The sequence below is a fragment of the Gavia stellata genome, chromosome 14 (assembly GCF_030936135.1).
Source record: "Gavia stellata isolate bGavSte3 chromosome 14, bGavSte3.hap2, whole genome shotgun sequence".
In the NCBI taxonomy this organism is placed as follows: domain Eukaryota; kingdom Metazoa; phylum Chordata; class Aves; order Gaviiformes; family Gaviidae; genus Gavia; species Gavia stellata.
Genome location: NC_082607.1, coordinates 20768676 through 21040656, shown reverse-complemented (window position 1 = coordinate 21040656; position 271981 = coordinate 20768676). Strand labels below are relative to the sequence as shown.

The window sequence follows — 271981 nt, the reverse complement described above, 5'->3', positions numbered from 1 at the left end:
AGCAGGGACTTAGTTGTGATCATCACTTAATGGTTTTAGAATACAGGTGTTCTGAGAAACTTAAATAAATCTGAGCTGTGATCAAGGGAGATTTCTATTTACGCTTTCTCTTTACACTCAGTGTAAGAACTCAGAATAGGTATTTCACATTCATAGGCTGGAAAGATTTCCATTTTCAGTATGGTAACATTCTTTTTTTTTTTTTTTTTAACTTCCCAAACTGTGTTATTTCTTTATTAAAAAAAATGACTCCGGTGATTAATGTCGCATTTCACATTTTTAGTTTCATTGAAAGATTTGCCACACTTTTATACTTACGTACTTTTTCAATAATTTATACAGTGGATAGTAAATAATATATTGCGTTCATGTTTTACGTAAATTAAAAACAGAGAGTTTACAGGCTCAGTCCTGATCTGTTAGATCAGATTTCTGCCATTGTAATTCCATTGGCTTTAGTGGAACTACTCAAAATTTACCATAGTGCAAGTGGCAAGCCCTGTTGCTTTTCAGTGTTAGCAACTTAATCTACTGCATCTGTGGAGATCTTTCTCCATGGCAGATTTTTCTATGTTTCAAATGCCTTTCTACTGTGTATGTCCCTCCTTCTTGGAGATACTAGATTCTTTTTCATATAGCAAAGCCTCAGAGGCAGAGCTTTAAAGAGAAGCTCTGTGTAAAGTTTCAGATGGCAAATTCTCTCCTTCCAAAATATTTTCTTTCTTCCATCTAACTGGAGAGAGCAGCTTAAAGAAAGTCCCAGAGGCATTACAGAAGAAAGTTACACATTTAAGTCATCAGGTTCACTTTCAGATTTTTGGGAACCAGCACAGATGCAGCAGTGCTTTGGTTGCAGATGCTATAAGGAGTTATTAAGACGAATAGAAGTAAATGAGTATTTTTTGTTACGGTCTTTGCATTTTATTAAAACACTTCAATATTAATTTCTGTTAAAACCTACTTTTTTTACTTGAATGTTAAAATATTTAATTAGCCAGTGGTCACACATTGGGAACCTAGCTAGTCTCAGCTTTCTGTGCAGCATTAGAGTAGCCAGATTTTCATTTCAGATCATTTCACCCCAGAAGTAAGGAAAATCAGCAATTAATCATCAAACAGTCAGTGAACGTCCTCAATTCCTACTTAGTTGACACTACTGATATGGTGTCCAATTGAAATGGCCTTACCAGATCAACAGATAGAACATGAATTTCACAGTGGAGGGTTGGGAGGTGAAAGGAGGTGCCTTCTGTCTGCTGCACGGGTGACTTAGCAGTGCCTAAAGATCAGCTGTGGGTTGAATTCTGTTCGTCTTCTGGTGATAATCACGTAAAAACCAAGGAAAACATTTCCCATCATTTCTAGCAGATTTGCTGCTTGTTAGTGTTCTTCAGGCTATATTCCTAGACTCACAGAAGTTAGAGCTGGCAAAATGCATATGATAAGATATGAACTAAGTCTAAATAGCCTGGCTTTACCCGTGACTGCTCTAACAGGCAGCACGAACTCCCTTCTAACACGTCTGCTTAAGACACTTCAGAGCTGCACTTCAAGGCTTTGACTGTCTCTGCCATATGGGACAACGTCTTTCTGGACAGTGCGGTGGTCCTTCCCTAAGTGTATTCTAATAATCTGAATTAGTTCTCCACCCTTTTCTAGACAAACTGTTCACAGCCTCTTCGTTCTCATCCCTGAGAACGTCTTACATCTATTTCTCTTGGCTTAATTCCATCCCATTATATGAAGTAATGCCCAGTCTGGATGATTTGAAGGGATTTCTCTTCCTCCTCCACAGTTATTGGAAATGCAGGAGAAGCTTTTCTCAGTAGCTCAAGGTGTCCATCTTTCTGCCATTTCAGCATGATTTTCTATAGTATATTTTGTGGTTTGGGCTTAGAACGAACAATAACGGAGATCAAATGCCATTGAGTGTCTGTGTGAGAGAGGGGGAGAGATGTTTGAGTGGTTTTCTGTTCTTCTAAAGTCAGGAAAAATTATATTCCTTCTTTACAAGTACTTCTCAGCAGTAGGAAAGAAGTTTTGCAGCTGTAGGGTTGTAGATAAACAGTTCCAACTTGCTTGGTTCCCATTAATTCTAAAACGTCTAGGAAAACTTGGATCTTTTACAGATAAAATCTGTTTTAGAAAACTGGTTTTCCCCAATTGATACTGGCTGTTTAGCTGGACTAGGTAAAAGTAATTTGTTTATCTGCCGTGCAGCTCATTGTTTTCAAACTGAATGCCTCTGTAATCTATTTTTACTAAGAAAAAAGGACATAATAGCTTTCTGTGAATAAAATACAGATTATGGACAGCAACTATCTCCTCCAAAAATGGAAGCCAGGCAGTCTGTGACAGTCCAAGCCATCAGGATTGCAGGAGCCTTAGCAGTTCTAGGCCCATGGAAGTAAATTTGGAAGAAGATGGTGCAGCTTTACATTGCTTAGGTCAGGTTCTTTGCCCTATTTTGTAGTTTTGATTTCTTCCAAAAGCAAAACCCCTAAAACTTTTGACATGGAAATTTGAGGTCATCTTCCTGTGCTGACAAACTAGGAGCCATCAGGAATGTATTCTTTCCCTCGAGCTTCCTCAGAGCCATCCTGATGTGAATGTAAAAGAGCTGCTTGCTTTGAGGAAGATGTGTACTATAGTCTTCAGTCTCTGTACAGATTTTTATTTTGTTTTTAAACAGAAACTGCTTTAAAGAGACAAACTGCACACCTAGTTCCTTTTCCTTCTGTAGAGCTTATTTCTAGTAGAAAGTGATTTTTAACACAATGATTGCAATGGCCTTCTTTGCAAACCAAAATTTTAGACTAAGAGTTTGTCTTAAACTCGGGTATTAGAAGCAGAATTGTAGCTTTTATAAAGAAAGCCACATATTCTTCTTTGTAGAGCAAAACAAGAAAATCAAGTTTAGTTATTTTTCCTCTTTCCTTTCACTGCTTACAGAATGGCCAAACTCACAAGTCCTTCCCTTGGGCAGTTCCTTTGGGATTTGAAGGCTCAGGGAACTGCCTGAGATCCAGAGGCTTTTGTTCCCATCTGGCCCGATGTCATTATAAACTTCAAATAGCTCCTACCTGGCAGCTCTTGCGGTATCTAGAGCAGCAGTTTTCGGTCTGTGGTCTGAGGACTCATGGGGATCTGCGAGTTGCTCCTCAGGACTGCAAAGGGTGGCTGAGGTCAGCAAGTACTGTCAGGGGGCTGAAACTCTTCATGTGTGGTCCCTGCCTCTGTTGGCAAGTTTGTCGAGCGAGAGGCTGAAAACTGGCATTAGCTTTGCTTCGTTTTTGAGGCTGCCTGAGTGAGGGGACTTGCAGAGGTTTAGGCCAGAACCGTTTCCAAGGACACCTCCTGCTCCAGGAGCCCACACCAATGACCAGCGGTGCGCGAGCATCGTTAACGACCGCAACCCGTGAGCCATGACACCCATACAGTGAATCCCGACAACCGTGGCCAGACGATACCCTTTTTCCATTGCTTATAAAATGGTGGCGATACAAACTCGGTGCAGTCAGGATAAGCAAAGCCCCGGGGGTGATTTGGCTTTCTCTGCCTCCCCGTGAGGGCCGGCACCGGTTAGCCCGGGATTCACTGTGCTGCTTCACGCCGCGGCTGATGGTTTTGCTCCGTGGCAGGGGTGGGGGGCTGTGGGGATGGGGGGTCTCTTTTCATGTATTTGTATAGGAACTCTTTTTTAAAAGCTAGCATTTTTATGTCTAGAAAGTAAAAAGACATTGTAAAATGTAATTGTACTGTATTTATGAAGAAAATACATTTCTTTTCAAAAAGATCTTACTCTAAGTTGGTTTTAGAGTCTGACTTCCAACAACATCATCTCTTCAGATTTCAGAAGCATTGAAACCCATCTGGTTTGCACTGTGCTGTCCAACTATACCGTCAGGGCTGTGCTAAACTATTGAGATTTAAGAAAAAGGTGACCACCTGCCCTCCTAACTCGAGTAGAACCTGCCTTGCTCCGAGTTCGGAAGTATTTGAACACTTGATTTCGTTCAGCTTGGGCTCTGCTCAGGATCAGAAGTGGAGATGCTGGAATAACTAGAGAGCAGTCCGGAGCAATGTAGGTTCCAAGCCTTGCCTCCGGGGAGAGTTGGGAAATACCTGCCCTTTTGCTTTGGCTGTGGAGTGGGGTTCATCCCCAAGAGAGGTGTCACTCAGGACTCCCGTCCTGTCATTTAGGTTGCTTCCATTTGGGGAGGAGGAGCTTTGGGGGAGGCAAATGGCTTCACCCCACTTTCCCATGCAGCAGGGTTGTGGTCTAAAAGGCGAGAAATGAGTGATCGGTTAACTGCTTCTCTTTAGGATCCAAAATGTCAAAGCATAAATTAAAATACTAAAAGTTTGCCATTTTACAGCCTTAGAAAATGTGTCGAGAATGATCTATCCTATATAAATCTCTATTGAAGTGAATCATGTGGATTATTTTCTCCTCTTTATTTAAACCATCAAGTTTATTTTGTAATTTGTGACTGAGCTGTTTGGTAATTCAGCTGTTGAAACAGCCCTAAAGTCTTTGAAGATTATGACAGCTTTAATTCTAGGAAAGAAAACACAAAAAGTAAGTGTAAATATGCACTAAGAGATCTTGTAAATGTCTATCGTTATGTTTGTAGTTAGCTATAAAAATATTTTGTGTGTTTTTAAAGAATGGATCCTGTGTTGCCAGTTTTTTTCCACTGATTTGCTTATTTTGCAGTAAATTTTCTTAGTATGAAAACCTTATTGATTATAAAACAAAACCGATGGGCCCAAGTGTTCATTCCAGTCTCTTCCCTTAAGCATCACTTTTTTATTTTTCCCTCTGACGGGTCCTGCAGCTGCACACAACTCTGCACGCTTTCACACCTTTTTAATAATCGGATTAACAACACGCTGACCGTAACTTGGAGCTGCGGTGACAGTGCCAGCCATCTCTCCTTTGACGGCTGGACTGTTTTTCAGATGCCTAACGGTAACAGCATGTGAGTAACCGGCAGTCACGTGAGTATTTTCTATATCACGGTCTTCAATAGACCAATGTGCTTTTGGTTCATATATTTTTGGTGCGTTTTGTTGCCTCCAATTTATCTTTCCTTTCTCATCGTGCTGTTGGAGGGAAGGATCAGGGATTATGGGGACGCTGGTTGAAAGTGGTCAGCCTTGATGCGTTTTCACTGTTGACTTTTCAAACTATTCTTAACATAGTTGTCGCCTCCCCTGGTTGCCAGTGCTCTAATAAATACCAGCTTGACAAATCCGGGGGCCAGTGGTCAGTTTAACACATACATCCCCTACGCTTTCAGGCCTTTTGATGTTGTTTCTATAAATCTCTCTGGCACGCTAGAGTAGAAACAAGAAGACCAAAAAAAACCCCAGCCAGACAAAAAAAAAACAGCTACAGAAGCTTGCTAATAGCTGGCTTATTTAACAAAACAACTGTGGCCCATCTGCAAACTGGTGTGAGCGGAGTGTTTGGACATTTCACAACACCCCTGGTAGCACGACGGGCCGATCAGTGCGGCTTCAGCCCAGGCTGGAGTGAAATACCCGCTGAAGACAGCTGCGAAGGTCCGACCGCGGCTCCGTGGGGAGCAGCGAGAAGCCGCGCAGGGATAATTTGGGTTTTCATGTCCCCTTGTCTTTCTTGGAAGCATGCTGACCAGCTCACTTGGCCATAACCATCTACCAGAGGCTGTCCTGGGCCTCCCGGGTGGCTGGACACCGCGCCAGCCCCCGCTGTGCTGGGTGCATCTGTTGGACACGTGCATGGTAAAGACATCTCCGTCACACCCGTCTCCTGCTACTCAGTGTGCCAAGATCTGGGGCTTGAGACAGGAGAAAAAGATTAAAAGGTGGGTTGGTTGGGGGGTTTTTTCCCCCCCTCTGAATTGGCTCAGCCTTTACATGAAAAAACCCTTTGCTCCAAAGCCTGACTAAGTGCAACTTAGGTAGCGGTTAGCTCTTTCCCCGACAGTCCTGCTGCTCCCAGGGGCGCGGGAAGGCAGTTAGAAGCTAACGCAGTACGTTGTGAATAATACAGTGCAGGCCCAAGTGTTGCGCTACCAGATGCATGGTTTTATTTATTGTAAAGCGTTGCCTATCGTTGCTTTTAAATACTTATAAAGAAAAGCAAAATTCCATAATAACACAGGACCTTTCTAGAGACAGCTCTCTGCCTCCCCTTCCGGCTCCCCGAGACAAACAAAATTTCAGCGTTTTATATATTCTGGAACATTTTTCTGAATTTTGTAAGGAAGAGTGAAGTAAGATGGCAGCAAAAGACTGGCCTCGTAAAGGTGCCTTTAAAGTGATATTTAGATACAGTGACATGTTTGAATGAGATAATCTTTACTTTGTATTTTGGAGGTAAACTTTAGAGGAAAATTTTCGTTGATCCCTTGCCAAGAGGAGTACTAACCTTTTAAATATAAGGCCTTAAAATATATATATATTTATACACATCCATATAAATACATACAATATATGAAAGCTGGAAATTTTGAGAACCTCATTGTCCAAGATGAAATTTTCTTTTCCTCCCTAGTCATTTTTTAAACATAAATGCTCAGGTTTGGAACTTCATTATTTCTCTACCTTTCTGTTGCTGCATTTTAGAACTAAAAATAATAAGAAAACCCCTCCCATCTGCAGCATTTCAGTTCTGTATTTCAGTATTTTGGGTGTGTTTTAGTTGCTTTTCCCTTGCTGATGGGCTGAAGCACAAGAGGACAGGACAGGGATTTGCCTCTTGCGGAAGGGGCATGTGAGGACAGGGCTATTGTGGCTGTTCATGTGCTGAGCGTGACCCAGGCTTCGTCCTTGCTGGGCTGCAGTGCCCAGAGCAAGGCGCTGAGCGGCACACAGCCTTTTTCCTCATTAGGTTTCAGTGTTAACAGGGCTCGCCCAGGCCACGTTTTTGCTCTGCTTCGGGCCTCATGCAACATCGCTGCAAGCACCCAGCGCAGGCTGGGGCTGGACTACTTCCATTTGTTTCTCATTTTGAAAGGCATCGCATTCAGATCACGACAGCTAGCATCAATTTTTATTAAATTACCATTTTCGGAGCTTGGCAGGAAGAAGCCACGCGCTGGGGCTGCCCGGGGCTGAGTCAGAGCCCTGCCAGCCGGCAAAGCTGCTACACGGCAGCCACCCCAAAGGGACCCAGCCCTCTCTTCACCTCCAAACACTGCGGGCTGTTTTGTTTCCTTTGTTTGAAAGGGTTTGGATTTTCTGTGACCACCCCACAGGGAGAGGCTGTTCCCAGTTTGGGCAGAGGAACACTCCTGCCTAATTCCATGCTTGCGAAAGCTCCCAGCGTGACTCCCAGCAGTTCCTGAGCTGTGTTTCTGCTCACTGCCCAGCCGCCCCAGCCCGGACCCCAGCCCCAGCGCTGTCCGCAGCAGAAGGAAGAAGAAACCACAAGCATTTTCTTCCTGGAGGCAACCGGCATCAAAGGGGCAACCTCCGGCGAGGGCTGTGCGACTGCTGGCGTCCAGCATCCTGCGTGCTCCGGGAATGCATCCCTTCAGCCCGTCCCGCTCCGGGAAAGCCCCTGGAAATGTGGTGGGTCAGTTGGTGGGTTTTTCCCAGGTAAACTTTCATCTTCATTCAACCCATTCCCATCCCTTCGCCTTCCCCGCACAAAGCTGAGAGCAGTCTGGACGCTTTTATCACCCTGAGGAGCTTTCCTAGAGGGAAATATTCACCCTTTCAATTCAGCTCCATGATTAAATCCCGAGTCGATGGAAAGACCCCAGTGCCGACCAAGCGTGAGGGAGCTGCTGTTCAAGCATCTCTGCTGCTGTCCAACCTGCAGCGACGCATTCGGGGGCCGGTGGAGCTGCCGGGTCTCCTTCCAAGGGGTTAATCAGGCAGTGAAACAAAGACTTCCCATCAGAAGTCATTTACAGAGTGCAGGATTATGGTTTGCACAGGCTTTGGTTTTTTAAATGCTGAAGAGTTCCAGCAATGTCACTTCTTGGGGTGGGGGAAAAGCAGTTTCCGCCCCGCCGCACGTCCCGTCTCCCCAGCCAGGCAGGCCCCGCACCGGGACAGCCAGGAGGGCACCAGAGGCTTAGAAAATGAGAAAACAGAAGGATTGGAAATTGCTTAATTAGAAACAGTTTTCTCCTTTAATGTTCTGCAATTACTTTGAGGTCAGTAGAATTATTAGTATTATTAATCACTGAATTTCCAGAGAACTAAAGTTAATAGTACCATAATTGGGGCATAGCGTACAGCAGTAATTGCGAAGTGCCAGCAGGCAGCTAATTAAGTCTTCCAGCCCTTCTCTCCCGGCAGATCTTATTTCTTCTAAGTCTGCATCACGGATAACTCGGCTGCAGAGGGTTAAAAGGTGGGGTAAGTGCACTGGCAGCCACGGATCGGCGAGGCTGAGGCTTTCAAGGACTCTGCCCGCATTTCCAACCGTGCCGGTCACGTCTCGGGCCGCTTGCCTTCGGGTGGCTTCGGCGTGCGTCCCAAGGCGGGCAAGGAAAGGTGCTTTCTGCGTGAGGTCCTCCGGCTGGAGCCGGGCCAAGGTGCTGGCGTTACGGTCCTGAACAGGTTGGGAGAAAGCCTTTTGGTCCAGGTTTGTTGCTTTACGAGGTTGTTATCACTCTACCTGCAGGGAGTAAAAGGGGATTTAGATAGTCAAGTATTGCCACGCTCTAGCGAGGGAGGTAAAAGGCACCTTTCAGTGATAAGGAGGGAAGCATGAGGGGTTGCAGGATGCTGAAGTAAGGGATTTCCCAGTCCTTCATTTGAAGAGGGAGTTCCTTCCGGATTTGATAACCCCCAGCAGTAGAGGAGAGCCTCAACTTCAGCCTCTTGCTAACACACCGTACCATCACCCACCGCAGCCGCTGCAGCCCAGCCCACCACGGCGCTGGGATGGATGATCTCTTGGGGCGTTTCAGACCCAAAAAGCAAAAGAAAAGGCAAAGAAGAATGGAAGAAAACAGGTATATTTGCTAGTCCTGCTCTCTGACTCTGGCAATGCAGCAAGCTCAGGGTTAAGATCCTGGCCTGTATCAGAAACTGGCCAGCGGGAGCAGGGGGGTGATGGTGCCCCTGTACTCAGTGCTGGTGAGGCCGCACCTCGAATGCTGTGTTCAGTTTTGGGCCCCTCACTCCAAGAAGGACACTGAGGTGCTGGAGCGTGTCCAGAGAAGGGCGACGGAGCTGGTGAGGGGTCTGGAGCACAGTCTGATGAGGAGCGGCTGAGGGAGCTGGGGTTGTTCAGTCTGGAGAAGAGGAGGCTGAGGGGAGACCTCATCGCTCTCTACAACTACCTGAAAGGGGGTTGTGGGGAGGTGGGTGTTGGTCTCTTCTCCCATGTAACTAGCAACAGGACAAGAGGAAATGGCCTCAAGTTGCGCCAGGGGAGGTTCAGGCTGGATATTAGGAAAAATGTCTTTGCTGAGAGAGTGGTGAAGCACTGGAAGAGGCTGCCCAGGGAGGTGGTGGAGTCACCATCACTGGAGGCGTTCAAAAAACACATAGACGTGGCACTGCGGGACATGGTTTAGTGGGCATGGTGGGGTTGGGTTGATGGTTGGACTTGATGATCCTTTCCAACCTTAATGGTTCTGTGATTCTGCGTGATTCTGTGAAGTGTGAGCACTCAGAGCCCGGGGTGTATGGGACAGACACAAAAGGCTGGACAACACCGTTGCAACAGCCGCCAGAGCAGCTTGTCTAACTCTAGTCTACTCAATCACACATGAGACACCCTCTTCCTCCTACAGCCTGCTTTCCAGACCCCCAAACACTTCAACCCCTTGCACCGTGCTTCCCCCCGAGCACCCACCTCTCCCACTGAGTCCCCCCAGTTTATAAACCCACAGTACCGCCCTCTCGCCAACTGCAGGGAATCGGCCCTTCCCGGCTGGTCCTTCCCCTCGCCGCCCTTGCAGGTGGGATCCCGTCCCCGTTGAGCCCCCAGCCCCGAGCCCTTGCTGCCCCAGCAGCTTTCGCCCTGCCCTGGGCTCTCCCCGGGTGCCGCGGGCTCTTGCTGGCCGTGGCAGATGGCATCTGCCTTCACTCCATGGTAGAAACTTCTACACGTTGATGCCAGAGTGTTTCCAGAAATTTGAGAACACATGAAAATGTTTGCATCCTAACTCTAGAAGGAAATAATAATTGCAACATAATTGCGTTAGTGCCAACTGCAAATTACCCGCGAGTGGAAAATGAGGAGGTTAAAGCTGACTAAGTAAACAATACAAATTAAAGATGCAACAGCCAGCGTGGCCATGTGTTACAAATAAAACTCAGGTTTAACCTGGAGAGTGAAAACAGTTTTAAGTCACTTGTGCAGACGCAGGGGGTAGCGCCTGCTCTCCCCCACGTACAGCCCCAGCTGAATGCTGCTGAGTGACACCCCACGGTTACAAACCTGAAAACCAGATTTAGCCCATCCAACAGCCTATTTAGAAAACAAAACCTAAATTTCTGTTTTATTTCAAATGCTTGCTGTAGCGGGGATAAGCAGCCGTGCCATGCCACCTCCGCTCGTGCGCAGCGGTTTGGTGGTTTAACCCTCAAATGCTGCCGCTGAGTCTTCAAAAAAGGTACCCCAGGCCTGGATGGAGAAAAAAGCGCTTTACAGAGGGACTGAGCAAACCAGGCTTGCACTGACCACGCTTCGCCTGCGTAGGGAAAGGCTTCAACGCCGACGTGTGTATTTATTCTTTATAATTATAAACCAGGGGTTCAGGGCACTGGGGACACGAGGCAGCGCCGACCAGGTGATGCTCTGCCGTACTCCTCGTCGCAATGGCACAAAGCGGCGCTCGGCCCGTTGCCCTCCTTGGCAGGGCGGGTGTGTCGGTGGGCATTAGCCAGCTTTCAGGCATGGGACCAGCGAAAAGGCGCATTTTCCAGTGTCCAGCCCCGCAGGGAGACTGGACCGAGCCGGGACAGGTCACGCCGAGAGCCCCCCGCGGCCGCGCTGCTGCGGCGGCTGTGCCGGAGGCACCGTTGGAGACGCCCGTCTGTGCCTGCTGTGCCTTTTTCTCCTTTTTTTTATTTAACGTGAAGGAAGGGAGAAATGAAACCATATGTTTGGGGAGGTCGGGGATGAATTCCAGGAAAGTTTCGTTCTGGGTTAACGTTAAACATTTCACTGGCGCTCTGTCTCCCTGTGTGCGCGTGTGCATTGTTGGTCTTTGTTTCACGGGGGCCGTCATAGTTATCTCACAGTGCTGAAAGTAAATAAACCCCCAACAAAGCATTTGAGCAGCTTTCATGGCTAAATTCATCCTCCCATCTTTTTTTTTCCTTTTGCGCAGGGGCCATTGGGGAAAGCAAGCAATGTTTACCTCTGAGGCGCAGAGCTGTGCTGAAGTTATCTTTATTTTTTTAATTGTGGTGGGTTTTAAGCCCAACCCCAAACTTCGCTGGAGAGCTTAAGTTCTTCTTGTAAAATTTCCTGAAGCGTCTAAGGTGAGACCCCTCCACAGCGGAGATTTCCCTGGAAAGGTGCCTTGTTTCGGCTGGGCAGCGGCTCCCGGGGTTGGTGTGTTTGAACCAGCCGGGGTGGGAGGGATGGCGGCGCAGCCGGGGGGGGATCTGCCCAGTGCATTTTGCCAAAAAAAGCCCTTCTTGGTTCCCCTTCTGGTTTTCACAGAAAAGCATCATTTAGAAGGAAATCTCCAGCCTGGTGAGAGATGGTACAAGAAGCGGCTGCGTTTCCCAAACGAGGGGTTTGTGGCTAATTCAGAGCATTGTTACCGGGGGCCGTCTGATGTCCTGTTGTTATTTGTCTCATACTTAGGTATTCCTCTGGCTTCACATCATTTCTGCACCTCTGAACCTCCCCCCCAGCCTTTCCTCCAGCTTTGCTGTACTTCTAAAAAATGCTAAGAGTTCCAATTTTTCAGGTTTCCGTTTTGGCTTTCCCCTGCAAGCCACGGGCTCCTCTCTCGCCTCCCGCTTTCTCCCGGCACCTCTGCTTCGCCCCCCCAGGACGGGTCCCCGCGTCCCTCCGGACAGAGGCAGCAGCGACATGAACCTCATCTTGACTTAGCGCCGGGGACGCGCACCTTCCCTGTCTCAAGCGTTACACCCATCAGGTGCATTAACGGCAATCCCAGCCCGGGCTGGCACCCAGCTCCGGGGGACAGGGTGGCACTGCCATGGCCCTGTTGCAGACAGGCCACTTGGCTCCTGGGCTTCGGTATAGCGTAAAACGGGCGTTTACAGCGGTGCGGGACCTCGAGCAGTTATAATGCCAGAGCACGGCGAGAAAGATTTGGGAAGAGCTGAGTTTCCCAGAGTCGGAGCCATGAACATGCTGCAGTGATGCCAGATCCACGGGAGCTGTGACGGGAGGCTTTGGTGAGCCATAGACTCATAGAATGGTTTGGGTTGGAAGGGATCTTCAGAGGTCATCTAGTCCATCCTCCCTGCAATGAGCAGGGACATCTTCAACTAGATCAGGTTGCTTAGAGCCCCGTCCAACCTGACCTGGAATGTTTCCAGCTATGGAGCATCTCCCACCTCTCTGGGCAACTGGTGCCAGTGTCTCACCACCCTCAGCGTAAAAAAAAAAAGTCTTCCTTAGATCTAGTCTGAATCTCCCCTCTTTTCGTTTAAAACCATTACCCCTTGACCTATCGCAACAGGCCCTGTTAAAAAGTCTGTCCCCATCTTTCTTATAGGCCCCCTTGAATTACTGAAAGGCCGCAATAAGGTCTGCCTGGAGCCTTCTCTTCTTCAGGCTGAACAACCCCAACTCTCGCAGCCTGTCCTCATAGGAGAGGGGTTCCAGCCCTCGGATCATTTTTGTGGCCCTCCTCTGGACCTGCTCCAGCAGGTCCATGTCCTTATGTTGGGGGCCCCAGAGCTGGACACAGTACTGCAGGTGGGGTCTCACCAGAGCGGAGTAGAGGGGCACAATCCCCTCCCTCGACCTGCTGGCCGGACTTCTTTTGATGCAGCCCAGGATAGGGTTGGCCTTCTGGGCTGCAAGTGCACATTGCCAGCTCACACCCAGCTTTTCATCCACCGGTACCCCCACGTCCTTCTCTGCAGGGCTGCTCTCCATCCCTTCATCGCCCAGCCTGAACTGATACCGGGGTTGCCCTGACCCGGGTGCAGGACCTTGCGCTTGGCCTTGTTGAACCTCAGGAGTCCCACATCTCTTTTTCTTCCACTTTTCACCATTTCCCCTGCATTTCAGTTGTGACTATTTCTGATGCAAACTCGAGGCAGTTTTCATTTGTCACCAGTTTACGGCACCAGAAGAGCCCCCCCCAGCACAGCCCTGCCCTTGGCATGGGTCAGCACCCATGGGTGCTTGTTCTGCTCTTGCCTGCGACAACAGCCATAAAACAACTGACTTGCAGCTATTCGTGCTTCACTGGGTAAGCACCTTCGAAGCAAGCGCTTCGCTGCTCCGAGGCAGAGTGCCCGATGGTGCTGGCGTTTGGGATTTTGGAAAGCAGATTTATTCCAAAGAGTATCAACCAAAACACCAAAGTTTAGCAGCAGCGTTTGGGTTTGCACGGGCATTTCCACCTGCAGCTCAGCACAACTGCTCGCTACCTGCAGCAAGAAACGTAAAGGAAGCAACCGCTGGCTTTCCTAGACATCGATTCTTTAAAGAAATAAGTATTTCATGCTTCATAAACATGCTTCATAATCATTTATCACTTAAATAGCACTACCAGTGTCTGCTCCATGCTGTGGGCTGGATTCTGGCACCGGTGATGGACAGTGCTCTCAGCACAGGCGATAAACAGATCGATAAGAAATGCAGCCCGGGGAGCTGGAGGTGCGATAAGGCAGCCGTGGTTTCAAAACCTTGCTGGGACCCTTGCTAAATTCATTTCTGCTTCTGAAAACACTTGGTGCCTTGTTGGGTTACACGTAGCTGCAAAATATGGGTCTGAAGAAGGCATGAAACGTGTCGCTGCCCCGGGAGAGCAGCCCAGAGCTCCATCGGAAGACCAAGCAGCAGGGAAATCTAAAATGCAATTAACTTCCAAAACAAAAAAATCAAAACAACCCCTCGCCCTACTTTCACTGAGCACGTCAAAACCTGCAAGACAGTCTGCAGGAGGATGGCTGCAGGTTTGCGCCAGTGTCGCAAAAGAAACTTTACCAGTGATGCAATACTGAAATGATGCATTTGGGCGGGGGGGGTGTTGCATCTTTGCAACCCAATCATTTTTTGACCATCGTTGCACTTTGCCGTCTCATGAAGCAGAGCCCACGAGCCATCCCCGTTAAGCCACGCTGGCTGTCCATGGCTCGGGAGCAAGCGTAAAATCATCCCTGCTGCAGGGCACACGGGCTGCGGCCGCATCGCCCGGGGCTGATACCAGTTTGTCTCTTCTCCCTGCAGCCCTTTGGGGCCCATCCCAGGGGCTGCCAAATCCAGCCGGAATCGGTCCTTTCTTTCCCCGTCTGACCCGGCACAGGCCTGAATTCAGCGCCTTCGCTGCCGCCGCAGCCTCCTCGCCCCGTCCCAGCCGCCGCGGTGCTCGGGGCTGGAGAGCACCGGCTGGGGTGGGTTTCATGGGGCACCACGGCCACCTCCAGCCTTGGAGGGAGCCACCCCGGGTCACCCTGGCTGGGTGCTGCCCGATTAGGGCTCTGTTTGTGGGGTTGAGGCCATTCATTTCTCAAAAGCCTCTAGATGGCAATCGCTTGCAGCTCTGTCGAGGCGCCTCTTCCCAGGCTGCCAACACGGAGCTTGCTGGGAAAACTGGCTTGTAGAGCCGCCGGCGTTATTGCTGGCGACCTTTGCCGTTGCGTCCTGCCTGGGAAGCACTAATGCTTTGAGCCTGATGTTATTTCTCAGCATCCTTTTTGTGTTGCTACCTGCTAGTTCGCCGTACAGGGGGGGTCTGGCATCTCCCCGCTGCTGCAGCACCTCTCCTGGGGACCCGGCTCCGGGCGCTGTGCTTGGGGCGCAAGAAGCAGGAGGGCAACCCGGAGAGCGCGTCTCAGGGCTGCCATCAGCCCCGACACCAGCGTCCGGGTCCTGCAGGGGCCCAACATACCTGGAGAAAAATAATAATTAAATCACCCATTTTATTCCCAGCTGGTGAGAAAAGGCTTTTCCCATCGCATCTGAACCTAAAAGTGTCTTTTTAAGTGCAGAGTGACCGGCCACGCGAGGAAAGCCTTGCAGGCTGTCTCGCTGCAGTGGGTGCTGGGGTGGGCCGAGCTCGGGGCACCCCAGATTTGGCCACCCCCAGCCAGGAGCCACTCGCCGGGTGCCCCGTGCGGGGCCAGGGTGGGCAGGGGCCAGCTGGGTCCTGCTGCGGATGGGCGAGACTGGAGCAGCTTCAAGCCGGGAAACAGCAAATACCGGCCTCCCTTGGGGCTGGGCAGAGCATTCGTCACGGCACAACGTTGTCGCGAGCGGCGACGTGACCAGAGCGCTGCCACGCGCGGCACCGCAGCCGTCCCCGGCAGTCCCCGGCGATGGGCGCAGTAAATTGTGTTTGTTGTGTTAAGAAAGGAGAGTGCTTCCAGCCCAGGGGACCGCTCGCAGCAGCTGCCAGGCAGATAATATGGCAAATATTGCCAGTTTGCTCTGATAAAATATAATCACAGCTTATTTCAGCCTCAGTGATGGGAGATGGGGAAAAGCAAAAGTCACCTTCCAGCTTTGTTTCTGCATGCTCACACTTACACACAGGCACTTTTGCTCTCTGATTTCCATCTCTGCTTTCTGCAGGTCACTGAGCTGCTGCAGGAGCCAACAGCAAGTTTTCACACAAAGACCTTCGATTTGCTGGAGCTGCTGCATCCCACCTCCAGCTAAGGACAAGGCTCGGCTCATCCCGCAGCCCCGGCTGGTCCGGCTGCCCACCCTCCGCCTTCGGTTTCCCAGGTAACCACTTTTCTGCAAATACAGGTTCAGATTTTTCAAGGAAGGTGCCTGAGCAATTTCTGCCCCCCCGGTGCATCCGCTCTTTTCACCCCCAGGAGAAGCATTTGCAGGTGGAGGTGTAGCACGTGCGAGCCCGGGTGGGAAGCAGCAAGAGCCCCAGCAGAGCAGCCCGCTGCACGCTGCCCAGCACGGCTGGGCACAGTCACCAATTACCCCCCCCAAAAAAATGGGCTGCTCATTCACCCCGGGTCAGAAACAGGATGGTGTGCCGCCGTGCTGGGCACCAAAGAGCTTTCCCAGGGCCGGAAGTCCACGCGGCACCAAGGACGAAGGGCCGCAGAAGGGAGCAAATAGAAAATTATGAACCATTGTAGAAAATGACAAATCATTAGAACAATAAATAATGCAGCAAGAGATAATTAATTATCTCTATTTATGCTGTGCTGCCTGGTTATTGATTTAGATGTGTTTTCAGCCTAGGCGGCCCTGACTCCTTCAGGATTTCATCTGTGGTTTTCCATCTTCCCTTTGTTAAAGCCCACCGTACTGCAGGTCCGTGCGGGATTCGCAGCCTCCCAGACTGGGAACTAGTCCCGTAATTCCCTGGCACAGGCCGTCCTACGCCAGCGCTGGGCACTTCTGTGTCTTTTGGCGCAGACGTGGCCACGTGTGTTAAGATCAGAGGGAATCACAGAATCTTTAAGGTTGGAAAAGACCTGTAAGATCATCAAGTCCAACCATCACCCCAACCCCACCATTCCCACTAAACCATTTCCCGCAGTGCCACGTCCACACGTTCCTGGAACACCTCCAGTGATGGTGACTCCACCACCTCCCTGGGCAGCCTCTGCCAGTGCTTCACCACTCTCTCCGTAAGGAAATTTTTCCTAATTTTTCCTAATATCCAGCCTAAACCTCCCCTGGCGCAACTTGAGGCCATTTCCTCTCCTCCTGTTGCTCGTCACTTGGGAGAAGAGCCCAACACCCACAGGGTGTTTCTGTAGGGACAGAAAACTAACCCACGGCTGAACCCTGGGAATAACAGCACGGATGTGGTCGCATCCCATCCCTTGCTGGTGCAGTGATGGCAGTGACCAGATGTCTCTGTTACTGCCCAATTTAATGGTGCCTAATGATGTCACTACCATAAAAGAGGCAATTATTTCCTGGGAGCCATTTGCTAACGTAATTAAATCTGCTTTTATGCCTGGTTTTAGCGACCGGCTGAGAGCAGGGCTCTTGCGAAAAGCAAAGCAACGAGGGACTGATTCAGCAATCGCCACCACGATGTCTCAGTCCATCCAAAAAAGGAGCTTTTTGGTTTCTCTTTCCTAGAAATGGGTGGGCTCAGCTCCGGCTGGATCCGACTGGCAGCCTCTGCATCAGGAGCTGAGTTTCCCCAGTAGCTGCTGGTGCGGGCTGGAGCAGCGAGGTCGGGGGTCCCCCCCAGCTCGGGCTCAGTCGTACCCAGGAGCGCGGGATGCGGAGCAGCCTCACCTGCGGTACCCGCTCAGCTCGTCTGGCGCGGTGCTGCCAGGAGCAGGGCTTAGGGCAGCCAAAGGATTCACTGCTCAGATTTGCTAACACGTGTTCACCTGCGACTGCAGCCGCTGCTGCACCCTGGGCTGGTTTTTCATCCTATTTCCCCACAGAAGCGGTGGAACGGCCGTTCCAGGGATACACCAGGTGCAACGTCATTTGTAAGTGTGAAAGATGGGGTTTAATGACTTGTCGTATCTGGTATCTTGGAGGCAATGGAGCCTGGAGGAGCTTCTTCCCTTCTTTTTTCTTAGAAAATCCACTTAGAAAATCGATGTCACTCTGAACCTTTTTATTAAAATAAATAGGAAAGGGCTGTGCCCCCAGAGGCCACCCCTCTCCTTGCCCCAAACCCGATGGGTGTAACACAACCACGAGCATCTGCCAAGACAGAGCAGCCGTAGAAACAACGGCTCCAGCCCTTCCTGCTCGAGCGCAGCTTTAATTAAAAAATAAACCGTCAGACACCATAAAAAATTAAAACTTAAATGCCTTTAACATCCATCTGCAAGTCTTCTGTGCAAGCCTGATGAGTCAGAGCGGCTGCCGCTCCCCGACTGTCCTCGAAGGGCTCCGTGTCCCCAGGCAGCAGCCCGGGTCCCACTGCCGGCACCTGATGTTGTCCCCCCGCGGGGTGGCACGCGGGGAGCGTGCCCACCTCCCGATGCGGCTGTCAGCAAGAAACAGGGGGCCTGAGCCCCTCCTGCAAGCTCCCAGGAATGCTCTAAGTGCTTTCATTTAGTTTTATAAGGATTTTTCAGCTCCCTCGCGGACGAGGCGGGTGTCACCCAGGTGGGGAGGAGTTTTGTGACACACAGCAGGGCCAGTGCAGGGGGAGCTGCCACCGTGCCGGGGAGCAAATGGGACAACAGGTAATGGGTGCCAGGACTGGCCCCACTCTGTTTCGGGGGTCACAGTGACGGGGACAGCCAGCAACCCCACTTTCCACCTACCTTACCTTCCTCTTAGTGCTTTGATCCTTTCCCCACACCAGTAACTGGGGCAGTTTATCACTGCTCTGCAAGGGGACAGATTTAGAGAATTACAGTGCTGCTTCCCTGCCAGGCCACCGCTAAATTATTTAATCTCTTCTGAAAAATCAGCCCGCTGTCTGTTGTGGAGGGAAACTCCCCAAGCTCTGCCTGGAGCCGCAGTCTCTCCTTTTACAGAGCTTTTTTGCATTCGTCTGCTTTTTGCTATTACTGCTCCCGGTGAACGCGGTCGTCCCCCTGTCCAGCACGCTATGGTTGATAAAACCTGCTGAACTCCCAAGCATGCTGCTGCTGCTCTCGTGTGATTATTCCTGCTAATTACTTCCTTCGTAGCAGAAGCCAGATGCAAAGCCGCCAGCTCTGAGCGCTGCTTGGCTTTTGCCCTTGCATCTGCAGCCACCGCCGTTGGAGGCTCCCCTTGGAGCAGCGGCTCTTGGTGCCATCAGCTGGGAGGACAAACGGCAGCGCTGCGAGGCTCTTTGCCACGGGTGCCCTGAGCCGTGGCCGTATTCCTGCTGCATTCACCCAGCGATGCCCCAAAGCCTCCCTCGCAGCCGCTTCCACGATGTTATTCCAAAATATTTCCCTTCCCAGCGGTTTTCCGGATATTTGGGTGTTGGACGTGCAGGGATGTGTCGGTCAGAGCAGAGGATGCAGGAGCGGCGGCCGTGGCTGGGTACCAAACCCCACCGCATCTGCCCCGAGCTGCGGCGCTCTGCCCCTGGGTGCCTGGGACGGGTGTCCAACCCCTGCGGTTCCCGGTGCCGATCCGCCCGCGCCCGGGCACGCAATGGGTTTTGCAGCAGGCGCGGGTGGTTCTGGGCAGCCAGTGCGTTGGCTGAGGCGGAGGGGCTGCGGGGGAGCAATTACTCTGGGGTCAGAGCACTTTCGGCATGGCCGAGAAAATAGGGCCATTAAACCCCAGACCTAATAGAGTTTCCTCTCCCTCCAGATTGATTTGCCGAGTGTTTATCGACCAGCGGGAGCGACAGTCTGTCCCAGGCGCATCGGATCTTTCTCCTTCTCCTTCCTTCATCCCAGGTTTGCTTGGCTCTTGCTGATCGCTTTCCCGTTTCCACGTGGGAAAAACCCAGCTTGTGATGAAGGATGGGGAAGACGATGCTCAGCAGGAGCATCACCAAGTCATTTACTCCCTACTCACTCGCAGGAGCACGCGTGCCGCAGCCCACAGGCTTCACCACGAAGCTATTCCAGGAGAAATCAGACTAATAAGCTTCCCGGCAGGGCTGTGAATAGAAAAAGAGGGTTTTACGCCGCAGGTTGCAGCTTGCCTTGTGCAGAGCTCCCACTGTAAAGCAGCAGAACCCACTGCGGGTTTGCTCCCGGGAGGCAGAACGGTCCTTAGAGGGGCCAGAGCCAGCGGTGCCCTCCCCGGTTCGCGGGCAGGGACGCCCGCCGCAAACGCCGCAGGGAGAACGCGCGCGGCAGCTGGCGCCTGCAAAGCCCTCGCGTGAGCCGGGGATTATTCGCGGGCAGTTTTGAGCAATGACGCAATTTGGGGAAATTTGCAGTCCTTTGCGAGCCGAGGAGCCCCGCCGGGCGGTGGGACACCTCTGCCACCTGCACAGCATTCCCCACGCTCCGTGGCCGGTGGACAGGAGACGTCACTTGTCTCAGCGGAGCGGAGGCATTTAAAGCAGCGTTGCAGCGTTAGCTACCCAAGACCGACAACAGACCCAGCACGAGAGTTGCCACCCGCTCAACGTCTTGGATGGGTTGGAAAACCGTGGGTTTGTCCTTGTCCCCAGCTCGTTGCGTTGCTATTCCCTGTTCAAACCAGGGCGCCTGCGGCAGTCAGCAGCCGCAGCGGAAGGCAGAGCGAGAGCGCAGGACTCGCAGAAAGCCTCCCCCCGTACAGCTCCCAGCACCGGTATGGTATGAGAGCAAACGGACCCCCAACCTGAACCCACAAACGAAACAGAAGGCCGGGATCTGGGGACCTAAACCAGAGGCAATAGGCATCTGAGCAGATTTTCTTCCTTGCTGACACCTTGTCACGGGGGAGCTGATGCTTGCAGGCTTCTCCCGCGCTGGGTGCGGGTCCTGACGTCTGCCCAGAGCCTGCCACGTGCTGCCGGTGTCTGGGGGATATGGGTTTTTTTGAACTTTCAACCGAACCTCTTCTAAGGCATTTGGTGCCTGCTGTGATTTTCTCGGACACCGAACACACCCTATTTTAAGACAGAGATCATCCTTTAAAACATCAGCTTTTCTTCCGAGCTTCGCTTCTTCCTGCCATGGGCCTCTCTTATTTTGTCAATAATTTCCTCCTTGGAAAGGAGAAATCTAGGTGCTTGCTGGGAAATTTAGGGGGCTGCACGGATTCCCTGCGATTAAGCATCTTGTCGGAGAGCAGAATGAAGGGTGCTCCCGCCGCCCTGCCACCCACCAGCCCTCTGCTTTCAGTGCCGCAGCTCAGCCCTGGGAGTCCCCCAACGCCGTCACGCCCGGCTTCGGGTGCGAGGTGGCACCCGCGGGCTCGGGGCCGCCAGCCGGTCCGTGCGGAGCTCTGCACCACCGCCGCTCTCCCGGACGCTTCCTCTGAAACGAGGCTGAAGACAGAAAACCCGTCTTGGTAGGATGAAAACAGGGGCAGAGAAAGGGCCACCCACTGCTGTCACCGCTGCAGCCCGGCCGGGAGCCCTGGCCCTGCCTGGGTGGGAGCGTGGCACGCTTCGTTAGCGTGAGGTTAATTATACACCGAGCAATGGTCTCATCAGCGGTGACGTGGTGGGCTGGCAGGAGCGAGCGGCTGCTGCAAAACCCCTTTTCCCCAGTTGCTGGTGAGCTTTAGGTTTTTGGTGGAAAAAACCCCACCCAGTGTAAATTACCCCCCAAAACTACAAATTTCAGCCCTGGCAGGAGGAGGTGGAGATCCTGCCCTGGGACCAGGGACCTGCCGGAGGGATGTCCCCAGGGGAGGCTGGCGCTGGCTGATGCTCAGGCCAGGGGTGCTACAGCAATAGCCCTCAGCTGATGATTTTTTTGGCTATTTTAACAGATTTTTTTTTGTTTCATTTATTTTCTGGAGAAAAAACCCAAGGTTTCTTGGAAAAAAAGCCACAGTCTGCCATGGCAAGGGCAGGCACGGGGTGCTGCGGGCCACCAGCCTCTGGGTGCCTGGGGCTTTTTCTGGTGCTCCAAGACCTGCTCCTGAAAACCATGGCCTTTGAAAAAGCCATCCAGTTTTTTGGTTTCGCCTTTTCCAAGGGAAAAAGGAAAATGTGGCCCTTCCTCAGCGGGGCTGGCAGGAGGAGGGGAGACCCTGCGGGGTGTCCGGGTGGGATCCATCCGAACCTCGACACAGCTGGGAGGCATTGCTGGGGCTGGATGCTGGGGCGCATCCCAGGAGGAGTCCTGGGGGAGCCTCCAGTGCCGGGGAAGAAACCCATTCTGGGACCTGAGCTCTCGCTGCTCCAGCCCGGCTGAGCCTGGGAATTGGGGATTTAGGGAAAAAATAGTGATGGTGAGTAAATAGGTGAAGGCAGAGGAAAACAGGGGGGCAGCAGCACAGCTTCCCTGGCACAAGTTGGGATAAAAGCCATCCCTGATGGAAACATCAGACCCGGTGCTGAGCAATGATTTAATAACTTTTACGGCCGAACCCGTCACAGCCAGTCTCGCCGCGCAGGCAGTGACTCACCGACAGCGTGCCGGCTGTGATCCGCCGCCAGAGACGAGAGGGATGTTTCAGCCCTTCCCGACAGCTCGGGAAAGGTGAGTCCTTGGGGGAACCTTCATTTTTTTCCCCTGCAAGGGACGCAAGACCCAAGCACGGCAGCAAGGCTCCCCGGGTGGGTGGCTGGGGCTGGTGTTTGGGGGCGGAAAGGGAAATCCCAGGTCCAAGGGTCCCCTTCCCAGGGCAGGGGGAGGAGATGCTTTTCCCTTTTTCCCCCTCATCGTTTGAGGATGCACCTGAACGGCCACGATGAGGCTCTCTTGCTTTCCGTCCATAGTCAGCTTCATGTAACCCTCTTCCAACGGTTTCTAGGGGGAATATTTGTGATTACGGAGTGAAAAACGTGAATACTCTGCAGTATTTTCTGAAAAGTTGCCATCTCCGTGCACAGCCCTGCCAAAACGCTCGCTCGCAGAAGCGCTCGTGGGAAGTGAGGACATGGTGGGAGCGGATCCACCTCCCAGCGTGGGGAGAAGGCGCTTTGTGACCGACGGGGAGGGTGGCACCGAGGCTGCTCACCACAGCGGGCAGAGGAGCGAGGGACACCCCGGTTTGGGCAGGGGGCCGGGATGCCCTCGGTCCCCTCATGGCTCAGCCGGGGCAGGGTGCCCAGCGCTGCACTGGCACCAGGGATGCTCCACCGGCCGGATCAGCACGTCAAAGCCCCCCCCACCATCCAGCTCCAGTGACAGCAAAACACACCAAGTGTTTCTGGGCTGGCTTCTGCCGACAACGGGGTCGAGCATCACACAGCAACAGCTCCTCAGGGCTCCCCGACCTCCAGCAGAGACACCGGCACTGAGCTCCAGCAGCACAAATCACCCCCGCGCCCCAGGGAGGTGGCCCTCGGAGCCGGTGTTTGCTGGCAGAGCAGTGTTTGGAGGGCTCTCTTTACCTTTTTCTCCTTACAGTGCTTTGCACTGTGTTTTATAATGCAATTTCTGGAAGCAGTAGTGAAGAGCATCTGCCGACAAATACCTCCCATGGCCACCAGCACTGTCGAGCAGCACTCGAGCCCAGGGCAGCAGCTGAGCAGAGACACTAGACGGAGCTGGACGGCGTGCAACGAACGTCTCATCCTTCCTGACTAAGCTGAGCAGGAGAAGGGAAGAGGGAGAGGGGGCGGCTGCGGCTCTGCAAATCCCGCTCCATCACGGAGCAACATCAATCACCACCAGCCAGGGTCCCTGAGAGCCTGCTGCCAAATTCCCCGTCTTTACAGTGCCGGAAAGAATTTAAAATATGAATTTCACTGCTAGTGTTTGGCACATCCTTCTTGTGCTGCTTAATGCTCATATCTCCCTGCAGAATAAGCTTTATGCATTTCATGAGGCCTCCCCAAGTTTTCATGTTGCCTGAAGGGAGAAGTATCCCCCTAATTCATTACAGTGTCCTTCAGGAGAGGTACCCCAGATGAGATGTACGTACACATGAGGTCTTGCTGCCATGGGGTAAGGCAAAAACTGAGTGCTACCGTGGTACCGATGAGCAACGAGAGCCACGATGGACCAGGCTGAGAAGCAAGCGCTGCTCAGATGGGTGAAGATGCTCACGCTTCTGCTCATCACTCCAACGCCGCATCCCAGGGCCCGTTACGCCAAGGCAGACTCACGGCCAGATGGGCACGACTGTTTAATCTGCACCAACAGCAGCAGCAACACCTGAGCGTTTACAGCACAGTCAAAGGGCAATAATCCTTCACATCCATAAAAAAGTCCAATTTTTCTTGGAGGATGAATGACTTTCCAAGAGTTCTTGGCAATTGCTCTGGATAGAGGCTGTGCCAGAAAATACCCCAAAGCCCGGCTATTCCCCAGTTGCCTGCCCCGAGCTCCGGAGACCGGCAGCAGGGCCTGAGCTCCCTCTGCAGAAGGGCTGTCCCACGGGCTCCTTCCGCACAAATTCAGTCCTGCCGCATGGCTGCGGGCTGTCTTAGTGCCCCATGCAGACCTCCGGCAGGATCCAGAGCAGCTCCCGTACTATAGTAAAGTGATGCGTATAAGTACGGAAAGGTTTTTATCAAAGGGATCCAGCACCAGGGTGCCTCCGGGAAATGACTTATTTTTTGCTTTCTCATACCTGTTTTTGCTCCAGGGATGAAACGCTCAGCTCTGGTCTGGCAGCAGAAACCAGGGCTCGGGCTCCTCAGTGCACCCGACCACGTTCATCCTGCCCTGGGGTAACTCCGGCGGCAGCAGCCGGTGGCTGGGGAGGTAGGGGAGGCTCTCGCACAGCTGGGGCAGGGGGGGACCTGCCTGCATGGGGGCCATGAACCCCCCCAGGGTCACCCCGCCAGCCGGCACAGTGCCAGCTGTCCCAGGACAGACACCTTTTTGTCCCTTTTTTCTCTGCCCTGCAGGATCCTGCTGCCAGGGCTGGCAAAGCCCCTCTGCCGGGGAGGCTCAAGACGGTTGGAAGCAGCCGGCGCTGCTGGAGGGCAGGCACGGGCACACGCTGAGCGACTCGCAAACCTCCACGCCTTTCCAAATTGGACTAAACCCCACCGCCTCTTGGAATGACTGTTTGCGTAAGTGCATTTGAGGTGGAGGCTCAAGCTCTGTTCTCCTCACGACTGGGTACCGTGGGGTAAAATACAGCTTTGGGTATTGAGGTTTGTTTTCCTGGCGCGGCTTTATTTTGCATGATAAACCCTGGGATACCTCTCTAGCTTCCCATTTTCAAGGGGGCTGTTGCAAACCCCTTGGCCTTTCACACTTGCCCCAACACGGCTCAGCTGAAGGGCTCTTGCGCCAGCTCTGGCCACCAGACCTCCTGCAGAGGCTTTTCTTCTTACCTCAAGTAGACTTGAGCCTGTTTGCAGGACCGGCAGACGTCCTGCTTGCAGGTCTCTTGCCGGCGCTCCTCTGAGGGGTTCTGCACGAGGCCACAGCCCCAAGGAGACTTCGTGTTCATCCTCAGCTGCGTTACGGCTGCTCCAGACAGACCTGGCTCTCTGAGCATCCAGGTTTTGCCTTGGGTAGACGTGGATAGTGACAGCAGGGAACCCCCTCAGCTGTTTTGGCACCTGAACTCCCACCCTCACGCTCCCACTCAGCTGGTCTGTCCGTGCCGGAGGTTGGCAGCAGCGGTTGGTCCTTTAGTTTGGGTCCTGCCGGTTAAAACAGCTTCTCGATGCCCAGGCGAGACGCGTAGAGGAGAAACCAGCCCGGCGGGAGCTGGGGGTGAACACGGAGCTGTAAATCCTCCAGCGCAAGAGCAAAGCAGCGGTTTGGAAGTTGAATTACAAAGTCAAAGCCTGTGCTATTTCCCCATAATTTAAGGGGCAGACCCACCAGCAGCCCGCCCGAGTGCCAGCCCATGAGGGCAGCCGGGGTCGGATGCAGCCGCACCGTCTCGCCCCACGTTTGTCCCTGCTGCCCATCCTCTTCCCAGGTACATCCCGTGTGGATGGTCCCTCTGCAGTGGTCCTCCCAAGTGAATTGCCACGGAAACAGAGAGTCAAGGACAAAATCTGCCTTCGAGCAGCCCCTGAGAGGGTCTCGGCAGGGGACGGGCTGCATTCATCCCTGCTGCCTTCAGCTTCAGTCCCGGGGGCTTACAGCTCCAGAAAAAGCAGGGACAGGGCAAGGAAACCTCATCCCACAGCTCCCTGGACACGTTGCAACCTTCCCTGGGGCACTCAGGGTTAGTAATTCCCTATTTCTGTGACCTGGTGGGAGTTTGCAGTGATTTCGGTGTGCACGTTGGACTGATGTGGCGTCTCGCTGGTGGGGGCCAGCTGCAGGACAGAGCCGAGGAGCCAAAACTCATTAAACCGCGGGGTCTCAACCGCTTGCGCATCCTCAGAAAAAGAAAAATTAGTCGCTGTTAATTTGCTCAGACTGTTGCGTGGGCATAGCTGTGACCGTATTTAGAGCTGAGGTCTGCTCTCGTGTTCCTTTCCAAGGGGCAGGGGTGGCTGGCTGAAGTCCCCTGTCCCAACCGCCCCACGCTCTGCTCTACCCCACCTTGCTGGTGGCTGCTGGAAGTCCGCCCATGGACCAGCCTTTGCCTTGCTTCCTCCAGGCTCGCGGCCAGGAGACAAGGAAAAGCAGCTACCAGATGGGAAACAAAGTCTCTAAATTATTCTGTAATAAATCTCAATGTCCCACTGCCCAAAACCTCAGCAGGGTCAAGGGAGCCATCCCACAGGGCACGGGCAGCCCCTGCCCCGAAGAGGAGATGCAGTGGGAGCAGAGGAAAGCCCCACACGGGCAGAGCGGGGACCTGCCAGGCGCCTCCCCCCGCTCGCCAGCAGCACTTCTCCTCCGCTTTAAGGTGCCCAGAAGAGGAGGCTTTCCAAAACATCCGTTTCTGTTCAATCAGGAATTCCTCTGACATCTGCCTCTCCTTGTCCGCGCTGGGTTTCCGGGCTCCGGCCGCTTTAGGGCGCAGGCGTTTAGCTGGGTTTCATCGCTGCTGCGGAGCTAACTTTGCCTTCTAGGCACTTAGGTATAAATAATCTTTTACTATATTAATTACTTTGCACAGAAGGATAAGACATAAATTATAACCCAATGGGTTATAATTGCATGTTCTTAACACGTGTGCCTCGTTCCTAATTATCCCCATTCTCCCAAGCAGCTTAAAAAGCAGAAGCATTGAATCGCGGCTTTCAGGGAATAAAGCTGCTGAAGCAGGAGAGCGAGCCCCTTCTTGCCACCAAAGAGGGGTGAAATATTGCCACAAATATGAAAATAGCCCTTCCTCCCCCCAGATTAGATTTTTGGAGGCTGGTGCCTGCAGCTTTTCTGTGGCACAGCGATGCCCGCGGCAGCCCCAAGACCTTCCTCCCATCCCATGGGGCTTCGCTCCTGCCTCCTTCCACTGGTAAAGCAGCTTCTCTTGGGTTTACACCAAAAAAACCTATGCTGAAAGCTTTTTGACTTACACCTGCTAGGAGGACTGCGGCTTTCCAGCAAGTACCCTTTGGGGCAGGGTGGGTGGTCACTGGCTCTGCAGAGCCTGCAGTAAAGAAAGAGGCAAAATACGTCATTGTTGTGCCTATGAAGTGACCCATAAGACAACTTGCTGTCTACACTTGGTTCACTCCAAGGATTAGCTAATAAAATACTGTGCTTCACAACCTCAGCCTGGGCAATCGCACCAGACGTCGCCGTAGGCTTCGTGCTCGCATAGCCCGGGTAACACCAGCAAACTTCTGGTACCAGCAGAGATGGCCTCGGGATGCCAAAGGTACATTCAACTCCAGAATTAAAAGCTCAAGAGCTTTCAAGTCCAGTCTGTGGCTTCTGCTTATAGCAAGTGTCTTATACCTCAGAGCATGCAGAGACGGACTTGTCGCAAGAGGACGAATTTGTATCTGCAGTGGGCAGCATGTCCTGGGCTACAGGGAGCCAGAGTAATGCTGTAGAGCTCAATGAAGCCACATTGCATTTACTCAGCTACAAAATAAAGCAGGATTTTGTCCTTAGGACAGCTTTTCATAGCCTTCCTCAGCTATCTTCCACCCAGCCGCCTTCTGCTCCCGAAAGCATTTATTCTCTACTGGGAGAGCCCATAACCAGCACACCCCAAAGCCTTTCCCCGCTCCGCTTGCTGCAGAGCCCTTTGGCTCCAGCCCCCCGTTTCTCGGCCGGCCCCCCTGCAGCACAAATAAACCCCAGAACCTTTTTTGGGGACATTTCCAACCTCGAGACACTACAAGTCACAGACTGCTCTATTCTGGTGATGACAGTCAGAGGGCAGAAGCAGACTTGGCCGTGCTGGCAGCAGGGCGCGAGAACCGTGTTGAGCCCCGGTTTTACGGTGCTGAGGCGGGCAGTGCCTAAAGGTTAGGCTGAGACCAAAGATTTGCGGAGAAAGGGATTAGCTGAGCCCTGGTTCCCTTTTACCCATGTACCCATCCGCATTGCCCTGCAGCTCTCCAGGGTTCAGTGGGAATCGGGGGGTGAAAGGCAGGGAGAAGCCTGCGGATCAGGGCGACATGCTTCCTGAAGCCGTGCACGCCTGAGACTCTATCCGGGGACTTTCAAACACCCAGCCCAGATCCCGCTGTAAAAATAGTTGCAAGTGTTAATTGCAGGCAGCGACAGTTCAGCAAGCTCCTACCGAAACCTCAGCTGAACCTGGGAACGAGCAGATAAAATATGATCCTCGCACAGCTTGCGGGAAACCTTGGATTTTGTTGAAGGGGACAGATAGGCAGGAGAATAGGGAGCGCATTGTTTCTGTTCTTTTCACGGCAGGAATACAGCGTCTTTGCAAGGTTATCTTTCCCCGAACGGCAAATTTCCCCTCCTCTCATAACACCTTTATCACTAAGAGCTTTGCCATACAGCCTTCCAGGACAGCGTTTATTTTTAAGGGCGTATTCCATCATTTATCCGACCTATCACAGAGATACTCGGACCTTCCCGATGCGGTGCGACAGGCATTGCCAGCCTCGCCGGGAACCTGCCCCTGTGCAGGACGGGCACTCGTCCCCTCCGCGCTGCACTCCCTGCTCGGGAGAGCCGCACAGCTCTAAGGAGAAATGCGCTTTTATGATTAGTCAATTGAAGAAAACATTTCAGCAGCTTGTAAGATCACCTCCCCGTGCTAACGGTACATCCCTGGTTTCCCGAGCGTGGTTGTAGGAAGCTGGGGGATTTTTTTCCCCCCTTTTAGCTGAATTTGAGCAGGGGGAGCAGCCCCAGCCCCGGCTCTTTGCCCTAAACGTGGAGAAATGTTGCTACAAGCTGGCTTAAAAACAACGGTATTTTACATGGCAGATTTCAAGACATGAGTAAATCACGCCTAAGTTCATAAGTATTTTTTTTATGGTGTCACGGTGATTTCACAGGCAAAACGCTGCAGATGGAGCGGAAGCGGGTTCCTCCATCCCTGCTGCAGCTTCCCAGGGGAAGACGCTGCCCCGGAGGGGGCTGTGTCTCTCAGGCGAAGGCGAGCAGAGCCCAGGTCAAACCCGACGGGGACGTTCGTCCTCCTCCTCCTCCGGCCACAAAGGCTGCAAACCTCCCACGGACATCGGGGCGGTCGCGGGGTGCCACGGACAATGACCCGCGGTGCTCGGCAGCCTCCCCTTCAGACGGGATTTTGGAGACATCCGTGTCTGAGTCTCACCCAGCACATAATTGCTGTTTCAAATAATTACGCCTTGAATTAAAATAGCTCCCGAGCAGCCTGCAAAGCTTTTCATCTTCAATGCCTCAGTACCTCAGCAGGGATAAGCCGTGCAGGTGGGAGCCGACACGGGGCCGGGAGATGACTCTCCCATCTGAGAGAGGGCAGGGGGCTGCGCCCACCTCTCCCAGCCCCGTCAGCTTTGGGTGCCCTGGCTATCGCAGGTAGAAACCAAGGGGCTGCGGCCAGTTTGGGGGATTTCTGACTTTTCTGGGGCTTTCTGAGTTCTTCATTGTATTTTGGTTCTGGTGACCCCGTCCATGCTCAGTGTGTGCCCGGCGGAGTGGCCACGACCCTCCCTCCCTCCCGTGCTGCCGCTCGGCCCCTGCTCGCTGCCGGAGGCCGTATCCAGCGTCCCGTCCCCTTCGCATGGTAAATGGAAAAGCATCAGTCGATGCCTAATTTGCTGCTTTGAAGGTGCATCAAACAATGGCATCGTTTGCCATGGCTGATAAAACTTCTGCTCCTTTCTGAGATTATTTATATATTTATTTACATGTTAATATTTGAGGAGAAAACAAGGTAAGCAGCGAGTGATGTCCTGTACCGATGGCAATCGGTTTCCAGGCAGTAAAGCCTCTGTGCTGCTTTGGCCCTATACAAAAAAAAGACATCAGCATAGCTGGATTCATTACAAGTTTAGTAAAAACCCTCAGGGAGAGGGGAAGCTTTGTCATTTAACTTGCAGAATTGCCCGAGAAGAGAGGTTAACTAACCTGTGAGTGATTTACACTCGCTGAAGGCATCTTGTCAAAATGAGCCCAAATTTTATGTGGCTCTCTCATCTCGAGAGGAACATGATATACATTTTTTACAGACTGGTAATTTAATAAAGCAACTTTTTCTTTCGGAAAGTGCAGACAAGGTAATTTTCTCTGGCCTCCAGGCTGGCAGAATTGCTGCTGTTATCAGCCGCAGCTCGTGGCTGTGATCTATCGTCCCGACGGACACCCCGAGCAGGCGCGGGGGCCCGTTAAACGCCTCTCAGCTGGCCTTGGGCTACCAGAGCTCAGCATGGGCAGGGACGGGCGCTGGGGATCGCTCCTTGCCTGGGACGGCTCAGGAGCTCTGTGTGCACCGGTCCTGAATATTTTGGCTCCTTTCCCCTCCTCTGCCCCCTCTGTGACTCCAGCCACGTCCTTCCCTCCCTTCTGCAGGTAGCACCGGCTCTCGTGGTTGCACCAAGTCACCTGGTTCCAGCGGCTGCTTCTCCTTCACGGCTGCTGATCCTCAGTCCCGCGCCAGCGCCGTAGGTGGGGCACGTGTCCTGCGATGGGGCAGGATCAGTCCCTGCCTGGGGCTGGCAGGGAGCGGGGCCGGCATCCCCTGCTCCCGCCCGCAGCGAGCTTCCCCTCCACTTCTGTTGACTTTTGGGCTTTGAAGGATAGCAAATAATTACTCCCCACTGCTCCGGCTTAATGCATGTCTTCATTCGCCGTAACGACAAGACCATTCTGATTTATTTATTTTTTTAAATTGCAACATCAGCAAGCGAGGGGTGACGGGCCAGCCCCCCCCGCTCCCATCGGAGCCATAGGCACGCGAGGTGGCATTGCGCATCATTTTCCACGTCGTGCCTTCCAAATGCATTGCTACAACCACAAGCATTGGGTGCCAGGCGGCTCCCACAGCAGCACTGCTGCCAGGACCCTCAGCCTCCTCCCGGGACCGCAGCCCCTCACGGCAATTATTGCCACTTGCGAGGTCAAACGCTGTCAGCACGGACGTCCTGGCTGGGACGGCGCGGGGTGGCCGCCCAAGCAGCGGCAGGAAGGTCTGGGCATTTCATAGTCCCTTTGGTAATAAGGATCTGATAAATAAGTGACAATAAGCGCCCTTTAAGCCCCGCAGCGTGTGGCTGCTGTGGCAGGTCACCCCGAGAATGGCTTGATGGGGGCACAGCACCCTGGGTTGGGCTCGGCCCCCGGCACCCACCGAGCCCCGGGGACGCGCCAGCCCTTCCTCTGGATCTGAGCCCTTCTCCTGCCGTCCCGGGGCCTGCCCCATCCATGGAAAAGCCATTTAACGGGGAGCCCCTCCTAGTCAGAGATGATGATGAAGAGTTAATTCATTCTTTTAATTAAAAAGCAGCTTTCCGGCTTGCAGCGCATCCCTTTAAGACCGGGAAAGCACCTGAGAGCAGCGGGTGTCTCCACACCCCTGCGGTGGACTATGAGGACCCTCAGCTTGAGGGTGCGCAGCTCTGCGCGTCCTCAGGAGTTTTCTGGCCTGAGACACAACTGATTTTCCTCGACCGCTTTTCACAGACCTGGGAAGCAGCAAAAAGCTCCGTAGAGCGCCATCAGAAAGGTCACTTGCGAAGGGTGAGTATTTTAAAAGCACTATTTAGGCACAGGCACATGGAAATAGCTCAGAAACCATTTGAGGAGGCGGTGTGTGCACAGCTGGCTCCCAAGCAGGGAAAAAAGGGGCTAAAACCCACCAAAGAAAGTATTCCCTGAGGGTCTTTCACTTGTTAAAGCTTTGCAAGGGCCCGGGGAACAGCTCCAGTCTCTCCCCCTGCTCCTCTGCAGAAAACGATCCACATCTCCTTTTTTTATATCCATACCTGCGACACGCCGTGCAATTATCCTCAACTTAACCCCCTGCCCTTTCAATGCCCCCATTTCCAGAAAACCCATCCGAGCAGCCGAGGCGGGATTAAAGGCACATTTTGCTGCAGGGAAAAAGGTTTCTGTTTAGTGACCGCAATCATTTGATCGTTTCCCCGGGGGCGTCTCACTGCTCATCCCCAAATTCACCACCTCCCGCCCGTCCCACTCATGTCAACCGGCAGCTCCATCCCTTCACCCGCCCAAGTGGGGATTTATCTTTTATTCATCCCCGCACATCAAGTGCCTGCCAGGCTGCCAAGGCTGTCCCTGGTTTCTGCACAACTTCGCTTTTTTTCAGGGTCGGGCTGTTTGAAGGACACGGCGCGAGCATCGCCTGAACTGACGCTGCATTTGGGGACGTTGTCCAGGCAAAACCCAGGCTCCAAAAATCATCGCTATGAAAGAAATGTCTAGAGAGCGGACCTGGGGTGAGAACAGCGCAAGAGCTTGGTTTGGTGCCTGTGCAAATTAAAGCAGTATTTTGTTGTGGTTTCTTCATTCCAAATCATGACTCTTTTAGGGGAAGTGTTTGCAGTTGCGGAAGCGGAGAAGTGAAACTGGGGTTTTGGTCGCTTGCAGCAAAGCAGAAGCTCCTGCAAAGCCCCGGGCGTGCAGCGAGCCCCTGGGAAGGCTGAGCAGGGTCCGTCCCTCCGGCTGCTGCCCACGGAGGTGCTGGCACACGGTGCGGGGTCCCCGTCACCTCCTCTCCTGGCTGCCGCCCAGCCCTGGGTGCTGCCCCAGCAGGTCCCGGGCTGCTCCCCCACTGCTCCCAGGGCGCGGGGGCAGGAGGGGACCCATGGGGTGCTGGTGGCACCCGGTGGAGCCGGAGCCCCCACTGCCTGGGGTGCTCAGGCTGGTCCTTGCAGCAAGAAAACTTCCCTTCTTTGTCTCGCCCAAGGAAAAAAATGATTTATTAGGCTTTGCTAAGGTGTGCTCTGGTTAGATGATAGCTAGTGATTCCTATAAATACCCGTGTAGGACAAAGCAACTAATCACATCCGCGCTCAGCCGACACAGGGCCACGTTCACGCGGAGACTGGTAATTTCAGCACAGCTATTGATTTCCCCACCAGCCTCACTTCATCCCCCGGCACCGCACGCGGGGCGATGGTACCTGCAGGCTGGCACGGAGCTGGCAGCACCGTTCGCCCGGGATTTCCCACCGCTCCGCCTGGCTTCCAAAATCCCCAACGGGCTCACGTTTCCTCCCGTACCGGGTGAAATCTTGCCGTGCCTGGAAGCGGGCAGATTTGCTATGATAGGAGGGAATCAGAGGACTCGGTTTAGGAGCAAATGACCCCGGGTGGGGTGCGTGCAATGGGGAGGGTGCAGCTGTGCGGTGGGGCTCGGCAGCGCCCGCTGATAAGGCTCTGCCGCTTCACCCATTTATTTATTTTGCTGGTGAGATGTAAACTATATGCATTTGGGTTTAATAACTGAAGGGCTGATTACGGCATCCTTGGGCGAGAGGTGATGGGAGCTCTTGCTTGTCTGTCTCTCCATCAAAGGGAACTTTGGAGAATGGACCTGGAGATGTGAGGTGGTCGCTCCCGTGGAGGCGCAGGGAGAACGGCTGCAACGACATAGAAGTTACACTCCAAATTGCAAACTATCATTAAGACTTCCAGCAGGCAGAAAGGTTTCACTTGAAAGAAGGCAGAACAAAAGCCCAATACCCCCCAAACAGTGATGCTTGGACTCGGCGGAGGCACGGGGAGGACAAACCCGGCCACCGCCCTCGCCGGCAGCCGAGGCAGGAAACCAGCACCTCCACTCCCCCCGCTGCCGCTTCTCATTTACCCCAGGGAATTGCCTCCTGTTCAAACAAAATCTGAGGGCTAACAATTTTCTACCCCTTTTTAAAAAATTATTATCCATTTCTCCCTTTTTCTGAGCAACGAAGAGCTGGGGCAGAGCCCAGCGAAGGGAGGAGCTCAGCCACCCCGCCACCCTCCAGCAAATTTTATGGAGAGGAGGAATTTTTGCCCCCTGAGGCTGCTGGTGGGAAATGCCAGGGACAGGCAGCTGCCTGAGCTGACGGGGCTTTCTTCACCACCATCACTTCCCAACAAGAGGAGACCACCGAGAACCACGGCTTTCCCCCCGCCGGGCTTCCACCCTCCCAAGTTCTGGATGGGTTGGCTTCGCTTCAGCCCTCACGTGCCCTTCTGGCACGACCAGCCTGTTAGCCGGAGATATGGGGAGCGTTGGGCCGTGCTTTCAGGTGCGATGGGGCGAGGGTGCAGCCCCCCCTTGCCCACAGCCTCCCCAGCCTCTGGCTCCTGCTCCTCCTCCTTCCTCGGCACCGGCAGGCTTTTGCCCCGACCTCTGCTCGGGATAACTCCCGGAAGCACCGTCAGGACGCCAGCATCTTTCGAAGCCCCTTTTAGCAGCTTTTTGGTTAGATCTGGTGCACCGAGAGGCACCGTCATTATTCCAGCGGTCATTGCAGCAGCAGCTTGGGGTATAGAGCCGGCGGCTTTCCAAGGGCGCTGTTACTCACCGCTCTCACAGAGACCCTTGTAATTCATCCATTGTGCAGGCAGGATTTCTCGGGAGTGAGTTCCATTAAGCTGCGTGTGAGGGTTAATTAATTTTTAATGTTAACAACCTTTTCTTTGTATCACATGGCGGTTCATCAAGTTCTGGAGGGAAGAAAAAGCCCACCTTCTCGCAGCAGCGGCTCGGCTCTTTGCTGAGAACGTCTTTCAGCAATTATATATGTGAACGTAATTTTCTCTGCTTTATAGCTCTACCCTGTAATCTAGGGAAAGTGACATTTTCCACTGCACAATATGGGTTAGGCTTTTGGTCTGATGATGTTGCCTTTGCCAAAAGATTTTTTTTTCCCAGTGGCATATGGCCTGCAATGTTACATCTGCTCCCATTTCCAAGAGATCCGCTACCCTTTGTTGAATTTTTACAAATGCTATCAGTCTAAATAATCCAGAAGGCTGCTATGGCAACAAAATGAGAACTCAGTTTCTCTCTCTTCCCCTTTTTTCCTTTTTTTTTTAACCCTGGAGTACAAGGGAGAAGGACGCTGGCTGTGTCTTCCAGCAGCTGGCGATGATACTGTTGATGCCTGGGGATGGGGTTTGGGTCCTGATCAAATCCCACCACCCTCCCACGTCTGTCGGTGTTGGTCTACATGCAGGAAAGAGCAGAGCAAACCACTCAGATGATCTCTTTGTACGGGCCACATCACTCTGCTTTTGGAGCTGGATGCGACCTTTTTAGCACTGAACAAGCCTGAGTGGGTAAACGAAGAGCTGCTCATCGCTGGCCGCAGGAAAATGCCTTTATCCCGCCCGAGCACCCCACACCGTCCCACTGCAGCGGGGCACGGGGAGCACCTGGGCCGGTGGAGGAGCAGCTTCCACCTATTTGGGGAAAATCTGAATTTCTGCAGACATAATAACTTCTCTAAAAGAGTGCACCAGGAGCCTCTGAGACTGAAACCCCTTTGGACAGCGTTCCCTCTCCCGCTCCCCTGGATGCTCTAACCGCCTTGTTAACCCAACCGTGCTCTGTTCATAGCATTGCCCTCGCGGCCTTGCTCTCTGTTTTGATCATTTTTATCCCCATTTCTGTGCTGCTTCCGTGGGAAGCCGACTAGGTGGGGTTTTCTGTCGTCAACGGCGAGGGGAGCGTGGTCCTTCATCTAGTCCTTCAGGACTGAAGGCACATATGTCGTGCAAAAGCTTGTTCCAGCAGTTTGAATGCGGAGCTGTTCTGTGTCATTCGGAGATAAAAATTACAGAATTAATGAAAGTCACAATTCCAGCTTGAATTTACCAGCGGCTCATGTAGGAATTAAAAATCAGTGAGGTGCAGAGCAGATAAGGTCTGCAAGGGACTTTTCAAGACTCTCCATTCATTAAAAGCTACTTCCAGGTCATGGCCTCCTACGATCTCCTCAGACACACAAATTCTCTTAATTTCTGCTAGGAAAAGCAGCCAGAGCTACAGTCTCCCATTAGCCAGGGCCCGTTTTTGAGCCGTCGGCACCTATTCACGGGAGGGGTTTGTTAAGGAGATGCCTAACGCTGGGTCCCAAACAGCTTTCGAGCGTTTGACCTTACCCCCGGGGTGCTAAACCTTTTGAAAACCTCGCTGTAAAAGAAAAAAATCCCGCCCACGTCACTGGGCAAGGGCCAGCTCAGGCAGCGAAAGAGCTGAAGCAGGGCGTAAATAAAGCAGATGTAAAACCGCTTTAATAAAGTGACTAAAATGATCCATCAAGACCTGCAGGAATCTGCGCTTCCTCCTGCCGGCTCACCTTCACTGCGCACGCACCCAGGGAAACAGAGGGAGGAAAAAGTACGAGGTTTCTGGGTTAAATATTTACCACCGATGCTGTTAATGACTATTTTTAAATCCGTATTTCCCTTTCTCGTCAACGCAGGAAAATGAGCCTGGAATGATGAGCTGGGGATAAGACTTGCCTTTGCTGGGAGCTGTCTGTAGCAGTGGCACTGCTCACCTGAAGCAGCCCTGCTTCATCCCGCACTCCGGATTTTTTGTTAGCAGAGCTCCAGAAGATGCTACAATCCCTTAGCTAAACCGCCGGATTTAGCTGTGGGACCTCGTACCAACCCCGCACCTGTACGTGACCGCCCCATCCTCCCCAGCCGGAATTGTGCGTCGGGATGAAGGCTCTCCAAGAAAAACAACATAAGCCCCACGGCCCTTCCCGGCGGGAGAGCTCCCCGAGGCCGTTTCCCCCGTGTCGTGGGGCCACGGCCACAGCAGAGGGTGTGGGGTCTTCTACAGGAGGGTCCTGCAGATTCTGAATCAGCACCGCAGAAATTCAGCCGCTGAAGCAATTAATTTAACGAGCGAGGCAAAACCAGGCAGTGGTTCGCTCAGAAAGGGGAGTTGCGCTGAGTCCTAGAGAAGATGCGACTCGCTTGGATAAGTAGCGCCAGTTAAACGCCTCTGTGCACAAAGCGTGGATAGGAAGGCCGCCGCATTGCGAGCCGTTGCTCTCACCTGGGCTTTGTTTCCTTGGAGAGAGACCGGGATGGGCATGGGGGGTCCCCGAGGGGTTCCCACCCGCAGCATGGCCGGGGGGCTGCCATGGTCTCGTCCTATTCCTGCGCGTCCCCACACGCACTCCAGCAAGGCAATCCCCCTCTGTCCCAGCTACAAAGCATAGCCCAGCATGTATTCCCTTATTTTTTGGTAATATTCTTTGATGTGAGGCAGTCAGCCCGGGGCAGAGGGATGCTCGGGATGGCTACTTAGGTACTACTGATTATGTGTTGGAATGAAATTTGTCAGCAAACCGTTTCTAATTACGGGCACGCTCAGGCGGCAGTTGTCCTGCACGCACAATGCCAGGCTTCGCCGGCAGCATCCCCAGCATGCGCTTCCCCGGCATGGCCCGTCTCCATCCCAGCCCTGACCCGTGGGAAGAGGACGGGTTTGCAAGGGGGTTGTGATCTCCCGCTATCGGGCACTGAATGCTTCTGATCTTCTTGGAAATGCGCACGCTTGCTCAGGAGAGCGCTCAGCCATAAGAAACCTGTCAGACCTTTCTGATACGAAGGTACAAAGATAATAAAAATTATCTATAAAATCAGACACAAGGCAACGCAGTTTTATTAAGATCTAAACCGTGCAGTCTGTTTTATTACCGTCCTTTATCAATTACCCACCCAAACCTCTTGGCTACGTCTATAACTAAAGACAGCCCGTATCCAAATTTATTGCATTTCAAAAACAGTGAATTACCTGGTCTGCTGAAGGGGATGGCTCGAAGTCAAAACCTTGATCAAACTGAGCATCTCCCAGGGGAGCAATGACATTGCCCAGCGGCTGGGTTGGGGGACGTGGTGCAAAATAGGTCCTGGGGGTGTCCGGCACAGCGCGGCACCTGCACGGCTCCGAACGCTGCTCGTCTGCAAAGAGAACAGAAAACCCCAGCAGACAGACCAGCACCTTTCAGGGCTTTGCACAGTGAGAGACGTTTTTGGGTACGACAGCAAAGACCATGTAGGCGCCTGCTGTCGCGCTTCACCACCGCATGGCGTAACCCGTGGTGTCTCCTGCCCCACGGCGCCGGGCACAGCGGGGGCCCGGGGGAGCTCCGCGTGCAGGGCAGGACCGATGTGAAGGCGGGACGCGGGGCCAAGCTGTCACCGCAGGCGCTAAAAAAATCACCGCGAAAATCTTGCATGTGAGAACTGTTGCATTGTGCATTTCTGAATATGTTGGTGAATGAATTATTCAGAGCAAAATCAGTGAGAAATGATTTTGAACTAGTGTTTATTAGTCTCATATAAACAATAATTGCATTAGCTAGGAGAAAATTTTAACAGTTTTGTGGCTGTGGCTGGCATTTGCATATCGCATGCCAGCGGGGCTTGTATATTCTGGAAAACCAGAGCCTGTGTTGACGCTGAAAGCGGCACCTTCACCTTGCAGGGCTCAGCTTTGCCACTCTCCATCACCGTACGCAGCGTTTACCCATTCGAGTGGGCCCTGCGGCTTCCCAGAGGACTCGGGGGGTTTTGATGGGCTTATTCAGGTAACGGCGTACCTCTGCGAGTGCGGGCTGCAGCGTGCCCTCAGCCCACTGCCGCGGGCTGCGGTGCCTCTGGGAGATGCTCCTGGCCACTTCTGTCCGAGGGATCAATGACATGGCTTAAAAACAAACCACCACCTTCGGACAATGTGTAAGGCCATTAGAAAGATGCGGAGAAGACCTGAAGCTTGGCAGCACTTGCCTGGTAGCACCTCGCCCCGACAGCAGACCTTTGCAGGCTCTGCAGTTTTTAAACGCTGATTTTTTCCTCTATTTGGGAAAGAGAAATGCCTGTGTCATGACAGATCCCAGTCTTGTATGGCTTGCTGGTGCTATAAATATTTTACAACCTCTTGTAGTGCTGCTGGAGGAGATTTTACATATCCTGACCCCTTCCCACATGGCGACCTGCCCGGGCAGCGAACCGACTACTCAGCCAGAGCTGCTCTTGTAGCAGCCGGCCAAATGTCACCATAATCGAGGAGCAGCACTAAAACGTGCTGAGGCTTTAGCAGATATTACCTCAGCACCTTCTCGTCCCAGGCCAAACCTTCCGCGGGGGAGCAGTTACACGGGGCCGAGGCAGAGGAGGAACGAGCTCCTCCTGCATCCCACCCCGCCTGCCTCAAAACGGTTTTCAGCTCGTGGCTTGAGAAAAAAAAGAGTCACCTTAGAAATTGCAACGCGAGCTGGGTTTATCTTTAAAAGCACAACGCACTTGCTTCGCCCCGTGAAGCTCCCGACTGCAGCGCTGGCCAGGGAATGGGCTGTGTGTTTTAAATCTGCTTTCATCCAGCTGCAGTCCAGGGAAAATCTGACAAAATTAACAGTTTGTTAATGAAACCTCATTATTTGGGGCACCGTTAACTTCCCGCATCACCCACGCAGCGTCCCGTCCTGCACACACCAAATGCAAACGAGGGCACGAGCAGGAGCGTGCAAGATCTCAGGGTATTTTGCGAAGGGTCGTTGAATGGAAAACAGATGCTCTTTGGGCAGCAGAAAACGGTTTTTAAGCTCAAGATACTTATGTATGTATGTATACATATATACGAGAGAGATTTTTCCTCCCTCGGATGACTACCAGGCTCCACTCTATCGACTCACGCCCCTCAGCCACAGGGTACCAAATGGCTCTGACTGCCGGCTGCTGCTGCAGACAGATGCAATCTGCTCAGAAGGGACAGCAATTAATCATTTTTGTCATCAAAAAGCAGTTTTTCTTGACAGTTACAGTGCAATCTAATGGCAGACCTTTTCCCCCTCAACAAGGTGCATCTGATGGGTATAGAGGTGGCAGCAGAGCTCCTGGCTGGACCCGGGTTTTGCAATCATCACCCCGCAGGGGTATTTTTTTGGTGGGATTTGGGATGATTTGGTGTGCGCTGGGAGGGACAGGGTGGGGGTCCTCCCTCCCCAGCGACCCCAGAGGGGTGTTAGAGGGGTTTCGGGAAGAAACGTGTCTCTCCCAAAGGCCTCCTAAGCGTTGTTTTTGTCGATGTCTTCTTTAGGACTTCAGTCACAAAGCTCCACTGTGTGCAAAGAAAAAAGGCGTCAAAGCTCGAATCCAGAAGTCCCACAGACTGGAGAGGCGCAGGGTGGAGCCCCGTCTGGTTGCCTCCATCCAAACTCTGCCTCCCTCTGCCAAATTTTCACTCATTGCGAGATCCAAAAATATAACTGTCCTACTATGAACTTTTGCATTAAACGTTCAAAAAACTGCTTGTCCTGTGCAAAAGCCAGGCTGATAACACCGATTCCCTACAAGGACAAAACCAATTGAGTTCTCACAGCCCGGTGCAAACACTGAGTCATCCTCCAGGCTCTGGAGCTGCTCGGCATCCCAGTTAACCGCTTGCTTGTTCCCACAGCAGCAGCAAGAGGGGACATTCCCGGGTAGCACCTCCGGCACTCACTCAAATAGGGATTTGAGATGCCACATCATCTCAGCGACATGGGATGTCATCGCCAATAACCAGTGTGGGAGCAGGAGATGGAGGATGAGAAAGGTCCGTGCTGAGATGGTGGGAACCCTCTTTGTGTTAAGCACCAGCCTCATCTCGCACCGCAACGCCCAAATCATCGTATTGCAACGAACTGATTTCCCTCCAGCCGGTCTCTGCCCAGCTCTCCAATGCTGCTCCTCCGCCCCTGGAGAAATCCATGGCTTTTCCTTGCAAGGACCGGTTGCATCTACCGGCATGCAGAGCTCATCTTGACCCTCCGGTATGGAGCAAAAGCTGGATTTGCCGCAGCCTCGGGGTGTGCTGTCTTTGGGGCTCTGGCTGATGCATGCGTTAAGAGCAGTCTCTTATCTTGACGGACTCCCCATTTTTAAGGATTAATACTTCCGAAGAAAAACCCCGGAAAACAAAAGGAAAGAAGAGCCATTGTGAGCTCGGGGGCGAATGCCAGGGCAAAGGGAGTTTATTCGCTGCCTGCAACGCTGAAGCACGGAGGGGAAAGCAGTGACTGCTGCCTTGGCTCAGCGACGCACCAGCTGTGTGCGGGCACCAGGACCGCAAATGGGGCTCTGCAGCTGCGGAGACAGCCGGTTAGATGCTCTTTGCAAGAGAAATGGTCAAAAGCAAGCGTTTAAAATTGCAAAGTGATCATACACACAGTGCCTATCTGGTATCTGAGTGCAAGAGCAAGCCTCCCGCTTGCTCTTGGCCTGATCGAGTTGGTGTGGTCGGGGGTGCTGGGTCCGTCCCAGCACCGGGACCTGCGCCGCGGTCCCAGCTGGAAGACCCAGCATCTCCCACCCAGCATCGTTATACTTTGCGTTGTATAAAAACAGCCCATCGTGCCACGTTTGGAGGATTTATTGAAAATGAGGATGCGTCGGGTCTCCATCCGCTGAGCGTGCCCACCTCATGCCAGGTTATAATTTACAGTTTATAACTTCACTTTGCTGGAATCGCGGTTGAATATCCAGTGCTTCGTGTGCAGTCCTGCTTTTTAACATTGCTTCTGAAATGCCAGAGACACTTTCCGCCCTGCACTCCCTGAAAAGGCAGGGTTTCTGCCTGACTCTGATCTTTAAAGCTCCCTCGTGATAAAAATAGATAGCAAGGAAAAATAAGGAAAGCCCACGCTGTCCCTAGCAGCTCCTGTCCGGAGGGCTCCCGGCTGTGCCCTGCAGGAGCGGCAGGCAGAGGTGGTTCACAACTGTCACCTGAGAAGAGGCAATTTCTAGAATCTTAGACCATTATCAATGATTTTGAGGAAAAAAAAACCCAAATCCTTAATTGTGCAATGTTTGCGCAGAACGACTTCTTTGACGTTTGGTTGCCGCTTCCCGACGTGCCCTTTGGTCCACGCCTGAGCAGGGGGTCTCTCTCGGAGGAGCCCTGCCTGCCCTCCCTGCCCGCGCCCGCGGCAGCCTGGCTCCGTCCGCCTTGTGCGTCTGAGCCATTGCGCTGCCTTTCACTCGTGAATCACGTCGACGTCGAGTCCTAGTTCTCCCTTTGATTTTCCTGGAATGAACTTTAAGTGCCCTCCTCCGTGCCTCCTTGGTCTTGGTCTGGAAGGCAGTTGCCATGTGATAACTCAACTGATCGCATTTCTTTTGCTCATTTCAGCTCTTTTTTTCTTACATACTATTTTTTTTCTCCTTTTTGCATCTGTTTTCCGATGCCGTGGCCACGCAGGTGTCATGACGGATAACACCCGCGGGGCTGAGCCTGCCTGACTCCGTGTCAAGCTGGGGGAACCATCCGCTCCATCGGGTTTGTTCTGCTAAAATCAGAAGCAACTTCAAATACAAAAGCACTGGCAAAGGATCTAGGGAGCATCCAGCCTCCCCCAGCACCACCACGGTCAGAAACCGCCCTTCACATACGTACTCCAACAGCTCCAAGCTGTAAGTCCCACCGCCACCTTCCCCTCCATATACAGGGCTGGAAAGTACAGGTGTCGTTCCCAGGTGTAGCAGTGCCTTTACGCGCAGAAGCCATAAATACCATCCCAAGGATGTATCACAGGCTCAGGAAACACGACTAAAAGATGGAAACATATTAGGAAAATAGTGATAACTCTAACTAATATTTTTTTCCTGAACTTGCTGGGCCTGCACGCGCAGGCTTCTTGGCCAAGTAAAGATCTGCTTGTAGATAAGATGGAGAGTTTATAAAGCAGCATAATTAATAATCCACTACATTATTGCCTACCCATCCTTCCTGCCAACCTGCAACAGGCCCAAATAAATGACAATTGCTAGAGAAAACGACACAGCAATGTGGCTCCAGCATTGCTCCAGAAAGCGCCAACGTCTTTTTAGAAGTCATTTGGCCATTAGGAGTGACGGGGAAGGGTACTGCTCCCGACGGAAGCGCGCTGCTTCTCCGCCGAGCCTGCCTTACCGCCACGTCCGGTTGCCGGCTTGATCCCGATGTTAAAGCAGGACCGGGGCTGATGGATGTCTGCTGTGCTTCATGTGTCGGGAAGTGACAAGGTAGATGGATTATCCCTAATTTTGAGTCCAGTTTAGCAGATTAATTCAGTCAATTCCCCTCCAGTTTCTAGCAGGCAACCAAAATGTTTTTGCCTTGGGTTTTCCTTAAGTAATGCTTTAATTTTGGGCTGCTGTTAATCAATAGAAATGAGGCCAGATTTCGAGGTAATTAAGCCCCTAATTAAGCACTTGAGCACCTCTGCAGTCCATCCCAGGACGTGCAGAGGGGCTGGTTACAAAGCCCACTGCTTGGGGGGGAAAAACCGCAACACCGCACAACGGCAGTCTCCCGGGTAGGAAAACAAACACCTACAACTTTTATTTTCCAGCTGTATTAATTATTCAAGAACCAAGAGAGAAGCTGGGAAATATTAACCTGGTTCGGCGAGAAGGATTGCTGGTTTAAGAAGAAGGCGGAAAGGAGCTGCGTTGCGCCCCAGGGTCCCCGAGCTGTGTCCCCCGGGGGAGACGGGCACCCGGACGAGCCAGCGGCAAGCACGGCGGAGTCAGCATATCCCATCTGTTAGGAGAGATGAAATCAATCTTTAAAATCAATGATGGGGGATGGATTTTGTTTCGCCACATCAATCACTGCTCCCTCCCTGGGGTCACCTTCCCCCCTAGGCTGGATCCCCCGGGGGAGACCCCACGCGACCCCCAGTGCCTAACCTGGGCTGAATCTGCCCCCGACGATCGGTGCTTGGGGCTGTCATTAGCTTTTCTTTTTAGAGAGGGCTGCAAAGAACCATTCACCTAAATAAACCCAAGGGGACACGGGGCTGCTGACACGGCAGTGAGGTTTGCGCTGGGGGGGGAATGCTTTCTCCTAAGGGATCGTGGCTTCCTCTGCTCGATAATCAGACGTGGTCGTTTCATGCATCTGTTGAGAATATTTAGGCTTTGAGACACTAGAAAACTTGTTTGCAGAGAAAAGAGCCCATGGAGCCCAGAAACGTGCTCGCTCCCCGAGAGGTTTCCCAATCCCCCCAATTCAAGGTGCACAACTCGCCCAACGCGAGTGTCAGGTTTAACCTCAGCGTCGGCACTTTCCCCATTGCGTATTTACCGTTGCCTGGGGCTGGGCTCACAATCTCCTCCTCATTTTCCCCCACTCCTGCTGGGGATGGCAAAATCTTTTCCAGGGCTGTAATTTGGGAATAATGTTTGTCAAGAGACTAAAGAACAGCGGGATCAAATTGGTGCCGTTCTCCCGGCAGGCTGCAAGAGAGCAGAGAGCGGCGGCCGGCGGGGGCTGCTTGAAAGGATGGATGAGGAGCGAGGCGTGCCAGCCGCTCCTGGGAGAGCTGAAACTAAAATCTTGCAAACTGCGCTTGTTTTCTATGGGGTGGTTTGTAATACCTCCATCACAGTGCGCCCCGCAGCCCACCAAGCAGGAGGGAGAGGCTGGAGGCTCCGGCTGCAGCGCTTGCGTGCTCCATCACCCCTTTTCCTGACCCAAAATCTTGCCTGGGAATATTTTCATAACCCGAAGGAGAGCTGAGCCTCCTCCGTCATGTTGATATCTCGGCAGCTTAGCCCGGCTCATCTTAAGCAGCCTGATAGCTCAACTAGAAAATTCCCGCAGGAATAAGTTTGTGCTGCATTTCTGTTGCAACTGCCAGAAAAACAAATCAAAGCGCTTTTCTCCCCACCAGATCGAGCCCTGACAGCGAGAAAGGTGTTTTCCAGCAGCGCTAGCGGAGGCCATGGTCCCCAGCCAAAAACGTCCAACGTTCAGCAAGGGCCGAGAGCACCGCGAGAGCTGCCGCTGTCCGCGGGCGCTATCGGGGAGTACGTCCGTATCGACAGTTTCTATCGGCGGTGCAATTGCCAGCTCTATCCAAAGCATTTTCTTTGCAAAGAAGCTTTTTATTTTAGCTGCAGGTGCGAGTAAGAGCATTGATGTGATTGTCTGCAACGCAGGGCATCAAAGAAGGAGGAGGCAGCGGGTGTAATGAGACCTTGGGCGAGGAACAAAATCTGATTTTGAAGGACGAGGCTCCAGGGGATGCTGGGTTTTCTGACACAAAACACTTGCCGACGCCTGGGAGTAAAGCCTGAATGTATGCAGCCCTGCCTGCTGGGGAAGAGAGGAGGAAATGAAGGTAAAAGCTTGCTCTGGTTTCATTAGGGAGGGAAAACGGAGAGGGGAGCAAGGCTCCGCACCCCGACCCAGCCACCCCAGGCAGGGGGCACGGGGGGTTCCGCTCAAGGAGCAGAAAACAAACATTCTGCTGATACCCACAGATATGAAACATGCTCCCGGGGCGCAGGCGAGACTGTTGACAAGCCAAAGGGTTTTTTTTCCCTTAACACCCCATTTTCATGATTCAAATTTTCCTAGACGCCCCGAACTTCGTGCATCTCACAGCCCAGGCACTGCAAAAGGCCGGACCCCGCAGCCTCCCACCGCCCCGAGTGTGTCGCAGGCACCGGAGGACACCAACTCCGCAGCTCAATGCTGATTTCGGTGCGGTGCAGGAGGAGCGGAGCGCCCGGGAAGGAGAGCACCGCGCCGCAGCCCGCCGTCCCCGCGGGTGGCTGGGGACTCTGCCACCGCAGAGCCAGGGCCACCGGCATTTCACGGGGATCGACTACCTCCAGGTGAAAAAGAAGCCTCCCGGGCTGGCAAACCACGCGAGCGTGCAAAACAAAAGGCTACGCTGACCGCCGCAGCGATAGCAGATTTGGGCTAATAAATTCTGCCCGAGCTGGGATGATTTTTCTGTCATTCTTGCGAGCGGAACCAAGTCGAATCCCATGTACTAAATGGCATTTTGGCACTGAGCAGCGAGTGATGGGTTTCTCTCAGCCACCTCCTCCCTCCCCTCCCTAAGGAGCTTGAAGCAGTCGGTGAACAACACCGGATCTTTTATTCAGTAAGACGTGTGCGAGAGGAGCAGATATTTGTTCTTGGCAGGCTGCTTCAATCACTTCAGCGTTTAAAGTGATCGGCTTCAGCGCAGTTACCGGTTTACCAGCGCGCTCTGCGCAGCCCCCGTGACGTTGCACCAAGCCCATCCCAATGCCCTGCTTGGGTTTCTGGGGGTTTCCCCCTATTACCGTCTCCTCCCGGCCCCCCGCAGCGGCCAGGTTTTCACCAGCCCTGTGTTCACACCTCTTGGTTTTGGCTGGGACCTGAGCCCTTGCTCAGGGCTTCTTCTGTACACCATATATATCTATACCACCGGCTGGAGGGCGGCCATATGCAAGGGCTGGGGGCAGCAGGAGTAGCCTCTTCCCTCGCTCAGCTCATTCATCTTGGAAAGGGCATTCCCCAACATCCCAGGGGAGCAGAGCCACTGCAGAGGCACCGGCGGAGCAGGGGGTACTCCCCCAGAGCTCACCCCCTTTTCCGCACTAGCACCACGTAGGAAAACCCAGACACTGCGTCCGGCGCGCAGGCGGCAGCGTGGCCGCTTTGGCTCGTGATTCCCTAAGCCCCATGAGGCTGTTAAGCAGTTCTCCTCCTCGGGCTGGCTGGGGCTTTCGCTTCCGTGTAACTCTGTTTTCTGCAATGGTCTGCGGCTGTGAGCGGAAAAAAAACCTAAAGGTTTCGAAGTGCCTTAAAATCCGAGTGGGAAATGCTGCCCATGCCTTTGTGCAAGCTTTAATGCATGCTTTAGTGTACATTTTTTGTGCGCACTTTTGTGCACACTTTAGTGCATGCTTTTGTGCAGTTTAGTGCACAGTTTAGCGCACACTTTAGTGCACGCTTTAGTGCATGCTTTTGTGCACACTTTAGTGCATGCTTTAGTGCATGCTTTTGTGGACATTTCAGCACACACTTTAGTGCACAGTTTAATGCACACTTTAGTGCATGCTTTTGTGCATGCTTTTGTGCAGTTTAGTGCACACTTTAGTGCACGCTTTAGCGCACAGTTTAGCGCACAGTTTAGTGCATGCTTTAGTGCATGCTTTTGTGCACACTTTAGTGCCTGCTTTAGTGCACAGTTTAGTGGATGCTTTAGTGCATGCTTTTGTGCACACTCTTGTGAACCGGGTGCTGGGACTCTGGGCAGTGCAGGGAAGGATGAGCTTGGCAGAGGCCTCTGGGAGCTGCTGGGAGAGGGTCCCCGTGGGCCCTGCCGTGGCGAGGGGGCTGGCGGCCGGGTGGCAGCAGGTAGAGAGGAGCAGGAGCATCGCACCCTGCCGCTACCTGGCCTTCGGCCGCAGCAATGTCAGCGCCGCGTCCTTGCTAACAAAGAGCAAAGGGGCTGTTCGCCCAACGCGGGGCTTCCTCCTCCCAGCCCTGCAGAAGAAAAACAGGCTGGGAAGACTAAGAGCGACCCGCAGGCTCGGGGCGCAGGGTGGGAGAGGGGCGTCCCGGGCGGCTGAGCCCTCCCGCGGCTGTTTCCATCGGGTTTCACTTTAAAATGATTTTGGCGGCCAGACAAAGGTGAAGCCTGCGGGAGGGAGCACAGAGCGAGATGGTCACTGGTGCCACCAAATTCACACAGGGGGGAAAAAAAGGCGGTTGAACTCCGGGGGCTGGGACACCCTGTGAGACATAAATGCCCTGTTCTGGGCTGAGCATCCGCAGGGCTGGTGGGGTGGCACCGGGGCTCATCTCAGAGCAACCAAAACCCAGCGTTGAGCCACGGCATCCTTTAACCTGGCAGAAACCCGGCCGGGAAGAAGGGGTGGGGTGTCCATCTCCTTTGACAGGGCTGGACAAGAGTCACGGCTCTGCTCCTCAGCGCAGAGAAACAGCACGTGAGAAGTGCGAGTCTGTACTTAAATACAGGGGAGGGGGAGAAGGAAACATCCAGGAGGAAATGACACTTAACGCACTTGTCACTCAGCAGTTATTGACAAGATTAATTTGTTCCTAAATGCTGCCATGAAACGATTCCAGGAATAGTGCAGCTGGTATGATGACAGGGAAAGTAATTATTAAATCTTATTTATTGGTTTTTGTATATATGCACGTGGATGCATGTGTAATGTTAAATATTGTTGAAGTAGGAAGGTGAAGCACCTTGAAATCTTGAAAACCATCGTCAGGCCCCAGCTTTGCTGCTGTCCTCACCGGGAACAGGACCCGGCTCTAAATATTCCATCCTGCAAAGCTGCTCCTTGCCAGATCTCCAAGCACTTTACAAACGCTGACACATCTGTCCTTAGAAATTGTCTCACAAAGCAAGGTGGGTATTTTCTATTACCATGGCCTGGGCATGGGAGATATTACCTGTAAGAAGCCGCTGGTCTAATTTTCTACAACTTGTCAAGTAGCCGTGGGATTCAGGTCTCCATAGAAACATCTGTCATTTTACAAATGTTTACCCATAAAAAAATAAATTGGTGATAGATGCCTTGTAGACCTCATTTCTCCTGCCAAACTGATTAAAACAGTACTGGGGGGAGAAAAAAAAGACAAGAAAAGCTTTTGCTGTTCTTCTCCGAACAATTTAATCTTACCAGCTGTCATGCAATGCGAGCCATGCCCCAGGCTGCTTTTGGGTACCTGTGCTCTTCTGCTTCCCTTCTGACCTCTTGTTTTTGATAGCATCTCCGTAGGGATCTCTCTTGTTTGTGTAGCGCTGCTTTAGAGGGAAGTGATGTGCCAGCTATTAATACCAAATCACTGTTCGTTCCAGGAAAAATACATCTCCATCATGACAACGGCTCCACGGGCTGTTGCAGAATTGGGTGGCTGGGAGACGCGGGGCTGGGCGGGTTGGAAACCTGAATCAAAGCCTGATCTGGTTTAAGGACAGCTCCGTTTCAGCTTTGGCCCCTTCAAAGCAGAGGGCAGGCTGGGCTGTCAAACACCAAAGCCAGATAAGCAACTTTGCCATGGAAGGCAGTAACACCATCAAAGGCTCTGGGGATCCCGGTCCCTGGTTAGACCTCAGGGTTCATTTGATTGTTACGCCTCATAAACGATTTTAATTCAACAAGATTTTCATTTTATCCTGTCGTCTTCTGTCTCCCAAGTAATTCCCATTATTAACTAGCCACAGAGCCCTGGTCTTGGGAGAGCACGGCTCTCCTTTTCGACTCTGCTTAGCTGGAGGGATGCTGCACTTGGGCAGCTCGTCTGCTCCTACCTCTGTCCTAAAACCAGCACGCGGGAGGGCACTGTGATGGGCTGATCAGCAACGGGTACCTCCACGAAGAGTCTTGAGTGGTTTTTTTTCCCCCTCGACCCAGAATAAATGATACGTCAAAATAAATGACATATAACACTTCATGACTTATTGTTCTTTAAAAAATCATTAAGTCAACAACTGTTAGTGCTGCCTCCTGGGAGCAAACTTGGGAATGCCATTAATATTAAAGTCCAGGACATCTCTCAGTGTAAATGCTGTCTCTTTTCAACTCTTTATTTGCAGGTTGAAAATAGTTTCTGCAGTAAATACATATTTGAGTCACACTTGTAGAAGAGTGAAAAATATCTCCTGGTTTACGGGTGTCAGATTCTCCGCTGGAGATCTGTGCCGAAATAAAGAATCTTTAACTTTGAAGAAAAACTAAATTCTATTCACTGTGCCCCATAGGCAGTTACTTTTAAAGAAATTATGGTACCAATAGTTGTAATTTAGAGTCTCTTACATGCATAACACAGCACAATGAAAAATACGACGTGCTCAAGTCTGCTCAATGCCTTGAGAAAATGTACTTTAAATTATTCGGAGGCAGTTTGTCTCGCATGCAGTATGCACGAAGCCCCTACATTAATCCCCCGCTCCCAGGAGCTGAAGGCAGCTGTAGGATGGAGGAGGGCCCTGCGCACACCTTGGCCGCTGCCGGCGAGGTGTTTTGGCTCTGCCCTCCGTGGGATGCTGTGCCACGATGCTGCACTGGCATTCCCCCTCCCCGTCTCGCAGAGCCCGTTTTTTGGAAGAGCGGCTCCTTCGGTAGCAGCCAAGCGTGAAGGACTTAGAGCTTAGAGCACACACAGTGTTAAAAATACTTTTCTTTTTCCCTGGAAAATCACAGACTGTAGTCTGGAGGGCAGTACTGCACGTTGGCCTGTGGGGCTCCGACATGAGACCATCGTCCTCCCTGCCGGCATCTCCCAGCGCTCAGCTGGAGCTGTGCTTGCCTTCCTTTCCTGACAGGGAAGCATTCCCTTCGCAGATAGCGCTGGGCATGGAGAAGGCTCTGGAAGTGTTGGCAAAGGGCCCTGGGCTGCGAAGCCTGGGAGCTTCGACGGAGGAGTGCAAGCAAAGGAGAGAAAAAACCCATTTAAAGAGGAAGCTGTAGGCACAGCGTGGCTCAGGGCTCCGCTCAGCACCTACAAACACCAACAAGAATTCCACCTTTATTTTTAATATGTTCAAACCCGGGGTCATTGCAAAGCCTTTTCCTTACAAGATTTAGTTCTGACTTTGCCCTGGCAGCTCTTCAAGGGGATGCTTCCAGCACAGAGAAACAAGATGCCTTGCAATGATTGATGGAAATACAGAAATTTTTGGAAACATTAACAGCAGGGTCAGACCGGAGTGGGAACTCGACGAAGCAGAGGTCCAGCTCAGTCATTGAAGTGGAACCGGCTTATCGGATGTCCTAAAATAGAGTTGGGTTGCTAACATTGCCCTAAGCCTCCGCTTTTTACCATCACAGTAGGGTTTTTCACTAGGATTTCTGGCAGAGCTTTTGTTGGCAAGCCAAGCAAACCCTTACAGAAATCTCGCCGGGACTGGCAGCGCCTGGGCTCCTTCTGCAGCGCGAGACCAGAACCAAGGCTTTGCTTGGAGCCGCACGACTCGAGCGTGGCCCTGGCCGCCTTCTCAGTGTGACCCTAAAGAGGTCCTTGAGGAATGAAAGCAATGCGGTGGCCTTTCTGCTTCTCTCCCCCTGCCACTTGAGTGAGGAAACTCATCCTTCAGTTTAGCAATAGGAGCTTATTATATAGCATAGTATATATAGGCAGGTAATCCTGCCTTTTCCATGGAGCGGGGGATAATGTCGGAGCACTGTAGCCCATGACAGATTACAGACAGGGCAAAATCTCTCATGTGGCCAAGGAGGACAGTCCCTCTCTAATTCCCTCCAGGAGCTAGTTTATCGTACACCAATTGGTATGAAATAAAATCCAGTCTAGAAAAATGGAGAGGTTATGAAGACTGAATGGAGCACAAGAGCTGAGCTCTGCTCTGCTGCCCTGCTGTTGTGGTCCAGCCCCGTTTGCATCCGGGAAGGCCAAAAATTAGACCTAGTATTAATATTAGGCTTAATATTTTCAAAGGTGAAGGGAAAAAAAGGTTCAGCTTAAACCTGGGGCTGTGGGTGGGATCCGTTCTCGTTTAGCACGTTGTCTCTCCCAGGCAGCGCCAGCGGGAGCCGCAGAGCCGCCCTTCGCAGTGGGGACAGACTATCCGTCACCTCTCAGATCAGAGCCGGATGCCTGGAGGAAGGCACAAGTGATGGCCGCGAGCAGCATCCTGTCACTGCTTTCCAAGGACACGGCCTCCGGCAGTCCCTGAGGCTGTCCCTGTGCAGGGACACGGTCCACGCTGTCCTAGAAGGAGGGCACGTGTGTGGCATCCCAAGCAAAGTGGTTGCCTGGAGAATACAGCACCCGAATGCTGACAATTAGTATGTGGCTTTGAGTTGCAGAAATGTCCAAAATATTCAGAACAATTTATTTAAATAAGAAAGAAAATCAGATGTCTGATTTTATTTTAAGAAGGCTGAGGTTCCTCCCTTACCTTTTCCAGGTAGTTCAATAGCAGCTGGATTTGGAGCTGGTTTGGGCTGGCTTTCAATTTTTATTTTTCCCATTTCTACTTTATGAAAATGCCTTTGAGATGAGAGCTGGGGCCGTCCGGGTTACTCACTCACCCAGCCAGTTTGAAGACGCAGATGGGACGAAAGTTCATTTTAGAAACAAGGTGGCCTCTAAAAGTGGCTGAGTGTAAAGATGGGGCAGGGAATATTTTGACATTTTATGCAAAATGTGCTACAAATGAAAATTTCACCCATGCAGAGGAATACAGAGACTCCTCGGCATCACCAAGCCTTGCCCGGGGAGGGCAGGATGCTCGTGAGGACGTGTGTCTCTCTGCTGCTGCGACCCCCTGTATCGCAGGCGGGGGCCCTAAATAGCCCTGGTTATTTAGAGGCTGAGAAGACGTTAATAAATATTCTCCTCCCAATGAAATAAATTTAATTGGCTTGACGTGGATAGAAATACCAGGAAATACTCCATCTCCTCTCCGGGCATTTTTCAGACTATGTACAGTAGTTGTAAAACCAGTTTTTATGATCTTCCTTCGATGAAATAATGAAATGAAATCCCCGACGTCCGATGTACCAGGCACTATAATTCATGGGTGAAACAAGAACGTGTGTTTGGGGGACAGCTCAGGACAGAAGGCAGGTTTTATTTATTGGGTTTGGGGTTGGTTTTGCCACTGCACTTTATTTCATTATATAACCTCTCATATTATATTCAGCATTAATTCATGAGGCATTATTTGAAGCTTATAATGTAAACCCGGTGAAGTGTGTGCTGGATGAGGTTTTATGTGAGTGCACAATTACTTTGCTGAATCTGTTTTATCTGCTTTCTAGTGCCTCTTTTTCATATATCCCAATGTTTTAAACAGCGTTTTCATTAGAGTTTTTAGGATTTAAGGAGGTAAACTCATCTGAATGATGCTTTCTGGGGATCTCTGGCATTTCAGAAATTAAAGCGGTATAACTAAGGCTGGCTTAACTCTCCGAGCTCTTTAGCGTGTGTTATGTGACTTGGATGCCAAATTTGGGGCTCTCTGTGTCCTCTTCGGTCCCACGACCAAAGTAGCCAGAATAATTTGGATCGCAGGAGTGACAGATCAGAGATGTTGGGATCTCTCAAACCGGCCGAGGCCAGCGTCGCCCCACGGCAGAGCAGCGCGGCAGCGGGGAGACAGGGCGTAGGGATGGCTGCTTTCTCTTCCCAGGGCGCAACGGAGGTGGTACAAAAGCAATCAGCACCAAGCTAACATTTCAAGCAATAAAAATGAAGTTGTTTCAGTTCTAAAGGCAACAAATTACCTGGCTAGGTCACTGCATGTGACAGCCAGCATCCGTAACACTATCATAGAGGGGGATTTTTGGCTACTGCCTCTACTTTTCCAAACCACTCAGTTTTTGTTCAACCTTTTGTACATTCTTCTCCTCTTTTAGGGAGTGGTTTTCACGATGTGTTCGTGTTTATACGTACTCTTACAAACCTGCCCTGATCGGGATGGAGATGGCACTTGCAAGAGGCATAAACCCCCTGATCCCTCCTGTTGGGGCAGAGATGGAGACCTGCAGCACGTGAGCTCTGCGCTTGCTAGTGTCTTCGGGGTAGCAAAGCGGGGCCGAAGACGCGTGAGACAGAGCAGTGAGAGGGGAAGGATGGTTTTGGGAGCCTGGTCTGGGCGTTGACTCGCCAGCCTCACCCTCGGCACTGTTCAGACCCCTTTCCTAGCTGGTACTTGTCCCTGCTCCCCTTGCCTCCCCGGGGAACCAGGCGCATCCCCAAATCTCTGGGATGCACCGACATGAAGACTTACTCCAACACACACGTGCATACGTGCACTCACACACACACGTCGGCTTTCTCTGCCGTGACCCGCCTGGCCCACGGCACAGGCACAGAGCCTCCTCCCTCACTTACGTTCATTTTCGCACGCCCAAAGCAAACGGTGTCTCTGCAGAGAGCACGCTGCAACATGCAGCAAAGCCATCCTCGGTGCAATTCACGGCAGTGCTCTGAAGGAGAGGTTTGTTCCCATCAGCCGTGGATGCCGTGTCTGGGTCCTGTTCCCTTTTTTTGCCGTATTTTGCCTCCTCCGTGCCGCGAGGCCTTGCAGCGGCCTCTCATCGCTCCCAGGCTCTGCGCGTCCCACCCGGGGGGCAGAGCAAAATGGCCTCATGATGACGAATGAAGAAAAATGGTGCTGTCACGCTGATGGGCTCATTAAATTAACCCTTAAAAACACTTCAGCCCATATTGATCAGCGGGCGCGGGCAGCCTCTCCCCGCTCCCACCCAGCCAGCCGCAGCCAGGGGACAAGAGCAACCGGAAAGCGCTGCTCGCTCCATTAAACACTAAACTGCTGTAATGAAGTGTGATGGCAGTGATAAATCCTGCCATTAGCTGCTGCCTCTGGGACACCAGCGTTGGCCGGGCCGCAGAGAAGGGCTGGACCCCCTCGCAGCCCCGCTGCCGGAGAGCGGGACAGGCAGAGCAAAGCTCCCTGGGGTCCCCATCCCAAGCAATTAATTTGCAATCGAGCTGTGCGAGGGACCCACTCAGCATTTCCGTACGGTGTTTCAGCGTGCCTGTTTGCTTGTGCTCCCCTCACCGCCAGATGCTTCTGCCCATTGTATTTTACGTCATCCTTCAGCTTGTGAAAGCTTTCTGGAATACGGTTTGCTCTTGCTTTACATGTTACTAGGTTTTTCTGCTGCTTTACAGCATTTACCATAGTATGTGTCTGCTCTTAATGCTTTGGAAATTACTGTATATTAGTAACGTGTTCTGGATTTCCTGCATCTTCATCCGTACGGATTAGAGATGCTGCAGTTCAGTGGTGATAAAATAATTTTAAAGACCAAAAAAAAAAAAAAAGGGAAATATTATGAAAAAAAAAAAAGGGAAATATTATGAATGCAGGAGCTTAACACTGAAATTATTTTTATGGTTTATATGGTTTTATCTCCATGAAATAGATAAAGACAGAAACCCATGGCCTTCTAATTGGGAGTAATCAAACAAATGGTGTACTTGGACAAAGACACAACTGAAGCCTGGGAAAGACGGACGTGTTTTAGGCATCTGCCTAATGATCACAGCGGTGGGATTCGAGTGGCAACCGTGGTACAAGGCAGGTATCGGCCAGTGCGGTCAGATGGGGACAGTCACAAATGTGACTCTTGGAGACAGTGAAATGATGGTGGGATCGGGTACTCAGCCTCCCCTACACCTCGCAGGGCTTTGTCCCTGTTGTGAGGGGTACACAAACACAGACATCTTAAAAGCCACCAAGTCTGTTAGAGACCCAGTTTGGCAAAGGCTGTAAGCTTATGAGATGCTTCATCCCTGTTCATTGAGTACTGAAGCCACGTTGGAGATGTATTTATCTATAAGCACCGCCACAAATCCCACAGAGTGTAGGAGATGGGATTCATGTTCATACAGCTAAGCACGTGCTCAAGTGCTTTGCTGAACAAGATGCTCAGAAGCTTGAATAGATGGTGCATCTCTGATGATAAAAGCAGGATCAGGCCCTCCATCTGTATTGACTAATCTGACTTTAAATTGTGGCAAAACCACTGCTTGTATTAGACCTAAAAACTCTCTTGTTTCCATCCGATTTTTCAGCTGTGGCAACAAATCCAAAAGGATGTCTGGTGTTTGTAGGCTGAATGTTTGCCTATTAAAAATACATGTCTACAAGAAAAACACATTTGTGGGTTGTGTGGCTCAGGACAGGAGGAATGAGCACACGTTCCCAGGATTTTGAGTGACGGAGCCCAGCGCTGTGTCCCGGGCACAACCGGGAGCCCCTGCCTTGGGGACACGGGTCGTGGCACCGACCCCACCTGCGGGGACTCGAGCTCAGACCCCACCAGAGACGTACCCCAAGGGGTGCTACTCTGGGTGCATGAAAATGCAGGGCAGAACCTGGTCTGCTGTGTAAACAGGGGATATTCTTTCTTTCCATATAAATCATCTGAATTTCTGGGCTTTCTGCCCATCCGTGATACGATGCTTTGAAGACAGAGTAAAAAAAGGTGATGGATGCATGTGGTTGCAGAAGACAAATGTCAGACCGGGAAGTTTTGATAGATACTGAAAGCCCATCTAGGTTTTCAGCCAACTATAAATTCATTTTGCGGCAGACAAATCATTAGAGGATGAGAAAGGAACAAAGAAGCCCAACCCCCTTTTTTGGTGCAGGTGGGGAAATTTTTCACTTCACTTGGAAACTCCTGAGTACGGTACAGGATGTTTCACATGGTCACTGAAATTTCCAATGTACGCGATGTGGGGAATATGTGTTTCCCACAGCAAACACATAGAGCGTGGCAGCTAAGCCCCATTAATCCTTATTTAACCTGCTAACCATACTGTCAAATCTTATTCCAATACTAATAACTGTTAATGTTTTACTTTACATTGGGCTCTTCCTGCACCCTGGGGTTGGTGGAGCCACATTTATCACCGTGCCAGCCAAGCTAAAGGGAAAGCCGTGTTCTGGCCGTGCTGAGGAGCTGCTGAAGGATGCTCCTTGTTTGGGGGCTCACCACTTCGCACGCCCTAAACACTGGCAGGATCAGCCGGATGCCAGAGGAAGGCAGGGGGGACAGTCAAGGCCATGAACATTGGGTTCAGCTCCTTATTTTCTCGCAGACTTTGTGGCCATTGGCAGGTCCCACACACCTCTGAAGCAGGAATAACTCTTCCATTAGGGACTGTAGGTCCAGGCAATAGGCCTGGAGTCATGTATAGCACCCCACACTGCACAGCTCCACTCTCAGCAAGGCCCTGACACTAAGGAGCAGAAGAAAGCAGTTAAGGAACAAGGTTTGGTAATTTTGCTAATTCTCAGACTCTATGTTGTTATTTACATAGTCCTATGGAGAAGGAGATTCACAGATCCTGTTGCCCTCTTCCCCAGGCCACGAGCTGCCGCTACACCCCAGCGCACCGACCGAAGAGCTCAGCCATATTCTTCCCACAGCATGCCTTGATCTTCCCACGTTTGGAGACCAGCGATGCCTTTAAATAACGCACTGTCAGTTGATCAACAATTATACTACCCCAGGCCAGACATAGTGCTAAGTCTACTCCTCTGAATCCATAGTGTCTCAATCAAAATGCAATGATACAGCATTTATCCTCCCCTTGTTTATTATTTCTGAGTTGTCTTTAACCATATGTCTCATTTAGGGCAAACCAAGTCACAGCTAGATTAGATTACAGCAAGGAAACAGGATTATTTTAAGTAGATAATATAAAACATGTCTATGGAAACTCCATGCTAATTGCATTATCTTTGGTACATTGTGAGAGAATTATCTGTATTGTATTAGGTGGTAGAAACATGCCAAAATGCTATTTAAAATGTGAGTGGGTTATAACGACGAGTCAGTCATTGGTCGCAAATAAATTAAAAGGCAGAGGAGACGTTTGTGTTCATCATTTCTGAATTTCATTTTGTCCCCCCGCTCCCAAGGCCGTGGCTGTGGAGAGCAACCGCACGCCGATGTCTTAAACACAGAGGAGAAGCTCTTGTGCTCATATCTGCCATCAGTCAGCCGTTTCAACTCCAATCCTGGCTGCTCGGAAAATATCAGAGATGGCTCTAAAGAGCACAGAGAGCAAGCGCCAGCAAACACCACTTGTAGTCAATGATTCTGTTTTCATGAAACATTAAAGTTTCCATCATAATTTGTCCAATCTGGACCAAATGACAGTGACAAAATTTGTAATGATTTTTTTCTCCTGCTGACAACTGGCTGGGAATAACACAGGCGGCTGTCAGCAACGTCATGGTGTGCTTGGAGCTGGAGCCCAACCAAGTGTCATCAGCAGGATCGGAGATAATTTATTTGACAGGCTACTAATGAACCTAAATATGACAACAAAAATTACTTTCTAATCTACCCGAGAATTTAGAAACTGAAAAACCCGATTAGACTCTCGGTCCGGGGATCACACTGCCCTCAGCCCCACAGCTCACAATTGCTGAAGATTCAGAAGAAAATGGAAAAAATTACTGAATCACCACCAATTTGGCGGAGACAGCTGAGAGTCAGGCTGTGGACCTGGCAGCCCAGGTCCCTCATCTGTTGCTGTCTCTGCCAAGTCTCACAGTGCAGCCCTGGACAACTGACCTCCATTTTTTCCTGAAGGTGGATAGCAGCGTTTTCCTCCTTTAAAAAGCTCTGTTTGAACACAAAAATCATCTTATTGTTGCAGCGGGAGACTGTGCATTGCAGTAGTGGTGGGGGAGTGAAGGTCCCACCTAGTTCTTGCAAGTAATGACGTCTTGCTCAAAAAAGTACATTTTTTTCTCTCTCTCCCGTCGTTTCCTACGCTATCAAAATTGCCCAGTTCTTCAGAAAGGAAGCCTCAAATAGTCAGCCGTGCTTTGGGCTTTGATGACCATTTGAAGCAGCAGATGCACGAAGTGGCTACAGGATGTTGGGAAAAACTGGTGCCATCTAGGAATATTTGTAACAGTTATTTATTGAGTTCAGGCAGCACAGAGGCTCCTGGGGCACTTGGGATGGTGTCCCCAGACTAACCACTTCACCACTGAACATTATCTCCTCTCTGGAAGCATCTGCCTTCAGGTTGCCACCACGCCTGGTGCCCCCATGTCCTGGGCTTTCCCCTCCAGGTTGAGTTTTTCTCCAGCCCTGCTCGGCTTGGAGCCCACAGCCAAGCATCAGCACGATGCCAACACAGCTGATGGGAATGCCTTGCCTAGCAAGTCCACCGTGCCAATTCTTCTAATGTTTCAGAAATAGGCAGCAAGCGGTGACGGGACTCGTGCAGCTGGGAAGACCCAACACTGGGAGCCGAATGTTCACTCTGCCCTGTGCTACTGGAGGGTTTCCACAATGAAACTTCTCATTACCCAGGCATTAATTAAAGACTTGGGAGGAGCTCCCCGCTGATGCCAGCCCTGGTGTGATGCAATGGGATTGCACCAACCAAGAAACCTGGGGGAGCAGAGGAAAACTCTGCTCCCGCAGTGCCTCCCGCCAGCAGCTTGCGCAGTTGTGGTCCCACCACAGCACGTGCCAGAGCTGCCGCCGCACTTCTTCTTATACTCTGCTCATCCCAACCACAGCATCAGCTCCAAGTAAAAGCTAAAACCCAGCAGCACTAACTTAAAAGCTATTCTGTTATTGGTAAACTCTGCTGCCTTGCAGCAATGTATTTGGGACTACTTACTCTTAAAATGTCTTTTGGGAGCTGATTTCTGTTTCAGTGTAGCTTCAGAGAGTTTATGAAACACAAGGACTGAAGGCTGAGCAAAGAGCCTTCCCCTGCATCCGAAGAAACACACGCAAATAAACACAATATTCTCTGTACAGCAGAACAGAGTCACAGCCTCCTCCTTCCCTTTCATGACTTAAATGCTCCAGAGACTTACAGCATTCACAGGGCAAACAGAGCACAGACAGGGCAATGGGAGATCCCGTCCCAAGGGCTCCGACAACGTGGCCCGGGAGGGACTGCCCCGTGGGTGAAGGGCAATCTTGCTTCCATGTCTTTGAGTTTTTGAGTTTCACAAGTAGCTATTCTAATATAATACCATGTCAACGATGGTGTAACTATCAGAAGGCATTGATTTCTGCTCATTTCATTTCTTCCTATGGTCTCACCTAGAGCCAGGAGAGTTTTGGAGGTGAATGTATTCATCATAAAACACAGATTAGAGGACTAATGTTGATGAATCTCATTTGAGCGCATCTAATAACTTTGTCTTGGAGGAAGGGGGATGGGGAATTTTATTTTTTTTAAGGAGTTCAAAACCTTCAAGATTTCCATTAACAAAATCACATTGTTCTACAGAACACCGACCCTGTTTTGTTTTCAAAAAAACTGAAGAAAGCAACATCAGCTTTTTTTTTTAAGCCTGTGGAAATACCTTGGGTTGTTATTTTCTTCACTGGGTCCACAGCACATAGATGCTTCTGCCATCTGCCCCCCAGTTTTCGGCTCAGCCGCTGAGACAGAGAAGATGGAGCTGTCTGGGGCTCCCCAGGAGACAGAAACCCACCAAATGCTCTCCAGGGCAGCCTGAAAAAGCTCAGAACACGAAAGCGGTTCAGCAAACCATCCCCTTTTTCCTCCAAAGCACTCGGTGCGGCAGCGATTTCCTGGCAGAGAGCTAGCAGGCACAATTAAACCTGGCTTTTAATGAAATTTTTGCAATTGCTACCTATGCTGCTCTCAGGGCTCATATATTAATTATTCCTCTTTCCAGGCTTTTCAGCAGGCCTGCTACAAAAAGAAAAAAGGCAAAATTAAAAGCACATTCCCCTGATTAAATCTCCACTCTGGTCCTTCTGGTTTCAACCACTGCCCTGTGGCTGAAAGACCTCATTTTACTGAATTTTACTGCCCAGCTGCTAATGCCTACCTCAGGCGGGGAAGGAAAGGGTGGGTGTTGGGTGCTTGGGCTCACCTGGACCCACATCAGCCCTGTGGAGAAGCCGCTGAAGCAGCGGCCCCAGCACCCAGCAAGCCAGGATGGTCCAGCAAGAAAGAATCTGAGAGAGAGATGCTTTAACAGACCAGTATTACCTGATGGGGTTTAGCCTGGGGATGTATTTTAAGCAAGGAAATAGGATTTCTTTGCAATTTTCTACTACTTTCCCATTTTGCTCACATGGCAGTTCACCTGTCCTTATTTAACCGAGCCGAACACAAGCTGTTGTGGCTTACTTGAGAGCTTATACGGTTTTTCTTGCCTCGGTTTCCAGGCACATTTCTCCAGGGCACAGAAGCCAGCGGGGACGTGAGGGAGTCGCGTGTAGGTTGCTCCAGTGTGTGCCAATAAAATGTTCGCAGCACATGAGGCGCTTGTCGGGAGGATACGGGAAATCTGTTGCGGAGAAAGGATTTGAGAAATGTTTGTGCGAGTTTACAAACTTTTTTGGCAAGCGAGGGTTTTGTACTCTGCCACCCGTAAAACAGGCGTCTCGGGGAACAGTGAATTGCCCGTGATGGGCTCTGTGGGGGATACAAATCACAGCTAAGCTGCTTTTTTTCTCAGATCCTATATCGTTATTTATGTAGTCAATTATAGAGCCATGTGCTAAATTGTACGTCTGATGCACCTCTGACAACCAGACCGGCACGTAGCTCACTAGCCCAGTGCTCCCAGCTCCCTCTCCAGCTTCCTCACCTCTGGCGATTTTGAAAGACACTTTTCGCAGAAATGTGCCCTTCTTCCCACCTAAAAGTAAAATTTTGTATCAAAATTACATGTTGTTGAAATCCAGCTTGGGCGATGTTCTGCCTGTAGCCATTGGCAGGTTTCAGGTCTCATTTTGTAGCTCGTTGGATCTGGGAGTAGGAACCTCCACCATTTGATACAGAAATGTTGTCACTGAGGTCCATAAAGATCTCATCTAGTTTTGGATGACAATGAAATATGAGATTTGATAATAATGACATTCCATGACAGCTGCTTGTAGAAGTTTTCTGGTTTTTAATGTCAATTCGCATTTCTTGTCAGTGCATTATTCAGCAGAATTTGCTGCGATGCCCTTGCCTTCTAGGAGAAATGATGAAAGAAATAGTCCTTAACTCAGCAAAATATTTCTGAGTAAGAAATTTTTGGTAGGATAACTGGCTGCAAATTGACTAAATTTTTTTTTGTATGAAAAGCTTGTTGTTTTGAAGATAAACTTTCAAAGAAAATTTTCCATCAGAAAACCTGCATGAAAGAATGTCTCCATTTTCTATGTCATTATTAATAACACTGGTCTATGAGCAATGGAATGAAGATATTCATCAAATACCTTAATATTGGATGGATATCAAATATCCAGTTTCAAATCTGATGTAGAAATTATTCTTTTAAAACTTTGGTTTTCAATAGGAAGATGTCATTCTTGGTAAATGAGGATAAAGTCCGTTATTTTCCTTTAACTGTACATGTGGCGTAAAACATTAAAAGCATTTTCAAAATGCTATTGATTTTCCCATAAAAGTGACAATTCCGACAAATGGTACCTTTGGAATATACGATATATCATTACAGTTGTTCCGGGTAGTGACCCTATTAAAAATATCTGTTGCCAGCATGCATAGAAAGCATTATCAAGTCCATATTCTCCCAAATATTTTATGGGTCAGTGATATGCCTTCGCTGAGCCAGAAAGCCTCTGGCCTTCTTCCACTGACTTCCGTGGAGTTGGATGATGAAGGTTCTGGCTTGACAAACTGCCGTATCAGCCACCTGGATAAATGGCATGTTTTGCAGGCGCGCGAGTGGTGCCCTGGACTCTGCCCACAGCTCTTCCCCTGCCAAAGCATCCACCCCCTAACCTTGCCAGGCTTTCCCTCTCCCTCCTCCAGCTCCCAAATCATTTCTGTTTCCAGTCCCCTGTCGCCGGCTGTCGGTATCATCGCGGGAGATTGTGCCCATGTGCAGGGAGCCGTCCCCGTGGCCCTGGCTGCTCTGCATGCAGAGTCGGTTTCTTTCTATCTGAGCATATCCACGGGGTCTGCGAGGGCTCATGGGGCGTTCTGCAAATTTCCAAAAATATCAGTATTGAGGGCAAAGCGGAGCCAAGTTTGACTACCAAGAATGAAAGAAAGAAATCTCTCTATTTAGCAAGATCTCCCGGCTTTTCAGCGAGGAGGTGTGCTCCTGACCTGCGCTACCCCAGTCCCTTCTGGAGTCCGTCATCTGCTGCTCCAAAAATGGGCTCTGAAATACAAACTCGGGGGTGAAGTGGTTGTACGAGATGAAGGGAGGAGGGCAGGGATGGCAGGACAGGCAGGCCTGGGGGAGGTTTCCCATAGGGAGGTTGCTCCCCATCACCTCTGCTTCACCCAAACCCAGGCTCACGCATCCACCAGCAGCTTGGCAGGGACGGACAAACCAACAGAGACCATCACTAGAGCATCACCCACTTTTGGCGCAGATGCCCTCAAACTAAATCCTTCCTGTGATGCCAGGCATGGTATTTAGATGCGACCTTGCCTCTTTAACACATGACTTATGATAATTGTAGGAATACCCAAGACATTATCTGCTGCTTCAGATGCTGGTCTGCAGCACCCAGAAGCGCTGGGCACCTACTAACACCCTCACCCCAGCACCGCCCACTGCTCCCTGAGACAAACTGGTGCATCTTAGACCACAAGCAAATTAAAAATTGCAGCACGACTGCAGCAAGCCATGCTGCAGAAATCTTCCAGTTGTCCACACCAGCTCTTTGCCTTTGCCTGCCTCAAAAGCAGACAGCTCTTCCAGTCATCCTCAGGATTTCTGTTGATGATTAATGCACAGCAGGAGAGTCTGGAAAGCCTCAGATGAAACAGTGTGGTAAATGGATCGCTTTTGTGATAGTGAAAATGCCATTTTGTCCATCGTGAACACCCCAGCTGGCTCTGGACCCACCCTGGCATGGGAAAAAGTGGGGTCACTTTTATTTGAGGCTACTTTCCTTAGAGATATTTGGGGCTTTCAGAGGACACAGGTGCATTGAACACCAAGGGCATCCCATGACTGACTCCTGATATTGTGCTGGGAGATCCTTGGACATGGGACAGAGGAGTCATCCTCTTTTCTCCACCTTATTCCACCTGCAGTGCTTTATTGCAATTCCTTGGACTGCAGCTGGACTCATCTACAGAGAGCAGGTGGGCTGGGACAGTAAAGATAAAGAATGATTTACACTCAGCTTTTAAGCAAGAGCGATAACTCTGTGCACTTCAAAGGATGTCTGACAAGAAGTTGGGCTGTTATATGTGTTTAATTAATTTGAAAAATGGTGTTTTGCTTTTCTGTGTTATTATTCTTTTAATATCATTCTGCCTTTTCCCAGTTAAATATATTTTGCTTGGAGCAAAAAACCCTCTTTCCTTCCCTGTTTCTGTTACTGTTCTCTACATAATATTGAGAACATAAGACACCACAAAGATACTGTACTGTGACAGCATTTATTGTCTACATGCTAACAGGCCCAAGTGTATATAAATGTGCATATACACATACTAGTGTGTGTGTGTGTGTATATATATACACATATACTGCTATGACACTGGAGTTGGGTGGGTTTTGCCACAGACACCCCAGAGACCCTCTGGGGTCCCAAGTTCTTTAGAGGGATGCTTCCCAATTCCTCTATGAGGAAAATAGTAGTCTCCAGGCAGAGGGAGGTAGTAAGTCAGAAACAACTAATACTATCATTTATCTCCTCCAGAGCCTACTTCTTATTACTTCAAACCGTGCACAGGAGATAGGATTCACACTAGGCAGAAAAGTGTACAACCACCAGCCGTGAGCCAGGTTTCTAGCTGTTATAAGCTTCCCTCCCCTTCCTCTGACAACCCTTTGGCTCAAGAGCGCACATCCTCTCCTGATCTCTCAAAATACCGCATGCCTCAGTTACGCTGACATCCCTTCCTATCATTTGCACTTTCTTGTTCTTATAACAAAATCATGACAATTTCTGGCTGCAGTTAGGGAGCTGCTGCTCTCACCGAAAGGGTGAGAAACTCTGATTTAGGGGAAGTTTCTGGTGCCATTTAAATTTTGCCTTACATTATCCACAATTTAATACGAATGAAATTGGAAATAAATCATCCTTTCTTTTCACCAGTAAACCAACTTTGTCCTTCCTTCACTTTACACCTCCACAGCCTTGATGCTTTTAATTCCATCGAGTATTCTCAGTTGTAGCTTGCATTACATGTGCCATACAAATGAGAGCCCAGCTGTAGCAGAAGATTTCTAAAGGCACGAATGCTACTTTGGTGGATACACCAGGGATGACAAAGACTGCCGGGATGCAAACCAGGGTGTTTTGCTCTTTATCTAAATTTGGGCTAGAGACACCTTGTTCTCTAGTCTCATAGCAGGGGTGAGCAACAATTACTGGATGAATGAATATACTTTTTTATATATATATACTCATACACGTGTACAGAACTACTGAGAATTTTTTTATCATGGAGCATGTCTGAAACGCAATTGCAGATAAGAGATCCTACACTCGGGAAATGCGTGTAGTATCAGCACCCTCTGCTCTGCCAAGCCCGAAGCTTTGGGGATATATCAGATCCGGTGAAATTCAGAGGGCACCATTCAGATTTGGGATCAAAATTTGGAATTTTTCCTGCTTCTTTCTGTTAGAAATTTACTACATGGGAAATACTTTTCCAGATCGCAGCAAAAATCACTGGTCTGACTTTGTCAAAATGTCTATCACCATCTTATCGCTGGAGCCTGGGAACGGCACTAATATGATAATGATTCCTTTACGTCCCCGGCTGATTAGGTGTGAACAATGACTGATGATTCCTGTATCATTAGGGAATTCCTTTCCCTCCCACCTCCTCTCCCCATTTGGGAACATCAGAAGAAATGTTTGCTAAACAAGAAGTAGTGCCCTGCCTTTTCCTTGATAAAAAATCCCCCCCAAAAAAGGAGGATCTAAATTTGGAATTTGTCTATAAAGAGCTGGTGCCACATGAGTCGTACCGTAACTCTCCACCCCGCAAGGCAAGGAGCCTGCCAGCGGGGAACGTGCCAGCGCCGAACACCCACCACTTGTCACTCTCCCGCTGCACACAAAGCTCTGCCACCAAGACGCTTCTCTCCCATCACCTCCGGGGGTTACGTTGACATATTTTATATCCTTTAATAGCACCTGCCGTTAAATACAAAATGACAGCAATATACTGTGGAGTTTATAAAAAATCATTGAGGGCTTTCATATTGGGAGGCAGCTCTAAAGCTGGCTGTGGGTTTTACATACACATGGGAAATGCATATGAGGACAAACTTTTTTTTTTAACTGAACTTTGCTATTAAGAGACACTCAAAAAAGAAAAACAGGCAATGTCTTGAATTCCAACAGCTAATGCAGAATCAAAGATGCAATGAACAATCACATCATTATATGTCAAAAGTGAAGTTAATTTCAAAGGGGTGGAACTTATTAAAAGCTAAAAAATATACAGATGGCATTCTTTTAAAGTGCGCTCTTACGGAAAAAAATAAGCTCTCTGTATCTGCTTGTCTTCTGACTTGACACTGCTGCATCCAGAGCTGAAATGTTTGCTCAGAATGATTTCTGAGACTTTTTTTAATAATGTATGTTCACTATGCATTATTTTCCAATGTGTTGTAAAGTCAATGGGCATAGTACTCTCTTGAGGGCTCGAGGACTTTTATGTGCCACTTTGGAAGAAGAGGTGCACCTCGGAAATTCAAAGAGAACTTGATTTGTGGGTAAGAGACAACACTTCTTTGCAGGGAGCACTCAAGTTACAGATGTCTTTTCTCCTTCTTCTCCACTGCACCTCCTGAGGGGTGCAGAAACCTCCGGACTGGTCCAAGACAGCCTACGCTGAATGAAGGAGCTGATAAGTTAAGAGCACGCATATCAGAAATGCTTCCAAAATTAAGAGTAGGCAGGTTTAATGAGGAATAATACTGATACATGTGTTTTGGGACTATTCTTATTTTCATATGTGATTTTACAAAGTGCTCCCCAGCACACCCGATGACAAGGGACACTGCAGGCTCACCCTGCATCACAGACTTTCCCAGTGGCTTCTTGGCTACAAACCAGGTCCAGAAAATACTGTGCATGAAGCCAAATGACACTCCAAGAGGAGAAGCAGTCTGCCACAGCTGCCCAGTGCATGAGCTCAATGCTTCAAATTAAGGTGTCTAACAAGGACTTTTGACCAGTGAGGGGCTGACAAGGCAAATAAATTAATCGTTTGCGCAGCTCAGAAGCAGAGGTGACTGAGCAGCACAGCGATTTCTTATTCAGAGTAATTTCCCCAGTTAGGTGGCAAACAACTTGCACTTGTGAAGGGTGTCATTTACTGGGGGAGTGGAGCTGTCACAATGCTATTCGAGTCTTAAATGAAAGCCACCAACTTTCACTGCCGTGGTGTGCTGGGGCGGAAGGGACACACACCGGACACTGAAGCTCCCCTCCCTCCCCGGGGTTACCACCAGCCTGGAAAGGGACTTGGAGAGCTGCTGGATCAGTATTACTTACACGACTGAAAGCAGACATAACGATGCTGAAAAACTAGATTTTATGTAGTGCTCCTTCACCAGCGGGTTCCTGGCTAAATTTGAAGTGGCTCTACAGCAGGGGAGATATTGGGAGAGCAAATGCTCCTGGCAAAGCTCAGCAGGACACTGTAGTTTGCCCAGGCTTATCCCAGGACAGGGACCACTTTGGCATCAGCAAACGTTTCACGTTTTCACTGAGATGCCAGGGACTGAAAGAAGCATTAAAATCAAATGTTCAACTCTTCCCTGGCTGCAGGGAGCAGAACCTCGCCACGGCAGAGCAGCAGCTGCTCTTCACACTGTTCCCAAGGACCAGGTAACATGAGCATTACAATTAGTGAACAGAATTAATTCATTCTTGATTCATTCTTTAATTTCAATGTTCTCCAAGGGGAAGCTTTCTGACACTTAAGACTTGAAAGCAGAGCACAATGCAAGAAAACAAGAACATGTTCAATGTAACTAATGATGCAGACAACTTCCTCCCACAGAAATTATATTATATATGGGAGCTTATTTCATCTTTCGCTCTGGGGGAACATATTATAAATTCTGTTTACTAGAGCAGCCTGAAACAAAATGCTTGCATTTCCTAACATGGAGGAGCCTGGCAGATTCCCTCGTGTTGTTCACAGCTCACTTTTCTGCTTTACTGTGTGTTTCTAGTAGTACCACAGTGATGGCAGAGCCTTCAAAAGAGTAAGAAATGCTGGACTCTGAGAAGAAGTCCCAATATAAACTTGCCTCAGTGGGAAGAAAATTATCATCTTCCCTCATTTTGTACAGAACTAAATGAATCAGATAATAGAAATCACAGGCTGAAGAAGGCAGTGATTTGCAGGAAGATTTGTTTCCACTGCTTTTGAGCAGCATAGGCGTGGAAAAAACAGATCAGATCAGAGGCACTAGCCCAGAAAGGATCAAGATCTATTTGACTTTTTAGGATTAATTTTCTTTTAAGCTGCCTATTGTAAGAAATGTGGTTGCGTAGAGGGCAACACAGTTACATATGAGGAACAATGGGCTGAAGAAAAAGCAAAGCTGATAGCTCAAATGGATCAGTTAATTATCTTTAAAAACTAATTTTTTTGAGGAAATCGTGTCTTTCCAAAATGATGCTAACCTTTGGTCACAGCTCCCTGGTTGTACTAGAAAGTATCATCTAATGCATGCTAAGGAAATTAGGCTGAGTAGAAGTGGCAAAAAAAAGACATAGTGCAGGGATGGGAGTGTCTGTGTGTGTGTCTCTGCTCCCCTCCCCAAATTCTGCTCCCATCGGTGCACCAGCTTAGCTGCTTTTGTGTAGAGAGGGTGAGTGAGAAAAATTGTCCCTCTGCGTTAACCTTGATTTGAGCTGAGGGAAATCTTGAAAAGATAGAAGGTTTTTGCTTTCACTTGCTGTTCAAGGCATGGCGGATTGACAGCACTGGAGCAAGTTTTGTGTTAAAAGTCTGAGCTACAAGTTTAGTGTTGCTCGAGGATTAAGGCGAGAGCACCTCCCTTGAAGCTCTCCCCTACAACTCTCGCCATTACTGAAAACACTTCTCAAGCAGCAGTTATGGTCCTGGATAGCTGCAGGAGGTCTAGAGGCCATCAAGCCCTTTTGATATTCTGGGAGAGAAAAGGTTTGATCTGCCCAAGATACAGATGGTTAAAAACTGTCTTTTCCTTCTTCACCAATAATTGGTTCCAGAAAAGAAGAAAACCATCAAAAACTTCCCAATCAGACTAACTGCTTTGTCTGCTGCAGGCAAACTGGCTGAAGCTGCGGGTGTCTGGGATGTGGTGGGAGCCCCATGCTTATTCCCCGCCTTGGGCAGGAATAACTATGCAAAATTTCCCAGAGCAGGTCCTGGAGGGCCTATTCCCACTCACCCTTTGGGGACCATCCACTTGGATGACACATTGAGTATCTCCCTGGGTACGGAGGTGTCTGGAAGCTATTTAAAGCACTGGCATTACACCCTTATTGCTTCTAATTGTATTTTCAACTTAAATTGGTTTTATAGCACAGGAGGTATGAGAGTCTGCTGGTAGGGAAAGCTTGTGCTAGTCTGCAGGAAGAGTCTCATCTCTATATATTCCTCATGCTCATCTTTCAGTCAAGTGACTACAGAGTAAGACCCCACAGAGAATACATCTGCGGAGAAAATGGCTACAGCAGCATCTTTATGAAAGCTGTCTGCATGGATTGAGGCAAATGGAGGGAAATAAGTCATGGGGAGAAGGGAGATGGGGAGGTACGCTCTCCCCAAGGCTCACAAGCAGCAGGATTTCGACCAGTCCCTGTGTAACTTGTTTTTATAACATTATTTTCACTTGGGCTGACGGAACTGGTTGTGCTGTACATGAGATGTGTTTGCTGTGGAGACTGTCACTGCTGGTCCTACAGCAGGGTGTGTTTTGTGCTTACCAGTACTGTGGGATACTCTCTGTCCTGAGCCCAGGATCACAGCCCACCTGGGGCTGCAGAAAACAGACTTCAGCTACTGTGTGCATATAAACGTAATGTAATTTCTAAATGCACACCATCGGAGAAACACACATCTGATCCCTTAGAAAGGCTGGGACAGGCAAAACACGGTGCCTTCACTCTGCAAAGGTCCGGCTTCCTCGAGTCTCATCCTTTCTCTGCTATCCCAAAGTCCTTTAGATATGGGAAGGCACTGTGAAAATAGGAAAAAGTTGATAATGTTTGTTAGGCCCAATATATATATATTTTAGAGGCTTTAAGGGTTTAGATTTCATGGCACAGATACCCATGGCTTTTGAAAGAAGCACTGTGCTGTTTGGTTTTGCCAACCTCATTGCTGTGTGGTCTGCTCAGCCGGGTTTGCTCCTCGGGGAGCAATCCTGCAGACGCGCAGGGTCGCACCATCTCCTGGGTTATTGCAGTGGCTGTGTCAATACTGGCCAAACTATGCTAAACTGTCTCCTTGTTTCCATAGTGACATTTCTGCCTATATGAGTAATTTTGGGCTCTTCCTTGTCACACTCAAAAACACAAAGGAAAAAGGAGATGTAACAGGCAATGTAACTACTGTGCATCATGCGGATGGCCCAGCTGGGATCAATGGAGCTGCATCCATTGGGGACAGCACCATACAGACATACCTTCCAGGGGCAGTGCAACCGCACAGTATTTCTGTCCCCCATTTTCTGATGTAGAAATACCCCGAGGAGTAAATTGTCTTCAGCTTTGTTTCCCAGCTTGCTGACGGTATCTGCCTATAGGACAGGCAGTGTCCTATTTTGAGAGCCTCAAATATCCAAAATAACATCAGAGTACAGTGCCTGGTAGCTTGGATGCGGACAAGCATGAGAGCAGTGGTAGTGCTCTGGAGTCCATCCAGATGTGACTCCGAACCCCAGTGATTCCCAGTCCTTCAAATGGGAAAAATCTTCTTTTCAGAGAAAACCACTGCCACTCTTCCGACCTCTGATATCTCTGGTCCTAGGTTTAGGTCCTTGCTACTAAGACTAGGTTTGGATTTAGCAATAGAGGTGGTTCAGTCTCCAGCACTGGTCTGCGTGGTGTCTTGTATCTACAGTGTGGTCAATGCTGTGTTCCTCTGTTCTTCCCCGTTTGATGAGAGCCGTAGCTACATCATTGCTCTAACCTTGTGCAAGTTAGTGAAAAAACAGCAACTTGTGGTTACATGTGTTTTACCAAATTCACATTCTCTAATTGCAAAAGAGACTCCACAGTCTGAAGAACAAAAGACCAGGGTCTGGTGATCAACGTGATAAATTTGGCCATGTGTGCTCTGTTTGTTCAGTGGAGTACAGTTGTCAAATAATATGCTTCCAGGCTCTGTGAAGCAAATTAATTTTGTATCCTTTAATCAAAAAACCCTTACATTTTTCAAAACAATACTATCTTTTCCTTCCCTGAGGGCCCTGCAGAGCATAAAGCAATGCACAGAAAGGAGAGAAATAGATGGAGAAAATAAACATAGTGACAACATGACAAATCTTTATAATCTGGTAGAAATTTCTTTCTTTTTTTATTGCCACATGAATCTGAGCCTGGAGTTCTGTTATCTGCCGTGGTAAATAAGGATGAATTAATGTGAAAAAAGTGTATTTATAGCATGAATATACTGCTGAGTAATATAGTGGGTTTTGCTGCTTGGGAACACAGAGACCAAGTCTTATCCCAACGAAAGACTTTTATAACCCTGCCAAGTGTGTCCTGCTGATACATCCTAAATCCATGAACAACCAGGGCCATAGGATTGCCTATGTGGGAGTCACTAAGACTACAGGAATGGTAGATAACAAGTAGATAATCAGTTTAAAAAAACCCCTGTTTTTTTAGAGAATATGTGAATTAGCAATGGAACTCCCCGCCACAGGATGCTGTGGGTGCCAGAAGATTACAAAGTTCAAAAGAAAGCAGAGAAAATTAAAGAAAGAAAACATCATTGAGGTATCTCAAATACAAAGACATCATCTCCAGACTGGGAAGCTCCGGGGCTGCAAGCTGTGGGAGTCTGGGAGCGTTTCCTAGAAAAGTGTTGCTACCTGCTTGCCTCTTTTGTAATCTCTCTTGTCTGCTAGACAGATCTTCAGCATGATCCAGCATGGTCATTGCTCTCTTCTGACCGAAGCGTTTATCAACAGGCTCTGTCACTTGTGCTGCACATGACTGATGTGTACCTAAAACGGCAAGAAATAATGGGATTTCTGGACCCTAGGTGCTTAGGCCTTTCTGATTCAGGGACAAAGAGAACAAGAAGGAGTTTGGGTTAAACTGATAAGAGCTCTTATGTAGACAAGGCACTAACATCTTTAGTATCATGCCACAGACACCAGATGTGAGCAGGATTAGACTATGTGGTGCCTAAAGCACTGATGTCTTGGAGGTGCCCTCTCTTAAGTAGTGACTTAAGAGTGACCTTAGAGAAAGCGTGGACCTAGCATTTCGGTGTTTCTTAACACAGGATGAACCCAGTTTTTAACAAGGTCATCTTCCCCCAGAACAGTTTTTCATACAAGCTGTACTGTGTTTTTATATTTATTCTCTGTGATGAAGCTTTCCTAGGGCTCAGTCAGGTACAATCTTGGTTTTTAGTAGCCTTTCTGTCTGGATGAATAAGAATACCGAACACATCTCTCCTTTTCTCTTATTCTGGAGCGTCAGAAGAGAATGAAAATGAGTTGAATGGCCTCCCTACCTATTCCAAGCAAGTTTCTGTTTTCTCATGTAAGTGTGGTTGAAAGGAGCTCTTGTTCAGGCTAGTGTCTACCCCGAAGAACTAGCTAACAAGCTATCATTTTCAAATGACTAGTTTTGTGTATCGCAGATTCATAGATAAGGCTGGGAAATCTTCTTACCCCAGTGGGAGCAGACTCATCACTGGGTTACATTGCTTTCTGTGTCATTAGTCTTCCCCAACCACTCTTACCTCATGGCTAAATAGAGCTCACCTCTTCAAAGGAGAATCACAGCAACATTTTAACTTCCCTGTTCCCTCAGACCTTAATTCTGATCCAGATTAGGGGATGCACTTCAGTAAATACCTGATTTTCAGCAAGTGTGATAACTACAGTGGGACTTTTCATGTGCTGAAAATCAGGCACGTGCCTAAGTATCTCAGTGAATCAAGATCTGCAATTTTCTCTTTCTGAAGTGAACATGTGCACAGAGAGGAAACACGTGCAGTTAACAATGGTACAGCATTTCACATACACTTGAACTGGTGATCAGCATTTTATCAGGAATGACGGCTATCTGTGCATACTACCTGAAAGGAATATATTTAGCCCCGGAACTCATAAGCCTAGATTTCAAGCACGGTGTGAGTATGCACGGTACTTCAAGGCTGTTGAACACCACCTCTGTTGCCACCAAGGAACACTTAATAAAAAGCAGTTATAATAATCCTTGCAGAAACACCAGCGTTGATTGTGAATCTTTGAAGAGACATCTTTGGACCTTTGCCAAAGGCCTCCCAACCAACCGCCTGCAAGGTCAGATGGCTGCTGGCTGCGATCCCTCTGCCCCCGTAGGCATCGGATCAGGTCTGCCATCAACCAACGGTATGGGGAGAAGGACTGGGAGCACCAGCTGGTGCCAGCCTATTTCCTGCTGGCAAAATCATCTTAGCGTAGAGAGAGTTTCGTTTTGAGAGCAGTGAGGGAGGCCTCGCTACTAGGGAGCAGGGAAGATGTCAGAGCACCAAGTTATTACTCATTGTGATTACATTTATGCTTAAAATTATGGATTAAAACCTATCCAAGAGGTCTACAAAGAATAACAGATAAATTCAGTCTATGCTCTGCTTTAATTTTTCCAGATAAATGTTTCTTTTTATACCAAGCATATGGCGCACTAGATTTCAAGTCCCATTGATAAAGACTCTAATCTCTGTAGTCTCTTTATTATATTTTTTCATTTTCTGCTGAGTTGGAAAAAGGCATTGCATACCATCTGTCAGCGTGATCATAGTGCAGTTTGCAGAAGTTTCAGACCGGTACAGCGTTAGCAGCTTGCTGTTCTCCTCCAGACTTGGGTTCTTATGGAAGCAATATAGCCCCATTAAACAGTTACTTCACAAACAAAAACTCATTTGTGCAGCATGTTAATGACAATAATGGAAATGAATCTGTCATGTTTGTAGCTACTATCCCTAACCACCCTATTCATGAATATATGGTAATTAAGCTATTACTGCAAATGTAACTGTGTCAGCACTACTAAATTAAGGGCTGTACTGTAAATAAAAATGAGGTCATAAAAGGAAAGAAGGCATTAAAAGATAATGGATAGAAATACTAAGGGCAAGCTAGCAGAGGCTTTGCACAAGCAAAGGAATTTATTTTAAAGGCTCCTACTAAAGGATCTATTTTGATGCCATGGCTTGAAATGGCAGATAGATGCCGAAACATAAAAAATTAGTTCTTTTTGTCCTCAAATGCAATACTAAATCCCATGACACTGGCAAGTTCACAATAAAACTGGTAAGTGATCATCAACATATTACGCCTCCACTGTGGCTCCATCTCTGAGCTCATTAATATCTGTGTAAGGTACAGAAAGATGACTTAACAGCCCTCTTTTGTAAAAGTTTGCAACAGAAAAGTGAGAGGTTCCTATTCCTGAAGAATAAACTGTAGTCTGAACTATGCAAAGTCAGGGGCTTTCTTATTTGGTAAACTCAATCCCACTGTATACTTTCTGCTCTCTTGTATTGTCCCCAGTCCAGTCAGTCTTAAAAGCCAAACAAAATTATTCCCACATGAAGACCCCTATTTCCATTAAATGGAAGAGAAATTGGATATTTGTAGCAGAAACAATTTTGTTATACAAACGTAAATCATGAGAAACACCACTGAAATCAATATTTTGCTTAGGCTCAACCTGCATGTAAATGAAATCAGAGTCTGGCTGTAGGTGACCAACACGAGGGGTACGCCATCAGTCTTGCTGGTGGGACCTGGACAACCACTCTGCTGCTTCAGTTTGAAAGACGAGGCTTGAAGTGATGAAAAGAAAAAGTCCTGAATTAAAAGATATGTCTTTACTGAGGGGGAGAGAGAAAATATGGGAATGATTCAGTTAGGGGAGGTGATACACAGATGCACAGAAAGAAGGATAGACAATCATGAGCCATATATTGCATATGCTGCATTTGCAGATTTTCCTGAGTCCGTGATTTTCATAGAATGTAAAACCAAAGAGTGCAATGATCAAAACTGCAAGATGCTGCATGCAAAGAAAGTCTGTAACTAGTCTGAGAGATGCATAGTGGATAAATAGCACTGAAGATGGCACATAGTGAGATGTATCTCTAAAGTGAGAGTTTTCTCCACTGCATAGATAGAGGAAGTTTATATTTTTCTAAGGGATATAATCCCTCCTGCTTCAGCACAGAAGCTGATTGCAAGCAGAGATTGGAAGATGCCTTTTCTCCAGGCTGTTTATTCCACTTGCATCCACAGTGCGGTTTCCTGCCTTTTTTCTCTAACTCAGCTAGAACAGAGCCCTGACAAGGATAGGGCACTGGATTTGATGTCCTCAATATGCAAATCCTAATTAAACACAGACAGGGATATGCTGCATCAGTTTGCTGGTAAGCTCCCTAGAGATTGATTTATATAGGGACAGGCACAGTATATAGCTAAGTGGTTCAAGAGCGTTTTGAGATACTGTCTGGGAAGAAGAGGGCTGGCTGAACTCTCAGATCTGCATTAGCTGGCAGCCACCACCCATAGCAGATCCCCTTCAAAATACCTTTGCTTTGACAGTGCTGAAGGTCTGAACTGGAGCCAACTGTGGATTTTGCAAATGGCCCCTCTATTTCTAAAGCGCTGGGCACAAACCATCCAGTACAGAAGCCATCACCTTCCAATTCGTCATTTCAAGCAGTTTGCGCCCCAAATCCTCACTCCTTTCTTGCCTCTGGGGTCCCTCCTGGGGCTCACCCTGAGGCTGTGGATGATGGACGCGATGCCAGGGGGAACACGCTGCAGCTGCTGCAGGTAGAGCCGACAGCAAACCCTTCACACTGCCCTCGCAAGCAAGCATTTGACAGCACTTGCTTTTGCCCAGCTGGCGTGGGATGAAAGAAATGACTTTGCCAATAAGTTTCCAGTTCTATCTAGAGATTCAGCGGTTTTCTTGAAATGCAGGGTGGCTCAGGGTCGCTGGGGAAAGGAAGCTTGTGAACAAAGGAAAAAACATAACAATAATAATGTGAGGCAGTGATGGAACATAAAATAGTTTCAGTCACTTAATACAAAGTAAACCGTGACTAGCTCAGGGTAATTATTTAAAAAAAAAAAATCTCTTTTTTAAAGAACTAAGAATTGCATACTAAGGAAAAGACCGGGTTTGAAGACAGATATCCAAACCAGATCAAGAGAGCATAAAGGCAAAGTTTCAAAGGTATTCATCCTAAAGGCTAAAATTAGAGGTGAATTGTGGAAGATGGAAATTAAACTCCTTTGGTCTCATACAAGCACCTGCAAATAGTAGCACATGCTTGAGTGCGCCTGGGTGCCGAGTCCTCTGCTGTTCCCCAGGGCTGTGCGCGGTTACACCACGCTCTTCCCATGATATTTATGGCCAGGTCAAGGCCTTTGCTTCCTTTCTGACAATTCAAGTATGTACTAAAACCCACATCTGTGTCTGCGGGGGGAATTGCCAGGGCATTTCTGAGAACAGACTATCAGGTGCACGAGCACGAGCTCTGCCAGCGGGTGCAGGGAAGCCGTGCTGGGGCCAGCGCGCCCTGCAGAACTGCATGCACGGGCCACATGCATGGGGAGCGTGAGGAGGGCTCAGCAAATACATTACAACCTGTGTTTGCAGTGAGCAAGAGGCACATGCACAGAAGGAGCAAATGGCATTAAGTTAATGAGCAGCGATCTATTAAACAGCAGCGTGACTGCTGCTCGCGGTCATCTATCTCCTCCCGGCTCCTGCAGGTAGCAGCACTCATGAAATGATGCGCTCATGTAACAGAGTCAAAGCTGACTTGCCTCATGCTGAAGGACTGGAGTAAAGTTGAAGAAGGGAGTAACTTCTTTTAAGGTTGTCTTTCTAAGGGGTATTTTTGGTCATTTCCCCTGCCGTACAGCTCAGTGTCAGCCTTCCCAGAAAATAACCGTCCTGATGCAAGCAGCCAAACAGACTGGTGCAAGCGGGAAACAAAAATGTAGATTCTGTATTAGCAAAAGGGGAAAAAGGACCGTAAGCTTAACAAGTACATTGAGACAAGCTGCCCTTGGGCTAACACATCCATTGCAGGATGGAAAGGATATTGCAACAAGAGGAATTGAACTAATTTTTCTGTACAGTTTAGTGGGAGCAGCAGGTTTAAGTCCTGGGGCCTGATCTTCCGCTGACATGAATCGGTGCTCTGCCACTAACATGAACCAAACTGTCCTGACCGTGCACCAGCGAAGCAGCTGGCCTGCACTGTTTGCTCAGTATGCATTCACTGGAGCAAAAAAGATGGAATCCAAAATGTTGATAATAAAGGTAATGCAGAGAAAAAATAAAACTACTGGGGAGGAGGCATAGAAATCTCCTGCTCATGTCTGCATCACCAGCTGTAACCCCGAACATCTTGTCAAGCTATATTTCATCAAGCTGCACCACTTCTTGCAAGTAAAATGGCAGCCCCGCAGGGATTACCCGCTGCCCAGTTAACAGCAAAAAGATTTTGAAGTGCGGAAAGTTAAAAAGAAAAAGATTTCCAGTTTAATTTCCATGTTCTGATGACCCGAAGTCATCTAAGGCAGCGATTTAAAAAAAAAAAAAAAAAAACCATGGCATTTTCTTAAGGGATGAATTATTTTTAGCCGTGGAGATTTAAAGCTCTCTCCAAGTTCCTGAACTTTCAGAACTTTTCACTAAGGAGCTTGACAGCAAAGCAGGTTCTCTTTTTCCCAACTTTTCAACTGATCTAATTAAAATATGCAAAATCTCCCTTTCTGCACGATGAAGGAATACAGATTTTTTCCAGAGAGATAAAAGGCATTTTCCAGAGGCTTTATTTCTAAGAATAATTGCTCCCCTCTCTGTTTTTAGGGCTCAGCTACCGTCCATACCACTTTACTGTAGAGAAATGGGAAATAAATGATCTTGCCCATTTTACTTGTTTTTGTTCTCGAGATCACTGGCCCCAGACAGTTTTTGTGAGACGAAATTGGTTGTCAGTGCACCACTGGACCTGATTTTGATTGACACTGGTACCACTGCACACTGCCAGAGCTTGGTGTAAATGGAAATCTGGTCCTTCATGCTTTAATTTAGTTTAGGTGGCTCCACAGGAATTACTTCCCAAATGGGATGTACATATATATACTTTTTAAATGGACTTTGGGTTAGTATCGCTTTTCAGAAATGACACTGCTTTTTAGTCACCTGCATTTATGGGATTTTTTGGGGGTGTTTTGCATTGCTTTTTGAGTGGAGCTCCCCTCTGCCCCGCACCCCGTCACAGCCGGGGGGACAGAGGCAGCGCTAGCTGCAGTCTTGCCCTGTCTCCCTGCTCGCAGGGCAGCCGTGCCACCGGCATCGGCCACCGGCATCTCCAACACACACAGCTTCAACAGCTTTCCCTATCGTCCCCTGGGGTGGCATTGCACGCTTTTTATATGTGCAAAACCCAACCCTTTGCTCTTGCAGACTGTGGTCACCTTGTAAGAGGCTCTGGCTGTGCAGAACCCAGGGCCAGGATCTGCGGTAAAATGAAGGAGAATAAAAACCCTATAGAGAATATACAAAAGGAAATTAATGAAACCAGTCAGAAGGGATTGCTAGAGAAGCCCTGACCTATGTTGTCACTATGCAGTGACCTGAGGCTTTTGCTTCATGGTTGCAAATTTTTTTTTCTTTCTCACTAAAACTATTTTCTGTCTAAAATCTGAACCTAATCTTGGCCGCTAAAGGGACTCTCTCCTTGGGCTCAAGGCCATTCCCTGGCAGTAAATTCAGTTCATCCCACTGGAACAGGGACAAATGGATGTCATTTACAAAGCCAGCTGCACCCACTCAGCACATACACGTATATACGGTACAGCGAAACCCCTGCAGGAACACGTCACGTGTCCCGGTCCTTGGATTTAAAACCCAGACAAACTCTTAAGCATGGGTTGACTGAATCTGAGCAGGAAGAAAATAATTTTGTGTTCTTGGACTGACACAAAATGCAGGCAGAAGTTTTGAATAAATTATTTGCTCTGAATCATTTACTCGGTGCTACTCGGTACCTTGGAGGACAAGGAGGGCTTCTAAACATTTGCAGTGATAAAATATTGAGTTGACTGTAGTACTGTTTTGCAGGGGAAGAAGTGTTCGTCCTGATGCTCTGACCGATTTAGCTGGTGCATTCCTAGTGTGGCTGCCAGCAAGCTCCGGCACTTCAAGCTGCGGAGCCCGTTGTTGTCTGCGTAACGTTGTTGTGCCCCATTAAAGCCGTTGTTGCATTTCACCTTATGGGTGGGTGCATCTCTGTGACAGATAAAGTGGTCCCTGCGCAGAGACTGTAGCTAGTAAAGTGCCTTCTTACGAAAAGTGCTAGCGAAGTGCAGCGAGTTCAGAGTACTAGTGTGTATTATTCATCTTTTAATAGTATCGCAGCAAAATTTAAGGGAGTATTGCAACAATTTTGATCATTAAAGAGGGCAGGACACGGGTTTGACGTGTCTATGAGGCCAATTACAAACTCCTCTTGAGCGTCAAGTCTTGGTTTCAAGCGTAAAGTGGTAAGAAAGGCTTATTGTAGCAATTATGGTGCTTACAAAAGAAAAACAATTTAATGCCAGGATTTTGTGCCCATGACAGAACCGCAGGGGATTAGCACGGGGGAGCAGAGCAGGAAACTCAACCTGCTCCCACATGGGTGCTGTCAGGAGGATGCGATCCTCCCCGTAACAGGTCTCGCTGTGGGCAACGTCACAGCGTGACGGTGTAGGCAGGATTGGTGCGAATGCCTCTGTTGGAGTTCCTCTCTCCTGGCGTAAACAAAATGCTATGCTTGGCTTAAAAGTGTGGAAAGGGGGGAAGCAAATCCCAGTATAACCAGTGATGCCTGGGGGAGTCAGTGGGAAAAGGAAAGAGGGAAAGACAGAAAAAGGCCCTCCTGCTGACCAGAAGGAAGCTTTCCTGGCCAGGGAAAAGGTAAAAACTGGGTTTCACTGGATTCGGTCTGTCAGGAAATGAGATTTTCTCAGTTATCTAATAGATTTAGACACCCATGTGTCAAAGCGTCTGCAAAACGGAGATACGAACTCAGAGCCCTGAGATGGCTGGAAAGTTCAAGTCGAGAGCTGGTCACTGAGCTGAGTATCACTTGATGATGCGCAGACAAGTATTGACGGCCTGGCAGGGAATTTGGCTGGCTGCGGCTGAGGCAGGCCGTTAGGTTTGTCCCGTGTCAGCTGGGCTCAGGCCAGGGTGCCCATGGCGCCAGGCCATGCCTGCGTGCCCCTCCAACGGCTCTCACCACCCCAGGAGCGGCCGGGGTGGAGGGACGCCCCTCAGCCTGCCTGCCACGGGCCCAGCCCAGCGGGGCCCAGCGTCGCGCCCAGGCCAGGCCCTGAGGGGTGTGAGGGAACGTGGGGGGGTGGGGGGGGGGGGGTGGGGGCATGGATGTGTGTGGGGGTGGGTGGATATGTGTGGGTGTGAGTGTGTGTGTGGGGGGAGTGTGTGTGTGGGTGCGTGAGGGGGTGTTTGTGGTGGGGGGAGTGGGGGTGTGTGTGGGGGTGTGAGTGCGTGTGAAGGTGTGGGTGTGGATGTGTGTGGGGGGGGTGTAGGTGGGTGGACGTGTGTGTGCATGGGGGGGGTGTGAGGGTGTGAGTGTGTGAGGGGAGTCTGTATCTGTGTGTGTTTGTGGGTATGTGAGGGGAGTCTGTGTTCGTGTGTGTTTGTGAGTGTGTGTGTGTTTGTGGGTATGTGAGGGGAGTCTGTGTTCATGTGTGTTTGTGAGTGGGGGTGTGTGTTTGTGGGTATGTGAGGGGAGGCTGTGTTCGTGTGTGTTTGTGAGCGCGCATGTGTGGTGTGAGGGGTGTGTGTGGGTGTGTGAGGGGAGTCTGTATCCGTGTGTGTTTGTGTGTGAAGGGGGGGTGAATGTGTGTGTGTGAGAGAGAAGGCGGTACGTGGATGTGCGTGTGTGTGTGAGGGGAGGCTGTATGTGTACGTGTGTGTGTGAGGGGAGGCTGTATGTGTACGTGTGTGTGTGAGGGGAGGCTGTATGTGTACGTGTGTGTGTGTGTGAGGGGCGGCTGTATCCTGGGAGTGTGTGAGGGGAGGGCGTAGCCGTGCGTGTGAGGGGCGGCGTGTGCTTGTGAGGGAGTGCGAGGGGCTCTGCGTGTGCCTGGGCGCGACGCTCCGCTTCGGCTCGGGCCCGGCTGCCGCCGAGGGGCGGCCGGAGCGGCAGGGAGGGCCGCGCAGACCCGGCTTTTTTGGACGCGGGTCGCAGCCCTGCCCGGCGCCTGCCCGCTGCCGGGGCGCGGAGCGCGATGCCGCGCCCGCCCTGCCCTGCCTGCCGGCGGCCCCGCGGCTCCGCGCCGCCGGCAGCGGCGTAGCGCGCCCGCCTCGGGCGCACCGGCTGGGCAGCGCGGGCGGGGCGGCATGGGGGCTCCCGCCCCCCGCGGCGCTCGGCGCGGAGCGGATTACAAATGAGCGGCGCGGCCCGGCGGCCCGGGCCCGCGGGCACCCCGGCATGTAGAGCCTGACGGAGCGGCGCGGAGGTGAGCGGCGCCCGGGGCGGGAGGGGGACGGGCCGGCAGGCGGGCGCGCACCTTGCGCGGCGAGCGGCCCCTCGGCGGCGGGGCCAGGCGGGAGGACGGGGCTGAGGGCCCCCTCGGTCCCCTCTTGGCGCTGCCCGAACTTGGAGCCGCGGCTGTTAAATACTGCCCTCGCCCCGTCTCCTCGGGCGCAGCACACCGGCCGCGTGTGACGGGGGCCGCTCCTTTCCATCACCCCCCCGCAGCCACCAGCACCCGCTTGCCCCGGCTCGGAGGGTTTCTCCCGCCGAAGTTGTCAGCGCCGGAGCGGCCGCGGTGCAGCGGGGCCGGGGCGGGCGGCGGGGCCGCGCTTCCCCGCGGGAGTTGCCGGCACCGCCGGGACTCGCAGCCTGAGGAGGGTGCTGAATTTTAGCTGTCCTTGCGCTAAATGGCAGCACGTACGGCGGGTACCGTATCAGCCACCTGCATCCTCACATGTACGGGTTAAATACAACTGCGAATTGTTATTAATTAGGGCATCCTTTGACCTGGTTTGTGAGTCGTCTCGCTGACCCACGAGCCCTCAAAATGGGAAAGGTAACAGGGATATCGGAGGGGGTGTTCTCTGCTGTGATGCTCGCAGAAGAAATGCCTCATTTATCGTCTCCTCGGTCCACAGAGTATTGGGCATCTTGCAGTTTACAGTTTATCAAATTCCACAGCCTCAAAAAAAAGTGAGGGCTGATTTTCAAGACTCTTCATAAATTCATTTGTTTACTATGGCGCTGTGACTTCAGTGGTCTCTTTGGTATAAAAACATTCTGCTTGTGTGATATTTTTGGTGGCGTTGACAACAGATTTGTTAGTCATGGTTATGAATATGGTAATGTGCAAGTCTTCCGTTAAATTCTACATGCTCTAGGTAACATGCTTGAACAGTCGTGTATGAAGTCTTGCATTCTCACTGCTGCTGCAAGGGAGCAATGCCGCTTTGAACTTCCAGGCCATTTGATCACTTCCTCTTAACTTTTCCACTGTATTATAAAAAATATTTCATCTTCCTGCTGGTCAAATGTAAACCTAAGTTTTGTGTCAGGTGCACCTCCTTGCAAGCAAGCTTATATAATGTGGCGCCCTGTGCAGAATGCAAGAGGAGATGGAAGGAAAGATTTTTGGAAAGAGGATGGTCATGTGGTTACAGTGCCTCTGTGTGTGTGTGCATGTCCCCGTGGGAGAAGAGCTGAGGAGGGTTATTTACTTCTGTTCTGTGGACATCCTGCCTGATCCTGGGCAAGTCTTTGTCTTCTTCGGTGTTGCTTGCTTTCTCCGTAAAATATGGCTTATCCTGTGTTACTGCTTCTCGGGGCTGTGTGCAGCTACTCAGAAGCCCTTGAAAACACTTTTCAGCCAGGGAGATACTGTGTAAATGCAAATTACTATATTGCTGTTTCAAAAATGCTTTTCAGAAGTTGAAGGGTATCTTTAGGCAGTTTATTGAAACTGTAGCCAAATGTCTTTTCAGACAGCTCCAAAGCAGACTGAAGGAACTATTTTCTCGAGTAATACTCCCCTGTAAAGAAATCTAGTGTAATTTCTCAAGAAAAGAAAAAAAAAAAAATCACATTTGGGTGTTACCAGACGTGTCACTCTTTGTTCTGTCCATGAATATTTACCCCCAGTTTCTCCGCATGTAACTTGGCAGTAATTATCAGCTGAAGAAACACTTCAGTCCTAGACCGTTTAAGCTGTAAGCGGTGGATGAAGACATGAAAGGGCTTACCCTGACCATGACATCAAAGTGGCCCACTGTGAGTCTGCTGGTCTTTGTGGTGTGGCTTTGCTCTTCCATCTGGTTGTACTTCTATTCTGAGACATAACAATGATCAATACACGATCAATACACAATCAACGATCAATGCTAGGAGCAAGTCTTCCTAGGCAAGAACTATGTCTCAGATACTGCTACAGGGCACATTTCTAGCATTAAAAGTAAAGAAAAAGGTCCAGGTGCTGGTGGTTTTTTTTTTTTTTTTTTTTAAGCTGTGAGAAGAAACTAGATGGAAAAGGACTTGAGTTTGAGACTAACCTCTGCTCAGCTTTAATTTATCTTGCAAGTACATAGGACATGAACAGAATTCCTTATTTTTATTAGTGGGATTCTGAGAGAATTCTTTATATTTTGATGTGCATTGCTTTCATTCTAGCTTATTGAAATTCCATTGGTTTTGTAACACATTTTTTAAACGGCATTGCTATTTTTCTTAACCACCTCCTGCTTTGCTAGAATCTCTGAATAGCTTCTACTCAGAATTGCATTTGAGGTAATGCAAGACACAAAATTCTTTGATTAGCTTGCTTTTTGCAAAGATTTATTTTCAGACAACCTTAAAAAATTCTCCGAATGTCAATTCTGAGGTCTTTTCATGTTGTGGATTTAATAGACAAGGTACTGTCAGCTGAGTTATGAGTCTTGCTAATAATATGATTACGTTGTTTTTTGAGAGATGGAGTTCTTGAAAACAAGTCTCAGAGGAGAAAATTCACAAAACCTGTGTGCAAATAATTTTTTTTTCTACAACAGATGGAAGAGCTCGATAATCACCACTCAAGGCTGACTAAAATTGGTTTGAAACAGAAAAGATTATTCCTACAAGTACAGTAGTATAATTTGTACAAAACGAGCCAAATCCTACTAATTGTTACACTGGTGTAAATATAGAGTAATTCCTTTGCCTGGAGTTTCTCCTCCTTTATGAAGTAATGTAGAACACAGGGGATTATGATGCTGTTGAATTTTGACATGTTCGTAGAAAAGGTCAGTTCTTCTTGAACCCCGGTGGCAGAATACGGCCCAGGATTTAGCCCCCCGTTCTCATGTTCACAACAGCATAATATTCACTTACTGTGACTCCAATTCAAAATTCGCTGTAATATGATTGTGGGTAGAGGGTTGCTGAATGACTCAGATGAATGTAGCTCAGAGTAAACAAACATGTAAATCATTTCTGGCTAGAGAGAGAGAAAGAAAAACATGAGAGAGCAGAGAAAAGCCAACCTCAAGGATGAGACATTTATAATGACGTGATCAGCAAGGATCACCAAGTACAGCAGGATTCCACCATCAAAAACTCAGGACTGGATTTGCCACAGTCTTTTTACCTTTGGTAATGAGAGGAACCTGTATGAAGTGAGTGCCTAAATGCAAGTATTAACAAGCAAGCAGAGTTTTCCAGTTGCTTGGGCTGATAGTCTGGTACAAAGGTGAGCAGGCTCCTGTCAAAAGCTGCATTTGGGCACATTTAAATGGCCTCCCATTTCTGAGAGCTGGGAACTAGGTGTACTGCCTGTCTCAGAGAGGCAGGATGCTGCCAGTGACTGATTGGTAGTCTCTACAATGTCCAATTTGGGAAAAATACAAGCTAGCAAGTGATTCCTGGAAGTTTCTGAACCCCAAATCCTGGATAGCAATGTGGTGTTGGTATGAGTAACTGCAGAAGGATCCAGACCCAGCTTGTGGTTCAGATTAAGAAGTACCAGAGCAAGTCAGTGGCTTTGAAACAACTGTAGGTTTCTTCTTAGCTAGGTGAGCCTCTAGCATAAAATCAGAGCAAGGCAAAGGCTATTCTCATTTGTTTTTCCTGCCAAGGGAGACGACCAGTAAGCACAAATCACTGCAACAGAGCATCTTGCCAGTCAGGTCCTCTTTTGAATGCCCAGGCCCAGGGTGGTTAAAAGGCATAGGAAGATGGAGCTGTCTCTGTGTGGGGGAGACTGCAGCCACTGGAAAGCTGGGGCAGGATTTTTATCCCTTTCAGCTGTCTGAGCTATTACGCTTCAGTGTGTTTTCAGGGTAAGTTAGGTTAAGTTCCCTCTTGGGGAAGCAAGAAATGTGCTGGCATCCAGGGTTGAAATGAGGAGAGCTGAGGCTGGTCCCCTTCTGCTGCACAAGGATCAGTTCCCCAGAGCTCTGCCTCCCTGCTGGCTAACCTGCCTCCTGTTTTGGCCACTTTTACCATCGTGGTAAAGAGAGGATGCTGTGTTGTTGTGTGGAGTTGTTCAACGTAAAACCTGTGCTCTTCCTGAGATTTCCTGCCTTGGATAGCAGTGAGGAGTCCTTAGAGTCCTGCGGCTGTAGGTATGGCATCTTTGCGGTGTTTTCTATGAGATGATGGCTGTGAAGGGGAGGAACTGGAGAGACAAGGTGTATTTCTCTATGTGTATGTGGAGCAGGTAGACCTCAGTCCTAATTTCTCCATTTTTTATTTTCTTTAGAGTACATCAGGTTTTACATAGTGTTGGTCACAGTGGCCATGACAGGAGACTTGACTTAGGCAGCAGGATAATTTTTGCTAATAGGAATTATGGATGTTTCTGTTAGATAGTTAGACACGTGTTATTATTTATTCTTAGCTCAATCTCTGGATTCAAGCCTTTTTCTTGGCTTTCTCTAAGGACAAGCTACTTTGTCCTTATTCCGTTCTCCCTTCTCTCAGTTTCTCTCCCTCTTCATGTACAGTGAACATGTTCCAGTGAGAACTGAAACAATTTCCTGGCCCCTTTTCACGTGTCCTGCATCCCTTTTGCATCCTTAGAAAGGAATCTGATTCACTGTTTGGGAAAGACTGACTTAAGCACCTGAATAGAGTCAGCTATGTTTCCTATCATGTCTGCTAATTAAATTGTAATGCTCATTACCACAGGATGCTATGGAGAGCAAAAGCATAAGCAGGTTGAAGAAGATGAGATGTGTTCACAATGAACAGAGAGTGGATAGGAAACACGACGGTCTGGATGTAACCTCTGGCTCTCTACACTATGAATTGCTGAATGCAGGGAGAGTGCAGTAGGGAACAGTTCACTGTACATGCAGTGAACACAGACTGCTGCCCATCACCAGAGATAGCATCCTGGGGTAGAAGGACCACGGGTCTAATCTATTCCTGTGTTCTCCCAGCACCAACACACATAGCTTGCTGAAACAGCGATTCACTTTCTTCTCAGTAAAATAAAGAGGGAAGAACAGACCTTATGCAATAGTGTTTACTGGGCATTTTGGTTCCAGAATGATAACCAGAGTGGAGATTTCAGCCTGTTCTCACAGGTATTAATGGATTAACATAGGAAGCTGCAAGAATTTCATTGTGTGAAGCCTTACTGGCAAAGCGGTGTGAGAGGATGAAGCCCTCTGGGGCTCAGGGCTCTGGCTGGGACAAGAAGATGAAATAATTCCACTCTCTCATTCAGTCTTTGTGTCCTGTTCGTTCTGGTTTGTGCTGTGTTACGAAATGGAGGTGCTGATCTCTTACTTAGCCCGGAGCTGTAGTTAATGGAAATATCTGTACTATGTGTATTGGGGTATTTGAAAGTTTCCAGGTGGAAAGACCTCCAGGTTTATAAAATTGCCCTAATGCCCCAAAATTGTTCCTAATGGGAACAAGAGGAATAAAGATTCCTAGGATGTCAGCGCCTCATCACTGACTCTTCACCCATTCCTCTTGGGAGGTCGAGTTAGATGCAGGGACGTGGTCACTGAATAAATGGACAAGGGGCTGTGAGATGGGTCCCCAAGGTACAGCTAGGAAGGCTATTTCAAAGAGAAGCATCTGTTGCAAGAGACAGGTTTTTTTAACAGTAGAGGAGAGGTTACATTGGCGAAGGAAGTAACGCCTGATCTAGGGAAGAGGAAGAGGGCAGGAGAGCACAGAGAATGTTCAAACAAAAGATGTGAAGTCTCTGCAGTATATTTAAGGCTGTAGTGAAAATCCTTTACCCGGATCTTTCTTTCCTGTGTAACACCATCAGGGGATCCTCATTTGGGAAAAGCAGACTGAGTATCTGAAAAATCCTAAAAGTCTTCCTAAGTTTGCTTCTCCTGCAATACCCTGTTTGTTCAGCAAGAAAACAAAGACTAACCTCCCTCTTGGGAAAGTCCGTGAGGGCTGTAACTGGAGCTGACTGTGGCCAGTGGCTCCACAGGGGTTGCTGGAGAGAACAGGGCTGCCCTGTTCTCTCCAGCCCTGTTCTTTCGGCAGGGAGAGCAGCTCCCATGAGGTCCTGGCTGACACCCCATTGCCAGCTCCCGCTGTCAGGGGGATGCACAACAGGAGATAAATAGAACATGGGCACGTCATTGTTCCTGACAGACGCTGAGTCCCTGCTCTGTGCCGTAAATACAAGGGGCACAAGCTGAACCCAGACCAGAGGTGTGCTCTATAGCTGGGAAAAGGACTTCAGGCTTCTCAGACTCAAGGTCTAAAATAAGTGTATGCCTTAAAATGCACATCTTTGTTTAAGCCTGGAGCTCTGTGTTTATGGAGTGTTAGGGCAAATGTTCTGACATTTGTCTGTGGGTTTCTATTGATCCTGAAATCATGCCAAGTTTGAAATGATACCTTTCCAGCTCTCCTTACTTCTTCACCATATACAGGGATTGATGCTGGTGTGCACACATGCACACCACTAAGATTACATGAAGAGTTGGTGACAAGGAGCGATATGTTTTGGTCCTGCAAGCACATGCGCCTGCGCACACACATAAAATGGCTTCACTTCCACATTATCTCCTGCAGTTTTCCCTGCACCCTGTCTGTAACCTAATCAAACAGGCTGAGCAGCTGGTGAGTGGGTGCCTTGCTTGTCAAAGACATGGGTATGAATATCAGCAGTCAACAAGCCATCACATTAGCTATTGGCACAAAATGTAATCAGTGAGGGTAGACACCCCTCCCAAAAATAAACCCATTGCTGTCCACAGAAGCCACATGAACCCCTGGTTGACTGAAATAGTTTGGGAAAAGAAAGAAGTTGAAGAGTGGCTTGGCTGAAAGTAGTATATGCTGGATGCTGCAATGGATGAAAGGAAGAGGTGTTTTAGAAGTCGTCTAGCTCTTCATGCGAGGGTTTCCGACTGATCTCCAGCCAAAAATAGTTCATCTGCACTGGCCATACATCTATGGAGTGCATCAGGTAGCACAAATACTAGCAGATCTTTCTGGGTTGTCTTTTGATTTTGCCAAAGATTTGAATTTATTCATGAATAGAACAAGACAGAAAATGGGGGGTTTCTTCTTACAAAAATCTTATGGATTCCCAAAATGTCGCTCCAGCTTACAAATGTTAACAGTCACCAAGCCCTGAAAGTTTGTAATTATTTATGCAAAATGGAGCATCTAGAGAAGCCAAGAGCCAGGTACTTAAATCACTCAGCAAAGGGCTGGGCAAAGAAAAGGAAAGGCTGGGATTCAGGCCACCAACACAAGGGTGGGCCTCGCCCAAAGCCTGTTTAGTCTTTCTTGTACCGAAGAAGTATCAGATTTGTCAGAGCTATGTTAGGTCCCTGCTCAGACATATTTCCAGTCTAAGGCTAAGCTCAATTCTCAGAATTCCCAATTCTTGCCTTGCTGAAGGGAAATGTGGCTCTAATCGGCATGTCCTCTTTTACCAGTCGTGGGACTGGCCACGGGTTAAATTGTTGGTGAAATCTGAAGGGACTCTCTGGATTGACAAGGTGAGCACAGAAGCAACAGTGGGAAATGGAAAAATTCCCACTGACTTTACTAAGCTTTGGATCTGGCCTTGAAGAACAATGTTTTTTTACCAGATGTTCTCACTGTCCTCTGAGTGGCTTATTTTCATTCTTTTTTAAGGCCCAATAGCTGATGGCACCAAAATTCAGGGTGTAATGAAGGAGCAGGGTTGCTGCCATGACCTTCCCATGCATGTTTGTATTAATCCTTCTTTCCTACAAGAATAAACTGGAAACAAAGCTCCCTCCCCTGTGGCACTGACCTATGCAGAGCAGGCCAGTTCAGGGCTGTTTTGTGTGTTCGCTTTTTTGGGATCAGAGCCTTTCTTTTCTTCCTGCTTCTGCATTTAGAGCTTCCTCTCAGTGACTGGAGGTGCGTATGTGGAGCAGGGACACCTGCCTTCACTGGCATGGGAGGCGACCTGTGAAGGTGACCTCTTCAGAAGCATCTTTCTGTCCCTCCCAGAATAGGGGCTGACTCAGCGCAGGAGTTTGGGCTTGTGTTCAGGCTCAGCCCTTGGTAAGCATGGAGTTACAAATGGCTGGATAAAAGCTGAGTACGTTGTTTTGCACTGTGACAGGCTGAGATGAAGGGATCTAAGGAGTTGCTCCAGACAGTGTCACAGAGATGTGATTCCTGCAGTCCTGCTACATAGCCCCTTTCATGGCAGTGCTTTTTTAGAGTCATCTAATCTGGTTATTCTGCTTGGCTGAAGTCCTTTAGCCGCCAAACTTGCAGCGCTGGGGCTGTGGTGTTGTCAGAGGATCCTGTGCCTGATTGTTCCTACATTTGAACTGGGATAAGACCACAAACACCTGTCAAATCTCCGCTGCTGTCAGATTATTCACAACAACTACATTGTCAGATGGATTTTATTGTTTATGGACATTTCAGAACCTGATCCAGGTTCTACAAACAGCCCTGGTATTCCTGGATATTTGGCCAAAAACATTTTTGCCGGCAATGCCTTGTAGACTGGTCTATCACTTTCTGTGGTGCCTGTAGGAAAATTTAGGCAGCCACAGAATGCAGCTTGTCTTGATCCAGACAATGATGCTTGAGCCCGAGAGCCTGCTCTGTTCAAATGCCCTCTGGTAGTACTGGCAAACGGAGTGCTGTTGCAGACATTACAGCATGGGGTTTTCTCCCTTTTCAAGTGGTGACCATGCATGAGTGGGTACACTCTAGGGCTTACAGCAGTGTGCAGTCACAGGGCAGTGAGGCCTGGTCCATAGCATGTTCCTATGCTTAAATGTTGAAGCGTTATGAAGAGAATGCAGAGTTCAAAAGAAATCGAATTAGGCTTTTAGTTCTTGTTCATTTCTGGAAAATCTGAAGTATGTTAAATAGTATTAATACTGTGCTCATATTGCAGTTGCTGTTTAAATCAGCTTTATGGACTGAGCCTCTTAACATGGAGTTAGGATAGATTAGCGGCATCGTCACCCATTTTACAGACAAGGGAAGAGAATCACAGCAGCATACCCATGATCATGCAAGATCAAGAAGTCGAAGCCAGGTCTTTTGCCTCCTTGATGCCATGCCACACAAAGCTGTCACTGAGTTCAGTTTATTAATTCAGAAGCAAAAGAACAGTTTGCTACTAATAACGTGGTTACTTGAGGGATACCGACATGCTGTGTAGATTTTGTGATGGATGGATTCCCATTTTAATCATCTTTTATAGCCCCAACATATACAATAAGACTTTGGGAGTACTAAATGGGGAATCAAGTCATAAAGAATTGAGACTTCAGACAGGGAGGCACAAAGCCCAGCCCACTTCCCACAAAGAGACCGTTAGCAGTGGTGCAGTTGCACATGCACACATCGTGTTGTTATGACCAACTTAAACTCAATATTGAAATGTCCAGTGCTAAAATGGGACTGGCAGTTGGGAAGAAAGGAACATAAAGTAGGATATTTGTGAAATAATTATGAAGCACTCTTAGATGGAGTATCCAACCAAGAGAGTTTGTAGAAGAAGCTCCTGTAGAAGTTTGTAGAAGAAGCATGCAGGTGGATTCTTTGCCTCTGTCCTGCTGGATGATGAGGAATGGGTCAAGCTGTGGGGCAGTCTTTTTTCCTCATTACATAGGTGTCAGTCTTACTGCTGCTAAGGTCAGTCCAAAGCAGGGATAAACATCTGAATTCTAATCTGCAAATATGAAAAGTGAAGAATATAGGCAGGTCTTCTCTTCAGTGGAAGTAAAGCCTTTTATAGGAAAGATCATTTATAAATATCATGGATAACTGATGCTATTCAAAAGTACTGGTTTGTTTCCAAATTAACCAACACATAAGTAGACCTACTCTTTTCTCATTTAAATTCATTCTTTTTTTATCTTGGTTTGGATCCAGAGGCCTGATCTACTGTTTTTATCCAACACTTCTGTTGAATCCATATGGATCAATTATCAAGAGCATCAAGTTGGTCCTAAAGAGAACCTCTCGCACCTGAAAAATGAACCCTGGAAACAGCCTCCTGAGACTGCAGAATTTTTCTAGCCTAGATGGACCACCTCCGGCAGTGGGGATGCTGGAGACACAGAAGGGTGTTTGAATATCAAAACGTTTTTTAGTTTGACCATCTCTGTTTTCGCAGATGTTTGGAGAATGACTGCTCTTTGCACAAGTGCCTGAGTCCATGGGAACTGATGAATGCTAGAAAGTAATGGACTGTTCCTGGTGGAAACCCAGTCATGTCTTCTCCTTAGGCCAGCCTAGAATGTGTTTGTAGCACTGCTGACAGTGCCTTTCATGTCTGGGCAACTGGGGAGACCTTACGGGGCAGAAATACATAGATTTAGCGCATAGGAAATGTGATTGTTTCACATTCACATTTTGTTTTCCCAAAATAATCCTATTTGTATTTGTTACAGCCCAGGAACATACCGTGACCTGAACATCTTCTTTACCCTCCTGGGTAATGCCAATACAGTCTTTGCAGAGAACCCTCCAATGTTTCCTGTTACCACGACATACTTTTTTTGCATGCAGATATATAAGGTGCCAGGAGATGGTCCTGCAAATTTGTGCTTTATTTGGTCCTGAAGCTCCCCTGCTGCACACACCCAAGCCCAGCAAAGCACTGGTGACATATGGATCGAGGCATACTCCTAAATTGGCACTTGTTCTCTTCTCTTGCTTTTTTTGGGGGTGCTGAGTAGGGAAGATAGAGCCCAAGAGTGAGAATGACAATAGACTAACTCAAAATGTAGCAGGCTTTGGGGCTGAGAACTGAAGAAGTTCAGTAACAGCATGGGATAGACTACATCAGTGGTACATGAAATGAGAAGCAAAGCATGGAGATACTTTGATGTGCTACCAAAGCTTTGCAATACCTTCCCTGCCGAGTTAAGACGAGAGTTTTAATTTGGTGAGTCTAGTCAATGGCATCAGCCCAGTGTAACAAAGCAGGAAGGAGTCCAGAATAGTGGCTTCTCTTTTCAGTTTTACCCATGCAATTAGGAATTATGTCACTGAAGTCAGCAAGACAAGTGAATCTGCATAGGCAGAATGAAATTCAGAGTGCGTAAGATCATTTGAAACAATTTGGCTCTGCTTTGGCTGAAGTAATGTGAAGGAAGAGCATAGTAAATTCATAACTAACACTAGAAAGGAAAATAGAAAAGGAAGTTAAAAGAAAGGAGAGCTCTTAAGTATTGTCTTGCACTAAGATGACATATAAATATATACAGACTTAATTAGGAGAAGGTAACTTGAAATCTCAAAGCTAGCTATCAGCTTCTTACTTTCTCACAATATTTTGTTACAGCCTACTATAGAAAAGGCATTTAATTAAAAAAAGATTTATTTATACAATCATGCAGGTGTTACAATGAGACACTGTTTCCAGATCTTGGGTCTTTTGTTCAACTTAAAGGAAAGTAATAATATCATGGAAGAGGTATCTCCTATGTTAATAGGCAATATTCATCCCATGTACCGTAGCATTAGTTTGTTCTGTTGTCTTTGCCCTGAGCTAGCAGACTGCAAACACACTGTGAGATTTTGTCCCGCATTTTATGTGTGTAAAGGGAGGATGTTCCCTGAGACGTTTTCAGTTGCAATGCCGTAGTTGCTTATATTGCTTACTTAGACTTCTCTGTGTGCCCTAAGGATTTGCAGTCCTATGCTAATGTAATACATAGTCACCTTGACTTCACATTTATCAGCTTATGCAAGTGCTAACCTTTTACTGCACTGCAACAGAAATGTCATTCCTGTTCAGCCTTGAGATGACAAACAAACAGCTTCATTGTCAATAACAGATTTAGGAGGCTAGCTAGCTCAGCGGCTGGTGCAGTGGCTTTGGGAGCGTGGTTTTTGTCAAACACTACACAAACCAGAGTGGGCAATCTTGTTTTTTTCCCCAGGGAGGGATGGTGTGTGTTTGTTTGTCTGAGAGGTTTCACCTTTTTCTGGCTTTAAGGAGGGCATACCTGAGGTATGCTGAACATTTCATGCCAGCTTTCCACTCACTATCTGTGGCATTATCTGGTGCAGTGTTTGCGCTTCTTTTGGGGCAGCTGGAACTGTAGGATCCTTGGCAGGAATGCAGTATCCCTAGAGCTATCACTGCCCCTCATTTTCTTTTACAGAAAGTTGAAGTCCAGAATGAAATTTGGGAAACATATGGATAGCATTTGACTTTTTCAACCTGAAATGTCAGCCAAGTAACATTTGTGGAACCAGTATCGCCAGACACTAGGCAATAGTCACTGTGTAGCAGCCTGGACCGTCCTGCTAAGGATTTACAAGGAGACTCAGTAGTCCGCCTGAAATACAGGGGAATTATTGGAGGAGTCCATCTTCTTTCACCCAGACCCCTTACTCCTGTAGCTCCCCTTGAAGGCAATGCATGGTATCTTGGCTAAGTCAGCAGAGGTTTGGGACTGGTGTTCGTATTAGCACAGTACGTTGAGCAGGTTTGTTGGCTTCAGAGGGCGTCGCACTAACCGAGTGGGACACTCTTTGCTTTATCTGACCTAGCACATTCAGAGCGAGCTCGAGTGCTGCCCTCATTAAAAGCACCACAGAAAACTCAAAACACAGATAAAGGGAAACTGTGCAATAATCCTCACAGAAAAAAAAGCTATTTGATGGCTCAGAATATACCCTTAGCAAAACATTCTGATTTTGCCAAGGAAATTAAGTTATCCATGACTGAGCGAGGGTGGACTGTTCTGTGACACCTCGGGGATGAAAGAAAATCCAGAGTACTAGGAGGAAAAAGAAAGACTTGAGGTAGAAAAGCATCTGCAACTTGGAATTCCTCCAGATTGCATACACTGAAGAAATGACACTTGGAGCCTCAAAGCCTGGCCTCAGGGAAAGGTGCAAGGACTGTAGTGCCTTCCTTCCCATTGCAAGAGCGTGCGGGCAGGAGGCGAGCAGGCATCACAGGGGCAAAGAGAGCAACAGTGACACAGCTAGCACAGGGTGTGGTGCACAACAGTGTGCTGGGGTCAGTCGGGTCAGCAGCAAGCAGTACCTTTAATTAGTCTAAGATGATGCTAGGAGTGCAAGCAGTGAAGAGCGAAGAGCTGTGGTCGCCATGATAATATGGGTAGAGCCCAGGGCTTATAGCTTCCTCTCCTTCATCGTTCAACCTCCCCATGGAAATATAGGGGCAACCAGTGGGGGGAAAAAAGCAATCTGTGTATCCAAGTAACTTATTTCTTACAAACACAGAAGTGCTTGGTTTCATCAAGAGGGGATGCTTGCTAAGCTGACGTGGAATGAATTAATCGCAGAAGAGGATGAGAGTGCCTTTTAGGCAACAGTAGAAATCACTGAGTGGATAAGATCGAACTGAGACATTTAAGAGACACATCAGTTCTCAATCCGGCTGAAACACCCCTCTTGCAAGGAGAAAGGCTGACAAAGGAGTGGACGAGTTCCTTGCCCTGGGAACTGTAGGATGAGCAGTGGCAGCAGCATCCGTTGCACATTGTGGAAAGAAGGGTATTACTTGTGCTTACATAGGTAGAATCAAATAGGTGAATAGCTAACTTTGCCACTACCTAAGATCAGGGAACCCTTTGTGGGCATGGCTGATGCCCTAGAGTTTTCCATGCTTGCATATACCTGTATGAGAGCTGGAGAGCATGTATGTGGCTGTTCGGCTCGGCTTCTGCAGGCTGCTGTTCTGGCTGGAGACGCTGCACAGGAGAACAGTATTTGTGGTTGTCAGAGGTGCTTTCTGTTAGTAAGGTCTACACTACTGTGTTTTGAACAGAAATCAGTAACGATGGACCTGAACTGTAGCTCTGAAAATAGCTCTGGAAGGAAGGAGCGAGACCTGCTGGGCCAAAGGTATACAAACAAAAAAGCAAATAGCAAGCAACTGGCCTAGTGCGTTTTAGACAAAATTGAAAAGAGGTCTTCACTGACAGCAAAATCCAGCTAAAAAAAAGAATGCAAGGGCTCCTCAGAGTGTTGGAGGGCACAGGAAAGTTGGTGCTGACTCTACCTCCCCACTTGAGAGCTGTGCTGTGCAAAGGTATTTGATGGGCAGGGGATGAAAGTCTCAGAGAAACAGGGACTGAAAAAGCTGGAGAAAGATAGCTAGGCTTCAATTACTGTAACATTAAACAAAAAGATACTTCTGGTCCATCATGGCACTTCAGAACACAAGGCCTAGGAAACAAGTAACCTTAGTATGCTGAGAAGAATTTGGCCTTAGTTCATCAGTGTAAAAAATTCATTTATTTATTTATTTATTTCATCCATATGCTAGCTGAAAGTAGCTACTAAATACAAAAGAGTCTAAAGAGTCAAAGAATTAATTTCAAATTTGTGACAATGTACCCCCAAGCAAAATGAGGCTCAGGGTTTTAATCAATCATGCGGTCCATCTAGGAACAGCTCAGAATTTGAGGAAAGTCCCAATTTTCCCTTACAATGATGCATGTAACATATCATGTCTTCCATGGATACTCTTTTTGCAGTCATTTTTGCTATTCTGTTATGAAAACTGGATTGTGGGTAATAAAATTTAATGGACAGTGTTCAAGAATGCTAACAGCTAATTAGATGAACAAAAAATGTGTAAAATAGGATTGTTACTAACTGTAGAGCTTGAAATTATAGAACTGTACATGGTCATTATGCCCCTGCCTGTTGAAAGTGTGAGTAAAAAAATCCCCAGCTCTTCATTTAATATCTCTGCCAGTTGTTTGTTATACAAGCTGGGTTTAGCCTTTTGGATCTGTTTTTTAATCAGATACTTTTTCGGCTTTATGTGTCTGGAAAGAACAGTGCTGACAGTATCTTGAAAATGAGAGCTGTGCAGTGAGAGAATGTTATCAAAGGTGGGAGGAAGGCAAAAAATTAATTCTAGAAACAGAATACTTCCCTGTTTCAGCAACCAAGACCACGGCCTCTTGGTGTTCTTACTTGTAGCCACCAGTGATGCCATATACTCTAAAACCAAATGAGAGAAGCAAAGAGAAGTGCATATCTGAAAAACTAGTTGCCCAAAGGTGCGCCAGAAAGGCAGTGGAGAAATCCCCTGTTTGCCATGTCACTGGGATGTGGCTGTCAGATAGATCAAGTGCTGCTGCTAAAACTCCTGGCTAGAATCTGATTTCTTTTCAACCCCAGAGAAGTTCTCAGGCACCTCAAGGATTTTACCCACCCTTTATTTTGCTACATTTGATGGAGTATACTGTATAACAGACAGACCCGATTCTGGTGGGAACCACCAGACCCTTCACATAACTGACATGAGAAGCCGAAGTCAGAGCAGAGCTGGGGACTATTCTCATTTCCCACACATTAATTCTGCTTGTTTTGCTGTAGACCTGATGATCTGTGAGAAACTTGGCTGACGCGGTTATGCTGTTTCTGCAGTCATCCCAGGGGTCGTCCCCAGCCCTCCTGACAGCTTTGAAGGTTTGCAGAAGGCTAAGCCTCAGGTAGATAGACAGTGGGGATCTGAGCTTGAGACTCATTTCTCCAGTGAATGTCAAAAGACCTGCTCCTCTAGAAATAACTCTCAGAAGGGAAGATTACATTTTGAACACTGTGTTCACGGTAGGAGGTAGTTCAAAGTCCAGGACTGGGGTCAGACTGAGCAAGTAGAAGGTGGAAGTGCCTCTCCAGTCTCTACTCATTAAAGTAATATATGCCAGATGAAACGGTGTTTGAGTGACGTCTGACATCTGCAGTGGTCCCTCCAGCAGTTTGCATAGTTATTTAAATATGTTTCATTGAACACCTTGAGCATAGCTCCCTTTCTGTGCAATTCTTGTACAAATTTTGTTCATGCAGCCCCTTTTAGGTGGGACAAAATAGGTGAGGGCATCTTCAAACATCACCCAAGCATGGAGGTAGGAAGGATAAGTAATGCAAACTGGTAACTTTCCACCTCCTCTCTTTTTATAAGGACTGGAATTGCAATCAGCATTGATACCTTGAAGATCGCACCCCAGAATTAGCCTCTCACTGAGATGGATGGGACTGTTCAAACCTCTCTGAGCCTTTTGTTCCTTTTCCAGGCTCTCTGCTAACTCCTGTAGCTGTCTAAGCATCAGATACCCAAATTTTCAGAGTTTCTTCACTGCCATGGTAGTGGAAGCTTTCAGATAAGAAATCAAGAGGGGAAAAAAGCAAGAGGAAGCCAAAAGAAAATGAGGATTTGAGAGAGCAGTGCCTGTCGGAAGAGACTAGCAGTGCATCATCACTGTACATCTGCTGCCCCAGTGCCTTGTTCTAGTGAAAACATTGGTAAGGAAAACAGCTGTGCTACCCTGAAGTCTTACTCTCCTCTCCAGTCTTCCACATGTAGTTCAGCTGTCAGTCAGTGGTTAGGGAGTGGAATGATGTTCTTTGCTGGCCCTAGGCTTCCTGTGAAAAGTTGGTAGTGTCTCCTGCTTTTCTTTACTTAGAAAATGGGGGTGATGTTACCTTCTAGTTTGCAGGGAGCCCTAACCAGATGTGCTAGTAAGCAAGGATTTGTGTGAGGAGGGCCCTTAGGCCCAGGGCTTTAAAGAAAAAGGAAAGATAATTGAAAATAGTGCCTGTCTGATAATATACACGCTGTTTGCATTTCTGTCTATAGCCACAGTTATGACTGTGCTTAAATAAAGTTGTCTAGTGTGTAACGTATTTTCTCAGCTGATTTTTAAGCTCTGCATGGCAGTAATAGAGGTGTCTTGCAGTAGAGAAGCTTCAGCAGGCCTTGGCTGTAAGTAGGCATGTATAGAAATGCATTTCTCCTCTGCCAAAAGTGGTGTTAAATTGGTGTCTGTTTTATCTGATTGAGTCAAAGGGATCCTTTCACGCTACATGTGAACAAGGGTGTGTGATAGCTAGCTGGCATGAGTTAATTGACTTAGAAAACTGTCTTCATGGAGAACACCCAATGATGCTTCTGCACCATGTTGACTGAGTGATAACACCCTTTTAGTTTTATAAATAGCAGAGCAGGCAATCCTTAGAGTGTGCGGGTGTGAGTCAGTGTACAAAATGCCGCCGTTGCCCTGACCTGCCTGGTACCAGAACAGAGCACAAAGACATCCCTTACTGCATGGACCATGCTGTTTTTTTTCCAGCCAGGAAAGGGCTTACAGAGAAGGTAGTGCCGTGGCCTGCAGAGAAGGTCTGGCATGCCCAAATCAAGCAGCCGTAGTACTGCCAAGTCCACGGACTCCAAAACCCCGTTTCTCCCCTTTCTGCCCCATACCTCAGATCTGCAAACTTTGTCTTAATGAGATTTTTAAACCTAGAGAATTTGGGACACTTTCTGTCTGGTTTCTGCATCAATGAAGTTCACTCAGTGACTCACACTCTTTACTTCACACCCTAGAGGCTAGAAACTTTTTTTTTTTTCCAGAAGAACACTTTCTCATGTAATTATTGAACTCCCAAAGCTCAGGGCTGAAAATAAACCCCAGCAAATGTGGCTAGACTCCCAAGGAAGTGACAAGCATGGCATGACTGTAATCTAGTGTAGTCTAGTCGTGCAGACTGTGAACAGTTACGGAGAGCCCACAACCCTGGGGAAAACTGCTCTCCTGGGTGAAACAACTCCTTGATACGCTGCTAAGAGTGATACTGCTTACACGGCCTTCTCAGCCCTGACTGCCTGGTGTGGTTTTTCCTCAATCTCAATCTTAATGCCAAAACAGTTCCTTTCAGACTCACTTTACAGATAGTGAATCGCTGCTCCATTGGCAGAGATCAGTATCTTGTAAGCCATCTGTACTGTAAGAAACAATGCGAGATCTTGTCAGGGAGATGGTGAGAATGATATCCTACATGTTGTATATCTGTGATTTAGCAGCTCTGCGTAGACATCCAGGAAAGACAGGCACATAAAGAGCACAGCTAAAGGTGCATCAGGAATGCACATATAGGAAGAAACCCCAAGAAGCCAAGAATAAAGACATTCTGCAGGTAGATGTCGTTTGGGTAAATTAAGCACTTAGTCACCTTTCTTCTTTGCAGGTTCAGTGCTCACTATTCCTTTCATGTGGAGTAATTCACAATTTTGATGTATGTCTACCATGATCTGGCCTACATTTTATGTAGAAGCCAGGAAAACATAAACCAATTCTGCAAAGTGATGTTCAGGGGAAGCAGAAGAGTGGTGCGTTAAAATTGTAGGTGCATGGGGAAGAGAGGCCACAGCTACTGCCTTGTAGGGACCGTACATTGTCTCATGCCTCATTCCTTTGCCGGAAGTATAACTCTCCTGCCTGGCAGAGATGCCTAAAAGACAGGAGGGGGACAGAGGTCTGTGGCACTCCAGTAACTCCCAGCAGGTTCCAGACACCAGTTACAAGGGCTAGCTGGAAGAGAGTAGAAGCAAAGAGCCTTTACAGAGCCTTGGCGGGGAGAGGAGATCAATACCGAGAGGAAAAGAAAACTAGTAGAGACAGCTGTGGTAATTACCACTTCAGGGGTGATTTTCATTAACCTCCAAGATCTTTCTCTCAGCAGAGATCAGGCAGAAAAGGGGAAGGTGAAGCTGTGTCAGAAGAGACTGAGAGGGAGGAAGAGGAGAGAGAAAGGGAGGACAGGACATCCACTCAAGAGAACCGGGGAGAGAAAAAGTAACACCCTGGACCGGTCTGTGAATCCAACAGTGAAGACAGACCCAGGGGCAAGGTATTTGTTAACTGTTTTCTTTTTAAGGTTTGCAAAACATTAATATTTTAAATAGTTTATTCTTCATTAGCATAATTAAGAATACACAAGTCTAAACTCACTGAAAACAGAATTAACAAATTAGCAGGTGCAGGGATTTGGAAGCAAGAGGTTTGGGAAAACAGAGCTTGCAAATGTCGGCATTAAGTAGAGCAGTGAAATCGTGCCAAGCCTTATTTATGGATTTGTGCATTTCCTTTGCATAGGCCCACTCCTGCAGCCAGAGGAATACAGCTCCATTTAAACATGAACCCCCTGCAGTTATACTGTAGCTGAGCCTAAAACTGAGAGCATATAAAATAAATCTCTTCTGAAGAAAAACTGACAAGCCTTACCTCAGATGTCTCTTGAAAGCCAAGATATCTTGAATGAACACTTAACTGAACAGGGAAGCAAACTGCAAAATTAAATCCAAAAGAAAATGGGAGAACATTTTAGAATAATATCTTGAAGAAAGAAAATACAAAAAAAAATCAATGACATTAAGTTATACTGCAGAAAAGAACTTGGGGAGGATGAAAAAAGCATCCTACACCCATGTGAGAAGTTTCCCTTAGGAAGACCAGGGACAGATTTCCAAGACAATGTCCTGCAGATTTTTCAGCATGTGACAGAGTAGCCCTGTGGAATATTTAAAATAAGGTGTTTCCCTAGTAAGGTGTGACATTTCCATTTTTTATCACCGCTTCTTGTGCAACCTTTCGTGGAACAGAACTACTGCCCCCCATCAGGGCATGGGCCCCAGGAGACGGAATTTACTGCCGTGAGATCGGAAAAGGGTGCCAGAAGGCTTCTGCTTCAAGATCATGGGGCAGGTCTGCAAACTTCAGACTTGAGCCCAAGGAAGAGAGACTGTAGTATTCTTGTTAACCACAGTGTAAGGTGTGGAGCAGGTGTGGGCAGAGGCAAAGCTCCTGCTTGGTTCTCTGTATACAGAAGGCACCAACAGGACAGGGAAAGAGCATTTCACATCCCTCTAAAGGGGATCAGTGACTCAGCTCCCCTGGAGCCATTCTGACTCCATATAGCTCTGGCATTGTGCTTGTCTCAGTAGACACCAAAGGATCAGTTACACATCTTAAGCTATACATGTATGTGTATTTCTGGACAATTCTGGCCAACTATCACTTGCTGTCATGAAAGGATGAAGCAAGTCACTTCATGTCTGTTTTCTGCAGATGTCTGTTTGCTGCAGATTTCCCGTCCATACAACAAGAGGATGAAAGCTGTCTGTCTTTTAAAAAGTACTTTTAGATCTGTGGCTGAAAAGCCATGTAAGAGGTGGGTGTTATTATTGTTGGTAGCCAAAGGGCACAATATAAGTGTGCAAACATTAAGAAATAACATGGTTGCTCCTACAGATCTCTGACCCAAATCTCTGACTTTATAAGAATGATGTGGTAGTTGAATAGGCAAGTTTTATGATGGAGATATTTTTCAGGAACCTTCTTAGGGCATTAATAGAAGCAAGTATCTGTGTCCTATGCGTTTCTTTACTTACAAGCAGTATAACAGTGTTACTCCTCTTCCATGCTGCTTTATGTCTATGCAGCATTTTTTTCTGGCTTTTAGATTCGCATGCTTAATTCTCTTGAGAACAACATTTTTCCGTTTTAAATGAATGTGTTTTTATCTCTTCCAGCCTTTCTGTGAGTCTTCAAAAACTGTTCAGTCTGCAGTTCTAGGCTCTTTCCTGAGCTATCTTAATGAACTAGGCTTTGGCTTTGCTTCTTTATTTTATCTGCAGACTATTCTGTTTATTATCATTGTCAGGGGAAGCTCCACCCCCTTTCTTTCTATGAAGATCACTCTTTTCTTTTTTCTGTATGGCATTTCCACCTCCCCATAAAATACCCTGCTTTACTGCACAGCTGAGGCAGTCGTTTTGTCAAGAGACTGTCTCAACAGAAGGGGCAGTGAAGGATGCTAGGACCAGGCCTGCCTTGTGCAAAAACATGACTGAGATAAACTGCAATTGCACTGCCATTGCAGTCTGTAATGCTTAGTCTCCATCATTTTAAAACGGCACATTCAGCAAGACCTTTTGCTTGTAGAAATGTTTCACCTCCTCAGCCCTACAACCGTCCAGGTGGCTCAGACTACAAGATTTGCTGGCGAGGTGTGCCTGAACCAGCTGAGGTCCAACGTGGTGGGGAACCTGCACAGCCATGTGGCTGCAGCTGCAGGAGAGGGGACTGTGCCCTGCATCAGCTGGTGCTGGTGAAGGAGAGGTAATCCCGCCACGCTAAGATGTGCTACATTCGTATCAGTCACCTGCTCTAAGTACTTCAAATATTTGGATGTTTCAGAATTTTCTTCCTCTGTCTGGAAGCCCCTAAGAAATCTTTCTTTCTCCTATGAAGGTTTTAGAAAGGAGGGATGTCTGAAAGCTTGTTCCCTTTCCACAGAGTGCAGGCACAGAAGCGTCACTGCCAGGCACTAGCACCCTCACGCGAGCAGGGCAGCTGCTCCTTGCCCATCTGGAGCTCTCTTTTTGGTCCCATTTGTGCAAATGACTGCAAAATGCAAGTGGTGTGCTCCCTGCCCTTGGGGCACAGATTCCTTGTGTTCCTGTCCCCAGTGTTCTGTAGCTGCAGGGAATTTGGCTTTTAATCCCTCCACATTTACCATAGTTTGGAAATTAACTCAGGGAAGCAGTATTCATGGGTCTTGCACTTTTTCATCTTCAAAAGGTGCTGCGGGTGAATGAAGTATTGTCTAAAACAGCCTTTCTTTGCAATTGGGAAACAACTATGTGAGAATTGAGCACACAATTTTTCCTCTTCCTTCCAAGAACCTCCAGTCTGGTTTGAATGACAAAATTAGGAACAAAACTAAAATGGAGCCAGAGCTAGAGTTACTACTGCACAGTAACCCTGGAGACTGTCAGCATAGGGGGCTGCAGGTGATGGCTGCTGCATACACTGTGTCTTGACTTTGTTTTTACATGGGTGCCAATGAAAACAGTTCCAGGAGAGCTTGTTCAGAAATGGTAACTGATAACCACTAATAAATCCACCCATTACTGAGACGAGAAACAGAGCCTAAACAGCTGTCACTGTTAGTTGTTTATAGCTTGCTGCAACTGCCTTTTCCTCATCCTGGCAACTGTGCCATAACCTTGTATTTTCCTTTTGCGACTGGGTGGTTTACTTGCACTTTCAGCCAGGCTGAGGCAGGTCTAACAGTCCATACTGCCATCAGCTCTCCTAAAGATGATGTTCACGGATTATCTTGTTGATTGAAGAAATGATTACAACGTTCATTGAGCCAGAGTGGGAACAGGCAAAAAAAATACCTTCTTCAATAGCTACAGCAGCTAGAGGTTACAAGCAGCAGGCGCAGAGACAGTGGACATAGAGCACGGAGATGATAAGGATGCCATGCCACATTAGTGCTGCGTTAGCAGATAAGACAACGGGACGGCTTGCTTGACAGTATTTCTCAGTTCAGTTGACATCTCTTTTTTGTTATTAGATGGTGGAAAATGAATAGATAGCCCATCTCAAAAGAGTAGGGGACAGAGCAATGATGTCAGACAGGCAAAATAAGCTTTCTGTTTTGACTGCATTTGCAAAGATGCATACTATGAATGTATTCCAGGGCTGCTTTTTTTTTTTTTTTAAGCTCCTCACAATGGTATATTTTTATTTATTCACACCTGTGTGATGGCTGCGTGGAAAGAAGTGGGAGAATTACAAACTGTAAATACTTCATTGTAATAGTAGCTAAAAGCATGTGCTGCAGCCATTCCATCACCAGGAAGTAATTTTAGTCATCCAGCCCAGACTGACTTTTGTTGAGGTAATACTGAAATATTCCAGGGATGGGTCAATACTCCCCCCTCCCTCTGCCTTCCAAATTGGAGCTTTGCAATTGGCTCTACACCAGAAGTTTTTTCTGTCATCCTTTCCACTAAGACATGCTGGAAGCTGTGCGTTGCTTTCAGGACAGATGAAACCAAATCTGGGCTACGTAGACCCTGCAAAGACCACACTGACAGAGCTGGAGATAGACAAGGATGTTGCTTGTCCTAAAGCCAGGGATGACTGTTGGCCCATGTTCTGCATGGCTGTATAGACTGTGTGCGAATTGCAACGGCAAGGAGTGGATGTCCTGTTTATTATTGTCCAGAGACAGCACTCTGAAGTCTGAATAAACTAATAAGTTTATATTAGCAACTTTCCTGGAATGCAAACACTATACATGTGTGCATAGAACGAATTTACTGTTTTATAAATTCAGGTGAGCTTGGTATTAGCTTTTGGTGTCATTTTCCAAGAAAGGGTACGGTTTGTTGTTTGAATTCACTTGTAAGGCTGAGCAGCCTCATACCAGCTTGCTCACAGGCTGTAATGGATTCTGGTTTAAGCCCATATATCTAGGGCTTGTCCAGATTAATATGAAATGTTGTAACTTCCGTGCAACTAGACTGAAACTAATGAAGCTAATGAAGGTTATAACACAAACTAGGGGTTTGCTAATACTGTTTCCCTGGTGACTTTCACCCTTAAATGATGCCAGTACAGCCTGTTCAGGCAAGAGGCCTTAAGAGTCATGTGCAATGGAGCAGTGGGTAACAGAAATATGCTGAGCTGAGGCAGGTGAGTACAAATCTTTTTCCTCCATGGCAAAGCAGAGTCTCTCAGAGTAGTGTTTTCCCGTGCACTGTTAAAACTCCGGGCATTACTCATTTGGATGAATTAAGCAGCCTGCCCACAAAATGTAGTGACTGTGTATCTACTAAAATGTTGTTACACTGTGTATTTTAAAATACACTAAAATACACATTTAATAAGTTTTCCATTGAGGAAAAACTAGCTTATTTAAGTCACAGATGTACAAAACTTAAATGTCTGGACAACACCTTTTTAAAATACAGTTCTGCTGAAGAGGACATCAAGCTCAGCAGGTGGAGATGGAGGACAGAGAACCACTGGGGGCAAAAGAAAGAAGAATAACTTTTCTGGGTTGCTACAGGTGATCGTTGCTAGCAGTGAATCAGTGGTAGCCTACCTTTGCAGCTCCATGGAAAAAAGACTTTTGAGAACATCCTGGTCCTGCGAAGCAATGGTCTGCTCCTGTCACCAGCGTTATGAAGGACTCAAGTGCTGAGGCAGCAGGTTCAATAGAGAAACCTAGCAAGAACAGAACAAAATTACTAGTTGGCTTGAAGAGGAAAGCAAGGAGTATCAAACACATCATCTTTTTAAATGGTTAGGTTTATGATGTGAATTCTTCTCTATGGTCAGGTCAATCCAGGTGTGAAGAAGGCTTGTGTGCTGACAAACTTTTCAGTTTTGTTTCCAACTACAGCAGTTAGATATAACAAATGCAAAAGTCTTTTCCTGCAAATTTTCCTTACTTACATCTGCAGACGAGTATAGTTCTAATGGAACTTTCTATCTCTCCAAAATTAAATCTTCCTTTTGCATCCTGAATACCAGCCTTGGCTACTAGCTAGCTGACTTTGATTCTGTAGAGATATGGCGAGGTGGAGCTTTGCATCTACAAAAGCCCCTGCGAAACCCATGGGATGTTTCAGGCTTGTAGAGCTCAGTCTGACATTGAGGCCAGTTTCATTGTGTTCTTCTCTCTAGGTCCTTCTGCTCTGGTCATCACTAGAGCATGGGAGAGCCCTTCAGCTCTTCACCAAGACAACATGATTCTCATCTGTTACACGCTGCCTTTTAGGCTTTCCCCATGGGTTTAAGCATATGTGGTGGAGTGTCATGATTTGTTATTTTCCTTTGAAATACATATGTTGCTGTGCTCCTCTGCTTGAGAAGGCAAGGTGAAACCAAGTGCTTTGCACATGGAATGGAATGTGGTAAATTTTTCAATGCTCCTTACTTCCTGGGCAAGTTTGTGCTACAGAGTCATACTGGCTCTCAGTAAGGCTGTGTCCAGCAGAAAGAGCTTATTCATCTAGTAGAGAATTCAGCTGTGCCAACGTTTCCACCCTCCAGCATTAGGCGGCCTTGTAGATGTCCTAGGCTGACATGATTGAGCACCCTAAAGCCAGAAGACTGAGAACTGAGTTTGATTCCTAAGTTTTAGTTAGGACTGCTGATGGCTCAGAGAGGAACAGGTACTTTCTTAAGCCCAACAGTATCACCAAGTGTACTACGTATGGGGTATCTTTTGTAATGATATTTTTATATACACACACATATATATCCCCCCATATGCGGTTGGTCATGACTCATCAATTGATTATGCAGCGGAAGAGAATTATACCAAAGAGTTGGCCTTTCCAAATCAAACATATATATCTTTGGTAATTGTCACCCTCCCCAGGAAGTTAAGAATTGCAGCTGGGACTTGAGTCAAATTATGACATTTTGAGCTACTGGCAAAGAATTTTCTTTTGGCTTCTGTAGATTTATAGTCTGAAGTTTGAGGTTGTCTTCTTTTACAAACATTTCTCAGATTAGAAGGTTGCATGCAGTTTTTCTCTGCACCTTCTATGGACATATCCTCCAATGTGAATCATGAATGACTGCAGCCTTGCATGTTTATCACATTCTCTATTAGTGCTCTCCCTTTCACTCATTTTGGGCAGTGAAACTAGATTACTCATCTCCAATTTTATTAGCTGTCGGTTTCTCATTTTTGTGTTGTACTGCAACCCTGCAAGTTTTGGAAGGCACTTATTCCAGGGGAATGATATATCTTACATAAGTTATGAGCTGAATATAAACTTCCTGAGATCATGGGGCCTTTGCTAAAGGGAATGTACACAGCCATATACACCAGAAGGTCACTGCAATTTTATAATTTTAAAATACTTCTGAGGTTGTACATTTATTCAGTAGTGGCTCTTTTTGCATTTAAAAGCATCAGGAAAAATTTCTGCTTCTGACCAAAAAGGTGGTGAGTGTGATGCAGAGACATCATGAGAAGCAGCGAGACTTAGGGTTGCAATCTGGTTCCCACTGAACTCCATGGAAAAAGCAATTTTCTGGAACAAGAAGGTATCTTTGCAGAAGAAAAGGAATTGCAGAATGTTACAAAGTCAGTTTTATTTCCTCAAACTGTGGGAGGTATAAGGTCAGTCAGGCATTGTTAGTAAATAAGATCTAGAGCACTTAAAAGAAGGATCCAATCACAAATTCAATTGGTCCATTAACTAAATGTAATATTATTTACCTAAGTGGCCCTTCTGGACTATTTCATAACTCAGGTTTATAACCTTTTTAAAAAAGATCAATATTACTGAGCACACAGCCACTGAGCATGATGAAAGAGTCAGGCCATTTTAGCAGTTATGGTCCATGATTTCCAGACCTGAAGTCCAGATTAGAAATGCAAAATGAGGAAAATACTCTCCCTGAAATACTAAAAAGAAAAAATAGCCTTGGAGAGAAGGATGGAGGGGAGCAGTGAAGTAAGACGTGTTGCAAGAGATCAGTTCTTTTGTTGGGCTGATACAACTAAACAATACAGGCAGGCTTTCCAACACATAAACCCTTCTGCAGATCTGAGAGGGAAGGTGTAGTGACATTTAAAGCCACACACAGTTTTGCCAACGTGTGTCAGAGTGAATCTCCAGTAGGAGGGAACAACCAACCGCTCTATTTGCAACTTGGCAGATGGGGTGTTTTGTTGTCTGCTGCAATGTGTGATGCGAGTTGGCTGCTCGTACGGAGTTCCATCAAGTGGGGAAGGTAGCTCTTGTCTATTGATCTTGTGTTCAAGATCCAGTATTTGGTTTGTTCCTGAGGTAGTCAGATGCTCACATCATCTGGGAGCGATGAGCTCCGATATCTAAATTCAATACCCCTACATGTTTCTGGTGCTTCCGTTACATAGGGAGCTCAGCATTCAGGAGCAATGGTGCTTTTCCACCTCTTAAACAGCATCATGAAATGTCAAACGATGATAAAAGCAAATAAAATACATTCCTGTGCAATCTGCTCTAGATGAACCTGCTCTGGCGGGGGAGTTTGGACTAGATGATCTCCAGAGGTCCCTTCCAACCCCTATCATTCTGTGATTCTGTGAAAAGCCAGGAAGGTCCTATTTTATAATGGGCCTAGTGACTACATGGATGTAAACCAGCACTGGCTCCCACCCTTTCAGTTATACTCATCCCATTTTGGACAGGTCATACTGATTCCCATGAGACAGTGGCACATGGGAGTGTCTTGTGCGTGTAAAGTGGGAAATGAGTGATGGTTCAACTGCTAACAGATCCTAAAAAAATTTGTAGTGAAAACTCATCACATTTTTAGTAGCAAAAGGCAGTGCTGCTGAGTGACCTTTGCCTGTCTATTTTCATCAATGGCTACTATTAAGTGCGGCTCCCCTGCTTTTCTTTCTCCTTGCCCTCTCCTCACTGCTTCTTACACATCATTCAGGCTGCCCCCCTTGCCTTTTCCCGTGCATCACTTGAAACTTTGTGCACTTTTCATGATGTTCTCTCTCCAACAAGAAACATTAGAAAGGAAAGCTAATTTTTGTTCTTTCTGTTGTCTCTTCTCCCTTGGTGCTGAAGAGATCTCTGTTTCACCTGGGCATGATACATCAGTGTGATGAACTGATCATTTGGTATCAAGTCGTGATCCAGGGTGGGAGACACGCAAGGGTGTTGAGGATAGTGCAGTGTCTGTAGAGAGTGCTCATAGTAGATTTCGTACAGACGGAGACATGTATAAAGCCACTTCTTAGTTTTCAGCAAAAGCTGTTGTTTTCAGCTCTCAACTGAAGTAATGCCATTCCCTTGTGATTGTAACATGTCCATGCCAAGAGTCCAGTCCAAAAGCAGGCAGCAGGAGACCCCAACAAACCCACCTGTGGCAGCTGTGATGCCATTTCACTCTTCAGAGTGAAAAAAGTGGCCCTGTTCATGCAGGAGATAGTTATGTCTGAACTGAATGTTGGAAGATGCAGTGAAATTTTTGCAGGGATAGGAAAACCATTTTGTGTTATTAGACAAAGTAATGTGGCTGGAAACCTTCCTTCCCTCGGACAAGCTCTTTCTGCCAGGTATGACTGCTTTTCAGGGGCTAAAGCTCTCATTTCTGTGCCAGACAACACAGAAGTGGTGTCAGGCTGAAATGGCTTGAAGATTTGGACTAATAGTTCAGGGAGAAGGGCAGTGTAACTGGAGAGAGGTGGTAGAGTCCAAATTGTGTGGCAAGTCCTCTTGCCCTTTTCTTGTGTAGTTTGTTATGAGGTTCTCTTAGTTTTTCTACACCTGTTTGTGCTGCAGGTATTGCCTTTGTACTAGCCAGGCATTGGATATTGTCTGATGCATCTGCAATCAAGCATAGACTGGAAAAAAATTTCCTTGCCCCAAATACTAACTCAAGTAGCAGAAAATGCCTCTCTGTGAAGAGAATTCATATGGAGAAGGTGTGTTTTCAGGCTCTCTGCACAGATTCAAAAATTGTAATGTGACTATGTTTCTATTTTCACTACCTTTCAAGTACTTCATTGTATCTTCTCTCTAGGCACCTATGAATTGCCTACCCCTTTTCTAACCTGGATTTCATCAATATTTTTGTCATTTTTTAATTGTTAAGCAGGAGACAGTACCACTCTGGGACAAACAAGTGGTCTAGGGTCTACCAGCATGGTCTGTTTCTTTCACCAAGAGATGCTGCCTCCAGGAGATTGGTGGTATTGGGAAGCGACAGCTAGAGAGCAGTGATCCTTGGGCTTACTTGTTCCATCCACATGTTTGACTGATGCTCTGTTAGCCAGTTATTGGAAGAGAAAGACATCAGGTTTGGAAGATCCATCTGTAATTGTGCTGGATCTCAGGCTGAGGGGCGGCTCAACAGCTAAATGTTTTGCTGAAATCTTCCATGTAATCCCGGCAGACATATATCTGTTTTGATACTGCATACTATCATTTCCAAACCCAGTCAGCAGTGTGTGTTTGTTAGGCTATGCAGATGATGGCATGAGAAGAATTCAGGGCAAATTTGTGAGTCTTTCCTGTTCAATTTTATTGCAGCTTCTTGCGTGCTTGAAGTATTAACAAAACACTTTCTTGGATTGGGCTTCTGCTGGGAGATGAGATCTCACTGAGAAGTTACGATATCTGAAGCTTTCTTTTCTTTCTACAAAATTGTTGGAAAGGAAAGGGATCCAATTCTGGCATGATGTTTCATAAGGTGACATTTGTTAGAACTCATTGCAAATGTTACTCACCATCTACAAAACGTTCAATTAAATTGAAGAGCAGTGAAAAATATCCAGTTCCACTTTAGCAGCTGCACTTGTCACCAGAATCCCTCAGGTTTTTTGGAGCCAACAGATTCCCCCCTGGAGACCTCCACACGGTGGCTACTGTCCTCTGCCACCAGTCCCACCTCTGGGTGTTCCCTGCTCCCGTGAACCGGATTGTCACACGAGGACAAAATTTCCCTTCCCATTTGGGCTTATCCCTACCTTCCCAAAGATCTCTTTAGTCCTTACTTGTTATCAGAGCTGTTCTGCATCCTTTTGTGTCGTGACAGTATTTCAGTTGGAATTGGCTGGACCCTGCAGGTATAACATTTTCAAAAACAAAATTTGAAAAATTACCTGTGATCCTTAGTCCTTTTGAAAATCAGAGTAGTTGGTTATACATGTAGTTCATTGAGACTTCAAGCTCCTAAGTCAGTCAAGATTGTTCCTTAGTTCTAAAAGCTTTAGTGGCATAATGTTTCCATAGAAAATAAGCCAATATATTTATGATGGTTTCTGTTCAGATCATAGGTCCTTTTGCCTCTAATGCCTTTATGTGTGTCTTCAGGTGGAAGCATATATGCAGAGAGCTGTAACTCTGGAAATGTCACAAACAAAAACTTTTCTCGTACTTGTAGGAAACCAGGATACTAAGAGTGCACATTTTTTGAGATGCCAAACTCGTTGTTACAAATCTCTGGCTCCCCAGGAAATTTGCAGATATAACTTTGCTGTATGCTACAACCACCCACTATTTTGCAGTGTCAGCTGGGCTGGAGCTCAGATCCACCCACTCCCGCCGCACCGGGCCCATTACATTGGTGCTGAAGGCAAAATGCAAATTGGCTCTGCTGAACACGGTTGCCTTATGGCATGCAGTGGGATGGTAAAAACAGAACCCATGGCGTCTCACTCCCAGTTCGGCACCTGAACCACAAGATCCTCCTTCTCATCTCTTTATCAAAACCTCCTCTTTCCTCTGGACAGGGCGCTAAAATGGAACAAAACTGGCTAATTTGCTGCCGGAAACCATCGAGCTTTTGGGCAAGGAGATGGAATAAGTCATCCAATTAGTTATAGCTGCTGGTGTCCCCTGGTCCTGATTTGGTGTGATTTATCAACGCCAGAGGTAGATAAGCATAGCTCCTTTTTTACTTAGGTGTGAATACCTGTCCAGCCAATGTTTCCTATGACTTCAGTCACCTGCTAGGCTCTTTGAGCAATGGGAAGGAACAGTAATTCATTCAGTTTGCTATGCTTGTTCCAGCACAGGATTTACATCTTATTTTCCTAGACCATAAACGACATCACTGCCTCTGGAGAGCAAGGATGGTGGCTTGCTACATCAGCCTGTCTTTAGGTCCTATTTATAAATGAGGAGAGTGAGAAAATACGTTTAAAAACATGCAAACTTTAAAAATAAAACTGTGACCTAGTCAAAGAGTAAACATTAGGGAAAAATAAAAACCTATTTTAAGAGATAGAAGCAGAGAAGAAGCAGCAAAAATAATAAAAATAAATCTTATTACTGTAAATAGGAGAGTGTAAATCAGCAGCTCCCATCACTGACAGTTCAGAGATGCTGAGGACCTGGCTCAGCAGTGAAAAAGGAGGGAAGTGAAAAAAAGACTGAGTGGGAAATAAAGCAAAGATGAGAAATCCACCTATTTGCACATGCAATAGATTATCCATAAACAACAAGCTCATGCTTCTGACCAGCTAAAAGAAATCAATGATGTAGTGTTTAAGCCAGATTTAAAAATATACTGTCTGTCATTCTGTGTACCTCTTCTGAGCAGTACTGTAACCTTTATTTTTTCAGGTAGCTTTTTAATGTGGGGTTGCTCAGGGGGTGTTACAGTCACTGTGTCAAGAACAAAACAGCTTAAAAAGGAATCGGAAGCTTTTGCCGCGATGGACCTTTGGAAATTTGTCCCCTGTGAGGAACAGATAGGGGCTGCTCGTCTGTTTGGTCACTTACGAATGCTTCTTCTTCCCCCATAGGTTGCCCAGTCACTATGAACAATGGCCCAGCTATACTACAAAAAGGTAAACTATTCACCGTACAGAGATCGGATCCCATTACAGATTGTGCGAGCGGAGGCAGAGCTCTCAGTGGAAGAGAAGGCCTACCTCAGCGCTGTGGAGAAGGGGGACTATGCCAGTGTGAAACATGCCTTGCAAGAGGCAGAGATCTACTACAACATCAACATTAACTGTATGGATCCTCTTGGTCGCAGTGCCCTTTTAATAGCCATAGAGAATGAAAATCTGGAGATCATGGAGTTGCTTTTGAACCACAGCATATATGTGGGAGATGCTCTGCTGTATGCAATACGGAAGGAGGTGGTGGGAGCTGTGGAGCTGCTGCTGAATTACAGGAAGCCAAGTGGTGAAAAACAGGTTAGTCAAGTGTTCCAGATCAGTTTTGAGCTATTATCCTGCATTAGGAAAGTGGTACTGCACAGAGAGGTGCTGTGCAGGAGTCATAAAACAAAGTCCTTAATGTAGGTCCATTGCTTTAAATGCCCAGAGTAGACGTGGGAGTCCTGTTTGGATGATAACTTTCCAGTCTGAGCAAACATGTTCTGCCTGACTTAAATACTCAGCATTTTCAATCTCACTCAGTGTTCTTTTCAGTCTTACAGTGTTTGTGAACATACTGATTTATAGGTTGATTTACAGACGCGCGCTTTGTCAAGGAATTTGGAGCTGTCTGAAATTATATTACAATCTATAAATATGAACTATTGCCATGCTGTTGTACTAAGTGGAATTGCTTTTCGTAAGTAAATCCTGAAAACACACAGGCTTGTAAATAACTGTAAGCAAACAGTCTGCTAGGTTTCAGTACTTAGCCATAGTAGAGACATACCATCTTGGTCTCCATCTCCAGAGAGCTGTAGTTCAGAAACGCTGGGGCAGTACATAACGTTACAGCATGAGCTAAGCTGCTATATATCTGAGCAATGAACAACTATGACTTGTAGGAAGGATCCTTAGCTACCAAGCCATCAGTAAGTTACACAAGGATCTTTGTGAAAAAACACAAAGTCTGAATCCTGTCACTTCGAGTGTCACGTATCACACTGTCCCTAACTTTTTTTTCTTTTTTGCTTCTTTTCATTTGCAAGTACTACTGCCAATAACTAGAATAGTTTATAGACATTACTGACCACTGACAATTTTTGCATGTTCACTGTGTAGAAACGGACATTGAAAACTTGGATAATCCTTACGTATTAAGCCTCGTTTTGAAGTCTACTTGAACACATCCCTCTGTGTGTGAAAGAAGAAAATGATTAATACCAGTCAATCATAGAAGAAAATGTTTTCAGTGGATAGGCCCCTTAGTACATAGTGTTTCAGCAGTAATTTTTTGTAGCCAAAGCAAACAGTAAGGATCAACCCTGACAACATTCAAGAATGCTCAGCTTAATACTTAGAAATGGCAGCATTCTGCATGCTGTAGTGAGGTGATTCTAATGTGTGGTTTAAGCACTAGAGAGATGAAGAATCTCTTCTACCAGACCTAAAAAATGAAATGTTAGTACTAGGTTTTAGTCTGACAAAATGTAAGTAGCAAAATAGGAGAATGAGCCATTTTTTTCTCAGTCTTGTAGAAAGTGTGACCATCCTATAGGCCAACAGGACAGAAAGTAGAATAGAAGAAAAGTTTTTTCAGTAACATGAGGAACTGACAGTAATTATTGCAGGTTAATGACAAGTTTCTCCTGAAATGTCATGGAAAGCAAGTGATGGGATTCATGTGGATTTCTGTAAGATCTCTTGAATACCAAACTTGTGTCTGCTCGAATTCACAGCCTTGCTGGCTTAACTGGGCAGAGATAGAGGTCCATGAAATAAGGCTGGTTTATTGCAGCTGAAATTCAGCTCCAGTGTCTCTAGTTCAGTGATACATTTCATAGTAGGTCTGTTTCATTGCTCTTTGTCTCTATGCCAGTGTGCAGCTATCCTTCTGTAGCTAGGTTTGTATCTGCCGCGAAGTTTACAACTTGAAGGAGAACATGTGTGTGGGAGAAGAGATACAGTGCCGGTTTCAGCTTTATTTACAAGGTTTGTTACAAGACCAGATTTCATCAGTACGTTTTAGACTAATACTGGCTTGATGCAAGATCCTATGCACAAACTAGGATTAACTTCCCTGGCTGTGGTTCAGGCTCTTCTGTAGACTGCAGGAAGTCTTTGCTGGTAGAGGGCTGCAGGACTGGACTTCCGTTTCAGCAGTTTCACTGATTGTTCATGCAGTGATGGTAATTAACATTTATTTCATGTATAGTGATAGAACGTTAAATGGAAAGAAGTGCTTAGTTAAGCAAAGTTGGGGCAAAGTTGGTGAGCTTGTCAAATCACAAAGCTAGTATAGGAGGGGTTTCTGAACACAAGTTCCTGATGCTCATTCCACAGCAGTATTGATATACGTTCAGTAATTATCTTTGCTGGACCCCTTCTCAGAAAGTCCTTTGGGAATCCCATACCTAATTGCTTTCACAAAAAGCTCCTGATAAATCAGATTAGCACAGCTTTGTCCTAATCAGCTACTTATATGTTCCAAAACATACAGAAAACCTGCTTTTTTGGTTGAGTAGTAACAAAAATTCACACTTCATGGAACGGTTTCTGTCTGGCTGAGAAATTTGTAAGATAGTGTCACAGCACTTCTTATATATAAGGTTTAGTATAATCTGTTCATTAGATGTACACAAGGTTGTTTGCCTGAACAAAGCTGTGTGAAGGCAGCTCCTTGACTCACGTGTAGGAGCCTGTTACCTGTCTGTTTGTCTTTGCTGCACTACGGGCAAAGGTGCAGAAGCAGCATCTTCTGATTGCTCTCTCTTAAGTGTTCAATACATTGCCTTCATTCACCTGAATCTGGGGTCTGTGAAAACCTGTTCATTCCCATTTTCCTGCTGTCTGCCTCTGAGAGGTTATTATTTGACTCTATAACAAAGTCTTGTTTCTCTAACTGCCAGGCATGAAGAGCTGTTCCTATTTGTGTCTGTTCACGTCAGCTCAGTTAATTGTTGTCTTTGCATCTCAAAAGCAGCTGAGTAGCATCATTCAGCATAATCCATTTTATGGGCATGTATCTTCACTCATTCCCACAACCTCATCATTGTACCACAATCCTGACTGAAAATGTTACAGGTTGCATTATGCGAACCTCTTGTGGGGTTATAGTGACCGTATCTAGTTAGCAAAAGATACACCCAAAACAAGGTAGAAAACCATGGCCCCTTACAGACTTGACTGGCAAAGCAGTTTCGCTCACCAGCCACAGAGTCTCTAAAAGGTGATGTGTCCTGGCCACTCCATACCAGTCTCTTGAGAGCTGCCTGAGGGGAAGAGCTCTGCTTTTCCACTGTATGATGACCTTTCCAGGGAGCAGAAGTAAAAATCTTTCAAATATAAGAACTGACCTTTGTTGTGTTCTTTATGTAAGAGAATCAGGGTCTCATTCACAATGTAAGGGACAGAGAGAAATGGATGAAGAGATTAGGTGGCAGAGTTGCTGTGTCCTGTTATTAAGTGAACACAGGCAGTCATTATTCTGCAAACCTTTGCTAGACTGCTCTTTAGGTGCCATTTACTGAAAATACCATAACAATGGCAGGGGTAAGTCATAGCCAGTAACTATAACAACATGCTTCTCCCGCACGGCAGCCGTCTGTGTAAGGGGTGTCTCGGGAGAGGAAGAAATTACTCTGTTTACATGTGGAGCGTATGACAGCCAGGAGCATGAAGCACCTCTCTCTAAAGGCTGCTGTAAAGCACATGATGGACAAGTGTGCTGAACAGTGATGTGTTCGAGTAGTTGTATTTCCTTTTAGGTTTACCTCCAAGCAAGGTTCATGGGCTATTTTAAGAACTTAGCATTTCTTCTCAAATCTGTTCTTCCTGGTCCTGACAACTTACAGCCACAGTTTTGTGTACTGCTCTGTGAACCTCTTGATAAAGCTGGGGAGAAGACTTCACCAGTTACAGCCAGAATAACTCTATGGCTAATAAAGTTACAGCTGTTTTGAAAGATACTGTCACCTATGGGAAATTTTGGGTTCAGTGAGAGAGTCATCATGGTGCAAGCATCTTACTTTTGCTACCATGGGAAGACCATAGAGGTGTGCTGGTGTGCTTCAGTCCCAGCAAAGAGTAAAGCCCAGGCTTTAAAGGACCCATTCTCTTCTTCACATCAGAGCTAACCTCTCCTCAAATATGCCACACCACGCTCTGAGGTGCACTCTCACTTTTTTTTTTTACTGTCAGTGTGCAAGTGTGGTCCAGAGTGCGATGGAAGATGCTTGTGTGCAGAGCACATGGTGCTGCGGGCTGCGACAGCTCTGCCCACCCACCGCAGCGTAGGTAGGAACTTTGCTGACCTCTGGGATGTGGTCTGGACCTGGCACAGCACTAAGAGCTGAATTCTCACGGAAGTAAAGGAAAATTCAATTATCTGCTCAAAATAGATTAAGTAACAAAAGAGCTTTTCTAGTTCTGTGATTTTTACAAGCTCACTTGTTATTTCCAAATGTTATGTAATTTACTCCAATTAAACCTCTGAGCTTTTTTTTTAAACCATAGTTTGCCTTGGCCAGTCACTTTGTATTGCTGATTGGTCAGCAAATTAAATCGTAGGATAGCTTGCTGTTCCCCAAATAGATGACAGACTTGGAAAGCAAGCAGCCTATTCATGAATATTAAGAGCAACAACAAACCAAACTAATATTCATGGAACCTGGAGGGTATGCAAGTGTTGCTTTTCCTGCATTTTGTAGTCAGTGAATATGTATTTTCCAGGAAATAAAAGTGAGCCTAATCTGGTGCTTTGATAGTTATTGTTAGCTTTCCAGGACAGTGGAGAGGCTGATGTTGTACTGCATAGTGTCAGAAGAGTAGTATACGTGTACTGCAGGCTGCTTGGCATGGCGATCCATACTCAGGTATTCCACACGATGAGTGTCATGTTATTTAAATAAGATGACAAACCACTGAATAATCATCAGAAAGAGCGGGACTAGGTTAGAAATAGTAAAAATCAGCACACACAGATGCAGTATTGACTTTGGCCCAGGCTTATTGAGTCAGGTAGCTCATCTCTTTTGGGGTAGGAATGTTAAATGGCAAAGTTGTCTGCACAGGACAGGTCCAATACATACAATGGCAAAACAAGACTTTTAGTACTATTCTATAGGTACATGTTAAAAACAGGCATCTGGCTGGGGTCCCATGGGGTTGGAATTAGCAGGGAACTTGAAATTACTTCTTTCCTTTTTTTGATTCAGTACTACCATAGGAGCAAGGGAATGTATATATGAAGCCTGTTGAACAAATTCTCTTTTCCAGTAAAATCTTCTGTCTCCCAACCTATTCGATCTTTGAGTTTTGGCGTTTTTTTCCCTAAAAGTTGTATCAGAATTTTTTTTTTATTATACAAACATCAATACAGTATACAATACATCAATGCAATATATTTTCAGCCAGGCTGGAGTCTGCACCAAAACTGCATCAGCAAAGAGGAGGAAATATATGTCTGAAAATTCACATTTTCCTACAGATTTGATTCACTTTCAATTTATCATTAGTAATAGTTGTATTTCCAGACATTTTGAAGCCCACGGAAATCAGTACAAATTTTCCCTTTGACTCCAGATGAGGTCTTTAGGGGCATTTTCTTAAAAGCCTCTTGTGTGAATTCTGTGAAGCGGTCCCAGTTCTCCACTAAACATGCATCACAGCTAACAGGGTAGCGCTCTCAGTTTGCACAGCTCTCGCATCGTTTTTTTCCTTGCTACAGTGGATGTGTTTGCAGTGCACCAGACACCAGGTCTGTGCTGACTGCTGAGCCCTCCTTCCGTTCTTTAAGAATCTGTAATCAGTCATCTGAATTTCTACACGTTCACGGTGTAGCCATAAGCACCTTTAAGGGTAGCTGTTTTCTTCACAACAATCAGAGCTGACATCAAATGTTTGCATAAGGATGATACTAGCATCTCTCTGGTATCTGCCAAAATTAGCAATTTGCTCATGGCAGATGGCTCCGAATTAATCTGGTTCACAGATGGGACTACAAATGCAATTCCTCAATAATGAGAATAAAAAGAAAAGGGATTTCAGTATTTATGACTGTGATTCAGTTTGTTTCGACGGTCCAAAGGCCTTCTGAATCAATGAGATCTCAACAGATACCTATCCATATGTCTTCCAAAAGAAGGAGCTTTACAGAAATAAACCCTGGAAGAGTATGGTTGTGAAGAGGAAACTGTAGAGAATAAAAGGCAACTTTTCAGTCTTAGTTGCTAATCCTCACATACCTGGTGGTGGAAGGTTGCTGCACTTGATAGTATTAGCGAACTTAAAATTTCATCTCAAAAATCTTCTTTCAGATGAGCTGATGAGTGAAAATCTGCCTTAATCTTTGTGTAAATATCATAGATCAACAGCCTAGAGACAATCTTCTGTGAACCAGAAATCATATGTTGCATTAAACCATTTTATTCTTGCCCAAATCCAGTAACTTTCTTGATACAATGTGGTTTAGCTTAATTTTCCTACTCACATAGGGTTCTGTGTCCTGTATGCAGAGTCCAGTGCAAAGTTTAGCTCTTACCACCAACAGCCCTTGATTTCTGCAGGCTTGCTGATACTTACTAGATGTAGAAGCTCATTGCAAGCATTGTCAGCCCTATGCCATCTCTGACAGGCCTTTTTAAGTCAAAGGAAGCAGATCAGTTGTCAGATGTCTCATGACATAAAAGCTAGATTCTGCAAGAAATTAGAAGGAGGAGAGTTTTAGAAGCAGCTGGGGTTCCTCGTGCCCTGGCTGAAGTGGTTACTGTGGGTCTGTCTCACCTGCAGGCAAAGTGCACAGAGGTACCTTGTGGCACGTCCAGAGGATCTGGGGTTTATAGCTGTGAGAAACATTATCCTGTCTCCTTCAGTAAAAGGTTTATGTTTCTTTCAGAGGTGAAGGAGGGACTTGTGGACTTCCCAGCTAAATTTGCTAAGCCTTGCAGCCCTAGCTCCTAACCTATAAGCTGAGCATGGATGTTGGGAGATCGCGCACATACAGGCTGAACAAAGAAGTCTTGCTTACGTGGTGGTAACAGATACTCTGGGTGCATGCACTGTCTTTTTCTGGAACATCACGGACAAGGCTGGTGCCAGCAAGTGTGGAGCATTACAAAGGCGTGAAGTACAACAAAGGGATCAAAGCAAGCCCAAAGTGCAAGCAGATCTGTGTAGCCCTTCTGCAGTGTTAACCATTGCATACCAGCAGTATTTGTGTTCTTCCTTGAGTTTAAAAAGTTCAGCTAATTTGGGAAGAGGTTGCTGAAACCTGGGCATCTGTATCAAGGAAGTCTATAGGCATGACATGTTCTCATTGAGTTCTTGCTATTGAGCACTGTAACAGAGAGGGTAGCAGACTGATTGACTCGGTACAGGCTGTATGACTCAGTACAGATACCGTGCCCTTTGGCATGACTCAAACCATCCATTTCCATGTTAATATGAGAGGTCCAAAGTGAAAAGGGAAGCCTGAACCTGGTTAGATACACTCTGAGCGAGAACAGGTTCTGAAGAATAGAAGCAGTTGAGAAAAACTGGCCACAAGTTCTCAGTATGAAAATATTTGAAAGGCACAATAAGGAAGAAAGATTGTGTCTGAAAACAGAAAACTAGCTGTTACTGCTCCAAAGCCTAATGGCTCTGCTAGCATCCAAGCTTTTCATTATTTTTATTGATGCAGTAATAATTCACAGCTATAGTTAACGTGCCTTTGACATTGGTGGCTGCCTTCGAAATGAATTCTATCTAATTAAACTAAACAACAGAGAAATCAAAGACCACTTCAGTTAATGATTACATTTAACTGGGAATTTCTTTCCTCCCTCCCCACTGCCTTCCTCCCCAGATAATCTTAAATCTATGAGAAGGAGGTGTGAGGCAAAACTAAGAACTTGGGTGATATATCGCATAGACCTAATGGGTAGCATCGGGGCTAGGGCTTGCAGGCTGCAATGCCAGCTACCAGACATCAGATAGTGGCAAATAAGTCACTGGCTCCTTCTCCTGGGCCAACATAAAGTCTGTTATTAGTTCCTAGCAGACTTGGTGGGGTCAGGCCAAGAACTGCATCACAGCATGCGCAAACATGTTGTGCTTGTAATTTAACATACAGACAGGTGGAAAAATCAGGAATGCGCTGTTATACAAGATGCTTCCCAGGGAATTATCTTTATTAATTTATGGGAGTGATCTTAGCACTTGCCTGCGTTTGGCACACTGTAGAGTGTATTTTCAGTCAGGAGTGTTGGGTGCATGGGGTTCAGCTGGGTGGACTGCCTGTAACAAACTATTTGTAGGGGAAAAAAAATGCTGTTTGTGTTCCTACACAAGTAAACTTTTGGTCTCTCTAGCCCTAATTACAGCAATAGCTGCTGCCTTACATCAGCCTCCTGACATCACACAACACATGGTTTTGCCTCTGGTCTGTATGACTTCTGAAACCCAGAAGGGGCTTTTGATATGGCTGTCTAGATTCACTGATACAGGTATGGGCGAGTGTCCAGCTGGTGCAATAGTTGCAACACATTTTCCAAAAGAAGCTTCTTTGTATGGGGAAATCGAACATAAGAAATTACAGGCTCCTCCAAAACAAAGCTCTGGGATCTATCAAGAACTGCAGGACAGTTTAGTAGGAGTCCCGTAGTCCTTATCTGGCTGTTGAATAGAGCTGTGCTTGGGTTTGCAAAGTAGAATGGCACCTTTATGGCTTGTTTATCGCTGTGATGGGCAGTCTTTTGGTGGCAACAAGGTGGTGGTGGTGAAAATCAAAAAGGCATTGACTGAGAACAATATTCTCCCTGCCCATCTCTGCATTGTTACAGCGAGGGAACACTGCAATCCAAGGTCTGCGCTCTGTCATTGCCTTGGGAGAACATGTTGGAAAACCGTGCAAGCCTGCAAGAGGCTCGGGGTCACGTGCATCGTTGGCACTTAATTCATGGCAGTGTGAGAGGGCTTGTGTGCTCCACTTAGATACTCTTCGGGGAGACAGATGACGAGTTAGAGGCAGTCTCTGAAGCATGAGGAGCATATCATTAGCTAGACGTTTTGAACTACCTCGCATTAGAAATAAGAAAGGAAGTCACTGCCTAAGTGGTAATAAAGGAAGATCACAACCACACAGGTTTTATTGTAAAGTGAGACCCTGCCATCTGTCTAGATTGTCATTTCTTTGCTATCGCAAACTCTGGGGTCTTTTCAGAAGCTACAGTGTCTTCTTGGTTAGTATAATAACAATGCCAAAAGCACAGCTTGATAGTCAAAATGGGGAGAAACGCAGCCTCCTGCTTTGTGAGCATCAAGACGTGTTTTGTGCAATATCATACAGCGCTGGGCTGGTACCAGGTGCAGTCACTCGCTCCTTTCTGTGATGTTGTCTTATGATCAAATCTGATTCTTTTGGTTTTTTTAAAGGAATGTGATTGAATAGGAACAACCCCACCTCTCCCAAGCAAAAAGTGCTCCTTTTCAAGCCCTGCTCGCAACATATTACCTCACCTAAACTTAATGAAACATCTCTCATCCGCGCACACAGTAATAAATTACAGGAAATAGGGACATTTTATGTACAAAGATGACATAAAAGGCTATAGATAGCATGTTTATTAGCCTATATTAGCACATCTTGTCCTTGCTAAGAATAGAAAATACGGAGACCAGATAAAATGAATTAAAAAGCAGGACAACTCTTCCCTCCCAGAATAAATCCTGGAAAATATTAGAGCAGCCATAATAAAACAAAGATTGCCTTGAAGACAGAGCCTGCAAATTTCCAGCTAACCATGGACTATCTTTGTTTCAGCATGCTTGGGGTCAGGGGAAAGATTATCAGTAAAATGAAAAAATACCTAAGGTGCAGCAATGTTCCAAGGCCTTTGGTGTAGTTAAGAAATTTACAGGACTGGATTAAGTAAGCTCTTTAACAAAATTCATTTCCAAACTTAAAAACAACATTAAAAATTATTAGGGTTTAGTCTTTATTTTTACGCAAAACAGCTGCTCCTATCACAGAGCACAGAGTAACTCTTAAAACGGCAATGAAGAAAGGTGAAAAAATGAACAAACAGCATTTTATCTTTCCAAATGGGAAAAAACCCAGCTTCAGGCATATATGAGCTAGTCTGCCTATCCAAACTTCAGGAGTCAATTCAGTTTACTCTTGTGTCAGCAATAATAGACTTACACCTGAGTTGGTGTCAGAGGGTCTCAGGAAACAGATCTAGCAAGCAGCCAGGGAATCTCTGCATGTTGGCAAGGCTTTGGTAGATCTGTAACATGCTGTGAGCCAGGTTCTGATGTCACTTATGCCACTTTTTCTCTAGCAGCTTCATTAATGTCTGGATTTGTAACAGTCCCGAACCTTTGTCCCTTGTTTGTTTTAACTGGACAGGTGTCATTATTCAGCTAGCTCCAGAAAACCAAGGTTCATTTGATAGTTGGTCATATCATAGAGATAATGTGACATAACATGTAAGTTGTGACTATAATGAACTTCTCGACTATTCTTACACAGATGAGAAGTCATAACCAGGAGAGGGTGCAATTGCTTATGGCACAAAACTGGTCGTCTTTCTGTAAACAACAGTAGGCACTCGCTAGCCCCTCTTCTTGCTGGATTCAGTAGTTCTTAGCTGGAGCAAGACACAGGAGTTCAGGGCAAAGCAGACCTCAAGACTGCACTTCATTTAAATACAAGAGGTTCAAACACAAGCTAACTCTTTAACAGCGTCCCTCTGTGACTTGGAGAATAAACTCCACACTGACTGCACTCTTTCTTCATTTCATCATCAAGTACATATTATTTCCTCCACCCGCATGAGAAATGGAGTATGGCTTAGAGGAGAGAGTGCTCTGTCTGGAATAAGTTGCCATAGGCCATTTAAATGCATATTTGCAAAATCCTTTCTTTCTGAAGGCTTCTCTCTGGATTCCTCTTTTTTAATCCCCAGCAAAAGAGAAGTTATTATGTAGCATCAACCACAAATGGTGACATCTTTTGACGATCTTTCTGGCTGTGCTGCATTTCCTAAACACATGGCTGAACACAACAAGCTTTGATGCAGTTCTGGCACTGTCAAATGCACTAGGTTTCAGTTTAGCTTTGAAAAACTAATCCCTTGGGTCTACCTTAATTTTTAAACACATGGATAAGAAGCCAAATTAAAAATTGAAGGATCTAGAGCAGATATATCTGGATTAATGTATTTTGCTTTTGTTTACTGGTTGCAGAGAAAGAATTTTTGTTATACAACTATATCAAATCTAATTATTGACATTATTTCAGTGGTAATGCGCTATATCATGCTATTTTTTATTCAAAGATACCTATTTCAGTGTTAATATGTACCATCTAGTAACCTTGTATCAGCATTTGGCTTGCTACGAGGCACTTAAAGGTACTAATTTTCTGTTTTGCAGTATCATTCTGAGGGGCAGAGACTTTATTTGGCGTTACAGGCACCTAAGTCACTGTGCAGGTTTTAGACCAAAAGGAGCCTTTTCTTCAGCTGAGTGTTTGGGGACAGCTGTATTGAAATCACTGGAATACTTTAATAACAACAGCAAAGCTTGCCCAAAAGTACATCTACAAACACGTGCGCTTTATGCCAGAGTTACGAACTTGTTCATAACCAGTACAAACGCCCTTAAAGTACATTACTTTTCTGTTATCCGTTTGTGGTGTTCATTATATTTCATTAACCAAACTACATCATTTCATTCAATGAATTGCTCTTTAGAGAAAAACCAACCTCCCTGTTAATATAGATACTGTCATCACTCTGATACAAGATGTCTCTCAAGGCATCTCTGATTAAGATATTCAGTTATTGAAAGCAGCACCACTGCATCACCTAAAATGAATGCTTAAATTTATAGAAGCATGTAACATCTTTCCAGAGTCCCATGTATGGAAACAAATGCCCATGGGGTTCTGTCAATGAAAGAATTTGTTTATGGGTTTGGGCAAGGAGCACGATTCAATTGGTCATGCCAATCACAATATATATTTTTTTCAAGACCTTTTTGCTGGTAACATGGCTGATCTGCAGTCTAGCAACACTGACTCTGTCTCTCATTCTCTATTTATAGAGCTGCAGCTAGAAGTACCACAGGACTGCGATTCTGAACAAAATCACAGTCACTGCTAAAGCTCGTTTGACCACTGAGCCTTGCACTAAATTGATGTAGTACAAAATCTTCTTTTTAGAATGACAGAAATTGGCTGTGCCTGTTACCGTGTTTGTGGATGGCATTTGCACTTCTTCCCCCATAGGGCTGCATGCAGAAAAACAAACTAGAAATGGGAAATCCTTGGTCAATAAGTTACCCAAGCTTCTGTTTCTATAAGTGCTACATTTCAAGTTTTCCAGTGAGGTTGCATGAGTTTGCTTTGTTTAGTAAAAAATTGTTTTGGCAATTGGAAAATCTATAACGTATAGTTGGATCAAAAAGTTATGCAAGCTGAAAATAATGCAGATTAATATATTTACAGTTTGTCATGGTTATACTTACAATTTATTACACCGGTCCAGGTGAGGTGCTAGTTTATGGAATGGAGATGGCTTGAAAATGTGGCAATTCCACCTATAACAGGTAAAAGTATTATTAGTTATTTTCAAGCAAAAGTGGCAGCATTCTCAATGCCAGACAGGATGCACACTTAGACTGTCTCTGACCCAAGAAGCTTACAATTAGAAATTAACAAAACTAAGAAAGTAAAGGATTTTGTGGTTAGACTTTGCTTTACTTTCTAGATATTCTCTTTTCAGTTCAGGTCTGAAGCACTGAAAGGTTATCTGGAGGGACTGCAGCTGTGAACACTAGTAAAGGTGAACACTGAGGAGACCTGAACATGAAGGGAGACCAGTGTCTGGTAGGGTTACCAGACCACAATCAGGAGGACTGTCAACACAGAGGGGCAGAAAAGCATAAGACGCAGAGACAGAAACAGAAAACCATCCCCAAACAGTCATTAGACAGAGACAGGCTCTTCCTCAGAGTTCGAGATTTTGCACTTGACTGGGAAGTTCCTTTGCTGCAGAACAACTTTTTTTCACCTAGTTGTCCTTTTTTATATGCATAGATAGATGACAGATGCTGTAGAAACACTATGGCTTGCTTTGAAATCTTCTGGTGTTTAAACCTGGATATTAGCTTCCATGGTCCGTAAAAGGCAAAAGATGCATTGATATTAGTCTCTTAGTTTGGTTGAGGAGCATGCTTTTGAGGTGTATCTCCTTAACGTCCCCATTTACTGCTCTTTGGTTCACATTGCTGAGCAGTCTCAGAGCACTTGAGCTGGACTGCTTTTACACACTAAACCAGGGGATGTGCTCCAGGGTTACTCAGATACCAGACTAGATTAAGTCCAAAGTAAAACTCCTAAAAGACCTACAACAAGGCCATCGGGTCTTCAGTGCCAGTTTGGTTTTTTTGCTCTGTAGTTCTGCTCCTCTTACACTGTACTAATTACTAACATAAGCAGAGATTCCTGCCCTTCCCGTCTAGAACTTCTTTCCAGCAATGCACTATTTACTGGAAAACTTGTTTTTCTGTTCAGAGGAGAGCTTAGCTGTACTGAACAGTGCTTTTATGTGAGCTAATCCTTCATTTTCTTCTCCTCTGATGAATTAAGCTTGTTTCTCCCCCCATCTTTTTAAATAAGGGAGACTTTTCACTCACTGCAGTATTGTTCAGAGAAGTGGTGGTACAGTGGTAAGCAGCCTACCTTTATGAGGATTAAGTCTAGAAAGATGGTAACAAGCATTCAATCGCTTGTTGTTAGTGGTAGCGTTAATTTCTTAAGCGAACATTACCAAGATGAAATACAGACAAGGCACGTGCTCCTATGCAAGCAGTGACAATAAGGTTCTGAAGGACTCTGCTTAAGAGCTTGCGTCAGGTGATGAGGTTAATGGAAAAGAATTTGTTATTCAGGTCACTTAATGAAAATAACCTTGGAAGAGCTTAGCAGAGCTCTTGGGGTAGAATAATTTATTCCTCTTCTGCTTCCATCACTGTATGTTAACCTAAGACGTAGAAGAAGCTGATCTAAACATGAATTTAACCTGTCAGTAGTGCAGGAGGAACATCAGCAATTACAATGCATTATTGTAATCTCCGCGGCCCCTCCAGTGATAATATGTAGAATATACAGCCTTCAGAGCAGAGACTTGCTTTGCATAGCCCCATCTTTAAAACAAGACAGTTTGTTTGTTACGATGCAGATCAAAACACTGCACAAGAAGACAACAAAAATATTCACCACAAGACAGAATTTTTAGCCAATGCATGGTCTTTGGATCAGCCAGACACAGAAAAGAGAGAGGCCACAGCAGCCATCATCCACACTATTCCTGTTCTGTGTTTTGGTGGTTTGTTTTGCTGCTCAGCTATAATCAGAAATAAGCTTCAGCTCCTGTGATTTGAGGCCTTACACTGATCTGCTCCCAGACCCCAGGGAGCCTCTATGTCTCTGCACCGCCATTTCGCTTCTTATCCCTTAATTAAAAGTGCTGCATGCTGCCCAGGAGAACATGCCTTCCACACAGCGGTTGCCTGAGACCTAACAAAGTAGTGCTCCATTTCTCCATTTTTGGGGTGAGGACTTGTGATATAAGCCAGAATAAGGAATGGGAGATCACTTGATAGCTATCCCGATTTGATCCTAAACCTTGGGACAACCATTTTGAGAGTCCTAGATCCAGATTTAGAAAACCTCAGGAACAGACAGCAGCAGACAAGATTAGCAGTATCCTCACCTGTAACATTACTACCTTGTTGGCAAGTGCCCATTTCATATTCCAAGCAACATGAATACCTCATCTGTGTAAAGCTGAAAATCTTATTCACAGCCCTGGGTACAATAACTTCCATATAGAAAAACAAGATTAAACTTGACAGTAATAGGAGTGATAGAGGGGGAAAGTGTTCTTCCTTTGAGGCAGAGGCTGTGAATACAGCAGCCAGTGACTGACTGAAAAAGGAGGGGAAGAAAGATAAATGCAGTTATTCAAGCATCAGGGCTTTAAAAAAAAAAATGCTTCTAAGAGAGAGAAAAAAGAAAAACCCACCCCTTTCTCTTGACATTTAACAAACTACCTGAACTAGCTAAGCAAAGAAAGTCAAAGACCTTACAAAGAGAGCTGCTTCCAGCTGTTTGTTACTAGATATCTTAAAATACATTTATCCAACCTTGCTAAGAGACACCAAGCCCTCCACGACCCACAGCAAATCCTCACTACCATTCTCTTTTCTTCCCCATGAGCCTTATTTATAGGTCCCTCCTGGCTGCCTCTGTAGGGACTAGCCTTGCTAGCAAAGCCTCTTTACACCTGTGTGTTTGTAGGCTGCCAGGGATTTAACTCCTCATGTGCCGCATCCAGGGTAGCAGACTTGTATTATTCCCAAAAATACCTCCAGCCACCCAGTGAGCCCTGCTCCAGTAAATGACCCTGCATCTCAGTGTGGTGCTGACTGTTGGGAGTGTTGTGTATTGTGAACAGGCTCCGTCCTGCTGTCGGCTGGGTTATGTAGGGGTTTATCAATCAGCTACAGCCCAGGAGTCTTTAGCTCTTTAGTGCTATAGAAGCACTTAACTCCCAGGGAACTCAGATTCAGTGGTTAGAGGTACACTGTCTCACAACCAGTCTTGGGTATATCCTTCAGAGGATTTCAAACTGGTTACTTCATGCTACTTTATCGCTGCTTTACTTTTGGATTTTTACAGACTGAGTAATGTTTCCTGTCATTAGGGCACTTTGACAATAGTTTCTCTGAAATGCCTTTGACATTTGCGAGGGGAAACAGGCCTACTGTTCACCAAAACCAGCAATCACCCCTTGAGCAGCAGGATGCCAACTGCCGGGGCAAGAGTGGTGGGCACACGCAGTACAGTATGCTTGAGTAATGATTAACACACAACAAAGAGAGCTGCCTGTGCTGCAAATGGAAACACACTGCGTGCTTGGGATGTAAGAGCATTTTGGTCTAATTTTGCACTCTGCATATAGTAATAAGACACAACAGGGTGTGCATTAAGCTCATCTTTTGAGAAGTGCAACAGTAGCTGAATAATGCACACCCTGGAGTGTCTTATTTGTAGTGGACTATGGCTCATTAATTTTACATTTAAATTTTTTCAAACCTATTTAAAAAAACCTAAATCTATTCTGAGGGCAGTTATGTAATGTATCCTTCTACTGAAAAGTATTTCCAAATAAAAACAGTAGGGAAAAGGTGAGGAAGAGCTTTGTTCAACTGCAGACCAATGTTTGGTTTGGTTTGTGCAGGGCCTGCTACGAGCAGGTTCTTGGCCTGCCAATGCAGATGTATAACGCAAATAATGATAGTTACGGAAATCTATTCAGTGTTCACTCTTTTCTAGACTTTCTTTTTGTGTAATTATGTGGGCCTTTTGTCTTCCTTTTTTCTTACAAAACTCCGCCTTTTGGTATATGAACCCATACCCATTTCAGAACAGGTTCACATATAAAGCATTCAGATGGGGATGCGACTGACTTTTACACTAGACCGGGAACTGGATGGTCACAGGTTCCTGCTCAGGAGGCAGACAGGCATGATTTGGGGGAAGATGGTTTTGCCACAATAGCAGTAGATTTAAAGAACAGAGGGTGTTATAAAAACTCTGTTTTGTTACGACATCACTTCAAAAGTATGAAGGAGGGAGATCTGATTTCTGCTGTTTCACGTGAAATATGACTATGGTTTATCCCTTTATATAGGTTCCAACCTTGATGATGGACACCCAGTTTTCAGAATTCACTCCAGATATCACTCCAATAATGCTGGCGGCTCATACCAACAACTATGAAATCATCAAACTGCTTGTCCAAAGACGGGTAACAATTCCACGCCCACACCAGATCAGATGCAACTGTGTGGAATGTGTCTCCAGTTCGGAGGTGGACAGCCTGAGGCATTCCAGGTCCAGGCTGAACATCTACAAAGCCTTAGCCAGCCCTTCGTTGATTGCCTTATCAAGTGAGGACCCCATCTTGACGGCCTTCCGACTGGGCTGGGAGCTGAAGGAGCTCAGCAAAGTGGAAAATGAGTTCAAGGCTGAATATGAAGAGCTTTCACAGCAGTGCAAGCGTTTTGCTAAGGACCTTTTGGATCAAGCACGGAGTTCCCGAGAATTGGAGATCATTCTCAATCACAGAGATGATCAAAGCGAAGAGCTGGATCCCCAAAAATGTCATGATTTGGCAAAGCTAAAGGTAGCAATAAAGTATCATCAGAAAGAGGTAAGTCATCTAAATGCGAAGGTGCGTGAAGGCTTCATGTATTGGGTAAAAGGAGTAATTTCTCTAGCCTCCATGGGTTTGTTCAGGGTTGCTAGCTGAGAGTCAGCAGGGATGAGTTTAGATTGAGTGGAGAACCATGTGCAAATGGGTTAGTTGCAAACCAGGAGGTTCAGTGCACTTTGGTGACAGCATGAATCTGATGACAGTTGAGGGCAACAGGACTGGGACTTGCTGCAGTGGGTTATGGCTTCTACAGCACCAACACTTTCTGTTTCAAAGGTACTTGAATCCCATTTCTTTGTAACCCATCCCCCTGCAAAGAGCAGCCTTCAGAGATTTCCAGGTTTGTTAGCTCCGAAAGCTTTTCCCAGTAGCTGCTTTTATACAGGAACCAAAAGCTAGAAGGGGTTGCCTGGCTCATGAAGGTCTTGACTGCAGGAAATAATACAATATATAATTCACTTCCTCCAGCCACCAAACACTTCCTAGCACCCATTCAACACTAACTCATAGGGGCCAGAGAAACAACAGCAGCAAAAGAGAGCAGGAGATATCAAGAGCGCTCTCACTGTCCTAGGTCTCCATGTTACCAACAATTTGTTAGGTGAAAATGCTCATGTGATTGTAGGAAGTGGATCATGTCGTGCAAATACTTCTTCACACCTGAGGCACCTCAGGCTGATTCTTACTCCTTGATTCATCTGGGTTTTAGGAACTGAGAAGCAATTCCCAGAAATTCAAACTCCTGCCCATAGTACCAGAGAGGAAAGACGTACTTCAGCTAAAGGGCACAGAGCCTTTCAGAAGCCCTTCAAATCCAGAGATTTGTAAGTTGATTCAATAAAGGCCACAAACCCAAGGAGAATGCTGACAACAGTTTCATTAGTTGGCTCTGGATTTTCTCTTTCCAAACCTGGACAGAATTTAGTAGATGATATATTACTGTTGGCCAGTGATGTTCCAGGTTATCTGAAGGAGGAGGAATTTAGCTTGTTGGTTGAGGAACTGAATTGCAATGTCTGTTACATTCTTTTATGTCCAGAGGGTGACAGGAGTGACGGAAAAGCTGCCACATTATTCTTTTTGCTGTCTTCCCCACATTTGGCGCTTTGTTTTATGCATTGACCCAGATGAGGACAGCCTGATATGACACGTTCCTCCTCCCTTAATGGCTGCTTGTGTCATCTGAGGTAAAATAGTCAAGAAGTGAAAGATGCAGATCTTCCTTTCTTCCCTTTGGTCTGTTACGCCTCCTGAGTACCAGCCCCTTGATGCAACAAGCTGCAGCCGAAGCCTCAAGCTTTCTGGGATCTAGCACGTGGCCACTTACTGCTTTTATTGGGCTACTCCAGTGAAGTGTCAGGCTCACTGGCCTTCATGTCAGGTTGTGGTTTTTACTCTAGCTGACAGGGTTAGGTTACACCATACATGCTTTAGGGACATGAACAAGTAGTGAAGAATTGGTCTGGAGAAGGGTAATACAGTATATCAGGTCAAATGTTCCTTGAATCTAAGAAGGGCCAGAAACTCTACTTCTGTTTTTTTTTACTGGCCTGATAGCTACAGACGCTGTGCCACATACACCCTTCAGCAGCCAGGACACCACTGGCACTGCTGTGTGTAGGTCACTCCTGATTTCGATGTCTTGTCACAGTTCAGGCTCACTATTGACATCCAAGCATAAATCTGTGGCTACCCTAATCTTGTGTTCACATTAAGAAACTGCAAGTCTGAAGGAGTTCACTCTCTTTGAAATGTAGTGCTGAACAGTCCTGAAGTTCTTTTATTTTAAAGTAACAAATTCTTAATCTTCGCTTGCTTGCTTGTCAGTTTTTATCTCTTTTTTTAGGCATGTTTGACTGAATTCCAAGCATATGGATAAATTCCATGTTTTATGACATATTCATGACAGTTCCAGCATATAAATGATAGCAAATATGCTCTGTGTTGCCAACTAATGTCAGTGCTGTTTCCAGGTAGAATACTGGTGGGCAGGGACAGAATAAATGCGTTTGGGAAACCAGCACTACTGAACTCCCTCATCCTACCTGGTTATTCACAAATACTGGATGCATCCTGCAGGATGGTGTTTGTATGCAGCAAAACATTGCAGTGGTTTTCGTATAATGATTAGTCCATTATAAAACACCAAGCAAGATACAAATGTCATTGCCAGCTTCTGAAAAAAATTAGTAGGAACATTTTTCAGGGAGACACTGAGAAATGCCTTTTAATTATGACTGAAGAGTATCAGACTGAGAGAATTTTTGTGGGGGACAGGAAGGGAAATAGAAACAAGTTTGGTTTTGTGAAAGACAGTTCTGCAGAGAGAAACAGACTTTTTTAAAGTAGATCATCTTGTTCTACTGAAGCTTTTTATGTCTTAACGTTAAATGGGATTGGATTGGATGGAGAAGCTTTTTATATCTTAACGTTGACAAAGTAACAAGTCAAATCTCTAGTAGCCTAAGATGAAAATCCAAAGTGGACCTTAGTTATTTTCTGGGGCTGTATATTGTTACCACAGTTGTTAGTTCTTCATATTCAGCATAAAGAATGTGTAATCTCACATTGATTTTGGACTAATTGCTAGACAAACTTACTGCAGCTTTTTTCTTTCTGAGTGAAATAAACCTCAAAATTTCCCCCCAAATGTGAAATTATTCTATTTCAGCTTAATTGGGCAGATACATTCAAGATCCCTTCTCGGGAAGTGGTTAAGAGGGAATTGGTAAAGACATTATTACCTTTGGATGGAGGGGCGGTACTGTGTGTTTTGGGTAGGGAGTAGATCTTGAAGTTACTTTTGCTTTGTACCAGCATAAGTGATCTGGGAATTCAAGAGTACTCTTCACCAGACACATTATTCAGTGTTCCTCTCTCCAAGGCATTTCAGATGAACCCACCATGCCTTTTTTTTCCCTCCCATTGCACTCCCATACTGAAGAGTAGGTGCTGGTTTGTTTCAGGTGCATAAAAGTAACAGCATTCAAATTTCTACTGCAGGTCGATGATCTCCAGCAGTGAACATACAGGACTGAAAAAAAACTCGATGGGAAAAGCTAGATATCTATAGGTAGTTCTTGCTCAAAACTGGGCCCCCTTTTTATAGCCAGTTAGGCTGCTAAATATGCAGGTAAGTAGGCAGTAAGTTTTTAAACAGAGTGTAATCTGGTTAAGTGCCTAAATCCTGTTGGAGATTAGGCGCTTATCTCACTGAGGCATTTTGAAATTCCACTGCTGAATTAGCTGCATCTTTTGGCACCTAGCTACTGGAGAAAAATCTGATCTTGTACACTAAGTTTTACCAAACAATTAGCAATCAGCCCTGCCACAGACACAAATCCCTGTTGTCTGCACTGAATCCAGTAAACATACTCATGGTATACACAACTTCATCTTTTGATCTGGCCTGAGTGGCTCAGTCTTCACAGTGAGCAACCTGGACGAGGGATGAATTAGTGAGGGAAACCACTTCAGTTCAGTCCTGCCTCCAGAATAATACTGGCCTCATCACAAAGGCTCCGCCTCAGTCTGTATCCCCAGGTAAATCCCACTGCCAGCGCATTTCTGCCTCATGAAACAGATATGGGTTTCGGCTCTACAAGGGTAGAAAAATCTCCTATTCTTTTTTTTTTCAACAAAAAAGCCTGGGAGGTACAAGTTTTGATTTCTCCTAAACATTACATGTGTTAAGTATTTTATAAACTGACAAATGTGTTGCTCATGAGGAAGAAGACCTTTTTCCTTTGGAGGAGGGCCAAAACAATAGAGAAGAAATTTCTTGCTTTTCATGTTTGTTTTTAATAAGCCCATATATCCTAGAAGGTAAATTACTGTTTACACAGAAGGAAAAATTCCAATTATACAGGAAAGATTAAAATGTGCCCTAAGGTAGCTTTGTAGTATATTTTATGGTAGTAAATGTTAAAACCATACTGTGCAATGTTCACAAGCTCCCTCTCCATCTCATCTTAAGTGTAGAATGGTTGTGTCCTCAGTTTCAAATTACAAAAGCGCCCTGATCATTTCTTTAGAAGATAGGAAGGATTTAATAGTTGTGATTGCTGTTTGCTTGGCAGTCACAAAATATTAGAAAAAAATGAGAACAGCTCTAGTACACTGCAAAACATGATGAGTTAGATCCAGCACAGACACGTCAGTTTTCTCAGTCCACTTTTGAAAGAAATTCTTTTCGTAGGATCATGGGAATTCCGGTCTAAGAGTCAAGTAGGCTTTTCATAAATGCTCTGTAGTATAGGGCATTTGTCTTCATATTATTACTTTTCAAATTTTTTTATTCATGACTAATTTTGGAAGGAGAAAGGTGCTGAAGACTTAATAAGAAAAGGCACAGCTCAGCTGTTGGGGATCAATCTTCACTATGCTGTTCTGGCACCAAATTAGCTCTGCATTTGTTAATTTGTTTGCATTTCTAAGAAAAGATGGGGAAAAGTAATCTCTTAGGATCTTGCCAGTCACATGAAGCACAGTTGTATGTACAGTGTACCATTGCTGTATTGGAGAATCAGAGCATAGGCTGAATGCAAATATAATTTTTGTGTCCTTTAAGGTTTTTTTACATTGCCAAAATAATGTAAAGCAACCATAGTGTAGCAGCGAGTCAGGTCTAAAATGGCAGATTTCTCCTTGTATGTAACATTCTGCTAAGCCACAAGAATAGCAATATACATTCAGCCTATTCCTGCTTTCCTGCTCTCCATCACAGGTCATTCACATCTTTAAAATGAAGTGAAACATCACTGTAGTGGGATTTTAGTGCTTTGCATTTTTCTGGTACTGATAGTTGCAGATGTGCAGGTTTAGTTTATATATCTGTAAGAAACACATGCAATGCAAGGCACTCAGAAAAAAATGTTATTTTACCTATGACTATATTACTTAGCACTTTCACTGAATTAGATCAAAGGAGTGCATGAAAATTGCCTCTCAGAAACCTTAACCTTAGTCTCTCTTACTCGCTGTACTCTAAATCAATGACAGGAGAGAAGTAGAATTGTTTGCTTTTCTAATTTAAAAACAGTGCTCTTTGCTGTTTTCAGGATGAAGCTTCAAAAGTTTTAGGTTTTTTTTCCAAGACATTTACATAGGCAAGTGCCTCCTGAGATACAGTACTGGAGTGAATGAATAATCATTCCTGCCATGCCACATATTTTTCAGCTGTGTCTTGACTCTTGTCAACTGTGTGGCTGCAGTTAGAAGCACAGCATCATTCTCCAGGGAGTATGCATAAACCTGGCAAATTTCTAAGGGCACTTCAGTTAGTGTATAAAAAGAGCTTTTAAAAATATCAGAGATGCATAAAAAATGGAAGTGCGAGGTCTGTGAAAATCAAAGCTCATCTACTGCACTTTGTTTACCTGTTTTGAAAGTCATTCAGGTATCTTGATGGATAGCCATAGATCTTTCTTTGCTTGCTAAGTTACTCTCACGTGGTTTTGTCTGTTTTCTTGCCACGCTGCCTGGAGATACGATGATACAGGGCTGAATATTTCTATTGTGCTCTTCAAAGGCACAATAAAAAGCTAGCTTTTTGTTGAGCCTGCACAGCTCGGAAGATTAATAAACAGGCTTTTACTTTCAGGTTTCTAGAATGAAATCATACCATGTCATGAAAAGATCTTTACCAGGACTAAATGGGGGAAGCAGAGCTGCTCCTTGTGGAAGCTTTTCCCCTTTCTAGTGACGTGGAACATCCGTATCCCTTATGGTATTAGATGGTGGGGATGGTGTGGTTATGCTACTTCCAGATCTGTCCTACACCATAAACCTGAATGTCAGTTTAGGGATTTCTAAAGCACTGAATGTCCAAATGTCACCTTTCATTTTCCAACAGCATTCATTCATTCATTATTGTATGCAGCACAGTTACCATCTGATGTGTGAACAGTGGCCTATGCTAAATGAAGCTGTTTTTTTCTCAGACTCAATCCCAGCAGGCAGATGACCACATTACAAAATCTTCCATGCGTGTGGTACCAACTGAGCTGTTATCAACAGTCTCAGCAGCTGGACTTCGGGGTGACAGGTGGGGAGACTTATCTGCATTTGCACCCTTTGTAACAGTCTTTCCTGCTGATCGCTGGTGGGGCAGCAGGGTGAGTGGCGCATATCCTGGAGCCCCTATTCTATGGGTTTGTGCAGTTGCCAGATCTATTTGTTCAGTTTTGGAAATTAGCATGGAAATTTAACCCCTACAGCTGCATTGTGTTACAAAAGTTAGGACAGGTGGCATTTAAGTGTAACTTCTCTCCAAACTTGGAAGAAGAAGAAGAAGAAATATTCAGAGAACTGATGGTTCATCAGTTTGACAAAGTGGACATGAATGTTTGTTTGAGGAGGCAGTATTATTTGGTATATCATTCACGTAACACCAAAATGTTCTAACTTGATGAAGGTTAGCCACATATTGCAGCTGTCACAGAACAGAACTGCAGAAGACTATCTTTTGACAGCAAAATCATCTCTGACTAATCTTGCCGTGCACAAATTTGAAAAAACAATGTAAGACCGGTATGTCAGTCAGGACAAGGACACTGCTTGTGTTAGTGTAATGTGTAGCAGGCAGTAAATGCCTGGATCATTCTTTAAGTCATTTTTGGTGCCTCGTGCCTCTGACTTAAATGATCTCTTGGACAAAGACAGGAAATATGTTGAAAGCTAAAGGGATTGCCACTGTTTTAAGTACATTCAAGAATGATTTAGTGAGTTTGTCAGTTCCCTTAAGCTCATGTATCCCATCAGTCTTCTTGTCGGCAAGAGAAGAGCCTTGGAAGCCAAAGTTAAAGCACAGGCCATGATTGATTGGCTTTCTATAGACAACAGAAACTGGAAAGGAGAAGTGATGCCTTATATATTGTATAAGCCAAGTGTTCAGTCTTACTGCGTCTGAAGGTCTAGAGTGCCTTTCAGAATCAGCTTTACGTCAGTAGTGAAGAGTATATCATGTTATTTCATACTTCACTTTGAATGATACCCTGAAAAAATAAACTCTGTGGAAAAAATATTCTCCCTTTTGGATATAGAAGTGGTCACTGTTATTTATCTTATTTCTGTGAATTTCAGCTTTACTTTTGTCGCTTAGTGAAGACTGTTATGAAACTCCATAGAGAGAAGAACTGAGATTCCTCTCCCCTTACAGCTCTTACGTATACATCAGATCCATCATCATCCATCTGAGCCATTTAGGTGTCTCATGATTGAGAACACAGTTACCTCATAGTTCTTCACTCCAAGAAAAATGAGGTGAATATACGGGTTAATAATACCGCCCCCCCCCCCCCGCCCCAACCCGAGATCTTGTGCAGAATGGCATTTAAAAGCTGTGACTGCAGTTTTTGTGTTCTTATTCTTTCTCTACAAACCCCAGCTGGCTGAGTAAACATCCTTCAGCAAAGAATATGTCCTCCTCATCCTACAACAGTGATATTACTCTGAAGCAGAGGGTAGCCTTTAGAGGTTCCCAAGAATGTGAGAAATGTTTATAGTATGCTGGTCTGTTCTTTCCTGGATATTGGCATAAATTTACTCATTCAGGAGAAGGTAAGGTAGAAAGAAAAAAGATACTAAAATTAAATAGTTTCAGCATAGATATTTCTCAGGTCAGAAAGGAAGCAAATGAAAAATATTTTTAGAACTTTTTATTAACACTAATAGGGTAAAGTAAGTATGTATTTAAAAATACTTGTGAATTACTTTTAAAATTCTTGTGTTTGCTTTACTTATCACCTATTTAATGTAAATGTTAGAAATTCACTAGGGAGAATAAACCCAGCCTTTTACTTAAAAGTCAATACCTTCTCCACTTCAGCTAAAGCCTGTGAGAGCTCCCGGTATTCATTTGCCAGATATGTAACTCTTGAAGTGCTGCCTGCAAGAGGACTTAGGAAACTCTGCAAGATTTGTCTGAAAACAGTTTTTAGCCTGAGTGTTTTTTTCAGTGCTTCTGTAGGATGTGTCCAATATCCCCTGTTCAGCTCTTGGAAATCAGTTAGTGTGTTGTGAATTAACTGTCTCTCTTAGGTGTATCACTCATATACAGCACTTGCTTGTACTGCAGCACTCTGCCCTTGGAAACCCAGTCTATGCCTACTTAATCTTTGTAACAGAACTGTATCCTGAAATGTTTGCTGAAATACTTCCTACAGGAGTTTATTTATCTATCAACTGTAGTCTGCTGTCTGCTAAAATAAATGCTGAAAAGTTTTGCTTACATCCGGACTCTTGCCCAGGGTCTGACCTAGATGAATCGTGTTCTGGTGGGGTGTTTGCTAACAGAGGTTGGCCTCCAGAAGCATCGTTCAGCAGCTTGCCTTTATTCAATGCAGAATATATGCCTGCACTTAAATCCTGCTGACACAGGCCATAAATACAAACCTATAGCTAAATACACGTTTAAGTGATCTGAGTAGAGGTGGATTTAATTTCAAGCTTAAATACTTTGTTAATTGCTTCTTCCATGGGTAGGTACCGAGGATTTGCAAGCCTCTACCTTTGTCCTAGAATATGTGGGACCTCTTCTATTTAAATATTTAAGCCAATCCAAGATAAATTTGTGAAAACTGTGAATTTTGATGGAACTGTAGCTGGCTTTTAGAGGTTATTCAGTCTTTCCTTTTGCCAGCATTCACATCACTGGTGAATTTCCAGTTGCTACCTCTTAAGCTGAGTTCATGTCTGCTACCATCACGAGATGTGTTATGGATAGGAGACCTTTAGTTAAGATTCATGTGTCATCGTCACTTAAAATATTTTAAGAACAGATTAGACAAAATTCGGTGTAATTTGAGGCCATATGTTCATCTGTGGAGGATCTGGAGTTTGTTTTCTTCACCAGCAGAGGGATTGAGCAATTTGGGTAGCACCTGGTTTTCTTGAAGGACTCCTCCAGCTCAGCTAGTGATCTTCTTAATGGCAGGAATGACTGCCATTTGGATTTGCATCAGTGCTTCACTCTTAGTAGTAACAGGCATGTGAGTATCAGCTGTGTTTTTGGTAGGATATTCATCCTGTATTTTCCTGAGAAAAAACTATTACCTCTTGGAAGTGCCTGATGAGGAATGTTGAGTTGTAGTCCCTTTTCCCTGAGTTATACAGCCTCCCTTCCAACTTCTTTGTCTCATTTCTTCCTTTTTTTTCCTGTTGCAGAAAGTACTTAATTAACAGGGTGAACAACCGTTAGGTGTTTACCCTCTGCAGCTCACACTTCAGCAGCAGAATGTAAATAACTTTGCAATCATTAACAAGGTTGAACTTTAAAAAGAAATGTGCTACAAAAGAGGATTTTCTTACTCATCTCACTGTTTGCAACACTGCAAACTTGAGGAGGCTGGTATTTCTTATGTAGAATATCTGATCTCATCGGGCTTACTGGCTCTCTGCAGCAGACATCAAATTAGGCCACATATAGTTTCTTTCTTCTGTCTTGGGCTAATTTAGAAATGTAGCTCGTTGAGTATTGCCCACTGGAATTTTCTTTAAGAGCAATCAAACAATGGCATTTCCTTTCCTCCTCAGAATATCCTGTCCTTGGTATGAAATGGAGACAGAGTGGTTTGTCTGTTGCACTGGAAGTGTGTTGTGCTACTTGGTTCTTAGCAGGAGCATCTGCAGGATTTGGGAGTGCCGGAAGAAGATGGATTTTAAAAGTTCATTTCTTTGCATGCCATTTCATGTTCCTGAAGTCGAAGTTAGAGTAAAGAGGATCATTTCATTGCATAGTGTGATCCATGTGCCTGTTGACATTGTGCCAAGTGTTACAGCATGTTTGGGCTATTTGACACTGTGTATTAAGCTTTGTGGGTTAAGACATTAAGATTTGGCATTGATTGATAAACCAAGTCTGTGATAGGACTGACTGTGTAGGAGTTTCCTATATCTTCATGGGAGGAAGGAAGTTCTAGCCAATTGATTCTGAAAATTCAAGTAGGAAAGGTTGTGCTCTCCCCAGTCCATCTGCAGTTGTATTGATGTGTGTGGAGTAGGTGCCTGGGCAGGTCACCCCTGCTAGCGACCTGGGATGAAGAGGGGCATAGACCTGCTGCTCCCAGCCCTGCCTGGCCACACTGTGCTCACCAGCACTTCGGGGAGACATCTGTCTTCAGAGACATGTCCCTTCAATCTGCCAGAGAGAAGGGGCAAGGCAGTACCTCTGCGGGGTGGGACAGGGCTTTCTACTGAGTGGAGGATGGTAATGGCATTTATCCTTTTCATGATAGAATTGGATTCACAGGAAATCTACATTCTTTATGGATCTAGTTAAATATATACTTACGCTAGTACATCAGACACTGCAGTTGCCTGATTGTCACACAGACTGCAAAATCTAGCTCAGTTCATGTGAAAATCTGACTTTCCAAAGCCAAAATAGCTTTAATTGTAGAGGGCAGCAGCATATAATAATACCCCAAACACAGTAATCTTGCACATATTCAGCTGCCATGTTTTAGATGCTGTGGAATACAGTGCTGTTGGTGAGATCTAACCTATTGAAATGAGTGTCAGACAGAGGAACTAAAGTTAATTTCATGGCTCCCATGCCACATTTGGCTCTCAGTGGTAACCTCATTGGGAGCTGATGTAGCTGACTGATAGAAGAACTCAGTCCTACTTATTAACACAGGGCTCTGCAGTTACAAATTAGTGCTTATTCATCTATGAAGAGCATTCACTATCACCATCCGCAGCAAGAGTACAGAAAAGAACTCCAACAAACTCCAAACAGAAGAGCCTGTTGGCAGCCTTCATGATAATCAGAATAAATGCAGAGATACTGTGCTCAGCCCCTGTGATGTCTATCAGGGAGCTATTTCAGTTGCTCCCTGAGGCATTCACATCTCAGCCCATCTGTGTCTGATCCTGAATTACTTATGACTGTGAGAGATAAGGGATTTCCCCATAGATAAGGGGAGGGGGGCTGGAACATAATTTCTGTGTTTGATATTTATATTAATGGCACAGCATACAGAAAGCATTTAATTCCTGAGAAGTAGAATTTAGGTGACATAAAAATATCAGTAAAGATGAGGTGTTAAGAAAAAGACACTCCATCCAGCAGCTACTTTTTTCCCTTAAAAGTTTTCCTCTTGGTAGAGGATCAGGTGACAATGAGTATGATGAACATTGAAAATGAAATTCTCTAATAGCACAATCCAGCTGCAAGCCAAACGTTACACAAAGACCCTGGCAAGACTGAAAGAAGAAAGAGAGAACATAAAAGACTTTGTATTGCAGTAGTTTCTACCCTCAAAGTGCTTCCCAACCATGACTGAAGTTGCTGATCTCACTTCTTGGAAAGGCAAAGATACTTATCCCCATTTTCAGAAGCCAGGAGACTGAGCATCTTGCCCATCGGTGACACAGTGGCATTGTCCTCACAAGAAGGTACTCTGAGTTGCATCTTACCTCCTAGTCATTAAGTGAACTGCATCTTCAGCTAGGGGCAGGTTCTGCTGAATAGGTAAGGGATAAGGAGCTCGCTCTTTGGATTACCTCCCTCAGAAATGCATCTACAGGCTTTGTCTACAAGTAGGGACAATCCTGGAAAAAGTTATGCCAGCACTACCACAGGCTTCATAGCATTGAATGTTTAGTTCATACATTAGCTGAATTGAGTATAAATGCCACATTTTGGAAGCATTTCTTTTCATGAATGCAGCTGTTAGAACATTCTCCAACATGTCTATGGATGATGTCTTGTGCTGCCATTTGTAATAGAGATTGGAGGCTCCTATAATGCAGCAGTCCTTGAAAAAAATTCTTGATACCGTGCTTGTTGTGTATTGGAGAAATACACTGTTTGCAAGTCATATGCTCATCTTCTGGTACAGTACATCTGCCTCTGATTCTGGACCATCTACAAAACTGGGACAATATGCCGTTTTTTAAATGATCATGATCTCTCCTTTTCATTGTGCAGAAACTTTAACTGATACCAAATCCTGTCACATACAGTATGTTCAGTGAAATGATAAAAGACTATGATACACACATGTACTATTTCTATCTGTGGCAAATTAAAGGCTTTGCAAAAAGGTGCAAAAAACATATTTGGGACCCTACTTAGGTGGAAGTTGAACTTGTACTCAGGAAAGGCCTTGGCATAAGTAGTGTTGGAGAAGTCAGCTTGCTTTTCCAGACCTCAGTTCTGTCTATTTGCAAAGTAGAAATAAGATTTTTTCCTTAACTTTATGAAGAAATTTGAAATTATGGATGATAACAAAAGTTCCATGATATTATTACAGTTTCAGGCTACTTCACAGCTAAAAGAGCTAAAGCTGAGCTTTTTCATGTTTTTATATTTTATGTGCATTGATTTAGCAGTATGAATCCTAGACAATCTTTAATGAGTTGAGCATTCAGTGGTTTAGTCTAGTCAATGAATTCGATGGTTTAGTGTAGGTAACAACACCTTGAAGCAAAGATGAGGCTGACATTCACAGGACTACTTAGGGAAATAGCTAGTTTCTGTATTCTTTCAAGTTAACACAAATTACCGAAAAACAATTGGTTCTCTAGGCAGCACACCACGGGCTTAATTGACTTCTTTGTTCTAATTCAGAATTCCAGTGTTTGTGCACACCAGAAATTTTGTTTTTCAGCCAGCTGTAGTCCTTGCGCTACTTGAGATCTAAGCTGCAGTATTTACTAATTTTAAACCTGTGATTAATAAGTTGGACTAATACAAGTTAGTAAAAGCCTACATTGGTAAATGCTTAGCCTTACCTTTAATAAAGACAGCATTTGATGGTTTGTGACATTAGGGAGAATTTCTTTGTGTGGTGTGCTTAAACTTCCCTTAGGTCTCCCTTTCAGTGAGGTTGGCTTAATTGGAAAATTTAATGGCTTTTTCCGTTTCCATTCCCTTTTGCCAAGCTGGTCTTCAAAACTGCTCTTTCATGATGTGTGAATTTCTCTCCATTTGAAGAACTAACATCAGATACAACACAGAAAGCAGATTTTAGAAATGAGCTATTAGGCAGAGAAGAGGCACTTTTAAGATGCTTGCAAGTTGCACAGCAACCAGAGGAACATATAGTCATTTGATTTCTCAAATGACTCTGACTTTGACTCAAGGGAAAAACAGTTTTATTCTCCCCTTAGAGCTTTCTATCATATGTGATAAAGAGAAAATGTGTTTATACATTTTCCCCCTCAAAATAAAAAAAAAAAGTTGTACTGCATCTCAGAGAAACAGCAGCATCTATTACCATGTAAATTACCGCAGAACACGTCCGGTCACAGCTCCTGTTTGTGATCTTAAATGAGAAAATATAGCAGTGTAACCTTCCGTTTCTGCTAGCTTTTAGACATAATGCGCTGACCCTTCTGAAATAATAGATTAAAAACCAACCAACCAAACGACAATCGATGCTTGATGTTTTTTCAGTTTCTGTAGAATTGTTTCTTTCATGACTGGCTCCAGACTTGGAATTTTACAGTAACATTTTCTGATTGTTACAGGCAACAGGCCTTGGCTTTTTCTGGAGATCATCACCATATCAACCATTGTCCAGTTTCTGCTGCATGCATGTGTAGGTTGATTCCAAATCAAATGCGTTTCTGATTTTCTTTTCTGATGCCCTCTGGAGCACAGTGTCACTTGTGTGTTAGATGCCGCAGTCATGTTTATTATAGTAATAACACATAAACATCCAGCTTCATAAATGCCAGATATTCCTCTTGGAGATCTTATTTTCAATACTAATTTTGGTCAGTCCATGTATTTGAACTACCCAGTCCAAAAATGGTCTGATTCTGATATAAGCAGCCTGTTAGAGCATATAAAATATATTCACAAAATCTAAAAATACCTGCAGTATTGAATGACTTTATCAGATTGAGCAACTAATTTTTCCTTTCGCTTGACCTTGGTTTAGTCATTTTGAACATGGCAGTGATAGTGCTCTGCTTGTATAGAGCGCTCCAAGAACTGCTCATAAAAAGTCCTCCCAGTATTCGGCAGTTTTGGCGGGGAATGAATAGTTAAAAGATACGGGTGTGTGCTAAAGCTTTTATTAATAAATTGTCTCTTTCACACTGAATCTGATCTCCTGGTGATAAGACCTATGGGGAGTCCTAGGTATCTTTAGTCATGATGAGAAGAGCCTTGTAACCATCTCATAAATGCGCGAGTGATGGCTGGTTCAGTGTTAGCCCAGGCCATGTCTACATTGAGTGCAGTAGTGTCTATATAGGAGCTTCTGCCAGGGTCAAAAAATCATACCAATTTGGGGTGGCAAAACAGTAAGACTCTTGTATTTAGAAGCCGGTCCCTTTGCTACCATGGCATAGTCCTTCCAAGAGCTGGTTTAAATTGTAGTGGTGAAATAGTGCTTTGCCTGATAAAATCTTCCCTGAGGGGGAAGAAGAGCGTGGTGACACTACATCCCTCCCAGAGATCCCTTTTAAATATAGACAAGCCAAGTGTAATAAACAGTACTGTCATCTTCAGGTTACTCACCGCTTTGAGTCTCCTTTATAAGAGGTCTCTTCTCCTTGATAAATGCTGCTAGTACTATTGTGTCCATTGGAAGTGTGATTCTTTCTGATATAGCTGTGCCCGGTCATGGATATAGTTATATTGCTTCAGGAGTATGTTTATTGATAACTGTATCCATGCTAGGACAGTTTTTCTGGTTTAATTACAGCAAAGTAAGTATAACAAGCATCCTCAGAACAATAGTTGAGATTTTCTTTTGAACTTGCAGAGCCCAGTAAGAAATCTGAATTTAGTAGATCAGAAGTACAACTTCATTAAGTTGGATTAGAAATCAAATACTTAAAGAAAAACACAGTTGTCTTGGTCTTGCAGACATCTCTAATTAGCTATGGGTCTGAAAAGTTTTGAAAACCATGGGGCTGTCCAGGTATAATCAGGAACATAAAGTCTTCTGGCATAGACCAGAAATACTTTGGCTTGAGTGTGAAATTCCAAGGGCTGTTAGGTATTAAAACTGTCTGAAGTAGTGGCAACCGGAGCATGTCTGGTATGGAGTCGCTGAGATGCAATAAATCACCATCATAATGCTGTTTTTCACAGAGTGAAAGTAAACTTCAGAGTGTCACTTTTGGTACCGTGATCAAAGATTTCTTTTTGCCTCTGCTTAATCTCTTACATTTTACAACTGCTCTCTTCCTTAATAGCGAGGCACGTTTACAAATGTGCTGTCCTGCTTCCCAACAGATGTCACCTGGCTGAACTTCACATTACTGCATGCTGTCTCATGCCCAGCCCATCCCACACACACATATGCTGGCCTCCTTGCATAAAACCACGTGCAGCACCCCACACACTTCTGGAGACATTCTCTCTCCCTCTCTCTCCCTCTCTCACACACACACACACACTCTCAGAGCTTTACACCTTTTCCCTCCTGTCTCATCTTTTAGTCACTTCTTAAAGATGCTGGCAGTGATTTGTTTGAGGCAGTCGAAACCTGAAACGTTCTGAAAAGAAACATGCTGAAAGAGAAACACATGGGAAGAGAAAAAGCTCGTAGTAATTTTGCACGAGGCTTTATGTGTGGTGAGTGACTGATTTACATAAGGATGCTTCAAATAGAAAAAAACTCATAGAAGAAATCTTAAAACCTATGTAGAAAAATAAGAGCAAAATCTCTGTCCTTTCTTCCCTCTGTCTTCAAAATATGCTTTTCCACCCCATAGCCAGCCCCAGACTTAATATGAGGGTCTGTGTTGGCTCTAACACATACGTGAGGGGGAGTGCACATGAAGTACCAGTCAGTAATAATCTTTCTTTTATTTTCCTCCTCAGTTTGTTGCTCAGCCAAACTGCCAGCAGCTACTAGCAACACTTTGGTATGACGGTTTTCCAGGATGGAGGCGGAAACACTGGGCAGTAAAACTCTTGACCTGTGTCACCATTGGACTGCTATTTCCTGTGCTATCCGTGGCATATCTGATTGCACCGAAGAGCAGGCTGGGACTGTTCATTAAAAAGCCATTTATAAAGTTTATCTGCCACACTGGCTCTTACCTAACCTTCCTCTTCATGCTCCTGCTGGCATCGCAGCACATCGTCAGGACTGACCTTCACATGCAGGGACCACCTCCCACCATCGTGGAGTGGATGATCCTGCCCTGGGTTCTAGGTAAATCAGAAACACAAAAATGCCTGAGCCACAGTCGCCTGACTTGCACCCATGGCAACTGTGTGGAGACTCATTCCTGATCTCAGCGTCATCAGCATGTAAAGAGATTTGGCAGCCAGCTTCAGTAACTGCATAGAACAGCTGGGCTCCTTCTGGAACAACAGATCCTGTTGGCCTAGGGCTCTTCTGCTGTTCGTATTGCCATCTGACATGCCTTTAGACATGACCCTGAGTAAACCACAGCAGACGCAGCTCTCTCCCTGCTTCCCCCATGCTCTGTGCGAGGAACGGGCTAGGAATTAGCTTCTGGGTCACGCTAGTAACAAATAGTGTCACTTCTCTTGCTGGCTTAGTTCTGCTGGTGGCAGAAGGCAATGCCGAGAGCCTGTCTCTACTTTCGCTTTCTCACTGATCTGCTCCCGGAGCCAGTGTGCAGGTAGCAGGCCTGTTTGTTCCTGGGCTCCCAGACTCCCAAATAGCCTACAGGAAGGCAGAAAAGGGAAGATAAATCTCACTCTGCCATACGCCTCTGTGCTGATAAACACTGACCAAAGCAATTTTGAGCACTCTAATGTAAACAGGAGAAGGAGGGAGTATTTATTATCGGAAGGTTAAACGTGAGGCTCTTCTTCCGATCTGGCATGAGCAACCACAACTGTGAAGAAAAGGAGGTGTCCGTGTTCCTGAGGGCAGGTTGTACGGGTGGGGTAGTCAGATGGGATGGGAGAAAGCAGATAGAGCCACTGAGGGAGAAGAGCAGAGAAGCATAGTTGGATCTGTTTTTTATGAGAGAAGTATTTACCCTTCTCTTTCATCAAAAATGAGCAAGTGAAAACCTCTGGACTGCATTAGAAGCATGATGTCTCCTCTAATTAAGCTCCCATCTCCCTTGTTGTGCCATTAACATGTAGCACCACTGTGAGCTGGGGTGTTAGTAGGAGGCCTGTTCATGGAAAATGGTTTCCACACCTTTATAGCTCTCCTCCAGCCTCTGTCCGTACAGCCCAGGTCAGTTCAGTGCAAAACCCCAGAGGTCAGGTAACAGTGAATTGTGACTGTCTAGTAGGCCTCAGTGGCCTGGAAAGCCATGCTGGTGCTTTCTGAGGACACCTCTCACAAACCTCAGTCTCTGGCGCTCTCTCCTTATGGCTCCTCAGTGCTACTCATGGGTCCATGTGTGCTCTCCTGTGCCTGCTGGCTCCCTTCTCCTGGTAACACCGGGCTCCAGCTCCTCGTTTCTGTGGTGGCTCTGGATCAGGCTGGTTCTCTGTTGAACGAACCTAGCTCTCCCCCCATGCCAAACCTAAAACTGCTGATGGAAAACGAGGAAAGAAAGTAAGAGTTGCAAACATGTTCACAAATCACTTTCCATCGTGACCCAGGGCACTTTGCTCCTTGCATAGCTCTACCACAACTTATGAATGGTAACTCAAGCCTCATTATCTTATTAAACTGATTTATGGCATTGAAATGCATGTGTTGGTAGAAAGTTCAGAATAAGCTGAGAAGGTCAAATGTCTTTTCTGAGCTTAGGTGAGCTCTTCCCTTTATCCTTAACTTCATGGTTAAAATTGAGGGGAAATGGTAGGCATTTCAGCAAAATTGAGTTGCAGATGAAAGAAGGATAATTCATTAAAAAAACCCTTTCAAAATCACCTCTTACAGCTGTCTGCTCTTCTTATTGAGTTCCTTTGTTTCAGATAAATAGGAATATTGTGGGACTGTTTATTAAATGGAGAAATTAGAACAGTTTCACCAGATTAAAGGTTATTATTTAAGAAATATTTTCCACTATAAAAGGAGAGAGAGAACAGGCACGCACAGCATTGCTGTAACTATAGTAACCAGCAAAGATAACTCACTATAAATACAGTGTATGAGTTCTTCAACAGGCTCCTCTCCATTGATTTATTTTATTTTATGTTTTTGTGTGCATGCAAAGATTTGGAGGCAGCTGTAATAAAATTGCCTTATTGGCCTTGACATTATGCTTGCCTGACCATTGACCTGCAGCTGAAGAGCTAAGATTGATATTTGGATGTTTGCAGCAATTCATTTCAACATTATCTGCTCTTCAGATTGAACTTTCAGGTCCTAAAACTTGAGTTGCAAGTAGCATTTCAGTGACCACTGCGGTATCCTGTGGTTACGTATGGGTAGCAATTTGGTTAACTATATTGGTAATGCACCTGGAGGTGTATTTTGTTGGGTTTTTTTCTTTTTACGTATGTTTCAGGTCTTTCATTCAAGGATAATGTTGTAAAGTGGGTAATTCAAAATATCTGGGGGCTCTAGAGACCTTCTCAGAAGCATGTAGGTGATGAAGGAGCCTAGCTGCCATTTGCTTTTTAATGGGACTTAGGCTCTCAAAAATACTTAAACAGTTCTACGCTAAAGGACTTGTAAGTTACTTAAAATTAGAATTGTATGCCAGGTGAGTTTAGCAGTCAGGTAATGAACTTCAGAAGCTGCCCCTCACCCCTCCAGCTGCAAGGAGGTATAGTGAAGGTTAGCAAGTGCCAAAAATTATTACCAGAAGGCATTTCAGAGTTGAGATGATGGGCTCTGGCCGTATCCTCAGGAACAAAAATGCACCTTGCAAAACCCATAGCCATATTTGACATTAGGTGAGTCATTGCTGAGAGATGCGGTGCCAGGCTGCAGTGCCCTTTTTCATGCTGATTTCTACCTTTTTTCACAAATAGTCCCTATGGGCTTTTTGTGCAGCAAGATGCATAAATACAGTGACTGAGCATAGAGAATTAATTAACTTCTTCCTTCTTCGGTGTGATATTTCCAGGTCAGGGAGGAAATGTACTGGTACGCAGAAGCTGGTACTAGTGTCGTGTGTTCTGCAGAGAAAGTCAGGACAAATCAGTACTGTCCAACTGAGCAATGAATTACTTAGAGTTTCTATGAGAGCAGACAATCTATTAGAAACTATACCAAATACAGTTGCTTACATATAGTTTATTCATGTAGAACTCATACGAGTTATAATTAAGATATGGTTCCAGTGGTCTCCTTGTGCGTGTATCTGGAGCCCCGGGTAGGAAACCTAGGTCTTTCTCATATCTCTCTAGACTACATTCCGCACAGAGTTGTAAAACGTCTCATAATCAGTAGTAGCATACTTTGTAGAAGACAGAAGGGATGAGACATTTTTTCCAAGCTGTTAATTTAGAATTGTCTTTTATTACATCAGATATACACAGTGCTTTAATGGCAAATAATACCTTGTCACAACAATGAACTCTCTTTCTTTCTACAGGTTTTATCTGGGGAGAAATCAAGGAAATGTGGGATGGTGGATTCAATGAGTACGTACATGACTGGTGGAATCTGATGGATTTTGCAATGAACTCCCTCTATCTTGCAACTATCTCTCTTAAAATTGTTGCCTACGTCAAGGTACAGTAACTAGAGAGAGAGAATTTGTAACTTGCTTGTGAGAACTGTAGTACACAGGGTAGAAACTGTCAAAATCAAAATTACAGTTCAAAGAGAATAGCTGCTTTTCAAGCAGTCCAGTTTTGAAAATTCACCTGGAAAGCTTATTAATGTGTTTGGAGAATGATTGTCCTTCTCATCCTGACTCTTTGACTAAGACTGAAGTAGATTGTTTGGGCATTGGGTAGAAGTTTCCCCACTTGCTGTCTGTTTTGTAGCTACTCAGTTGCCAAAGATACGTTTTGTTTTCCGTAGTGACACTGGACCTCTTACAACAATGCTAGACATAGTGAAAACATGATTTTTAAATAAAACAGTGAAGGATAAACAAGAATAGGGCTATCTGAAAACATCTACAGCCAAGATTTATAATCTGTAGTCCTACAGATCTGTAGATTACTAATCAGAAGTTCGTGACAAGTCTACTGAGAAAAACAAGCCTGCTAGGAGGAGGCTTCCATCTGATATAAAGGAGTCAGCTTACTCTCTTCAATATATAGTTTTAAACTAGAGGCGAGGAAATGACAAAGGAGCATGCTGGAGCTTTAACACCATGTAGATTCTTCACTGTCATGTTCCATTTACGGCAAGAATGCACATCAGAGCTCATCCTGAAAAGCACCTTCCACATTTATAAACTTCTTATGCTCCAAGTTAGCGTATGCACATGTTTTGAAGCCAGAGGATGGCCTGAAGCACTTCCCTTCTGTCTGTCTTTTTCAAAGACACAGACAAGACACAAATGGCCTCCTGCAAACTTCCTTATGCAATGGCTTTCTTTGACTTCAGTTGGAGCTGCGTGCTTGGCCTGATTCTTTTTTGGTATGAATCAGCAGTAACTTCACTACAGTTAGTGTAATTACACAGGTGTAAATTAAGTAACTGGAGTCTGCTCCTTGGCCACTTGCGCACTTCCTAGTCTTGCTGTGCTACTGCGTTGGTTTTGCCCTGGTAGAAGGGTGCTCCTTCTTTTAGCCCAGCTCCTAATAACCAGGACAAGCACTTCCCCAAAGCAACCTTGTTTAGTCCTGCCCAAGCATGTATGCAGGCAGAGAGGAAAAGAGGAGAAAATTTCACAAAGCTCATTGACTCCAAAATGGCAAGACTTTTAGAAAAAACTCTTTAGCAAGCAGTCCTGCTATGGGGCCTTTTTAAAATCCAGAAGGCTGCATAGTGGTGAGTTAGTTTTTCAAAGGGAAAAGCTTTAAGGTAGTTGCTGCTCCCTGAAGAGGCAGCTCTGTAACAGCATCAAAGCAGGAACAGATTATGTATTTTTTCTCCCAACATTCAGAACCAGTGAGGAAATTACAGACTTGAAAGGTTGGTCTTTAAACTGTGAGCAGTACAGAAAAATGCTGGAAATCATAAGATTCACGAACAAATCTTAAAATGTTAACGATCTCGTTCTTTCTCTTTCTCACACACAAATTACTAGAAGAGCTGTTCATCCACAGATTTATACAGTCACCTACTGAGATTTAAACTCAGAGCCAAAGCACACGTACAAAGGAAGTACAGCTTTGTTTATATACTCTGTAAGAACTACAGAAACTTACAGGCTAACTACAAAGACCTATATGCCAGCACACAAAAGAATGCTTACAGGAATATATCGGTTTGAGTACAGATCAGACCCACTTGGGTTAAACCTGGCTGATCTAAGGTCTGCTCCTGATGAGGACCAGTGTCAGCCAATTCTGAGAGGTGCATAAAATCTTCTATAGGAGTAGTTCTGAAACAGCATGCTCGCAGAAGTTCCCTTCTGACCTATGTCATGTAGAGGTTGCAGTATGCTCTGAAACACGACAATTTATAACGTTGATAATGGCTTCATAACCTTTTGCAGCATGACTTGTAAAGGTTTTTGTTATTTATAGAACAGCCCCGAGCTGGGAAAGGCTGGTATATATGCCAATATACCATATTCTAACACTTCTTAGAACTTCAAAGGATTGCATGGACATTTAGCTTTCTGCCAAATACCAGAAAAATAAATTGCATACTGACTAATGTTTTTCCATCCTTGTTTTTACATGGAGACTTTTTTTTTCTTGATTTGACTGGTTCTAAGACCTGGCCCTAATATTGTCCAATACCAATGAAATCTTCAAGCTAATTATAGGGTAAAAATACCTTCTTAATTAGTTTTCATTTGCTGCATTGAATTATCATGTAATGAGGAAGGGTAAATGTGACTGCCTGGCATAACTTATTTGTACTATTCTGTGTACATCTCTGCTGTGTTTTATCTTCGTCTTCTGATGCCTAACCCAAACAACTCCAGCCTTCCCAAATACCCAGCTTCACTAGAGACCTCTGAAATCTTCTGTTTCTCTATTACCTATGATGCTAGGCTGCTCTGAAGAGACTACTGTTTTCCAACAAGGATGTACCATCAGTTTATAAAGGGCCAAAATATGACCCTAACAAGTTGCTTTAAAACTAGATGTGAGATGAAGAAGACCTTTTTACATACCTTTACATGCAGTCTCTGCTAAATCCTAGCAGAGAGCCCCTGGGCTGCTGTGTCCAGCCAGCATGCAGAAGAGAATTGCAAACAACTGTGCAAATCTGGTCTCTAGGCAGGGGAGGCTTTTTGATCACAACCATCCGCCCCCACTGCTGGATATTGGCAAAAAGTTTACATGGTTGCCTGTTTGTAAACATTTTAAGACCCATCTTCACATCAAGTTAACAGACTCAGACCATGACGTTCATGTAACAAAGAACAGTTTGGAAATGTCAGAAGCAATCACAGGTCATGCTGAAATGCCTTTGTATCATGTCTCAGCTCCTTCATACAGAGGAATAGTTTGAAATATCAATTTGCTTTTAGCTATGTCCTTGAAAAAGTTGTGAGCTCATGTATTGGACCTTCAGATTTAAATAGTGTGCCCCTGCAAACTCATCTGTCAGTACGATATCGATACCATTTCCTTTTAAAAATTATTTTAGGAATCCTGAACATGCTGGCTACACTACTAGCTATATTATTCTAAGTATATTTTTGCCTTTTTATACATGTTAAATGAGCAGAGACAAATGTTAAAAGGACAATTATTCCTTGATATTAACATGTCTTTGACTCCATTCTGTTGTGGCAGTGTAGTTAAGCCAGAGCAGTTACATTTATACAACCAGCTTTTTTGTGTTACCTATTTGCATCTGGCTGCACTTTGCTCAGAAAACGCTTCTGCTTTCACAGTTACATTACGAACCAAGTTAATATTATAATTGATGCACTCAAATGTATCCAGTGTTTCAGCTGTAATTATGACCTCTGCTTTAGCAGCTCTCCTAAAATTGCCATGACAAATTAACTAATAAGAAAATTAATATGAAGAAAGCATTTTGGTTCTGGGCTGTTGGCACTTTTTTGAGATTACTAGGGAAGGAAAGCATCCACTCCTTATGCTCAATATTTCATCGCTTTCCTTCTTCCCTCCCTTCTCCCGTCCTCGCATTCTTCCTGGAATGTGCAGTGTTTTGAATGTGCAGTCATATTTAGGAGGAAAAAGAAAAAAAGGTAATTGGAAATTTCCCACCTGAACCTGCCAAAGGACAGTGTGAACCCCTTTAAAATGTTGAAAGAGAGGGAGATTGTGTACGAACCCATGGACCTGAAGAACCCGCAAGCAGTAAGCTCAAAATTCAAAAGGCCTGTTCTCTAAATTTAGGCTAAGAACAGCCAACATACCAAAAGCCTCTAAAGAAAAGCTGGTCCCACAACTATCCATATCAGGGGGTCATAATCTAGTAGAGAGCGTTCATAAGAAGGCATCATTAAACCTAAGTCTCTGCCCTGATCAAGTCAGCTTCAATCCTGAATCCCGAATGTTAGTCTGACAGTAGCTGAGACTTAAGAGTTTAGAAGCACTTCCTGTGTCACCAGTACCTGGTTAGTATTTACATGTGAAGCATTAGTGTTAGCAGGTGTGACTTTCTGAGTTATCTCAGAAAAATTGCAACGTAATTCACTTTTATACCCTTGTTATTTCTTTCAGTATAACGGTTCTCGTCCAAGGGAGGAATGGGAAATGTGGCACCCGACTCTCATTGCAGAAGCCCTCTTTGCAATATCCAACATTTTAAGTTCCTTGCGTCTCATATCCCTGTTTACAGCAAATTCACACCTGGGACCCTTGCAGATTTCTCTGGGACGCATGCTGCTAGACATCCTAAAATTCCTTTTTATCTACTGTCTGGTGCTTCTGGCTTTTGCCAATGGACTGAACCAGCTTTATTTTTATTACGAGACCAGTGCCTCGGAGGAACCCAACAACTGCAAGGGGATCCGATGTGAGAAACAGAACAATGCCTTCTCCACGTAAGATGTCCTTTCCTTTCTGTTTTTAAGGTTGACTTCCACTGTCCCCTGTCTTACCTGCCTTTGCCTGTTGTCTGTCACTGCACTGAAAGTGCCTTTACTTATTCATTCGCAAATATCAGGTGAGCTGGTTGACTATGCAGGAAAGGTGTGAGTTAACTGGGGCAGACATTCTGCTGAGCTTTGCTGTCGGAAAAACTCTTACGTAGGTCTGGAAGCGGGAGATAATCGTTTTAGTTCTGGGCCAAATTTTATTATGGCTACATACAATTTCAGTATATTTGAGAAAGCACATATCCTTTTGCCATAATAATTGTTTTGTCTGATTCCGGAGGAAAGGAGGTCAAGTTAAGCAAAATGTAGAAAACAAGGGATAAAACTATGAAAAAAAGGTATTAATAAATAATGTGATACAGAAGCAACAACAATCTCACCTAGGCCATTTTTATGCATACATGATGTTGCAGGCTTCTCTGATTTCCTTGCAGTGGTCTGAGACTAAAATCCCAGCAAAATCTTTTTTGCTGGAAATGCTGGTACTTTACTGAGATGTTGGCATGGAAATGGCTGTGATGACAGCTGGCAGGGCTGAAAGAGATAGCACATGCTGAAAAATAACGTGAATTGTCTTTCTGATCTATTTGTTTTAATTACTAATAGTGGAAATAATTATAATAATCAGCCCCCACCCAATTGTTCTTGCTGCTTGCACAGTACTTAAAAGACAATGGGAAGAGAAATAAATAAAACATGGTCTAGAAAAAGGCCTACACCCTGCAAACAAGCAAAACAAAACTGTTGTCCACCACTTTATGCTAAATTAAATAAAACTTGTCATAATGCCCAATAATTCTCCACCCTTCCTCAGCTGAAGGCTTGAGGTTAAGAAAGGATTTGTGACATATTTGCACTGTTACCAAAAGCAGATGATGGCTGAGGACACATGACTAGGTTGGAAGAGGAAAGGCTCCAACATTGTCCTGCGGGCTCCCTCCTTAAAAGAAGTGAGGGATTTTCATGGGATGGAGTCCAGCCTTACAAGAGCATCATGACCCGGTAGACCAGACATGCTGCCGTTTTCCACTGCAAAGCAGGAACACCATAGGCTTGATTAATTTTCTCATTAAACCCATCTGTATCTGGAGGAAGTGAATGGAACTGCACTGTGCTAATGAAAAACAGAATTAAAGACTTCAGTCTTTTTTCTATTTTAATTGCTTCACATGCCCCAGAAATGTGTTGTGCTGCCCTTGCAAAGGAATTAAATAACAAATACTATTCCTTGATCTACGTCCATATTGATGCAGCAGCCAGAGGGAGAAATGTTTGGCAAGCACAATGTTTGTTAAGTGGCAACTTCTCGCTCACGAAGGGTCAAACCCACAAAGTTCAGGACTAGAGCCTGGAGCCTAGTCCTGCCTTTCCCTGGAGCTAGGTGAACAGATGTATTCACTTCTGCATTCTGGTTTGGACCTGTCCCTATTGCAAACCAGCTGTTTTACAGATTTCACTGTCAGCAGGTTAGTGGAGAAAACAACAGCACAATTTGACTAAAGAAAAAGAGTGTTGGGTCAGCAGGAAGAAAGAAAGATCCTCAAGAGTGTAAGAAGGTGTAATATCTTGGGAACTAGAAATGATACAGAACCACTTAACAGAAAGGTTGCAGATCAGCTTAAATACAGACCACAATTTCTCCCACCCTAACATTCAGTTTAAACCCCCTGCCAAGGAGAATGTAGCACAGAAAGGAAATTGAGGGGGCTCAACCTTTATGGCAGAGGTTTGTTTAGAACAAAATCGCAGTGGGAGGGGATCCATTAGGACTGAGGTCTCCTGGCAGGGGACAGAATGCTCTGCAGTTACTTTTTGTTTGAGGCTTGCTTAAGAAATTTATTTAACATGTTCTAAAAAGTTTAAATAGTCATTATTAACACCCCCAGTACAAGCTGACATTTGGCCCTTGAGCAGATGCACAGCATGGGTGACTGGCGAAGAACGAGCAACCTGCAAAATGGAAAACTGTATTGTTGGGCGGAGGAGAGCAAGCATGGCTGGAGCGGATTCAAGTCAGAGCTGGTGTTACCTCGAGTTTGCTCATAGTTCATCCTTAATGAAAGAATAAATGTAAAAAGCTTTCAATCAGTACCCTTTGATTCCTACCAGCATTTCTAGGCAGTCATACAATAAGATATAATTTTGTAAGGGAAGGAAAAGCAGGACACCACTCGTGTTTGTACAGCTTGTTTAAAATGTGACACCTATTTACTGGTGCATTATTTCCTATTACTCCCAAAGGATGGGTTTAATATTTTCTTGGTGAGGAAATTTTCTGCATCGCAAACACAGATCATGGAAAAGTAATATTCCTTTGTGACAGCAATGAGGTGAAGTCATGAATAATTTAAGGTTTTATGCTTTGGCCTCACCATCCCTTAGAAAGCAGAGTGTTTACTGCTTAGGCAGACAATTGGAAAATATGTTTATTGCTGTGATTCTGGCAACTGAAGGAGGGAGAAGAGAGAGAGGAAGAGGAGGAAGGGGTGGAGGAAGTCACACCTTACTGCCTGCTGTGTCATTCTCACTGGAGGGTCATGCTGATCGCTGGGGCCATTTCTCCGGGGACTGCAGGAGGTCAGGAGGGTTCCTGTGGCAGAGGGGGGCACTTACTCTCTCTAAGCTGCCGTGGAGAGTGGTGGAGCTTTGAGATTTCTCCTCTTTGCTTAAGATTCAAAATACTCTCGGCAGGAGGGGATAGTCTCTCGATCACAATTTCCAAAATTCTTTTTTCAAAGCTGCTTCTCCAAAGTAGTGTGAGCCCCATCTGAAACATTTACTGTGAAAAAAGATGGTGGTTCTGGCTTGTCATTAAACACTGAGGAAAGGGTAACTAAGCCTAACTTCTATGCAGAGTTGCAGAAAACAGTTGCTGTCTTTTTCAAGGGGGCCTACATGTCCACATGGAAATATATTTGCCTTAGTCTGGGCCCAAATTATACTCCTGGTTAATACTGTGAATTCAGAGCAATGCACTGATCAGTTCTAAAACTGATTTCAGTTTCATGGCAGGAATCTCTGCCTCCCCTGAGCCTACAGCCTAATCAGTACTTTTACTGCTAATAGTTAAACTAAGTTAAACATAGCTAGCACTCCACCATTTTTAGTGGAGAAATGCTTAGCATTCTTTGGTTATCCTTATTTTACCACCTCACTTATTTAATAAATCTAACAAATAGCCTGGCTTTTGGGAGAACGGATTTTTGCTTTGAAGAGTCTTTATAATTTTGGCCAATGAAAAACATATGATATGTCCACAAAATACAAACAAACTAAATCCCAGTATAGGGCACCGGGGTACCTGTGGAACAGATGGCCAGAGAAGCTGGGAGAACAGATTCCTGGTATGTCGAGTAAAGTATCTGAATTATTTGTATTGATTTGTCTAGTAGGAGTGTTTGAAAATATCTAGTGACTTCAGGACAAAATGGAAACTCCGAAACAGGCATATAAATGTCATTTTTGCTGATATAAACGCCATATTTTGGAAAGCCAAAACAAAGATTCCCAAAAAGAGCAATTATTTAGATTGCTGATTATGTATTTGACGTGATTGCAAAAGGTCACTTGTCTCTGGCTGAAGCAAATAGAGACCTGGGATGATCTCATCAGCTGTAAAGCACAGTGAGGTCAGGTCTAGTTCATCTATGGAAGAAAGACTTCAAAAGAAGAAAATCTCTCGAGCTGAATTAATGTGATGACTCTCTTTCATCTGAGTCATTACTGATCAATTGTTGCAGCATGCTGTTGAGGGCACTGCACTGTGGTGGCTGGGAGCTGCTGCACAAACAAGCCGTGGCGACCAGCATTTTCGGCCACATGCATTGCTAACAGACGGGCTCTTAGCACGCTGGCCTGGTTCACTTGTGGCTGAAGTGATTGCAAGCTCTCAGCCTATATTAGAGCAAAAGGTGCAAGTAGACGTGATTTCTCGCTTCTACCTCACGGTGCCTCGTTGTTGTGCACTACTTAGCTACTACGGTCATGCTGTACTTGGGGATTGGTTCCCTGAACATTTAGTCTGCAGACATGTTAATGATGCAGGCACTGATTAAACAGGAGAGTTTATATCTATAGATAACAGCAGTATCACATCATGGCAATTTTAATCAGAGGGAATATATTGTGGATGTTCCTTGCATGTGTGTAGAGTGGGAAAGGGAATCTTGGGTTCCTTCAGGGCTGTTAGGCTTGTTGCATCTCACAAGTATGTGGACAGGGCTCTTGGACGGTAGCAAATGTTGTTGAAGTGACACAACTCTCACATGCATTGGCCAAAGGGTCGCTGTGGCTGGAGCGCAGACTGCCTCCCCGGGGAGAATGAATGCCTGTACTGAGCAGCCGCTCTGTGGTGTCCCAGGCTCTTGATGTCTATGTGTTCCCCACCTGAACACTGCCTGAACCAGGCATTGTTTTCCATTCCCCAGAGTCAGGTAGCCAAGTAAAAAAATCTGGTTTTATTTGCAGACTTTTCGAGACCCTCCAGTCACTCTTCTGGTCTGTGTTCGGTCTGCTGAATCTCTATGTCACCAACGTGAAAGCCAGACATGAGTTCACAGAATTTGTTGGGGCCACTATGTTTGGGACCTACAACGTCATCTCCCTTGTTGTGCTGCTGAATATGCTGATAGCCATGATGAACAACTCCTACCAGCTCATTGCCGTAAGTTACCTCTTTTTGCTTTTATTTTTCTCCGTGTGCCTCATCTGTTTGGCTTACAGCAAGTGTGTATCTTCTGGGATGCTGGAGACTGCTGCCCCCAGTTTTTGACAGCAGATAGTTGGGATTTCTACTCACTAGCCTGAATCATGCTTGCGGAGGAGGTTTTGCTCTGTGATGCTTCTTAGCTGGAAAAGGCTTATCAGCTGTGATGTGCCCTTGTCTTCTCCTGGAGAGTAACCTCACTGATCACCTTGTCATTAGCAGCTGATTTACTTTGTAGCAGAGAGGGTATACAAAGGGAAGCCTTCCCACTGCTTCCTGATGTTTGGTTTTAACTTGGGGCAGGGGGTGTGTGTGTATAATTTTTTTTTTCCTCTCTCCTATTACTGTTTTCTCATTTGAAACCACGTGTGTCAGGAACCTAGTCCTGTAATTTCTTATTCCACAGTCTTCCCACTGAAATTAGATCATTTCGATTTGTAACACCAGCCAATCTCCTGGCAGCTGACTCTGTAGACCCATAATCTATGATTCCTGAGTAACCTCAGTGCAGGATGGATCTGAGCTGAGGCAGCTCAGGACTGCCATTTGGCTGTAGAGCCAGTTTCAAACTTAACTTTATCTTCATTTGAATGTTCAAGACTGGTCTCTAGTGTAATCTCATTCTGTGTACCTAAAAGCCAATCTGTACACTGGTGATTAAATTTGTCAACAGATTGAAAACTAAAGCAGCATGGCCCTGCATTTTAAGGCTCTTCAGGTAAACTACACAGAAACAGTATGGAAGGAAGCTAAATCTTGTGTGCTTAAGGTAAACCAGTGGGCACTTACTTTCCAGTTCTGACACCTAACATGACAGGTTTAGAGATACTGAGGTGATGAAGCGTTACATCATCTGTGAACAGAAACAGGAGTTAGGAAAGCCATTTGTGTCCTCAGCTGGTCACTCAGAAATACAGCAGAGACGAGACTTCCTTCTCTGCTTTGGGTGACTCTTGGTTTACTCTAGAAGGTAGAGGATAAAACAGAAAAAAAGAACCAGCACCAGCTCTCCTATTTCCATTCCCAGCTTCCTGAACAAATCTCTTGAGGAAATGTATGGGTGAGCTCCTTTCCTGGCTAAAGCACATGGAGGAGAGTACTGAGTTGTCTGCTTGAACAGGTTCCACAACTGCTGTTGATCATCTGCTGATTCAAGTGGCTCCTAAATTTAGTCATGTAGTCAAACTGAGCAGAGGCCCAGTCAAATCGGTGATACTTCTGCACATCTGATCTTTATCGCCTTAAAAAGTATGAGAAAAACTGGACCATTGACCTTCCAAATGAGCAGAAAAGCAGCTTATCACAAAGGCATCGCTGCTTTATCAGTCTGTTTCAATGCTTTAAGTACTTTCTCTTTGTTCAGTGCTACTTCTCACATTCCAGGGAGACTGGAATGGGGGGCAGAAAACAAAGGTACTCTTCTTGGCCATTTTCTCCCATTCCCCTTCCTTTATTGTCATCAAGTAGGCTTGTCACTGACACAAAGCCCAAACCTTAGATTGGCATAAGAATAGCAGTATTTGCTATTCACTGGGTTACAAACCACTCATCATTCTTTTCCCTGAGTAATTTAAGTGATGCAATGACACATTACAAACAATCCCACATGAGTTAGAGAGACCCATCATAACAATTAACTGAAGTGAATGGTCCAGAGGAGACTGTTGTATTAATGCTTTTGTATGTGGAGCAGTTGGGAACAGTGAATTGCTCCATCAGAAAGTATGCTTGTGAGAGACCCGAGGGTAAAGGACTGAAGTCACCAGATAACCTAGGCATAGCACGCAATTCAGCATGCACCATGCACCCCCCACTCAGAAGAAGGGCAGTGAAAATGCTACAGGATACTTCTTTGTCACTTAAGCTGTCATATTGCAATTGCTACTGAGAGCAGTGACATTTCTTGGGAAGGCAAGAGGCAGTTGCTTCCAGCCTCTTCTCGTGCAGTGCATGCAGCTTGTTTTTTGAAGCTAGTATTTCTGCACGCTCAAAGCATTCTCTCAGGGACAGGTTTTCTTCATGTGTCTTCTAAGGGCAAACATCAATTAATCTCTTCCCTGAAGAAAACAACTCATTAATAAATGTTGAGCTTTACAAGTGTGGGTCATTTTTTAACCTCCTGTATCAGGTCTACCCCTTTCTGAATCACAGTAGAGTGGTTGCTAGACAGGGCGTTTCTTCCTCCTGGTATTTATATTACATTGAATAGACATGGAATGACAGCATTCCAGGGAGGGAGGAGGAGAAAGGACCAAGAAGCCCTTGGAGTGGGGTGGAGGTCTTCTTCTCAAATACATCAGTAGGAAATCTTGTGCCATGTGCAGGACTCTGCAGAGAAATAAAATGAGCTAGACATCAGGGATGAGAGTGCATCTCTGCTTGTTGATTTCCCTGCAGTGGAGTGGTCAGGACATCTTAATTAATTCCACTTGTTAATGAGCCAGTGGCACTGCTGCAATGCAAACCGTCTTTCTCCTCTCCTTTCTTCCAGGGACAAATATGTTAATGCATTTGTAGCCGTTATTCTTCAGGTTAGCTTTTCTCCATTGTCTCATATATACATGAATTTCTGCTGCAAGGTTAGAGAAAGGAGAATCTAAGCTGCTTTTTCTGCACTCTTCGTTATGTCTCCCCGGTATGGGGGTTAGGGCTTGGTAGTTAATTAAGCACTGTAGGCACACAGCATGAAACCACAGGGTATATGTGGAAGACAGAGCAAGACAAGCAAAGAGTAAAACCTCCACACAGCTTTGAGTGAATCCTGACTCACAGAAGGAAGAATTTTTCTGCCATAATTTAGTTGTTTTTTTACTAAGCCATTTCAGACTTCAATAAATACATTTTTCTAGGGGTCCCTGAAGCAGTTTCAATATTGATTTTTTCATACAGCCCATTTTTCTCTCTTGCCAAACCATTGTCAAGAGCTACTTATGGGAGACACTATGTTTCACCGGCAAAGCAAACAAAATCCAAACGCACACCAAAATTTCCATATGCTTTGTGCTGTTTCAATACGTGAAGATCAGAATGTGCTATACAAGCAGCACAGAATGCAACTGCATGTTATGCACTGCCGGGTCTCTCATCTCAATACATTCCCAAACATGACAGAAATACCATCACCTGATGAACGGAAGAGGAATATGTCACGATGACATGAGGAAGGACAGTGGAACTGATCTGAGAGTAGCCAGGTGGCTCCATCATTTGTAAGTGGCAGAAAGTAACGGAGTGGGTAATGAGGACGCTTTATGTGATAGGCTATTTCTCACAGGATTGACACTTGGCTGCAGCTGAAGTTATACAATCCCTCTGCCAGTTTGTAATTTTTTCAAAACAATGGGATAGTGGGTGTTACTGGGGGTCCTAGGGTGCAGGTGCATTTTGTAGGGAATAGCAATCTATGCATATTTTCTGAAAGCATGTTCCTTATGGACACATCTGTGATATTCTGGGAAGTCATGCAGGAATTAGTCACTGGAACTGCACCAACAGTTCTGACTCTGCAGCCGCAGGAGCAATGGGAAGGGAGATGGATGGAAGAACAGCAACTAAGACCCATCTGCAGGAGGAAAACCATAGGGCTGGGAACTCGTAATCCGAGCTCCAGGTGAGTTAGAGCGATAAGTGGCGCACAGCAGCACTGCAGCACGAGGCATCCCACTGACATATTAAGGAGAGATGTAAGCACCTGCAGCTTTCAAATGTTTTAGGAAAGTACAATGATGCTTAATACCTCAGGGAGAGCGTCACACCAAAGTAGGTCTGAGAAAAATTACCTCTACTGTGCATGAAAGTGAAGGTGTTACAGCTTCAAGTGGGTGTACGTGTGATGTTGGAATAATGACTTCACTCTAGCAGTATGTATGAAGTTACAAAATGTTTTGTATATTGTATTTTGTATCCTCCTGTTGGTTTTCAAGCTCCTGTCTGTTATTTCAAGCTAGTTCATCTCAAGACAGCTGTTACTGCAGAAGACAGCTGCATGTTTAATTTTTTTAAGCGTATCTCTGTGAGTAGAGTGTATGACCAAATTGGAACATAGTTGCCAGTGACTGGAGAAATTAGGGCATTGGACACCAAACTAGGAGTGCAGTTTTAAATGATGGAATGAAAGAGACTGGATTAGCAGGTGTTGTGGAGGACAAGAATGTAAATGAGAAATGTACAAAAACCCAAAAGCTGTACAGTAAACAGAAACAGTTGGTATGTGCAGCTAAAAATAAGTGATCACTTTCAGGAAATTTTGACTGTAAGTGTAGGGATGTCGTACGTGGAATTGTCTCCATTTTTGCAGAGTAGAGAGCTTAAAAATTAAAGCACAGAGGAATAGAAAGATTTTTCAGCTCCCTATTACATTGTTTCCAAGATGACTTTGGATTTCCCCCAGGAAGTAGTATCAAACTTTTCTTGATCTGCAAAGAACAAGAATTTCTGTAGTTTTCTGCGCCAACTGATCTCCCTCAGCACCACGGCAGTAATCGCTAGCCAGTGTAATTCACAACAGCAGCAGAAATTCTCTTCCCCACTGTGATCTATGACCCTTAGGGCTCTCAAAAAATGTTGCACCTCTTCTGCTTGCGTGACCTGCACAGTTATTACTTGGTGGTTTTGCTAAGGAAGAATTTTACGGATCAATAAACTAGTTCAAGATACACAGCTGAACAGTCCCTGCATGTGGCAGGTTTTGGGGTGGTAGATTGTCCCCCTATAGAGGTAAGGCCAGCTCCAAAGCCTGGACTCAAATCTAAGCTATTGTAAAGCATCAGGAAGTGTTCATCTCACAAGCCCCATTTTACAACCATTAATTTGAATTTCTTAAGAGAAATTGAGATGTGTTTGTTTTTTAACTCTGTCATACAGCAGGAAATGAAATTACGCTCATTATACTCTTGTTGCCAATATGAGCTGGGATTAATGTCTCTTGAAGCTTTTTATGGTGTAGCAAAACAACAAGGCTCTGGAAAGGGGATTAAATGGTTCTTCTCTGGTTTGCCGGCTGAATGGAATATCACTATTTGTCCCCCAGTTTCATGGCCCTCAGGGGCTCCAGTTGACCACCACACACATCCTGCTGGTCACTGCCCATGTGCAGACCCCCTGTTCTGGGTGCAGGTAATACGCTCAAGTCTTTTCTTCAGTCTGCAATGCAACTGTAATTACCCAAATCTCAATTACTGCACTCCCAAAGCTCATCCGTGTCATCAGTAATAATTAATTGAAATCACAAATTCTCCTGACCTTACTCGGTGCCTTTTGTGACATTTGGACAGGCAGATTTCTGTGAAATTTCCCCATGGAGTGTGATATGCGTGAAGAAATGCTGGACCCCTGCTCTCTAGGGTCCCTCCTGGGTAGCTGTAGCACATCTTCAGAGGACTGGGATCAATTCCCAAGGCTGGGTGTTCTCTCTGGAGCTTGTAACTGGATGTGGGGGACTCCCAGGAGATTTTTATTTAAAAGCAAAGGGAAATATGTTGCAGCAGTGGTGTGCCGTGATGCTACGATACAGCGAGAGGCCTGGGTGTGAAATTAGCCCTGGAGCCTCGGCCTAGACTGGCAGGCAGCTTAATTGCTTTTTGTTAGCAAGCTAAAGTATTCATTTGAAGGTGTAGAACTGTTTGTCTTTTTGCTGGCTTTGGCCTAATTACATATAACCCATGGACTTGAATCAAGTTGTTAATATTCATCTGGTGTTTGCCGAGCCTCTAAATGGAAGCACTCAATGTGCTCTGACTTCACATGCTGCATCTTTCTTCTGTCGTTAGACTAGACAAAGCTAATTCTCCATCCTAGGGCCCAATCCTGCAAACCCCTGCTCATACGAGGATTCTCAGCAGGATCAGAAGGTTAATCCTTCCTGTTGTTTTTAATCTTTGCAAACCCAGATATTTATCTGACCCTGTATACCACCATGGCCAAACCACTCCAGGGCTTATTCAGAGGAGCAGAAACGTTACGTTTAAGTAAAATACAAGATGAGCTTGCAATCTGTAGATGACTCCTGGCTGATTTAAGATATTACAGGGACTTTGCTGGCATTTATATGGGTGGATTCGGTTTTCTTTGGTGTAGTTAACACACCAGTGCTCCACATGACAGGTCAATAATTCTCTGCCCATTACGTGCAAAGCAGCGCAGCAAGGTTTGCTCTTGCTACACGATAGAAGTTGAAGTATCCAGATGGAAGCACATAGGTTGCAGCCCCCTGCATTATCCCATCTTTTATTTAGGCCTGACAAGCTCAATTAGCATTAGCTTGTGCTTCTGCGTCGAGGGGACTTTTGTTAAAAAGGCAGAATAAAAGAGGAAAAGTGAAAGGTGAAGGAAAAAATATTAGCGAGGAAAAAGCAGTGAAAAAGTAGAAGGGATTTACCTGGAAAGAACTTTCACCTGATACTGAGCAATGGGAACAGCTATATTAAGAATCCTCTGAAACGTGACTTTTTAGATGCCAGTGCTTCACAGATTTCCTTTTCAACACGCTGCAGTCTAGCAAATAAGTTGATGCTGGTTATATAGGTGAAACAGGATACATACAACTCCATCCAATTAAACGGGAAGATGTCTCATAACCTGGATGCTGTACTGTGGCTCCTGATCGGCATTTCTGTTCTCTGGTCCAGTCCCCCGCGGCTCCTCAGCTGCAGACTCTGCGCTCAGATTCTGGGGAAGAAACAGGGGCTTTGTCTCCTGAATCAGTGCTGTCTGCATGACTCGAGATTCACTTAGAGACTTGAGCGATCTCATACGTTTATAATGGTTCCCTTTCTTTTGGCTCAAGGATATAGTGAAACGATCGGCATGTTTACCTAGGATTTTTCATTTTTGAGCAATTTTTCAATTTTTGGCAGCTAAGCTCATGCACTGCATTGAAGTGACAAGCAGGCTGACTTCCAGAGGTGTCAGGCACTGCTTCTCCCACTGGTGCTATGACCTTTACAGACTCAGTAAAAGACACAGTCCACTCCACTCCTTTGCTGAGGAAAGGCAGTTTATGACCAGTCATAAAAGAGCAAAATACTAAAGCTTGTGGTACCTGAATAAATGTACATGGTTTTATTGCTTAACTGTGCAAGTTTTGATAATTTTATTCTTTTGGTTCCTTGCGGAAGGGATAGAAGGGCTGTGTATGTATAGGCATAAAAGGGTTGTAAAGCCTAAGGAGATACAGTGAGGCTCAGAGCTTTGATTCAGGGCAATTCCAGCAACACATGATAATATTCACTGTGTTACTGCCTTTCTGGTCAGCTCGATGTGACCAGATATTCTGGTAAACATTTTTGTAGCATAGGAGTCAGTTGCAAAGGTCATCAAATATGCTTTGTGATTATTCATAATCAGAGCTCAGATTTAAAAGTTACAGATGGCCCTAAATATCACATTAAATAACCTGTTAGACCTTTAAATACCTTTGTTGCAGCTGGTACCACATTTCCCAGCTGAAATCACATCCCTACAATAGCACAGACTGGATCCTGGGATCTGAAATTCACATGTGGATCCAAACTGGGATTTTTCCCCTTGGGACTAATTTCTCTTGGAAATAGAAAGAAAAAAGAAATAAATGAAGACGGGTACAGAGAAGTACCTGGTTCTCCTTTGTATCTGGCTCCCGCCAGTCCAGCAATAAATTTCAAGACATTTCTTCTTCCTTGGAAGAGTCAAATCCCAGGCTGACCGCCTATGTAGGAAAAAATCAAAGACAGCATTCTGGAAATCGTGCAAGTACAAATAAGGCAAAGTTCTTTTTTTATGGCTATGGTACTAAGAGAATCATCAACACTCAAGCACTTTGGGTTAGACATACCTTCTCAGCCCACCATTTCTCTACGGGCATGTGTGAATTACTTGATTTTGAGCTGGCTGGAGGTAGTTAACATTATCAGCAGAGATGCACCTTATCTCTCTGACTTTGAGCATGAAAAGAGGCTCTTCTCAGGCAGTGATAACAGAGAGAGAATGGATGGCAGGAAGAACAAAGCATTAGTGACATCTTTCTCATTGTTTCTTCCTGCTGAGGCTTTTTTAGAGAACTGTTTGTCTGCATGACCTTCCTACTCTGATTTATTTGACTATTAAAATAAAAACTGAACTTTGCTGGAATATGACTGAAGAAAAAAGAAGGTGTCAGTTAAAATAATTTAACTGCACTAAAACCAGCCCAATCCACAGTTATCTGTGTTTTCTCAAATGTAATATTCCCTGGCCTTCTCATTAGCTATCTTTGTTTCTCTCCAATATGCTGATGGGAGATGAAAGGTAATTGATATATATAACCTAAATACATTGTGGAATGTAATGCATTGCAAGCTATAATAAAATTTTAATTATGAATCTATTTTGCACATGGAAGATATAAATAGGAGAGATGCTAAAGCACGCATTTTCCAAGTCCAAACAAACTGATTCCCCAGAGCCGGGAATATCAGCCAACTCGCAGTACGGAGCTCCGTTCTGGGGAAGCACGGCCAGTGCAACAGCTCATCTAATCGGTCTGCTGTGGTGTCACTCAGAAGTGAACACCCATGCTCTTCGCTTGGCCTTGTGTATTCAGAAGCCGTTAGTGGTTTTCTTTTCCATTGCAAACAGTGACCTACCCCGTTTCCATAATTTCCATGCCTCTTTGGCTACGCTCCAAAGATGGAGTCCTTTATCCATCTTACTATAAAAAGCAGTCACCGTGCTGTATGTCTTGTTGACACTGAACTGGCCATTCCCTTGATCTGTTTGAAGTGATGGACCTCGGGCACTGCCAAATTCAGGAAGCATTTCCTAACTTCCTCTGTTACAGTGTATTCTTTTATGGGCTCTACCATGACTGGGATCTTCATCCAGCTTTCAAGTTTTTAAGGCTCGCAATCCTGTTGATGGCTTATCTGAAATGTCTGCTACATAAAAATTTAGATTTGGGGTTTTTTTCTTCCTTGTGCTCTGTTTGATTTTCTCACCTTAAGGGCCTTGCTGCCTCTGCCTTTTACCAGATAAGGGTAGTGCTTTTCTGAAATCAAGTCTTTACTTGTATCCTGGCCCAAGAATCTACTTTTCTTGTATCTCAGTGCTTGTATTTATGAGTGTTTCTTCAGGACCTGCCTATGCTTCATGAACATCCTTTTCCGTGCTGGAGCCAGAAAATGCCCCACATCCCCAGCTGAGCTGCTGCCCGGGGAGCAGCTCTCCCTTCCCACGCGGCATGCCCTGCCCTCTCCCGGTTGCGTGCTCGTGCATGGGGTTTGCTTGGCGGGTCTCCGGGCATGTTGTCCCTCACATCTGGGCGCTCTTTCGCTTTGTATGTGTCGGTTTGCCTCTGCCGCGGGCTTGTTCTCCCCAGGGCGTTGCTACACGCTCCTCTTCAAAGCCGTGTGTGGTTGGCGTGGGGCCACTGCAGCTTCCCTGGTGTGCGCGTCTGGTTGCTGGTCAGGACTCCGTCTGCTTTACCCAGCGCAGCGCGTGATTTTGTGCTAGACAGTACTTCCATCTCTTCTCTGGCTGTCTCATTCCCTGACTGTTCTAACGGCTTTTTCTAATGCTAGATTGTCCTCCTTTAGTAATTTTTCTTGTATTATTTTTGAGATTGATCCTATTAAGTTCTTATCCATCAGTATGTCATCCCCAGCTTTGAAAGCGAAGTCATTTGATGTCAGCTGCAGCTGAATTACCTATGCATAATTGCCTTTATACGTTCCTGATTTTTCTCATAGACTTTTTTTTTCCTTCTATGACATATTTTTCTTTGAAAAATATTAAGCATCATTTACCTCATAGCCTGCTTGGATTTTTGCTGCTTGCTTCTCTGAGCTCGTCATTAAACTCCCAAGCTCTGCTGATGTTATTACCAGTTTGCCCAACACATATTACAAAATTAACAGCTTTGAAACCGCACACAAGTTGTCTGTGTTGGGTTCTGTAAAGATTAACTTTCTCCTGACCCTCTCTTTATGCAATGCTTTGTGTTCAGGACACACAAGGGCGTATTTCTTGTGCTAGCCTGCTTGAAAGCCATTGCTGATGATATATTTTCTGTGCTGTTTCCTGCCCTGGGTTTAGCAAAGAGCAATAAAGAGGCATGTGAGAGAGAAATATACTAAATAGAGTTTAATGACTTCTCCTACACTTCGCAGCGCAGCTAATTACACAGCAAAAAAGCACCTTTGAAGTTCCTGTGCCTCTCAGGCAATGAGTCCCCCCTTACTCCATAGGCTGCAAATAAGATAGATATGTCAGCAAGCACCTTTTAAAGGTGAACGCTGCGTCTCCTCCTTCCTTCCTAGAGGAAAGTACTGTGGCTTGGGCACCTCCTAATCTTGTGGGACTGCTGCTGGCGTCTCTTGGGACAGCAGCAGGGAGCAGTCCTGCTACTCCTGATGCAGAAATCATGCCGGCTTCTGCCAGCATTCCTGGCACAAGGGGAAAGCTTCCCGTGCCTCCTTCCAAGGCACTCCACCACAGCCAGTCAGCCTGGTCCTGAGGGCATTGTCACAGCCATCTATATCGGCATCTGACAGGCAGCAGCCTGATTTCCAGCTTAGCCCACTGACTTGTATAATAAAACACAAGAAAGGCACTCGCAGCCCTTTTTGCGCCAGCTAGAAAGACGCTAGGTATCTTTATACATTATTCTTTCCAAAGGGGCATGGGGAAGATTTGCATCCCAGGATCACACATCTTCCCTCTTGTTAGAGGAAGGAGCAGAAGCCCTTGTGCACCTCTGCGTAGCATAGAGGAGCTTAAGTAACTCATTGTCTTGTGATTGTTTTACAGTGGAAAAGTTTGAAGCTGTCAGAGTGCCTGGCTGCCAAGCGTGACTGTCATCTCAGCATTATGTTTTAGCAGAGTGCTTGTACCAGGCTTTACACATCCTTATCCTGAGCTAACCACAGTATGCAACAGCAGAGTGCAAGGAGCTGCCATAATCCATTTCAGCCTCTCATCAGTCCTGAGCTAACGTCAGCTCAGGACTATCCCAGTGCTTTCAGGGATACTAACTGAAGAGTCAGGAGATTGGGCTCCTGATTTGCCGCAGGCTTCCCACAGGACAGCCCTGTGCTTCAGCTCCTATGTGCTAAGCTAAAAGTAACTCCTCCATCAGCTTTCCAGCCACAAGGGAGTTGAAATACTAAACACATGAAGAGGTTGAGGAAGATAGAGGCTGCGGCAGTGGTAGCCACCTCATATAGAGAACTGAAAGAGTCTTCCATTGCTGGGGCTCTGCTGGCTGGGGCAGTACCAGCTGAGCGGCTGGCCATTATTTGGCAGAGTACAATCTAAACCATATGGCCCAGCAAGGAGATGGTGATGGAAATCTTTATAGAAAACATTTCACAAAATCTAAACAACAGATTTTCTACACAGAGATAAAGATGGAGATTAATGCTTGAATTATCCTGGATAATTAGCGTAGCAGGTAATTATTTAAAATCTGGCACATCTGTGAATACATCACTTTGACTGAATTAGAAAATCCTCGCAACTGCTGCAGTAAGATGGCTTCAGCAATCCCGTGGGGAAATCTTTATGGGAGATTAATTCTCACTTCAAATGGCAGAGATTTGCAAGAGGATTATGTGGCCAGTATGACACATTTGCATTGTGACAGTAAGTGATACAGTTTTTTTTCTCACAGAGAAGCCGAGTGCTGGTTTCTTTAAGTTCATGTGTTCTTTGAGCTTGAGGGCTCAGCCCTCTTAAGAAGCAGAGTGTTTTATAGCTGAAATGATGAGCAATGCTTGAAAGAAAATGGTGACAGGAACAAGAGCAAGAGCAACAGTAGCTCAAAGAGAGGACCATGAAGTCCAAACTTGGATTTAAATTCCTAAAGCAACAAGGTCACACTTGCAAAGCTAGTTGATACGTTTCTTTAGTTTAAGTTGTCATCTAAGAACATTGTATGAGACAGCACAAGTCTATGAGGATCTGTCCTCGCTGTGCAGTGAATCGGCTCGAAGCTCCTCGCCACGGCGGCGTGCTGCAGGGCACATCTTGCTCTGCTGAGCTCCCCGGGGTGCATGCCCTCTGCCAGCGCTCCCCGGGCAGGGTCAGAGCACCCGCGCTTCCGCCTGTCCTCTCTCTCCTTAGGAAACCCACTTCTGCTGAAGCCTCCCAGAGTTACTTCTGTGCTGGTTGTCCCTGGGAGCGGGCTCCGACACACCATCTCCAGTGACCCATCTCTGTAAATCAGTGGCTAGTGCAGCACCACTGCAGGTGGCCCTGAACCTTCCCGCAGGAGGTCCGGGCTTGTCCATCGCTGTGTAGCGTCACGGGGTGTGTGGTGGCCAGGCCCAGGCTGAGCAGGGGATGGGCCCTCGGGTTGGACTCTCACTGTAGTGGTATTCAGGAGCTTGCTTTGAGTGTTCACCTACACGCAGTCTTTGCCACAGCTTTGATGCAAAGCAGGCTCAGACTTGGGGAGCTCTCAAAAGTTTAAATCTTGCCCAGTGGCCTGCAGTCACTGGGGAGATACACCAAAAACCTGCAGCATGGCTGGTGGTCCACTGGGCCACGTTCACAGCCATCGCAATGACTGATGTGCTGGCTGTAACTCACAAATGCTTCAGGTTTGAATTGGGTATCGAGTGATTGCTGAACCGTGGTACTCTTGGTACTCAAGACAGGGAGGAGAGTTAGGAAAGCTGTAGTTTTGTGTGCAGATTTCACTGCTTACTGCACTAAAGAGAGCTCTAACCAAGAAAATGGTGGTTTCCTGGCACACAAAAACATTCTCAGTAAAATTGAAATGTCTCTTTGCTATATATTTCCAACACAAAACTGCTGCCAGGAGCTCTCATCTGATTTGCTCAGGTTCTCAAAACATCAAGGTGAATAATTGAGACAGGCTGAGTTTGTAAACCCTGGGGAGTTCACAGCAGCAGAAAAGACAGAGAAAGAAAAAATACTTTGAGCTTTGTACAGAGGGTCTGTCTTTTAAGAGTGGTTATATTGCACTTGTTGACTGAGACTGCACAGGAAGAAATACAGGTGGGGGCTGAAGCTAGCATCCACCAGCCTCACCCACAGACACATTTAGATCAACAGGGATTTGTTCAGACCAACCACAGAACTTCCCCCAATGAGAAACTCCTGCTAAGTTTCACAGCGCTGCCCTGCATCGGCATTCAGCCCCTAGTCAAGCCCATGTAGTCCCTTTAAGCTATTTGAAAATGAAAGAACAAAAAGAAAAAGCACTCTGTGCAGAAAAACTTTGTTAGCCCTTTTTTTTCCCCTTCCTTTCCCAGAAACTAATTTGCAATCCCCAAGCTATAGATTTGCCTTATCCTCCTCTACAAACAGCATCCAACATCCCACTGCTAAATCACCTCTACCCAGGACATGCCCTTTTTATAATGTGCTGAAAGAAACACCTGATTCCACCCCACCACCAACACTGGGCCTTTGATGGACCTTTGTAGAAGGGAAGGGTGGATTTATAACCTTCTCCAAACTACCTTCTCCCTTCTGACTCCTCGATAGGACATTTACACCTACTTCTGTATTGACAAAGAATTTAAAATATACATGTCTCTTTCCAAAATAACAGTCTTTGCACTCTCCTTCAGCTACTGCCTTACCCTAAACTCTCCAGCTGCCCCAGATAGTGCTATCAGTGTTGCCAGGTGTCGGTAGCTCCTGCACACCCTGAGAAAGGCTTACTCACAGCAGGGCTGAGGAACTCAATGCTGGTCTCACACAGCTATTCCCCCCCCCAAAATGCTTTAGATGCTTGAACCAGCAACGCACTTCTTGTCTGCAGCCTTTCAAGATGCAGCCACCATTGGGTTTTCCCTGGTAGTGAGCATGGGGAGCTGCAGCTCAGGCCCCTTCTTTGCCAAGAGAGGTTTGATCTCCTGCCTTCCCCATGAGCAGCACGCCCTCCCCAGCAGCCCCTTGGCTCACCTGGCACGTGATGCTGGTCATTCTTCTTCTGAAGACTGTTTCAGCTGAAGTTGCCCAGACCAGGAAATGTTCAGGTAGAAAGATGGGCGTGAGTGAGCCTTTAGGATTGAGCAGGGAGCAGCCAGCCCTGCTTCTGGAAGAGGCTGGGACAGCTCTGCCTTTAACTCTGAGCAGTTATTAGGCAGGACTTGTCCTGTGGGCTGGTTGTGGAGTTCAGAGCACTAACCCAGAGTCTGGGAAGGAGGAACAGCAGCTGCATGGCACCAGCTCATCCTGCTCGCCTCTAGCTCTGCTGAGCTTGCTGCAGCCTGCAGGTAGAGACAAATGAAGAGAAAATGAGCAGGACTTTTTTTTTTTTTGTGGCAATTATTTCTACTGCTGCAAACTGCATTTTTTACTACCCAGAACTTCATTTCCATCAGCAGCATCTTCTAATGCTTTATGATGATGCTGCAGTTTCCTTGCTTACGGGGTATGACAATATACGAGGCAAAAAGGGGCATGGCAGGCTGCTTCTCTGAGTCTACCTACGGCTTGAAAACAGCCCTTTTGGTAAGTTGGCAGGGTATGATAGTGTTCTGGGCTGATTCAGACCATCTGCAGAGACTAATGTGCTCCCCGGCCACTGAGGCAGTCATTTTAAATCGAAAGCTGCACCTAATTTGAATACACTTCTAAAATGGAATTCAGCTGCACCTCACTGTCAAAATGTGAGCATATTTTACCCACGTCAGAGCACTGGAGCGTAGCCAGAAAGCCTGTGTAGTAATTTTTTGGGCATGATGTTCAGCCGTCTTTTATTAAACTCCCTGTCCTACCCTGCTTGTTTCTGAGAGCTGCTGCCCTGCAGCCCAGCATCCCTCACTCAAGAGGGCTGCTTGTTCCAACCTGGTTGAAATCTCCTCAGAAACTTAAAATCCCACGTTGTCCTTTTCTCCTACCTTGCGCTGTTACTTAGCCTAGATCATCACAGCTTTGATTTAATCTCACGTCAGATACTATTAACATAAATGCTGAACAGCTAAAATGTCATAACCATCAGCTTATCACTATTCTCTGCAATGATAACAATACACAAATTTATCATTTAAATTCAGTGTACTATTGTAAGCTGCGTTCAGCACTGCTTGGCTTGAAGGCTTCAAACTCTTCCCTACCATTTCTGTCTAATGTCAGAGTTTCTGCAGAACATACAAAACAGTGGCATTTTTTAAACTTTAAAACTAGCACGAAGCAGCATGAAATCCATTTTGAATAGCTGCAGTATCTCACTGAATCAGGGTAGATGTCTCTGCCCTGATGTTGAAGGGAATATGCAGTTTGTTACTGGGCAGAACAGCCTGTTGACTCCACGAACTAGATTGCAAATACCTTGATTTGGGGATCACCACTTTGCAGTCTGTAAGGTCAGTGTCTTGCATGGACTCAGTATTCCTTTCCTGGTGACTGTATGGACCGCGTGCCTATCTGTGCAGCTGTAAAATGATGCTATTAACTTTGCACCTTTACTTTGTTGGGATGAAAAACACTAGAGCACAGCAAGTGATAAATGAAAAAAAACCCAAAAAACCAAACAGCGAAATGGCTCCTGGTTTGTGTAAGGATAATGCAGAGGCAAGATTTAAAATATGGCACGCGTAAAATGTGTCACTTCCTTATAAAAGCTGAATTAATGGATGCTATAAAAAACAAACAAATCAAAAAACACTATGAAAGATCTTTTTCCAGGGAAGACTGTGAGAATTCATTGGATTTGGACATGAGAAACAACCGTTTGTGGTAATAAAGTGCTAGCAAAAAGCAAAATAAGAGATGTGTTTTCTTGCTTCTTATACTGGTGAACTAATAAGCACAACCTCTAAAGGATGAAGCTAGGCTTTAGCATGTGAAATTCTTTTTGCTGAATACTGCTATCATCTCATTTCTCAGTGGTTGGTATTTTTACACTCTAGCTACATTTCACACTGATTTTTTTAAGTACACCCCCAGCAAGGGAGATGGAAGAAGTGATACTGCTTTGCCTGCAGCCGGAGAAATTCTTTATTGCTCACACGTCACCTCCTTAGCCATGGGCATTTGCTCCAGGAAAGCCTGCCTAAAGCTGTTGATAGCCTCTTTTCTTCTCTCATAGGACCATGCAGATATTGAGTGGAAGTTTGCACGGACGAAGCTCTGGATGAGTTACTTCGATGAAGGTGCCACTCTGCCCCCTCCTTTTAACATTGTCCCAAGTCCCAAGTCAGTCTGGTACCTTTGCAAGTGGATTCACAATCAGCTGTGCCCAGGCAATGACTCTGACAATGAACAGAAGAGGCATGAAAACCTCAAAACATTCACAGTAAGGAGCTGCATGGTTTTATACTTCATTTTTGAGGGTGCTTGTGCATGTTCAGGATCATGAGGGCCACTGCTCTGCTGGTGCAGTAGAAGGTTGCTGGATCATAACTTGCCAAGAGCTATCAGGAGCTCTAAAGACAGGACTAAACAGGTAACATATCTGTGCCTTTCTCTTTCCAGGAACGGCATGCTGACAACCTGATTCAGAATCAACATTACCAGGTAAACTCTTCAGCACATCAAGTTTTTACTTGCTGTTTCTTCTTCCTGCTCATTTTCTAATACCTCGATTCTTACTTGCTTCTAGAATATATCTTCATAACTGTAGGTCCTCTAAGAGGATTTTGCTTATCATGGATTAAAACATTTCCTCATTAGAGGTGGGATGGTTCACTAAATCACTCCTAGCCTTTCACCCCCTCTGAAGTAGTGGAAAACTTGCCAGGTATCAGTCTGGCTGCTAAAGTCAAAGGTGACATCCCCATTGCCAATCAGAGGGACCAGGCTGTCACGCCATCCTAATTAAAACTGCTTCTGCAGCATCTTTACACACTCTTGAATCGTTCCTCTTCTGCTCTTTTTTGTAAAGCATCCCTAACTCAAACAGTGGTTGGGATTTTCTTTTGTTTTGGACAGCTCAGGAAGGAGGAATGGTTCCTTTGTTGAATTTTGCTGGTTTTGTTTATTCTCAGCCTGCCTGTCATCAAGTACTCATTAAAGTCAACCTACAAAAGGATGAAACTGTATTAAAACCACCAGCTTCAGTACTTGAATTCAGTGTGCTGTATTATGCCAGCGTGCTGGAAGAAAAAAAATTCTCCAGAATGTTAGGTGGTACATTAGGCTATACTGTCAAAAGCCATTAGTAATTTGTCTTACTTGAGACATCTCCTGCTTTTTGAAGAGTATTTTTATCTGAAGTTGATGTTTAACATAATTAGTCACCTTTGACAACAGACATGCGGTACTTTCTGACTTCACAGTCACGGGTACCAACAGTGGGATCTCTTAAAAAACCTCCCAGTAAAACCTTGGTGCGGAGACCATCTTCACGCTTCGTGTTGCACAGACTTGTTATCCCTATTTATGAAATGGGGGAAATGAAGGGAAGGTTTGGAGTAGTCTCTTCTGTGTGCAGAGATCAGTCTCTGTGTATGTTGGCCAGCACAGATGACCCTGGCAGATGTGGGTTAACGTGAACGTGCATTACCCTGTGGGCTCCTGGCTGTTCTTCAGGTTATTTGTTGTCAACATACCCTCCTTGGCTTTCGAATACTTGATAAACAATCTTCAAATAGCAAGCTTAGCCTGTCAGGATACACAGCATATACACATGGGAGTGGTAGTCTCAGAAGCTTTCAGCAGCTGAGATTAAATGGCTTGAGGATGTTTAAGAACATCAGGAATTTTTTCTCAATAACTTTCACATACACAAACCAAGTACAAAAATACTTGCTCACTGTACTTAACAACTGAGCATCCAAGGTGGAAGGTATATAACCCTTTCCAAAGGTTTGTTCTCTTTAAAAGGAAGTGTTCTGTTTCTCCTGCTAGGTGATTTTCTTTTTAGACAGCAGAGTCACGACAGTCACTGTCGGTGAGAACTCCGTGAAATGCGGTAAGAACAGAGTTTTGTCTGAGCCAGCAGCTGAATCAGACGTATTGTTTCCTATTCCAGGAAGTGATAAGAAATCTTGTGAAAAGATACGTCGCAGCAATGATAAGAACTTCCAAAACCAACGAAGGTTTAACTGAAGAAAATTTCAAGGTAATTTATTATTCCTTAATAATAATCTATTATATTCATTCAAGTAGCCACTTGCAGAGCTTGCACTAACTTGTCAAGATGATTTGTAACCTGCTGTGGAAATAGGACTATTACTGGAGCTGGGAATACATATGATGCACATGAGGGGTTTTTTGTGCAGTGAATATTCTTATTCAAGTGTCTTCTCCTATGATCACCTCCCAGATTTTAATATACAATGTTATGTAGACAAAAGCTTTGGAAAATGGTAGGAATGAAGTATCTGATTTGAGTCAACATCACATTCCTAATCCTAACCCAAACAGAGCCAAAGAATGAGTCTGGGTTAATGGATACGAAGAACACTTACCTACAAAGTTACAGCTGGGCCTATCAACTAAACAGGATTCCTGCCGTATTTCTCAATTTGGTCAAGAGGGCCGCTCCCACAGCCTGTGGAGACAAAGGTCTTGTGAGGTCTCCCATTCTCAGGATTACCAGTACTTTTTTTTTGTGTCACTGAATAATGAAGATGTAAATGGTATTCTTGTAAGTGTGATTTGGTATCAGCCATTTGCACAACTCTGAACAGTTCTCCCAAGGGAACGCGATCATTCTTTCATGTCACAGATAAAGCTGCTGAGTGTAACTAATTTCTCCTCTTGCCCTAGGAATTAAAACAGGACATCTCAAGTTTTCGCTATGAAGTTCTTGACCTCTTAGGAAATAGGAAGCCCCAGAGGAGAAGTTACTCTACCAGCAGCACAGAGGTGTCCCAAAAGGATGAAACAAATGAGGATGGTGCTGGAGAAAAATCTAAAGCCAAGAGCGTGTCTTTCAGCGTAGCTAACAAAAAAAAGGACTTCAATGTATCTGCTCTAATTAAAACGATGTCTGGGATCGAGATGGTGGAAGAGAAGCCCAAAAGCAATGGGATCAGTAAGCGCTCCTTTGTCCGAAATGGAAACAGAGTTCAGAGACTTTCCAGCTCCAAGAAGGAGTCCTTTAAGAGACTGGGCCTGCTGTTCTCCAAGATGAACGGACACGTACCTGAACCAAATTCAGAACCCATGTACACTATTTCAGATGGAATTATTCAGCCACACTACATGTGGAAAGACATTAAATATTCTCAGATTGATAAAGAGAGAGAAGAGAATTGTTCCAAAAGTGAAATTAACCTCAATGAGGTGGACTACAGTGGGAACACAAGACTTACAGGACAGAGCAAGGAGTGCCCTGTGGTTTGTACCAGCTCCCTTCACTGTGCTTCCAGTATTTGTTCCTCTAATTCCAAACTTATAGACTCCTCAGAGGATGTGTTTGATTCATGGGGAGAGGCTTGTGACTTGTTTATAAACCAGTGGAAAGATGGGCAGGAGGATCACGTTACAACTCGGCTATAAGTAAAGCTATGTTAACACCCGCTGGAAAACTTAGCCAATTATTTGTAATTGTTTGCTCTCATCTGATTCAGCATTACTATTTCCTTTCTGTCCACAGGTGAAAAAAAAGCATTTAACTACTATGTTAGCCTATTTTATAGCCATCTGCACCTTTTTTAATTTACTTTTTTTTACACTCACAAATACTAAACTAAAGGTTTCACCATTTATAAGGTCACTGTAAACCACAGGAATCCCTTCAGATGCAGTCTTAGTCTTCAAGCCCCACGGACTTCAGACACACTGGTGGCCGAGTAAAGGATTTCTCCAGTGCTCTCATCATCATCCCACCGCCACTGGGTTATCACTGCTGCTATCCAACATGATCGGCTCTGCGTCCTGCTTGATTTTCCTCGTCAACGCAACCAGCTGGTGAGCAGTAGCTTAGCAGGAGGCTGAGAATCATATTCACAATCTTTTCAGAAGGGGTTTCGGGTTATAACTGGCTTTTGTTTTCTTTAAGCAATACAACCTCTGATTCTTTCAGTTGTGTGTGTTTTTTCAGGTTGTTTATTATATTAATATTGTAAATTGTTACTGAGAAGACCCCTTTGATCATCCAGCTAGAACATGTTATGATTTGCTCATTTATTTAATTCCCATAAGAAATTCCCCCTGTAGGGAGCAGAATGACCTTCCAGTCAGGCTGACAGTAGAAGCCAGCAGCTGGCCTTGCTGCCAACTTCTGTGTAGATGAACTGACCCAAAACCAGCTGTGGCTGCTCGAAACAAACCTCAGCATGGTTCTCATGTTTCTAACAGGCTGAGCCAAAACCCAGCCCTGAGCCTTGCCCTTACACCCCACCCCTCCAGCTGTATCTGCTTTTTGAAATTCCTTATCTTATTTCCACTGCTGCATTCGCTTTTCGCTGCCTCTCTGACAGATGCCAGGCTTTAGGAAGAAAACCATCCTCCTGGTATATGGCGAGTGCTAAGAGAGATCGCCTTCCCTGGGCCTGTGAGCTGCATTTCTGAAAACGCAACCTAAGCAACAGCAGCTCAAACTGCATCTGGCAGCCTGGAACATCTCTGCAGTTCCTTTTCTAAGGTGCAACAAAAAGGAGTGCGGCAGTAGATGTCATCTTTTATTTCCCCAGCTGTGGTAGTGTCTGGACAGGGCCTAGCATCATCACTGCTTTTGTCCTAAGGAGCATCAGAGGGTGGAGAAGACAACCCCATCAAGGGCAAAATGGTTGAATTTTTAACAGTGATTTTTTTTTTTTTTAAACTATGTGTTACTTGAACTTTCTTCTGCGGTGTTGCTAAGAAACAGATGATTGGCACTTACCACCACTTCAGAGTAGTTAATCGTCAGCTGCTTTCCTGGAGGAAGCAAGTCCTGACCGGGAACTCAGAAACAGCCTTCCCGTATGGCAGAGCTTCGTTACCGTGCTCGTGCGGTCACAGTTAAGGCTCTGTTCCCAGGAGAGGTTACGTGAGCTGGAGCATATCCCAAGGGTGGTTGCCAAAAATCACCTCTTCTGTGAACTGGGTTGTGAATTCCATTTGTAAAAGCATAATGCTGGAAAATCTACACCCACCATTGGCACTGGTCAGGTTTTACCAGCAAGGGGCAGGACGGCTCTCACGGCAGGACAGGGGGTCAGGAGGAGAGGGATTTCTCACTACAGAGATGCTGGGACACCTGCAGCTGGATACTCTGCCCGAGTTTTAAACTTGGCTCCCTCTTCTTGTAAAGGAAGACCACCTTGTTGGGTTTTCCCTTTGGGCACCTATACAGCATCACCTAAAGGTTGTGATGGAGCATACCTACATCAGAGAGAGAAACGTGAACGATGCAGCCAGCTCCCGTAGCAGGGTTGCAGATGCCAACACACCAGACTCACGGGAAGTTTTCAGTACAGACCTCAAGGTGGAGACCGTGGCTCTAGGCCAGCTCTGGTATCAAGAAAAAGGAGCAGCTAGGAGCAGAGACTCAAAAATGTTTCTCTGTTCCTTGCTTACGAATGACACCAGTCTTGTTACCAGCATGCAGTATAAAGCCCAACATATTTAAGCCTCTAGCTGTGTTAGTTAAAGCAGAGTGAAAAGCATTTTTCTGTATCAACAGATTTCAGGCTTTCATACTAACGGCAGGGTTAGAGTTGTCCTTGAAAACTGCATCTCTTCCTTTATGAAAGGCTGAGCAAACTGACATTGGCGCTGCACAAGCTGACTGGCAAAATCTGGGGGTCAGAAGCAGCTTGCTGATCATTGCTGAAGAAACAGCACCCCTGTCTTTTAAGAGGCAAATCCATCGATAGGTGAGCGCTGCAGTCAGACCCAACTGAAAGCAATTCTCAAAGCAGCTCACAATAAAAGCCCTACAGTTTAATAAGCCAAACTGAGCACTTTTCTGGAAAGATGAACATTAGCAAGAGCTGCTACGGGGGGACGAAGGAAAGGGTTTGAATCATTTTATGCCTCACCTAACCACGCTGCAGTTTATGAACTCTACTTGACATGTGGCCAGCAAGTCTCTACGGTATTTCCTGTGTCACGAGTAAGAATGAAAACAATTCAAGTATGGTTATGCAGATTACATCAACTGAATTTGAGGCTGGGACAGAAGCAGGGTTCATGTCCTTGGACAGTAGAAAGGCTTTTAAGTTTTCCACGAGAGCAAGCACACTGCTACTGGTGATGATTATATTGGGTCATTCAAACACAGCACTGCATTAACAGGTACAAGTAACAAAATGAAATGCAATTAACTCCGCAGGGGTGCCCCCCAAAAATGTAAAAATGACACCGGGTGGCGCAGATCCCTTCTGTGCAAACTGCGCGAGTCATGTTCCCCTGCTGTGTCCTGAAAGGGCAGGGGAGGAACTGCCACATTGAATGGCACGATGGCAAATGCAGTCTGCAAAAATCTCTCGATAATGTTACGTTAAAGACGAGAGGTACGTCATGCGGCTGCTTGGCTGGGGCTCCCCTGGGATTTGTTTCGTGACTCAGATACTTCCCAGCTCCCAGCTAGTTTGAGATGACTTTGGAATTTAAAGACAAATATTTCATTTGGTTGTGATTAATACATGTGTCAAGGAGTTTGCAGAACTGTCAAATTGGTCCCCCAAAAGGCAAAATTCTGTTTGATTGCATCTATGCATCCCCTTTGGTAGCAATAGACTTTATAGCAGCTGGTGAATTATTACTCAAAACAGGAGCTTCAGGAGAGGAAAATTAAAGTATCTTGTGAAAAATACATTTGATAAGCAAAACCTGTTTTTTTTTTTTTAATTCACTTGCAGTCACAGTATTTGGGATTTCACTAGCATTTTTCCATTTTCAATTGCTCAAAAAAAACCAACATGGTTTAGTCGGTTATTCTTTCCTTCAGAGAAATCGGTGAACTAGCCCTGTGCTGTCTGTGCAAGCGACCAGGGTGGGAGCTGCTGGGACACTTGGAGCTTCTCCTGTGAGGAGTTAAACTTTTCCCTGGCTTGAGTTCAAGATGCACAGCTGTGCTCCAACTGATACACGCCTGGCCTTTATCCAGTGGGCTTCAATAATAATCCTTATGCATAAGCAAGGAATTTGGAATTAGGAATAACAGAGATCTTGACCACTTGCTCTTTGTTTTAGGTTTCCTGCTCTTGAAGTTGCTTTATTTCTCACCTCCCATCCTAGTGTCATTGTCACCTGCCTTTTTAAAGCAGCACACCTACAAATGATCACCGATTAAGAAATTAACAAATGACATCCAGGGTTAAGAATATCAAATGGAGCTAGAAGGTGTTTGTACTCAGGTCAGAGATTAAAGAAGTTGTTTCAGAAACAAATTAACTGACTATTTCTGCAGATTATTTGGATAACTGCATTTGTATATTATTCACTTACTGGTATATATGTAAATACTCAAGTATTTGTACACATGGTCCCCACAGAGGAAGCATGCGCAGCGGTTAGAGCACGGGATTAGAGAACAGGACTTGTGAGGTCTGTTCCCTGCTCTGCCACTGACTCACTTGTGACCTTGGGCAAGTCACTTAGCCTCTCTAATGCCTCAGTTTCCCCATCTGTAAAATAGGGATAATAATACTTACCTACCTCGCAGGGGGGGTTAGTTCCTTATTTATAAGCACTTTCAGATCTTCAAATTAAAGGCGCTATATACAGTAAGTAGTTAATATTCGTAGCAGTAGTAGGTACTTTTATTTTCTTACAACTAATTCAGGTTAGGATTTAACTGTATGTCCGTTATGATAGTTTTCCATGTAGGAAACTAGCATGGTTTCCCACAAAGGGAATTTAGGGGACTTCTGCAGTAGACAAAGAGCAGGAGCAGCATACCCTGGCAGCCTAAACTCTTAACACCCTTGCTTTTGTGATTTATGTCTCACCCTTAACGTCACCTCACTGTATTTGTGTTTCATCCTTTTTCTGATGGTACATGTAACAATTTTTAGCAGAAACGGCCACTGTAAATATTAAGAATACTTAAATAAATGTATTCATGTATAAATATAAAACCTTACCTTTTAAAGAGGTTAAAATTGGTTGTGCAACAGACTTCTAAGCACGGGGAGGTTCCACAGGCAGCCCGGCACTGATGCAGGCGCACACGGCAGGATGCTGGAGTAGGGATACAGGAAGAGTTCACCACATGTCATCGCTCTTCACCCCATCGCTGGCAAGGGCAGCAAGTCAGGCAGGTGACAAGGTGCCACAGGAGGGTGCACAATGCCCTGGGGCGCAGGGGGGCTGTGGCTGCAGCAAAATCACCCCGCTGCCTGTTTCGCCCCAAGGAGCGGGATGCGGCAGCTCCCAGGGACATGCCTTGGGCAGCGGTGTGTCGCCAGCACGACGGCTGCTGGAGGAACCTTTCCTGGGCAGCAGGAGAGTGACTCCTGCGCCCCTACGAGGGGGCTCTTCGCCCCAATTTCTCTGTAGGTACAAGTTGTTTTTCTTTAGTGCTTACTCAGGATAAAGGTCTTTGGTTTGAGTTACAGGAGCTCTAAGACTCGCCTTGCACGGTAAGCGTACGAGCGTTCTGAGCTCCCTTCCAGGAACGCGAGCAGTTGTAGGCTATCTGCACCAGGTGTTTGGACAGTTACTAACAGTGTAAGCAAGGATCTGATGTACTGCTGGGTTTTCTAGCAGTTAGGAAGCTACGTGAGCACTTGCTGCTCTCACACCATTAAGTGTATGTCCCACTTCCCTTGGGACTTCTCAGCTTTGCTTTGGTATTTCTACTTCCCTTTTCCAAAGGCCAAAATCCCAAAGAAAAAGCGTATTTCAGTTAACCAGGAGGAGGTGCAATTTTGGTTTAATTTCTGGCCGATTTCTCCTTCAAACAGTTAACTTGTCCTGCAGTGTGCTAACACTTTTCCACAGACATGTCCATGAGAAAGCTCTGTGCAGCCTCAAAGGCTGATTTCCCAAGAAACCAGATCACCCTCCCACCTCTGCTGCAATTCCAGTGTCAAACAGAACGGCAAAAAATAAGCAAAAACTCCCAAGGCGCTAGGGCTGCCTAGAATTAGTGACAGTTGTTACTTAACCAAAAACTCCCTGGAGCCGTTTTTGGGGTGGATGCGCTGTAAGGAGCTCCTCCTTGCAAGAGGGACCTCCCGGCCCCCGCGGAGGCAGGCAGCACGGCCCATCGCAGCCGGCCCAGGTGTGCTGGAAGCATCAGTGACTCTCATTCATGTAATGGTAGAATTAATTGGAATTGGTGAGACTACAGTGAATAATAAATCAGCTCACTGGAGGAGCATCTAAAATAAACTGTTACCAAAATAATCTGTAGTTTTCAGTGAATGTGCAAGTTGAAACCTAACAACTATAAAGTCAGTCCCTTACTGGGAGGAGGCGGGGAGCGCGCTGGGCTAGCCACATTAGCAAATGTCCTAAACATTTGCAATTGCATTCGATTTCATTTTCACGCTACTTCTTTCCCCAGTGCAGGCCCTTACACTTTTACAAACAAGTCATTTACATATTATTCATGTAATTGCCTCCCCCCAGAACAACTACTGCTCTGGAGTAAATTCATGACCAAGAACGACTGCTTTGAAAAGAGAACATGCTTTATCGAAAAAAAGTATATTTAAAAGGCAGAAGTGTTTGATCCTTATCTTCTGAATGTTTGATAGTCTTTTATGCTTCAGGGAAACACTTCCACCTGCTCTGGTTTTTTCAGGTGTGCAAAACAACCCCCCCAACCATAACAGCAATAGAAACCCCCCGACCTAGCTCAAACCTCCCGCTATTTTAAAAGCCAACCTGACCTCGCAGTTCTTTCTCTACATACAGGCCCTTCGCAATCAGTGGCTCGCCAACCACGGAAACAGTGCAGCCCGTTCCTCCTGGCTAGCACATCCTCCTTCAGCATGGCTTATCTTGTTTCTTCTGGGGATTCCCCCCCCCCCCCCCCCCCTTTTAAAGCATTTCCATATCAGCAGTAACTCCTAAGCCAGAAGAAATGACATGCTTAGGACAAGACGTGATCAATCAAGGAGCTGGCCTTTTAGCACGCTAGCTAACAGAACACTGTGAAACCTTCAGCCAACGGAGTGAAATGCCTTTTGACTATAAATAGCTGTTTTTGAGCAAGGGGGCACTTTTTGGTCTAGCTATTTTTTGGGTATTGTACAGTCTTATTTAAAAACTACTGAATGTGTTTATAAGGTGGGTCTGGGAACTAGAGGGCTAGGGATCTTCGAGAAGCAAAGGATAGTAGCAGATGCTGAAGTACTCTATTTTCTATATGGCAAGCCTCGAGACTAGGGCTTACTCTGCAAACAGTTTTTTTAGTGATCAAATTTTAATATCAAATTAAATCTTCATTAAAAAAAGCTATCACAGAAACAGCTTCAGACCCAAGCATATTTTAAAATGCCATTTTACTTCACAGTATAAAAAAGGTGAGGCTTTTTTTTTCCCTCCTCTTTATTTTAGTTTTGGTCAAAAACTTGATGGCCTTTTCCAGGCAAGAGAGCTTTTAGATGTTGTAAGAATTTTGCGTATGTTAAGACAGAGCGGGGACCTCAGCATTTGCCAGTTGAGTAGTAATAGCCACCCCTAGGAGAAAGGGGGGCAGAAAAGGGGAAGAGCAAAAAGCAAAAACAAACGCGTAGTTTTATGTACTTTTCTACTTGCATCTCTTCTGTCCGTAGTGCAGACTCCATGTCATACCCTCATATAACATGTAAAAATGAAATGATGTACATAATAAATAAAATTATTTATTTTATGTGTATTTTTAGCTTAACTGTAAACTGAAAAAAATAAAAAGCATTTAATTTTTTTCCCAAAAACCGTAAGCCTATTGAAATTCAAGGTGTTTCTACCTTTTCGGATGTAACATTTCCAGCTGCCTATTGATAATAAACATTTATGAACAGCAACAGACCTGACATTTTATAGTTTTTTAAAATCACATTCAGCACAGACTTCGAGGGCTGTCAGTGGTCAGAGGAGCACTTAAGGGCTCCAGTTCTAGAGACACTTATATTGGTATTTACATGAAAAAGACACAGCAGAGTCCTGCTTATGAAGTCGGCCACCCAAATGTGAGCAAGCGTTCGTGGGCAAGAGCTGCACAACACCTGGCTGGGAAAAATCCCAACCCAAAAATGTTCATTATATCCTGTCTACAACAGAAAATAGCAAACCACCAGAAGTGTTGGTAAATAAAATGCACTGCATGAATGCAATTACTTTTGTACAAAGAAGTTTAAGTAAGTGTAATTCCATTTTAATTTGCTCCCCAAAGATATCCTTCGACCAGCACAACTGTATCAGCCACGCTGGAATATACAGCAATACGACTAATAGTGTAAAAGAGTCATTAAGCAACAATATATAACTGTATTACCATAATTTGCTCATGTAAAGCTGTCCTCCAAGCAAATCTCATTAAAGTACTGGAGGCATGCAGATACGTTTCTAAAGGCTTCCATCAACTACCAGAGGCTCTCGGTCAAGCCTCCAGTAAAACAAGAGTTTCCTCACGTTAAACAATGGCAATATCCCTTTCCTTGAAAGGCAGAAGGTTCCTGCACAAGGGAGACAATGTGGACACACACAGAGATAAACACAGTCCATGCCAAAGGCTGGAGCCAAGCCCAGGACCACCGTGATGCATAGCTACAGAATTTTAAATACCCACATAAAGATAGAAGGCTACTTTTTTTTTTTAATAGAAAAGGACATTTCAAAGTTGGATGTGCACAGTCCCGCTCACATCAGAAAGCCTATAAGTTCAAAGTTAAGGCACCCCGAATGCCCAACTGTGCTTCCCGTTCCAGAAACAGGAACCGAACTGCACCTGAAAACGACTTCCATCCCCTCAGCTGTCCCTGCAGAGGCAGACAGATGTGCTGCAGCAGAAAACGCTAGATTTGGCCAGGGAGGGAGGTGGGAAGCAGGGGAAGACATTCTGCAGTGTACTTTATCTCCTCTTACTTGCGATTCCTGAGAAGTAATACAAATCACACATTCACCTAATCACCACAAATACTAAACCAAACATTTTTTACTTTCAACTATGACAAATATTAAAAAAGTACTGGTTTAAAAAGAGTTAGAAACCACAGTTTTAGATTTGAGTGGAAAATGCAAAGAGGCAGGGTGGGGAACAGGAAAAATACATAAAGGAGAGGGTAGAGGGAGTTAGATGGTCCATTAATTTCATCTCTAGAGGATATTTCTCTTAAAAGACCATTTTCTCTCACACAACAAAGTCAAGCGGTTGTCACAGCTATAGGAACAGAATGACACTTATCTTGGGGTAAACCCCAGCACCCCCAAGCTAGCGGCAAAATGTCCACCTGCTCCAGAGAAGGCACGATTGAGCATCTGGAATAAAAGTATTGCCACAAACTGAGCCTAACACATAAAAACACCCTGTCAGGACTCAGGCACATGTTCCTGTAGACCGTCACAGTTGCCGAGATGACTAAACTGCCTGTGTACGTGCTCTTAGCCTACGGCTCGTACTGGCCGAACTATTTCACACTCGCCGCAGCTCAGTGACTGCGAAGTCTGGTACGCAGCCGTGACTTGATCACGTGTAGGAGTTTCTAGATACAGGCCTGCCCTGCAAAATTTAAACTCTGATCTTATTTCAAAGCTATAAAGTCCTGGTCCAAGTGTTTTATCTTCCTCCCTTATGAAAAAAGGAGTTACTTGTAAGTCTGGGTCTGGATTTATATGTTGAATATCATCCACATATAATGCAGTCTTTGATGGTGTAATTTTATAAAAGAGAAAGGTATCCAGCAGCACTGCAGAGAGAACTGGAAGCGCAGAGTAAAACAAAACAACTAAGCTAGAAAAACAGCTTGCTGTAGGAATCGGTTTGACATTCTTATATGACCATGGAGAAAACAGAGCACAGGAGCGACAGCCCAGCAGGCTACTGCTGCTGGCAGGCAGAATCAGCGTGGTTTTTCTCTACAGTATTTATAATAATTATCTTCAATACCAGATGGATTTTACAATTCAAGAGACTTCAGAAAGAGACTCGTGCCTCTGGCGAAAAGCAGTAATGCAATGGATGTTGAGGCACACAGACTATAGCAGGACTAGCGTTACTCTGGCTGCGGAGGGCGGCTGCGGGGCGCAGGACGGAGGAGGGGGAGCGGGGCATGCACCAGGAGGGCAGCGCTCGCAGCCCAACTGCAACAGGGCACAGGCTTGGCACGTCCTTTGGCGCAAGACCTGAGCACCTCTGCCAAAATCCCGTGCTTTTACTTTACTGTGTAGCGAGCGGTGCTCAGAGAACAGAAGTGCACTCTAGTGTCTGGTGACCTGCGGGCAAACGCAGCAGGAGCAAGCTTTGGTCTGACTAAGGGCAGAAAGATTTGTGCCAGTTTAGAAGAGACCGACATACCTAAAAACACAAGCAGCTCACCCCCCCGCAAAGCACGAGAACCATGGCTGATCACCGCTTCTTTCATCCTGTGGTATCAGAAGAGAAGAGTCTTGGCTCTGAGGCTGTTTATTAGGGCCACGAAATCAGAAGTGCTCACATCCAAAGAGAGCACTCTGTGGCGCTGCCAGCTCATGGATCCTTCCTGCACAGCCGTCAGGTGTTAATTTAATTTGAGCGCCCGCCTTTCATATATAAAAACACGGTGTGGAAAAGGAGGCGGCAAGCATGACTACCGCAGACTTGGCTGCATGACTCTTCCGTTCTGTTCTCCCTTTTAAAAGGCTGAAAACCCATCCACAAAAAATAAAAATGAAAAACACATTTCAGGATCAAATCCTTGCTTTAAAAATTCATTATTATGCAACATACTACAAGAAGCCCAATAAAGAAAAAAAGTCAATGTGAAGGAAAATAATTGTTCCCAATAGAAATCAATACTCATGGATTTTTCTGTGCTTCTACTTAAAGATAAAATACACTTACGGCTGGCAAGCTATATCGCACTACCCCCTTTCACAGCAATTCTGCTGGGCATGAAAAACACAGAGCATTGGTCTGGTACCAAATTGTAACAGAGCAATAATCAAAGTGTGCCAAAATAAACAAGTCTGGATGATCACCAGGCTGACACTGGGGTCCTCGCAAAAAAAGACCCTGAGCTCACATCTCGGCACCTGCAGACCACACATACACATGCACATCCCCCAACAAAAACCCCTCTCAGACAAACCCCCAGAATTCTGTGTAATTTTGATGTGAATTATCTTATAGCCTCTGAAAAGGCAACTGTTTTGTAGCAATTGGCCACTGGAACACTTAACCACAAAACTCGGAGTAGTATTAGTACAGGGATGCTGCCACCAGACCTAGCAATCTCTAGATGAGGAAATGGCTTAAGTGTGAAGCAGGTTAGCTGTGTTTTAGGGAGAGCTGTGGCTTTTTTGGCAGCTGTTTTAGTAAGTGATGTAGAACTATTGATACACAACTCTGGAAAGCAGAATTGAAAGTAAAATACTCCAGCATTCACTTAAATTTCTGTACCATTCTAAGTTCTTTTGCTGTTAATAAAAAAGCAGCACTTCCGACCTACGGAGAGCATTCATCAACCAGCTCCAGGACACGCTGCTAACTGTTCCCCACAGCCTCTACTTGCTAGTTCAAAAAGTTAATTTTGAGCCTAAACAGCCCTGACAAAAATACACGTATCAAGTCACAGAGGTACCTCTGTAAATAAGTTAACTGGCCACATATTACATATATTATCGTACCAATTGATGTAATTCTTATGCATATCAAAGTGGCCAACACGGTCACAATAGCCATGGCTAATGCTTGAATAATCCAGCTACTGGAAGGGTAAGCAAAAACGTGCAAAAAACACTTGACTCCACCAGAATTATCAGTCAGTCTTTCTACTGAAAAAAAGAGTTTTCAGGAGACAAACTAATACCAGAAGATAAAACACCAACACTTAGCTAGGATAACCGTTTGTGCAGAGAAAAGCAAGGCTGTCTCAGTGACAGTAGAAGAAAGGAGGCATTATTCACAGCTAAAGCCTGAAAGTAGAAGATACTTAGTTCGGTGCTTGACAGCAACTGTTTGGGAGATGACAGATGGCACTCACGACTGAGGTGGAAACACACTCGATGACTCCATCATGGAGACTGTACTTCTTAAGTCTGTTCCATTTTAAAGTTCATAAATTAAGTCACATGCTTTACTGGTTCCTCTAAAAGGCTAGTCTAGTGAATGCCTTTTCAGAGAAAGGAGGAAAAAATCCTGTGGCATCTTCTCCCTTTTCTGAGAAATGTTTGTGCAAGTTGAGTGCTCCTCCAGAGGCAGAAATACAGAGGCCAAGGCCCTAACTGCCACCAACTACTTTGCAGAATCATTTTGTGTGTCTTTTTTCTCCTTTTTTTTTTTTTTTTAAAAAAACAGCACAGCAGCTCGTAAACAAATTAGCTATTCAGGGGTCATTTTCATCATGCTTTGACTTTTTACCAGGCAGCTCCATCTTGAAAAGCCATTATTAAATTGCCAAGTTAAATGTACAGCAATTAAGAGATTTGAGGAGACAAACAAAAAGCAAGTTTGCAACCCTCCCGACAGAGGACAACCATCTTCTCTTAAGGGAGGGGAAAAAATACGTCTCAAGATTTTTAAGGAAATAGCATCAACACCAGAAGTGCTGCATGAATTTAAGATAAAACTGTAAGGAATCACTTTTTCCTACTACGTTTTTGCTTCCATAGTTACTTAAAAGGGATACCAAAGGAAATATACTTTTCCCCCTCTCAATTCTGCAGTCAATCCCCCTTTTCACCACCACTTAGCTATATACCAAGAAAAAAAAACAAATCACTGAGCAGTAGCATGGACCCATAGAGTTGATTTCAACTTTGGCCCATGGCAGCTGTGCCACTGTCTGAAGCTACTGACTTCATCTCCTTATCTAAGGCAGGCTATGTTTGAATTTGGAGGACTCAAATTCCTTAACAAGATCTGGCAGCCACAGCTTTCAGAATCCAGCTCAGAGACCCAAATGCTGAAGTTACGCGAAAGTCAAGAAGATTTGTTAAATGAGTGTCTGTGCCGGTTTTCAGGGCCTCCAGCAGCACTGAGCCAGCATAACTCGCACTTGCGCCCTTGTTTGTCACCCCAGGAGAGGGCTATGCCACCATGATGCCCCCAGGGCTGTGGGCAGGGCCCAACTCGCACCCACTTCTTGTTGATTTTGCACGTACAATGCAAATTTTATCAAGGACAGAGCCTGTGCAGACAGTCATTTGAAAGATTTGCAGTTCACGTGCACAGACTATTCAATGTTTTCTTCCTAAACTTATCAACACAGCATGAGGACAAATTAAAAAATAGCTGCTGCTGAAACAGCCCTGAGCAGATTCCCTCTCTCACATATAAATACAAGTCTAACATTCGTTAAGTTCACTGCTTCAACACAGTAAAAAGAAATTCAAACCTACCAGTTTTTTTTTTTTTTAAAAAAAGAGATCTGCTTTCCTATTCAGATACCCAAATATCAATTGATTGTTTTGTAGCATATCCAGCTTTGTACTAGGCTTCAACTACCAATAAAAAGATTTATTTTAGAGTTTGAGAATACACTGTGCCACTTTCTCTACAACCCAAGAGAAAGACTGTTTTAATGGAAGTGTACATCTGGAATTTTCTCCTGTGCCTGTAGCAGAAGGAACAGTTTCAGGAACAACATGCTAGCCCCACACATCACAACTACAAATTCCTAGGAACAATCCAGGCTATCGCTATACAGTTTCTGAATCTAGTTACACAAGTGATAAATTACACTGTGGCAAACAAGTGAAAAGCTTTCTCCCACAATATTTACAGCTAGACAGACATCCACAGTAGGAAGGGATTTGTTTTGTTTTCAAACTGCAATAGGAAGGAGAAACACGAGCCTACTTTTATGAAAAAATACTAAAGAGAAAACAAGCAAGGCCAGTCAGGGGAGGGAGAAAGAAGGGGAACATTCAGAAGAACTGAGGTTTTAAGCAGGTTTTACAGGCTCTAGACTCATTTCAGCCTTCCCTTCTCAAAAACACACTCACCGCTAAAGCTTATTCCAAGGAAAAGACAAGAAAAAGGCTGCTGTGTATTTAGGTGAAGAAGTGCTGCGCGTTTGTACAGCTTTCCCCCCCTCCTCCTCCTCTCTCTTTGAGAGGATTTGACAGACCCCGTGCTCACAACTTACTGGTAAAGTAGGAAAAGCAGTGTCATCCTCTCCTTCAACTTCATAGAAAGTTATAGTTTCCTCTGGTCCTTGAGGCTCCTCCCCATTCTCTGGTACAAACCCATACTGACATTCCTTATTCACACCCTGCATCTGACGGCGGCTACGGCTGTAGGAGCTTTAAAAACAAGAAAGGAAGTTAAGACGCACCACTATCCGCAGTTTCACCTCGGTTTCGTCGCTCAGTTTTAACTCCGTTCTCTTTGGAGAGGCACAATAAACCCCTTATTTCCTACTGTGCCATTAACAGCCAACTCAGCCCCCTCCACATACCTGTCCCACCACCCTCCCCGACTCTTCGAGAGCAATGTTTTGTAAAGAGGTTTAGAGTCACTTACCAGGACCTGCAGGAGAAATTGTCATAGCTCTGATAGCATCTCTTTCCTGGACTGGGGTAGAATGCTATTTGAGGGCCAACCATGTTGTGCCTGTTTATAAATCGGGCAGATCCCCTAAGTTTAAAGGGTAAAAGGTGCAATTACCAGGAAGTGCCTCTCAGATGGAACTCATTTGTAGATTTACCTAGTAAAGAGCACAAACTCTCTCCTAACTAGTCCGCAGCAAGAATGAGTAGAAAACAAGTGGTGATCTCAGACAGGTTTTCAAGGCTTCGTACCTTGGCATCCCAAATCCACGGTTATGTCTCTGGGGAGGATTCTGAGGATGACAGGGTTCGTAAGGTGCCATGTTTCCACCACCCTGTGAGCAGTGAACTGGAGGAGAGCGCCCCTCACTACTGCCAGAATCAGCTTCCCCCCATGCTCCCCGCCAGAGAAGGCAAAAACAGCTGAAGCTGTTGTACATGATGCAGTGGCAACACAGGTAACCGTAACTGAACTCCAACTCAGATCCAGAGCGTTTCTGCTACAGTCTGAGCACTACACATTAGGATAAGCTGAATCTTGTATCAAGAGGACAAGCAGGCTGAATAACCATGTTTTCTTTTACAGCCCTAACCAGTATCTCAAGAGGAAAATTAACTGTAGGAAATGGGGGGAGAAGGGAGCTGCCATGAACTTCTACCTTCTGAAAAGAAATTTCTAGCAAAACACTGGGCATTGATGGCTAAAGGCGGTGAGGGGGGAACCCAAAGCAGAGACCTCCAATTCCCATGCAAATTCAGGGGCAGCAGTGAAGTTACAACTACTATTAAGTCATACTAAGCCAAAGCAAGTGTGGGGTTTTTTTTTTAAAAAAGCCTTTTATTTGTCTTGGAGAGGTAGGAAAACACAAATGGGAGGGGAAGATATAACCAAAAACTTAGACATCCAAGTCCATAGCCGTAGTATGTACACTCTACCTGGCCTCCCTATAGAAAGGGGAGATACTATGACTGGCTGAACTGCTGTTTGTGGGGGAACTGCTGTTGTGACACTGGCTGGAGTGGAGGCAGCAGAATTTGAGGAGAAGCCTGTAGCTGGAGCAGCATAAACACCTGTTGAGGCTGAAACTGCTGCAGAGTTCACCATCACCTGAAAAAGAGTCAGAGTATTCAGTAGACTGCCTCTACAAAGTAGTAAAAGATTTGTTAAGTAAGTGTCTGTGCTGGTTTTCAGGGCCTCCGGCACTGAGCCAGCATAACTCGCATCTGTGCCCTTGTTTGTCACCCCAGGAGAGGGCTATGCCACCATGATGCCCCCAGGGCTATGGGCAGGGCCCAACTCGCACCCACTTCTTAATTTTGCACATGCAGTGTGAGTTTCTATCAAGGACAGAGCCTGTGCAGACAGTCATTTGAAAGAATTGCAGTTCACGTGCACGGACTATGCAATGTTTTCTTCCTAAACTTATCAACAAAAACACAGCTAGAACTTTCCACTACACTTCATTTCCACGCTGAAAGCTTTTGCTACTTTCTCCTAAAAGGCTGGAGCAGCCTTATCCCGCAAAAGACAACTACATTTCTTCGGTCCAGGCTGCTGGATGACTAATTGTCAGGAACATAACCTGCCAGTGATAAACAACCACTCATTTTCATGTGTTTAATGCTTTTATTTTGTGCTATCAGTGCAAATTAAACACCAGGACTACCACCATTTGTGCAACAGCTTTCACAAAACAAATCTTACAAACATACAGCAATATACAACAGATCAAAACAGTATTCTTACACTTTTAAGAGTCATGAAACCTATGCAGAATGAAATTAGACAGAAGAAATACAGCTATTACAAATATGTGACCACTAGTGGCAAGGAAGTTTTGTTTTGCGAAATCTGAGAAAGCCAACCTATTTCAAACATTTTTCATCCTCTAATGACCCTGTGCCCAATTTTTATCTGTAGCTGTAATGGCAGCCCATTTCAGTGCTTAAACAAAGAACCAGGTGCCTAAGTGTTCCAGTGCAACCCCTCACAGAGGTACATGATGCAACATTCCTTTAGTGATAGCATATGTTTTTACATATACTTTATGTAGCCAAATTCAAGCTTTGTGCTCCCTGCACTATAGTTTGTGTATACTCTTTTCCTATGCTTTCCTACATAATTGACTAAAACATCATCTTGTCAAGTCAACTATCACTAGCATAAACCTAAAGAGAAACATGGAATTTGAATGCAGTTTCATCAACTCACCCAGCCCACTAAGACAGGATAACATTTACAAAACAATATTAACATACAGTTGACAAACAATAAACAAGAGAAACCAAAGGCAAGAAGTGAGCTTATACCTCCCAGATTTACATTCCTTGAGGCACATCATGAGGTGCAGGGTTAGGTGAGGCGATATAGCTGACTTGGTGCAGTGGTCCAGAACTTACAGCATTAGCAATTTGTGGAGAATTTCCATATGGAGAATTTACTGGATGCCAGGTACTAATACAGCGATAGGCAGGTACTAAAGAATCAAACCCAGGAAGAGATTGCTGGCTGAAGGGGTCCGACACGACTGGGTAATATACTGGCCCGTAAGACAGGGGTGGAGGTTCTGCACTTTGAAAGTTACCTTAGAAAACAGAACAAAATACACACCTTTACCATATTTTACCAGATCTATGGCCTTTTTATGCAGACTTCCATTACCATGAACACAGCATTATTTTGGTGGCCAAAAGGGAAAATCCATTTAGACGACATTTTTTGCCCATGTGTCCCTCCCACCAGAGGGGTCAAAATCATTTTGGGTCCTAAGTTAGACTAGAGGACAACTTACTCATCTTCTCACTAAACCTGGTTCAAGAATTGCTTACCACCATTCTGCACTGGAGTGGCAGCTTTTTCAAGAGGGACTCAGCTAATATATTCTTCCCCTATTTGATCTCTGACCATATGACACTATGCGAAAGAACCACCCTAGCTAACAGGCTGAAGCATTATCAGAGCCATAAGCCTGCATGCCTCTGAGCAACAGTTCTGCTATGATGTTCTCCTTTCCAACACTGACCATTTGCCATGTTCCATGGATTTTGATGAGCTAGGCACCTGACCCTTTTGACATTTTTCCTCATTTAATACAATCCTCCCATTTATTGCCAAGTCTATCTACAAGCTTGTTACAAAGCTGCTAGGTGAAACTAAGTTCTGCTGTAAATCCTACAGACACTAAGAGACACAGCTAGCAATAAGGGCTACTCAAGAGGTAAGAGCTCAGCTTGCTGAGCCTAAACCCAAGGTTTGCAATGTCTTCCTTTTAAAAATTCCTGTGGAGTACCAATGCTCAGTACTTGCCAAAATGCAGAACTATCTCCTTCACTTTAAATACAGGCATTCTGGTTTGATACTCTATTTGCTTATCCGTGAGCAAAGAGATTCCTTCACAGTTTTAGAAACAAAGTTCTCCGAAGTTAAAGCTAGTGTACCTAGCACAGGCCTAGAAAGGATTACTTCTTCCTTTTTATGGCTTTAGAAAGCCCTTGACACATCGGTGGCTACACCAGTGACTCTGACATACTTCAAGTAGTACCACAGATGGCAGAGGAACTTGTGACAACCCCTTACTAGGCTTACTCTATGTCCTCCCAACCTCACACTTCCTGCAGGATAGCAAAGCTGCAGGCAGGCAGTTCCTATGGAGCAGTCATGTTCTGAACACCTATTCGCTCGCCTCTCCTTAGTTGTGTATGTGGTCTTATACTCAAATACTAACCATTTGCAGGTGCTTCCAGGGGAACCTGGTGAACCTCAGTTCGCCCAGCATCAGGGTAGATCTGAGGTACTGACTGATCTAGGACAGGAGCTGGCTCAGCATAAGCTGGATAAACTTCCACAGGTGATGGTGGCGGTACTGGCTGTACATACACCATGGAAGGCCAACAGCTCTGATGGTAATACTTTGAGAAAAGGGAAAAAATACAAGGTCATGCATACAACCACATACTCTCTCATCCCTCCTCCAAATCACTACTAGTTTCAGGTCTAAAGTTAAGAAAAGGGCAATTTTCCTTCCTAGCCCCTTAAGATACTACACACACCAAAAATAACGAATACAGCCTACCAGAAAAGATATTGCAATACCTGCAGCAACAGCCACCTCAGTTCCACATTGCTTTTGTGTCAGGAATCTTTACAAAGAAAGAAGATTCCCACCTATCGAATCTGTTGTATTCAAAGAGAATTCTCCTATTTCTTCAGTTGAAGAAGCTGACATTTCTTCTTATATGTCCCTGAGCGGCAGCCCTGACACTGCGTATGACTGCTGGTGCAGAGACAACTCTTCAGCAGAGCAAGAGTTCCCAGAACACAGAGAAATGGTGCTAACCAGTCTGAACACAGCTCTACAAGTCCTAGAAGGCTCAAACCACACACCTGTAAATGGTCTTTGATGTCTTGTCCAAGAACACATTTTTTTTTAAGAATGGCTCAGGTTCCTCCCCTTATCTTCACAGAAACAACAATATTTATCCACCATCCTCCACAAAAACAAGAACAAAAAAGCCACCACCACAACCCGAATTAAAACAACTAAACACACATACTAGTGTGCTTCACATTTTGAGTTAGAACTTCACTTCCTGAGCTATACTTAAATCTCCACCAAGCAAGCCTATACGTATTAATAGTCAAGTGCACAGGATGCACATTTAGCACACTTGAAAATTTTAGATACATTAGTACATTTGTCAAGAAAAACAGCAGTTTTTACAGGCTATTTACTACACTCATTTTAAAAGCACTTACTTGCAATCCCAGGTTAAAGTAATACCGCAAGACCTTTGTATCTGAAATTAAATGACATAACATTAAAGAGCAGAAGAGCATAAATTGAGAAGCAAAAGAAATTACACACGTTAAGAGCATTTTCTTTTAAGTTACTCTTACTTAATGAATAAGAGTATTTTAGCACCACTTTTTCCTTTAACGTTTTGAGGGTAAAGAATACATCTTGAATATAAACAGTTGTTAAAACTACTTTATCTTTAAGTTAATCCAATCAGGTATTTGTGCAATAAGAAAGCTTTTGTCTGACCAACTTATCTAAATTCAACAATTACATTAGCTTTAATTTTGGTTTATTCATCTTGATTACCCAAGTGATAATTGTCGGTGTTGTTACAAGTCTCCACTGTCTAAGTAAGTAGGACTTAAGCAATTCTGGCTTCCTATTAAGGCTGGGTTTTTAGAGGAGGAAGTATTTTATCAACTAAGAACCTTATTCTGAGCCCCTAAATTAAGATGACCACTAAAAAGCACTCCCTCCCTTCCTCACTACAGAAACGAGAAAGGGTTTGGAAGCATGCAGACAGGCAGAAGCAGCCCTCTCACACTGCAGTGACAATTCACTCCCAACGTACACACATTATATACACACTCTGCATGCATATTGCCAATACCCATGCTGGGCTGGCATGCGAGACAACGGGCCAACTCCAATACAGACTCCAGCTTCACACTGCTTCTGCCCGGTGTTAAATCTGGCTCTGCCACTATCTGCGCCTTCAGAGCTTTGTTGCGCAACAACCACAGAGACGTCAATGGAGACAACACATGCAGCAATCCTCTGATCTTCTGACCTAGTTTTGTGCACACCCCCCACCCCCCAATTGTTATACCAAGTCAGAAAATGGAGGAGGGGGAGGAATAAGGAATATGTTCCTTACTTCTCCTTCTTCACAAGGGTACTTCCCTGCTTTCTTTCAAGTAGTCTTTTACTTCTGTCTTCCATGTACTGAATAATTTGCCCCCAGGCAAATACACAATATGCTGAGAAGCAATCCAGATGCATGGAGGAACTTCGAAGCCCCTCTCCAAGAACAACAGGGTTTTGAACTTGGAAAACACATTTCCAACTGTCCAAAAACAGCAAAGCAGTTTTAAACCTTTAAAGCTGACCACCAAAAGGTAAAAAAGAGAGCGCATGTTTTAATCCTACGAAGCAGTTCTGGAACTGCGCATAGAAAAAAATTGTTGATTTCTCAGATTCAAATACAGGTTTGTTTTGAAGCCTCAGAAGAGCAGGTCACCTATTCCACAGCAGCAGGTTTGCGTGTGCATGCACACACACAGACTTTGTTTTATACTGCTGGGTGCTGAAAGGGAAAGTGGGGAGACAACTCAAAAGGAGCGAGCCACTAAGGGCTTCAAGTTGGCAACACCTCCAGAGTTACCATGTACACTGTCTTCTTACCACCTACCCACATCCCCCTAGACCTGGGCCTTGGCTCCACATTGCTTCCCTGTCCACCCACCTACCACACATCCACACCTTCCCAGCCCTGCTCTTCTGTGGTACTGCACGTCATATTTTGCTGCAGATCAGCACAGCGTCAGAAATACAAACCCCAGTCTTGAAATACATGAGGATTTGTTCCTCTATTGCTGTTGCCAATTCTCAAGTCTTTTACTGTTCAGCATATTTGATCAGGGCAACAATCCACGCAGCTGTTTCAGGAAGTGCACACAGATCCTTCCTTACATCTAACAGCTGTAAGCTTAATCCTGAAAGGGCTGGTGATTTGGCTGTGACATTGACCAGTCAGTAAAATATTAAAAATAACCCAAAAGCTCACATAAGCGCCAGCTTTTCAGTATCTAGCCAAAACTACATCTACATTTGCAACAAGGTTTTGGTTTTTTTTTAAATCTGATTTTGTTCTTCAATCGTTTATGCAAATCTATGCAAAACAAGCATAAGAGCTGAATGAAACAGCTGCTTCATAGCAGCGATAACAGTACAAAGGAAGAGCTGGGAGACTGAAGTGACAAACTGCTACTGGAAATATTAACGTCTGTGGAATGCTGGAACAGAAGCCAGTACAGTAGGAGACCAGTTTTTGTTTATATTCTTCTTTTAGATGTCTAGAAATCAAGTCAATCTTCAGTAAAACATGACTACCTTATGAAGCAATAGCTAAGCCAAAAAAAGTTAACCACCCTGACATGAAAGTAAAAAGACTATGTTGACTACTGATAAAAATCTCATCTTACAATGCATCAGGACAAAAATCACAATGAAGTTTTTACTGTGCTAATGGGAAGCTCTGGTCAGTCCTGAACACTACTGCAGCCTCTGGAACGCAGTAATATCAAGTGGTCTTTTATCAACAGCTCCTTCAAATACAAGGGAGCAGGCAAGGACAGGACACCTAAGGTCACCATGTTCATAACCACATTTCACAAGCCCTAAGCTCCATTAAAAAAAGATCCAAGAGACTCTGAAAATTGCAATAAATGCAGCTGTACCAAGTAACACTAAGGCACGCAGCAGGTTTTCCTCCCAAGTCCAAGACTTCAGTCTGTTGACAAGTCACACTCCCAATCTATACCAGGCCTGCAAGTATCTTTAGCAAAGCGCACAGAACTCTAGGTCAAGTATACCCACATACTTTACCCTGCAGTACTCCAAAGCTTCTGAATTTCCTAACTTAAAGGCCATATAGATTATACTACAGCAGTGTGACAACATAAATGCTACATGCAATTCCTTACTAACTACCAACATTAAGATCCTTAAAAAAAATTTCTGGAGTCTATGCCAAGAAGGACATGGCCAATATTATGAGCGACTCAGCTGAAGAGCTACAGGCAGGGTCTGAAGAGGTTATTAATCCACATCCTCTCCAGATTCTTGTCAGTACACTTAACACCCAATTCTCCCAAGTGCTGAAAGCCTCAGTTAAGGGCATTCAATGAAAGCTGAAAACCGTTAACTCTGATGCATGCATAGTATCATCTAGAGTGATACTACTGCAACAGGGGAAGTGGAAAACAGAATATTCACAATTAAGAAAACCAGGAATTGAGAGCACCTGCAAGACAGCAGATTTACTGCAGAGCACATTAGCAGTACCTGTGAAAGCAGCAAGCGTCTGAGCAGCTGTGCCATAGTGTTTTTCCAGATCAACTTCTGACAAGACAAGCGTGTTACATGGTAAATGCAACTGAAGGAATCCATACCATTTCAGCCCAAAGTTGTTCTGCAACCTACCGGATGTAGCTACCTGAACTGTAGATATCAAGAAGAGCTCTTTATCTTATCTGAAGTTAGCCCTCCAGGATTAGTACATTGAGGAAAGTCCCACATAGGGACAACAGAGCTACTTTAGATAGCAATACATTGAATCAAGCATGGAAACAATTTGCATTACTAAAACAGCTTGGCTGTCTGATGCAACCTTGCATGGTATGCTGATATTCTTAAATTGTAAGAGCAAGTTGACTAAAGATTACCACTGTCACTATGAAGTCCATGTTCAGCTGATAAAGCTGAAAGCTGTTTCTGAGCTGCTGTGCTGGTAGGTACTATGTTGGTCTTTGCACGCTCATTGCTCAATAGCTGAAGTGTACCTTAAACACTGTCATAATTGATGACAGTATACAAAAAGGCTATGCACCCAAGCAACAAGGTGACCCTATGCTTTATCCTCGGTTTATGATACCACAGAATGCCATCTTGGAGCCATACAGGAAAACACCACAACATCCCACTGAACTGTGCAACAGCACGGCTTCATAAATACACAGATTTTATTTTTTTTAATCAGTTATCACAAAAATGATTACTCCACCAAGAACCAGTATGATCTAGGCCAAGCACCCTCTCCCTTGGTATTAATTTCTTTAGGATGCTGTCTAAAGCTGCAGTAATCACATATTTGAGTCAGACATGAACTTGCTATTCAGAACTGGGAATTAAAACATCTTTAGCATAAGCTTCCATAATATTATTTCTCACTCCCTGTGAGCTGCAAAGAAACATATCTTCTCACTATAGGTATTCTGTTAAGCTTCCACAGAGAACACAAGTCAGAAGCATGCCAAAGAGCAGCAGTAGTAAAAGCACAAAATACCGTCGTTACCTCGAGGCAGATCACTGCCACTGGGATCACAAGAGTAAGGTGGAAGAACAGCACCAGCTTCTCCCACCTCACTGACTGGAGGAAGAGGAGCTGAATAAATTGGGAATGGCACCGAAGAAACTGCTACAATTAGAAGGAAACAAAAGTCAAGTCAAATTTGCAATGGCATGTCAAATGAGCAAGATGCTAAGTTACACAATCAAGCATGCACATCTTTGTCATCTCAGTGTCCCTAAATACAAGCTTTAACAAAGTTCTCCTTACTAATCACTTTCAAAGAATCCCAGAAGACATTTTGGAACCTTCCCATCTGGTTTTAATGTCAAGCCTTAACTGTATGTCTAATCTGCAAGCTTCGTATTCCAGGTAAGAATGTCTTTCACAGTCATTTCTCCATGCTAAAACGCAGGGCAGACTTCCCTTACGTAACAGTCTGTCCTAGAACAACCGGGAACAGCCTAATCTCTTTAGTCATCAGAAGTGTGACGCCAAAAAATATTTTGGACAGACTACTGTTCAGTATTCATAAGGTGGCCCACACCTCTAACGCACCAGCAGGTTATCTGTAGATAGAGCATTTCAGGTGGTTAAGTGCACCACATGACAAACTACAGATTTGATCTGCTTGCACAGAAATAACTAAGCACAGGAGCTAACTAAGGGCCACAAAAATGAATCGGACATTTTTGTGGATCCTGAACCATCACAGCCAGTGACTCTTTTGGAAAGCATAGTTAGGCCTCATGACCAATATCTCAACTCAAGAGAAAAATTAACTGTAGGAAATGGGGGGAGAAGGGAGCTGCCATGAACTTCTACCTTCCGAAAAGAAATTTCTAGCAAAACACTGGGCATTGATGGCTAAAGGCGGTGAGGGGGGAACCCAAAGCAGAGACCTCCAATTCCCATGCAAATTCAGGGGCAGCAGTGAAGTTACAACTACTATTAAGTCATACTAAGCCAAAGCAAGTGTGGTTTTTTTTTTTTTTAAAAAGCACCTTTTATTTGTCTTGGAGAGGTAGGAAAACACAAATGGGAGGGGAAGATATAACCAAAAACTTAGACATCCAAGTCCATAGCCGTAGTATGTACACTCTACCTGGCCTCCCTATAGAAAGGGGAGATACTATGACTGGCTGAACTGCTGTTTGTGGGGGAACTGCTGTTGTGACACTGGCTGGAGTGGAGGCAGCAGAATTTGAGGAGAAGCCTGTAGCTGGAGCAGCATAAACACCTGTTGAGGCTGAAACTGCTGCAGAGTTCACCATCACCTGAAAAAGAGTCAGAGTATTCAGTAGACTGTCTCTACAACTGGCTTTGACAAAGATGATGGAAATGCCACACAGTTCAAAAATTCTCACTTCATACAAATGCATTTTGGAAGTCCTAGCTGTAAAGGCAGGTAACTCTCCCAGTTCTCTAAAACTGGCTTGAAAATACCAGTTCAGAGTTGCAGACACCTGCAAGACATCTTCTCACCCTTCTGTTTTGCTTATATTTATAGGGAATTGTATTCCTTCCTACAAGATGCTGTAAGGGGCAGGTAGAGGGACCCCACAAACTGACACTAACCAAGCAGTGGTAGCCTCTCCACAGGGCTACCACAATAAAGTACTAGATACTACCTTCTGGGGATAGCTGTAGGAAGCCACTCCATCTTGAGGTGACACAGAGACTGGCCCTTCTTCCTGAAGGGATTCCAAAGCAAAGCATGGTCCATTTAAGAGGCAAAGAAGTAGTCACGCGGCACGCGCACACACACACCACAGCCCTAAAATTTTTCATTTATTTATGGACTATACACACACAGAGCATCTTCTGTAACTCAAGTAAAAGCAGTTTTATTCTGACATGCACAGGACTGGCTTTCAGACCCACTGTAGATCAGTAGGTGACTAAAGATTTAGTTTCAGATTAAAAAAACAAATTCCAAAGTCCATTCTATCAGAGGTGAGATCTCTCCAGTCCCACAGTGGAGGAATAAGACTAACTGGACTAGGACTTGAAGGGCAGCATGATAAAAGCAAGTGCTGTCTGGAGCAGAAAAAGAAGAAAAAGTAAACAGCGCTCAATACACACCTTCTCTTTGCGGAAGGGAAGGTGGAAAGTCATTAGTGTATCTCGTACAATTCAGACTGTACTTGCAGACTCGGACAAAAAGCTCACTATTTAGGGAGGAACTTCCAAAGGAAGTCTCTGACCTACTCTGTTAAACCTGCATCCAAGGACAGTTCTATGAAGAATGCCACACACTTCAAGGATTCCTAATCTGAACAGTGACTAAAGCTTACCAAGGTTGCTGTAGGTTCTGCTGAACTAAATGCTGTTGCAGTTTCACAGTCGGGATCTGGAAAGCATAGGCAAAATTAATGACAAAAAAGCAGCATTACTTCTAATCCTTCAGAAACTTATAAAAAGGTCATAGTGAGTGCATTACATTCACCAAGTGTTATAACAGTAAAGACTGAAGTTTTACTTACCTGGAGGTGCATAGATATATTCTTCATGATATTTCCCTACAAGTGAGAGAACAGGAAGCTTTGAATCATGTTAAAAAAAAGCTTGAAGCTGAAGTTACCACAGTTACATTTCAGTGCATCCATTAACGAGCTGCTTTCAGTATCATCTTGTTTTGTACAGAAAAGGTAGAGAAACACTCAAGATACACTAATTTTGTTATTCCACCAAGTATCAAGGTTGCCATTACCAAATTTAGACCACGCATTTTTAAGTGGCAACTTGGCTTGCTGCAGACCTACGCAATCCCAAGCGTAATGGCTCAGCAAGCTTAAACAGTAGTGACACATTTCTACGAGACCACGACAAAAAATAACATGCTCACACACATGTTCAAAGCTCACAATAAACAGGTATTTCAGAGATGTAAGGAACCTACTTTAACAATCAAGGACACTGAAGATCTAAATCTGTCTTTTCTCTTCACCCACTAACCCTTTAAGAACTCACCATTTTCACTTGTTTCTTCTTCCTCCTCTGAGGAATTCAGGGTCTGCTTGTTAGGTGGAACAGAGTTTGGGCCTCTCCTTGCTACCCAAAATCCTGCTGGACCATGGACAATGGGAGCAGGGCTACCCTGGCTCTAAAAAGCAAAGTCAGAAGCGCGCATTTAGAAATAGTTTAAAGCCTCTCCATGCCCTACACACATGCACACAGAGTAGAAACAGGCTGGCAGACCAAGCTTGCTGCAACCAAAACGTACTAGAAATACTATTTGTGTGTCCATTCCTATGCACCTTGATTGCAGTAGAACAGTCAGGGACCCCTTTACCTTTTGTTCTGCCTAGCATACTTAAGGTAATTTATTTTTGAAGACCTACCACTGTCCTATGCAGTACAGTCAAGCTGCTCCCTCCCAGAACTTGGCCAGCTTTATTTCAAGCTCAAACAAAGCTGAAAAGGAGGGAGCAGACTCCAGATAACAGCCAAGACTGCTACCCCCAACATGTACTCCTGCGTTCCTCATCTTGGAGCATTCCCACCACACCAACAGCAGATCAGTTCATCCAAATACTCTAATTATCATGGGAAAAGGTTATCTTTAGTCACAATCAGTGAAACCCATGGGTGGCTGCTGGCACAGACACCGCTGTCTGCACTAACTTGACCCACACATGCAAGCCTGACTCTTTCAGAGAGCAGCACCCATCAAGGTTTCCCACAGGACTCCTTTAACACTTCACGTGCCCTTTGTCTTTGCACTGAAGTCAGTCCTTAGCTGCACCAGAATTTAAAATGCAGAATTCTCTGAAGCAGGAATATAGGATTGAGATGCTTGAGTAAAAGAAGTTGATTCACTCTCTTTTGTGATGGCTAAGGTGACACTCAAAATTCTCCTCAGAAGACATGGTGACTATGAGATCGATAAAATGCTCAGAGAGGCTTGTAAGATTTCCAAGGTTGAAGGAGAGGTGGTAAGTCAGAAGATTCTCCCACCAGGCCTCTAGCAGGATGGCAGAGTTTTCTGCGAGATGCATCTTTCCCCAGGAAATGTTATATTCCTTTACTAAACAAGACAAGGAAGAGACAGAGAAAAGGCTTTGGCATTGACAATAACAAAGTCACTGAATGAACATGAAAAACTATTCATTAGGAGCTGCAGGTATATAGTCTAGCAATGGGGAGGAAAAGCTAGTAAGCTATATTGATTTCATGTCAGGAAAAAAAACTGCAGGATAATCTGTCCTTATTCCTTGACATTCTTGGAAGAAAATCAGAGCAAAGGTTACAGATCTAGCACATGAGGACAAATTAAAAAATAGCTGCTGCTGAAACAGCCCTGAGCAGATTCCCTCTCTCGCATATAAATACAAGTCTAACATTCGTTAAGTTCACTGCTTCAACACAGTAAAAAGAAATTCAAACCTACCAGTTGTTTTTTTTTTTAAAAAAAGAAATCTGCTTTCCTATTCAGATACCCAAATATCAATTGATTGTTTTGTAGCATATCCAGCTTTGTACTAGGCTTCAACTACCAATAAAAAGATTTATTTTAGAGTTTGAGAATACACTGTGCCACTTTCTCTACAACCCAAGAGAAAGACTGTTTTAATGGAAGTGTACATCTGGAATTTTCTCCTGTGCCTGTAGCAGAAGGAACAGTTTCAGGAACAACATGCTAGCCCCACACATCACAACTACAAATTCCTAGGAACAATCCAGGCTATCGCTATACAGTTTCTGAATCTAGTTACACAAGTGATAAATTACACTGTGGCAAACAAGTGAAAAGCTTTCTCCCACAATATTTACAGCTAGACAGACATCCACAGTAGGAAGGGATTTGTTTTGTTTTCAAACTGCAATAGGAAGGAGAAACACGAGCCTACTTTTATGAAAAAATACTAAAGAGAAAACAAGCAAGGCCAGTCAGGGGAGGGAGAAAGAAGGGGAACATTCAGAAGAACTGAGGTTTTAAGCAGGTTTTACAGGCTCTAGACTCATTTCAGCCTTCCCTTCTCAAAAACACACTCACCGCTAAAGCTTATTCCAAGGAAAAGACAAGAAAAAGGCTGCTGTGTATTTAGGTGAAGAAGTGCTGCGCGTTTGTACAGCTTTCCTCCCCTCCTCCTCCTCTCTCTTTGAGAGGATTTGACAGACCCCATGCTCACAACTTACTGGTAAAGTAGGAAAAGCAGTGTCATCCTCTCCTTCAACTTCATAGAAAGTTATAGTTTCCTCTGGTCCTTGAGGCTCCTCCCCATTCTCCGGTACAAACCCATACTGACATTCCTTATTCACACCCTGCATCTGACGGCGGCTACGGCTGTAGGAGCTTTAAAAACAAGAAAGGAAGTTAAGACGCACCACTATCCGCAGTTTCACCTCGGTTTCGTCGCTCAGTTTTAACTCCGTTCTCTTTGGAGAGGCACAATAAACCCCTTATTTCCTACTGTGCCATTAACAGCCAACTCAGCCCCCTCCACATACCTGTCCCACCACCCTCCCCGACTCTTCGAGAGCAATGTTTTGTAAAGAGGTTTAGAGTCACTTACCAGGACCTGCAGGAGAAATTGTCATAGCTCTGATAGCATCTCTTTCCTGGACTGGGGTAGAATGCTATTTGAGGGCCAACCATGTTGTGCCTGTTTATAAATCGGGCAGATCCCCTAAGTTTAAAGGGTAAAAGGTGCAATTACCAGGAAGTGCCTCTCAGATGGAACTCATTTGTAGATTTACCTAGTAAAGAGCACAAACTCTCTCCTAACTAGTCCGCAGCAAGAATGAGTAGAAAACAAGTGGTGATCTCAGACAGGTTTTCAAGGCTTCATACCTTGCCATCCCAAATCCACGGTTATGTCTCTGGGGAGGATTCTGAGGATGATAGGGTTCGTAAGGTGCCATGTTTCCACCACCCTGTGAGCAGTGAACTGGAGGAGAGCGCCCCGAAGGAACACTGTGCTGTAGCCGGGGTGGAAGAACTGGCTGACCCCTGCTATAAGCCACAGTCATAAAGACTTCCTTTCCACGAACTTTCTTAAGCATTCTCTTCCGTGTTTTCATATCCATTTCTGCAGTTTCAGTTGAGGACAGAAAGATAGATTTACACCTTAAACAGCTGACTCCAAAGCTATGTTCTCTTTATCATTTGAGAAGAGTCAATATTTGGATACATGGAAAAGAAAGACCCAATGGCCTATCCCAGAAAAAGTGCATTTTAAGTATGCAAACTTCATACCCTTATTTTGAAGGCTCAAGCAGGCATTGTAAATTATGAGCAGAATACAAGCATCTCACATGTGAATACCTTCCCACCTTCAGCTGGTGAAACCAGTACTCTCAATGTTAAAATCTCTTTATGAAGGCTGCATTTGTTTATCAAACCAAAATTCTCCAAATCAAACAAATACAATCCATATTTAATTGGCTGGGGAAGCCCTAGTCTGTTCACGCATCTCTGCTAAGGCCAAATCAGACAAGGTTTTTTGTTCACAGACCCAGTCTTTACACATTGTTCTCAAGTGCCAAATTTCTTCTTGGTAATTTTGAGCAATACCAACTTTGCTATTTATTTTCAATGGATTTGCTCTTTCGCAAAGGCAAATTCATCCCTCCGTCTGAAGGATCACTTTACATCAAAACCCTGCAGTGACCAAGGTTCACATCACAGGCTTAGTTAAATCACTTCCAATATCCAAAGACTGCTACTGTTAAAACTGTCACCACTGTCTCCCCCACTCCCTCTCCAGCCCAAAGAGAAGGAACACTTGTGGAAACCTTGTACAAACCTATTCCTGAGAAGTATCCACCTGCTATTTTCTGATAGGTTCCTCCTTTTCGGCTGGGAACCATATTCCAGGCAAGGACAGGCGCCACTTGTGTCACTGGTTTTAAGTTTGCCAAAGGAACTGTATGCCTACACGAAGAACAGTGATGTTAGCAGTGCCACAAGGATACAACATGCATAACTGCACAACAACATAAGCTGAAACACCACTAAGACAGAAGAAAATAGAAAAAACCACCAACTTAAGAGTGTAGGGAGCCTGTGGGGGGAAAAAAAAAATAAATCTGTTTCTGTGACACCAAGAACACATTACTGTTACTTGTTTATTAAAAAAAGGCAAGCTAGGATTTAGTCTCAACACTATTGACTTCCTGGGTCAAGTCTTTCTTCCCTGCATTTGTATGCCTTCAGAGGTACACCTGAAAGCATTCGACAACACAGCATTTTTGCAGTATGTCATCAAGCGAATTCTAGGTTTGGAGAAGAGCGAATGCTTTGAACAGCAAGGCAGAGAAAGTAGTTAGACTCACCAGAAGTGCTAATGATTTAGTTGTTTGGGTACAACATAAAAAAAGTCCAGAGAAGCCAAAAGCAGAGGGTAATTTGCTACCCGTGAATTAAGCCCCAGGTAATTTGCTATCCGTGAATTAAGCCCAAACTGCAAAGATCACTTTCACATTCCAGAGAAGAAAGAGCAGCAAGATTTCACAGAAAACATTACAATAACAATTTTTGGTCACTAGAAATCCAAGAGAAAAGACTTCCTGCAACATTTTATTTGAAGAGTGATAGCCAACACGGAAGCAAACCCTCACTTTATATTTAAAAGCCTAGGTTCTCTTTTCTTTTCGAAGTATCTTAACAATCCTATTTTAAGTATCTGTGAATATACAAACTCAAGCAGAAAGAGTTCAAACATGAAGCTGTCACCAGACTGCTTACTTTTCTGCCAGCTCCTCAACGAATACAGTCAACGTGTTGCCATCCTGTCCGACTTCCTGGATATGAGCATTGTAATACTTACCTCCAGGCTCCAGACGTACCTGGAGAGAGAACGAGGGAAGCTCTAGAAAAGCCAAACTGTATCAGGGGATTCAGAATACTGCCTACAAACCATTAATAGCAAAGGCTGCTCCTAGCTGACCGTATGTTACGGAGTTGGCCCAGGAGTCTCAAATACTTTGTCAAAATAGCAGGCAAAATAAAGAGCACTGTACTAACTTCAGGGAGGAAGGGAAAAAAAAACCAAACCACCAAAACAGTCTGGTGAGTGCCCGAGAGGTAAGAAGATACCTGCTTTCTAACTTATTTTTATACACTGTGCCAAGCAGATAAGTACCAAGGAAGACTGCTACTTAAGAACTTCAGTAGAACGGAAGATAAAACAAGAAGTTGAAAGGAAAGCTCTGCTCAGCTAGAACAAGTCACCAAGTGAATCATCAGCACTACCTCAAACAGCGATAAAAAAAAAATAAGCCCTCACTACATGCAACATTTGAATACAAAGAAAGCTGACCTTCCTTTCAGCATCTCCTGGCCAGATCACACTACTCCTCCCTTTTTACCTCTCCCCTTTCTATTTTATAAAAATATTTGCTACATTACTTTGAAAAGCAGAAGACTGTCCAGACTTGTTGATGAGCCCCAGTGAAAATCTAATAGACAACTACCTCAAAGGCATACCCTGTACATTTCGAGCTCTCGGTCTGCAACATCCACACTCACAGAATGTGTATCACTGGTTCACAATGAATTTCCAAGCAGCTTTTCCTTCACACTACCCAATGTTTAAAGGTAGATTTTAGAAAGAAATTAAATTAAAAAGAAAGTCAGATTAAAAGCTACGAGGAAGAGAATGAGAAAAGTCTTGGAAAATTCTATGAAGTCAAGTATTTTATGGCTTACCACACTCCATTTAAAGCAGGTTTAATAGTTTATCATAACTGAGTCTCCTTTGAGTACTAACCTGACACTTGTCTCCTAAATAGTACTGTCTCCCAGCAAACACCATGTAGTCAGTTTTTTGAAGCTCTAAAAATAAATGAATAAATAAATAAAAAGGAAAAAGCCTTTAAACTACTGTTCTTTCTTCACGTATCCTACAAGTACGTCATGACAGCATCCAACTACAAATTATAGGCCAATTGAGTTAAGTATTTCCTACGCAGATCTGAACATTCCCCATAGTAACGGTGAAGCAACTGTAGATGTTCTTGTAACAGACCATAACCAGGCTAAGTCACAGGAGATCAATATCATCCAGATAATGCACTAAGTAGCACTACTACTTCAATACTACAATGTCTTTTGTGATGGTACCGAGTAAATCCTGCATTTAATACCAATCGTGGTATTAAGAATGTTGGACCTGTCTTGTCCTGCCAGAGTACTGGTGGCACTTGGCAAAAATGAGTTGTTACCCAGGAAAAAATAACATTGCCCAAGTCTCCTTGCTGCTAGATTTCAGCAGGTTTTTCTCCATCCCTTGCCTGAATTCTCTGCATATCAGTACTCTACATAGATAATTAGTTACTATACTCTGTTCCAAGAATTTTAATGACCCTCATTACTGCTTACGCAGTTGTAAAATGCTGGAGTTCTTCAGTATGCAAAGCACTTTGGGTCAGACATCAAACATCACTTCAAAACTTATCTTTCTTGGTAACTTCTTGTTTTACAGATCAGCCACAGTGTATGCCAAAAAGCAGCAACCTATCCCAAGCCACAAAGACCATGAAATCTCCCCAGAATGTTCAAACCCAGGAGAGCCGGGAAGCAAGAGAAAACTGATCTCATTTGACAGATCTCAGTGCTAAATTTGAGATCTTCATTATTATACAACTCTGAAGCCAAAAATCGTACTTTAAAAAGCAGAAGTCCTTGCACACATGCTGCAACAAAAAACTCTCAAATTTGAATGATTTCCAACACAACAGAATGGTAACACAGTCCTGTACTCTGCTTTGAGGCCTCATATTTCCTATACTATAGTCAATAAGCAGCAGAGGTCAGATTTTTCGTAACCTTATCACCATTATACGGTGTCAGAAGCAGTGTTGTTCATACTTTGAAATGAAGCCAAGAAACCAGCTACCAGCAAGAAGATGTACTACCTACAAGTATCTGCTGGGTTAACCAGTACCATTCACATTTCAGCTGTGAAGAAACTAGCAACATAAGCTATTCATAAATTTAACACTGAGCCTAGTACAAAAGAGTTGTTTGGTTTTCCCTTTTTAAAGATACCTTTTCTGCTGTCCAGCCAAACATCAAACTCCACATTTCGATAGATCTCAGGGTCCAGCGCTTTTAGCACTTTATAAGGAACAGGCATCTTTGATGGATTTTCTGGAGGCTAAACATAGTTGAAACGGAGCATTAACAAGTGCATTTAATGTGTTCAGCATAATCTCTATCCTGCCAGCATCTGTGGACCATTTTAAGATGTACACATGCTATTTTCCAAAATTTTCACTTCCGCTATATTTGCCTAAAAACACATTTAGGCATTCAGCAGCTCAGCAAGCAGACTTTGGAAAGGTTAGAAACAGGCTGAAGAGTAACATTTGGCACATTCTTTACTCAAAAAGAATTGAAGGAAGCTAACCAGACCAATGAAGCCATGGTTTCAAAAGTTGGTGGGAATTTCAGTTATTATAGCTGAAAACAGGTTTCTACAGAGTTTCTAAAACCATTCCAAAGTGATTTATACTGTGTTCAAAACACAAGTGAACCGATTTAAACCATTTCTGGGAAGAACAGCAGACCAGGAAACATCTGCTAAGCTCCATCTTTGGGGGGAAAAAAAAAAATTAACTAGAGAAGAACAAGAGAATCTCAGAAAGGAAAAGGGCTTATCCAATTTAATAGAAACTCACTGGCAAAACCAAAAGACAAGCAGATGGAAGAAATAAGCCACCCACTTTCCAAAAAGTCATTTTTAAAAAATGGAAAAGAGGGTTTAGCCCTAACAAGGGTAACATCATACAACAAAAAACCCACACCATAAGGAATTCTTCCCTAACTGACAAACCTTTTCTTCTTCAATGCCTTGTTTGAACTTATCTTCCTGTGGGTTGTCAGTATCGTTGCCTTCCCAGTCATCCACTCTAAGTAATTGAAAATAAGATTACAGAAGATACAATGCATGATTTCTAGCCAGGATTAAAACCAACCGTTCATACAATCTGAAAAAGCACCATGGTGCCATCAAGTGGTAATTTTGCCTTAAACACTAGCCATGGCTGCGATGCGGCGCAGGACAACCCTTTTCCTAGTTTCAAGAACATGACCTTTACTTGTTCCAACACCCACCCCTAACAAGGGCTACTGCTTGCATTAGGAAAGGATGAAGATGATCCCACTGACCGATTAAACTCTTGCACTGTCAAGTACAACAAGACACCCTGTTCCAAGTCCCATCAAACCAATGTCATCTGCAAGCATTCAGTAATAGTCAGAGGCATCCCTCAAGCCTTTCTAGGGACTTGACCAACACGGGATATGAGGGTTTCTATAGGTACATTCTGTCTGTTCCCCTCATCCCCACTGATCCAACAGACTTGAATAATGCCACCATTTAATCATCTATTTGGGGTACAATTCTACTGAAAAAGGAGAAACAAGAAAATAAAGCAGAGCTCATTTACTCAATACACTATCGCCGCTGCAGAGCTATAGAGGCTTAGAAGAGTAGTAACAGTTTCTCACTTAAAAAAATATTCTGATGACATAAGGAACAATTTTATTTACAAATAAGCTGACATTTTACAGAGTAACATGCAACTATAACATAGCCAGCAGCAAAGGATGCTCAATTACGTGACACTCCCCAGCTCCAAGGAAAGCACACCCTCTTCCACAATATACTTCAACTTTGTGTTTGCGTCATGAGATAGAAAAAAAGAGTTAATACCCCGTGAACATTCAAAGAAACTTGGAAAAGTTGCCCTTTACAAGGTTTTAATTTTTTTTTTTTTTCCTTCCCTTTTACTACATCCCCTTCCCAAAATACTACCTCTTTTCTGATGGATTTCTGGATACTTTTTCATGAAGACAATCAAAGTTTGCATCCTCACTTCCTACAGAGCCGCTGTTTCTGTTCTTCTTGGATCCACTTCGAAACACCTCAACTGCAGACCTTAGCTCTTCCTCATCCATGCCAAACACATCTTTGTACAGGATCTCATATAATGCAGCTAAACAAATCAACACAAAGCTCAAACCAAATTATGATAATACCAGATCCATAAGAACTAGTGCAGTTTCAAGGTAAGCATATCTTCAGGTATTATCTACTGATACAAAGCACTAGTTAAATTCAATTAAGGAGAGTATCATAAAATAATTCAGGTGGGAAAAAGGGACCTCTGGAAGTCATTTGGTCCAATAGACCACTTAACAGATAGAATAATGAGTGTATGTATATACTAATAAATTAATTAATAAATGAGCTTCCAATCTCTCTCCTCCCCACCCCTGAAAACCAAAACAAACACTGCCTATAAGCATAGGAAAACACATAATTCTCTTCCATAGAAAAATTATTTCAAGTTTACCCTGGCAAATAGCAGCATTTTCCTGGAATTGTTTTGTATACACAGAGTCATAATGGCCATTGCCGGAACAACACAGTAAAATCTGGGAAAATAAAAAAAAGGCTTTAAGGATGGAATGATGTAAATCCTAACTCCTTCTATTGCTATCCTAGCTCAAGACTACATTATTCTTTCATTCTATGGTCAACACCAACTCATCAAGAAAACAATAAATATTCTCAATATAAATAGGAAAAAGCTGTAGAATCAGCTTAAAACTGAATCCTAGGTAAAGTCTCTAAATAAGTTTGTCCAGTATACAAAGAAAAACTATCAATTTTATTTCACGTTTAATACAGCATGATGTACGAGTTTGTTTCCAGCTTACCTCTGAAACCACCAATTGCTCAAGAGATAAAATAAATACAAGCTATTAAATGCAGTACCCCTGGGATACACTGTGCAAGTATCAAAGGCACATTTCACCCTTCCCTACCTGAGGGACTAGAAGAGCATCTACTTCTCTAGCCCTCAACAAAGCCTTGCTTTTAATAAGCACTACTACACTGCCTTTCAAAAAGGATGCATGCTTTCTGCAACATACGCATCGATACACCAAGTAAACGTATACATCAAACCCCATCCTGGCATATGACCACAGCCAACTGCAACTGGCAGAAGCCCTTAGGCAGCTGTCAGCACATTGCCAGCAAAGATGCTTCCCAGTGAACCAGCAGGAGCTGGGATGCCAGAGCTCTTAATTCAGCGTGCACTATGCCTTCTGCCAACACAAGCTCTCATCTCACGGTGAGAATGAGCAACACCAGAAAGAGCTGCTGCCTGTACATGCAGTCTAATGACAGACAGCTGCCAACACTTAATGAGAGCTTTGGTGGTAAAGCCTTCGAGGACAAACACACATTTAGACCATACTGCTTGATTTTTAAAGTTAGCTCATTTTGGAATTAGGTTAAGCTACACAGGAAACTACATAAAAAAAGAAAGCAGCACATGTAAACAGAGACAGTAATACTAACCAACAGAGAAAAACAGCTGCAGCAGCACAGATTTCAGAGCAGGCTAACCACTTTGGCAAATATAATAGCCCACACTGAAATCCATACCACAGCAACTTCACTGGCATCATGCCTGAGCTAGCCACATAATTGTGTGGGCACATCTACATGGCTGCAGAAAAAACCAAGAGGGGTCAGATGGGAGATAATACGCAGTATTTCTCCTTTATGTTCCTTCTTTTTGCCCCCAGCAGTAATTCTTGTGTAGATAAGCTGTTCCATTAGTTCCCATTCTTAACCGGGCCCAATTTGTATGTCACAGAAAGGAATCAGTTTGTTAGATTAATCCATTCCCATTAACTTCCCCTTTTCAGGAAAAAAAAATGCACACCTCATCTGACTTCAGGAAGAAGGGCACTGGGGGTGGGGGGAGAACACCTTCTCTTCTCCAATATGATAAATATATCTTGTTCTGCTCTTCAACTCAACCCAGCTATTTCATTCTACCCTGACAGATCAGTCAAATTTCCACTGGGAAGTGTTTTTACCCAAAGAGATTTCAGAAACATGAAAGAATATTCTGGAATTGTGATGTTACCTCTTCCTGCCAAAAGAAAACTTCTTTCCAATAAAGAGCTGGAGTAACAAAAAAGATTGGCAGGCGAACAGCACACAATCCATCCCTCAGATGAGAAGCAAAGCTACTCTAATTGAATTAACTGTTGTGCCAATACTGTGCTTTTTCCATGAGCTGAGGTCAGCTTTGGGGTTTTGTTCAGGTATGCAAGAGCACTGGAGGTACAAGAACTCAATTCCAGTGGCAGGTTTTAACAACTAAGCAGGACTGGAGGTAACTAGGATTCAGGGGTAGGGGTAGGAAATTGCCTCACTTCTCCTCACCTTGACTTCAAAGCCATTATCTGTAGCATAAGTGGGTGGCTTTCCAGGGTACCGGTACAGAATAAAGTCTCGCCTAGGTAAGCAGAAGAAAAACAAGACTTGAAAGAGCCCACTTTTAGTAGAACTATGTTATGAAGAAGTTTGCAGGGAGCTGTTTAGAGAATCTGCTGTTGGTGTATAGAAAAATCAAATAGAATACTTTTCCTGAATGAATGAATGCTACCATACAGCAATAGCTAGGTGAGCAAACAACACCCACCTTAGGGGAAAAAAAAATATCTGAGAAAGACCATTATATTTAGTCACAGATTAGGTCAAGTACTTATGCTTAGGGCAGGCTGCTCAGGCACCAAGACAATTAAGTCTAAGTGCTTTAGTCACCCTGCAAAAGGATTAGACCCTCAGTACAGGGAACTAGTAACTCTTGCAAGACTTCAGTTTGTTCCTTTAGTAGTGGAACAGAACGAGCCTGCAAAGGGAGGGTTCTTCCTTCCACCGCTGGAAGAGCCAGACTGCTTGTTACAGGATAGCAACATTTTTAGCAAAACAGCAGCACCTGCGCAGGTTTATGTTACTTTTGAAATAAATATCAGGGTTTACACACAAAGTACTCCTCCCTACTGCAGCTTTCAAGAACACCTACGTAAGTTTTAGTCATACTTACAACTACCACACAGCTCCTTGTTTTTTCCCCATTTTTCCATCCTTCAGCCACTAGAAGGAAACACTTGACTTCGGAGTTTAAAATTAGCAAAACCATAACAAATAAACATTGCTGGAAACTGACCCTCCCCTTAATCCACACTACAAGACCAGGGGATGTGATGGCACCCATTTACACATTAGCTGAAGTAACTGTTAGGGTAGCATTTCTCACCATGTTTCATACACTAGTATCTCAGCGACAAAGAAATAAAAGGTTCCGGGGCCAGAGCCCAAACACCATCAAATCCAAAACAAAGTGAAACTTAAAGAGACACTTACTTGTACATCACTGATAAAGCACTCATTTCCAGCTGGCCAGCACTTTCCTATGCAAGATTATGAGATTACACGAGATAGCAAAGCTGTCTTCAACACTGAGAACTCTATTCTAGCTCTCTGTAGTACTAAAATACGTAACCAAACTCATCAGTTTGTTAAAACAAACAATCAATGCATTTAGAGTTGAGATATTAAGATTTTCGGGGGGGACTCTGCAACATGGGATGGCCATGATTACCAAGCTGAGTAAGATGGGGCTAGTTCTGGCAGTGACTCTTAGACACATCATTCAAGACACTTTCTTTTAATTAAAAACACCACATTTGTTTCAAAGACTGCTGCGTTCACCGTACTTACTGGTTAAAGTCTAAAGAAGTAAAAGTTTGAACTCTAACATTCGAACCTGGGGGTAAACGAAGAAGCAAGGGATTGCAAAGCCTGATAACCATTTAATCTGAGGTACACTCCACATATTTTGCCTTCTTCTTAGAGAAGAACTGCAGTTAGGAGTAAGGCCCACAAGAGGCCTCAGCTTTACTGCCCAGTCTGCATAGAGTGCTCCTTTGCACCAACACAAATTCCCTGCTAAAACTGAACACATGTGAATGTTCAGTACATGTAGCACTACTATGCAAAAGAGACCCCAGGATTGGGGTCTGTCTGAAAAAAAACCAAAACAAAAAAACAAACCCCAAACCACCACATTTTAAACCAGCACCTAATTACTTTCCTGTTCTAGTCTCCTCAAATTTTAATCTCTTGACAAGTATTAGATCAGTCTTACCTTTGGATCTCCTAGTCGTTCAAGGTATTTCTCGAATGATCCTTCCACATACTTTCAACAAAACAGAAAAGAAAACAAATATAAAAACTTAGCCAGTTGGAAAGCAAAGTTAAACCTAAACACTACGCCATATGTTACAAGCTGTTGAACAGGAGGGGGCAGGGCAGGTGGCATAAACACCAAATTTGGGACTAGTCTGCCAATTCCTATCATTTTTGGATTCTGAAGGGCTGTGGTCTGACTGGGGGTATGACTTCAGCTGTTCCCTGCCTCAGAGCATGGGAATGATTTGGGGCACCAATGTGGAAATACCAGGAGATCCTAAAACAATTAAGAGCATGAGTCTGAGTAATACTCAAGTGACTCTCTCCCTCCTAGATTAAATTAAGCACACTAACTGTGATTACAGGGGGAGAAAAACCCAAAATGCACACCAAGAAAACCCAAACCAACCCCCCCCAAACCAATGCCACACAAAACCACGTCACGCATGCACCCACGCAAACCACCACATGCAAAACCAACCAACCAACAAAAAAAAACCACCACCAAAAAACCATGACTTTATACAACGATTAAACACACTCTGCAGTTTTCCACCATCTTTTGACATTTATTTCTTACTCCAAAACCCTATGTATTTCCTACCTACTAAATTCTGCACTGGTTGCTCCACAGAGAATATACTACACAAATAACCATCACCTTACAGGTTACTTGGGTGTTAGTAGCTTGTGTGATTTCAGAACTTCAGAAATACAAAGTCAAGTAAGACTTGCACGATTGCAACTCAAGTAAGGTAAGCAAGCAATCACCCTGCCACTTCTCTTCTCCTACACGCACCAAGCCTGGCAAAGCATAACATGTTTTCAGTGCATATGTTTACGTGGGTATGTTTACAGCTAAACCACTCGCCCCCTCCCACAATACTTCCTAACTACGTGCGCAAAACTGCTCAACACACATATTACTTACAGATTCAAACTTAGGCTGGTGTTGCCTCATGAACAAGACACAAGCTTTCCTAACTTCCATGTGATGAATTTGAGATGAAAACAGCTGAAAAAATAAAGGTTAATAAAGAATGAAGGAGCAAATTGCAGAGTTTAATTTATGCTTCACATCAGGTTTATTTTACTCGTAGCTTACGAAGACTAACGCCACCACAAAACGCTTCGCCAAACAGGGAGAGGAGACGCTGCAGAGGGCCGCGGGCACTCGGGGGAAGCAGCTGAGGAAAGCCCCGGTGCCCCAGGAGCCCGCCGGCCCGAGAGCGCGGGGCTGAGCGCAGCCGTCCCCACAGGCATCCCCGCCCGCGACACCTCATTCTGGGCACCCGGGGGGGTCTCCAGGCGCACCCCTACCCACCCCCGGGCCTGGAGCGGACGCCGCCCGCCGCGCCAGCCCCGGCGAGGGCCTGAGGCGCCCTGGCTCGGCCCGAGACCGTTACCGGTGCCGCCCCGCCGCCCACCTGCTCCGAGACGGCTCGGAAGAGGCAGGAGGCGTCCTTGGCCGTCATCTTGCGGTACAGCCCCAGGCTGGCCAGGTACTCGTCCATGGCCACCTCGCTGAAGGACTTCTGCCCGAAGTACTTCTTCCAGCCCTTCTGCATCCTCCCCGGGCGGCCACAGCAGAAGCGGCAACGAGTGAAGCGGGAGACGGGGGCTCCGCGCGGGGCGCTGCGCTGCGCGGCGCGTGGCAGCTAGGCGCGCGGCTGCTGCTAATGAGGGGCCGCGCCCAACGCGCCCACCTGCGCCGGGCGCCGCCGCGCGCGGCATGGCATGGCCCGGCCCGGCCCGGCGCGGCCCCCAGCAGCCCCCCGCCGGCGCCGGGCAGTGCCACTCACGGAGCGCGCCCCCAAGTCAGGCTCGCCCCCGGCCCGGCGCGGCTGGGCCCGCTTGCCTTTGCCCGCGAGCTGCCCGAAAGGCGGCTGCGAGCCGTGCCCTCCCGCTGAGCCCGCAGGAGGTGCCTCCTGCAGCAGCCATTTTAGGATGCCCCCAAATACCTGTCCCGCTCTGCGCCTTCACGACTGCAGGGGCTGTCCGAGCGCCGAGGGGTCGTTTTCCTCCAGCCCCCCCCCACGCTCTCGGCCTGGGTGCGTACGCCAAACCGCGGGAAGCCCCAGCAGACGTCGTCTCCTCCCGGCCCTGCCTCGGGAGAAGGGAGTCCTTGCCAAGCTAACTCCTTCCAGCTTCATTGCTTGATGTGCCTGTGACGGCAAGCATCTAGTGGAAAAATCAAATGGTCATTCAGAATTTCCTGTGACATCCCTGCGTGCTCTTGGACGGGAGGTAGGGTGCTAGCAGTAAACTTGAAATAACAGCTCTATAAAAATCGTTAAGGAAGTGAAAATCCTAGTTGCTCCTAATAAAGCATTTGGGGCTCGGCAAAAATCACTTTTGCACAACTCCACAGCATGATTTATTCCACGTCTAGCCCTTGTGCTTGATTTGGAGAATGCCTTTAAGTACATTTAACTTGCTAGTAAAAATTGCACTCGGACACCAGATGCACCACTTCGGGAGTTTCCTTTTCTTGTTTTAAGCAACAGCAACATAAAAACCCCAAACAATGTACTTGCAGGCAATTAGCACCAACTATGCATTTGTACAGTTCTAGAGTATTACAGACCAAACACCCTGCATGAACATTTGTAAGTTTAAACCCCCTTTGTTTTTCAAAATATTTACTTATAGAAACTGATGGTAGCGTCAACACAGTTGACAATTTCAATGCTTTAAATGGGGACCTCTGATCAGCATCAAATAGGAAACATGGCACTTCACAGAAGTCCAAACTAAGTAATGATGGGATAACACCATGCAAATGGATTGACTGCATTGTCAACCCCATTCCTCTCCCATTAGGCCATGTTTTACTTTGGGAGTAGATCACCCAAAACCAGGGAGTCACTTGGTGGACAGTTTGGCAGCAGGTTTGCAGCTCTTGACTTTTCCCACCCAGATTCACCACGTGCCCCTTTCCCTTTAAAAAGGCTTAAATCTCTCTTTTTAAATTCTCTTTTCAGTGCTTCTGTAAACACATGAGAGCTGAAGGCATCTGCTTATTTGCAGAACATCACAAGAACATGAATGAGGACAACTTATCTCCACTAGTACTAGGCAAATATGGTCAAGAGGCCACCATGTATATGCCATGCCTGTTAAGAAGTAATTTAGTCTGTCCTCCTCACTGGAATTACCAACTCGGTGCAGATTTTGTGATGTAAATATCTGCCTGTTCAAGAAACTAGAAAGCTCGTACTTCCCCCTCCCCTTGTTGGCACTGTGCTCTTTTAAGCATAAAGCTAGATAACTTCAAACTGGCACTAAATAGGAAATCATTTAATGTCAGTTAATATTAAGAGACATTTTCTTTGAGGGTTTGTCCCAGTTGGTGGACTCACTATAGAAGGAGAAAGGTTTTATCCCGACATTTTTATTCCTCTGTATTGTTTATTGAAATCCAACAACTTTATCCAAGAACAAAGCAAATTTTTCTGGCTGTCCAGGAGGAAAAGGTTTCAAAGTTGACAAGTCCATCGACTGCAGTGTCTCCACAAGAGTGCTGTAAAAACAGACCAAAACCAAAACTTAAAAAAAAAAAATCCATCCCAAAGGGAAATTTTTTCTTCACACAATTTTCTTTCTATTCATACATACATAATCCTTTAGCACAGGAACAAAAATAAAGACACATATTGAAAGGAGGAAGAGACCCCACAAACAGTGGGCCCCAGCTGTCACTGGCTCACAGGTAGCATTGCTGAGAACCCACTTTGACCTATACCACAGCTTTCACAGACAACCTCAGCTCTTAACTTTCTAATCTTCTGTGGTTGCAACACTGGGAGACTGAACAAGATCTGAGGATCTTCACCATAAACTGTACCAGGAAATTCATCCTATTTGAACACATGGCATAGCTCTCCACTTAACACATAGCCAGAAAGAACAGCTAGATCAATCTGTTAGCTTGCTATTATCAGACTGCAAATCAGGCTCAAATGCTAGGCACTGTTCAACAAAAATAAAAATTCCTTCCTGTCTCCGACGCTGTCAGAAGCACTGAGATAGTAAGTTTAAGAAACTTGCCCAATGCAAGTGAATGACAGGCCTAGTCTCTTCAGAAGGCTCTTCTGAAACTACGAAATCCTATTTGCAGGGCAAAGGAACGAGATGCAGACTAAATAACGGGAGTTAAATTTCCTCTGCCTTCCATTTAGAGGTTATCTTTTATAGAGTGCAATCAATCATAAATAATCATAAATAAAGAGAAACAGTAAGATAGTCAAAACAAGAGAGCAAATGAATCTAACAGGAACCAGAATGAACACAAACAAAAGGAGGTTTTTTTGTTGTTGGGGGTTTTTTGCAGGGTTGTTTGTTTGATGTTTTTTTTCCTGAAGTGACAGGCAGTAGATCTGTGAAACTCCTTGTCAGAGGATGCGGTGGATTCAGGAAGTTTGGTTAAAGGGCAGCCTGAATAAGTACTTGGAAGACAGAGATAATGAGACAGCATCTGATTTAGGAATCCCCCAAATCAAAGTACTTAAGAGCATTAGAGGGAAAGTAATACAAGGAAGTACCATATGTTCTTGCCCTCTTTCTACTTTTGGCTGGCCATCTGCATATGGCCACTGCAAATAGGACACTGAGCTACGTGGACTCCTGACCCATATCAGTAAGGCCATTCTTATGTTCTAAATACTCCAGATACTTTCAATTTTATTATGTCAGTAGATCTATACAGTCAACTTTAGTGCTCTTTACAAGGAAAATCCACACAGCAAGATGATGAAATGGAGTCCTAAGTCTGCAGGGAGCAATTTATTACTTATGGCCCATGGTTACAAACTGATCGCCTGGGTTGCATTATTTCTAGACTTTGAAAAAGAATCAACCAACTAGTGAGAAAGAGCAGAGAAAGAGAGAAGCTGTTAGGTGCGTCTAGGATGCTACCTGACTGTTCCAAATTCAGCCACTTCTATTTGGTTTAAATTACTCTCTTTCAGTCTGAATATATGTGCCCTCAAAAAAAAAAATTACAAAAGGCGTTCACGGTCAAAAGGCTTGGTTAGTTTGGTAAATTAGCATCTAATGTTAGTCTATCCACTATGGAAAATCTACCTTGCAAACAAATGGTTGTTACAGAGAAGGATGTAAATTTCCTTGTTAGGTTCTCAATACTGTAATAACACACTGAGTGACAGTGCTGAACACCTCTTGTTCAGTCAGGACAGCCACAGCAGCTCCATACCTGCAACTACAGCAAAGGACGTGCCCATCTCTGTGGAGCTGTTTTGCCAGTTCGAGCTGATGGTTGTCCATCAGCTTTTCGTTTATTACTACTATTAGTGGTTTTTCTTCTTCTAGAGTCTCCAGACAGCTACCTGCACCTACGGGAGAAACAGAAAACACGATCAGTTTTTGCCCTGACAGACGAAATATCATCCTACTTGCTCTTAAAACCCGGGAGACTCCTGAAACTGAACATTTAACCACCCAGCTCTAGCTGTGGACCTGAACATTCAATGCCAACCCAGCCTCGAGCCGGAGAGGGTCAGGCTTCACCCAGCCGACTGCCACTCCCGCCCCCAGGACAGGCTCAGCAAACAAACGCGGCTCTACCTGCGTGGCTGATGACCAGGTCCGCCCTCCGCAGGTCCTCGGCCAGCGAGTCCTTGAAGCGGAAGGTTTCCACCGCCAAGGCCGGGCTGCTGCGCAGCGCCGGCTGCAGCGCGCCCCGCCCGACCTGCAGCACCAGCTTCCCGTAGCCGCGGCTCTGCAGCACCTGCGGCGGAAAGATAGCGGGGGGGGGGGGGGGGGGACACACGACACCGGGGCGTCTGGCCCTGCTCCCCGGTACCCGGGCCCGGGGGCCGCTGCCGCCACCCCCCCGCTTCGTGCCACAGACCGCCCCTCCTCCTCCCCCGCCGCCACTTCGCGCCACTCACCCCAGCCCCGCCTCACGCCCCCCGCCACAGACCGCTCCCCCACCACCGCCCCCGGTACCCCCCCGTCTCCCGCCCCCTCAGACACCCCCGGCAGTCACTGGCGGGACGGCTCCCAGCGCGCAGGCGCCCTGTTGAGGCGCTGCGGGCAGGCCGTGAGGGGGAAGGCCGGGCCGGCTGTGCGCGGAGCCGGGCTCTGCGCCGCCTCACCTGCAGGGTCGCCGGGGAGCAGACGGTCGCGATCAGATCGTCGAAGCTGGTGGTGCCCACGGTGACGAAAACGGACTTCGTGGCCGGCGACCGCCCGCTCATAGCGGATCTGCGGCGGGGGGCGGAGCCGCCAGAGGGCGCCACGCACCACCCGTTCGCCGCATTCCTCTCCAAAATGGCCGCCGGTCTGAGGGGGACACGCCTTTTTCTCCGCCCGGCTGCCGTGGGCGGGTTTAGGGCCGCCGCCTCCGCCCAGGCGGGTGTGGTACCCGGTGCCTCGGGGCAGCCGGGCCCGCCGCAGGGGTGCGGGACTCTCTCCGCGGTGCCGGGCCGGCAGGGACTGCGCCCGCTCTAACGAGCCCACTCGCTGGCAGCGTTCAGCCGCCTCAGCGTGGTAGCCACGAGTGTCTCAACTTTTCAGACTTTCAGGGAGCGGGGGAAAAAAAACCACCCAGATTTGGAGAAGGAATTCAGAAAGTTTTGTTCTCCACGTGTTATTTTAGCACTTGGGGCACAGGTCGCTGTAACTGACGGCCTGACTGGGGCCAGGTGCTGGGTATGGCCACAGCTGCCTTTTCTTTAACTGACCTGGGCTAGGCATGGGATTACCGAGTCCGCCCAAGCCTCCTGCAGCACTTACTGTGGGAGTAACATCACAAAAGGATGGTAGCAAATGAGCAGTCAGTCATGCTTTGGAGGGGAGATCGACGTTTCAGACAACTGTTGCCTGAAGCAGTGCTACAGTGGGTCCCGTAATGGCGGCTCAAGAGGGATGGGCTGACACATCCCCTTGAGCACTGGGCCTCAGGCTTCGCTTCTGGTCAGAGCATCGCCTGGGGACATGTCACAGCATCGCAGAGCAAACACATGAGATACAAGCCTACCTTCAAACGAATGAAGGCAGGAGAATATTGCATACATTTCTATAAGTGGGTGAGCTTGGATGGTTTTGTCATGTGGGTATCCTTCCACTGATACCACAGGGATTGGTGAAGATGGGAGACAGAAAGAAAAGAGACAAATATAGTTTGAATTCTGCATTCTATATTTTGTTTAGAGAACTTTAATAATTCTGGCTATGTATGTGCACTCTGTCCACTCCACAAACAATCCCAGAAATGCTGCAAACTCCAATAGAAGCTGCTGTCTGCTGGCTCTTAGTTGATTCCAGAAAGTCAGACATAGAAATTATTTGGCCCAAATAGATGAACCTGTCACAGGAACTGAGATTGCAACTCAGAAAAACCTGAAAGTGAGACTGAAATCAAAGCTAGGAGCTGTATCCTCCCGGTTTCTTTTCCTTACTTTGCCACTGACCAGTGCTAGCACCTTGGGGAGGTGCTCATCTTTTCTGTTTCTCCACCTGCAAGGTGGTGTTTAGCAATTTATCTCCTCTAAAGCTTTCTGTGGAGGTGATTATATTAATGCACAGTGAATTGAGTCTTTAAAAATCTTCACTGTAGCTAATTTTAAAAGACAGGGAATAGGTTTTTTACCTACTCTCCTTCCCCTGGCCTTTTGAAAGATACATTCTCAGTATCATTGAATACAGGTAGGTTTCCCCTCCACCCTGTTGTACTTTCTCTAAGCACACATCTTTCTGATGCTGTTTCAGGCTGGTCTTACTACCTTCTTATGAGGACTGAGGAAAAGCACTCCCTTGAGCAAAAGCAAGTCAGCTCCCTGTGGAATGTGATCCTAAGAGCCAAGGGACAGGAAATCAGGCAGGAGCTGAGGCTGGACATGAAGGCCCTTTCTGAAAAATAAAAATCCTGTTCAGTGCTAAACCACACTAAATCACTTGCAAAGATGAAGTCACCAGTAAATTTATTATTTCAGGTACATTTCCCCTTTGTGATGAAAACGTGGGGGGGGTGGCAGAGGGATAACATTTTAGTTTCCAAAAAAATCCAAACATTAAATCTCTTAACACAGTCTTGTTCACTGAAGGCTAAGAATAATCCCTTAGCAGTTGCACAGACTGAACTAGCAGTTTTCTTTCTTAAGTGTAAGTGTGACACAATGTGCAATTCTACAAAAAGAAACTACTCAAGTTAGACATCTAAATCTATTTGTTCCCTGAATTAAATTTAATAGATGAGGTCACATCTGTATACACTACTGAGTGTTCCAAGAAAGATGCAGAAAAGGTGCAGCTATCTTGAGGATACCTCTGATTGCCATGTTAATGGCTCATTCACAATGCTCATTAGCCCCCTGTTGCTTTCATTTAGCATAATGAGCCACACTGAAATGTATTTATTTTTTGATTAAAGCAAATGGTGCTGACAGCAGACATGGCCGGGGGAGGGAGGCACTTTATCTTGGGAAACATGCTGTAGAGCAAAACATTATGAGTCCTGAGTGCACAGGGCCTTAGTGGCCCTGACCAGCCTTACCCAGCCCTTACTGCTCTCCCTAAGGACAAGGAAGCCAGGAGCTGAGGGTGACCACAACGCAAGCCAGATGAAGACCTCGCCAACGGGACACAGACCATGCCAGAGAAAAGCAAGCAGAGCAGTGGCAGCAAGAGGTCCAGCGGTACAGTCACCATCAGGCAAAGACAAGGTAACAAGCCATTTGCAAGGTCAATCCAGGAAACCCAAACAACAATTCAGGAGCAGAACTAGCAGCAAGGACACCTACAACTCACCTGTGTCCTCCAGCATAAGAAAGACATGGACCTGTTGGAGCACATCCAGAGGAGGGCCACAAAGACTATCAGGGGGCTGGAGCACATCCTCTGTGACGGGAGGCTGGGAGAGTTGGGGTTGTTTAGCCTAGAGAAGAGAAGACTCCAGGGAGATCTCATAGCAGCCTTCCAGTATTTAAAGGGGACCTACAGGAAAGATAGGGAGGGACTCTTCATCAGGGAGTGCAGTGATAGGACAAGGGGTAATGGCTTTAAACTGAAAGAGGACAGATTTAGATTAGATATTAGGAAGAAATTCTTTACTGTGAGGGTGGTGAGACACTGGAGATCTCCACCTCCCTGGAAGTGTTCAAGGCCAGGCTGTATGGGGCTTTGATCAACCCGGTCTAGTGGAAGGTGTCCCTGCCCATGGCAGAGGGCTTAGAACTAGATGATCTTTAAGGTCTCTTCCAACCCAAACCATTCCATGATTCTGATGAAAGCCCGAGCTTAAATGAAGTCCCCATCAGAGGGTGTGGGTAGAAGCCCCAGCTGAGGCTGGTCAGGGCAATTAAGACCTATTAGTACAGTCAAGGCCCTGACAACTGAGGGATGTGAAGTCAGACTTCAGGATGAAAAAAGGATGCCAAATTTTTCAGGGGTTTCAGAGATGAGGGTCAGCACATATGTAAATCTTTGTGAGAAAAGGTAAGGACAGGATAATTAAATGATTGGAAATTTTTTTTTTAATGAGGAGGATAGAATTTAAATATATTGGAGTGTTTTCCTGTTTATAGCATTATTTTATATTAGGTTAATTACAGTACTTTAGGAAATTACTGCTCATTTGTAACTAAAGCACTGTAACTCACCACATGCATGCTCTTACTCTACCGGAATTGAAAAATAAACTCATCATCATGATAAGTCCACACATTTATTCTGCAGTTAGAACAGGTTTACAGTGGTTGCCATTGTACCTCAGCTGTGACCTTGCTTTCAGTCATCCACTTGTAACTTAAAATTCCTATAAGGTAAGGCACTCTCAAGAAAATATTCCATGCATGAGCAGCAACTTGTTCATACTCTCACTGTTTACTCTGTTTCAGCAGAGTAAAATGTGTATTTAGAAAAATGAAGACACTGAATAATATAAGTCTTACTAACCCTCAAGTGAGAGAGAAACTGGAGTACAGTCTGCATAGTACTGTGACTTGAATTCTTATATCTAGGTTTGCTGTGACTATTAATGTTTGCATACAGAAAATCTTCATTCTTCCAGTCAATGGGTGCCGATTTGGTGGTATTTTCTAAACTCTGCTCAGTTATTCTTGTCAGTGCTTTAGGGTATTCACAAGTTAAATTAAACGTTAGGCATTTTAGGAGAATGACATGTTAGGTAACAATAAACCCATGCAGCTCAAGAAAAAAACAGATTCATTGGTCTCTTCTTACCCTTAAGAAGAGGTTTGGACTAATTTCTGTGTGATCAAAGGACTGCTCAAAAGGAGGAAAGCATACTGCTCTTCTTCCAAAGTGTAGAAGGCCTGATCGCATAACAGCACAGTACTTCAAGTTTCAAGGACAGCTGACCGTACTCGGCACTTCACAAAAGCAGACCTAATATTACTAGCGTGTCAAATGGAATCTATCTTTCAGTTTACTTAATCAAAAATGTCCAGGAGTGATTGAGCACCTGTCAACAGGGAGTCTTTCTTACACTGAATCTCTTTCAATACTCCTTATGGAAGATGTTATATACAGTTTTGTTTGAAATAAGGGTTAAAACAGCTATTCTTAAAATACAGTATGTTCAGGATCATGGCACATCAGGTTTTGAATTTGATTCTTTTGCTTTTTATTGTATGAGTGCTGAATTTCACTTCTACAGGACCCTGTTTTGCTCATTTCCTTTCTAGAATGAAGAGAATTCAGAAATCATGGGAATGATTTCTGTGGTATGGAGCAGGTCTGTGTGATTGCAGCTTGGTATTTTCCATGTGTCACTGAAAATCAGTGTCCTCTGAAGCTTGTAATCCCAGCATCATGCTGTATAGGGACTAGAAGAAAAAAATACTCAGAACTGGTATTGCAGTGACTCAAATTTGCATTGGAGTTGTCACTGGAGGATGTATTCCACTTGCACATTGAATTAAGCTTGTTAGGGTGATTTTAAACTAAAGAGAAAAGGTAAGGTCATCCATTATAGGACTCAGTCTCATGCTAATTTGTACTTGCTATTTTACTTAGAAGTTGTGTAGGGCATAAGTGGAATTTTGTCCATGAGCACTTAAGCTCTGGTCCATGAGAACTATAGATTATTCGCGGAAAGAAATACTTGGAGCTGATCCCTTGCAGTTTTAAGGCAGTTAAAGATCATGTAATCTGGAGTTGGTGCTATGCCTTGTTTCTGGCCATTCGTTGCTACCCCTGCTCTGCATTTCTACAGATACTCATACCACCACATAGCGATCCAATTCAGAGAACTGATCTGACAGGAAAGTGATTTGTTTGCAGTTAGATCAGTTCCCTGAGTTGCACAAGCACCACTACTAGCACAAGGAAGGAGGCAGAATTGTGGCACCTTGGATTTAGATTGGTTTAAATGCTGGGGAATTGCACCTATGTCTACCTCTTCATTGCCATTGGTTTCTCTGAACTGGAATTTTTTTTTTATTTTGTGAGGCAGTGGCTTGGTGAGGATTCAAGTGAAATCTTCATTGATTCTGAGACTGGTATTACACAATTCTCCAAACCATGTGGCCCAGGCAGTTGAGTGCCTATTGCCTTTGGGGCAAACCTTGTGTGAACCTGTCCCTGCTTGGCCTGGAGAGTCTCTCTTTGCAGTGCCAGTTGTTTCTCTTCAAGATATGTGTGCGGGATATTATCACGGACATTCAGGAAATATGGGCTCAATCTGACACAATGTAGTCCAAGACCCCAGAGGGAGTCTAGGAAATGGCTAAAATGGAAGGTATGTTCGTGTGAGAGCTTGCTCCCATCTGTGCTTTATATGGCATAATTTATATTCCGATATTTACTTCCCATGACAACATCTGGGCAGGAAACTAAAGATGGTGTGAGTGCAAGCTGTTTTTTTGTTAAGTGAGAAATGATGTATGCCTCCTCCTTTCTCCTTAGCCTTTATTTGAAATGTTTCTGGATGGCTCAGTTTTGAGCACTGTCGCTTTGTATTCAGTTCAGCTTGCCACAGTTTGCCCTAAAAACTCCATAATTATATTATTCAGGAGTAAGAAAATGCATTAAAATAAACTAGTCGGTACGCATCTTAGTTTCTGAAAACTATATACTGCCCTCAGTTTGCTCTTGAAGTCTAAAGACTAACTCACAACTGTTGCAATAAAGCTCTGATGACCCCTGAAATGCGTGGGCTGCAGACAATGTATCAAATAATGAAGCAATCGTTTAAAAATATACACCAACAGAAAGACAGGTAAACCTCTAAGCCTACAGAGTCTGATTTTCCTTGAAGGAAGAAAAGCGCCAATGACTAGCTAGTTAAAAATGCAACCCTGTCTTTCCTTTACCTTGTGTTTTGTGCACAGATTGATTCTCCGTTTGGCTCATGATACAATGGTGCAGTGGATGACACAAGGCACAAGAGAGCAATTAGACTTCTCCACACTGAATTTACATCATGTTTCAGTACTTTTTATATGTTTATGAATGTACAAAATGAGTAAAGATAGTCTTATGTCTATTTCTAGTTGGCTTTATGTAATTTTGAACCAAAAAATGTTCACTTCCTTTTCCTCTCTCATTTAGATGTAGCATTGTACCTATGAGGGGTGATATTTCTGTTACCATAGGGAACTGTAAAAATTAGATGGAGAATATTTTGAGGAATGATTCCTTCATATTATGATTCAGAAGTGCTTTGTCTGGGAAAATAACAGAGGAGCATTTGTCAGGCAAATTTAAATAGTATACTTCGAAATATTTCATCACAACTTTTCTACATCCTTTGAATTGTCTCCTCATGGGCTTGTTATTTGGCAGTGGGGATTGTCAGATAGGCTACAATACACAAAGTCTGACTGACTGGAGACAGTGAAGGGGATATTAGATCACCTCTTCCTCAGGGCTGACTAGCAGAAGACAGATGCTGAAGCAGCATGGAGGAACTATGTCCACTGACTATTTCACGTTTGAAGTGGAAGGGGAGGCTGTGGCTTAGCTAGAATGAGTGTTATATCAGTCCATGATCTGACAACTCTCATGGATTTTTCTGAATTTTGCAATATTTGATGCCTTGAAACCCCAGGTCCTGGAATTAAGTAGTCATGATTTTTAAGGCCTTACGCCTCTGCAGAGGAGACTGAGAAAACGACTCACTGAATCTTAAGGCCCTGAAGACTAACACATAAATAATACTTATTATATAACTATGTATCTTTTTATTACTCCTGTTTTGCTTTGTATTTAAACAATGTCATGATTCTTGGAGACCTAACTTCTGGAAGCTCAGAGCTTACTAATTTATGAAAGTAAAGTGCTGCTGGTCTTTGCCCTGCCCATGAAGGAGGAGGTCACCTCTACACTGGGATATAGCACATACTGTGTTTCAATCCTTGTTACAAGGAGTGTGGCTCAACTGATTCGTGCCAGCTGTTGAACTGGATCTTTGCTGATGCTTGATGCCTCTGCTAGGTTTCTGTCAAGGGTAAAATGCTTGCATTAAAGAACCAGAAAATGGGCTTCATATCAAATAAAATTTCTCAAAGCTGGTAATTTCCAGTAAGTGTTGGCAATATTTTGGAGATTGTAAAGGAAATAATTTGAAGAATGGTTGCAAAACAGGCTGGTATGCTGACGTAGGAGGGAGTCTGAGGTCTGTTGCAAGGAACGTTATCCTGGCTGTGAAGGCTTGATATGGTGATGTCTCCTGGCAACTGCTCCCTTCAGCTCCCCAGGGAACCTCTGCCTGTGACAGCCTGGCACTCCGTGCTGTCTGTGGAAAACACACACCGCTATTCCTGCCTACTAGCCACCAGCAAACACCTCCACAGCAATGCACTATGTGAACGCCCTGCCATTTCATATTCCTGCATAATCCCTCTGACAACCAAGTCTATTAAAAATTCATTTTCATCCAGGCAAATCAGACTCCCTGAAATCAATTGAGCTTTGTTCTCTGAAGGCAGTTTGTGCTGGTGCACATGTAATCAAATCCTGAGGTGGCCTTGCATACATTTTTACAAGCACTGAGATAGACTTCATGTTTCAATTATTCTTTTTGATGTGCATTTTTAAAGGAAATTAGAATATTATGCTCAAGTAAGCCAACAGTATTAGATCTTTAGGAAGGAGCTCCAAGTGAGAAGACTTCCTCCCTTTTCCCAGCCAGTCCCAATTATACAAGTACATACAAATATCTCTCTTTGCCATGCAGCATAAAAATAGGTAAGGAGGTGACCTGTGAACCCAGTCTAAATTTCACCTCTATCCATTTGCCTATTGTTTTCCAATTGCTGGCTCTCGGCAGCAGTAGTTTCTGTAGACATTTTGAATTGTTCTTCAGAAGTCTTCAGGGACACTTAGCTCAGTCCACTGATTAAGTAAATGGATTTTGGAAGTATGTAGACTAGTTGAATATACCCTACAGTTAATGAAAAGCTACTCTAATTCTTCCTGAAAAGAAAACAGAAGAGCATGGGTGTTGGGCAAACGTGATCAGTGGCATTCATACCTGTATGGGGGGGATCAAAAGGCATCAAGCATGCAGGCTCCTTTTTGCTCAGTCTTTTCAGCATAATATTAGCATCTCTACATTTACAATGCCTGTTTTTTCTTCTCAAGCTGGCTCCCAAAACCAAAATGAAATACTGAAAGCGTATGAGATTCACTTCCCAGCCGATCAACAGAGATAGCCAACACAGATCTGCACAAGGCCTGAAAGATCAAATGATGTTTCAATCACCGAGCCTGCCTGTTCCCAGCAAGATTTTTCAAAGGAACTGTAACCTCTGCATCATTCCCAAGCCTTTGCAACAGCAGCAGGGGTGCTAATAGCAGTGACAGAGTCGCGATTAATTTATCTGTCCTTTTTGTTTGTACTAATAAGATGATAGTCAGCTTATTATTTACAGGCAGTCTAGTTTCCATTAGACATTAGGGATCAAAGTAGCCACTAGATACTTGCCAAAACTATTGAACTCAACTTGGAGATTCTTTAACAACTCTGTCTGGGCCAACATTTTTTTTGCTTGCATGTTTATATAGCAGTGAATCATACTGAGAAGAATCAATACCAGAAACATCTTTGCATGCATTTCTTCTTTATGGCCTTCTTTTTACCACCAGAAATGCTAGAAATGTTTTATGCAGAGGAAAACCAGAAGGTTAATATTATGTGGTGAATTTCACAAAGATGTGAAGATAAAAAATTGTGGCTTTTATTTTCTAATGTCCTAAGTATGTATGCAGAGAGATGCGTAAGAGAGATATATAGTCATGTTTACAACTGGAAAACTGTTAGGAGTGTGTGTGCCTGTGCACTTTACAAATATATACTCTTGTTTAGGGATCAACATATAATGGTTAATCTTCTCTCAGGATTTCTTGCATCATAATTCCAGGATAATATTCATCTGTTTAAAATAAATAAACTTGCTAGAACTCGCTCAGAAATATTGGACCAGATTCATCCCAGGTGTAATTTAACTGACTCAGATCTAAAACAGAGCTCAGTGTTACGTTTGGGAGAGTCATTGCTACTGCATGCACTAATGTCAAAACAAGACTGGTTTACATTATCTTGTCCCTAGAGAAACTTTGCTGAACTCACGATAGTCCTGTTTGCTTCACCCCGTAGCATACTTATGCATGGCCACCTGTACTTCCATCTACAGTAACACTACCTTTCCCTTTCTGTGATGAAACGAAGAGATGTTCAGATACTAAATATGACTGTTCATTTACATAAGGCTTTGTGTACCAATGTTTCCTGTCAGTGGCACGCTACAAAGCACTGTTCTTGTCACTGTGCCATATTACAAGGGTGATTCATGGTTAAAGAAATCAGTCCAAATGAAGGGCCTTGGTTTTGGTTTGTCTGATTTTTAAGTGTATCACAGATTGGGCTGACAGCTGAGGGTAGACTGAGGTTTTTAATCAATCCAGAAGTGAGGTAAAACATACTTGGCAGACGTACAGCTAGGTCAGCTTTCCTTTGCCTTGCTTGGGAGGTAGAACTATGAAGGCTGAGAAAATTCTTCATGCTTCACAGCATGGTCCATTTCCAATCCTTTTAGTAATGGCTCTGAGCTTTCAGTGGAGATACGGGCAGTTGGCCATCAGAAATTAGACTGAGGACACTTGCAGGCTGCTGGGAAACCATTGTATAGGACAGCATCACGTTGCTATCAGACAGTGTTGAACTTGACCCAATGCTTTTGCCATGAAGCAAATAATGTTCCTTTTCTGTCCCTTATCAAAGGAATATAATTGCCTGGCAGCACCCACAGTTGATACGATGACAATTCTGGCATCACTAGTAAAATAAGTTAATTTTTCTGAGTGTAATGAGCTTTGATATTGAAGAAATGATTCATGTCTAAGATCAAAAGGAAACATCTTCTGAAGCAGACAGTGTCCCATTTCCCTCCAGGGCCTTACATTTCTGTCATGATAGGCAAAATCATTCCCTTTGGTTTCTCTGAACTGGAATTTTTTTTTTATTTTGTGAGGCAGTGGCTTGGTGAGGATTCAAGTGAAATCTTCATTGATTCTGAGACTGGTATTACACAAGGTACTGCTGGGATATATTGCAGGTCCCTTACTGTTTTCTGTTTATGAACAACCTACCCCAAGGTGCTAATTAGCTAGAAGAATTCCATATACACAGAGTACTGTTTTGTTCCTTCATAAAAATACATTTGTGGTTGAGGTGAATTTAACTGCTTGGCTTAACTGTGAGCATCCTAAATTTGTGAAATGAGCAAGATAATAGCAAAAATTTGTGAGACTGGTAATTTTCATCTAAATGCTAATTACAAATATTTGGTTAATTCTTAGTAACACCCATCCTCATTAATGATTTGTTAGATGCAATAAAGCCGTTTAAATATTTTTATTTATTTTCCACAAAGTCTGGCCACAAATTGCTTGTACTCAGTAAGATCTGTGGTGGTTGGTACCTGTGTTCTATGATTGTAATCATATGGTATTTTGGCCTATGTACTGTGTAGGCTGAAAGAAATTCTTTTGTGCATCTTACTTTGACATACAGATATGGTTTGTGCCATGCCAAATGTTTCTTTTCTAACTTGAGTTCAAGGATGCCTGAACAAGGGACATGGGGCAAAGCATGTCTGGCTGTAATCTGTTGCTTCTGAGTATAGGCAATGCAAATGCCACTGATCTTGAATTTTCTTTGGGGCATTTTTTTTTTTCTCAGAGGAAGAAGGTTCATGTCAGACTTCTTAGATGGATAAAGTCTTGAGGATACTTGCGGGTACTAAATAATAATGATACATCAGTTTTAAATTGAACATTGTGCTTCAGAAGTGGCTGCAATAGAAGGAATCAGCATGATCTCCACGGGTTTATGTAACGAAAATGAACACCAATTACAGTGCATTTTTTCCACTGGGACTTAGCCCATCATTTTGTCTAATTATGGTATGAATCCCACAATGCAGAAAACCCTTCTTCTGTAAAGAACTAATTCCCTCTAGAAATGCTAAAAATCTTAAAGAACTCTAATTATAATACATTTCTCAATAGATAAAGAGAGCCAGAGAGAGCCTGTGCCAGCCACTTACCACAGAAAAAAACCCAGAAAATTATGAAGGAGTACCCTGAGAGACAAAGAGGGAATGTGAAGTAGTTTATACAAACTCCTCTCATCCTTCATCTAGGCTCTTGCTAAATGTAATGACTGATCTATGCCTAAAAGCATTACTGTCAATTGAGAGTTGATAGATTTATTGACATATACTCAAGGAATAATGTTGGGCTAGAGAGACTTGGGAAGAAAATGTCTGAAAACAAGTCCTGCTGTACTCCTGAGAAGTTCTGAGACACTCCAAACTAGTGTGGGTACCCAGACTACTCAGGCATGCAGTTAGCTTTGTGTATTGTCGTTTCTGTCACCAGGCATGTTATATCATGAAATGGGTTGCCTGTGATTGAAAAGGGAAAAACCTCTGATTTCCTCACTCCCAGTCCTATTCTTCAGACCAAGTTCCAACATCAGTTTGATTGGATTTCTGCAAACCTGAGATAGTCCATTAAGCTGCAAAGCTCTACTGAGGGTTGTTCAAAAGACTGCTGAATAGCAAAAAAGTCAGCAGAGAGAAGAGCTGCAAGGCTTCTTCAGCACAACAGAGGATATTAAATAAAGAGGCAGTGTTTAACATTGAAATTGCCTAAAACATGCCTTCCCCAGGTGTCTGGTGAAAGTGAGTCCAAACTTTTATTTTCATTCAATGGAATGGTCTCACATATTTTATAATGCTGAACTAAAGATCTTTCAGGCTCACTTACAAGAAAGAATAAGCAGCCTTCCCAAGAGGACGACTGCATGTTGCATTTATTTACAGGTTGGTCTACTAAAAAAACCAAATCCAAATGATGATTACTGCTCAAAGATGATACCTTGGGAAGTGAAAACCTGGTATAGCTGGATCTAATCACCTGAGAGACAGACAACAGCTCTCACTGCTTCCTGGCCATGGAGATGTTTGTTTGCCATGTTTGTTTTCCCTTGAAGGAAACAATTGAGAGAATTCATACACCCACAAAGACAAAATCTCCAGAAAACAGACAAATCCTACCAACTCACAGGTCCTCCTGCCTCAATGACGCTGACATCAAACCATGTGGTAACAGTCCAGGGAAAGCTGGTTGGCTTCTCCTCATTTTACCTTTAAATTACATTAAAAGAGAATGTAAATTTAAGAATGTAAAGATTTTATTTAGACAGTTTATTGCTATCAGTTTCTGTGTTCTTTCTTAAGTGGTTGACACAGTGATATGCAAAGGTAAATGGAAGGAGGACATGGAACATGCACAGAGACAAACTGGATACAGCTAAGCTGCATTTGCTGTACCTGACCTCAATGCAAGGAACTGCTTGTTGAAAGAGACTTTTTCAAAGCAGGTTATGCTTGTAAAAAATAGTCTCGTACTCTGTCTTCATTCCAAAGTCTTTGGCTAGCAGTGCAGCATTGACTCTTTCATTTGGTTTGGCTGTTGCTGGTTTCTCAGAGTCTATTGCCTGCTGTGAGAGAGGTCATGTTGCTCTAAAGTACAAAGTAAGAAATGACTAGCCTCTGCAATCACACCATCCATTCTCATCTGATCTGAGTCTCTTTTATCCCTGTAGAGGAGACATAGGAATGTTTGTGCAGTTAATTGTGGTAAATGATATGTCAAGTGTTGTTAAAATCCAAGCACTGGACCAAAATGATCAGCCTTACCAGTAAGAGAGCAATTGATGCTGCCTACGTCTTTGTCTCTGAGACTGACACTTACAGCAGCATCTGATTTCTTTGAGAAGGTAATCGTTCTGTAAGTGACGCTAGTATAGCATAAGCTTCTCATAATTAAATGGGTTACTGACATTGTCATTGCATGTGACAGTTCTAGCACATAGACAACACCTTTCCTTCAATCTAAGTTCCTTAGAAACAACAACATCATATTTTAATGACATTTTGCCATTGTGAGCTATTGTGATTTTAGCTTGGCATGAAGCTAAAGTGCTGTATGGTACCTCCTGCTGATGGAGTTGCTAATCCCTTCTGACCGTTACTGTATTCCATACAAGATTAGTCCCCAACTTCATTGACCTCTTTGACCAGCCTGTTAGAAAGGAAGCACATTACAGCTTGTCATCCAGTAGCCTGAATTCCAACTTAGTGAGCCTTCTCTTGGAACTGTTCAATTTATGGTGAGCTGTTATTTGTTATTGTAGAAAACAAAACTTAATAATCAGTTCTTGTTAAGGTGCTGAGTTTTGAGCTTTATTAATTGAAATGGTTCCTTCTTCATTTCCTCTCTCCCATAGGATGTTTACGGTTGTGGGCACGTATCCACCTGTTTTGAAGTTCAAAACTAAGCATGCACTGAGAAAGCTCTGATTTGGTCCTCCTTTGGTCCTGCTTTTCTTTACCTTTTTGTCTGATGTGCAACTGGTCTCCAGATTTGTCTTTTTACTTTATATGAACATCCCTAGGACTCTGCTGTGATTCATTCCTGTGATGTACTGTGTGGCTCCTCTGCCTGCTCTTGGATTCAGAGCTGGATCATGAGTAAAACATACAGTGGGAGAAAGCTGCAGTCACACATCTACCCACAACAGACCTTCCTTTGCCTTGCATGCCTGTTGTATGGATTACTATTCTCTGTGTCATGGATACTTGTGTGCCTGCATAAACTGGACGCTCTGACCTAAAGTTTTAATTAAAAGTATCTTACTCTGTCCCCTGCTCTTGAGGTGTGAGTCATTCCTGTGATCTCAGGTTTCCTCAGCAGGAGAAAAAAAGAGGCAATGATGCTGAACTAATCCGTATTCACAAAATGTAAAGGCTAACTCGAGCCTTTAAGTGGCAGGAGTGATACCAAATTTAAAGGTGTTGTTTACAAGCATTATGTCTGAACTGTGACTTGCTCATGGATATGGAAGGCAGCTTTTCAAAGAAAGGCCTTCAAGACGGCATCTGGTGCATCCCACTAACTCAAAGCACGGTAAGTGCTTCCTAATCTCTTTGGTATTGCTGTTGTCCAGTGTGGGCACTGAGGACACTCAGTTTCCACTAAAGCAGTATCCATTTGGAGATGTTTTAAGAATTCTAAGCCAGGCAAACTTAATTGGGAAAGTTGAAATAGAACAAAATCTCACCCAGGCTAAGTATATACTCAGTCTGTCAGCATATCTTTCCCAAATTGCTTTGCAGCAAATTTTTCTTCATCCTCATGCCAGCTAAGCTGGTGCTGAGCAGTCTGAGCGTGGAGGTAAGCAGGACAGTAGCACAATGGTGTGTCTGGAGGTGAATTGATGGATAGTTACGAGCAAAAGTCAAAGAAAGGAAAAACAGTCTCAGTATTCTGATCACAGTGGTTTCTTTCTTCCCAAGTAGCTTGCAGATGTGCATATGGAGAATGTTGCCATGCTGTAGTTATCTGTCAGCTGTCCCTTTTAGTGTTGGTTATGCTCTATAACAATAAACAGCTTTGAAATTCAGCACAACATTAGCCAAAACCAGGTGCATTCAGAATGCTCCTCTCTTTCCGCTGTTTTGTTGGATGCATTCGACAACAGCAAGTCACATTTCTTCCCCACCAGGTGCCAACATGAAGTAAATGCAAGCTGGTGTGATGTTATCACCTGGACACCGCATCCTGACAGAGTCAGTGCTGAAAGGGCTGTTCAGAACTTTTCCAAGCTGTGGAAGCATGGAAAATTTGTGAACAACAGCAAACCCACATCAGTTTGATTCTGTTGTGACAAGCTGTAAGATTTGCCAGTGAGTGTATTGCAGTAACCTCACACTAGCCCAGATGTGAGCTTCCCAAGGCATTATGTGCTAGTCATGCCACAGCTATTTGGACAGGTTCCTAGTAACCTAAAGATTATGGAGTAACATTATAAAAATGCTGCACATTAACTGCTATGAACATGAATTAGTTTGAATTAGGATTGCTAAGGCATAAGGAGTAAAGGAGAGCTCTTCCTTGTAAATTTTGCTTCAGCAGGTGGCATCCAGGTTTGTGTCTTTCAAGTTAATAATACAGGTTCACATAGCCTTGAAAAATCCACCCTCAGCCGCTCTGTGCACCACAGCACTGGAAACACCCACTTGTGAGTTCTGGGCCAAAGACAGGATTCTGATATGGGAAGACGTTTAAGGGACATGGGAAGAATAGTGGGAAGGTGCTGGAATAAGGGAATAGTGGGAATAAGGGAATAGTGGGAAGGTGGAGGATGCCAAAGCCTGTGATACACTCAAATCCAGCTCATGGGTTTGTGTTATCCTGTAAAGAGTGCCCCAATTCAGCACCTGCTTGCCCACACAGTTCAAAGGGTAGCCCAAGCCCAGTTTGCGTCTGAATCTCCCCTGCATTTTCAGGAAGAGCTTGTCTGCCTAATGTTTGCTCACATCACTGGGGTACATAGAAGTATCCCAGACAGGTGCTACTTGATCCTCCAGTATTGCTGGTAGGTATGTGATTTTTCATAAAACTACATGAATAAGTATCAGCCAGTAGCTATTGTGGTGCAAGTGTTTCAGGACTTGAAGGGGAACTAGCTTCAGGACAACAGCTCAGATTAAATAAGATACATTTCTTGCTTGCAGAGAAGAACAGATATCAAGTATCACAGAATGTTGCTGAGCTCTCATTTGACTTGCAAGTGTCTGTTGTTGTATCTTAACCGATTGCTATTAAATGGGACTGTAAGAGTAGGACTATGACCATGAAGACAGAATTAATGAAGACAGACTCAGTTTAGGAAGTCTGTGGCTATTAGCTTGATCAAATTATACTTTGAAAATGGGTTAATAAATCTAGAGGAGAAGGAAGGGAGGGGAAGATCTTCTGAATTATTCATCATTTGTTTCCCAGTTGACAAGTTTGCATAGACATGAAATTCAGGTGGGAGTATAGGGAGTGGGTTATTTATTAATTACGTATGAATTGGACAGACTTCTCTCTTGTATCCAGATCTGCTTTCACGACTTAGCATTGCCTACAGCTGGACAACTTCATTTTGCCTTCAGCTGAAGGAATCCTAAAGTACCTCTGAAATATCCAATCCATCAAAATTCAAATTTAGTTTAGGATTATTCTTCACACATAACATCAACTGTCCTAAATGATACTTAAACTGTTCTCTCTTATGAAAGGACTGAGGAGGAAATTTTCATATACTGCATTCTAGAGAGCAAGTGTGCAAGGAAGCAACTTATCATTGTGATTTTTCAGGCTTTGTTTTGTTATCTGTGCCCACAGAATCAATGTCAGAAATTGAAACTGCTCTTATTCATGCTGTAACTTCACAACCTTCTGTAAAAGCCTGAGGATGGTGAAGATCTCAGAGGGCTTTATGGGGTTAGACTTTTGGTAGATGGAATGTATAACAGGCAGTTCCTTTTTGTGAACAAACATGAAATCTGTGTCACGAACAGTAATTGAAAATTACATCTTCCCCAATCTGCAAGGATGTAGTCTTCAATCTTCTCTTGTAGCTTTAGCATTTTTTTATAGAATTATGTATTTGGATGCTTTTTACTTAACGTTCTGTGTAGTCTTTTTTAAGCCCACTGCATCTATCGAGCAGACTTCACCATCTCTAGGTTTATTTTTCTATCAAAATGGCAACAACTAGGTTGACAGCTCATGTACCAAGAAAATATTAATTGGGTTTTTCCCCTTTTCGGATATATCTGCATCTGAATTTTCAGTCGTGCATATCATTGTAAGACTGCACATTTTTTGCAGGCAGGGCTGTGAACAAACTTTCTGTCCATACCAGAACTAAACTGAAGTATAGACACACCACAAAGATATATATTCTTTGAAAAAAAAATACAATCATTCCACAATCTCACCTAACTTGCTACCTAGTCTGTAGCAAATAAGATCACTCGCAGCATTTACTGGCAGCAGAGGGTAAGTAGCAGGAGGATTTATCTGCATCTTTCCTGGTCTGCTAACCTGCTTTAAAGCTATAGCTGTCTATCTGCACTAGGATGTTACCTCATAAGTAGTTACCACATTAGTGACTGCAGGGTAAGGACATATTTCTTCTGCTAGTGAAGATAAGACATACAAGTAAGTTTTCATTAATGCTGACAGTTAAATGGATGTGTGACCTCACATAATATTTGGGTTTCAAACATTTTTTATTTCTTGTTCAAGTAAAATCAAGAAAGGTCCTTCGGGGAGGTCAAGGTTGATCCTCTGCTGAGTTATGCCGCCTGCAAAATTATGTGCTTCTCTGCAGCCCTGTGAGGATATGAAAATATATGTTTATGTTTATATATTCTGACACAGAGAATGAATATATTCTACATATCAACCCTTTCTGCTCAATACTTAAGGGTTTGTTAATGCAGAAAATTCATGGACATGGATGGAAATCATGTGGATGAGATTACCCAAGCATAAATCCTGTAGAATATATATGGTTTGGGTGGTTACACCATACTCAGGTCCTGACACCTCCTAGACTAAATGGCCTGGGAGGTTTGGGAGCAATGGTGGTTTTCTGATGACTGTAGGCTTACTCTGAACTCACAGTCCCACCCACAAGGAATGGCAATGCATAGTTGTTTTGCTGCTCCTTCAGAGCAACAGGTGGCTGTCTTCCCCCGCAGGTAGGGAATGGAGGAGGTGACGAATTTACTAAATAGTCGTATTTGTTTCCAATGTCTAAGATGGGAGTAAAGATGGGAGCAAACTGTCCTGGTTCAAGTAATACTTACACAGACTGGTAGGGGGGTTTCTTACACAGATGCCCCCTGAAGCCAACAATTAATTTGAAATGAGTGGCACCACTTGAGCCTATTTCTGCAGATGAGCTGGTCTCTCGGGTCCACACGTGGGAATAGTACAGAGCAGTCAATGACTCATCACTGATAGTAGTATGATTATTTATTTTTGTAAAAAACCCCAATTGTCTGTGGCAGATGTATAAGTGGGAAGGAAACAGACTGCTGGAGGGGAAGGTATGGATGTGACACCTGCAGTTCTCCAAGATCCAGCAAATCCATGCAAAAGTTCCAATAACCACTCCTTATAGCAAAAGAATGCCAAAGTCCACTAAAGCCCACTCAGCAAACTCAGGTCAACGCATCCCAACAGTCTCTTTTCTCAGAGACATCAGGTCTTGAACATTACAAATGAAAATGAAAAGGCTGAAAAGGCATTCTTCTAGTTCTCAATGGGAGAGACTTTAAAATTTGATGGCATTGTACAGACAAATCTGGGACTGCAGATATATCAAGTGGGACAGATACTTTTTGTGAAATGAAGCTTTAGAAAAGAAAACTTGTCATTTTTGTGTTAGAAGATAGGGCTGCCTTCCTTAGCAGTATTATGTAGAAATACACAGTCTGCCCAAAGATATAATGTGATTTAATGTAATGATATATAAAGTAATTACTCTTTTATTTACAGTATATTTACTGAATAAGTTTTAAAGGGTTATGAAACTCTTCTGAATTAACATTCTTTAGTATGAAGGAAAGAAATGCAGTCTTGACACCTACCTCGGGGGGGGTGTGTTAAGTTGAGATCAGAGGAATCAGAATTTGGGTCCCAACTCAGATTCTGACACTGCCTTTTTCTATTAGTGGGTCTGATACTTTATGTCAATATTTGAATCTGTCCTGCAGCTTCTTGGAAGTAAGACTTTTCCACAGATAGTTGTGCTGGAAGGCTAATGTGGTTTAGTTGCTGATTTAGAATGTTAGAACATTTATGGTCTAAGTAAGTTGTAGCTTTCGAATGGCACATCAAGAAAATTGAGAGGCTGTACAGGGCAAGCCAGATGTTGAGCTTGGGCTAGTGTGCCTCATGATGGCTAAATGAATGACACATATCAAGCCAACTTGATCTGCATAGATTTTTGTTAAATTTAAATGTCATTGACTAACTCAATAGCCATCTGTCTTAATTGGATTAATGTCCAAATCATCACACAGAATTTGGGTTCTTGTATCCTGTATGGATGTTACTTGTCATTCTGCTCTCCCTGTCCCCAGTCAACTGTAAAAGCCATGTTCCTAGTTCAAACTGCTCACCCATAATCAGACCTTCAAAGGTAAATAAAGAACCTGTTGTACACAAAGCATTTGAGAAACAGTTTCTTGTTACTATCACAAGTCCATGGAGTCAGTGTCATCTCTAATTTTAGCACTGTTTTTGTATGGGGAGTTTACACTTTCCAAGCCCTTGGAGAGAGGAGAATTGGCAAGTAAGTGTATATAAATGTGGAAAGCACCAGGGGATTTTATCGCTAAACTAGAATTAGACTGTAATAAAGAAGATAAGCTGGGTAAAATTCATGCCCTTTAGAGATGTAGCTGAAACAATCTTGCTCAAGGTTTTTCTATAAGAGGCAGTGGCTCTCCCAGAAATGATATGCCATATTTGATTCCATCTTTCCCAGCCACAGAAGCAAAGTCTATATCTGTTCAACATTCATAGGTAAGAGGGTTGGGTCAGATTGTTGTTTCATAAATTTAAGTAAACATTTTTTTCCTCACTGTTCCAAATGATCCGCCAGGATGTTTGAATCCAGTCCTATCTTTTAGTGCTCAGTGAGTTTACTTTCCATCTGCATGTTCCCTACTGGTCTATGTCCAAAGCTGTTCGCACAATTCATTATTGTATTGCCAGGCCCTGGCATTTCTTCAGCTTTCTTTGGAGGAAAACAAATGAAAAAGCTTTGGAAGAACTGTTCTGTCTTTTGAGAAAGAAAACCCAACATGGATCTGAGAGGAAATGTTATTATGAATTTGAGTGTCTTAGGAGAACAGTGTCCATTTGACTCACAAACTTTACACTGCATTTTAATTACTGAGTGATACTGGGAAGGCTGAAAGGCATAAACATGTTTGTATTCAGCTCAGTTAATGTCATGGAGAACAAAGGAAGAGAGGTAGAGTGTCTTTTAGCATTTTTTCTCCCCTGCTGCTCATTTCCTATTGATGCTTTCTTTTTATTTTAAAACTTTGTTAAATTTTATCTTTATTTTCTTTCCTCTTTTAAAAGTTATGTCTCCTTCTGGTGTCTGGAATGCAACTATCCACTGCATGGTTTTTAATGTCAGAAACCAATAGTTCCAGCAGGTGATGAAACATTTGTATACTTCTGAAACTCCATTGTGTAAATCTGCCACTCAAGTGGAAAAAAAACAGTTTAAGGTTTTCCTTCTTGAATGGGAGAAATGCCTGAGAATTTCCAAACCACTCATAATTTCTGTATGTGCCCCGTGGGCTCTTCCCACTTACGCCACTTGACTTTGTTGATTCAACTCTTTTCACAAGCAAGGAATTTAAGGGCAGAGAGATAGGTCAGCAAATATGGGCTCCAGGACGCATTCTGGTATGTGTCTCTTTGGGGTTTTGGCTGTTGTTAGTGTGGCTTTTACCATTTTCTGCAAGGACTTTTAGGGGCATATGAGTCTTTCCTGACAGCAGGAGGTTTCTGTAATGTAAATTTTATTGAGGGTGTTGCATACATGTTGCCTGTAGTGTCAACAGCCAGTGCGTCCCAGCCAGTCAGTCTGAGTTGTGTGACACTCCAGATGCTCTGGGCTGCTGTTGATGGTTGTGCAGTAAGTTGTAGGGCTCAATAGGCAGGCGGAGATTCTTTCCACCACCATTTTGCTGAACAAAACATGTTTCACAAGCACAGAGCCCTCTTTGTTTTGGGGTCTCTAAGTGGTAGGAATCCTGCTGTGCATTTCCACATCTGTGAACTGCTGGACATTCTCAGTGCTCTCTGGAGATGTGGTGATTGGGGAAATAACATGCTTCAGGCGCAAAAGCATGGAGAAAAGCAATATGAGAAGGATAGCCAGAAGTGTTAGGAACAATCCCACGTACACGTAGAGGCTGGAATATTTATCTGCTGTTGTGTCTACTTCTGTAGCCAGAGTTGGAAAGTGGACACGGCCAGTCAGGTTTCCATGGAATTTGAAATAAATCTCAGTCATTGCTCTCTGTCAGCTTTGGTCCATTTTCCCTATTTACCTTCAGATTTCCTGTCTTCCCTCACCAGACTCACAAAGGAGGTCAAGAGAGGAAACTTAAGACAGATGGCACGATGGCTTCAGCAAGAAATGCTCCATCCTCTTGGTCTCAAGACTGCTGGTTCACACAGTTAAGCAGACTGCATGAGACAGGCCTTTGCAAATCATTTTGCAAGTTGCTATTACAATGATAACAAGCATTAGACTTGTGTTTTACACTGCCATCTGGCTTTTATTTTGTCCTGAAAATGCTTTGGTCCTTCTTTTGGTAGGTCACCTCCTCTGGTAGGTGAAAAGCTTTGGTCCTTTTCTCAAACTGAGCCACAAAGGTTTGCACAGATTTGGTCTTCGCAAGTGTTGTCTTCCAAACAGAGTCAGCTTTCTGCCAGCTTCTCCCACAGCAGGTGTTTTATCCTTGTATGAGCTGGGGAAGGTTGTTTTCTGCTTTGCCAGACTGCTGGGGGATCTCTTCTCTCCTAATCCAGGGCTATTGATACTTAAAGAGTATGGAGTTTTGAGTTTCTCATTCGGAACAGTCAAAAAGACGGCTTTCTAAAAGGAAAAAAATTAAATATAAAGAGAGAAAGAGAGAGAAATGAAACCAGGTACCAAAACAGCCTAGCCTCTGTGTGGTATCTTTAGAAAAAAATCAGAAAACCCTTGTCATGCTCTTGTGAGACGCCTTGAGATCGGGAGAAGCACTGAGTATTTAACTATAGAGAAAGACTATGCAAATCTAATTGTTAAGGTCTCCTCTGGTAACACTCACGACTTACTTATGGGTTAGAGAAGGCCCTGCTGTCTATGGAATTAGATGTCACAGAAGAAGGGAAGATATGAATCCAGACAGTGTCTTCCACCATGTTTGTCTCTTTTATTGTTTATCATGACCCTCTGTTTCTGAGGCAGGATACAACTGGCAGGTGTCCAGAGCCCTACCTGTCCCACTGGGGCAACTCTGCTGCAGGATATGACACTTCACTCACCTCCTGGGAGCAGAACTTACTAGAAATGGGGGGAGTCTTAACATTTTAGCATTTTCATTTCTTCCAGCTGGAAACAGAAAATGTAAATGCTGAAATTTCACTGTAAATGGTGCATCCAAAAGCATCATGTTCTGCTTTGATAAGACCAGAATTTTGTTTTTAGCTGAAGCAAAAATGATAGCACTGAAACAAAGTGATGCAGTCATTTATAATGTTCACTACATATACACCTACGTGAGACATAAATAGAGTAATATTAATATGGAAATATACTATGGCAGTTAGGTTAAAATGAAATATTAGGTCAAAATGATAAAAGCTCTGATGCTTTTAGATAAAGATTTTACCTAAAAGACATATTGCTGCAAAACATTTTGACTTTCATGGGCCTTCAGTTTGTAAAATGTAGCTGGTTTATTGGCAATGTTTGGTTATGTTCTCCCCGTGCACCAATGGGAACAACACCTTGCTGTTCTTCAGAGAGAGGTGGTTGAAATCTGGAAGCCTGAGTCATCAAGGAGCTGATATTCAGGCTTTCATTACAAGCTCACGTGATGGGGAAACATCTGATGTGCTGAGTTGTTGGAGAAGGGACACCGGGGATTGTCTAGAATTTACCTCCCGGCTCCTGCACTACCTTCTTCAGTATCAAAGCATTTGAGATAACAGAGATCTAGTTTAGGGAATATTGGGCCAGATCCTGCTTAGTAATAGGCTGGCCAAGCTGGGCCAAATTGCTGATTGAAAAAAATTGCCTGGGGATTTGACTTGGGCAGTCCCTTTGTGGGTAGTGGATTCTGTGCTGTGCTTCGTGTAGGAGGGTGTGGGCAAGCATGGTAGAAAAGGGCTGCTCAGTATTTTTCCAGGGACTGGCCCAACCCCTTTGGAGCCAGTTATTCTGGCAGCAGGTTTGGTGCTGATGCAGAAACATGGGATGTGAAAGTGAAGGTTATGTTGCAGCCAGGCACTTTTGCTCTCAATTATAGGGCAGTAAGTGTGAGTTTCACGCTTCAAACCTATACATGGAAATTCTTCCCCCATGAAGAATATTCTTATGTAACACAGCAGGTGGGAAATAGAAGATGTGAAGGTTATGGGCCATATTAAACCTCTGTTCTTACAATATGATTTCTTTGTTGATAATGAAATGCAATCATTCTGGGATCTGACACTTATGTGAGTTAAAGTACAGAGCAATGTCTTTGCCCACCTCATCTGCTATCTTACTGAGAGCAAAATCCAGGGTTAGTTTCTCTCCTTAAAGAGCAGAGAGCCTAATGGCTTTACATACTTCATAAAATTAGACTGCAGAATGCTAAGGACATTAGTCTGAAGTTCAATAATTAGCTACAAACCAAGACATTGAATTAACAAAGCTCAGCTGGGCATTTATTGATAAAAGGAGTAGATTAACAGTAAAAAGTATTAGCAATGGGGAATTGGCACAGCTTTTTTTTTTTCAGTCTCAACTGTCGAATTGTCAGGAGCAATCAACTATTCAGACTATTGAAAGCTGTGAAATTAACTACATCTTTTCCAGAAATGAGCCAGAAATAATTCAGTAGCTCCAGGCAACCCCAAAAATTTTTGCTTTTCGATCTACCAATTATCTCATTGAGCACATCTTTTTGGATATTAGTGGATTTAGCTTTGCACACTCCCCTTTAAGGAATAGAAGCCTGAAGACTGTAGAGAACAAGGTCATGTGAAAATAAGTGGTACACAAAGATTCCGAAAAAAACTACGTATAAAGCAGGTCAGCACTATAACTTTGCATAGCTCAGATTACATGAGGCAAAACCTCACTGGTTACCCTGAGAAACCCCCAAGTCCATGGACAGAGATAATAAGTAGAAGTTTGTTATAGAGCAGAGCAGCATAACTAGAGCCCACATTCCCTGTGATCTAAGTTGTTGATCAAGGCTTAGTCATTCTTCTCTGGCTGGACAATACTCCCATTTCTGAGAGGTGCCACGCACCATTAGTGTTCACTGATGCTCAGTGGGTACAGATTGATTCCAAGCAGACACTTTTTTTATCAGTTTGAGGCTGTTTTTTAGCAAGGATTAAAATAACCCAAACCCAACATATTTCATTTAATAAAAATCAGTAATGAAAACAGAAGCCTTATACAAAATAACAGAAAGGTTTCTTCTCAGAGTGTGTCACTGAGACAGGAAATTCATGAGCCAAAACTTCATGGGTGCTGAAATTACCATCCTCCCACTGCAGCTATCAGGGTTTGGGGAGCTTCAGTTTTGGGGAGCTTTTATGAAGCCTGCATGGCCCTACTCTGCACCTTTGTAGTTCCCAGAGGAGCAGAGAGGAAGAAAGATTTTCCCCAAAACAGTGCAGACAGACAGTACAAATTGATCTTGCAACTGCAGTAAATGTCTTGTCTTGCCTACTCACTTCCTTTTACTCCCATTTTCAGCTTAAGTGCCACTTGCCAGCAAGGCATCTCTGAAAGTGCAAGCAACTTTTCTGAGTTCTCTTTTGCTTTTCCACCCAATACTGTAACTACTACAAAGAGGTAAGTGGGACAAAATAGAACAATTACTTGTGTGGCTTCTTCAAGGCTGTTAATTGAAACTGCACTGAGCTGGCTGGCAAGCACTGAAAGGTTTGGTTCTGAACACAGACAGTACCAGGTGTATTCTGTCTAGGTGACCTTTAGAGAAAAAAATCAGCATTGAAGAAATGCAAACAAAGCATTAAAGCATCAATTCTGTCCATGGCTTGCATTTCTCCGGGAGGATCTGAGGGAGAGGAAAGGGGGGGTGTCTCTTCCTTCAGTGGCGGACGGTATTTTTTGTTCTCATGCTGAAGTGCAAGATAGTATATCAGTGTCTCAGCTGTGGTAGTGCATAGGAAGAGAACAGAATAAAGCATAGTTACCTTTCAGAGCAGGCAGGGGTGTTGGGACTAGGCACTAGAGGAGCTGGTTCAGACCATGAACTTCCTGGTGATTTATCTAGGAATGCCTCCTCCCAGGTAGTGGGATTTGTGCAGAAAAGATTTGCTGTCTTACTTCTGGAGCCAGAATATTGTCTTTTCAGCAACAGACATGCCAAGTGCACTTTCTTCTCCTCTGCTCTTGAATTCACATGGCTCATTGACACGGATGACTCTTATTCCCGGTCTTGAGATGTCAACTGACAGTCTAACTGAACAGCATCACTTCTGATGCCCTCCCTTCGCAGGCAGTAGGAGACGGGGGCAAGGAGCCTTCTCTTCATGAGCTTCACTGCTTGGATGTAAACAGCCAGTCCCCTCCCTCAGCAGCGGCAGGCAACAGTTAGAGCAGAGAGGATCAGTAGTGCTCCTGCGATGCTGATGCTGCGTCTCGGCAGCAGGCAAGGAGGGAAGAGAGGGAGGCTGTGAGCTCAGCTAGCAGCAAAGTTTGTGCAAGGTTTGTCTTAACCCTTTCGTGCTTGCAAGTGGTAAACAAGACAGAGCTGCCTGCTAATTGTGGAGTAAGACATGAGCCAGGAGGACAGGTTATCAGTTTCTCTCTCTCGTTTTCTGGAAGGTGCAAAGGTTTTTTGTTTTGTGCCTCTTGGGAAGGGTTACCTGGTGAGGGCTCCCAGCTGGGTTCCTCTCTGGAACCATGGACAAGTGTCACTTTTCAGCTGAGACCCTCAGGATAGTCCCCAAGCATTGCTCTTTGGCGTCGGAGCTTTTGATGTATTTTTGTCCCCGTGCTTACTGTTTAGTGGCTTGGGAAGGGCTGTGTGGCTGGTTTAGTTTACAGGTCCTCTCTCCCCTGAGCAGTTTGAAATTCTGCTTGAATAAGCATAACCCCAACTTTGCAGTGTTGTGGGCAAAAATGATTATCACAAATTTATGAATGTATGAAGCACAGATCTGCTTACAAGGTGCCACAGAAATGAGGCAGAAGGAGCCAAGGTTGGGGTGAGAACCCAAACCATCCTGATCTCTCTGATTACCACACCTTTGGACCTGCATTTCTTAGCTCCCCCCTGGCTGACAAAGTAAGGATGTTTTGTGATCCTGTTCCAGTTACGACACGAATTGGGGTAAACTGTATCAGTGAATCGCTATAATTTTAGTTGTATGCATGCTTCAGAAGGGTGATGGGGAACAAAATTTCCTTTGCTTTACTCAGGGTGGCTCAGTCTGTTAGGGACAGATGTCAGTTTGGGATGCATTGAAGCAAACCCCAAGGTTTCACCAGCAGAGGAGCACAGCTGGAGGTGACGAGCACATAGACACAGTATCTCCAGTTTCCAGCTCTGAGCACTGAGTTGTGTACAGCTGCAGGCAGCTGTATTTCACATGTCCATGTCCCTTGGGCCCCAGCAGGTCAGTTGGCTGGGGGCACCTCATGGGGTGAACCTGACCCACAGGCCCACACTAGCCACTTGGCTTGTGGTAGTTCCCACTGCCCACAGGTTGTCTTCCATGGCCTATGCTTGGGGCACTGGGAGCAAGGTTCCCCGCTGGAAAGTAGGTCCCATACAGGGGTTTGGGAAAGATGAGTTCATTCTCTCTCTGCAGCTTTCTGTGTGACAAAACAGAGACACTTAATCTTAAAACTGTCTCCTCAGAATAGCTCTCCCTGTCCGGTCCCCCATGGCCACAGCCTGAGCAGAGGGGCCAAAGGGTAATGAAACCCAGAGCTGCACAACTCTTTCATCCTCCTGGGGTGGAGGCCTGTATTATAAATCCATCTCTCTAAGGGCTCCAGTCTCTGGAGCGCACAAGCACAGTGTATTATTGCAATGCAGCACTATTTAGATAAATAAAACATAGTCCCCGGAAAAAACACAATTCCTCCATGCTTCTGTAGTGGGATGAAGCCTCTGAAAACCAAGACTTATAAGGCAGCTTTGATTGCTAATTTTATTTCACATTTCCTTTGCTGTAATATCATGTGCAGTGCCCAGTATTTCAGTCTATGCCACGATTCTCTGCTAGGCTCATAGAAATGAAAGTACACCAATAAACCAGAAGGAAGGCTAAATGTATTTTTCCCCAGAATCTGTACAATTACTGCTTTACCAACAAACTACCTGACAGCAATTCCAAACCCTGGGTACATGTCCTCTTATTTATGAAGAAACAAGTGAGAGCTCTATTTAAACAGCAGTTATGTTGCTGGTTGAGTTATGAGACTCAGAAGAGACAGACGTGTTGAAATCCTGCAACGCTGCTTTCTATATAATGCTAATGAGCAGTGCTGAAATGAAAGGCGCTCTCTCCCTGTCCATGCAATCCAGCTTCTCTGCTCAGCTTTTTTTCCCTTTGTTGATTTTGCAGTAAATTATCTCTCCCTTTTGTAGGACCAAGCTGCTGTTTGCTGGATGGGTACACTTAGATTTCTTGTTTCCTTTGTAGCAGGGTATAATAAAGACAGATGAATTTTAGATAATGCAACAATTTATACCAGCTGAGGCTGATGAATGCTTGACTGACTGATTGCTGAATTCCTGAATTGTTGAGAAGTACGTAAGGCTTTCTCTCTATGTAAATTTTTGGGCCAATCAATGACAAATTTGTGCTACATAAAATGAAGGTGTACAAATTCCCTTGGAAATACACAGAAATATGAACCCAGTGGAAGTAATTTTTCAAGGAGCCATTAAGAGTTTGGGGCAAAAGACCAGGGAGCTTGTTAGGTTCTTTCCTTTGCATTATTTGACCTGTGTCTCAAGCTTTGTATCAGGTCATTTTACACATCTTTCTCATAATGGTCCCACACCAGTCTTACAGTGAAATTTGGATTTAACAAAGAGCAAATAAGATCTCTTAATGATTGTTAGTGAGTATAATCTGTATGTTGCTATAGGGATTCTTCTGTTACCCAAATTCATGAATCCTATGAACATAGTAAATGCATACTTCGGGTCTTTAAATATTGCTTTCATCGCAACTGCAGTGAATGGAGAAAGAGCTGTGCACTCCTCTCCCCCATGTCCCTTTCATAGCAGACACATCCCAGAATGGTTTATTCAAGCCCTCAGCTGTAAAGTCCTTCCATCATTTGAGGCTGTTGGTGTGTGGGAGGGCCAGGGCCAAGCAGATGTCTCTTTTGCTAATGTAGGTGCTGTATATTGAACTCAGGAAAGAGACACAACTTGGTAGGTGCCTGTGCACATGTCAAAGATGACAGAGAAAACAGAAGCAGTGGCTGAGTTTTCAATATTAAGGGCAGAAAGTGTGTTAAATTAGAGCAGACTTTTAACTCAGAGCCATTACATGTGAAGTGTGTTCTGTGTTTGGACGTATTTTCCACCTGTTGTTTAAAGGTTACGGTTAATACCAACTCACCATTTCTCCATTACTGTCCCTCCCTTTCCTCCTGTTAAAACAATTTCTCTCCTTCGCCTGTGTGGTTAATCCCTGCCTGCATGAGAGTTTGGCTGACTGAGCTGTTGTGCTGAGCCAAAGCAGCTCAGCTTGCCTGGAGTTTCACTAGCTTTCAAAGGGCTTAGGGGGAGTTCACCCACTTCTCCCTGACAGCACTGCTAGAAACCTGCACCAGATGGCTTAGAAATCAACTCAGCACTGTGAACTTCTAGTAGTATTCATTACTTACGGCAATAATAATCATACTTAGCACTTCTGTATTTCCAAGACACTTCACAGTTACACAGTCCCTCAGTGAGGTACAGTCAGACAGCACTGAGGAGGACTGCCAAGCATCCGATTTTTAACAGCTTTTGTGGCTGTTACAGGCTTTGTAGCTGTGCAGTGTAGCTACCCATGGGACGCCTCCTTGAAGAGGTGTTCAGCCCCTCTCTAGCCTTAGAGGCCACAAGGTCCAACTCCCGAGGTGTCCAGCTGATATTAGACATGTTACGTGGAAAAACACTTGTCCTTTACCTGTCCTGCCTTCCCCACCCCTGCCCTGGCCATCCACAGAGGTACTAGGAGGCCCCGTGCTGCCATGAGGCAAGTTAGATAACTGGAACTGCCGAAGGTGGTTGCTTGGGGAGTTGTTCTTCCAAAGATCAGGGTGGTTCCTAGTCTCCACCTAGAACTGTACAAGTGCTATGAACAAGAGGGTAAGTCACTATGGAAGAGATGCTGAAGTAAGAGACAGCACTTTGTGCTGTTTGTCTTGGCAGAGTGGAATCTGTTGCATATATGTTTTTGTTTTAATATGTTTTGTCTTTATAGCCAGGGCACTGAGTGGCAGCTGATCTAAACCACAAACAGGCTTATGGAACATGTAAAAAGTCATGTTTCAGTAGGTTTTGAATCAGGAGTCTCTAATTAACATTTGGACTTTCAAATATTTACTGCTCATTCAGATTTGTGTGAAATAGGTCTAGCTGCCACCAGCTTTAAGGGAGAAATACTGCAGTCCATGGGACGGCAACCCTGAAAGCAAAGAAAGTTGCCTGCAGCTTGTTTCTTGCTTAGGCCACTAAGGGCCCCCCAAAAATGTACTCTTCTCTCTGTCTCATTTCTTTTTAATGAAAAGGGAAAAATTATTAGTACCTCGCCCCCCCCTAAACAATTTGTCAATGCTAAGTTCTACGCAAATGCATGTGGTCATGTGCCCGCTGCTCCAGCAGAGCCGAGTGCCTTTCCCTCTGTGCATTCCCACACAATCTTGTTTTGTCCAGTACAGTGTGTCTGAAAATGCTCATGTGTTTGGACTAAAAGAGTTTTGTTGCTTTGAAAGGCTTTGGGCTGTTTTGACAATTTGGCTTTGTTTTGAACTTCCTTCATCAAAAATATTGCAGTGCTTCAGTTTATTTATAGAAACTTATTCTCCCACAGATAACTGAAGAAACTCAGCCTGGTCTGATATTACTGCTAATTTTTAGGAACATTTCTAACTTGATTTACTGTTGCCAGTGAAGGGCTGCATTGTCCTGCACAGAATTCTGTCTGAAACAGTCCTAAGCTTCATTTTCATGAGTGAGCTTGTGAAGAAGGCATGGCAGGTCCCCAAAATAGCATTGATACCACTCGCAGAAGAGAATTCCAGTGTTTTAGGGAAGTCAATGAGAGCTAGCTCAGGTAGAGCCAGCTGGCAGTGAGCAGGGTCCTATGGACAGCCCTTGGAGCAAGGGCTATCTAAAAAGCAGGTTCCACCTGGATCCAAACTGCAAGTACATGTCAGCCACTCTCCACCAAGGTCCCACACAGGTCCTCGTGGGCCTTGGCAAAAATTAGTTGAACAGTGAGTCAAGGATAGAATTTAAAACAGATCCGTGGTCTGGAATATTATTATTTCCTCTGACGTAGGACAGTTTTTGCAGTAGTGCCTATTTTTAGGAAGTTCAGCACAATTTCTAGACCCAAGAGCTTCAGGTAGATCTGGAAAAGCTTTAAGATGTGCTGATTGTCTGTTTTTGGCTGGCCAGTTGCTAAGATACAACCTGAGAGGTGCTTGTATGATAGTGAGCCGCTCTGTTTCAGTCACTTAAAATGGGCGCTTGTTTTTAACACTCACAATCAAGCTTGTCTTACAGCCCATCTGCACTGCTTACCAGATGATCTTAACATGACTGATGACAATGCACAATAAATACTAATAACTGGGCAACAAATACTAACAACTAACAACTAGCAATAGGATAGCAGACTGGCTTCCAGGAGACTAGGTTGTTTCTCTGCATGATGGACAAATAATCCACGTGGACAGTGCAGCATTTGCTGGGAATTGGGTCACTCATGGAATTTTCTTCTTCCTGTCTGCATGGCAGGGCTGGTGCCCCAGGGGAGGCTTGGGATGGACCTCAGTATCAAAATCAACACCTGATGTGGGTATACGTGTGAAATGTGCATGTTTTATGCTTTGGCGCTCTATCTGTTTTTTTCTGAAACTGTGGACTTTCTTGATGGAGTCTGAAAATCTACTTGTTCATTTTTTATTCCCACCTCATTTCCACACTGCCTGGCTCCATGCTCTGGCTGTGGACAGCACTGCCTTCATCATTACTTAATATAGGTCCATGGACAAGTGGGTGAGTCGCTCTCAAGCCACTGGACACGCTGCCACCACAAAGCCCATCTCAGCCCACCCAGAGCTGGGCCTGTCTGTGTGCGAAGAGCCCTTTGACTCCTGTGGCCTTCACACAGATTTCTGCTTGCAAGAACAGCTTGTAGGGTTAAGGCTTAGATGTGATTCCCTGAAAGGTGCTTTTCACAGCACAGATGATGTGAGGAATGTCTCAGATACAATCAATCACACATGTTAAAACATGTGCCTCTCCTCTTGTTACAGTCAAAGGTACCACCTGAACTTTCCAGGCAGCATGGTGATTACAATGCTGATCAGTAAAAGGCTTTTTCTTCAGAGTTCAAATCCTGAGCAGAACCGCCCTAAAGCTGGAGTTCACTGTTATGCAGGATGGTATTTTGGTCTGAGCCCAGAGCTCATAGACTCAAGTATTCACTAACTCACTACTGGCAGGGACCCACGAGGCATAACTTCCAGAATCTTTAAAATATGAACAGATATTCCCTAAATTCTAACCAAATCCTCCCAGCCAGACCATAAAGCTGAATGCACAGTGGGTAAAGTATGGGGAATGCTAGCTGCAAAACAGTTAAACCCTTCTCTGAAGTCTCTGATGTCACATTATTTGCATGATTCACAGTTAACAGATGGGCTCGTGCCTATATTGAGGGGGGACCAGTTCTTCAATTGCTATCATTAAATAATAATTGTGACAGTTTACACTGAAAGGAAAACAATTCTGTGATGACCCCATTACATCACTTTTTATTTCTTTGGTTTGTTTGTTTTAATTCCAGTCTTAAAGAAGAAAATCCCTTTTCTCAGTTCTCATTTACAAAACATGCAGCTGAGAGAACTCTGCCCACCCACACACTTCAACATTTCAGATATCAGCATTTCCATCCAGGGTTGGATGAACTATTTCTAAACCCGTTTGGAGGAAACATGGTTGAAATCTTTACAGCAGGAGACTGAAAAACGCTCATAGATGCAAACACTGCCATCTCTGCTCTGCCACCAGTTTTCACTGCAATTTTGAAGAAACCCTCCCTTTGGATGTATCTTCTATACAGGAGAGCACAGCACAGGAATCCTGAGCTGCTGCCAATTATACTAAAAGAGTTACCATAGTTTAAGGTAAAAAAATTCTTCAAGTGGCACAAAAGCCCATGCTGCTGTACCTGACTAGTATGGCATTGGATTAAATCTTCCAAGGGTTCAGATTATCCTGCATCCATCTGCTTCAGAGCTTCTGACACCTTCCTCAATACGGCCTTGCTCAAGCAAGGTACTTGATGTACCATGGGCCTGAATGAGTGTGTTGAATCAGTGCTGCTCAGCCCCGTTGTCTTTGGGTGGCTGTCTACGGTTACCTGTACAACATAGGAAAATTCATCTTACAGCTAAGATGTTCCTGATGGCCTCTGTCTGCATGGGGATTCTGGTGCAGAGGGGACATAGTGCCTCCTGGGACAAATATCAACATTGCAGATGTGTTTGGGAATAAGCCCTCATTTGTATTTAACCTGTGTGTGGGTGTGAGAACCCATTGGTGCTTATCACTGAAATAATCAGGGACATCAGAGTGGGAAAAATAGCTGCACTTTCTTCCTTCACATCATAAAAGAGCCCTTCAGATATTTCTCTTTAATCCAATTCCCAGGAGTGACCCTTCCCAATAGCAGGGATCCCTCTCTTTCCATAACTCCCTAAGCACTGCTCTTGCTTCTACCCCAAAGCATTTGTGCCTTAACATCTGCCATTTACTGGCCCATAAGTGCCCCATAGTTCCGTGCTGTGACATAGACCCCACACATAGGGATACCGCTGCACAGGGTCAGGGCACTTTATTCTACTGCAGTAGGGGAGCAGGAAAAGAGTTGAGTCACATAAAACAATTTTGAAATCTTTTGTGATTCATTGAATGAAAAGATGCTAAACTATTGTCACTCATCTCAGGTACAATATTTACCAGTGAATTCTGAGTAGAGATGGGTCTTGAGCCCTAGTTCCAAACTTTAATCCCCAACTGGTGCTTTTAGAGTGCTGACGGGGAGGAGAGCAGACAGTATGAAGACAAATGAAGAACAACTGCATAGTGTCTGCATTTGAGTTCCCACTTTGTTTCACTGAAGGCTTCTTTATACAACAACTTTTAGCATCTACTGCTTTCCACCAACAGTGGAGACAGGATGTCAGCCTAGACAGACTCTCAGTCTGAGTCGTAACAGAAGTTGTTATACATTTACAGTACAGCCAGGGGTGTTTTCATTTGATGCTTTTGTTTGTCTAATAGCAGTCACAAGTTCCCTCTTCCCCATCCTCTGGGTCAGTAACAGAGCAAGCTGACTGGCCAGTTCCATTTAATTATTGTTGATTTTTGGTGAAGCAAAGAATAAATGTCACTGTGTGACTGTGCTTAACTAATGTGCCTGATTATTAATAGCCAGTTTTGGTCCCCCTCCCAGCCTATGTGCCACAAAATACATTTCCCTTCTGTCTCCAGGATCAAGCTGTCTGGGAAGTCACTGTTCTGTGAAGAGACTGGACAAAAAGCTTATTGAACATCCCTTCCTTTTTATCAGAAGACTGATCTCTCTATTTTTAGCATGTTGTCAACAAAAGCTGCTTTATTGCTTCACTTTGCATAGATGAAGACATGTTTTCAATGCTGACAAAGAGCTCTACCCAGAAAAATTCACCACATGGTTCTCCTGCATGACACACATGAAGTCCACTGCTTGGTCGCCTGGTCCTTTTTTTCTCAGACCTCAAATGCCCACCACACCCTGCCTTGCTCTGCACAACCTCACTTAGTTCTCACTGAAAGCAGGAGGTTTTATCCTTGCCCCAGATCAACTGTGCCAGCTTCTCCCAGCTTCTTAAACCCCAGACTTCTCTAGCACCTAGGCATCAGCTCCAAACACTGACCATTTTGCCACATAGATCTTGTACCGAAATCAGGTGATGCTCTTTTGAAGAGAGAGAGGCTTCTTGTCCTGGGAAGCAGTAGGAAGCCTCCTTGCTGGGCACTAGTGGCCAAATGAGATGTGCATTGCTACAGGGGAGGATACTGAAGAGACACCTTATAGATGCCATGCTATGGCTGAAGACTAGCCTTTTCTCTGGGAGGTCCCTGTTGTTATTTAAACAGCAGTTCCAGGTACCCACATTAAAGGACATTTAAACATTCTGGGTCAGGTCCACTTTCCATACGCACATGTGACTTCCCACTGGAGGTGCAAAGGCATTTGACCCTTCCCTGGCAATAGCTTTAGGAGATGTTAACTCTGCGTCAGTGTCTGTTCAGCGCTACTGCTGCTCTCCATAAAGCTTTCAAATGCTCTATTTCCACTTCTGGAAGAGAGAGTAATTTGTTATCTTACCCGCTAATGCCAACAAAATCCCTGTTTCCATTTCCTAGGATTTTAGTCCCGTGCAATAGGGAGGAGAAGGCACATTATCTGCTTCTGCAAACAGTTTATTATTAACATTTCTTCCTGCTTCAGCTCTACTTCTAATGACAGGCTCAAAATAATCGAGAGAGAGTAGCAAATGTAGGAATAATGCAATGAGCTGCTGGTCTCTTTCTTAAGCTGTAACAAGAGCATGTACAGTGTGTGTGAGATGTTCTGGGACTCTCAGCAGGGGTCAGTCCTGCAAAGATTACTCTGGGAATAAATGTATGCATTTAAATGGGATAACAGTGTAAGAGATTAGACCTCTAAGGGCCACTGCTTTAAAATGAGGAAATCTCAATTTCCATTAGCTTGGAGCCCACCCAGAATCATCAGCTATAAGATTTTTACACTACCCTGTAGAAATTTCTGTGTGTGGACCCCACCAGACTGCAGTGAGTGCTCTGCCTAGTTTAAGGCAAACAGCTGAGTTAATCATACAGATACCTGAAGAGATCATTCACCTCTTGCCCAGATGCAAAGCCTCTGTATTGATGATCAAAGCTTGTGATGGCAGTGCTCTGCCACGCTGCACTACCGTCACTCCTTGGTGGAGCCATGCTTTCCCCAGGCACTTTTCCACCGTTTGCGTGCTCACTTCCCAGAGCTGGCCTCCTCCTCTGAGCTGTTTGAGAGTGTGATGTTGGCGACTTCCCTGACATTGCAGCTGGCTCCATACCCGATCTGCATGCTGTCCTGAATGTGTCCTGAAGCAAACTTCGCTGCACAGTAACATCACCAATAGGGGCTATAGCTACCTTTCTTTAGCATCTTCTGCGCATTTGGGCTGATGTTAACATAGGGACTGGTTCTTCGAGTACTAACCTAGCCACCAACGTTTGATGTACTCCTGGTCCCTTGGTTGTTTGCAAAAGCTGAATTGCTCAGTTGCTAGAGGCTAACAGACAGCTTGCAGCACCTAAAGGTGCTGTGTTCCCTTGGGGGCTGAATTAGCCTACCTAATGTCATGTAGGTGGCAGACCTTCTGGAATTCACTGTATCAGTGTTGGATGTTACCACTGCCAAAGCTCTGAGCCTGCAGCCAGGAGTGGGCTGGTGTAACCAACTGACAAGTTCCTGTTGCTCAGCACAGAGCAGATTGGCCTGTTATGTTTCACAGGACCTGGCTTTGTAGTTTAAAATATAGCAGCTCATGCTTGTGACACTGGAGATGCCTTGTTCAAAACCTGCTGGCAGTCGAGATAAATGCTCTTACAAGAATGGAGAGATCTTTTACAAGGTCTAGAACTTGGTTAGTTCCTCAAGTCTGAGCTACCCCTCACTGCTTTAGCAGTATTAATTTCTGCAAATACAGACCCCCACCCACCCACTTCAATTACTTTCCTATTTCTTATAAGTCTTTCTGTAAACTGTCCATCCTTGTCCTTCCCAAGCCATCCTCCCCCACTCCCAGCCCACCTCAAGCTCACACAGAGCTTGCGGGAACGAAGCCAATTCATTGCAATATTCATATTTCAGTGAGTGGGTCGTATTGGACAGGGCTGCAGTGGAAAAGCAGCAGTGGGCAGCTGTTTCCCATTTATTCACATGTAACCTCAACAGCACTGTCAGCAGAATATTAAACAAGGTTTTAGCATCTGCTTTTTTGGTTGGTTGGGTATTAGCCAACTGCTCCTGAATTCTGAGATTGACTAAGTGTCTGCATATCTCATTAGCAGGGTTAGCTAATCTTTATCACTCACTGCCACAGCAAAACCTCAGCAACTCATAGCTCCTTTGCAGAACATAATTGTTGTCTGCAAGTGTTTGATTCTGGTGAGGTCTATTTCCAAGGCACAGCATGGGCTTTCCTCTGTTTCACAGGGACTGTAGGAAAGCTCCAGGCTGTACTAGACTGAAAAGAGCTGGTCACTCTTAGGAAAATGAATGTGCCTTTTCTCTGGTAAAAAAAGAGAAAATATTTAGCTTGCCTCTCTGCTAGGTTTGAAATTGCAGTACAGAATTGAGGACAGTACAGAAATTGACTGGGTGATTTCACTCCTGCTGGCCCAGAGTGACATCCAGGTATTCATGTTTGTATTGCAGGCAAAAACCCCACGGACATCCCAAGAGGTCACCATTTCTGGTGGGCTGCAGCCCTCTGAAGCTTCCTTACACCAGCCAGTTCATTCTCAGCTCTCACCCACTGTATGTTCTGGTGAGTAGAGGCTATTCCAAGAATTCAGCTAGCAGTAAGGAAAAGCAAGTGGAAAAAACACAGAAGGGAAAGATGCAGTCTTACAAGTCCCACAGTTAAACTGCCACCTTCTCTCTGCACCTGCTTGTATGTCCACCCAGCAGTGACTTGGGTGAACATATTGCTTTCTCACCAAAAGCAGAGTTGTTAGGAAAGGAACTCTCTCTTCTCCCTGTTACAGTGAAGGCTTTTCCCTACAGTACATTTACAAGTACTTCACCCAGTCTACTTTTAAATAATGCATTTGCCACCAGTTAAGAGGAAATAACAAAGTTGAAGTGTATTTTCTATGCTGGCAGTGATTTTGCCATGGAAGGTTCCTCTGGTCAGTCTTTCTGTCCATTTCAGTGACGTAGCTTAAATTCCTCTGGGGTGAGCAAAGTCCAGCCACCGAAGAACATCTGAACACCCTGCAGTGTAATCAACTCTGCTAATTTAAATACAAGTTCTCTGAAGGGAATTTAAATCTCTAAATCTTCCTGAACCAGCTGATCTCCTTTAAAGTAGCAGGAAGATTTGTACCACTACTTTCTCTAGCTATAAAATTTATCTTGCCCTTTCATATTTTGAGATATTTCATTTTCAGTGGCTATAATTCCACAAGCTACCTTCATGTTTTGTAAAATGTACACACAGTTTGCAATGCATGACCTGTGATATAGGAGCTGTCTTCTCCCATCAAATATTTCCTGTAGGCAGGAAAACATTTTTTAAAAGAAATGAAGACAGTAGGTATTTCTTTCTTGCTCTTTGTCACAGAAAAGCAGTCTCAGACCTAATGGTAAGACAAGGTCCTCAAATGAATAACTCTTTTCAAAGGAAACCTGCGTTAATAAAACTTGGCACATCAGTCTCTACATTCACACATTCCTGGATGCAGAAATCAGGACTGTCACTTCTGGAGACACATCCTGTTCTTTCTGGTAGTGGGACATTGGAGGTCTTTCTCAGATCTACTGACATTTAATGATTCTCTTTGTTGCCCTGCTTGTGACTGTCACAGCACATCAGATTCATTGCCAGCTAAAGTAAGACTTGTTTTATGAGTCTGACAAGAAATGTTAAAATGTCTGAGGTACTTCGGATAATTCATCTGAGAAAGAGGGTAAGTCCCTTGCACAGGAAACATGCTAGCCTGTTGGAAAGAACTACAGAGAAGCAAGTGAAGAGGGTGCACATGTACAGAAGAATTCCAGTGCCACTCATCCAAGCAGCAAGAATGGCATTTCAGTTGCCCCAACCTGATCTTGCTCAGGTCTCAGTATGTTGAAATACCTCCCAGCATTCCCAATGACCTGAGCACAATTTCATTTCCTGATGTCCTGCTGAAGCTTCCTTGCCTTCTGCTGCAATCCTGAAGTGAACCAGTGTGCCAGAGAGGATGAAACAGTTAAATTAGTATCCCTACTGACAGTGCTTGGCAGTAAGAACAGAAGCCTGTTTAAATGCCTTTGTTTGTTTGTGTCCAAAGTCACAGGGTTTAACTTAGCAGTTACATGGTTTATTCTACTCCTGACTTGCACCCACAATGCTTTAGCAGCACAAAGTGGTGCAAGGCCAAGCCAAAGCCTTTTCAGAAGAAAGGGTTGTCTAAAATGATGCAACAATCCTTAACTCATTGGGGTAAAATGGAGATAAACTGGGATTAAATTTAAGTGGTATGCTGATTATTGCCCCCTAAAGCTAATGATGTGGGAAATGTGTGCTGCCTGGTTTGACTGGTACATGAATCTAAACCAAACTCAGTTCCTGATTCAAGATCTGGATACCAGTCTTGGAGCTAGTTCCATGAGCAAGTAATAGCAATGGTAACAAACTCAGTAAGAGCTGAGCTGCTGATGCCTGGGAACTGTAACTGTGTGTTACTAGGTTTCTATGCAGCATAAAAAAATAGGAGGCTGAAAGTCTCCGGGCATGAGTGAAAGAGAATGCAACTATCCCAAAAAGCACCATAGAGCTGGTCATTGGGCATCAAAGGTCTGGTTGATGGTTCATGATGCATTTCCCTATGACGGGATGATGGAGGCTGGGGCATATGCTAAGAGAAAAGGGAATGTTGGGGTATCCATCATTTGCAGCTTTTATCCACTTAGCACTACTGTTTCTCCCAGAAATCCATGGGATGCTGCCAATTTTCATAGAGCTATGGTTAAAAGGTTTGAATGTATTTTTGATCCCACTGTTTTTGGGCTCTGTATTGCTGCTAGGCTGTTGCAGACCAGCTTGCCTACAATAGTCTTCAGCACCCTTCATCTTCCCATGATGCTTTAAACTGGAAGTTTGGATGCTTTCTAGCTAATCTTGCAAATATCCATTCATGCCATAACATTTTTTCTAGAAATGTTTCCTATACTTGGTAGTATGTTGAAGATGAGGCCCATTTCTGGATGCAGCTCTGAACATTGTCCTAGATTTCTCTCCTAGCACTTAGTTTTCTCTGACTCAGTCAACCACTTGTAAAACTGGCTTAATTCTTTGCTCTCCCATCTTTATGCCTGATGTGGCTTTGATACACATGACGGTGGCTGACTCTTTATTCTGGGGACAAAAGCAGCCTTCAGTGCTCTGTTTTCACTTGAATACTTTGATTCACACATTTATTTCTACATGGCAATATATATGCCACATCACGGAAAAGCAGGTGCTTGGCAATATAAACCATCACAAATGATCACAACATGTGACCTTCCCTTAATGACCTTGGCCTGACATCTCCAGGTAAGGGATGCAACTGGCAAGCTGACATTTCCCTCAGGAAATGCTCTGTCCCTCCTCTGGTTCCCCCCTCCCTTCATTTGGAAAATCTTTGATAATTAAATCACTGCAAAGCCAAGTGATCTGTTGTTATAATTCATTTGATAATTCAGCCTAAGCCCCACATTTCTCTTTGCACAAATGAAATTTGTTCTGTTCACAAAAGATCAGCTCCTCAGCTACCTACTTACTCACACAACCCCTTTCCTAATTAAATGGCTGAAACTAGCAAAGCATGGCCTTCTTCCCAGCACAGATGACCTTAGGGGAACAAGAAAGGTGCTTTTCATTAGAGAGGTCCTGGAGACCCTGCCATAAAGAAGAGAGATATATTCATTTCTGGAAGAAGATAAAGATATAGAACTCCTTAGTCACTTACTGTAGGCAGCATCTCCTGTTCTCAGACAGGGGCAGGAGAGAGGCAGGAGAGAGAGAGGAAAGGGGCTCAGCTGTTACATTGGGGACTCCTTATCCTGGCTTCTTACATTTTTTTCCATCACTCACCTATGCTTCCTTTTGCTTTAGCAGGTTTTGCCTGAAAGAACTGGGTGACGTTTTAATAAATGTCTTCTTGGACAAGAGCAGCATCCAGGTTTGAGCTGGAAAGCACAGTCTTTTTTCCCTGGTAGCTGGAAGAGTCGCTCTGTAAGGGCCAGTAGACACTTTTTCCCATTGCATAGCCTAACTACTCCAGAAGGATGGAGTAACTGCAGGCAGAGTGCCACCTGAAACAAAAACCATGGACATGATGCTTTCTATTGTTGATGTCTTTAGATTAAGCTTGGATATTTTTCCATTAGAGATCATAGTGGTGTAATGGCTCTTGGTTCTACATCCTTACTGAAATGTTACACTAGGGATCCAGCTAAGGACTTGAGGATCTCACAGTTCCTTTTGGCCTTCACTAACTACCAATCTATTTGAAGAGAAATTCTCCATATCCAGGACATGAGATCTGTACTACCAGAAGACTGTGTGCCTTCTTTTGTACCTGGATTGGGGTAGGTTTTGTATTGCCTGGTAGGGAAGTGGTACAGCCTCTAACCACCCCCAACCACTGCAACAGTGCCCAGTGCTCAGCACTGCCATGAAAGCTGTGTCAGTTGGAGAGTTGAAAGCAGAAGCAGAAAAGGAAGGAGATCATATACAAAAGGCTCAAAGAGAAAAACTGCTATACCCTTTGCTTACTGCAACAGACATTTCTTTGCCAGGCTCCCCTTGGGGACAACTGGGGAAATCTCTGCTGAGTTGCCCTAATGACCTATACAATGGACTAAAACAATTTCCTGGAGCTTTTATTTTCCTATCTGTAAGGGCTGGAGATCATACTGACGCTCTTTAGTAACATTCCCTGCAAACCAGTTAGTTTCAGCCATCTCTCTCCCTTCGTCTGAGGCAGGCGATATCAAACTGCATTATCCAACCATGAATCTCCCAATCTCTCTGGAACTGCAGCAGATAAAAGCAATCATCTCAGTAATTAATATGTTTGATGAGTAACGGACAGCAAGCTAAAGCCCACAAGACGCAAGTAGTGGCAGAACTAGTCAAGGATGACAGTGAGGGAGAGCAAGAGCCAAGCAGGGAACTAGGCTAGGATAGCAACTGCTTGTAGCTGACACAGTGCAGATTCACTGGGACTCTTCAGCAGAAAGTGCAACTAAACACCAAGGTCCCAAAAGCTGGTGGCTGCTATAACAGGGACCTACTGCAGCATCAGCAACTACTAAGAAGTTATTAGGTCAGCAGGAGGAGAAAAATGGCTATAAATGTGTTTTGTCCCAGCCAGCCCTGAAATTCTCTCCAGTTGGGATCATAGTTTCTCTGAGGGTTTTGCTTGTTTACATTACCTAAATTTTTCTTTGAGATTGGACCTATCCTCAAATTTACCACCTGTACTCATGCTTTGCCCAGGGGATGAAGAGCCAAAGTTGGTGGAGAGAGCAAACATGGGATATAAAGTACAAAGCAAAGTCATCAGCCTGCCCTTGTTCCTTTGAAACACTTCTAATCCTCAGTTTTACTTGCCTCTGAACTGAAAGTACATTTGAATTCATAATACAAACAGCCCTGAGTTTTCACTGAAGTTTTCCATTAGCTGTAGATGCTCCCCAGCTTCCTCAACCACATGATCAGGTTCGTGAGTGTGACATTTGAATGCCAAGGCTGTTTTTTCCTTGCCACCCATCTTTTTGTCCAGGACAGTTTGGGTGCAGAGGGTAGAACAACATTCTATTTCCATTTAAATCTGTGAAATCCCTGCAGTGATAAAGGGTTTGTTCAGCTCTCACAGAGTACACAATCTGGTCTATATTTAAACTCACAGCAATAACAATTCCATTACCTTTGAGATTTCTGTCACTGAAAAAGAATGGATTGACATGCTAGAATCCAAAAATATCAACCAGATCTTCACTACATATCCCATTATGTTGTTTCATTTGGTGTTGATACTGATTTGTAAAAAGCAATAAGCATCAATAGGCAGTAATAAACAGGAGTATCCAGTGACAACCACTTTGTATAGTGGATACTAGTTGAAAGTTTCTAAATAACCTCTCAAATCATTGTTTCTGGATACTGTCAAGGATCTCAGGTCTCCAGAACATTTAGCAAGTTATTTAGACAATAAATACTATACAAGAAGTATTTACAAATTTATAAAAGTAAAAAAAATTTTTTGTAGCTGACAGTGCACATTCACCAAGACTCTTCAGCAGAAAGTGCAACTAAAAACCAAGACCCTGAAAGCTGGCAGCTGACGTAAAAGGGTCCTGCTGCAGCATCAGCAACTACCAAAACTTTACAACATGGAGCAACCAACCATCTGGGGCTGACAAACAGCCTGGGGTAGGTTATTGCCCAAGTGTTACTACCCAGGTTTTACAGCAGCTTCAGAAGCAGCTATCATACTGTGTCTGTGCAAAACAAAACTGGATGAACCCTGATCTGACCTAGCTTCCTAGCTTGTGGCTGGCTAAATCAGTTTTAGCTGCTGGCCTCCTGACTGTCTGGTGATACAACATTTCCTCCCTAGAATCAGCCTAAAGTAGCACATTTTAATTTGGGGGGAAAGGGCAAAACTCTTTGTCATGTTTCACCTAAAAACCAGCTTGCCCATCCTTTACAGGGAAAGCTTTGTTCTCCCCTGCTTCTAGAGAAAGGGATCCCAGCTCTGCAGCACAGCCATATCCCATTAGCTCTCTACAGGCATGACTCTCACATGCAGTTTCCTAAACAGCAGAACTGTTTTCTTTAAGGAGCCTGAGGGAACAAGGAAGGAAAAATGGGGGAGGCAAAGCAGTGGGAGACACCCACTAGAGACCTCTACTTCAAGAGGAGAGCACCACAGGCTGATTGATGTCCTCTCATCAACAAAAGGCAAACATAGCTGCCCTGACTTCTATATTCAGATTTTGACTGTAATCCCTTGCAGTACAAAAAGCACAGACTTTAAGAGCCTATAATAGCAGAAGAGAGAAACAGGCTTCTTATATAGCAGGCTACTACAAAACTTATACACTGTTGAAGTATTACAATTGCTCTACCATAGCCTTACCTTACCAGTATCAGTAAGCACTAGGGAAAGGGCAAAGAAACCCTCCTAGCCCATTTCCTTTAAGTACTCTGAACGGCCACACCTGGCTTTTGCTTTGAACCAATCCTTGCCAGCAAGCCTCTATTTAAAAGGTACGTAAAGCCTTACTAGAGGGCAGATTGTTTGGTAAGTTCTGGGTGGGTTTTTTTGCTTTGTTAAATTCACTATGATTTAGTACTTTGAGGGCTTTTTCTGTATGTGGTAAGTAGTGTTCATTTTAGGTTAGTTTTTTCTTTTCACAGGGGTGAGATGGGCTGGGGTTTGGGTTTTTGTAGCGAGGTAAAGGGTTTTTGTGTCTATGTTTCTAGAAAGTGCCTGTGTATGGTTGCAGAGCAGCTGTTTTTATGCTGGCAAACTAGTCATAGTACTGGGTTTTAATCTGAAAAGAAAAAAATGCTTTGGACTGTGCAAAATACCTGGTTTCATCTGAGTGCTTTTCATGCTGTAGTATCAGTTTAAGACAAGGAAAGCCTCTGTGATGGTTTGTACCAAAGACACCAAGCAGGGTCTACAGGAAGTATGTGTGTTATGTGCCGCAGACCCTGGGCTCCCTTAACAAGAAAGACAAGCTTTGTGTCTGTAAGTATGGTAGAGAACTGTGTTGTGATGCCCCTGCTGTGGTTTTGCTGTTCAGGTTGTTTCACTGTGGTATTTTCATTGTTCTGGGATTTCCTGACTCAGCACAGTGAATTAAGTGCTTTACAGGATAGTTTTCTATTTTTTTCTAATCTTGCTCTCTGGTTAGCTCACCTTTTCCCCTATCTTCATGTTAGTGAACAGACTAGAAATAATATTGTTTCTAACATCTGCTTGCTTTTAGTTAAACATCAATTACAGGCTTTTTCAGAGTTGTTTTCTCTTCCATAGTTTTTTCTTAGAAAAAACCTTTTTCTTTCCTTGCTCTCCCTTCTGTATGCTTCTTCTGTGCAGTATATGTGCTCGTTGCTCTAACTCACCCCTGCTCTCTACCTCTTCCACAGCACCAGAGCTGTGCTGGCAATGGGCCATCTAGCACTCCAGGTGGCTGGCACTTGCTGCTTCTGCCACAGGCTGAGATAATGAGCTAGTTATTCCAGAAACAAATCCGATGCTATTTACTTCAGGGAATAGTTATACTAGAATGAGTTATTGCCTGCTTCATTTCTGAAGGACGTGTCCCTGCTCGTTAAGACATCTTTCGTTAACATCACTCTGAATCTACTCCAGGACTTCCTGACTGAGGCATGGAGCAGACTGTTTTCTAACAAAGGTGTAGTAGCACCTCTCCTCCTTGGTGGTGTTTGACTGTCACTTCAGGACTGCTCACCCTTAGTTTTATCCACCCTGTGGCTGTTTTTTCCAGCTGGTGTGCAGAACATAAAGGAATCAAAAGCTCTTTTGCCAGCCTGTGATGCAACCTCTCCCAACTTGTGAGTAACTTACTGGTGGTTGTTTGGAATGGTATTAGTTTACTTGTATTGTGTTCTTTGTTTCAGTCCTCTAGAAATCTTGCTTCCTTGGAGCCAGGGCTTTAGGACTTGGACGTCATGATTTTGCCCATGGATCCCATTGTGTACCCTCTGGACACTTTGTGAACACCAGAGACTTTACAGTAGGGCAGCCAAACCAATGAACACTTTGCTTCTGCTGTGGCTGAAACTGGTTTGGGCCAGTCACAGGGAAAAAGCTTTCTTATCCTGGAACCAGTTCTTATCAATGGGAAAGTGAGTGGAAGCATGTGGAAAGGTCAGTGTATATGGGGGTGTGCAAGAGGAGAGTCTAGAAAATTGTGCCACTTCTGGGATGTCTATATTCAGCTGGATTGTGGCTAAACTGGAGAGCAGAGTTTTAGTAGGGAGTAGCAGAACTGAAAATGTGATAAGTAATTGCTTTTTATTAACAAGTATAGTCTGAGTTAGAGCTATCTACATCCCTTTGGGGCAAAGGGATGTACAAAGGTGTTTGGGAAACACAAGACTGAGAGAAGAGTTATTATGCAGATGAGAGGCTCAGAAACAGTTTTGCTGTGGGAGCCCCTGAAGAAGCGTAAGTAAAGCTGAGATCTGCCTTCTCTGTTAAGGCGCAGTAACTTGAAGGTTAGTTTGGGAAGCCCAAGAGACTGAGAAAAGGACTGCTGCTTGTAGCAGCTGCTTAAAGGCATCACATGTGCTTGTCCTGAGAAGTGTTCAGTTCCCATCACTGTAGCAGAAACATAGATATGCCACCTTCCACATGACACAGCTAGTGAGCTAGCATCCATCCCTGTCACAGCATGGGCTCACTCCTGCTCTGAGACCCTCATGACCTAACATGACCCCTGCTCTGTAACCAATCCAAAGTGCACAGTGACACATCTGACATCCACAACCTACTAAATCCTGCAGTGGATTAGAAATGTATTTTTAGGAGCAAGATGAATATTAATAAGCAGTCTCTCTCTGAAGTCTAAATGTGTCTCCTAAAATTACTAGCTTTTCAGCCAAGAGAGATTAACATAAAGCTACTGCTAATCTCTATCCTGGGTGAAGGGATGAAAAGCAGCCCTCCAACACAGCAACTCCAGATCTTAATTCAAAGCACCAGCTCCATCAGTAGTTCAATGAATGGGACCTCCTGCCTCCTACCCTACTAATTAGCTAGACATTGCTGTAATCTCCTCCCTCCCTAGGCAGCTCACTCATATCTCCTTTAATGACTCCAAAATGGTCACTTCAAGTAGTCCTTCCATATGTGCTTGTCTTGCTAGTTATCACCCTGTGTAGGGATATTTTTCACTTTTTCATCCCTTCTCAAGAAAATTCATGTTGGTGAAGCATATGCCTGGGTTTAGGGTTTGTTCAAGTGCTGGGAAGGCTGAGCAGTCTTCATAGCTTCAGATCTAAACTCTTCCCTTTGTAAATGCAGAAGCACAGGCTCAGGAATAAACTGGACTCTATTTTTGAACAGATATTCCTCCTGTGCTCTGTGTAGGCCAGGCTGGTAAGGTATAGTCAGCAAGCAAGCATCTTGAGCTGGGCTCTTTCTCAGTACAGAGACACACAGATGAACAGCATGTGGATGGTGGATTATGGCTTGTCTGAATTTGTGCTCTAGCTTCAGTCCTTGGGGTTCTGACATGTCCCTGGGCACCCTGGTCCTGTGGCTGTGGGCGGGTGTTGCTACTTCAAAAGAGGCAGTACATTGACTCTGCAGGGAGCATCCAGGAAGGCTCCGAATGCTTAAAGCAATATTGAAAATGTTTTCTGCATGTAAACCCTAACCACCTAATACCACGAGTTCTTGAAGGGGGAAATGCTCCTGAACAGCAATTCACAGCATAAAGTAGGACTTCTCCTAGAGCTAGTCAAAAGGAAGTACTGGGCATGGGGACTTGTAGAAAACGGGCTGTGTGCATGTGGTTTTACTCTGCCTGAAATGCCAATGTGTATGAATTCAAAGCTGTGCTTCAGGCAGCACTGCTCAAAGGAAACCACTTGCATCTGATCTTCAGCAAGGGTATGGAAGTAAAAAAAGGAGACTCTGACACTGTAAGTCACATAGTCAGCGACCACATGCCTGTGGTGTGAACTCCCTGTGTGTTAGCATTGAGACGCTAGTAAGAATTTTATGAAATGAGTTACAGGCTATTGAAATGGGTTGTTCAGGGAAAACCAGGGAGGTGTCTCTACTGCGGAGTGGTTGGCTAGAGTCTAAAACACCCAGATACTCTCTTTAGTCTCTGAGCTCCTTCAAAGATTTAATTGTGATGACACAGAACTGGGATTCTCTTGCTACTTTGCTGAGGCAGGAAAGCAGATGCTTTTGGCTGCCCATGCTGCTGACCTGCATGGCTCTAACAGCTGCTATAAACAGAAACTCTTACTGGATTGCCATCTGCTGGCACTGCATTTAACTGCTTCCTACTGGGGGTAGCAAAAAGGACACCTACAAAAGGGGTCAAACAAACCTGAAGGTCAAGTGCCTGATGACTTATTTCCTTCAAGTGTTATAAGTCCTTCAACCAATTGTCTGCGCTGGCTTAGCAGACCTTGCATTAAAGGGAAGAAAGCTGTGTTGTCATGTAGGGAGCCTGTTCCTAGTGTCTGTTCTAATTTGAAATGGTTTCTTACTATCATCACCCAATGGGCCACATGAAACAAAACAATAATTAGCTTCTGCAAAGCCTTCATCTGGTCTGACTTGAATCAAATAAGTCACATTACAGCTGATGTTTCAATGCAGTATTGACTAAGCTAAAATTCCATCTCTGGGGCTTGTTTTCCCTAGAAATAGCTCAAATGATAAGCTAGTATAGTTTAAGCAAGGGCTATTCTGCTTTTGAACTTGTAAGGCAAAAACCAGAGTATGTTTGTGCTCCTTTTCCACTTTAGGGATGGTAAAGCCCAGTGTGCAAGCTGAAAGGTGTGTATAAATCTATCTGTATCATTGCTAAGCAGCAGTGGTCCAAGCCTGACTCACCATTCAAAATGGAGAGAAGCTCATGGGCTCAGGTGAGCTTGCTGAGATTGAGGTTTGCCTTGTTGTTAGGTTCTGGGAAATGTGTGCTTAGTCTATTGTGGTGGGTTGAACTTGGCTGGATGCCAGGTGCCCACCAAGCTGCTCTTTCACTCCCCTCCTCAATTGGGCGGGGGAGAAAAATATGACAAAAGGCTTGTGGGTCAAGATAAGGACAGGGACATCACTCACCAACTACTGTTACGAGCAAACAGACTTGACTTCGGTAATAAATTAAATTTCCCCATCAAATCAGAGTAGGGTAATGAGAAATAAACCAAATCTTAAAAACACCTTCCCCCCACCCCTCCCTTCCTCCCAGGCTCAACTTCACTCCTGATTTTATTTACCTCCCCCCTGAGCAGCACAGGGGGATGGGGAATGGGGGTTGTGGTCAGTTCATCACTTGTTGTCTCTGCTCCTTCCTCCTCACTCTCTTCCCCTGCTCCAGTGTGGGGTCTCTCCTGTAGGAAACAGTCCTCCACAAAGTTCTCAAATGTGAGCCCTTCCCACAGCCTGTGGTTCTTCACAAACTGCTACAACATGGGTCCTTTCCATGGGGTGCAGTCCTTCAGGAACAGACTGCTCCACTATGGGGTCACAAGTCCTGCCAGGAAACCTGCTCCAGTGTGGGCTCCTCTCTCCATGGGTCCACAGGTCCTGCCAGGAGTCTGCTCCAATGTGGGCTCTCCATGGGGTCACAGCCTCCTTTGGGTGCATCCACCTGGTCTGATGTGGGGTCCTCCCCAGGCTGCAGGTGGATATCTGTTCCACCGTGGACCCCCATGGCTGCAGGGGCACAGCCTGCCTCACCATGGTCTTCATCAGGGGCTGCAGGGGAATCTCTGCTCCGGCACCTGGAGCACCTCCTCCACTCCTGCACTGACCTTGGTGTCTGCAGAGTTGTTCCTCTCACATATTCTCACTCCTCTCTCTGGCTGCTGTTGTGGAGCAGGTTTCTTTCCCTTCTTAAATCTGTTATCCCAGAGGGGCTACCACTGTTGCTGATGGGCTCAGCCTTGGTCAGCAGTGGGTCAATCTTGGAGCCGGCTGGCATTGGCTCTGTTGGACATGGGGGAAGCTTCTAGCAGCTTCTCACAGAAGCTGCCCCTGTAGCCCCCCTGCTACCAAAACCTTGCCATGCAAACCCAATGCATCTATGCTGAAACTTGTAGGAAGAATAACCAAGTTATAGGAGTTGGATTGCTAAGAGGCATTTGAAACAAGACTATCAGCGATCAGTTCCTTTGAATTAAATCCATTCTCATTAAATACTAAACATCCTGTTCAACTTTACCTGATCATAAGTGGTCACTTTACTTCTAGCAGGATATAATGTGATGCTGAATAGACACTGCATATTATAATGTTAGCAATTAGTTGTCAGTTCTGTAGCTGGGTAAGGGTGAGACCTATGCTACTGCTCACTGGGTTGAGGGGCAGCGGGCATGCTTCAGAGCTTGCAGCATCCTTGCATATCACTAAGTGAAAAAGGCAAGATCTTTCCTTTCCTAGCTTCTTGCTGTTGTGCCAGGGGGGTGGAAGAAGAGGTGGTGACTCACTACTTTCTTGCCATAGCAGTTCATACAAAAGATAGACTAGCCGTTGTTCCTGCAAGTCCTTCCTTGGAATTTCATGGCCCACAGCTACAGCAGTGCTGCTACTAGAGTGTGGTCACTGCTTGTCGTCCCCATGTGTCCTTCCTCTCCTTTCTAGGGACCCAACCGCATGCTTGTGAACAGCAGTTACTCCAAATTGATCAGCATCTGATTTCACTCCTGATGCTCGATTTTACCACAGGGTGGCATCGTAGTTGTCTTGCAGCCACCTATGGCACAAGGCAGTGGCACGCACATGAATGAGGGTCGCAGGGAGGTCCTTACAGTGTAGTCTCTGGCCAGCACATGAGCTTGCATGGGCGCTCTGCAGGTCTGTGCTGCTTTGCAAGGCACAGTGGAGGTACCCTTTGTGCACTGAGCTTACGAGTCATCCGTGCTGTCAAACGTTCCCTGTCACATCTGCCAACCTCGCAGGGAGCCAGTGTGCGCTGGTCTTCCTACATCTACAGAAGGGGCGTGTGTGCGATGTAGATTGTGACTAGCACTGCAGGAAGTACAGCTACACCTCTCT

General features: G+C 45.0%; 4 protein-coding genes across 6 annotated transcripts; 1 reads left to right on the top strand and 3 right to left on the bottom strand.

The window, feature by feature from the left end:
* The first annotated feature begins 111645 nt into the window (after positions 1-111645).
* On the top strand, positions 111646-177021 carry TRPC5 (transient receptor potential cation channel subfamily C member 5). Its single transcript, XM_009821743.2, has 10 exons — positions 111646-112023; positions 128451-128972; positions 144769-145105; positions 148377-148516; positions 152560-152882; positions 157404-157599; positions 173663-173869; positions 174049-174090; positions 175547-175636; positions 176287-177021. Exons 1-10 carry the CDS (start codon positions 111646-111648, stop codon positions 177019-177021), a joined length of 2970 nt encoding a protein of 989 aa, XP_009820045.1.
* Positions 177022-190103: 13082 nt separating this feature from the next.
* LOC104254600 (putative bifunctional UDP-N-acetylglucosamine transferase and deubiquitinase ALG13) lies at positions 190104-217528 on the bottom strand. Its single transcript, XM_059824584.1, has 25 exons — positions 217367-217528; positions 215917-215967; positions 215133-215179; positions 214149-214221; positions 212254-212335; positions 211713-211893; positions 210729-210804; positions 209942-210050; positions 208662-208726; positions 207638-207738; positions 206697-206824; positions 205742-205979; positions 205087-205243; positions 202918-203050; positions 202431-202466; positions 202242-202297; positions 201576-201638; positions 201050-201221; positions 199951-200073; positions 195833-195873; positions 194802-194985; positions 193477-193661; positions 193289-193296; positions 190674-190830; positions 190104-190139 (listed from the first exon to the last, which is right to left on the bottom strand). Exons 1-25 carry the CDS (start codon positions 217526-217528, stop codon positions 190104-190106), a joined length of 2664 nt encoding a protein of 887 aa, XP_059680567.1.
* Positions 217529-219293: 1765 nt separating this feature from the next.
* Positions 219294-222209, bottom strand: LOC104251122 (UDP-N-acetylglucosamine transferase subunit ALG13 homolog). Of its 3 annotated transcripts, none has more exons than XM_059824398.1 (4): positions 222080-222209; positions 221543-221709; positions 221176-221316; positions 219294-219483 (listed from the first exon to the last, which is right to left on the bottom strand). In XM_059824398.1, the coding sequence occupies exons 1-4, from the start codon at positions 222179-222181 to the stop codon at positions 219372-219374; spliced, it is 522 nt and encodes a 173-aa protein (XP_059680381.1). In that variant the 5' UTR covers positions 222182-222209; the 3' UTR covers positions 219294-219371. The 3 variants fall into 3 exon arrangements, with proteins under 3 accessions (XP_059680381.1, XP_059680380.1, XP_059680382.1); XM_059824397.1 differs by having other exon boundaries at positions 221176-221314; positions 221547-221709; XM_059824399.1 differs by lacking the exon at positions 221543-221709 and having other exon boundaries at positions 221176-221314; positions 222080-222110.
* A 20917-nt stretch (positions 222210-243126) lies between these two features.
* On the bottom strand, positions 243127-243405 carry SERTM2 (serine rich and transmembrane domain containing 2). Its single transcript, XM_059824605.1, has one exon. It carries the CDS (start codon positions 243403-243405, stop codon positions 243127-243129), a length of 279 nt encoding a protein of 92 aa, XP_059680588.1.
* Between the last annotated feature and the right edge of the window lie 28576 nt (positions 243406-271981).

What these genes read in the sequence shown, in the direction of transcription:
- LOC104254600 (XM_059824584.1), bottom strand. Translation starts at nt 217,528, where the DNA reads ATGCAGAAGGGCTGGAAGAAGTACTTCGGGCAGAAGTCCTTCAGCGAG. An exon ending in CCTTTCTATAGGGAGGCCAG is followed by an intron (nt 200,074 to 201,049) that starts GTAGAGTGTACA and finishes TTCTAATTGTAG; the next exon opens with CAGTTTCTTCGGTGCCATTC. An exon ending in TGGCAGTGATCTGCCTCGAG is followed by an intron (nt 195,874 to 199,950) that starts GTAACGACGGTA and finishes ATTTAATTTCAG; the next exon opens with ATACAAAGGTCTTGCGGTAT.
- LOC104251122 (XM_059824398.1), bottom strand. Translation starts at nt 222,181, where the DNA reads ATGAGCGGGCGGTCGCCGGCCACGAAGTCCGTTTTCGTCACCGTGGGC. An exon ending in GTCATCAGCCACGCAGGTAG is followed by an intron (nt 221,317 to 221,542) that starts AGCCGCGTTTGT and finishes TGTTTCTCCCGT; the next exon opens with AGGTGCAGGTAGCTGTCTGG. An exon ending in GTCCTTTGCTGTAGTTGCAG is followed by an intron (nt 219,484 to 221,175) that starts GTATGGAGCTGC and finishes CTGTTTTTACAG; the next exon opens with CACTCTTGTGGAGACACTGC.
- SERTM2 (XM_059824605.1), bottom strand. Translation starts at nt 243,405, where the DNA reads ATGACTGAGATTTATTTCAAATTCCATGGAAACCTGACTGGCCGTGTC.
- TRPC5 (XM_009821743.2), top strand. Translation starts at nt 111,646, where the DNA reads ATGGCCCAGCTATACTACAAAAAGGTAAACTATTCACCGTACAGAGAT. An exon ending in GATCCTGCCCTGGGTTCTAG is followed by an intron (nt 145,106 to 148,376) that starts GTAAATCAGAAA and finishes TTCTTTCTACAG; the next exon opens with GTTTTATCTGGGGAGAAATC. An exon ending in TAACTGAAGAAAATTTCAAG is followed by an intron (nt 175,637 to 176,286) that starts GTAATTTATTAT and finishes CTCTTGCCCTAG; the next exon opens with GAATTAAAACAGGACATCTC.